The sequence below is a fragment of the Cetorhinus maximus genome, chromosome 24 (assembly GCF_964194155.1).
Source record: "Cetorhinus maximus chromosome 24, sCetMax3.hap1.1, whole genome shotgun sequence".
Taxonomy (NCBI): Eukaryota; Metazoa; Chordata; class Chondrichthyes; order Lamniformes; family Cetorhinidae; genus Cetorhinus; species Cetorhinus maximus.
The window spans coordinates 33,133,011-33,397,179 of record NC_135902.1 but is presented as its reverse complement, the minus strand read 5'-3'; the positions used below and the strand labels follow the sequence as shown (position 1 = coordinate 33,397,179).

The 264,169-nt window shown below is 42.0% G+C and overlaps 2 protein-coding genes across 6 annotated transcripts; one reads left to right on the top strand and one right to left on the bottom strand.

The window, feature by feature from the left end:
- Positions 1–24,795: 24,795 nt before the first annotated feature.
- ccdc57 (coiled-coil domain containing 57) lies at positions 24,796–209,389 on the bottom strand. Of its 4 annotated transcripts, none has more exons than XM_078570969.1 (20): positions 209,173–209,389; positions 189,421–189,834; positions 187,947–188,055; positions 159,660–159,761; positions 152,421–152,578; positions 148,776–148,850; positions 128,632–128,832; positions 115,744–115,902; positions 106,578–106,740; positions 95,578–95,712; positions 89,334–89,571; positions 87,590–87,772; positions 85,154–85,254; positions 76,272–76,472; positions 74,545–74,601; positions 62,855–63,083; positions 62,496–62,620; positions 61,982–62,113; positions 57,756–58,008; positions 24,796–27,094 (listed from the first exon to the last, which is right to left on the bottom strand). In XM_078570969.1, exons 2-20 carry the CDS (start codon positions 189,816–189,818, stop codon positions 26,871–26,873), a joined length of 3,243 nt encoding a protein of 1,080 aa, XP_078427095.1. In that variant the 5' UTR covers positions 189,819–189,834; positions 209,173–209,389; the 3' UTR covers positions 24,796–26,870. The 4 variants fall into 4 exon arrangements, with proteins under 4 accessions (XP_078427095.1, XP_078427096.1, XP_078427098.1 ...); XM_078570972.1 differs by having other exon boundaries at positions 27,003–27,111; XM_078570971.1 differs by lacking the exon at positions 24,796–27,094 and adding an exon at positions 34,846–34,898.
- Positions 209,390–223,983: 14,594 nt separating this feature from the next.
- Positions 223,984–263,545, top strand: LOC144699756 (monocarboxylate transporter 4-like). Of its 2 annotated transcripts, XM_078570968.1 has the most exons (6): positions 224,003–224,088; positions 224,674–224,841; positions 244,294–244,534; positions 259,188–259,331; positions 260,963–261,739; positions 262,477–263,545. In XM_078570968.1, the coding sequence occupies exons 3-6, from the start codon at positions 244,309–244,311 to the stop codon at positions 262,746–262,748; spliced, it is 1,419 nt and encodes a 472-aa protein (XP_078427094.1). In that variant the 5' UTR covers positions 224,003–224,088; positions 224,674–224,841; positions 244,294–244,308; the 3' UTR covers positions 262,749–263,545. The 2 variants fall into 2 exon arrangements, with proteins under 2 accessions (XP_078427093.1, XP_078427094.1); XM_078570967.1 differs by lacking the exon at positions 224,674–224,841 and having other exon boundaries at positions 223,984–224,088.
- The last annotated feature ends 624 nt before the right edge of the window (positions 263,546–264,169 follow it).

The window sequence follows — 264,169 nt, the reverse complement described above, 5'->3', positions numbered from 1 at the left end:
AACACAGTTAACGTTTCGAGTCCGTATGACTCTTCAACAGAACTAAGGAAAAATAGAAAAGAGGTGAAATATAAGCTGGTTTAAGGGGGGTGGGACAGGTAGAGCTGGGTAGAGGGCCAGTGATAGGTGGAGATAACCAAAAGATGTCATAGACAAAAGGACAAAGAGGTGTTGAAGCTGGTGATATTATCTAAGGAATGTAATAATAAAGGTACAGATAGCCCTAGTGGGGATGGGGTGGGGGGAAGGGATCGAAATAGGCTAAAAGGTAGAGATAAAACAATGGATGGAAATACATTTAAAAATAATGGAAATAGGTGGGAAAAGAAGAATCTATATAAATTATTGGGAAAAAGGGGGATCGGAAAGGGGGTGGGGATGTAGGTTTAAAATTCTCATCCTTGTTTTCAAATCCCTCCATGACCTCATTGCTCCCTATCTCTGTAATATCCTCCAGGCCCACGACTGTCCAAGATATCTACATCCCTCTAGTTCTGGATTCTTGAGCATTTCCGATTTTAATCATTCCATCATTAGTGGCCGTGCCTTCAGATGCCTAGGCATTCCCTCCCTAAACATCTTGTCTCTACCTTGCTCTACCCCATTGTCCAGCTGGCTGGGACAGAACTCATCTGGTTCCATTCTTATCTATCTAATCCTAGCCAAAGAATCACCTGTAATGGCTTCTTTTCCCACTCCTGCACTGTTACGTTTTCCCCAAGGATCAACTCTTGGACGTCATCTATTTCTCATCTACGTGTTGGCCCCAGCAACATCATTCATAAACAGGTCAGTTTCCACATAAATGCTGAGACCCCCCACTCCACTCCCGCAACTCCACCTCTCTCAAGACCTCCATTATCTCTAATTTATCAGAAATTGCCCTGGATGAGAAGAAATTTCCTGCAATTAAATATTGGGAAGACCAATGTCATTGTCTTTGGTCCCTGCCATAAACTCCACTCCCTAACCACCAACTCCATCCTTTTCCCTGGCAACTGTCTGAGTCTGAACCAGACTATTCACAACTAGGAGCAGAGAGACCATTAGGAATCAGGGCTGTTTCTTGAGTTGGAGTCACTAAACAGGAGAATTGTGATTGGGGCCCATGCTTGGAATAAAAAGTCCAAATTCATGAGGAATTAAAATTGTCAGATCTGCCTGGCAAAGCAAGTGGAAGAGCTTTGTGGAATTCTCATGCAGACAGAGAGCTCTGGAAGTCTAAGTGCCAGACTGGGACACTGAGGAGAGTCAAAGCGAATTCTTGAGAGCTGTGGCTCACCTTGGTTTGGTCCCAGAAGTGAAAGAACCCTCAAGATCCTGGAAAGTATAGGGGAACTCTTGGGTGGAATTAAAAACAGAATGGGAAGGAGTCTGTAGGATATTCAGGTGAAGAGTAAGGGTTTGTGAAATATAGTGTTAAATTAGTAGTACTTGCTTTATGTCATATTTGACCCTGAGATGAGCTTGTGACCATTTATCTCCTCCGAATTGAGACCACCTCTCACCCTGCCTCAGCTCATCTACTGCTGAATCCCCTTTCATGCATTTATTACCTCTAGATCTGACTATTCCAATGAACTCTTGGCTGGCCTCCCGTGTTCCGCCCTCCATAAACTTGATATTATCCAAAACTCTAATGTCCTTGTCTTAATTCACACCAGGTCCTGCCCATCTATCAGACCCGTGCTCACTGACCTATGTTGATTCTGGTTAGGCCTCAATTTTAAAATTCTCATCCTTGTTTTCAAATCCGTCCGTGACTTCATTGTTCCCTATCTCTTTAATATCCTCCAGCCCCACAACTGTCCAAAATATCTACATCCCTCTAGTTCTGGATTCTTGAGCATTTCCGATTTTAATCATTCCATCATTAGTGGCCGTGCCTTCAGATGTCTAGGCATTAAGCTCTGCAATTCCTTCCCTAAACATCTCCTTGTCTCTACCTTGCTTTCCTCCTTTAAGCCATTCCTTATAACCTAGATCTTTGACCAAGCTTTTGGTCACCTGCTGAAGTATTACCTTATGTGGCATGGTGTTATGCTTTGTTTTATAATGCCCCTGTGAAGTACCTTGGGAAGTTTTATTACACAAAAGGCATTAAATATGAGTTGTTGTTTTTGAAATAAAAGCTTAGATTCCCCCCATGCCCTAGTTGAACATTCTGATACACATACAGCAATGAAAAATGAGCTGAAAAGAACAGTTCAACTCCTGAAACCAAAAATAACAAATTAAATAATTATTTCCATGCTATAAATACTGATTTATTTTCTTGCATTCGAATACTTTTAACTGCCTAAAATGTTGTAACATGCAGAATGATTGCAAGAATCAGGGCATGGGTTCAGGGAACGATATAAGTTTGTGGTGCAACTTTCATGATCCTCTACTGTGAAAATGTTTAATTACATGAATCACATGTTGTAGGAATATAACTTTTAATTTTAGGGAAATTAAATTTGTTAAATGTAAGATAAATGGTGGGGGTGGGGTGGAAACCTGGGTTTGAGAAACTGGTAAACACCCCTAAGGTAATTAACATTCAAAGGATGGCCTGTGTTTATTTAACAAGGTCAGAGTTAGAATTGGGAAAACACTGAACTATAGATTGAGTCTTGGAGAAGCGATGTCTACAGTTGCCTTTATAAGGGGTTTGGATTATTCATGTGGGTCCCAGATCAAAGGTAGATTTGAAAGCAAAGGTTAACAAGACGAGATCTTAAAGTATCTGTATACTTTTCAGGTCAAAGGCTAAGTTTAGGAATTGGAGCTACTTAGTTAAAATCTCTATCTGGGACAGCCTGGGTGTGCCACTTTGCCATGGGGATAGATTGCAGGCAGACAGGTTTTTTTTTTGTTTTGGGTTTGTCTGTGTGTTTTCCCTCCGAAACAGTGAGGCAGCTTGGAAGACTGTAAGAAGGCAGTTGTATCTGCCAGCAGCTGGAACAAAGGGCACTAGGAACCAGGGCTGTTCCTGAGCTGGAGTCACTAAGCAGGAATTGAGAGTGTGGTGTATGCTGGGAATGAAAAGTCCAAATTCATGAGGAATTGGAATTGTCAGATCTACCTGGCAAAGTTAGTGGAAGAGATTGCCAGTGGAATTCTCAGAGAGAGAAAGAGTTCTGGAAGTCTAAGTATCATACTAAAAAACTGAGGAGGGTCAAAGCGAATTCTTGAGAGCTGTGGTATACCTTGATTTGGTCCCAGGAGAAGTGAAAGGACCCTGATGATTCTGGAAAGTATAGGGGTGGGATTAATGACAGAACGTGAAATGGTCTGTTAAGGTGAAGAATAAGTGTTTGTGAAATATAGGCCTGAATATTGCGCCAGAGGCGGCCGTGCACCCGCTGATATGTCAACAGCCTATTAAAGCTATTAAAAAAATAATCAAGCTCATTAACAACGCTGCCTGTCCAACCTTAAAGTTGGTGGGCAGGCAAAAAGGCCCAGCAGCCTTTACGTTTTTCAAGAAACCTCATCCACAGGCAGGATGAGGTTTCCTGAAGGGTTTATTAAATAAATTTTTAAAAATTCCCGAAATATAAAAACATGTCTCATCTCACGTGACATAGTCACATGAGGGGGCATGTTTAAATAACGTTTTTAATGCTTTATTTAATTATTTTAATATCAATTTAACAACGCTGAGGCAGCTCCGTGCCTCAGGGAGATTGCTGCGTTCTTACGCGCACATGCACGAAAGAACGCAGGCCCCGACTCGCCCTCCTCTCCCGCTCGCATAGGTAGCACTGAGCACTACCGGTCGTGCGTCACACTGGGCGGGCCTTAATTGGCCCGCTCACATAAAATGGCAGTGCGCAGCCAATCACGGCGGCGATCAGTTCCGTGCCCACCCCCGCCCAGACCAGACCAGCCCAGCCCACCCGACATAGGTAAGTTTCTGGCCATAGTGTTAAATCAGTAATTCTTGCTTTGATTCTTGTACAATATTTTTTTTGTTTAAAACATGAAACCCCGCGGCATAACTCTTTCAGTTAATATCTGTAAGTTCAAATTTCATTTTTAAAAAGTAATGGTTTCCCTCAAGATCACAAGACTTCTAATTGAATTGGTGCAATGTTTAAAGGAAATAAATTGTTCCTATGTTGTTTTTATTTACTTGTTTGGGCTGACAACCAATAGGAAGTGATGCTAATGTATCCATAGCTTAACATCAACAACACCTTTATTTATGGACAATGAAGTGTAAATACAAGTTAAGTATTTCACTTTCTGACCAATTATCTTGAATAAATTGCACTTATGATTAAACTTCAAAGTGAGAAGTATTAATAGGATCCAAGCTGCTTGGTGAAGTCGAAACCAAGACACACAGCTTTCCTTTATAGAGAGAATTTATTGACTTTATTCAGTCTCACAGCTCTCCCCACATACACAGTGTCCCAGCCGTCCCCGATTTATATGTGCTCCATGTACTTAATTAAACAATGCCCTTCACCTGAGTTTCCTAACAATTTAATTAACATACCATTAACAAGAAGACGGTACATTAACCTGCTAACGAGGTGTCAGCTGTGGCTCAGTTCATAGCACCCTCGCCTTTGAATCAGAAGGTTGTGGGTTCATGTCCCACTCCCGGAAACCAAGAACTGTGAATGTACTCGAAAGAGTTACAATCTGTGACTGTTGATAACTCGAAAGAATTACATTAAGCTGCTATCCCAATTTGTGCACAGATGTAATCCTTTGGCCTTTGGAACAGGCTGGAGAATATCTTTAGTCAGTTAGAGTTATTTTCTGCTCCGACATACATGAAAGTCTTTCAGTATGTTTAACAATCTCTGAATAAAGCTACTGAGAGAGAAATTCAGATAGGTACATTTTCTGTTTGCCGAGTACAGACTGCACAATCTTTTCTCTTAGTGACACTTGTGTAAATCCAGAGAGCGTAGATGTAAGTTTAGAATTAGTGATCCACGAGTGTCAGGGTCTGTTGGAATTGACCAGCCAAAATTATATTGCCATCCTGTAAAGAGCACTAAAAGCCCTCCTGCTGTATGTTCTATCTATTAAAATATTGGCTTGTACAGTCAACTGGAGCAGTGAGAAGAATCCCAGCCATCACTTACAGATCCGTTCTCTCCAGTTTCCATAAGTGAACCAAGCTGGCTGGTCAATCATCAATAGTGCCCTGCAGTACTGTGTATCTGCCTCTCTGACACTATCATGTAAAGCACTGTCGCCATGAGAACTGCAAGAGGTGGTTTACTTCTCGAGGAAACCAGGGAAGGATAGTAACTGTGGCCTTAATTGTCATAATTGCTCAGATTCGTTCAGAGAGCAAATAAAATTAAAGTTCTTTTGGATCATGGGTTGGGCCTAGTGATTAACCTCCTATTACAGACTGCCTGACAGTACATCTTGATGCCTAGTAATATACAGGGTTACTGTAACATGCTCCCTTAATTCAAATGCAGCAAAATGAAAAGGTCAGTTGCAGGAAATGATGTATGTATTCTGTGATTTATTCTATCTCAGCCAAGCAAGGCTTCTCCTTTTTTCTCTCAAATATTGTACCATTACAGAATGATTACGGTACCGTGGGAGACCATTCAGCCCATCATGTCCATTGCTGGCATTCTGCAGGACCAATTCCCCCTCCCCTGCTCTTTCTGTGTAGCCCTACTTTTTTTTTTCTTTTCAGTGCTCATCCAATTCCCTTTTGAACATTATGATTGAATCCGCCTCCACCACACACTCAGACAGTGCATTCCAGACTGTTACCACTTGCTGCATAAATAAGTTTTTCTCCCATGTCACCGTTAGCTCTATTGCCAATCAGTGCCCTCTGGTTCTTAACCCTTCTACCAATGGAAAAAGTTTTGTTCTATCTGTTCTGTCTAGACCCCTCATGATTTTAAACCCCCTCATGATTTGTTTCTATCAAATCTCTTCTCAACTTCCTCTTCTCTAAGGAGCACAACTCCAGCTTCTCCAATCTATCCAAATAACTGAAAACCCTCATCCTTGAAACCATTCTCTTAAATCTTTCCTGCACGCTCTCTAAAGCATTTCTCAAGTATGGTGCCCAGAATTGGACACAATGCTCCAGTTGAGGTCAAACCAGTGTTTTATCAAGGTTCATCATAACTTCCTTGCTTTTGTATTCTATGCCTCCATTTATAAAGACTTGGATCCCATATGCCTGTTTATCCACTTTCTCAACTGTCCTGCCTCCTTTAACAATTTATGCACTTTTACCCCCAGGTCTCTCTCTTCCTGCACCCTCTATAGAATTGTACCTTTTAGCTTATATTGCTCTCCTCATTTTTGCTACCAAACGTATCACATCACACTTCTTTGCATTAAATTTCTTCTGCCACTTATCTGCCCAATCCACCACCCTGTCTAAGTCCTCATCATAGTTCACAATTCTTCCAAGTCTTGTGTCATCTGCAAATTTTGAAATTGTGCTCTGCAAACCCAAGTCTAGGTCATTAATATATATCAAGAAAAACAGTATTGCAAGTGAAAGATAAATATTTTATCCGGGCCTTGTATAAAAATTCCTCATTCAATAGGTGTTACTCACTGGGTCTAATGGGTGAGCCACAAACTCTTATAATATGATTATAATGTATATTTATGTTTTATATACTTCACTTCACTCTATCTTCTGCTCACAACTCCTGAAAATTGAAGGTGTACCATTTATTGCATCCTTTATTAAACAAAAATAATCCACCAATAGTAAATTGTTTCCATATCTAGAACTGGATTAAGTTTCATGTTTCTGATTTATGGTTTACTGCTGTTTAAATGAACAATTCACTTGAATATTGCTGGAAAAAAGGGAAATGTCAAAGTTTTCCATCTTGCACTCATCAGGACACTTCACAAGAATACCAATTATAAGGGGAAAACAACAATTTATACTGTATGAGAAGAGAGCACTGACAATTGGCAAGTTGACAAGTGGACACTGATTGGTAGAGGTGTTGCCATGAAGAATGCACCAATTGATGGTGACTGACAGTTAACTGCCAAGCATTATTTGACATTTAAACCAGGTAGCTTGACCCCGATTGGTGAAGGCATTGTTCTGAGGAATGAGTCAGCGAATGGTTGACATTTATTTTGTTTAGCTGAAACAGGTGCAATGTATGTATATGTTCTCTGTCTGCAAAGAACAGGGCCCTGTGTATTAATATATGTAGCTTCCAATACACACAAATGCACCATACTGAGAGCCCGACTGACAATCTTAAATTGTTTGTCTGAGTAATTCTTAGCACACTGAGGATTAATTAGCAAATGTTGTCCAATCATGGAATCACATCTAATGTTGGCCATTGTGTTTTGAGTTTTGCAAACACGGGCTGGTTGGGTGCGGTCTATACCCTGCCCATTGCGAAAAGCGACTGGGACATGCTGTTTGATACGATCTGCCAGTCTTTGGACGTACGGCCTACATACCTAGCATCACACTGGCACTGAAATTCAAATACCACACTACTCATTTGTGTGATAGGCAGAACATCTTCTTGGCTTGACAGCAGCATCCTGTTAGTGACGAATTCAATTCATGTTGCTACTGCATAGTAGCAGCGTGAAACAGCTAGCTTCACCTGTTGCTCAAACTTTTCAGATACCTTGCCCTTCCAGGTAAGGTATTCACTGCTACCTTCCAAGCTATTAACTGCCAAATCCTTTAATGTTTTATTAATCATGTGTTTTGTTACATTTACACTCATTTTTTTTTACAGGAAAATGCTCTGTTTGGTTTAAGTTCTTCTACTGATGCATTCCTCCATTAAGAACCTCCTTCTAACACCCCAACTCAGTGTGGGAATGTACCATGTTAAAATTGTAGGTGCACGCCTATCGTGTGCCACATTACAGTTCATATGGGTTACCATACTATGGTATAATCACAACATCATCCTGAGATCAACTTTTCTCATTGATTTATAATTCAGTATCCAGAAATGCAAGCTAACATTAGATCATCTTTAACAGAAAAAAAAACTTAACATGGGATAGCTTAAGCCGTAGAATGAAGTCCTGTACATTTATTACAGCATAAAAAGTTTCTACAGAGTTTTCTAGATTGGCTTTCAATAGTTTTTGGTGGTGGCATAGATAGAGAAGCTAACAGGAGAACACTTATGCTGTATAATTTTACACATATAAGTCATCTTGACCTGAAACACTAATTCTGTTTCTCTCCACATCTGCCACCTGACCTTCTGAGTATTCCCAGTATTTTCTAAGATTTCCAGCATCTACAGTATTTTGCTTTTGTAAACAATACTTTACTTGGTTGCCATATTAGAACGAGTGAGACTTAGCTATAAGGTCCCAGTATAGTACTGAACCATGTGAATATTTAACTGGGCCCAAAAATAAATAGCCATTAATTTTAAATGTTGATCATATATATAGACTGACCCATGTAAATTTGATCCCCAACTGAGTTAGATGATTACAGCAAAACTGTCAGGAGGGTGTGTTACAACAGACATTAGTGTCCTTGGGATTAGGGAATGGCAGAAAATATTAACCAATATTTCCACAGACTGTCCTTCAGTGACCCCCACAGGATGATATGCACATGGGGTGAGGACAGGATCAGATTCTGCTGTGACCCTCACTGCAGTGCCAGCACATTATCAAAGCTCACAAGAGGACCATCCACTTGAGAGCAGCAGTGGAATGCTGTCAGTACCACTGGAATTGCACTCAGTGTAAGTCAGCACTTTCTGTGGAAGAGGCAAGGAAATTAGAAGAAAGAACACTGGTTATATCTCATTTTTAAAAACATCAATAATTTGGCAGAATGCTGACCTTTTTAAATTTATATCCCCCATTTTTTATTTGTTATTCTCTCTCCTGTGCCATTCAGCTAACTTACATTGAGGGCACTACTTGTGCAAATATAACCTAAGCATAAAAGATGTGCTATGTTCAAATATTGAAAAGCCAGTTTGTAACTTATCAGAGGTTTGTTGCACAACCCCTTCCTCTCTCTCTCTCTCTCTCAAGCAATAAAGTGGGTGAGAAAAAAAATTGTACAAGGCGCATTATAATTGCCCTAAGTTGGAGATCTAGCAGCAGTAATGGGTGGAAGTTTGAATCCTCATGCTGCTTAGCTTCAGGTTTTATCAGGAAACCTGGCAAATGTCTTTTTGTCAGTTTTGTAAAAACTGGGTCAGTGTGGGTGTGGGGGAGGTGGGTCAGTTTTCACCAACCCCTCAAGGTGTCCTGGGAATACAGAATTACAGGGTCCAAATACCCAAGTGAAAGGGGGCTAAGACTGATGCCAATGCGCACCTGTTCATGTGCATACATTTCCCAGCAGGGTTCACTATAGAGCAATCATAAGCAGGAACCTGGGAAGATATACCCCAACCGCCCCCATCCAGGAGCACTAAGGATATCTATATTGCCCATGCAGATGCCAGTGTTGAAATCAGTTAAGTTAGCACAAGCCCCAGCCACCCACTGGATAAACTTAAATGAGGCAACAGCAGCAGGTTCACTCTGGAGAAGAGAAAATCAGAAGCAAAGTTTCCCTCTAACTGCTCCTGCCCTCCTTTCAAAAGTCAGCAATAGCAGCATTAGCAGAGAAAAGTGCTAAATTTTATCCCTTTTTAATTTTTTTTTAAGACTGGGGTAACAGATTTGATGGGGCCTTAAAAATACGCACCCATAGATTTTAAACGTTGATTATGTATAGACAGTGCAGCAAGAAACTGTCAATCAAGGAGAAAGCTGAGTCAATCAGGTAACAGATAGCCAATCAGGGAAGGAGGGTGTGGAGGTGTGGCGATTGTGTCCAATCATCTTCAGCAGATGGCTGATGTGCAATGATGGGCTGATGTGGTGTTATTGTTGAAAGGGGCAGGGCTTAAATCAAAGGGCCTGGCCAGTGTGTTGCAGAAACCAGTACTGCAAAGTTGTGAACTGAAGTTTATTCCCGGTCATTGACCTCAAAACACTGATTCAGGATCAGGATACTGAAGGGTTACTAAAAGTCATTCATATCACTGCCTAACATTCGGGATACTGCGAAAATAGTGTTATCATCATAAAACCTACTTTTACAAATCTGACAAATATTCTGTTAAAGTAAAATTACGGAATCAATGTTAAATACTTGAAGGTTTGAATATAACCAACTGAAGAAAGAAATACTTCATAATATGTGATTCCCAGAGTCACTCTGAGAGGACATTTGGAGAGGGAAGAGTCTATTTAATCCTTACTGCTGTATTCCTACATTACTATAGCGCTTCTGATTGGTGACGCCAACCATGTTATTTTAGGAACTCAAAAGCTTTGCACATTTTAACATCAAGGGGACTTGATGAAAGTTTAGGTTGGCCGTTTCCAAAATATCAAATGAGAAGCACAATTCCCTGGGAAGATATCCCCAACCCCCCCACCCCCTTCCCATTTTCTCTCCCCCTCTCCTAGGGCCCTAAATCTTGCTGGAATATATATGGTTGCCAGATAGGGACTGACAACCCTTGGAGACCTTACCCACAGGTGAAGAATTACACATCCTTCCCGTGTGTCACAGAGACATCATGACACAAAGGAAGGTCATTTGGCCCATCGAGTCCATACCAGCTCTTTGTAAACCAATCCAGTTAGTCCTATTCCCCCTGCTCTGTCCCCTTAGCCCTGCAAGTTTATTTCCCTCAAGAGCCTATCCAATTTCCTTTTGAAATCATTAATTGTCTTCACTTTCACCACCAGTGTGGGCAGAGTGTTCCAGGTCATTACCACTCGCAGGGTAAAAAAAAGTTCTTCACTGTGTACCACCTGCATCACTTGCCCCAAACCTTAAATCTGTGTCCCCTTGTCCTTGTACCAATAGCTAATGGGAACAGCTTTTTTTTGTTTACCTTATCTAAATCTGTCAAGTACATCAGCTGAGCCTGATCCACTTCTCACTTGGCGTTCACTCACATTGGGTGGGAGCCTGTCAGGCTAACAGTCAGAGAACCTCGGGGGGTGGGGACCTTGTCAGTTCCGCAGTGGGAGCCTAACGTAATCGAGTGCCTTTAAGTGGCCACCGTCAGCTCACTGAGGTCTCCGCCCACCGAGAGCTGCCAGCCAACCAGAGGTCGCCAGTGCCAGCGGGAGTGATGGCAGCTGCTGGCAATGCACCCACCAGAGGTCCAGGTTCATTGTGGACCCCCAGACCAAAGGAGGGTGAAGGCAGGAGTGCACATTCAGCCTCCAGGGGAGCCACCTTTGGGAGTACAGGCACAGGCATAAGGGGTGCCAGGCCAAGAGGTAGTCCAAGGTGGAAGGGGCCACAGAAGACGCCACTATCCTGCTGCCAGGGTATACAGGCGGTGACAAAAACAGAATTACCTGGAAAAACTCAGCAGGTCTGGCAGCATCGGCGGAGAAGAAAAGAGTTGACGTTTGAGTCCTCTCTTTTCAACTCTTTTCTTCTCCGCCGATGCTGCCAGACCTGCTGAGTTTTTCCAGGTAATTCTGTTTTTGTTTTGGATTTCCAGCATCCGCAGTAGTTTTTTGTTTTTATACAGGCGGTGAAGCAGCTACCTCAATATGTCTGAGGTGCAGTGCTGAAGGAGGCTCTGTCTCTCAAGGGAGACAGTCAACTATATCTGTCAGATGATTGGGCCTGAGATCTCCGTGAACTGTGTGGGTGGACACCCCATGCCAGTGGCTCTAAAGGTCACAGCTGCCCTCAACTTCTATGCCTCTGGCTCCTTCCAGGGGCTGGTGGGTGATCTTTGCAGTGTCTCCCAATCAGCTGTACACACTTGTGTCAAGCAGGTTACAGATGCTCTGTTCAGTGGGCACTGACCTTCATCTACTTCCGTTAGGACCAGGCAAGTCAGACACAGTGAGCCAGAGGCTTCGTGGCCATTGCTGGCTACCCCTGCATCCAGGGTGCAATAGACTGTACACATGTGGCCATCAAGGCGCCAGCAGGTGAGCCCGGTGCCTTCGTCAACTGGAAGGGCTTCCACTCCATGAACGTGCAGATAGCGTGTGATCACAGGATGCTGATTCTACAAGTCTGTGCAAGATACCCAGGCAGCTCCCACGATGCCTACATTCACAGACACTACCAGGTACCGGGGCTCTTCAGTGCTCCAGCTCGACTGGATGGATGGCTGCTGAGTGGCTCATGATGCCTCTCCGCCATCCAAGAACAGAAGCTAAGCAGCCACGCCTCCACAAGGGCTGTGGTGGAGAGAGCCATTGGTGTTCTCAAGATGTGTTTCCGATGCCTGGACTGCTCAGGGGGCGCACTCCAGTACCCCCCAGATCGTGTGTCGCTGATAGTGGTTGCATGCTGCGCTCTCCATAATCTTACATTGGAAAGGAGGGACGCTGTGGACGATGAAGACTCAGATGAAGTGGCTGCGGCTGCACACGATGAGTCCAGCAGTGAGTCTGAGGATGAGCACGCACAGGGAAATGCTGAGGAGGTAGACGCTGACCCAGGCATACTCCAGGGAGGCAGGGACACCCGGGAGGCTTTAATCCAACAAACCTTCAGCTAGCACACCACATATGGACCTCTAGGACAAGCCTGGGCTGCAGGCTCCATACTCGATACCTAAGTGTAAAATCTGCCTGGTGAGGAACATTAACTAAGGGCATTGTTAATAAAGCTGAATGTCCCACAAAACACTCGTTACATTATTGGAAACCATACGCCTGCAGAGTAAAAGAGGCACCCTCAGCCATGGTGACATGTCTGAATTTAATATTACAACCAAAGGAACTTAAGAAAACAAAATTACAAAGAATCACACCAACTCATAAAGACCTCATTGCGGGCCAACACAAAAGCACCAGTGATAAACCTGTGGTGTGCCTAAGGTGTCTTATGCTTACATTTTCGGGTGCTACGTCTTGGTGCTGATCCCTCACTGGGAGTGGCATCTGAGACAGCCTGCCCACTGTGCTGTGCTGTTGGCCTTGATGACCTTGGCGGTTGTCCTCTGGCCCGTGGAGCCTGTGCCGGCCCCGCCTGGGAGGGAGCTGCCAGTTCCACAGCTGGCATCTCCCCAGTCGTCGCAGCCTCATCGGATGCAACGGTCACTGGCAGAGGAGCGGAGGAGCTGCCGCCCTCATCCGGAGCGCCCTGAGAGGAGCCCGCAGAGACGACAGGCAGCTGCTGCGCTAATGTGAGGTCGCTTCGGACCTCCCTGCTCACTGTGGATGGATGGGCACCGAGCTGGGAAACTTGGTGCCCAGACTATCTTCCACATTGGCAATGACTAGCTGAGGTCAATGCCAATGTGAGGGCTTGCTGGTCCGAGCGTATCCCCAGGAAGCCCTGTTTGGTCTCCTGGAGAAGCTTCTCCACGAGAGTCGCCACTCTCTCCATGGAGGATGCATGGCGCTCGGACATGAGGCTCATTGCTTTGGCGATAGTCCACGTAGACTCCTCTATCACGGACACCAAGCCAAGCATAGTCTCATATATCTCCACCAGATGCTCCCACATACTTAGCTGCATTTCCTGCGCTTGCTGTGTCGCGGGAGACTCCAGAGGAACTTCATCAGGCACCGACTGAGCATGTGCCTGGTCCCCTGCAGTCCTCCAACTGCTGGCGCCATGGGCACTCTCTGTCTCTGCCAGCTCCTCCAGCGACTGTGAAGTGCCCTCACCGCTGTGCCCCGGGACACTAGCCGATGTTCTAATTCCCACCGAGGTGCTAGTATCTGTGCTGATGCCTGCCTGGCAGAAATGGTGTGACGCTGGTGAGACTTCCGGGCCCTCAGGTGTGAGTGGAGGCCCTTGCTGCTCCTTCTCCCAGCCCTGCTCCGCTGATGCTGAAAGGAAGAACAAGGACACTGGATCAGTTAACGTGGAGACAGTGTCAATGTGCATCCCTGTCCCCCGGATCATTATGTGCTCATCCTTCCATAAGCAATGGTCAAGCCATGTGGCAAACTTAAATCACTGAATATTCAGCACTGCCATGGCTGTTGGGAGAACAATGGGTGACCTCACTGGTGGGCAAACATACCTGCCCATGGCACCCCAGCCTCACCGACACCGGTGGACCTGGACGCTTGGCGCCTCTCAAAATCTAGGACCTCCTGCTCGAAGCGGCTGAGAATCGCCAACTGTGCCGGGGCCGCCGCCAGTCCTCACCTGCTTGGTGGCATTATGTGCATTCTTCTCCTGAAAAGGAGAGAAGAGCATTAATTAGTGCTACTTGTGCCTGGATTCTCTTCGCGCACAGCCCACCCCAACCAGAGTGGGAGATTGCAGGGCTCCAGTGCCTCCTCACCCTGCTGCTGCCGAACACTCACACAAAGATGCCAGGCCTGTCACCCCCATCCCCATGGCCACATGCTGCCTACATCACATTAGGCACCACACGGTCTAATCTTCCATAGCAAGGAGACGCAGCACGTGGAGCACAGAGGGCAGCAGATCGATCGATGCCACGCCACATTGAAGCTCCCCTCCCAGAATGTCATCACCTTGACTTTGACAGCACTGTGCCTTGGTGCAGCTCCTCCAGGTTGCCTCCAAAACAGTAATGTGGGTCTCAGTGTACCACAAGCTGTGGGGGCAAAACCCATCTTTTCACCACCCTCTCAGGGTGACCTCAGCACAGGCAATATCTGCTGGCCCACCCAGCGAAGGACACATACCGTCAATGATACACAGCAGTAACTGCACTCAGAGGTGGGGGTGGGAGGGGCGCCAGGGGAAAGCCTACCTGCTGGGTTAAGTGACCAATGCCAACATGGTACTCACCCTTCCAGAGCGCAGCAGGTCATTGAAGCGCTTGTGACACTGGATCCAGGTGCGCCCCAGCACGTCACCACCTCCGCCCCCTCCTCCCAGGCACGTTTGGTCATATGGGGGGGGGGGGGGGGGGGGGGGGGCCTCCTCCTCCCATCCTGGCATATGAGGACCTCCCACCGTGCTGCCACCTCCTCGAGAAGGGCAGCAAGGCAATCGACTGAGAAAAGAGGGGCACAGTGCCCCCCTGCCTGCTCACCAGCAGCGCTCTGGGGAGCCCTTCCACTGGCCATGATTCGCAGCCTTTGAAAAGCTGGAGCAACTTTTTAAAACAGGCCGCCCGGGTCGCCATTGGACCTGGCGGTCACTGCAGTCCCACTGCTGCCCGCCCACTCCCGCTGTCCTCGGGAGCCGCGATTCACGCTGGGCAGGCCTTAATTGGCCCGCCCGCGTAAAATGGCAGCGTGGACTTCTGTCCCCGGCTCTGCCTGCCCGACAGGCAGAAAATTCTGCCCTTTGAGTTTTCAGTCTACTAAGTCTCTGAGGCCTCTTTCAATTTAAAAATCTTACTCCTTCAACATCATTCATGGACTATGTATGTCATCCATTTTTTTCCTTCCTACCATAGAATGACAAAACCCAGAAGGAGGCCATTCAGCCCAATGTGCTTGTGCTGGTTCTTCGGTGCACTATCAGAATCCGACTCTCCTACTCTTGTCCTATAGCCCTTCACCTTATTTTCCCTTCATGTATTTATCCAATTCTCTTTTGAATTTTACTATTGAATCTGTTTCCACCACCTTTTCAGGCAGCGCATCCCAGATCACAAAAACTCACCATGTAGAAAAATGTTTTCATATGATGCCCCTGATTCTTTTGCCAAGCATCTTAAATTTGTGCCCTCTGACTGCCAACTTTTCTGTCAGTGGAAAGAATTTCTCTTTTTCTTTACTTTATCAAAACCATTCATGATTTTGAACCATCTCTGCTTGAAGGAAAATAATTTGCTTATTTACACTTGTCTGCATTAAATTGTACCTGCCATTGTTTGGCCCATTCACGTATTTTAATGAGTTGATTCTGTGATTTTTGGGGCCATCTCCTTTGATTCCACTATCCCTCCAAATTTGGAATCATCTGAAAATTTGACCAATTTGTATTGCATCTCTTAATCCAAGTCTTTAGTACAAATTAGAAACAAACACAGTCCCAATACTGAACCTTGGTGCTACCTCAGCACTTCCTCCCTCCCTGACTTTACCCTTCTAATTGGTACACCTTATTATCTACCCTCCAGCCAATCTCTTATCCGCACCTCAGTTTTGCCTTGAATTTCCATAGCTTTAAGCTCCATTAATATCATTTTGTGCAGAACTTTGTCAAAGGCCTTTCGGAAATCTAAGTGTGCAACATTTTGGGTTTCTACAGCTGATTTGGGTTGTCACTTTCTCAAAGAAATGAAGGAGATAGTGCAGATCCAACCTGAACAATCTGACTGTTGCTTATTAGACCCGAAACATTAGTCCTGCGGGGCTGCATCTTCCGGTTGGCGAGCGGGTGGCAGGGCCCTGCTCGCCGACATGGAAAATGACGCGGGGATATGTCGGGCGGGCATCCCGACGTCACCTCACGTCATTTAGATTTTCAGTTCGGCGGGCATGTAGCCAACTCGGCTGGGTGCCCGCCGAACCATCAACGGCCACTTAAGGCCTTTGAAAAAGTAATTAAGCTAATTAAAGTACCTGCCCGTCCAACCTTAAGGTTGGCGGGCAGGCGAGGAGGCCAGGCGGCCTTTAGAAAAAACATGAAACCTCATCCACGGGCGGGATGAGATTTCATGAGGGCTTTAAAATGTTCATGAAATGTTGAAATTAAAGAAATTGACATGTCCCAGTTCATGTGACACTGTCACAACAGAGGACATGTCAGGAATTTTTTTCCTCAGTTCCACAAATTTTTAAAACTTCCAGCGATTTCCCTGAGGCGCCACTTTGCCTCAGGGAGATCTGTGCGCACTCCCAGCTCAGGGAATTCCCCCCCCCCCCCACCATCCACACAGGGAGTGCTTCCGAGCGGACATCAAGCCGGGTGAACCTTAATTGGCCCGCCCACGTAAAATGGCGGCGCGCCCCCGATCGGGAACCCACCTGCCTGCGCCCGCCCAACATCCCCCCAACGAGGGGGAAAATGTTGCCCATGGTGTTTTTCCCTTTGTCTAAGATGCAGACTGATCTCCTGGGTGTTTCCAGCATTTTCTGCTCCTACTGCACCATCTAACCCAGAGAATGGACAAGCAACTACTTAATAGCTCACAATCAAAATACTGCAGATTTTGAAAATCTGAAATAGGAATATAAAATCCTGGTAACACTCATCAGCTCAGGCAGCATTTGTGGAGACAGAAACCAAGATAATGTTTCAGGTCAGTGATCTTTCATCCAAACTGCAAAAATGTTAGAGTTTAAGCAAATACAGAGAGCAAAGTTAAAAAAGAGAGGTCCTGAAGAAGGGTCATACAGACTCGAAACGTTAACTCTGTTTCTCTTTCCACAGATGCTGCCAGACCTGCTGAGTTTTTCCAGCATTTTCTGTTTTTGTGAAAAGGAGAGGCGTCGGGGCAGGAAAAGAACACACAACGGTGGTAAAACAGAGGACAGGAATGATTAAATGACAGAAGGGACAGGGCTAAAGGGGCTGATATCTAGAAAAGTAACGAAACAAAAGATGGATCCAAAGGAGTGTAAATGGTTACAGCAGAATAACAAAGGGGTAGGATAGCACGAAAGGTACGGCAGAGAAGAAGATACCTGTGGCTCGGGAATAAGCCAAAAGGATGATGGGTAGGCTCCAGGGTGCGGTCAATGCCACCAACCATGTGTCTAATAGATCTCTGTATTTGACACACAGAAGGTAGAGAAAAATGTTATGCTCAATGATATTCTTTCATTACTAGTAAAACTGAGCTTTAGTGCTTAGTTGTTTTATGATTTTGAGCCATTTAAATTTCATTAAATTACATGTAAATTTTAGGTTTTCATACACAGCAGTGGAATTTTCTCAGTGTAAGCAAGTGTTTCACTGTTTTCACAAGGTCAGCCTATGTTACAGAGTGTCCTTCACAAACATTTAATATTGCTGGGAAAAGATGTACATATTTTAGATGCTGCAAAGAATGATGAGTTATGAAAGGCCTTTTTAAAATCAAGGCCAATGATAGAAAATTCATGATTAGTTTGAATGAATACAATGTAGTGTTTTGCCCTCCTCTTCATGTACATTTTAGAGGTCACTGGTTCAGGTCATGTAATTTAAGTCTTACAGAAAGCCATTTAAAGATTAATGAAAATCAAAAAAATTGATATGAGATTTAATTGAAACTGCCATTATTGGTAGTCAGCTATGAAACCAACATATGCATTTGCATGTAAGCTTCAAAACTTAATATGTAATTCATAGAGTTAGTTAAGTTTATTAAGTGAAAATAACCATGCTGCTATATCGCAAAGTCATTTCATAAGGGTCTTTCATCTTTCACAAGATATAATGCTATTTCATATGCATTAGCTGTATGTTGCATAAATTTTCCTCCTAAAATTACAGTATAGGTTCAATGATCACTATATTCTATATTAAAAATGATTTAAATGAACAGGTTATTTATGTAGTAGTATGTAAAGCACTTGATAAAGGGCCCCACAACAGACTTGAATAAAGTTAGAGCTCATGGAATAAAAGGGACAGTAGCAATATGGATACAAAATTGGCTGAGTTACAGGAAACAGGGAGTTAATGGTTATTTTTCAGACTGGAGGAAGGTTGATAGGGTGTACATGGCACAATTTCAAAATTTGTGGATGATACAAATCTTGGAAGTATTGTGAACTGAGAGGGGGATAGTGTAGAACTTCAAAATGACATGGACAGGTCAGTGCAATGGGCAGACAAGGGGCAGATGAAATTTAATGCAGAGAAGTGTAAAGTGATTCACTTTGGTAGAAGAATGTGGAGAGACAGTATAATATAAAGTGTACAATTTCTAAAGCGCTAATTCTAATCTTATCATAAAAGGGCTGCAGGAGTGGATGGACCTGGGTGTATATGTGCATAAATCATTGAAGGTGGCAGGACAAGTTGGGAGAGTGGTTAATAAAGCATACAGCATCCTGGTTTGGCCTCAACTGAAGTATCCCGTTCAGTTCTGTACACCACACTTTAGGGAGGTTGTGAAGGAGTTAGAGATGGTGCAGAAAAGATTCATGAGAATGGTTTCAGGATGAGGAACTTCAGTTATGTAGATAGATTGGAGAAGTTGGGACACTTTTCCTTCGAGAACAGAAGGTTGGGAAGAGATTTGTTGGAGGTATTCAAAATCATGAGGGATCTGGACAGGGATCTAGATAGGGATAAACTTCCCATTGGTAGAAGGATCAAGAGCCAGAGGGCACAGATTGGAGGTACTTGGCAAAAGAAGCAATGGCAACATGAGGAAAAACCTTTTCACGTAGCGAGTGGTTAGATCTGGATGCACTGCTTGAGAGTTTGGTGGAGGCAGGTTTGATCAAGGCATTCAAGAGGGAATTGGTTTATTATCTGAAAAGGAAGAATGTGCAGGATTATAGGGAAAGGTGGGGGAGCGAATTTCTCCCTCAGAGAGCCAGTACAGACACATTGGGCTGAATGGCCTCCTTCTGTGCTGTAACCATTCTTTGATTCCATTCAACAGACTGGCAGGCTTCTCACTGGTTCAAGAAGTAAGTGATAGAATGCTTATGACATTCAAAGCCCCATAATGACAACCATCTTAATTTTATCTATGGAAAAATCATTAATTCTATTGATGTCCAGCTTGTGCACAATGTCACTCACCTTATTCGGCTCGTCAATGCCAGGTACCCAGGAAGCTGCCATGGTCTTTATATCATGTGCAGTCCATAATTTCAGCCCTCATTTCAGAGCCATGTATTCAGATGGCTAAGGACTATTCCCCGTTGTCATGGCTAATGACTCCAGCAAAGCTTTCACAGAAAGAACAAGATGACAGATACTCTGAGGCTCACTTCACTATAAATATCATGCAGCAGAGAGTTCTATATGAACTCTCAAATGTGATGCAGCCCTGCATTTTTGCCTAGAAAGAGACTCATGAAGCATTGTACCTTGCTTTGTTCTTTGTAACATGGCAATGAGGAATGGCTTGTGTTTCTGCAAGCTGAAGACGATGATGAAGGAGTGGATCTGCTTCTCTCCCCACAGAATGTTAAGGGCACACAGGGAGGAGAAGATGTGGGACAGGACAGCCAATATTCAATAGCCAGTGAAAGAAGATGCAACTGATAGCTCACTGCTTTTAATAAATGAAAGCGCACTCACCAAATAAAGTCACTTCAGACCTTACAAAGTCCCTTGCTGTTGAAGACTTCTGCCAAGTTCCCTCATTAGATAAAATATTCACATGCCAATATGCCAACCTGCTCAAAAGCTAAAAGCATCCACAGAAATAAACTCAGAACCCTGTGCGCACAAGCTATGCTTACTTCACACACACATTCTCCGAGAAATTCCAATTACCTTATCAACAGCCACTTCTTAAACTGTGTCTAGCCTTTCAGCTAGGTAACTTATTTCCTTGCACTCCTAATCTACTGCTCTGGTGGAGGTGCTTCCTGGTTGAGATGAAGCTGAGAGGTGGATAGTTGTAGGATGGTTCCCCCCAGGGTCATTAGAAGCCTGAGATGACACACATCGCAGGGAAGCAGCTACCAAAGTTCCAGCGTTTGGTTGTGTTTCCCTTGCAGAGTTTCAGGTCCATGTTTGTAGTTCCCTCATGAGTATTGATCAATGAAAGTACAAGTCAAATAATTGTAACCAGCTCTTCGAGTCCCTGTGAAAACTGTCCTATACAGATTACTATTAGCTGGCACTGCTTAGTAGTTGCTCCTAGGATCTTGATCTCGCAGAAATCTTCTGGACTATCATAGTCTCCAGGTTGTTTTGTAAATTGTGGAAAACCTTCCACAGTGCATTGAAGACTTGTGTGGAGCAAGGACATTGGCATAGACCTGTTGGGGTGAGTGTCCTGTTTCTATGCTTAGCTGCTTTATGATACTTTGTAATATGCAGGTGGTGGACTTCTTCCATTTATCCATCATTTCCACCGTATGCATAGAAATGTTCTTCAGTGTCTCCATGAGGTGATACTCCTTAGCTTTTTAAATACTGGACACCTAAGACATTGACATTGTTGACAAATTTTGTTTGAAATTCAAAACACAGAAACTGGACAGCTCCATGAGAGATCTGGGTTCCTATGCTTCTCAGTCAAGGGTGGTGGTTTCTCCTCCCTCATGTAGGAATGGCACTCTCCTCTTCCACTCCCAGTTCCTCAGCCTCGGTGCTCAGTTTATCAGCCAGTGACAATCTTAATGACTCACAATTCACTTCCTCCTGAGTAGTTATCTCTGTGCTGGTGCTTGTGCAGATATGATGTTATGACGTAGTTGGTGACAGCAGTAGCAGCTGATAATTCCCCATAGAATGTGCCTGGGTGCTCATCATGTTGACTAGCTTCTTCTTGTAAGGTATTCCCCGTGACGTGTGACTGAAAAGCTTGTTTATCTGGGCAGACAGGGTCATTCCTTCCTGAAGGCCCACTTTAGTACAAGACATAGACTGACAGTACCTAGGGAGCAATTCAGCATCAGAGGCCTGGTCCACTATCTCATGTGAATGTAAACATGATACTTTCCAAAGATGAATAGGGAGTTCTCCTAGAATCCTAACTAACATTTATCCCTCAACAACAGATTACTGATCATGTTTTTGAGCCTGGGTGTTTGCAAGTGAGTTGCCCTGACACCAAGATAAACATGTGAACTTAATAAAAAGTTGTGAAGGGTACCTTGAGTGGTAAAGGATGAATAAAACCAATGTGGTTAGACTTACTGTAGTTACATATATGAGGTCGATAAACCTCTCTAAGGAGTACAACAGTTTTTGGGATGGTGGAGGTAGCACTCCCTCCAGATGGCCAGTATCGCCCTCTTGTGGGTCCTTCTGCTCTCCGAGCCCAATGATCTTGCTTTTCTGGCCCTGCTAAAAGGACCTACAGGACCACCTCTAAGAATTTGAGAGCAGTTCCAGCTGCATGGGACTCAGATGCTGGTGCTTCAGACATTCTTGCAGAAATACATAGCTGCCCTATTAAAGGCTGTTATCATACTATATTCCCCTCCCTCCTAGTGGCAGCAAATCTATTGTATGTGGTATTATTGTTACTGCTTCAAACTTGACTGAAAAATTAATGAGAACCCTAAAAATGCAGCAGGTTAGGGATGGATTTACATTGGTGTTTATTATTGCCACTTCACTTCTAACGCAGAACTGGAGGGAATTTCAGGTCAGCATATCTGGGCCCAGTTGCCAGATATCTGGTTGCCTCAAAACTCCCTGAAATCTACCAAAGAACCTCCAGGGGCTGAAGGTCCCAGGCATAATTATACTATCATTGTACAGCTCCTCCTTGTGATAGGTTGTAAGACAACCAACTAAGGGGAAATGGAGTGGGGAGTGGTTGCTTGGGAAGTGTCTTAGAGGGCGGGGTCAGTGGTGTCAATGGTGATGGGGGAAAATGTTGGTGGGTGACAGGGGCAGGGTATAAGGTGGTGAAGCAAGTTTGAAAGATGACGCACACCATTTTTCCGAACTGACCTTGACCATGTAGTCAGTCAATCGGTAAGATCCCCCGAGGTGGGAGGAGGGTCTTTTCAGGTGGGTGGAATTCAAGGCCAGCACAAGTCAAGTGGCCGACTAAAGGGACACACTAATAAATGAGGCAACTGGATGACAAAGATGCTCAGTTGTGATCTCTCTATGGTGAAGCCCACATTGCAGCAGGTTTGTTCCCGGCTCATGGATCTCATAACATCGAGAGGAGCTGCCGTTCATTCTGTGCCATTTGCCATCGGCTGCAGTCAGAGCCAGGGAAAAAGGGAGGGAGGGAGGTGGAATGCCTCCAAGAGGCACAGCTGGTGGACGGCAGTCAACTCGCAACTACAAACCCCCATCTTCCCGGGTGAATGGTCATGGCCGACAAGGGACAAGGTTCTTCTATGCTGCCAAGACAATGGTCTTTCTATAACGTCGTGAGGGCTGTGGAGACAAGCAGAAAAGTGTCTGCATGAGGCTTCTTGCAAATGGCTCTCATCACTCTGGTCAATGAGCAATGTCTCCATACACATTAATTTATGAATGGGAGGAACACCCATCTCTGGTCCTCCAGGATGTCCTTTACCAGGAAAGGGTGGGGTTGAGATGCCATATCTAGATAGAGACCAGATGAAGGGTTTAGTACTAGCCTTCTGATTTTGAAACAGAGGGAAACCTGTAAAGGACATGCTCACTTAATGTATCACTTCAATTTGTTCACACATCCACTGAGGCGTTGATGATGCAGGCAGCAGGCAACCCTGCCTTGCTAATGGTTCTCATCCAGATGAGAAGGACAGCCCATCACCGTTTGGCAGAGGGTCATGAGAAGCAAAGGCCTGAGCAGCAAGAGGCAGTGGGGAACTCTATATGTTCAAGAGGCTGCGAGCATGGACCACTACAATAGCGAGCATTGGCCTGACCATGAGTGTATCACTGCGGGCGCTCTTATCTAGAGATGAGTGAAAGGAAATGCCGGAGGCACCCTCGTTATGTCCTGGGATGTGCTTGCTCACATCTGCCAGCTTCTCAAGTACAAGCTGCCACTGCAAGGACTCTGCAGGCCAGGAGCTGCGGACTATTCCTCCAATGAGTGAATGTGTCTGAGTGCCCTCTAAATGTGGCGCCAGGACCTTTGACCCCATGAGGTAATGGCGGGGCTTCCTGCCCGCGCTACCATGAGATTCGCCGAGCTCCTTGTTGATGCATAATTAATGAGGTGAAAAGGGGAAGATTACGCTCGTTCACCCACCCCAGCGTCCAGCAGGAATCACACTGACTTTCCTGGCCGCCGCTGGACTTAGTCTCCAGAATGGAAAATCCCAGCAGAATATGTTGACTGACAAATTCACATGATTTTTCTTTTGCTGGTACTGACGATGGAGTAATGCTGGCCAGGACACTGGGAGAACCCCCTGCAATTCTTCGAGTACTTTCATTGGATCTTTAATTCCCATCTGCACCACTGGAACAGGGTTTTGGTTTAAACTCTCAACTAATGAATGGCGGCTCCTTCAAAGCAGTATTTCCTCAGTATCGTCAAAATTACATAAAAGTGGTGTTTGAACCCACAAACCTCTGATTCAGAAGTGACATTGTTTCCAATTGAGCCACACTAATAATTCCAGATTACGTCCCCACTGTTCATGAGTTGGAGTGCTTGTATCTGTCTACAGGCATGGGAAGAAGTTTTCCCAAGTTTTACTGTGCATATAGAATTCCAGTAGTATAGGAGTAGATGTGTAAAGAGGACTGAATTGTGCTCCCATAATGTCACTCATGCTTAAAATTCTGTTCATAGTTTGACAGTAAAGTAACAATAATACTTGATCAAAACCAACTGTTATATGGGAGAATTGTGCTGATATTTCTTTTCAAACTTTTTATAAATTCTTTGAATTTATAAAAAAAAATTACTTCCAAGCTATATTCAAAATCTCTCATTTTGTTTCTCATATTTTTAATATGCAACACCTTTACTGATAAGGAACTGAACCAATGATTTCTTATTGATAGTGCATGCAATGAATGTATGCATTAAGCCTTAACTTTTACTTTTAAATATGATTCTGCAGTAATTGATATTGGGATATTATGAAGTAATATTATATGAAGCATTACAAAAATAAGTTCATAAATAACTTTGAGGTCAGAAAAATTAATGCATCAAATTGTACGATCTGAAGAGCAGATAATGAGATCTAAGTAGTGCAGAACCACTGTTGAAGTGAGGGAATTTAAGTCAAAGCGGATAGAAAACCAGTTCAGAGTTTTCTGACATATTAAATCCATTGGCAGAAGATGGGATTTCCTTGTTTGGTCTATTCCACAATGATAACCTTTGTGAAAAAGACCTTGTTGTATGTAACAATTTGTATTTATTATACAACAGAAGTTACCTTCAGAAACAAAATTCATATATTCACAAATAATTTGAGATGCAATTAGAAAAATACAGCAATTTTCTATGAAATATAAAACATCTGTTCTATGGTGCAACAATTATAGCTGTTCATTCCGTTAAACAATTTTAAAATATAATTTAAAAAGTAGCCTGCTAAAGAAGAGTTCAAATGTAAATTCTGAAAATGTTGTAGATATTCAGCAGGTTAGGAAGCATCTCTCAAGGAAGGTAAGATTAATGTTAGAGGTTGATCTTTTGTTAGAACCAAAAAGGATATCGACCTGAAACATTAATCTATCCTCCTCTCAACAAATACTGCCTGACCAGCTGAGTATTTTATTAATTTTTTGATTTTATTTCAGATTTCCAGAATCTGCTATATTTTCACTTTAGTTCTGCAAGTAAAGGGTTTGAGCCCAACCATGTGAAGAGTTTGAGGTTTTAGGTTGAAACTTCCATTCAAGTGATCTTATTTGGAGAAGTTTGATCAGTTGATTGGACTTCTGGGAATTCTATGTCAAAACGAGACTTTCCAGTTTAAGAATGCAAACTGATGGACCTTGTCTTGCTTTAGAAAACACAGCTCCTCATAATAAGTTCTGTAAATGACACCAAGGCCAAATTATTGTTTGTGGCCTAGGTCTATGGTTTTTAAAATTTTATGACTGAAGAAACACCTGCAAATATTGACACAATTGGGAACCAACTATTCTGAGAAACAGTTTCAGCTGCACAAATAGGAAATTATTAGTACGCAGCAATAGAATAATGAGCAAATGTACAAAATACTTGAGATACTATTGTCACTGCACATGGTAGGTTTGTGCCCTGCTGGATAAAGAACTGATCTTCTTTTGCCATTTCCCATGCAGCAGCCAGCCAGATTGAGAGGCTGGTGAGCAGGAAGGCTTACACTTGAAGGCTGCAGCCAGAGATTGGAGAGGAGAGGGGTAGTGGAGAGGTTGGAGGGAGGTGGTTGCCAGGGAGAGCAGACATCATTAGATGGGGGACACAGTGGGGGATTAGGAGAAAGGCTAATTGTGGTAGATTAGTTGGTGGACCAGGGAGAAGCAATCCTGCTCATTCTAATTCACAAGCAATGCTATAAAAGGCACTTATCTCCTGATTCCGGAAATTGGCGCATCCCTTGAGCTGCTGGGTTTCCTGAACACTGGAACACCAACCTGCAGCCATTAAAATCTAATAAGACTGCTAAAATATAACATGTAGCCTCATTAACATAGTAAAATTATTGACCTGCCTCCAGAGAGCAGACGACTTACCCTCCCTCATTCCTGATTAAACTGGAAAGAGGTATATTGGGGGTCAGGTTTAAGATATTTAAGAATTTAACCTCCATTCCTTATGCTGAGAAGCTAAAATTTCACTCTCCACCCCACCTCCATGCCTTAGTTACAAGATTGAAATCTTATTTAGCTCAAAACAAATTAATTCCAAGAGATAGATTATATTTATCCCAGAATATTGAAAGAGATGAAGGAAGAGATTCATGAAACACTGACAATCATCATGAAGGCGGCTTTGGGCACTAGGAAGGCACCAAAAGATTGAAAACCTATCAATGTGATGCTCATATCCAAAAAGGTGACAAAGCAGATGCAGTCAATTAAAGACTTAATCATCTTAGATTATTCTACATGGAATGAAAGTAATTGATTATCAGAAATAAACCTCAGGATTTTCTGTAGAGCAATGATCTAGTAAACAATTGTCAACACGATCCAGAATGGGAAGGTTCTGCCTGACCAGCCTCCTTGACACCTTTGAGGAAGAGATAATACTTACCAAGATCCAGTTGGGTTATGACATGATAGTCTTGACTTAAGAAGGCAAAATTCGACAAAGTTCCTGTAACATTGTTGAAAGTAAACTTGTAAGACTCCTGAAGCGTATGCTTGTTTTCAGGAATCGGAGAGTGACCAGTTTAGGAAGCTCAATGAGAAAAAAAAATCCTCTCTGGTAACTGTAACACTTGCACCTTTTGTTTCAGACTTTAGCTCATAAGAGACCTTAGTCACGGATATTGTAATTTCTAATCTTTGCAGTTTTTGATGAATGTTTCTGTTTTGTTCCAGTGGCAGTTAGGTGGTGAGGTTTTGCCTTCTTGTGGACGTTAGCTTTAGCTCCTTGTAAGGTGTAAGTTGGTTCCATTCCGGCTTTCTTTATGGCGATTGTGTCTTGTGTCAACAGCACCGATTCTGCCTTATTCCCAAGTTTTCTTAGATCAACATCATCTAGAAAAATAAACTTTCTTTTAAAGAAAATAAGTATGCTTGAAACAGTGTGTTTTTCCATCAGCTACAATTTAACAAATTAGTCTAGAAGGTTTGATATACTGTCCATTGTTATACAATGGGGAATGACAAGTCCAGGTTTTTTGCTCCTGGGTTGGGAGTGCAGAATTGGAAAATTTCTTGGCTCCACAAATCCGACTCAGGAAAAAGTGCCCCAGAAGTTGGGATTTTTGTTCCAGTGTGGTGGGGTTCTCTAGGAGTCGGGCCAGGCGACTCCAGAACAAGTGCAGAGGCTACCAGGTGCACAGGCAGGCTGGGCGGAAGGCCTCTTTCTGTGCTCTGGCACTGTGCTGACGTATAAAAAAAATACATAAAACAGCCCTCCATCCCTCACACCCACCCCCCCCACATTCTCCATGCTCTATCCATGCCAACCCAAGCCCCTGTCCCCACCCCATGGCCCCTTATACCCTCCATGAAAACCTATGGCCCTCTGCTCAACCTCCATGGTCCCTCTTACCCTCCATGCCAACTCGTGGCCCCAACCAACTCCCAATAGCCCTTTATAGCCCCTATGCTAACTTAGTGCCATCCCATGTCCCCACCCACCACCCTTTTCCCTTACACCTACCATGCCAACTCATCCAGTATCCATCATCGGCAGACCTCAGAACTTTATATTATTTCATCTCAGCATGGCTCCTAAGTGTCTATTGCAGATTTTATTTTTTTTTAAAAACACTCATTCATAAAAAGCCATTTACTACATTTACATTCCTTCAACTATATAATCCCTGATAAGAACAAACATTTAATTCAAGTGTATGATCCCTAATAAAAACAAACATTGGAATTCACAGCTCCCTACTTCAAAGGGTCTATAACCATTTGTAGCTGTCACTCAAACTGTGAAATGGCAGGCACCCTGTGATAATGGAAGGTTGTGAAATCAGTTATGCAGCACTAATCCAATAATGGTAACCCTCAGGCGTATGTCATAAACACTTTAATCATAGAAAATGTTTCATCTTCAAGGACTAAGAACATTCTGGAAGAATTTGTGTTTTTTTAAAAGACATTGTCCCTTAAAAAGTTAATGCAAGGACTCTGGTTGCTGTTGTTTTTGGAAAAGACAGCATTTTACAAGAAAAAGTAATTAAGCAGTTTTAAAGAAGCTGGAAACCTCTTCAATTCTGGTGGATCAAAAGGGTCATGTAGTGGTTTATGGCTTTGAAAAAAACCCCATGCCTGGAAACCTGTTTTTAAAAGTTGGTTTGCTTTGGGGGAGAAAACAAGAAGGATCAACTGCTTGGGTAAAGAAGACAACAGCTCCTGAAGCTCCAGACCCAGTCCCAAAGCAGAGAGTGATTGGAAGTTGCTCCTAAATCGCTCTACGTTCTGAAAACGACTGACTGCAAATTTTCCTCGAAATCCGCCTGAAAAGTAGAGCAAGAGTCATCGACTGTTTTCCCAGCCAGTGCTGAGAAACCAACCGTATAACCCAACGCCTTTTGAAGGACTCCACCATCTATCATTTTCCCTTGAACCATTGACTCTTAACCTGTTGGCAGAACTCCTGTTTTTTTTTTGAGATATCTGTGTGAGAGAGAGAGAGAGAGAGAGAGGGAACGAGAGAGAGCGAGTTAGGATATTTAGAAAGAATAATTATTGTACTCTCATATTTCAAACTGTATGTTAATAAGCTTTGTCTTTCTACTTGACAAGACTGGTTTTATAATAAACTAGTAATTTTGTTGTTTATTGAAGAAACCTGGGCATTGAGTGGTCATTCTGGAATTCACATTTGGGCATTCAGCTAGCTGAAGAAATCATTTAACAATATGCTGTGACCAGTGGAGTAGTGAAACTAGAGACAGTGCACTCCTCCCATCTCAGTTGAACAGTCAACAGAGTGAAACAGCAATCAATATTTTTTTTCAAACACTCCAGACAATTTTTTCTCCAAAGATTTAATGGGGAGGAGTTTTAAATGCCTTGGCAATTGCCTTTTGACAGTTCATTTCGACATTTGACAGTTCCAATGAACTTTTTATGCACGTATTTGCCTACTTTTAACAATCCTAAGGGACACCTTACCTCTCCCAAAGGTGTGCCGAGACCAGATCCAAAGGCTATCCTACCTCTCCAAAAGGGTACCCCACTTCTCCAAAGGATTCCACAAAGTTCAGACCTGCTCCTACTAGGTTTAACCTGCACATACAGTGTTTCCACACACCTGAGTCACCAAAATTAGACATGAGTGGAGGCAGCTGCTGTTTTACATGAACAGCTGCCTCCACGAAATGTGCATGAGCAAATTCTGACCCGGGCCGATTCCCGCCCCTGCGACAATGGTAAGTGCTGTGTTCAGGGAGCAGGACTTCCAACTTTCAGCCTCTTCCACCATTTTTGCAACTATGGAAAGGTGAAAACCCAGGCCCGGGTGTTCAAAAGGGCAAAACTCAAAATCCAATGAATTAAGATAGGATGGAGCTTGGTCCAGAAATAGCATCTGTCTTCTGCTAGCTTTCACTCCTTCCCCACATCAATCAGTATTAACTATAACCTGGGAAAACATTTGCAAGTTCTTCCCCTTTCTCCTCCTATAAAAATCACCAATTCCTGATCCTTATTCCAGTAAAACCCACTTGAGATATTTTGAATGAACCTTTTTCAAAAATATGCTGATTATCAGAATGCAGAAGGTATATAGAGTTAGCCATAAAGTGTAGCACCTCTAAGAAATGCCATAGATGTAGAATGTCATTTTTTTTGCACATAAAGCCTTTCGATTGTAACTAAATTATGAGTCATAATTCTTGATGATCACAGGGAAGCACTCAGTGTTTTGTATAGTGATACTGCTTAAAGTCAAGCAAACCTAACCATTTGTCATACTTTGGGAATTTTGAGCGTCAGTGACAAGCCTGATCTTTATTGTTCAGCCCTCATTGTCCTGAGGTGGTGGTACTGGATTGCCTAGTCCAGTAACATAATCATTACACTAAGTTCCTAAAATTAATAAGATTCAAACCATCCATTTTGCCCTTGCTGCGTCCCTCCCTTCCCCTAACACATCAGGTCAAACTTCCCTAAGGTTTCCCCTACCCTAGTCCTGAACTCATGACTTCTATCCTCCCTCATGCCATTTCTGCGGACACCTTCTCCATGAGACACATCCCTTGATCCTATTCTCACTAGACTGCTGACAACTCGACTTCCCTTCCTAACCCTCATAATAGCTGATATTGTAAATAGCCCCTATGCCTCAGGTACTGTTCCCCTCCTTTTCAAATCTGCCATCATCATCTCTTCCTCAAAAAAGACCCTTGACCCTTCTTGTCCTTGCAAACCATCCAAACACCTCCAAGCTCCTTTTCCTCTTTAGTTCTTAAACATATTGTCACCTTTCAAGTCCATTATTCTTTCCCAAAACCCACTGTTTACACCACTCTGGTCAGGTTTTTGCCTCTGCCACATTACTGAAATAGCCCTAATCAAAGGACAAAATGACATTCTGAGAGATGTTGGCCATGGTGCACTATCCCCCCTCCTCCTTTTCGACTTGTCTGTCATTTTTGACACAATTGACCACATTATCCTCTTCTAACACCTCTCTCCTGTTTGTCAAGCTAAGTGAGAGTGCCCTCACCTGCTCTTACTTATCCAGTTATAGCCAATCTCCTGAAATGGATTCATCCTTGGCCCACTCGTATCTCTCATCTATTAGTTGCTTTTGTGACATCGTCTGAAAATAAATGCCAGATTCTACATGTACGCTACTGACACCCAGTTCTACCTCAACACCATCTCTCGTAACCTCTGCAAGGTCTCTTTGTTAACCAACATCCAGTCCTGAGTGAGCTGAAATTTCCTCCAATCGAACCACTGTCTTTGCCTCCCACCAAAAACTCAATTCCCTAGCCACCCGGTTCCATCTCCTTCCCTGGCCACTGCCTCAGACAGAAGCTGATGCTTCAAGACTCCGTGTTGCAGTTGAATCTGACCTCAGCTTGCGTCCTTATACTCAATCCATCACTAAGAATGCCTACTTCCATCTTTGTAACGTCTCCCCCTCTGCTCTTGCCTCAGCACATCTGCCACTGAATCCCTCATCTATACTTTTGTTGTTACCTCCAGACTCGATAATTCCAATGCTCCCCTGGACAGCCTCCCATCTTCCACCCAAAACACTTCTAACTCACGGTAAATTCTGTATATCCAAGACCCTTCCTCTTGCTGACCACGTTGGCTTCCAGTCACCAAATGCCACAATTTTAAAATTCTCAACTGAGAGTTCAAATCCCTCCATGGCTTCACCCCACCCCTTCTCTGAACCTCCTCCAGCCATACAACCAGAACTCTTGTTCTGCCTCTTGTCCATCCTCACTTCCTTCACTCTACCATTGGTCAGCCACGTCATCAGCCGCTTTGGTCTTAACACCTTGTCCATCCCCTAAACTCTCTGCCTCACTCCTCATTTAAGATTCTCTTCAAAACATATGTCTGAATAAGCTTTTGGTCAACTGTCTTAATGTATCCTTGGGCTCAATGTCAAATTTTGTCTGATAATCACTCCTGTGAAGGGTTTTGAATATTTTACTATGTTACAGGCACTGTATAAATGTTCAAAAGCAAAATACCGCCAATCTGAAATAAAAACAAAAAATGCTGGAAATACTCAGCAGGTCAGACAGCATCTGTGTATAAAAACAGAGTTATCATTTGGGTCAAGATGACTTTTCATATAAATGCTAGTTGTTGTTGTTGGATCAAGCAGAGGCCAGTATTGCAAGGAGAATGTTTAGACAGCGCAGGGCAAGTCTCTGTTCCAGGGAAAAACCACACCGGTGTTTTAGTACCTGCAAATCATTCATTGTTTCCTTCTTGTCAGAAGCAATAAAGAAGGCATACTTATTTTCTTCTCCAAGTAGAAAAATAATTTTAACACCAGCTATTCTATACATGTCTTTAATCTGTTTTATCGCTGGAGTCTTTGATAAAAAATGCCTTTATTGCTAATTAAATCCAGATTATACCACTGTAGCAAATCAAGAATGGAATTTTAAAGAGAAGATTTAAGATCTACTAGTAGTTTATCCAGTGAGTGCTTAAATTACACCCAATTCCCAGTCTGTGCGGAATTAGTTCACTGGGATGTTGGGCACATGTTCAATATATGGGAGACAGTGGCAATGTCATTGGACTGTTAATCTGGTGCCCCAGGTTAATGATCTGGGGGCATGGGTTCAATTGGCAGCTGGTGGAATTTTAACACAATGAATTAATAAATCTGAAACTGAAAGCTACTTTCATGGTCACCATTACTGAGACTAGCTTTCAATTGTTGTAAAGACCATTTGGTTCACTAATGTCATTTAGGAAAATCTGCCATCCTTACCTGGTCTGGTCTACATGTGATTCCAGACCCACAACAATGTGGTTGACTCTTAAATGCCCTCTGAAATGGCCTAGCAAGCCACTCAGTTCAAGGGCAATTAGGGATGGGCAACAAATGCTGGCCTTGCCAGTGATGCCCACATCTCATCAAAGAATAAACAAATACTAAGGGAAAGATCTAGATTAGTCATGTTCATGTTTCATCAACCCAACTGGAAGTGCATATGTATGAATAATAGATTAGAATCAGGGATGTTTGTGATCTCAGTTTTGCTTTAATAGCCTGCTTGAAACACACTCTCAACACTCAACTCTTGAGTGACATATCAAAATGTAACAGCACAGGTGGAAAAAAGAAGTAACTTCTGACAGGGCAGTAGGTGAGAAAATGACTAATAAATAAGGACAAATTCCATCAGAAATCTTTCAAAAATAAAATGAACAGTGTCTAAGAATTAAGACCATCATTGACATACAAGCCAGAACTTTTGTGGCCTTCAATGATGAAAAACATTTGTTGTCTGAACGGGAAAGAGAAAGATGAAATAGGACCAGGTCTCCTATTTTTCCAATGATGAGCACTTACTTTTATAATGCCTGTGACCAATGGGATTCTGTGCTTTATACAGTAACTTATAGAAGGAAAGATTTGCATTTATATAAAGCCTTTCACAACCTCAGGGTTCTCAAGTTGCTTTGCAGTCAATGAAGTACTTTTGAAGTGCTGTAGAAAAAGTTACACTATCATTTAATGCTACATTTACACTTACATAAATGCAGCACAGAAATCTCATTTAGAGTTACTGCATCCAAAGCTGTATTGATTCCACTGATTCCAAGTCAACATATCTGCTTTGATTTAATACCAGGAACTGAAACATTGTCCAAAAAATGACATGAACCAGAGCCACTGGATGGCATGATGCTGAGCATTTGATTTGTTTACAATATGTATCTGCGTATAACAACAACCCACACTGGTTGATTTGACTTCTTCCAAAATGGAAGATCACATATGAGCAGGAATATAGACATTGGAACATAAGAAACAGGAGCAAGAATAGGACATAAGGCCCCAGGAGTTGTGCTTACATTAATAACGTCATGGCTGACTTTTACCTCAATGCCAATTGCCCACCCAATCCCTGACTCTGCTGTCTTGTTGGCCTTGATGACCTTGACGGTCATCCTCTGGCCAGTGGAACCTGTGCTGGCCCCGTCTTCGAGGGAGCAGCCAGTGCCACGGCTGGCATCTCCCCAGTCATTGCAGCCTCATCAGATGCCACGGTCACTGGAAAAGAGGCGGAGGAGCTGCTGCTAGCATCCAGAGCACCCTGAGAGGAGCCCGCAGAGATGACAAACAGGTCATGTGCCAACATAAGGTCGCTCAAGACCTCCCTGCTCGCCATTGATGGATGGGCACCTAGCTGGGATACTGGGTGCCTCATCCATCTCCCACACCGACACTGACCATCTGAGGTTATTGCCTGTGTGAGGGCTTGCAGGTCTGAGCGCAACCCCAGGAACCCCTGATTCTCTCCCTGGAGCTGCCTCTCTATGAGAATTGCCTCTTTCTCAATGGAGGAGGCAGTGCGCTTGGCCATGAGGGTCAATGCAGTGCTCATGCTCCGCATGGACTCCTCCACAACAGAGACGGTGGAACGCAGGCCCTCATGGATCTCCGCCTGATCCTACCGCACATCCCACTGGACACCCAGCATCTACCACCTAATGGACAACTCCAGAGGCTCATCGTCTGCCTTCGACTCGGCATCGTCCTGGTCTCCAGCAGTCTTCGGACTGCCGGCGCCCTGGGCACTCTCTGCCTCCGCCTTCTCTTCAAGCGAGTGTGAAGTGTCCTCACTGCTGTGCACCAACATTTTAGCCACTGATCTGACGCCCACCAAGGTGCTGGTATCTGCGCTGGTGCCTGGTTCAGAGAGCGGGTGAGACACGGGTGCATCTGAAGCCAGGCGCTCCTCTGGCATCAAGGGTGGCTCTTAGGCGTCTTGCAAACGAGTGTGTACTGGCGAATCTAAGGGCAAACAATGACATGTCATTAGTTGAAGTCATCACACTGTCATTGTGCATGCCAGGCACCCTGGTGAGACAATGGAGATCTGCATCATGGTGCCATCATCTTTCAATGATCAATGGGGACTCCAGTTTTGAGGCTGCCATCAATGAAGAGTCTACACAAGAATCTTTGCACAATCTGAAACTCTCACCTCTGTCAACTGCACTCTTACCTTCATCAGAGACTCCTGCCACTCCACATCTGGCTGACCGAGGTAGGTGGCAGCTCTCCAGCTCCAAAGTGTCCACTCATACCTCATCAATATTAGGTTTGGGGGGGACCTCCGCCTGTCCTTGATCTCTCTATGTTGTTATGGGTCCTCTTCTCCTGAAAGGACAGAGGAGCATTGATTAGTCCACTCTCTAGCTGCAGTGCCATTGCAGCCTGGCCAACCCCACCTGAGAAATACCTTGCAGGGCACATCCGAGTCATGGCCCTCAAGCTGCAAGGCACTCAGGCCAAGCAGCCAGGGCTCACCCCCTTAGCCAACTCCAGCATCATTGACAGTTGGCACTCAAACTCTAACATCCCTGAGCTCCACAGGAGGAATGGCCAATCCTTAACACTGATCCATGCCAACATGGTACTCACCCTTGCCGAGCGCAGCAGGTTGTTGAACCTTTTTGCGGCATTGCACTCATGTGCGCCTCACGACGTCGTGGCTGCTGACCTCGGCTGCCACCTCCTCCCAAGCTGTTTTAGTCTGATGCAGTAGCTTCCTCCTGCCATCCCACCTGACACCCACCTCCTCCACAAGGACTGTGAGGCACTCATCCAAAAAATGGCAGGGGGGGGGGGGGGGGGGGGGGGAAAGGAGTGCCCACCTGACCTGCCCTTCCTCCTGACGTCTCCAGCCGCTGTTGAGGCAATTGCTCCAATCTCCAAACTACAGATTATGATTCTCCACTGGCATCCTACAGGGAGCTGCCCCTGCCGTTTGTACATTGCCTGCCGGGTCACCATTGGACCCCACCCCCGACAAGGCCTTTCCCCCGCCTGGCCCTTCCAGACCATTGGGAAGACGTGTTTCATGCTGGGTGGGCGTTAATTGGCCACCAAGCGTGAAATTCCGGTTGTGGGCCGATCGCAGTCGGGGGCTTGTTTCCTGACCGTTCCCGGGTCCATTGATCGTGCGCGCCCGCCAAGGGAAAAATTCAGGCCCAAGAATTTATTGATCTTAGCCTTCCATATAATCAATGATTGACCATCCACATAGCTCAGATATAGAGATTTCAAAAGATCCACAACTTCTGAGTGAAGAAATCTCTCCTCATCCAAGTCCTAAATGGCTGACCCCTTGTTCTGAAGCTATGCCACCTATTTTGAGATTCTTCAGTCAGGTAAACAGCCTCTCAGCATCTAAAACAGGCCCTGATCAGCTGAAATTTCCTTCAATTAACCAGTGGGAAAACTAAAACCAAAGCCATTGCCTTTGGCCTCTGCCAAAAACTCTACTGCCTCACCCTGAAAAATGCTATGGAAGATTCACAAACAATATATTAAATATCTGGCATTTAGCACGCTTTGTCACACACCTCCCTTAACATTTTTCTGCTTCTCTGTAACAATAGTCAACCACAGTCAATTTATTCACAGTCAAACTTAGCTTAGACAATCGTATTTTAATGCACAATGGAGATCATCATTCCCATGTGATTGACCCCTAAGCATTAGTCTCATCAATCCTGACTTCCAATTTTTCAAGAGCTGCAGCAGATAAAATAAACAAAGTAAAACATTTGAAAAGCTACAAACTTGGTCTTAATGGAGGAAAGTTTAAGCTTTTTAAACAACAATTCTTAGGATAGTCTACTCTTTTTACCTCTGCTCTTCAAATGACATAATTTGGACTCGATCTGCTAATTTAACCCGAGACCTGAGCAGCCAGGCAACCTGCCAGAAACAGCAGCCAAGGCCAAAAGACAAGAGAGATTGTAAAATGTTATTGAGTTGCACGCCCGCCGAACTGTCAAAGGCCTATTAAGGCCATTTAATTATCAATTAAGACAATAAACTGAGCTGCCCGTCCAACCTTAAGGTTGGTGGGCAGGCCAAGAGCCCAGGCGGCCTTTGCATTTATCATGAAACCTCATCCATGGGTGGGATGAGGTTTCACAAAGGTGCTTAAAGTTTTATAAAAAATTTTAATAACATTCATAGACATGTCCCAGCTCATGTGACACTTTCACATAAGGGGACATTAAATTTTTTTTTCTTTATTAAAATTTTCGGAACTTAAAACTAATCTCCCTGAGGCAGCTCTGTGCCTCAGGGAGATTTCTGCGCTCTTTCATGCGCATGCACAAAAGAGCACACTCCCCGACTCAGCCTACTGCCCCCGGCTGCACAGGGAGCGCTCAGCGCTTCTGGTTGCGACACGCGTAAAATGGCGGCACCCAGCTGATCACGGGCGGCTATCTGCTGCGCGCCCACCCATGCATGCTCCCGCCCAACCTCCCCAACGGGGAGAAAATTCTCCCCCAGGAAAACTTTTCTGAGCACCACATGAAAGCCTTAGTCCTTCCCTTCCCCAGCTCCCCGCTGCCCCCTCCCCTACCCTCACCAATGGACCATGATTCCATTGCCAGGCTCCAACAATCCACTTATCTTGAGCCAGGGACCATTTCTTTGGGTCCCCCGTGGCAGCCTCCTGTCACCCAATTTTAACGGCAGGGGACCTACTTCCTGTCAACTTACTGGCCTTTTTGGTTGGAAAGTTGGCAAGCGGAATACTATTCAGGCCCAGTCAGTAAGGAACAGCCAAGCTGATCTGGTACCATTCTGGAACACCCTCGCCACTCACTTCACCGCATTCCTGCTTCAGAGTTAAAAAACAAGAACATATATTCTGGATGTTTTGATTATGCACAATTGGCCAACTACCTCTGGGTATTTTCTGCATATCTACAGACCGTAATTCACCATCTGTTACCAGTTTGCACTTTCCACTTATTTATTTACTCAGGGGAACTTATTATTTTCCTGATTCATTATTCATGGATCATCATGCAGATGATCTTCGTGTTTATAAAAGTTCTCCTTTATAGTATTGTCAAACTGTTCACATAAAATTCACAACTGACACAACAATTTCCAAAACAATATTTCCAACTGTATTATCTGTTCTTTTTTCACATCAGTTTGAAACAAGGAAATCACCATCTATCTGATTTCTTTTGAGTTTCATTATCTTTATGAAGATAAGAAAAAAAACCTTCTTTACATGTTATTTTTCGCTTCAGAATGGATAAGTGTTACTTACTGGATCATACCCTGCATTTTTCTCTCACTTAATTCCTCTGCCCCACAAGATCTTGTTCGACAAAGCCAATGTCCTGTTGTTTTAATATTGACCCCCTCCAATCTAGTGTCCACTGGAAGTGTCTAACTCAATCCCAGCAAAATCCTTTTCAAAATTGATTCCTGATTACCAGAATGCATAGTATTCCCATGTTTGTATCAAATCAAGTAACTACCTATTCAATCTTATTTAGCAAAAGTTGTTTGACAAAATACTTCATTGCTGTGCTTGTGTTTACAAAAAATGAAAATACAATCTACATAAATAATGGGATTCAGCTATTTGTAGAATTTTATGGTGGCTGATTTTAAGCTGTTAAATGGAAGTGGTTCCAAATTTTAACAAAAGGCAAAACAATAATCAGTTTCTGAACATTTTTTTGTATGTAGAACGCTGCAGAAATTATACGGTTTACGTAAAACAGAACACATGAAATGTCTTAAACATTTTATTAATACTGAATTTTATACTTGTGTAAGGGCTAATTTGAAATAAATTAAAGAATAGCTTGTTGGAAAGTAGCAGGTGAGCTAGTTGCAAATTCAGATCAAGCAATTTTGCAATGTCATATTTCAAAAGTGAAAGAACTCTCTTCTGTCTGAAACGTGTTGCATAATCCAATCAGCTCAAATTGGGATAGCCTAGATTGTGGTCACCCCATGTGCTCAGCTACCGATATCTGCTAGTCTTGCATTGTCGGTTAATCATTTATTCAGTCAGGTTATAGCAGTTCCCTGATGTAGACACAATCTAAAGTATCATAATTATTTCAAATAGTTCCCAAAACAGATAACCTTTCCACCCAGTCAAGAGACAGTGGTGTGCAATCAAACTGTTCCCAAGATAAAAGTCTCTGTAGACCTAAAACAAACAAGTGCCTGACCTAAAATATGCAACAAAGTTAAATTCAATTCAATCTCAGGAATAAGGTTGCAATTTTGTTGCAAAGCTTTTCCTTGAAATTCAGCAGAATGGTTGCATAAATGGCTGAGAGTAAATACACTGTCCAATGTAACAAGGAACTATTACAGACCAGGAAGGGCTCGGGCCCCATTCGATACTGAGGCTAATCTCAGCCACAAAGGCTGTTGGATTCCTCCAGCAGTCTGAGCTACGGTTCCTTCTCCTGGTCACTACATAATGACTGTATTTGCTTGTGTCTGTGCATGCTGAGAACAGGAAAAAGGCTCAGCTATTATGTCCTCTAAAGTCAATTCGTCTGGGTCACTGTCTTGGTTCAAACATGAATGTCCGATTGGGCAAGAAATACACACAGACGCAAAATGCAGAAAGATACATACTTTTGTGAAAATCATCAATATTATACGTATATCTCAATCATCCTATCTCTTGCATCATGTGGGATTGCCAGATCTGCTCGGCACATTCAGTGATAACTTACATCCCACATAGTATTTTAGCAACATGCTACCTTGAAAGATGGTACAGATGTAGTGCCTTCCTCAGCTGTGAGTCTGCTGATAACCTCTATTGAGCATCATGTGTAAGGCATGGCAACTCTGTTTAGGTTCAGGTAGGTGACAGGGTCCATGAAGCTATAATGCAGCACAAGTCCGTGCCTTTAAAAAAGATGAGGATTTTAAAAAGTGTCCATTTTACATTTGAGTCCTGCTATATTTTAGTTGAGAGTAATTAGTTATGACCAGGGAATTTTTTGCATTGCATTCAATGTTAAATAAGTTGGAAATTCAGTGTCCATTTATTTAAATTTAAATGTTGCTTTTGCCTTCAGTAACTTTCAATTTTATTGGGCAATAACATATAGAGGACAGTCAAACCCTGGATATAAAGGGTGAGAAAACAGTAGGGTTGCCAACCCTCCAGGACTGGCCTGGAGCTTCCAGGAATTGAAGATCAATCCCCAGGACACTGTTGCGTGCAGCCCTGGAGAAATATCATAAGGACATTAAAAAAAAATGTTTCTTTCTTAATTTTCTTCGAACATTTCTCTTTACCAGATGTAAAAATATTGAAAATTGGAGAAAAGGCTGTTTAACTGATAGTCAAGCACCATCCGATTGGGCAATGAGTATTTTTGTTTTCCAATTGGGATAGGAAGGCGATACGTCACAAGGGTGGATGCATTGGCTGACTAATGGCAGGAGTGTGGGGAAAGACATGAGGCAAAACTTCCGGAATATATTTAATTGCAGTTGACAACCCTAGAAAACACAGAGCTGTGGGGAGTGGCTGTTTCTTGGACTCGAGGGAGGTATACAGTGTTCCCCCAGGTTCAGTACTTGGACCACATACATTAATGACTTGGACTTGTGGGTACAGGGCACGATTGTGAAATTTGCAGGGAAGTGGAACATGAACAGGACGGTGATAGTCCTCAGGAAGGCACAGACGAGCTAATGGAACAGGCGAATGCTTGGCGAATGGAGTTTGGCACAGAGGGGTGCACGTGATGCATTTTGGTGGGAAGAGTGAGGAAAGACAATACAAATTAAATAGTACAATTTTAAAAAGGGTGCAGTAACTGAGATACTTGGGGTGTTTGTACATTAATCTCTGAAGGTGGCAGGACAGTTTAACAAAACAGCTAATTTTGTTATATAGACAGAGGCATGGAGTACAGGGACCAGGAAATTGTGGTGAACCTGTTTGGAGTACCAGGTCAGCCCTGGCTGGAATGTTGTGTCCAGTTCTGGGCATCACACTTTGGGAAGGATGTGGTCTGTGGTGGAGATTTACTGGAGTGGTTCATCAAGTGAGGAATTATAGTTGCTTGCCTGGACAGGTGAGGCTGGGGTTGTTCTCCTTGGAGCAGAGGAGGCTGGGTGGAGATTTGATAGATTTATTTAAAATCATGTAGGATTTAGATAAAGAATAAGGAGCTATTTCCAATGGCTGAAGAGGCGATAACCAAAGGGCATAGATTTAAGCCGATTAGCAGGCGACATGAGAAAAAGCTTTTCTATGTTACAAGTGATTTGGATTTGCAATAGGAACATAGGAAATAGAAGCAGGAGAAGGCCATTCAAACCATCGAGCATGCTCGACAATCGTGGCTGACCACCTACCTCTCATGCTATTTTTTCCCCACTCTCCCCATATCCCTTAATGTCATTAGTATCCAGAAATCTATCGATTTTTGTTTTGAACATGCTCAATGATTGAAACTTCCACAGCCTTCTAGGGTAGAGAATTCCAAAGATTCATCACCCTCTGAGTGAAGAAATTCCTCCTCATCTCAGTCTTAAATGGCCTGTCCCCCCATTTCAGGGCCATGTCTTCTTTGCAGCAGTCGTGGACTGGAAGCACTGAGAGGTGTGCATGCGGCTGGACCTTAAATATGGTGCCCAGCATGCTGAAGTGACGAGGTGATGGCTTGGCAGACGAATGAGTACCCGCTTGCCATGGAAACGGCATGTTTCCCAGGAGTGCATAATTATTACGGCGGGCTTGGGACGATATGGCGTGAAAAGCCGCCATTTTACCTGCCCACTACTGGACTTGGTGCAAATCTGGGACAATTCCGTCCTATCGGTTCTCCTAAAGAATTGAGGATTGGTGCAAGGTTCCAGAGGCACTGACAGCTCTTCAAGTGGGTGTCCTTTATTTGTGAGATTTGAAAGTGAATATCATTAGGCATTTTGGCTTCGATATTAACCCCTGCCCTGGCAAGTGGGAGAGATTGGGGGCACCCTTAAAGACTTTAGTGTGGAGAACGTGTTCCCAACATACCAATTGTGCACCCACTGCCTTTTTTAAGGTGGCTGGTATTGTGGTGTCACAGCAGGACACTTCATTAATATAACAAAACTGGGCATCCACAGTGTAGTTGGAAGCCCAATTTAAAATTCACTGCTGCTGTGAAACAGAGGTGGGAGCTGCTGATTCCCCAATGTAATTGCCTTTGTCATCACTCTGTGTGGACTGTATAGGGGTACTGCCCCTCGCCCCTCAATTAAGTCTTTGGACTTCCACGCTGCAAATTGCAGCTTCTCTCTGCACTCTCCTCTGAATCGGTGGAGCTCCCCCTTCCAGCCACGATGTCTGACCTTTACCACCCCCACTACAATTCTGATACTTCGTCACCCCCCACTTCCCCGCCCACCACACCAACTGTGATGGCTGATTTTCCACCCCCATCCCCATGGCCATTCTTCCGCCACCTACTTTGCCAGTGACTGTCCCCAAGGGATGCCAGCTATGGCCTCCTGGCTACCAGGCGGGCTGTCAATTTGGCTGGCTGCTGGGTGAAAAACAGATCAAAAGAATGATCCTTAGTTGGATTCTTTGGCTGATTTTCTTGCCTTCCTGCACCTTCTTTGCCTCCCCATAAATATCAGTAGCTTTGAGTCTGGAGGGCATCACATCTAGATTGTAAATTCTCCAACTGCAGTTCTCCAACCTAGGCAACCTTCAGGCTTGTGACATGTAACCACACAAGTGCCAGGCAATGACCATCTCCCAGAAATAATCTGATCACTTTCCTTTGACATTCAATGGTGTCATTGTCAAATCCCCCACTATCTATATCCTGGAGGGGTCACCATTGACTAGAAGTTTAACTGGAACACAAGAACACAAGAAATAGGAGCTGAGTAGACCATATGGTCCATTGGATCCTTTCCGCCATTCAGTATGATCATGGCTTATTTTAGGCCTCAACTCCACTTTCCCTATATCGCTTAATTCCTGAGAGACAAAATTCTGTCTATCCCAGCCTTAAATGATCGAGTAACCAAAGCCCTCTGGGGCAGAGAATTCCAAAGATTCACAACCCTTTGAGTGAAGTAATTTCTTCTTATCTCAGTCCTAAATGATCTGCCCTTTATCCTGAGAACGTGCCCCCATGTTTTAGATTCACCAACCAGCAGAAACAATCAAGCCCTTTCAGAATCTTGTACATTTCAATGAGATTGCCTCTAATTCTTCTAAACTCCAGAGAATATAGGCTCAATTTACTCAGTCTCTCATCATAGGACAACCCCATCATCTCAGGGAACAATTTAGCGAACCTTCATGGTGCCTCCAATATAAGTATATCCTTTCTTAAATATGGAGACCAAAACTGCACACTGTATTCCACATGTGGTCTCACCAAAGCCCTGTACAATTGTAGCAAGTCTTTATTCCTGTACTTCAATCACCTTGCAATAAAGGCCAACATGCCATTTGCCTTCCTAATTGCTTGCTACACCTGCATGCTAACTTTCTGTGTTCCTTGTATGAGCACAGCCAAGTCTCTTTGAACATCAACATTTACAAGTTCACACCTTTAAAAAATATTCTGCTTCTCTAATCTTACCACCAAAGTGAATAACTTCACACTTCTCTACATTATTCTCCATTTGCCATCATGTTACCCACTCATTTAATCTGTCTATATCTCTTTGTAGCCTCTCTGTATATTCCCAACAGCTTGCCTTTCCATCTAGCTTTGTATCTTCAGCAAAATTAGATATAATACTCTCTGTCACTTCATCTAAGTCATTAATATATATGTAAATAGCTGAGGCCCCAGCACAGATGGTTGTGGCACTCACTAGTCACAGCCTGCCAACTTAAAAATGCCCCGCTTATGTCCACTTTCTGTTTCCTGTCTGTTATCCAATCCTCCATCCATGCTAATATGTTACCCCTAACTCCATGAGCCCTTATCATGCCTATTAAACTTTTGAATGGCATCTTACTAAATGCCTTTTGGAAATCCAAGTATACTACATCTACTGGTTCCCCTTTATCTACCCTACCATTTACATCCTCAAACAACTCTAATAAATTTGTCAAACAGGATTTCCCTTTTGTAAAACCATATTGACTTGTTCTAGCCGTACTACACCTAAGATATCCTTAATAACAGATTCCAGCACATAAATACTGTGGCTACGAGACCATGTCAGAGGCTCCTGATTCCCCAAAGCCTGTCCACCATAGACAAGATAGAAGTCAGGAATGTGATGGAATACCTCTACTTGCCTGGATGAGTGTAACTCTAACAACACTCAAGAAGCTCTACACCATCTAGGACAAAGCAGCCCACTTGACTAGTACCCTATCCACTACTGGTGCGCCACACCTACAACCATCTACAAGGTGCCCTGCAGCAACTTACCAACATTTCTTTGACAGTACCTCATTGAAGCTTGGATGAGCTTCCGAAGACCCTATGAAAAACGCTTGATAGGCAAATAGAAGACATGCTGTCATCTTTATATTGCTTCATTGTATTGTTCCTAAAGGGGGTAATTTCATGAAAAAAACTGAAAAGTTTCCAAAGCAGTTCTAAGTATTAACAAGATACTGAGTGGTTCTCCAGCTTATCCCAGCAAAACTACTCAGACAGCAAAAGCTGAACATTGATATAGGGGTGGTGGCAGAGTAAAGAACAGAAATGATAGGACCAAGACATCTTCATGACCCTGATCAAATAAATTCTAGTAAATGTCCAGTTGGTACGACATCTTCATTGATTACTTAACAGCAATGTCAACAGATTGATCGCTGTTAGATTTGCAAAAGCAAATGTTAGATAAGCAATGGGTGGAATTTCAGTTGATGGCTGAAATTTGCTAAAACGAAGGACAAATAGATATTGAAATATTCCGTCGACCCTGTTGCGTGTCCATCTGCTCTGAAGGTATTGATTTTTGCTTGGCTACAACTCTATTGGACCAGCTATTCTCCATTTTCCATCTGTGCAAGGGAAGAAAATTGGATAAGACCTGAAAATGGACACGGGAATCACAATGCGTGATTAACCCTCATCATTTGTTGTGATGCAGGCAGTAAGTGAACTTTGAGCTGGCTGCTAATTTAAATGATAGTGATGTGCAACCCAGTGCTAATGATGCTGCTGTGTGGTTGCATATCTCTGCAGGAGACCCAAGCTCGGGCAAGGCTAGCACCACTTAAAAGTGAAGTTCATTCTCACTGCAGAAGGTGATACAACTGTATTTTTGGAAAAGTCTCTTAGCAGGAAGTGCAGAAATGGCACAACAGGGCAGAGTGTGCGCTCCAAGGTTCACTGAACCCCTGGTGCAGGCAGTTGACAGAAGGAGAGAGGTCCTTTAGCCATACAGAGCCAGAGGCTTTCCAAACAGACACTGAGAAGGTAGTGAGAGCAGATAACCATCGCCGTCAATGGCAACAGTCTAGCCCAAGGACTTCGATAGAAGGAAGAAGGTTAATGATCTCACATGTGTGGTCAAGGTCTCCGAATGCATCACCAAATTCCTTACAAATGAACCACTATCCTCATGGACTGCTCTATTCATCACCCACCCTTCAATTGCCTAGAGTCTCTGACAAACATGACTCAGGTCTCACATTCATAGCCTCATCTTGCCCTCACACACTTTGCAGTGCCGCAAGCCTCAAAACCACATTTCACTACTTGCAGACACTGTGTTCAATTATGACAAGAACATCACGCAAATGCATTGCAACACACTCACTAACTTGGTTTACTCTCTCTTGCAGGAAAGGTGGCATATAAATGGAGCCATCAACACCTAACTGGTGGGGACAGGCACAGCAGTATGTTCTGAGCCCTCCATGGGGGAGACAGTGCACACCATCAATGGAGCAGCCACGAGGCCAAGGCCAGTGGTGAGCCTGAAGCCATAGAGGATCACCATATGTTTCTATCTAATCCACCTTCTCATATCCCATTTTCCCCTCATCGCATGATGTCGTCTGATATACAATCTGCAAATGGTGAAAGTAAGAGAGAGGCTCTTGTTTTCTCTCCCTTCCCTTGCGGCAACACTACACTTGTGCTTCTCTCTTTACAAATACCCAAAAACTGCCATCTGGTTAAGGACTATTGTCCAATTTGAAGTCCAGAGCAGCAGGATACTGATGATGAAGAAACACTGTCACTTGATTTCACACTTGTAGCCACCAGCTTAGACATTGGCACTGAGTGTACTTTAGAGAATAGAATAGAGGTATAATCTGCACATAGTGAGTCACCAGACACAAATAGCCTGTAGCCAGGGTAGAGGGAAAGGGTAGCACAGGTGCCAACTCCTCTGAGTGTGAGGATGCACCTGAGTTCTGATACTGAGGACTCAGATAAGTATTTTGATCGAATGGTAAAAGGAAACAGGTTGATGGACATGCACAATGAAACACTTGTTGCATTGGCAGGCCTGCCAGAAAGCCTGCTGAAACTTTCAAGGAGCTTGGAGGCATCTGGCTCAAGGTTTGGCGTGGGGTTTGAAGCCCTTCCTTTTCAGCATGGAAATGGTGTCCAACTCCATGAGAAAACCGGCAAACTGAAAATGATGCAGAGTCTGATGAGTGATGTTTCTGCATCTGCTGCAGCATGAACAGAAGCCACCCAATTTCTGGGTGCTGCAGTGGAAACTCAGAGGGGCCATGAAATCTCAGCTTGTCACCATGCAGGCTCAATCTGCTCATGACTACAGATACCACTGCTCAAAAGGGCTTGCAAGCTTGGAAATTACAGCCCAATGTTTCAGTAAGATCACCTCTCATTCTTTTAAACTCCAATGGATACAGGCCCAACCTGTCCAACCTTTCCTCATAAGATAGCTCCGTCATTCCAGGAATCAGTCAAATGAACCTTCTCTATACTGCTTCTAATACAATTATGTCCTTTCTTAAATAAAGAGATCAAAACTGTATGCGGAACTCCAGATGTATTCTCACCAATGCCCTGTACAACTGTAGCAAAACATCCCTACTTTTATATTCCATTCCTCTTGCAGTAATCGACAACATTCCATGTGCCTTCCTAACCACTTGCTGTACCTGCATACTAACTTTTTGTGATTCATGTACTGGTACAACCAGATCCCTCAGGACCACAGAGTTCTGCAATCTCTCTCCATTTAAATAGTATACTGCTTTCGTATTCTTCCTGCCAAAGTGGACAAGTTCACACTTCTCCACAAAATACTTCATCTCTCAAATTTTTCTCACTCACTTAATCTATCTGTATCTCCTTATGTCCTCTTCACAACTTACTTGCCTATCTATCTCTGTGTCATCAGCAAACTTAGCAACTATATATTCAGTCGCTTCATCCAGGCCATTGATACAGATTGTAAATAGTTGAGGCCCCAGCATTTATCTGTGTGGCTCTTCATCATTAAATCTTGCCAATCTGAAAATGACTCATTGTTGCCTACTCTCTTCTTTGTGTTAACTAACCAATCCTCTATCCATGCTACTATGTTACCCCCTACACCATGAGCTCGTATTTTGTGTAGTAGCGTTTGATGTGGCACCTTGTCAAATGTCTTCTAGAGATCTAAGTACGCCATTTTCACAGGTTCCCTTTTATCCACATTGCTTGTTACTTCCTTAAAAAGCTCTAATAAATTAGTTAAGCACAATTTCCCTTTCCCAAAATCATGTTGACTGCCTGATTGCATTGAGATTTTCTATGTGACCTCCTTAATAATAGATTCCAGCATTTTCCCTATGGCAAGGTGTTAGGCTAACTGACTTCACAGAATCACACAGTGCAGAAAAGGCCCTTCGGCCCATCGAGTCTGCACCGACACATGAGAAACATCTGACCTACCTACCTAATCCCATTTACCAGCACTTGGCCCATAGCCTTGAATGTTATGACGTGCCAAGTGCTCATCCAGGTACTTTTTAAAGGACGTGAGGCAACCCGCCTCCACCACCCTCCCAGACAGCGCATTCCAGACCGTCACCACCCTTTGGGTAAAAACGTTTTTCCTCACATCCCCCCTAAACCTCTTGCCCCTCACCTTGAACTTGTGTCCCCTCGTGACTGACCCTTCAACTAAGGGGAACAGCTGCTCCCTATCCACGCCCCTCATAACCTTGTACACCTCAATCAGGTCGCCCCTCAGTCTTCCCTGCTCCAACGAAAACAACCCAAGTTGATCCAACCTCTCTTCATAACTTAAATGTTTCATCCCAGGCAACATCCTGGTGAATCTCCTCTGCACCCTCTCCAGTGCAATCACATCCTTCCTATAATGTGGTGACTAGAACTGCACACAGTACTCCAGCCATGGCCTCACGAAGGTTCTATACAACTCCAACATGACCTCCCTACTTTTGTAATCTATGCCTCGATTGATAAAGGCAAGTGTCCCATGTGCCTTTTTTACCACCCCACTAACATGCCCCTCCACCTTCAGAGATCTATGGACACACACACCAAGGTCCCTTTGTTCCTCAGAACTTCCTAGTGTCATGCCGTTCATTGAATACTTCCTTGTCAAATTACTCCTTCCAAAGTGTATCACCTCACACTTTTCAGGGGTAAATTCCATCTGCCACTTATCTACCCATTTGACCATCCCGTCTATATCTTTCTGTAGCCCAAGACACTCAACCTCACTGTTAACCACCCGGCCAATCTTTGTGTCATCCGCAAACTTTCTAATCTAACCCCCCCACATAGTCATCTATGTTGTTTATATAAATGACAAATAATAGGGGACCCAGCACAGATCCCTGTGGTACGCCACTGGACACTGGCTTCCAGTCACTAAAGCATCCATCTGTCATCACCCTCTGCCTCCTACAACTAAGCCAATTTTGAATCCACCTTATCAAATTACCCTGTATCCCATGTGCATTTGCCTTCTTTATAAGTCTCCCATGTGGGACCTTGTCAAAGGCTTTGCTGAAATCCATATAAACGACATCAACTGCACTACCCTCATCTACATACCTGGTCACCTCAAAAAATTCAATCAAATTTGTTAGGCATGACCTCCCTCTGACAAAGCCATGCTGACTATCCCTGATCAAACCTTGCCTCTCCAAGTGGAGATAGATTCTCTCCTTCAGAATTTTCTCCAATAGTTTCCCTACCACTGATGTGAGACTCACTGGCCTGTAGTTCCCTGGCTTATCTCTACAACCCTTCTTAAATAGCGGAACCACATTAGCTGTTCTCCAGTCCTCTGGCACCTCCCCCGTTGCCTGAGAAGAATTAAAAATTTGGGTCAGAGCCTCTGCAATCTCCTCCCTTGCCTCCCTCAGCAAGTCTGGGACACAAATCATCCAGACCTGGAGATTTGTCCACTTTTAAGTCTGCCAACACCTCCAATACCTTGTCACTCCCTATATCAATTTGCTCAAGAACCTCGCAGTCTCTCTCCCCGAGTTCCATACCTTCATCCTCATTCTATTGTGTGAAGACGGATGTGAAGTATTCGTTCAACACTTAGCGATGTCCTCTGGCTCCACCCATAGATTGCCTCCTTGCTCCCTAATGGGCCCTACTCTTTCCCTGGTTATCCTCGTCCCATTGATATACTTATAGAATATCTTGGGATTTTCCCTACTTCTACCAGCCAGAGCTTTCTCATATCCCCTCTTTGCTCTCCTAATTGCTTTCTTAAGCTCCACCCTGCACTTTCTGTACTCCACTAATGCCTCCGCTGATTTGCTTCCCTTGTACCTGCTAAAACCTCTCTTTTCCTTCTCATTGTATCCTGAATATCTCTGGTCATCCATGATTCTCTGGGCTTGATACTCCTTCCCATCACCCTAGAGGGAACATGTTGAGCCTGAACCCTCCCCATTTCCTTTTTGAACGCCTTCCCACTGCTCTTCTGTAGATTTCCCCACAAGTAGCTGTTCCCAGTCTACCTTGGCCAGATCCTGCCTTATTGTACTAAAATCCGCTCTCCCCTCTGGCTTGTAGAAGAAGACCTCAGGCTTGTAGAACAAATAATATTGCCTTGTTGAACAGAAAAGCTCAATCTGCTATTTAACATCTGACCAGCAGGCCACACAGAAGGAGCTCTCGCCCAGGTTGGATACCTGGCCCCATCTACCTTGCTTCTGCTGGAAGTTCTCTACCAACACCTCAAGATTGATTCATCTCTGCATGCATATCTCATCTTGTGAAGTTCACACCACTGGAAAAGTGGATTCTACGACATCGTTTTTTAGATGCAACCTCCGTGGAGGAATACCTCATTGGATTTTGATTCTGGACTCTGGAACTCACATGAACCAATATTTATTTTCTCTGTGGTCTCTGTACTGGAAAACCTTCTTTTCTCCATCTCTCTCTTTACTGTCTGAGTCTGGAGGCGACGTTATGACCTTCCCTTTGCATTTTGAATGTGTGCAATAAAGTAACCCTTTTTAGTTCATCCTATCTCGAGTTTACTGTGGGGTTATTAATAGAAAATTGGATCACACAAAAACCGAGGGTTTGGGAAATACACTGCTGCTTCTAAAGAGGGAAACAAATCAAAACACATTTCTGTTTATGGATGGGTGGCGAGAGGAGAAATTAGTGCTGTTTAAATTAACTCCCCTCCTGTCTGTAAAAGAAATTGGGAGCTCAAATCCAGAATAACCCATTTGAATTTGACCAGAGTCCAAGCTTAAGACATGAGCCAAATCTGATATAAAAGTGTCAATTGGAAGCCGAAAGGAAAAACCCGGTGGCAGGAACAAATTTTAAAACATAAGTAACTTACCATAGCAAATTTCTTTTCCCTAACACTAACAAAGTGGCAACTTTGATGTCCGGATGTGGGTCAAGCAAGGAGTGACATGGTGAAACAACATTGAAACAGCACTGAAAGCTGTAGCTAGGGAGGTACAGTTAAAGTTACCCTGTAAAGTGAAGTGAACTGATCCAGTTGTTGGTAGAACATTTGGATTTCACATACCTAACAGAAACAGGTAGATGAAGATCCCAGCCATGACTTTGAATCTCCTCCCCTAGCCAAATTCAAGCTGGAAAAGCTCAGAATGCAGATAGAATTTCAGGAAAGGGAAAGAGAGAGAGAAAGGGAAAGAGAAAGAGGGAACAGGATAGGGAACAAGAATTCCAGCTCTGAAAATTGGAAATGGAGCTAGCAGCACAAAGGGAGAGACAGACCAGACAGCTGGAAGCTGCAAGGGAAAATCTTTCTCTATCTAATAGCAACCCCTTTCTTCCTAATCCAGAACTGAGGCCCTCAAATATGCTAGACTAATTCCCAATTTTGAAGAGAGTGATGTGGAGTCACTTTTTGCCACTTTTGAGAAAGTAGCAAGTCAGTTAAAATGGCCATTGGATATCTGGGCCTTTTTAATTCAAGGGTAGCTGTCAGGGAGAGTCCAAGAGATCTACTCCATGCTGCTTCCTGGTGTGCCCATGAATTATGAGTAAACCAAGCTGCCATCCGAAGTACCAACAAGTTAATCCCAGAGGCATATCGCCAGCAATTTTGGAATGCTCATAAGAAGCCCACACAAACCTACATTGAGTTCAAACAGCTGAAGCAAATCGCGTTTGACCGATGGGCAAGGTCCTTAAGAGTCCCACGCACCTATGAAGGATTGCGCGAGTTGATATTGTTGGAGGAATTAAAAAATTGCTTACCCTCCAACTTATGGATGCACTTAGAGGAGCAGAGAATTCTCGCAACCAGGGTTGCAGCAGTCATGGCAGACAGGTGCGATCTGACCCACAGGCATGGAAACTCAGGCAGACCCTTTCCAAACCATTCTCATGCACATTGGAAAGATAAACAGGGTGACCTAGATTGGAGTGGCCTCCCCCACTATCCAGAAAAGAAAACACAAAGGACGGTGCAAGAAGCCCTCCTGTAGCCCAAAAGAACCCCCAGGGACCGGTGTGTCCCCATTGTAATAAAATGGGCCATTCCAGACACGAGGGCTGAAAATTGCGAGGAAAGCCTATAAGTCTAACAGGGCTCCACATGAGTAGTCCTCTGAAGGACGTCCCAATGGGTCGTGTGGTAGAGTAGGTAGACAAACTCCCAGAGAGCTTCCAGAGTTTTGTCCTTTCAGGAACAGTGTCCCCTTACCCATCCCAAAACGTGAGCAAGTCTGTTGCATTCCTTCGGGAAGCAGGAGCCACTCATAATGGTGGGGGAAACATAAATCGACCTCACCCCCTCTTCCCTCCCTCAACCCCAATTCCTCCCTAAGGCCAAAGCTCAATGGAGTGGGAGGAGGATCTGTGTTTGCACCCCTCCATAGGGTCCACCAAGAGTGTGATCCTGTTTCAAGCCTTGTCATGGTAGGAATTGTCCCTGAACTACCAGTAGCAGGAATCGATTTCTCCCTTGGAAACGATTTGGAAAGCAGCAAAGTGTTAGCCAGCAGAAATCTGCAGGAGTGCAGAAGGCTGGGGAATGTTCAGAGGCCCAAAAGGGTGAAATAAAACCCATAACCATTGAGCAAGAGCTGCTTGAATGTAACAAGGCCAAAGCCAGGCCAGTAAAGTTAAAATATAATGACAGAATATCCCAGGATTAAACAGGGACCAGGGAAGTTCCAAAGCAGGGAAAGAGATAGTGAGGGAGATGCCCAACATAGTCGAAGAGCCTGAAGGAAGGCAAGTTATTAAACCAGGACCAGAAAAGGTTAAGCAATTGCCAGAAGTGTGGCTGACAGAAATCTTCTTTTCAAATTTAAATAGGGACCCAGGGAGTCCCCAACCAGGTGAGCAGGTAGAGACAGATGCCTCCCCCAGCTGAAAAGCAACAAGGGAGGATAGCTGGCGCTGCACCACCACTTGAGAACAGTGGTATTCCAGGTGACATGGAACGAGTTAGGAGAGCGCCCATTCCCAATCTAAAGGAACTGACTAAGAAGCCATTGATTGGTCTAGCCGAAAGCTTTATGGCAAATTTAAATGGGAACTACGGAAGTTCCCAAATCCACCCATAAAGAGTGAGGGTTATGCCTCACTTAGTTGAAAGGCCACTGGGAAATACAGCAAGAGCTGACCATCCACTAGAAGGCAGTAGTATTCCAAAAGACATGGAGCCTACTACTTAACTGATCAGCAGAGAGACTCCAACGAGGCCACACTGAAGGAGCTCTGGCCCAGGTTGGACACCTGGCTCCATCTACCTTGCTTCTGCTGGAAGATCTGTAACATCACCTTCAACATCACCCTGCCGGAAATGTGAATTCTACAACATTGGTTTTCACTCCGCCAACCTCCGTGAAGGAATACCTCACTGCATTTTGATTCTGGATTCTGGAACTCAAGTGCACCAATATTTATTTTTTCTCTGTGGTCTCTGTACTGTAAAACCTTTTCTCTATCCCTCTCTTTACTGTTTCAGTGTAATGGGGATGTTACGACCTTCCTTTCGCATTTTGAATGTGTGCAAAAAATAACCCTTTTTAGTTCATCCTATCTTGAATTTGCTGTGGCTATCAATAGAAAATTGGATCACACAAAAGCCAAGGGGTTGGGAAATATGTCACTGCTTATAAAGAGAGAAACGAATTAAAACATCTTCCTGTTTATGAACGGATGGTGAGAGGAGAAATGAGTGCTGTTTAAATTAACTCCCCTCCTGTCCATAACAGGCGCCTTTACTATGAGGTCATTAATCAATCCTGCCTCATTGCACATTACCAGATCTAGAGTAGCCTGCTCTCTGGTTGGCTTTAAAATGAGCTGCTGTAAGAAACTGTCCCAACAACACTCTTTGAACTCATCTTCCAAGGTACCTTTGCCAATCTGATTCAGCCAATCTATATGTGGATTAAAATCACCCATGATTATTTCTGTACATTTCTCACAAGCACTCATTATTTCTTCCTGTATGTTCATCCTACTGCGTGCTTATTGTTAGGAGGCCTATAACCTACTCCCACAAGTAACTTCTTACCTTCACTATTTCTTAACTCTACCCAAACTGATTCTACATCTTGATCTTTAGAGCTGAGGTCTTCTCTCTCTGTTGTGCTGTCATCCTTAATTAACAGGGCTACCCTATGACCTTTTCCTAGCATGCTGTCCTTCTGAAATGACATGTACCCTTCAATATACAGGTCCCAGCCTCTGTCACCTTGCAGCCAGGTCTCTGTAATGGCTATCAGATCAAGCGTATTTATTTCTATTTGAGCTGCCAATTCATTCGTTTTGTTATGTGCTATGTGCATTCAGATGCAGAGCCTTTAGTTCTGTCCTATCACTATTTTCACAATCTCCGGCTTTATCTGCTGGCGCACTCTTATGTCTTCCCTCTTTAATTTATCACATATTCCCCCATGTGATCCCTTGCCCCCACTATATAGTTTAAAGCCCTCTCTACTGCTCAAGTTATACGACTCGCCACAACACTAGTTCCAGCATGGTTCGGGTGAAGACCATGCCAATAATACAGCTCTCACTTTCCCCAGTACTGATGCCAGTGCCCCATGAATTGAAACCCATTTCTCCCATGCCAATCTTTGAACGGTCGTTGACAGGGCCCTCGACCGTGTCCGGCCCATATCCCACGCATCCTCCCTCACGCCTTCTCCTCCTTCCCAGAAACATGATAGGGTCCCCCTTGTCCTCACTTATCACCCCACCAGCCTCCGCATTCAAAGGATCATCCTCCGCCATTTCCGCCAACTCCAGCATGATGCCACCACCAAACACATCTTCCCTTCACCCCCCTGATGGCATTCCGTAGGGATCGTTCCCTCCGGGACACCCTGGTCCACTCCTCCATCACCCCCTACTCCTCAACCCCCACCTATGGCACCTCCCCATGCCCACGCAGAAGATGCAACACCTGCCCCTTCACTTCCTCTCTCCTCACCGTCCAAGGGCCCAAACACTCCTTTCAAGTGAAGCAGCATTTCACTTGCATTTCCCCTAACTTAGTCTACTGCATTCGTTGCTCCCAATGCGGTCTCCTCTACATTGGAGAGACCAAACGCAAACTGGGCGACCGCTTTGCAGAACACCTGCGGTCTGTCCGCAAGAAAGACCCAAACCTCCCTGTCGCTTGCCATTTTAACACTCCACCCTGTTCTCTTGCCCACATGTCTGTCCTTGGCTTGTTGCATTGTTCCAGTGAAGCCCAACGCAAACTGGAGGAACAGCACCTCATCTTCCGACTAGGCACTTTACAGCCTTCTGGGCTGAATATTGAATTCAACAACTTTAGATCTTAAACTCCCCCTCCCCCCATCCCCACCCCGTTTCTTCCCCCTCCCTTTTTTTTCAATAATTCATATAGATTCTTCTTTTCCCACCTATTTCCATTATTTTTAAATCTAAAACTTTGTTAGTCTTTCCACCCCATCCCCACTAGAGCTGCACCTTGAGTGTCCTGTCTTCCATTCTTAATCAGCACTTTTCTTAGACAATATCACCACCTTCAACATCTCTTTGATCCTTTTGTCTGTGACATCTTTTGATTATCTGCTCCTATCACTGCTTGTTTATCTCCACAATCACCACACCCTCAACTTCTCTCTCCCCCCGCCCCCCCACCTTAAACCAGCTTATATTTCACCTTTCTCCTAACTATGCTTCAGTTCTGCCGAAGGGTCATGAAGACTCGAAACGTTAACTGATTTCTTCTCCACCGATGCTGCCAGACCTGCTGAGTTTTTCCAGGTAATTCTGTTTTTGTTTTGAACCACACGTTTAACTCTCTAATCTTATTTACCCTACACCAATTTGCTCATGGCTCAGATAATAATCCAGAGATTATTATTTTTGAGGTTCGGCTTTTTAATTTAGTGCCTAACTGCTCATACTCCCTAAGCAGAACTTCTTTCCTAGTACTACCCCTGTTGTTTTACCTTCGTGGACCATGACAACTGGATCATCCCCCTCCCGCTGCAAGTTCCTCTCCAGACCAGAGCAGATGTCCCCAACTCTGGCACCCCAGCAGGCAACACAGCCTTCTGGACTCTCACTCTTGGATGCAGGTCAATAAGGTAGTAAAGCATAGGAACACCAGGACAAGCAATGAAACCTGCAAGACTGGCATCAAGGATATGCACAAGGGTGATTAGATGACTTTTGCTTAGAATGTTAGTTGGTTTGTTGGATAAAGTTGGTTTGAAACGGTTGTCTTTTGGTGGCTTTTATTTCAGCAGTGTAGCCAAAGGACATGGAATTGGGCAGTACAAGGGGGATTTGGGTTGTGTTCGGTGCAATCATAGTCAGATGAGGCGATCATGGATAGCATGGTTAGAAAGGGGTGCGTTGGTTGCTTCTTCCCTTCCTCCTGCTCCTGTTCCTGAGCTGCTCACCATATCCCTGGTGGCAAATGTTGTGCCCTCATGATGGCTAGGTTGTAGAGCATACAGCAGATCACGATGACTTGGGACACATACTCCAGTGAGTACTGCAAGATTCCTCCAAATCAATCCAGGCAGTAGAACCATTGCTTAGGCACCCAATAGTCTGCTCTATGATGATTCGTGTGATAACATGGCTCACATGATATGCTGACCATGTGTGTTTGGGTTGCACACCAGAATCAATAGCAAGGTGATAAGGGAATAGCCCTCATCATCATCCAGCAGGCACCCTCTGATTTGACTTGGTGGCTCATATACTGAGGGAATGGAGGACTTGCTCAGAATAAATGTAAAACTGCTGCTAAGACAGTGAGTACCCACCAGCATGATGTGTCAAACGTAGTTGCATAGTAGCTGTACATTCAGCAAGTGGAACCCTGTGCAGGTGCAGTACATCTCAGCAGTTAGATACAGCACCCACAAAACCACGTGCATAAAGTCGATAACATCCTGCATAGGGGGAAGCCCATTATCCTGGCAAAGCCCCTGCATGTTCCACCTGCTTCTCTCTGATCAAACAAACACAATGAACAATGTTCTCTTGATGTAAAGAGCATCAGTCTGTGCTCCATCTCCCTCTCATGCTGCAGGCTAGGGGGCTGGGAGGCCGGCTACGCTCCCTTGTTGCTTTTCAGCTGGGGGAGGCATCTCACTCCGTATATGCTCATCTGGTTGGGTCTCCCTGGGTCCCTATTTAAATTTAAAAAGAAGGTTTCTGCCAGACTGGGAGCAAGTTGTCTGACCAGACACTTGGGGCTGAATTTTGCCCTTGATGGGTGGGTGGGCCCGACCGACTCGGTGGTGGGCAGGCAGCCGATCGCCGCCGCCAAAACGGGCCCCGCCGCCATTTTACATGGGCGGGCCAATTAAGCGCTATGCACTTCCTGGGCGGGCGGTGGGGGGTGGAATTCCCCAACTGTGAGAGTGCGCTTTTTTGTGCATGCGGTGAAAGAGCGCACATCTCCCTGAGGCTAAGTGCTGCCTCAGGGAGACCGCTGAAAGGCTGTGAAACATTAAAAATAGAAAAATTTAAAAAATCATTAACATGTCCCCCTCATGTGAAAATGTCACACGAGATGGGACATGTTAATGAAGTACACAAAAACTTTATTGAACCTTTTTAATTCCGATATCAAACCTCATCCCGCCACTGGATGAGGTTTGATAAAAAATCATTTACCCGCCTGCCCGTTGGGCCCGTGCGCCGAGCCAAAGTTCGCACGGCCCCTCAAAATCCTCGTCGATTGGTGACTTAATGGCCTTAACAAGGCCTTTAATTAATGGCAGTTGCGCGTCGCGCTGCATAGCACGCCCGCCGACCTAAACATCGCGATGCCGCGTGCTGACGTCGGGACGCACGCGCGACATTTAAGCGCTGACGTGCGGGCTCCGCCACCCGCACGCCAGCCAGAAGATTCAGCTCTTGAAGTCAGGACCAAGGCCTTCTCCATGTCCAGCATCACACCCTGTAAGCCTCACCAACTTTAGCAACTCTGGCAATTACCAAGCACTTTTACAAAACGCAAACATAAACAGTAGAAATTAATCAGCAACTAACTGGAGAGAAGTGCAAATTCACAGTGAGAATATAAGATCAGACATGGAGAAAGATGTAGAGGAAGAGACAGGTTCAGACAGAGCGGAAGAGAAAGTTAAGAAACACAGGAAGCTATGTCACTTAGGAGGGCACAAATGACCATATAGCACTTTATATTATAAGTACTCCATCTTATGCTGACATTAAGTTTTTAATATAAAAATATCTACTAAAATAACCTTTGCCCTGCACCATTTTCACTATTGAACAAATGAATTAAACTAATGCTTTGCACTTATCCTCATTCCCCCCACATTACCTGGCTCACTGTTGTTCTGTGGAGTAAATATGGAAGGACTGGATCCTCCCTCTAACATCTGCCAGATATCTTGAATAGAACTGTCAGCTCCATAGGATGACATCAGTAGTTCGGATTGAGTGGATGGACCATGCATCATTGGTTGTGACTGGCTGGGTTCTGGTACAAGCAGATGTGATTGGCTAGTTTTGGAGACCACACTTTCCTTTGTTTTGCCATTCACAGTATTTCCTGTTGGTGGGACAGTTGGGCTCTGAAAGTCAAAACAGAAAAAACACAGACCTTGCAAATTCAGTTGAAAAATTGACTACGCCTTTCATTTTCAGTCATTTATATATTTTGTCAACTCTCCCACCCGCGGAAGAAGTTGACATACTGCTGGAATATAATTCTACCAGCACCAAGAACCTTGCCCAAATGGCTATTATTTGCATCATCCTTCACAATGAGTTTCGACAGGGTAATTGACCACTGGAATAATAACAGCCAAGCCAAACCTTATCCCCATCATATGCCCACAGCTGTGTATTTCCAGCAGGAATCCATGAATAGTAATCAGGAATGGGAATGATTGACTCTTATCCTTCCAAAGTCCCTAACTCAGGAACGAGGAGGCTAACTGTATAACTCTTACACTAACTAAAGATAAGCTAACTTAGCACAGACTAGGGACTGGACATGATACTTTCCTGGTCTGTATAGCTCAGCTACTTTTTGGATAAACTCAGTGAACCAAACAACCCTTTTAAACATGCCTTTCCTATACTGATGAAGAGTCATTCGGACTCGAAACGTTAACTGTGTTCCTCTCCGCAGATGCTGTCAGACCTGCTGAGTTTTTCCAGCTATTTTCTGTTTTTGTTTCAGATTTCCAGCATCCGCAGTATTTTGCTTTTACCTTTCCTATACAGTTTGGCTTTCAGACGATGCAGTAGGAATATCCTTTCTCCCATGCAGCCACTTGCCAAGGTGCAGGATGCTGGCTCCAACTACAAAACCCAATATCGTTTGTATATTAAGAACTGCTTCTAATACCCATTAAATTGCAATTTTTTCTTTTGCTCTACCAATTTCCCCCCTTTCTTCGTCTTCTTCTCTTGAAGGCCAACTCCTTATTGGGTTGCAGCTCCACGAGTGCTGGCTGCCATTCCCATTTCATTAAACTGACCATCCTTTATGCATGAGCCCAGATATTGGAAGACTATTCAACCATGGGGGTAATCGCAGTTGAGCTCAATCTTCTCCTCACCCAATGTCCACGGTTGATTTCCACGCCTGAACCAAGCTGACACTGATACCAAATGCAGTCTTCCTAGATCAGCTGAAAATGAGAATCTATCTGGGGCTTTCCTGATTTGTTTTGGGGGGGGGGGGGGGTGCGGTGGGGGAGCATGTAAAAAAAAAATACAGCACAGAAGGCGGTCATTCCATATTGTGCAGTGATTTACACTTCAGATTTTGTGTGTTGTCATTTTACAGATCAGCAAAATGAAAGCAAACAGAAGAATAATCATAATTTTTTCCACCAACGCAAGTTGCTGTTTAGCAGAGTTAGGATGGCAAGATTCCTGAAGAAGATCAGCCATGGATTTCCTCACCTGGCAAAACTCTGGGCTCGAATATCCAGAAAGTACAAAGTAAAATTCTAACATGACCCTGAAGGATAACTTTTCACCTTCACATTCGCAGTGGGGAAGCCTGCTCACTAACTGTGCACATTGAGAATTCTGGTGCATGCTAAGCACAATCTTCTAACAACTGATTCAAATGGTCAATCACATATGTTACCACTCAAACTTCCAAAAAAACAAAGCCTACCAGTGGGTGAGGCACCCCACAGAAAACAAACTGTCAGAAAAAGATGCCTTTGCTCTTTGCAGAATACAGGGACCGCTGTATGCAGGGTAGGCACACGGTATCTGCTGCCCTTGGCGAGCTTTCAGCCTGGTGCCGCCCCCACCCCACAATGAACTTTCCAAAATGGATACAGTAAAATGGTCCCACTCTCACACAACCGCTAAAAATTGTCAAGTTCATGGGTAGTTATCAGTGGCCTGCTCTCAGCCCTCGCTCCGGTCTCAGCCTCCCCAAGTCCCCTTTGCTTCTACAGCACCACGTTCCCTCAGCACCGCTTAGATTTGGGCGCTCTGCTCCTTACGAGACTTCAACCCACATCGCGAGATCGTCACCTGGAGGGGGCAAGGAAGAGAAAGCAACTGGAAGCAATCGGATGGCCAGCGAGCACGTGCACGCAGAGGGAAATGGTTGGGAGGCTGCGAGCATGTTTCGTGGATGGCGGGGGGGCTGGTGGGCGGGGCTTGGAAAGAGTTGTCCCTGATGTTGCCTGCTAGAAAATTCCAGAGGGATAGAGGGGGAGTGAAAAGGGACTGTATTGAAACTGCATAGTGCCCTGCCCCCAGGCACTTGGTTAAATTGCTCACACTAATAATCAAGTCGTATTGATAGCATTTTAAAAATTTCAAGAGTCGGAATTCAGTTTTTTTTTACCGCAGTGCTGGCGTGCTGTAGGTGGTGCCCACACCACCCCCCCCAAATCTTGCTGCCCTGTGTGACCGCCTAATTCTCCTTGCGTTTGCGCCAGCCCTGACTGGAATTTCAAAAACTGAGCTCTGCTGGAACGAGCTTGATATTCGATGCCACCTATTGGCTAAGATGGTATCAACATCCCAGAAATGTGAAACAATAAGTAATATCACAAAATACATACCGATGAGGAAGGTGAACTTAACGCATCCATCCAAACAAAACTACAGTTTATTAAATTATTTGATGATTTTCATCTGCACTAACTCATAAGAAAATCCATTCCATTCGTTGACTGTTCTGTGTGTGCAGAATTACGATACAAGTCAGTCCTAAATCTTACCTATTATTATAGTTTGAACCCGTGCGCCATGATTTTTATGTTGAAGTGACAACAGAAGAAGAGAAGTGAGTAGCTGGCTATTCTTTATTTGTTTATGTAGTAAGTTTCACCATCTAATAGATAGAAGAACGGCAGGGCAGCTCCGACTTCTGGTGCGCACATCCTGTTCCGTGTGGTAATTCCAGGACATTTCCTGTGTCCTGGATAATCATATATGCAGGGAATGTCATCAACTGCAGCAGCTCAAGGTCTGGGTTTCGGAACTTGAGCAGCAGCTAGCATCACTTTGAGAGCTTTGTGGATAGCTTGTTTATAGATATGGCCACCCTACCACTTAAGAGTATGCAGGGAGAGAGGGAATGGGTGATCACTTAGGAAGTCAAGAAGAAACAGACAGGTAGTGCAGGAGTCCCCCGAGTGCAACCAGTATTCAGCTCTGAATACTGATGAAATTGGTGGTCCATCTGGGAGCGCAGACAGAGCCAAGTCCATGGCACAACAGCTGGTTCAGCTGTACAGGGAGTACAAAGAAGATTGGAAGAGCAATAGTGATAGGAGATTTGATAGTTGGGGGAACAGACAGGAGTTTCTGCAGCTGCAGATGGTATGTGGTCTCCCTGGTACCAGGTTCAAGGATATCACTGAATGGCTGCAGAGCACGCTGAAGGGAAAGAGTGAACAGCTGGCAGTTGTAAATTACATCAGTACCAATGACATAGCTTGAAAGAGGAATGTGGTCTTGCACTCAGAATATAGGGAGCTGGTAGGAGATTAGCAAGCAGGACCTCAAAAATTGTAATCTCCAGTTTACCACCAGCACCTCGCGCAAGTGAGAATAGGAATTGGAGGACAGAGCAGGTGAATGTGTGCGGCTAGAGAGATGGTGCAGGAGGGACAGCTTTAGATTCTTGAGACATTGGGATCACTTCTGGGGGAGATAAGATCTGTACGGCCGGACAGGTTACACCTAAACAGATCTGGGATCAATTTCCCTGCAGGTCAATTTTCTAGTGCTAGTGCGGAGGATTTAAACCAACTCAAATCAAAACAGTTACAGAACAGCTTTCCCTAATGCCTGCAAATACTTATTTTTTAACAAGATACTTCCTCTGGGTCACAGGAATCCATATTTCAGGTTTTCCGAAGTACAGTGATAAATAATGGCAGTTTTGTACTGGAACTACTGCACTGACTGGCTAAAAAGATCACTTCTGTATCAGTTACAATTTGAGGACATTGGTTAACCTACATTCTGCACCATATCTTCTGTTAAATCAAATTCTTGAAATGATTACTCAATTGGTAAAAATACTTTCATTTTAGTTCTCCAGCACCTTACCGAATTCCTGATTTGTGCTCTTGTTCCAATGTTCTTACTTAGGACATTCTGGCCATTTTCACTCTCCGATGAATTCTGCTGCACTGTGATGGGAACTTGTTTGAAGTGTTTCAGCTGTGCATATTGCAGCTCCTAAAATCACACAACACTTCTCTGAAGTTAAGAGTCAATAAATAAACACAGCTGTGAACTGATGATGGGGATAACTAAATACTAAACTAAATACAAACGGCAACCAGAATCTAGATATTACTCTAGAAGGGAGGAGCAAAGTTTCTCAGCAAATTGCACCTGTGAATAGCACTGCACAATTGTCAAAGTAATCATGGGAGCTGTGGGTGACCAAGGGATCTAAAGGATAGGAAAAAACTACCATAAAAAAGGGCAAAGGAAAAAAGAAAAGGAAATTTTTAAAAAGAGCATTTTTATGAAAAAGCATGAGGTGGACTAATAGAGAGGAACTTTATTTCAGTCAGGAGTTGAGAAATATTACAAACACTGAGAACATCATCACCTGTGTGGTGAGTTGGTACTGTAAGCGCTCCAAAGCAGACAGACGATTCTGTGCTTCTTGTGCTAGCTCTTTGGGAGACTGAGCAGGTAGATCTGAATGGCCTACAGTAACAGAGGGCTGGAAAACTATAAGAGAAAAAAAGGCATAGTTAATGATTACAGACAACAGCATCTGCAAGATAATGTAAACATGATCATAAGATTTAAATGGCAGTGAAGTGCAGAAAATGATATATCACTGTAACTGGAACTGAGCATGGACTTGATATTCTTCTGTAATGACAGAATTTATTACTTACAATTCTACACATTACAATTTTCTAAACCTAAAAACAAGAAGTGATGTAACTGGTGATGTACCATCTAATTTAGATCCAACCAGTTCTGCACGGAGTCGGTTTCCCATCTCAATCAATTGCTGTTTGTCACGGGATAGCTGACTGATGTAGCGAGCTGCCTGCTTTAGTTTGGCTTGCAAAACTGACACAGTTGAGCTTTGCTGTTTCGAGGGGCTGTTAACTAATTGTGAGCGAACCAATTGCTGTCGTAGTTGGAGAATTTCTCCCTGAAGCTCTTTGACAAGTTCACTCTGAAGTAGAAGAGGGACAAATGAATAATCACCAATTTATTCCAAAATACTATAATAAGCATTTGATGAGATGAAAACAACAAAAACATGTGCGTAGGTTTGACATTTTTTTTCTGGCAATCTTCATGACCCCATTGCTTCCAAATTATTTCAAAGCATAAGGATATAACTTTCTTATTCCCTCTTCTTTGCTTTCGGAGGCAGCTACTCAAGATCCTGCCATTCGCACCTCCTCTAGACACATCTTTTGTTCCTTTACGTGTCCCATTACCACTCCCTTTAGTCTGGCACCACAAAACCTTTTGTCATTTAACCTTTCCTGCCTCCTAACCTCTCCCCTTTTCACTTGCTCAAAACCTATTAAATTTCTAATTTTTCCCAGTTTTGATGAAAGGTCACAGGCCTGAAACTATAACTCTGTTTTTCTCTCCACAGATGCTACCAGGCCTGCTGAGTATTTCCAGCATTTTGTGTTTTTATTTCAAATTTGCAGCATCTGTAGTGTTTTACTTTTATATTAGGATATAACTGGACTTGTATTCCATGGGATATTTGTGGGGGTCATTTATCAGAGCCTGTTGAAAACCTTCATTTCCCAGTATCCTTGCAGAACCCTTAAAACAAAAAAAAACTAGGGAAGCTTCCTATAAAGTTCAAAAGTCTAGTGGTACAGCTCAAAAGTGTCAAGCATCTTCATTTTCAATTGAAAACCAAGGTGAATGGTCAAACTCAACCAGTGCAGATACAAAGTTAGAAAAAAAGGGAGAAAACAAATGTTGTGAAACAATACTTTATACAAATGACTTATTTACTGATTTAAAAGAAATTAAATTGATTGCTTCAAAGTCACATTCCAAAGACTTGAAATCAAAGTTGAAGATGCTGAACATTTGCATCACCATATCTTCTACATTCCAAAGCCATTAAAATGGAGACAACCTGTCTGAAAAGCCTTGCCAGGAACAATTGCCTCGAAGGAGTATGAATGGGTGCCATCTCCTACCCCATTAGCAAAACATCCAGACAATCACCTGGGCACTCAACTGGGTGGAGACAAACCATTAGACATAATCATTTGGACAAAGTGACTCTGACTATGAAAGGAACATGCCCAGACGTACAGGGGGTCCTTATTTAAAGTTGTGGCTGCGTTCCTGAAAGCCACAACGTTAAGTGAAACAACTTTAAGTGAGTCATGAGTTCCTATAGGAATCAATGTAAACGTCAGAGTTAGGTTCCTTTGGACATTTGTCGCCAGGAAAAAAGCATTGTATAAGTTGAAATACTATACCGTATGCGTGCAGCACTGTGCATTCTTAGCTGAAATAACTTACAAAATAAAATAAATCATTACATATAAAAGAAGTACAATACATGGTATAATTTTTTTTAAATTACTTGCCTCAGTAATTTTAGATTGACCAGGCTCCATCTAGTGGCAGCATTTGGTTTGTACAGGAAGCTGATGGAATCCTAGGGCTCTTTGCACTGACTAATGCCTGTCACTAGATGGAGCGCAGGAGCTTCAGAATCATTGCCAGGAGTGGAGCAGCTGAAAACGGACGCTCGTAAGAACAGAGCGGGAGGCGAGGGACGGAGGCAATGCCAGGGTCGATGTACGCCGGACAGCAATGTCAGGAGGGGGGAGGGGAGAGGGGGAAGAGAGGGGGGGAGACAGACTGGCTGGAGAGCAACGGGGGAGGGGGAGGGGTATGGAAGCATACTGGAGAGTGACAGGATTGTGGGGAGGGGTGTGTGGAGGGTGGAGGCACACCGGCCAGAGAGAAACATCGGGTAAGAAGGCGGACGGGCTGGAGAGTAATGTCGGGAGGCAAGGGCGGCGGCGCTGCAGGAAATGTTTTGTGCGCAGGCAGGTCACAGAAGAGGAAGTCTGAGGCAAATGATTTTAAAGTGAAACTGGCGATGTTAAATGGATATACTGGCACTACTTTATTAACAACGTTAAAGTGAAACAATGTTAAGTGAGTCGACGTTAAGCGAAGACTTGCTGTATTTGTGTGTGTGAGAGAGAGAGAGAGAGAGAGAAAAAGCTGGAGTGTTCTTACTATTTTTCTTAGACCAGGTTAAGTACAATTAAAACTCAAGGAAACCTGTCTGAATGTGTCTTTTATAGTCATAGCAGGTAAACAGTTAAAACACTCATTGAATTGGCAAGCACATATATTTTAAGAAAATCCTGTTGTGGTCAAACGAAGAGTGGGAATAGAGGGAGGGCAACCTACCCCTCCTCACCTGGTCATAAAAATGAACCACAAAGTAGAGGGCTTAGTCGCAAAATGCAGCTTTGAAGCATCACTGGTTTTGGCATTATGTGAGCCCGGAGTCCACCCCTATAGCTTCCAGTGAAGCACATGCCAATCAGCCTGTTAGGCAGGGTAGTTGCATTGGGCATCCCATGACTGCTTTGGAAGCATGCAAAATGACAGATTGTGATGCCAATTAGCATCTAGCGCTGATTTGGCACCCAACCTACCATTTTGGACCTCGCGGGTCCTGTTGATGTCTCTCTTAAACATGCATAAGTGGAAATGTTTTCAGCTGCAAAAGGTACCATCCCATTAGTACTATTTAAATAAAGGGATCACAATGGAACTTACAGTGAGGTGATTTTGACTTTCTTTTGCTATCGCAGTTAGTAGAATTACTGGCTCAAATCTTACCTTCAGGGTTGGAACCCCTGTTTCCGACCCTGAACAGACAAAAAAAAAAATACACACTTACCTTCCTCCAATATTTCAGGGCAGTCTCCTGATGGACGATCCCACAGAACTGCAATAAACCTCAGAGGGAGCAGCAGAGAGAATCTGTGCAGAAACCACGCCCCCTGTTTATGACACTTACCCACCCTTCCCCCTCACACACCATACCCCCTTACACACCCACTTACCTTACCCACTATACCCCTTACCCACGTACCGTTCTCTCTGTAGGTTTTCAAAGAAGCTTTGGGACATTTAAACTCTTTACGTACAGAATACTCCCCACTAACCTGACCTGACTAGCCAGCCCCCACCCCAAAACGACACCTCCGACTCTCCCCGGCCAGCCAACTGCCACCCCCCCCACCCCTGCCAAACCGACTCCTCCCGACCCGACCTGACTAGCCCCCAACTCCTGCCTTGACCCGACTCCCTCCAACCCAACCACCTTACCCACCCCTGGAGGATCTGGGCCATGATGTATTGTGTTGTTGGGAGGAGCTCACGCAAGTTGTTTGAATTGGGAGTGGTGCTGGACCTTTGCAAGGAGCGGAGTGGGTTTTAAAGGGCTCTGAGCAGCAAACTTTAAGAGGTGCAAGTTGGTTTTAAGGCGCGCTGGTTGGCTTTAACATGTGGTAGCCATCCACATACCTGGGCTGCTACTAAAGTGCGCAGCCAATCATCAGCATATTTGTGCTGGTTTACATGTCCTAATCTTGGATATGAGCAGACAGCATGAAGTTTGCATGCTGCCTGCATCACCTCCATCAGGTGATGGATAGTTGCACGTCCCAACACAATGCCCACAAACGGGCCACATCCAATTTTTAGCCTCTTGAATTTTAAAATATTTCTGATTTTATGACCATATGAATTATGAGCAGGAGTCGGCCATTTAATCCCGTGAGCCTGCTCCACCATTCAATAAGATCATGGCTGATCTGATTGTGGCCTCAACTCCACATTCCTGCCCACACTCGATATCCTTTGACTCCCTTGTTAGCCAAGAATCTACCTAGCTGTGCCTTAAAAATATTCAATGGCCCTGTTGCCATTGGTCTCCAGGGAAGAGAGTTCCAAAGACTAAAGGCCCTTGGAGAGAAAACATTTCTCTTCATCTCAGTCTTGAATGGGAGACTGCTTGTTTTTAAACAGTGTTCCCTAGTTCTAATCTCTCCCATAAGGACAAACATCCTTTTAGCATCCACCCTGCTGTTAAGTCCCCTCAGCATCTTATATGTCTCAATAAGATCACTTCTCATTCTTTTAAACTCTAATGGATACAGGCCCAGCCTGTTCAACCTTTCCTCATAAGATAACACCCCCATTCCAGGTATCAGTCGAGGGAACCTGCTGAACTGCTTCTAATGCATTTATATCCTTTCTTAATTAAGGAGAGCAAAACTGTACACAGTACTCCAGGTGTGGTTTCACCAAAGCCCTATACAACTGTAGCTAAACATCCTTACTTTTATATTCCATTCTGCTTGCAATAAACGACAACATTCTATTTGCCTTCCTAATCACTTGTTGTAACTACATACTAACTTTTTGTGATTCATGTACCAGGACACCCAGATTCCTCTGCACCTCAGAGTTCTGCAATCTCACTTCATTTAAATAGTTTACTGATTTTCTATTTTTCTGGCCAAAGTGAACAAGTTCACATTTTACCAAATTATTTCCATCTGCCAAATTTTTGCCCACTCACTTAGCCTATCTATATCCCTATGAACATATGTCCTCTTCACAACTTACATTCGTACCAAACTTTGTGTTATCAGCAAATTTAGCAACCCATACATTCGGTCCCTTCACCCAAGTCAGGGAAGAGAAAAATGTTGCACCAAGTATGGGAGGCGGTAGTGTAATGTTAATGTCACCAGACTAGTAATCCAGAAGCCCAGGCTAATGCTCTGGGAACATGTGTTCGAATCCCACCACGGCAGCTGGTGGAACTTAAATTCAGTTAATAAATCTGGAAATAAAACCTTGGGCAGGATTTTCAGCTTGGCGTGCGGGTGCGCCGACACGCCTGAGCGCGATGATGTCGGGCGAGCATTTCGATATCATCGCGCATTCGTGCGATAATTCAGTTGGCAGGCGCGCGCAAGTGTCGACAGCACACCCGCTGACAATTAATAGGCCTATTAAGGCCCTTAAGCTGGTAATTAAGTTGAGTTTTTCGCTGCCCGTTCAACCTTACAGTTGGTGGGCGGGCGAATAGGCCAAGTGGCTTTGCCTTTTGTGTGAAACCTCATCCACGGACGGGATGACGTTTTCAACAGTGAATAAAACAATGAAAATTTTTAAATCTCATTTTTAACATGTCCCTGCTCATGTGACAGAATCACATGTGGGGACATGTTTCCCTTATTTTTCAAATCTTTATTTTTAATTTTTAAATCCTTCAGCTCCCTGAGGCAGCTCTGTGCCTTCAGGGAGCTTTCAATGAGCGCGCATATGCAAACTTCAGTGTTCGCACTCCTCCCACCCCCACCCAGGCAGCACTGAGGCTCTGAGCATGCATTTCACACTGGCTAGCTGTTAACTGGCCAGCCAATGTGAACTTGCGGTCTGGGCCCGATCACGGGTGGTGGACCATTTCTCGGCCGTTCCCAGGCCCACCCGACGAGGGGGAAATCCTCCCCTTAATCTCAATAATAGCGACCATTGTTGTAGAAACCCGTCTGTTTCACTAATGTCCTTTTAGGGAAGGAAATCTGCTGTCCTTACCCATCTGGCCTACATGTGACTTCAAACACACAGCAATGTGGTTGACTCTTAATTGTCTTCTGCCTAACAAGCCATTCACTTATATAAAACTGCTAAGAAGTCTACAAAAAGGAATGACAATGAAGGATCAATCAGCATCAACCTTGGCACCAGAAACAACAATGGTACCGTGGGTGCTATGCCAGGCCACGAGGTTACATGTTGTGGTTGCATACAATTCTGTTGCTGCTGATGGCCCACAGCGCCTCACGGATGCCCAGTTTTGAGTTGACCCTGCAATGCCCTCGTTACTAACATCTGAGGGCTTGTGCTGAAATTGGGAGAACTGTCCCACAGACTAGTCAAGCAACAGCCTGACACTGTAAGGCATGATTCCGTGAGTATGACTATGTCAGGCAGGGTCATCTCAAAACTGGGCATCCACGAGGCGTTGTGGGTCATCAGCAACAACAGAATTGCAAACAACCACAATGTGTAACCTCATAGTCTGGCATAGCCTCCACTCTACTATTACCATCAAACCAGGGAATCAACCCTGGTTCAATAAAAAGTGCAGACGGGCATACCAGGAGCAGCACTAGGTATACCTAAAATTGAGGTGTCAACCTGGTGAAGCTACAACACAGGACTACTTGCCAAACAGCAGAAGCAGCATGAGATAGACTGAGCTAAGCGATCCCACAACCAATGGATCTAAGCTTTGCAGTCCTGTCACATCCAGTCGTGAATGGTGGTGGAAAATTAAACAATTAACTGGTGGAGGAGGAAGCACCAGAAATATCCCCATCCTCAACGATGGGGGCGCCCAGCACATCAGTACAAAAGTCAAGGCTGAAACATTTGCAACAATCTTCAGCCAGAAGTAGAGTGAATGAACCATCTCGTCCTTCTCCTGTGGTCCACGGCATCACAGATGCCAGTCTTCAGCTAATTCGATTCACTCCATGTGATATCAAGAAATGGCTGAAAACACTGGACACTGCAAAGGCCAAGGGCCCTGAAAACATTCGGGCAATAGTAGTGAAGACTTGTGCTCCAGAACTAGCTGTGCCCTTAGCCAAGCTGTTCCAGTACAACTCCAACACTGGCATCTACCCAGCAACATGAAAAACTGCCCAGGTATATCCTGTCCACAAAAAGCAGAACAAATGCAACCCAGCCAATTACCGCCCCAACAGTTTTCTTTGAATTATCAGCAAAGTAATGGAAGGGGTCATCAACAGTGCTGTCAAGCGGCACTTACTCAGCAATAATCTGCTCACTGATGCTCAGTTTGTGTTCTGCCAGGCTCACTCAGCTCCTGACCTCATTACAACCTTAGTCCAAAAATGGACAAAAGAACTAAATTCAAGAGGTGAGGTGAGAGTGACTGCCCTTGGCATTAACACAGCATTTGACCAAGTGTGGCATTGGGGAGCCCTAGCAAAACTGAAGTCAATGGGGATCATGGGGTAAAATCTCCACTGAGAGCACAAAGGAAGATGGTTGTAGTTGTTGGAGGTCGATCATCTCAGTCTCAGGACATCACTGCAGGATTTCTTCAGGGTAATATCCTAGGCCCAGCCATCTTTAGCTGCTTCAATGACCTTCCCTCCATCATAAGGTCAGAATTGGGGATGTTCACTGATGTTCAGCACCATTCGCATCTCCTCAGATACTGAAGCAAGCATGTCCAAATGCAGCAAGGCCTGGACAACATTCAGGCTTGGGCTGATAAGTGGCAAGCAACGTTCATGCCACAAAAGTACTAGACCATGACCATCTCCAACAAGAGAGAATCCAACCATCTCCCCTTGATATTCAATGGCATTACCATTGCTGAATCCCCCACTATCAACATCCTGGGGGTTACCATTGACCAGGAACTGAACTGGACCAATCATATAAACACTGTAGCTACAAGAGCAGGTCAGAGACCAGGAATTCTACAGAGAGTAACCCACCTCTGACTTTCAAAACTCTATAGATTTTGGAAAGGTTTCTGCTGACTGAAAAGTAGCAAATGTAACCCCACTATTTAAGAAGGGAGGAAGAGGAAGAATGGAGAACTACATACCTGTTAGTTTGACGTCAATAGTAGGGAAAATGTTAGAATCAATTATAAAGGATGTGATAACCAGACATTTAGAAAAGAAAGGTAAAATTGGGCAGAGTCAACATGGATTTATGAAATGAAAATCATGTTTGACAAACTTGGAGTTTTTTGAGGATATTATTTGTAGCATTGATAAAAGAGAACCAGTGGATGTGGTGTATTTGGATTTTCAGAAGGCTTTTGATAAGGTCCCACACAGGAGGTTAGTAAATAAAATTAAAGTACATTGGATTGGGGGAAATATACCAGTATGGATTGAGAATTGGTTAACAGACAGAAAGCAGAGAGTCGGAATAAAAGGATCATTCTCAGGATGGCAGGCTGTTATTAATGGGGTACCACAAGGATAGTGTTAGGTCCACAGTTGTTCACAATCTATATAAATGATTTGGATGTGGGGACCAATTGTATTATTTCCAAATTTGCTGATGACACCAAACTGGGTGGGAACATTAGTTGTGAGGAGGATGCAAGGAGGCTTCAAGAGGACTTGGACAGACTAAGTGAATGGGCTAGAACATGGCAGATGGAATATGATGTGAATAAGTGTGAAATTATTCTCTTTGGTAGAAAAAATAGAAAGGCAGAATATTTTTTAAATGGTGAGGTTGGGAAGTGTGGGTGTCCAAAGGGACCTGGGTACCCTTGTTCATGAGTCACTAAAAGTTATCAAACAGGTGCAACAAGCAATTAGGAAGGCAAATGGTACATTGGCCTTCATTGCAAGGGGATTTGAGGACAGGAATTAAGATGTCTTCCTGCAGTTATATAGAGCCTTGGTGAGACCACACCTGGAGTTTTGTGCACTGTTTTGGTTCCCTTGCCTACGGAGTGTTATACTTGTCATAGAGGGAGTGCAATGTCACCAGATTGATCCCTGAGGTGGCGGGATAGTCTTATCAGGAGCGATTGGGGAGACTGGGTCTGTATTCCCTAGAGTTTTGAAGAATGAAAGGTGATCTCATTAAAAATTACAAAATTCTTTCAGGGCATGACAGGGTGGATGTAGATAAGATGTTTCCCCTGACTGGGGAGTCTAAAACCAGAAGATATAATCTCAGAATAAGGGGTCGGCCATTTAAAATTGAGATCAGGAGGAATTTCATCACTCAGAGGGTGGTGAATCTTTGGAATTCTCTACTCCAGAGGCTGTGGAAGCTCAATCATCGAGCATGTTCAAAACAGAAATCGATGGATTTCTGGAGATTAATGACATCAAGGGATAATGGATTTAGCGCCGGAAAGTGGTGTTGAGGTAGATGATCAGCCGTGATCTAATTGAATGGCAGAGCAGGCTCGATGGGCTGAATGGCCTATTCCCATTCCTACATTCTTATGTTCCCCAAAGCCTGTCCACCATCTACAAGGCACAAGTCAGGAGTGTGATGGAATACTTCCACTTGCCTGGATGAGTGCGGCTCCAACAACACTCAAGAAGCTCGACACCATCCAGGACAAAGCAACCTACTTGATTGGCACCCCATCCACCACCTTCAACATCCACTCCCTCCACCGCTGACGCACAGTAGCAACAGTGTATACCATCTACAAGATGGACTGCAGCAACTCACCAAGGCTTCTTCAACAGCACCTTCCAAACCCGCGACCTCTACCACCTACAAGGACAAGGGCAGCAGATGCATGGGAACACCACCACCTGCAAGTTTCCCTCCAAGCCACAAGAATTAGAATTATATTGCTGTTGCTTCACTGTCGCTTGGTCAAAATCCTGGAACTCCCTCCCTAATAGCACTGTGTGTGTACCTACACCACATGGACTTCAGAGGTTCAAGAAGACAGCTCAGCACCACCTTCTCAAGAGCAATTAGGGATAGGTAATAAAAACAAAAAACTACTGCGGATGCTGGAAATCCAAAAATGCTGGTCTAGCCAGCGATGCCGTCAGTGAAGGAATTAAAAAAAAAGTAAAGAGGTCCAGGCATGCGATGGTAGCAGCTTCACGCACCTGGAATTCTCTGATTTTGCTGGAATGCAACAAATACGAATCTTTTGTCTCTCATGTCAGCAATAAAACAGAGAACATCCAGTCCCACCCCCATTTCCCATATGCATCTGGTTTGACAGCAAAGAAAGCCTTTCCACAGTAACACAGGCCTCCAAGTTGGTTAAGGGCAGTGAAAAGAACAGGTCAGTGCAGTGAATACCAGCCCGGGTACCCCAGAGCCATTCAATACCAGAAAAGGTTAAAAGTTACATCAAGCCAAGCTAGTTAAAATCAGTCAGTCAGTCATACATTCCAAGAAACTGCAACGCTAACAGGAAAGACAAGGAGTGGGACTAGTTGGATTGCTCTTGCAGAGAGCCTGCATGGGCTTGATGGGGCCAATGGCTTCTTTCTGTGTTGTACATGATTCAACGAATACAATGTACAAACATGTTAGCCACTTACAATGACATCCCCTCACACTTGTTAAAGAGCTTCAATCATTTAGCATGATGAGGTAGTGTCTGTTCATCCCCATTGCCTTTACGTGTATGCATTTCTGTACTTCAATATTTTTAGTGCGTAAAACCTTTTTATGGTGTGTAACTATCTGCAGCTTGCATCACACAATATGGACTGCACGTTGAGCAATGTGAATTACCGCATGGTCATAAAATAACATACGGGATCCTTGGCTTTATAAATAGAGAAATAGGGAACTAAAGCAAGAAAGTTAAGTTAAACTTTTATAAGTCACTGGTTAGGCCTCAGATGGAGTATTGTCACCAGTTCTGTACACCTTAGGAAGGAAGACCTTGGAGAGATTGCCAGGGTGATGTACTAAAATGGTTCTAGAATTAATCAGTTTTGTGGAGAGAACACAGAAGCTGAGGATCCCTTTAGAGCAGAGGAAGTTAAGGGCACATTTAATAGAGGTGTTAAAATTTATGAGCAGTTATGCTCATAACAGGGGAGTGGGACTAATTGATAACTGATTCAAAGGGTTGGCATAGGCACCATTCACTGAATGGCCTCTTTCTGTGCAGTATGATTGTATCATTCTAGGAACTAAACTTGATTTGGTGCCTTGAGAGACAACACATGTCAATCCTATAATTGCTGCACGAAGGTGTACATAACAAACAGCCCCTGAATCTGTAGAATCTGGTTTAAAGGGAAGCAATGCAACAAGCTGAAAATTTGCAAAATATGTGCTTTTAATGCTGTTGATTTGTTGCATTTTCTATTGCTAGAAGTCTAAAAGCAAACAATGAAATATGAAATAAATGCAACTAAGTGCTTGATGGGAAAAATATACTTCTTTAGAACTTATATTTTTCCCATCAAGCATTTATTTTCTTTAGAACTTAAGTAGGCATATAAGATGTTCATAAGATCCAGGTGTAGAAGTCCACATTCCTGCAGTCTGAAATAAATTCAAAGAATTGACTTAATTATGAAGATATTGGTTATGTGTCTGTTACCATTGAAAAAGAATGCACTAACTGTAGGTTGGATATTTACTTTAATAAAGCATTGGTACTGTCAAGTTTATTGCAATCATTGTTGACATAATTCATACTTAGAAATAATTTGACTTACAAAGCGCTTCGGAGACATTTGAAGAAAAAAACACATCTGACAGTTTTAAACATTCAAATACTTAGAAAGCTTTGTTGTGCATTAGCAAAGATTCAAATCTGCTAGCCACAGATAGGTTATTGGATTTTGCAATTCTGTGCCATGTTATGCAGAGTAACACTGCAAGCACTTGGTTTGACTGCATTTACAATGTCACTACACATTAACAATCAGAACAATTTAGCCCTATGGACGATGGTATGTTAAACTATTCTATTGAAGGAAGCTATGTGGAGATGAGATCCTCCTAAAGGCAATATGGGAGGAAAAGGGTTACTCATTGCAGGATACCTTGTAAATAAGAGTTGTGAAATAACCATGTACCTGTTCAACCACCACTGGAGCACGGCCACTCATCAAATCCAGCTTCAAAGCTGAAACCTGCAAAGAAGATTCACTTTTTGAGATGACGTTTTTCTTCTTTGTCCTTCCAAAACTGTTCATAGGTTACTCAGCATAAAAGCAGCAGGCAACCTGTTATCTGGTTCTTCTCAATGGAACTCATAAACCAAACATGAGATATGCTGTACTTTATGGTGGTTCCTTAAAGAGATACATCTGACTTGCATCAAATGCCTCTCCTAACTAAAATTAGCAACCTGCCAAGAGAGGACCATTTCTCTGAAACGGTATCAGCATGACAGTAGGTATAAAGTGAACTTAAAGTACTTTTTTCAGAACAGGGAATGCTCATTCTCTTCCTTGTTGACATTTCAGGAATGTTTTGGCAGATCCAAAGAATAAATTAATAATTACCTTCTGGAATATTTTATTTTTTCATCCTAGCCAACAGCTTGTATTTATATATCACATTTAACATAGTAAAACATTCCAAGGCACTTCAGAGGAGTGTTATCAAACAAAATTTGATGCCAAACCACACAAGAATATATTAGGACAAGTGAACAAAAGCTTGATTAAAGAGGTAGGTTTTAAGGAATGTCTTAGAGAAGATGTAGGTAGAGAGGCAGAGAGGTTTAAGGCAGGGAATTCTGGAGATTAGAACCTCTGTAGCTGAAGGTATGGTCACCAACAATGGGGCGATTAAATTTGGTAACATGCAAAAGGCCAAAAATGGAGGAGTGCAGAAATTTTGGAGGGTTGTAGAGCTGGAGGAAGTTAGAGATAGGGAGGGGAAAGGCCATGCATGGGTTTTGAAAGCAAGGTTAGAATTTTAAAACTGAGGTACTGCTGCACCAGGGGACAATGTAGATCAGTGAGCACAGGGGTGGTGGGTGAATGGAACTTGGTACAAGTTAAGATATGGGCAGCAGAGTTTTGGACGAGTTCAAGTTAATGGAGGATGGAAGGAGGCAGACCGACTGGGAAAACATTAGAATAGTCAAGTCTAGAAGTATCAAATGCATGGATAAGAGTTTCAGCAGATGAGACGAAGTGGGGTTTTACATGCGATGTTATGGAAGTGGAAGTAGACAAGTCTAAATCGTGGAGCAGACCTGACTGATATGTGGTCAGAAGCTCAGGTTCAAATAGGATGCCAAGGCTGCAAATGGTCTGGTTCAGCTTTAGACAGTGACCAAGGAGTGGGGTAGAATTGCTGGCTAAGAAACAGAGTTTGTGGCAGGGACTGTAAACACTGACTTTGATCTTCTCAATAATGAACTGGACAAAGTTTCTGCCCATCCAAGACTGGATGATGAACAGGAGCATGAAAATTCACAGACAGTGAGAGGGTTGAGAGAGATGGTGGTGAAGAAAAGCTGGATGTCATCAACGTATACATGGAACCTGATGTTGGCTTTTCAGATGATGTTGCCAAGAGGCTGCATGTGGATGTGAAATAGGAAGGAGCCAAAAATTGACTCTTGGAGGGCTCCAGAGGTAATGGTGTGGGAGTGGGAAGAGAAGCCACTGCAGGTGATTCTCTGAATATGACTGGATAGATAAGAATAGAAACAGGTGAGTGCAGTCTCACTCAGCTGCAGGACAGAGAAGAGATGTTGGAAACATATAATAACAGGAAGAAAAATGGCCTCAAAGATGAAACATTTATTTTGGGGTTTGCTCAGTAGTAGAATTTAGCTCATTACCTGATTTCCTAAAGCCACTGCTTCTGAGTTTTGTTGAAGATTACCCTTAAAGTATTCGTCTGCCTCTCTGCGTGCTTCTACCAGCTGTAACTCCAGTTCAGCAATTCGCTCATTTAGTCTCAAAATTTCTGCACTTGTTCGCTGTTCCTGACTGGTTAATTCATATCGCAACTGGTCAATTTCAACCTGTTTCTGGCGTGTCTGTGAAGGAGGACCAAGAGTTCAGAGTTGCACACTTAGTAGTCCAGGTAAAATAGGTAAATTTCAGACCTCCATTTAAACTGATATATGTGAATCAAAACACAGGGTTCCCCTGCAATCTTACTTGCAATTGGCAGTGAGGAGCATCCTGCATAGCACAGTGGATTTTATCATAACAGCTAACAACTGTCAGTAAACATGGTAAACTATGAAATTTATATTACCAAACTCTGCTCATGATACTAATAAAAAATTTAAAGGATTATACCAGAACATAATGGGCTGAATTTTACAGGCCACCTGCAGGCAGGAAAGTAGGCGATTGGACCCATATATTAGGCCCACCCATCCCCGCCACGATTTTATGAATAGTGGGGGATGGTGTTGGGTGGGTCGCCCACCCATGGTCCAATTGGGTCCCTTAAGTGGGCAATTAGTGCCCAATTAATGGCCTCATCCCATTTTCACCCTCATTTAACGGGCAGCAGGAGAAACCAGCACTCAACGTGCAGCCTGGCAGGTTTAACCCTGGCTGCTGGCCACTTAAAAGGGGGGAGGAGGTCGGGTTGCCTCTTGCTGAGCCCCAGTGCCAATTAGAGGCTCCTGATCACAGTTTTACTGTTCCATGTTCACCCTCCCCCCCCCCCCTCCCCCCCCCGCCCTGTCCAGCATGCCCCCCACACCCAATATCCAGGGCCTGTCAGCCTGGCCCCAGGGAGATCCCAGGACATACCCAAATGTCTGGGTCCATCAATGAATGCCACCTCCTTAGCCTACCTGTAGCACCAGCAGTGGCCACTGGTCCTGATTGGCGCTGTCGGCATGCAGTGCTGCCAGCTGTATGAGGCAGGACATCCTTCTAGAGATGGTCAGTAAGTCTTGCCTCATGCTAATTAAAGGGCTGTCCCCAAAAAATTAAAACAGAGCAAGGAGGCTAAGCGGAGGTAGGCTTGCTCCTGACATTTATGCTGGGATGCGGGGAGCCCGCAATAGGCAAATAACCCAGCCCAATGTCATCCCATCACTGGAGCAGACAGGTGCCCCATATATAAGATGGTAAACACTCTGCACAAGTTTGCAATTGCCCAATTTATGCTAATCTTTTTGGATGGGATGTAAGTACATGAGTCCCATACATTTGTATTGGAATATGACATGAAAAGAACATGATTACAGAACCCAAGAACAAAAAAAATCAAACAGAAGAAAATTCTGATCTCTGCGTCTCTAACCAATTTGACTACTGGATGACTATTTCAGTGGTAAAGTACCCCTGTGATTTAAGGCTTCGGCCTCATTCACATTCACCAGGTGTACCAAGGTTGTCAAATAGGCATCATGGCAAAGCTTATCTGATGCAGCAAAGCTCGTCAGACGTGGCAAAGCTCGGCAGATACGGCAAAGGAAAAAGGATTGGAGCTGCTGCCAGGAAGGTAAGTCATAGAGGGTGTGGCAGTCCCAGAGTGACAGCTGTCCAGATTATGTCAGTGAGCCCCGATTTGCCTTTGATGGATACCTTTTCTCTTCCATAACCCATGTAACTAATTGAAGCCTGCACTGCCTGAATTAGCAACTGTGGTGTTATTTACATCATAAGACCTTGATTTCCACATTAAATGGAAGCTCACATCTGAAATAGGTGAGCACTTTGAACACCCAGGTGAAGACCCTTTTTAAAATGGTATCGGCCACATCGCCAGTGTTCACAGGGCAGGAAGGCCATCAATCCCATTTTGAGCTGTTATCACCCAATTAATGTCTGGCAAAGGGAGTTAAAATCAACTCAACTGTGTTAAAGTTTTGGAAAAAGGAAGAGAGAATTAATCATGTTATTTTTTAATTCATTACAGTTGTTTGACAGCAGTAAAATCAAAAATGGCAATTCATTACCTAAAGGAATCGTGAGATGAGGGATAGAGCGGGAAAGTGGAGTTGAGATAGAAGATCAGCCATTACCTTATTGAACGGTAAAGCAGGCTCGAGGGGTAGTATGACCTACTCCTGTTCCTATTTTTAAGTTCTAATGCCTACGCTCCTGCTCACATTCTGTGATCTTTCATTTTGGAGGAAGTCAGATCAACCAATCAACCAAGCAGTCAGTTCATGCAGGCACATTTTATACCTACAAATCAAATGGTCAGCTTCACATTGTTCAGTAGCTTTAGGATGGCTCTGGTCTATTAATTGTTTGGCAATATGTCGGCTCCCCATGTTAAACTAAAGTAGATATGTTGACTTGGCTCTCAGTAGAATTATCACGACTTTGGATTTAATGGCTCTAAATGAAATCTCTGAGCTATGTTTATATCATTACAATTGTGAATGTGGCATGAAATCCGAGTGTGACTACACTTCAAAAAGTACTTTGTTGCTGCAAGGCACATTGGGTCATCCTGAGGTTGTGTAAGGTTCTACCTGAATGCAAGTCTTCCTCTCTGTAAGTTACCATTCAAAGCACAGAATTCCATTCTTCACAGGTATTATAAAAACAAATGCTCATCAATGGGACAATAGATTCGGAAGCTTAAATGCAAGATACCTACATTGTTGGTGTCTGCATGCATTTAAAACCTTAAAAAAATGCAATTATATTTCTTCAAGCAATCGGAATAAAAGATATCTCATAGTTTAGACTTATGGAGTAGAAACTGGACAGCATCCAAAATTGGGCTCAATTCTGGCATAGCACAGTGACAGCAGTAGGTTAGCCTGAATAAAGTACTGTGACTTTGTGATAATGTTCATTGTCTAAGTTCATAGGATACATAGCGGACATTCCAGGTATTCTCCAGTAATCAATTTAATTGTTAAACCTGGGTTACACTAACTCAATATGTTGAGAGTGCAACAACCCAGGTTTCAGTTCATAGGGGTCTCCATGCTCACGGAAACAGTTGCCGAGATGTTTACAACGTAAAGAGCTTAAAACCTGTGAAAGCAAGCGAGTGGTTTATAATGTTGCCTAAACTTTAGGTTGTGATAGCACCATAGAACACACCCAGATCTCCCATAATGGCTCAGCAAGTTTATCCAGTGACTAGCTGCATCATACAGGCTAGGATAGCTCTATATTCAATCTCTGGTCTGATTATCTCAGTCAGATTGCACTTGACCCGATGTCCTCTAGCTTACAGAGGGAAAAATGAATCAGCCTGAACATTATAGTGATCCTGTTGGAAATGCATGTGAGTGAGAGTCAAATAAAGAAAGGATCAAACTCAGATGTAATGCCCCTGCTATTGAATAGTCTGACAATATTCATCAAGACTCGCATATGAATATTAGCGATGCAGATGACACAAAACTTGAAAACATTAGCTGTGTCCATATGCAGCAAAACCTGGATAATATTCAAGCTTGGGCTGATAAGTGGCAAGTAACGTTCATGCCACACAAGTGCCAGGCAATGACCAACTCCAACAAGAGAGAATTATCAATATCCTGGGGGTTACCATTGACCAGAAACTGAACTGGCCTAGCCATATAAATACTGTGGCTACAAGAGCAGGTCAGAGGCTGGGATTTATGCAGAAGGTGACTCTTGACTTCCCAAAGCCTGTCCACCATCAACAAGGCTCGAGTCAAGAGTGTGATAGAATACTCTCCACTTGTCTGGATGAGTGCAGCTCCAACAACACTCATGAAGCTCGACACCATACAGGACAAAGCAGCTCGCTTGATCGGCACCAAATCCACCACCTTCAACATTCACTCCCTCCACCACCACCAATGCTCAGTGGCAGCAATGTGAACCATCTACAAGATGCACTGCAGCAACTCACCAAGAATCCTTTGACAGCTCCTTTCAAACCCGTGACCTCTACCACCTAGAAGGATAAGGACAGCAGATGCATGGGAACATCACCACCTACATGTTCTCGTCCAAGTCACACGCCATCCTGATTTGGAGCTATAGCGCCGTTCCTTCACTGTCACTGGGTCAAAATCCTGGAACTCTCTTCCTAGCAGCACTATGGGTGTCCCTAATGTTTTGATGAGGTTTCACTTACTCTGTGAGTGACTTGGAGGTAGTCAGCATCTAGTTTTTTTGAAACTATTTATTTAGAACTATTTATGTCCAAGACCTCATGGTAAGCACATTGTTCTCAGGACACAAACTGTTTTGTGTCTTGCTCCCTCGGAGCCTCTTGGTTATCTGATCCTGATGTCCTGCTTACATCATCATTAACATCATTGTCTAATTAACATAACCATTACCCCTTTATTCTACATCACCTCCCAAGTATAATCTCAAAACTGTTACATTATTTTGTTAAACTATTTATATTACATTCCCGCCATCTGTTGACCTCATGCACTGTTTATAGTTTTCAGCCAACTCCAACCTCCGCCACCCCCCAATCCAAGTCACTTTCGCCAAAGGCATCAATTCCCCAGTGCTCTCAGCTCTCTTGGAGGACGTGTAGGATGTATGTGTTCCCCTATCTTGTCCTTGGAAGGCAAACACATTGGTGGAGTGGAATAGCAACTTCTCACGACAGCTGACTCCTGGGCTGTGATAACCTGAATGTAAAGGCAGTGAAAACCAATCAAGGAAAAACTGATTCAAGAGAGAAACCTTCAGGACTCGAACAATCACAACCCCTTGATAAGGAAGATAATTAACTGACATTTTGTCTGTAATCTTCTTCTGCCTTGCACACTGGGGGATGGTAAAAGCACTGGCTTGAGAAAATGAAGCACTTTCAGCTCCTATGAAGAACTTTGCAGCTGCATCATTCACTGCTGCTGTGACAAGAGAAATATTCAATACCTGAGACATGAATGAATCTGGTAGATGAAAAGAACAAAGAACATCTTGAAGACACTGCCAGATACAAGGAAAGGAAGACTTCCCTACTACTCTTAGGGTAGAAATTTCACTTTCTGGAGACAGTGGTATCATTCAATGCTTGCTTCAGCATGAGGCTGCTCCGCTACAGACAATGGGATCACTGGGTTCACATGAGGAAATAGGATTGCTTCATCATCAACAATGGAATAAACCTCCAGACCAGGATCTTTAGGAAGTTCCTGGATGGTACTCTCCAGCTGTAGAAGATCTGTAGTTTGGGCCTCTGCTTCTTTACTGAAAGAAGGTTTGAGTGCATTCCTGACTTGCTGGTGAAATCCAAATGTGAGCTGCAGCTTACATTTGCACAAATTAATAAGCTCTGAATTTCCACTATTGGTTTGATACAACTTGGAGTTTTACATCTCATTCTCCTTGGATAGCTTTCTGCTGGCTGTACGCAGTTGTTGATGCATATCATCAGTGGGTTCAGTGGAATAAGTAGACAAATTCACCTCTTTATTATCTTCTTCAATAAAAGGATAATTCTCCTCAAAAGACACAACAAAGACTTCACAAGCATTGACAGTGCAATCAAAGAGTGTAGTAAGATCTAGGACCTCTTCTTCCAACAGATCATCTGCTTCTGCGGTGGCTTCATGCATTTGAACTCTGTCCTGAAAGAGCCAACCAAGGTCTGGAAGCTCCGATAGCGGATGGTCACTGTCTTTGTTAGTACATCCTGTTTCAGCCTCTTCTAGCCTGTCTGCAAAGAGAAATGAGAGATCTGCAATTTCCTCCTGTGGTCCTGTGGATGGTGTTTCTGCAATAAAGACCAGCTCACTGTGTTGACTTCAATTTCTGCTGCAGTTTTGAGCTTTCCAAGTCCTTCAAGCAACTTTGGAAAATTCATCTCCGAGTATTGCTCTGCTGTCTTCTATTGTTACCTCATCAACCTTTTGTAGAAGATCAAGCTCTAAACACACTGACATGCTAAGCAGAGAAATTTGCTGGCTCAATAAGATATGAAGAGTTTTGTTAATTTCTTTATCTTCATGCCTAAAGGCTGTAGTGAACTGACCATTCACTTTTAAGGTCTGCACTCCCAGGCCCCTGTAGCTTTATTTTAGATGGCTGGATTTCTACTTCCTTAAGCCAGTCCAATTTGTCCAATAAGACTGTGTACCCAGCCCTAGTGTCTAGTTTAAACTCTGTTCTGTATCCTTGGACTTCCAGCTGTACAGACCAGAACTGCTTATCAGGATCTTTAATTTCTCCTAGGAAATCGTCAGGTTGAAATGCTGTATTTCTAATTTCCTGGACTTCAAAATGGTTGGAAGCTTGTTCCAGCTTTCTTCCTCTAAATTGAAATCAGATCTGCAAAATTGCATAAAATGTCAGGGCTTGCCACACAAAAAGCTTTTGGTTCCCCCTGCTGGGCAGTCTTCACAGTGACACTGCCTTTTGGCGCCAGATCTGGAACATTTTAAAATAGATGGAAGTGTTCCGCCTGCCCCTTCGGCGGTTTTGGAGGGCTTTCTTGTGGGTTTTTTGTTGGGATGGGCTCCCAACTTTGGGCCTAAATACTGGATGGACCCCTCCCAAGCCTCGGCATCTCCCCAAAGTATGCCCTGATTCTGATGTCGCAGCTCCATATGCCTTGCAAACTGTTCAGCCTTCTCTAATGTTAAATCCTCCTTGGTTTGCTAAACGTTCAACAGGCTGTTCTGTGTCTTGCTTCCTTGGAGCCTCTCGATCATCTGACTCTGATGTCCTGCTTACATCTTCATTAACATCTCATCATTGTCTAATTAATATAATGATTAACCCTTTGCTCTACACTATAACATATGGATAGCAGTGGTTTAAGGAGATTGCATGCTACACTTTCTCAAGGGCAATTAGGGATGGGCAATAAATGTTGGCCCAGCCAGCTACGCTATGACGAATAAAAAGAAAACTGTGAGCAGCATAGTAATAAAGCTCAACGGGATATGGACAGGCTCGTGGAATGGGTGGACAAGTGGTACATGAAATTTAATGCAGGTAAGTGTGAAGTGATTCATTTTAGTAGGAAGAACAAGGAGAGGTACTATAAAATAACGAGCACAAGGAGCAGGGGGAACTGGGGATATATGTGTACCAATTATTCAAGGTGGCAGGACAGGTTGAGAAAATGAAAAATAAAGCATATGGCATCCTGGGTTTTATCAATTGGGACATAAAGTACAAAAGAAAGGAAGTTTTGATAAACCTGTATAAAACACTGGTTCAACCTCAACTAGAGTATTGCATCCAGTTCTAGGCATCACACTTGAGGAAGGATGTGGGGACATTAGAGAGGATGCAGAAAAGATCCAGGGATGAGGAACTTCAGCTAAGTGGATAGATTGGAGGAGTTGAGGCTTTACTCCTTGGAGAAGAAAAGATTTGATAGAAATGTTCAAAATCATGAGTGAACTGGACAAAGTAAATAGGGAGAAAATGTTCCCATTGGCGGAAGGTTCAAGAACCAGAAGGCACTGATTTAAGGTAATTGGCAAAAGGAGCAACAGTAATATGAGGAAAAACCTTTTTATGCAGTAAATGGTTAGGACCTGGAATTTACTGCCTGAGAGTACGGTGGAGGCAGATTCAATTGAAGCCTTGAAAAGAGAATTGGGCAATTATCTGAAAAGAAAAAAATAAAAGCAGGGATACGGTGAAAAGGCAGGGGAATGGGACTAGGTTGGATGCTCTTGCAGAAAGCAGGCATGGACATGATGGGCTGAATGGCCTCCTCCTATGCTGTAACCATTCTACAATTCTATATTTGTCCTTGGAACTATACCCCAGGAAGTAGTTGACACCTTCAGGAGAGGAGGGGAGCAAAATCAATCTCATCCCTTAGTATACGAATCTAAATAATGCTTTGATTTCCAGTCACAATATATAGCAAGCTCCTGTCATCAATACATAAGATTTTGTAGGAAGCGATATTGGGAATAGTCAACTATTAAAGATGGGAAAATAGCAATAACATCCAGATATTCCAAATCAATGATTCGAATATATATGAAGTAAGCTTAATGACTAATGTCAGCCGAGGCTAAGAGACAGCTCTCACCACGATGTCAGAAGGCTGTGAGTTCAAGTCCCACTTGACACTTAAGCACAAAGTCTAAGATGACACTCAACGCAGCAGTAAGGAAGCAGATGAGATCTTTAACCAAGGACCCATCTGCCCTTTTTAGGTGGATGTAAAAGATTCCATGGCTGTATTTAAAGAATTCTCCTGTTGTCATGGTGAACCTTTATTCCTCAGCCAACAATCACTAAAAATAGATTATTCTGGTCATTTATCTCATTGCTAGTTCTGGAACCTTGCTGTGTGCAAATTGAATGTTGCATTTCCCTATATTACAACAGTGATTATACAAAAATTTACCTCATGCAAAGCACTTTAGGATATCCTTAGGTCATGAAAGATACTATATAAATGCAAGCTTGTTCTTTCTTTTCTTTAATGTTAAATGGCTCTGTCATAGGGTTTCACAGGATGTGCTTAAAAGTAGAACCTTATGAAGGGGTATCATCAATATTAACTATTCTACCTCTGTCCATTAGTCAGCAATTTCAAAAATCTCCTATTTGATGGCAGGATTTAAAAAAAAATTCCCCTTCTTGCAATCTTATGGAGATGCAAGTCATCTGGAATTGAATAAATTAATTGGGCTTTGACAACAAGCAGTTTTACTGAATCAGCAAGAATTGGTAATCTTTTCCTTTCTATTTAGTGTTTCAGAGTTGCTAGTAATTTTAGCCACGGTCTGGCAGGCAAGAAGATCAATGCATCTGTTTGGAGACATTTTCACTGTAGGTTTCCAAATGCTTTTCTGCAGAACATTACCTGCTGTGTAAGCTGTATTACCAGAGAGTCTAAATGTACAATCCGAGCTTCATGCTTCTTTGTAGTAGCAGCTGCAGAGACTTTTTCAGCACGAAGGCCAGCTAATATAAAGGGAAAGAAGGGATTGATGTATAAAACAATCTGCAATACAGAAAGAGTCATTACAATGTTTTTAAGGTACATTTAACAGTCAGTTGTGTTCTGATCACTTAGCAAAAAGTTATGGGCTCAAGCTCCACGTTGAAGAATTTGAACTCATACCACTGTGAATACCCCAATAACAGCTGTATGAATGTGGAATGCTATTCCATAGAAGGCCATGGATCCAAAATTGATAGAGATGTTTATATTCATATAGCACGTTTAACATAAGAAAACATCCCATGGCACATCACTGAAGCATTAACAAATATGCAGGCAGATATCCAACAGCTTGGTAAAAGAGATAGGTTTTAAGAATCATCTTAAGGAAGAAAGGGAGGAAGAGAGACAAAGAGGTTTAGGGAAGGAACTGCAGAGCTTAGGGCCTTGGCAGCTGAAACCATGGCTGTCAATACTGGAGTGATTAAAATAGGAAATATTCAAGAAGCCAGAATTGGAGGAGGACAAATATGTTGCAGCGTTTTGGGGTTGGAGGAGGTTACGGAGAATGGGAGGGGTAACGGCATAGAGGGATTTGAAAACAAGGATGAGGATTTTAAAATTGAGTGTTGCTTAACTGAAAGCCAATCAGCATGCACAGGAGTGATGTGAGGAGTAGAGTTTTGGATGACCTCAAGTTTAGATGGTAGAACCCAGTAGGCCAAGGAGTATGTTGGAATAGTCAAGTCTAGAGGCGACAAAGGCATGGATGAGGGCTTCAGCAAATGGGCTGTGGGGTGGGGGGGGGGCAGTCAGACAATGTTACAGAGGTGAAAATAGGCATCTTAGTGATGGGACAGATACGTAGTTGGAAGCTCTTCTTGGGTCAAACATGATTCCAAGGCTGTGAACAGTCTGGTTCAGCCTCAAACAGTTACCAAGGAGAAGGATGGAACAGGTTACTAGGGAATGGAATTTTTGACAGCAACCCACGGCAATGGCTTTGGTTTTCCATGTTAATTGTATAAATTAAAGTGTCTACAGGTGGGGTTTGTAGAGTTAGGAGCCATACATTTGTAATGTTTCACTTTGTGAATAAAACTAAACTGAGTGAAGATGTATGGCTCCTAGCTCTACAAACCCCACCTGTAGAAACCTAACCTTAAGTTATACAATTGGCATTCCCAATATTTAGCTGGGAAAATTTCTATACATCCAGTATTGGGTGTTGAACAAGCAGTCTGACAATTTAGAGACAGTGAAGGAGTTAAAGGAGGTGGGGCTGATGTAGAGCTGGAGGGGTCACCAGCATACATGTGGAAACTGACACTGCTTTTGATATCGCTAACATGCAGCATGTAGATAAGAAATAGGAAGAGTGAAAGAGCAGGGAGATAAGCTGTTGCAGGTATTTCTCTGGCTACAACTGGATAGACAAGAATGGAACTAGGGGAGCGTGGTCCTAATCAACTAGACGATGGTGAAGAGATGTTGCAGCAGGATAGCATAGTCAACCTTGTCAAAGGCTGCAGACAGGTCAAGAAGGACAAGGACAGACAGTTTACCCTTGTCAATCACAAGGGTGACAGAAGCAAAACAGAACCAATCCACATAAAGAGAGGCAAAGAAGGTGCCCATTTGATGATTGGATAATTACCTTTAGAGAAAACATATTGTAGGGCTAAGGTGAAAAGGCAGAGGAGTAGGGTTAGCTGAGTTGCTCAACCTGCATGAAACCGATGGGCCAAATGGTTTCCTTCTGTGCTGTAACCATTCTGTGAATCTATCACCACTACCATTCAATATAACAATGGACCCTCTTATGTGCTTATTAAAACAAGCAAATAAGGGCATGGCAATGCAACTAGATAACAGGTCTGTCAGCTCCACATTGCTTGGTTTTGTGGACAATATTTTAATCTTCTGTTATAATGGTTCGCTGGAATGACTGACAACCTCAAAATTGTACACCCATTTTGTAAAAACCTGGGGCTCAAGATTAAAGTTAAGAGAATGGCAAACTTCTACTTCAAAAGCAAGAGGAGGTCTTTCCCGTAGAACCACAAAGAGAATTGATGGATTAAACAGCTAACACAGGAGGTAAGGATTTTAAGAAGAAAGGGAAATGAATTGGGAGAACAGTGATGGTGAAAATAATGTGAAATCAATTTGTGGTAATGAATTAAGAATATCATACAACATTATTTGATACCTTGAAAACAATTAGTACCAATACATTAAATAAGGCTGCTGGAAAACAGAGTGGATTAGAGGATCTTTGTGACGGATGAAATTTTTAAAATTGCATCATTTATAATTCTGTTTGTTCCAAAAAAATTGTTTCTGCATTCTCACCTATTGTCTCATTTAAAGTACAGGTGTGGTTCTGGAGATAGGCATTATCTGCAGTAACAGGGAAGCTTGGGAGTGGAACCTTTGTTTTACTGGAAGCTTTTGAAATGTCCTCCAGTTGTCCTTCCAACTTTCTGTACTTCTGTTTCAGTTCATAAACCTCATCTTCCAAAGATTTAACATACTCTAGAAGTGAAACAATATTACATAGTAACTTTGCACCTGTTTGTTCACATTATTGTAAGCGTTGGGGCAAAAGTAGAAAATTTGCCCCAATAAGTGCTGCTGGTTGGCAGAACGTACAGCCAGCTAATAAATGTGAGGTCAGTGGGTTTGATTCCAGATACAATCTGAAATTTTAGGTATCTTCTTTTTCCAGCCTATTATGTGTAACAGAATTCTTCTTTAACTGTTAGCAAATCCATTTTGATTTTATTAAGTGGAGCAGTAAAATCAGACTGAGATAGGAAGTAATTATAAAGTTGAACTACAATGAAGGACTTAATGTGAAAAGCAGATAAAATCACATCATCCAGACTAGCTGAATCTGTGGACCAAAGCAACACTAGGGCCAGGATTTTTCAGTCGGCAAGCAGGGGCCGGCCCAACACGCTGGCGCATAAAATGACAGCAATGACATCGGGCGTGCGTGATGACGCTGTCTCGCAATGTTTTGTTTGGCGGGCGCACGCCAGAGTCGGCTGCGTGCCCGCCGATAACTGATAGGCCTATTAAGGTCATTAATGAATTAATTAATGTAATTGTTTACGTTGCCCATCCAACCTTACGGTTGGCGGGCAGATGAAAAGGCCAAGTGGCCGTCACGTTTTTTAGGAAACCTCGTCCATGAGCGGGATGAGGTTTCCTAAAGCTTTTATGAATCAAATGAAAAAGTTTTCTGAAACATAAAAACATGTCCCATCTCATGTGACACAGTCACATCAGGGGACATGTTTAATTACATTTTTTTCCCATTTATTTATTTATTTCAATAACGCTTCAATCTCCCTGAAGCACAGAGCTGCCTCAGGGAGATTGAAACGCTGTTTTGCGTGCATGCTCAAAAGAGTGCTGGTCCTGACTCTCCCTCCTCCTCCCCCCGCCCGCACAGGTAGCACTGAGCGTTACCGCTCGCGTCTTATGCTGGGTGGGCCTTAATTGGCCTGCCCACATAAAATGGCGGCGCGGAGCTGATCACAGGCGGCGGTTGGCTCCACGGCCACCCCCGCCTTCTCCCGCTGAGCCTGCCCGACGCAGGAAAAATTCAGGCCAAGGTCTTCACATTACACCGCATAGCAGCCCTCCCCACACCCTTTCTAAATCCCCAACTCTACTGCACTGAGTATCAGTCTGCACCAAGATCCCATTCAATGTACTGGGTATTGTACTAGGCCCATGTTCAATTCCTGATTTATGTAGAGTTAACTAGTGTGGATGGTGCACGAATGATGTGTGAACTTCTCAAGCTGGAAAACTGCCAGATAGGCCACTTACTCCCCAGTGTTTGGGGCAGCAAGAAGTCAGGCCTCTTCCAGATCACTTGTCCTGAGAGCTTTAGGTAAGTTGTAGTGTCCTTGCTACCAATCTGGTAGAGACCATTTAACTGAGCACAAGCCAAGAATCAAATTGGGTCCTTCTGATCTATACTGCTAAGTTATACACTGCCTAATAAACTGAACATTTGGAGGAACTGTAAAGAGTTTCTTTGCATGATTGCATGTTTAAGGTTTAACAAAATGCTCGTTACCTGAAGTGTATGGGGTTATAGCATCTTTAGAAGCCTCTTTGGTGGTCTTGAGTGATCCTAATTCGTCAAATGATTTGTCCCGGCTTTGGTTGGCATGAATTTGCTCACTCAGCGTCTCCATCTCTTTCCTCATTTGGGCAATAACTGTACGCAGGTTTAAATTCTGCTCCTGGAGCTTCCGAATAACATCTGAAGGGAACTCTACCTTATTCACATTTCCTTTCATGGGCAGTACAGTCTGTCAAGGTGAAGACAAAATGTGATGATTGTCTGTTCAAACAGATACAAACACTCAGGCCATTGACAGTCATTCTGGCTCAGCAGGAGAGAAAAATAATTAATAAATACTGAAGAGACAAAAGACTAAGAAAAAAAAGAGGAGACTGGAATTCGTGGCAGAGACTCAAGAAAACAGGACCCAGTAGTAGAGAAACAAAGTGATACTTCTGTGTAATTGAATAACACTATTCTGTTATTTATTTATTTCTTCGGTGCTGTGCACCTCTTCTTTTGAGATGACAGGTTAATGTTTCATTAATTTTGCCTATTCATCTGAATCCTTGAGGCAACATGAATAGCAAGCCTTGGGACCAGGATTTCCTTTTCCTCATATAAAAAAAAGGTTCTCAAAGAATCATAATTTAGACAAGGGAAGGGGATTCCCGCACACCTTTTAATGTACTGAGCAAGTCTGTCACTTACAATGATCTCTCTCTCTCTCATGTGCTGTTAAAATACTTGACTCGCGTATCATTAAATCCCAGGTAGAAGCATGGCATGCTTAACATCCCTAGCCTCTAACTAGAAGTGCTCCATGAATGACAATGCCACAAAAACTTTGGTGTAACTGCTTGTCATCACACTTAGCAGCAGCATGCAGACATCTGTGTGTTACTGCACATCATGGCTACTGACAGAAATTTGGGTTATTCTGTTCAGTTGATAGTACTCTAGTTTCCAAGCCACAGGACAAAACCCCACTACTGAAATTGCATACATCATCTGGGTTAACATTTCCGAGCAGTACTGTGGAAATACATGCAGGTGTACATTAACAACATACAAAAAGAGGGAAACACACCATTGCCACTTCTCCTGCAATTCTTGTTTGAATCTCTGTTGTCACCTTTCTGCCACTCCCACAGCCTCAAATTAGTCCTAAGCAACGTTATGGATGATATTCTCTGTGACTGTGGCACACTTATCTCTCCTCATTCTATTTGACTTCTCTGCAATCTTCATCCACTGGAATATTAATTAGCAAAGCAGAACAATGAAAGACACCTAACAGGGCTCTACTAGAGTGCTACCCCAGGTCAAAGTGGGAACCTTCAGAGCCCTTATAGTCTACTCAGTGACAAGCAGGGTGGCATCAATGAGTACTCAAGGGGTCTTCAGGGTCTAAACAAGTGTCATCGGGCACTGAGGGAAAGGCCTTAGTCAATAATCAATTATCCAGAAACTTGCCTTTGACTCACGAATAGCACTGACGTTAGGGACTGTTTTAAAGTGAAATGGCAGATACGGCAGCTGCCTGAATAGCTTTCATTTACATTCATGAGGTGCTTTGCATTACACGTCAGCTGTGTATTGAGACAGTGATACTGTTTCCTGTAAGAAACCAGCTTTCTGAAAATGGGGAAGTATGGTTAAATGGGTTTGTGTAACACTTCTGTATGTAAAATGAATAAAGGAAATGAAATGGAGAGTTCACACAAACAAAGCATCAGTTACTTTCTGATACAGTAGTGGCAGCATATTGACTGAAGTTGGAAGTTACCTCTGTGCTGCCTGAAAAATGCTCACATAGAAAGGAGTGCCCCAGCAACTTTTACTGCCATGTTAATGTTGAGCTTCTGGTGTAACTCTTTCGAGCACAAATAAATAAACTAAATTGACAAAATCAGGGACAAAGTAAAAGCCAGCCCCTTAAAGGGAAACTGCAAAAGACAAAATTTAAAGGAAACTTACAAACATTAAATCAAAATGTGATCAAAGGGGTCTATAAAGCACCCCAGTCCCCGCAGTGCCCACCGAGCACGGGAGGCCTCGACGTACACCAGATCTTGGACAAGCAGGTGGCAGATGTCTCCAATGGTGCTTGATGAGGTTTTCCTCCCCGAGTTTCTCTTCATCGTCTTACAGCTCATCGTTTCAAAGCGCAGGTACAACAGAATTCTTAATAGGCAAACCATTGTACCCTCGACTTAATGGTTGAAATAATCTCTCCACGAACTGCTGCAATGCGGACACTATTGGTAAGCTGAAGATACCGAAATCTCCATGGCCAAGGTTTCCAAGCCCCACTGTGGCGGGTTCCCACACGGCAGATGTGGCGAGCCATTCAAACATCCGTTGGCTTTGGCAGGGCCAGAAGATCCCACCGGTGGGAGGGGCCAGAAAATTCCAGCCATATAAATATATATATATTTTTAGCCACAAATACTGAACAAGTGCATTACTCTAATAAGAAAGCCTGTAGCAACATTTTTGCCTCTCTAATGATAGCCAGCAATGCTCCTTTATAAAATTAAATGCTGGAGTTATTTGCCCCTTCTTTCATGTACATGAAAATGCTCTCTGGTGGAGATATTTACCTAAAACTGATTGGGGTTGAAAGTAGATCAGATTTTCCTGCTATCTGATGCCCATTTTGTGGCAGATTTGGGATGGACTGTGGAAGAAAATTGGTCAAGAATGGGCAATAACCCCTGGCAATTTAAAGAAAAACACCTTTGACCCAAACTGACAAATTGGACATCCCTCCCTCTAGCCAAAGCTAAGAAAATCTTCCAGCTTTGTTTAAGCCCTCACAAGCTTGGCTTCTTCATTTCGAGCACAAGTTCCCACCCACATCCTGCATGGTGAACAGAGATTTGCTGCCTCTTTCTCTCTGCTCTCTCTCTCTCTCAGGTTCTAGCAGACTAACCGTGTCTGAGAGGTTCAGAAATCTTTTTAGAAGAAATCTGGAACCCAATCCTAAAATGGCTTCCTATGGACTTCTTCCTTCCCAAACTCACCTCCATGTTGCCATAGAAAGGAGTGCCCCAGCAACTTTTACTGCCATGTTAATGTTGAGCTTCTGGTGTAACTCTTTCGAGCACAAATAAATAAACTAAATTGACAAAATCAGGGACAAAGTAAAAGCCAGCCCCTTAAAGGGAAACTGCAAAAGACATGTACCTTGTATCCATGTAGAAATGCTAACTAGCTATCCTCTAGACCCCCAACTTCATTTTATCTTGGAATTAACTAGACAGTTTAAGGTATAACCATTTACAAAACTGACATTCCTAACACCTCCTGGAGACTAACAATTTATACACTGTGAGCACAGCTACCCTGGTCAATGTTTACAGGCGTGAATACGTTGCACCTTCTTCTCAGTAAGATAACCTGCCCGCCACCCCCCTTTAACAACCAAGCCCCCAAGATTGTTGTCGGGCAGGATTCAAAAAGGTCACATGACCCACTTCAATCCTCCATTTTACCCTAAATACTGTCCCAAAACATAACAATCTTGTAAACTTCATAGTTGAAACAACTGCCTTGACATCACATTCTCCTATTACCTGTTTCAACGAAATCACTCCATATATTTCAAAATTTCTCTTCCCAAGTTCATGAGCTCAGTTACGATTTATTCAAAGGCTTAACTTTTACCTCCTTTGATTCTTTATCTATATGCTGCTCCTTTTCCACAACCACGTGGTCAGCTTCGACATGGATACCAATGACTTTGAACTTTAGCCTGTTCCTGTAACCTGCATGCTGGACCTGCAACTTAATAGCAAAAACAGTTCCAGACCAGCAACTCTACATGCATGTGTCAACTCCACGTACCTCTCAAACAGCTCTCTCAGATTCAGTTGACAGCTGCAGAATATTGATATCCTGCTCAACCCAGGAATAAGATTCAAACCCACAAATGGCCCACTTTCACCTCAACAAGGGCCTATCTATGCTGCATTCCTACACAAAACTCCAATATCTTCAAAACTGCATGTCATGCATCCTATCAACACAAAGTCCCACAAAGTTATTTTCCTTTTCCTTGAGCACCTCCACTAGTTCTCAGTCAATCAAAATATTAATTGCAAAATCTTCTTCCTTATCTTCAAGGGCCATGTTCCATGTTCTATCTCACCTGTACAAGCTTCACCAGTTCTACATCCAACAATCTGGAATCATAGAATTGCGCATCACTGACGGAGGCCATTTAGAATCAGGACACATGCAGTGGGCTATAAGTAACTCAATTATTGCCCTACACTCTCCCTGTATCCTTTTAAAAATCTCTTTTGCAAATGTTTATCGTGATTGATTGACATCCTTCCATCTGCGACAGAGGGTGGGAATGCAGCTCCAGAACTTTGGCGAGGTCATATGAGATCACCTGCTGCATTTTTGGTGGTTAAACAAGCCGATTTTGGAAAGGGAAAATTTGCTACAAGTGCCACACATGAAGTTGTCCCTTGCTGGTGATGCAGGATGATATCTGCTGATGCCTCATTTGCAGAGCTGGCGTCTGCTTTGGAGCTTCTGAAACCACACGTCTTCATGGTGGCAAATTCCTACCCACAACTGATGTCACCATTTGTATTTTGCAATGCAAATTTTTTTCACTTCCTTTTTAAAAACTATTACAGATTCTGTTTCCAATACTATTTCTGCAAGGCCAATCCATGTCTTAACACCCTCCAAAAAGAAAAATATCTTAACCTCTCTTTTTGTTTCCAATCTTAAATTCATACCCTTTAGTTATCAACTCACCCATCCAGTGAAATAGATTTTCCTGATTTATCTGCAAAAAATCCGCAATAATTTTGCATCAGATCTCCTCTCGACATGCTTTGTTTTAATGTTCTAAACTTTACTAATGTCCCATCCCTGATATCATCTTTGTGAATCTCTTCTACACCCTCTTCATCACCTTGACATCCTTCCCAGGGTAAGGCACCAAAGCTGGGCAAAATATTCTAGCTGTAGCCCAGCTAAAAAATAGTACAGCTTTAGCATCATTCTTGGCTTTAGTGTGCTATACTCCTACTTATGAAACCAAACAACCTCTGTTCTTCCAACTCTAACCCATTCATGAAGCTCCCCCCTCTGCACCAGAATCAGTGGCATAGACTTCAGCCTCACATCTGTCTTCTAAATTTAATTCTTCTAAACTTAATTCTTTTACTCTACCTTTGGCCACATGCACTACCTTTATTCCTTATTTCCTACTTGGTGCCCACCATTCTTCTTATAAAGTACCTTGGGATGTTTTGATACATAGAAGGCACTATATAGATGTAAATTGTTGATGCTGTAGTTTCATTTCTATAAGCAATTTAGTTCAGTTAAAGAAGAAAATGAGTGTTTAAGGGCAGTACAGTGACCAGGCAGAGCCACAAGTATATGTCCTACTACAGGCTAATCTAAATTTGTTTAGAAACACATGATCAATACTAAAACTGAGCCAAATATGTGACAATTGCTGGGAATTAATCTTTTTTCTAACTAGATTTTACCCTCTTTCTTCAGTTTCCCCGTTACCTGGTCATGATGGGAGCGGATTTACTCTTTCACTTGTCGTACCGTGAAACTGGAGGTGCATGGGAACCCACCTATTTTCCATCCTTTCAGGTCATGAAACAACCAATCTTTGCTGAACCCCTACACTTGGAAGCACGGCTAAGACCGGAAAATCCAAGTATAAGACACTTAATTCTAATAACTCTGGATAAATTTTCCAATTTTGATTTTTCTGCCTTCATAAAAGTATGAAAAGCGAGAATTTTAAATCTGAAATTCAAACAGTTAAGCTCACAATGAATGATATTTGTCTAGTTCCTGTGAAATATTCTGTGTCAATTGTGTGATCAATAAACTGCAGGGATTTGGTACTGGAAAATGAACTACTTTAAACAATCTGTACAATTTTAAACAGGGCATGTGTATGGTATGAATAACTTACTCCAATATTAAATTGGAGTTAGCTTTGAAGGGAATAATCTAGTATCGGGCTGGTTTGCGGAGCCTTGTATGAAAATCTCCTTTCCAGTGAGCTTTGTCAGAATTTTTATGATAATGGAGAGTCTTGCCAATTTTGACAACTGACATTTGGGGAAAACAATATCAGAGGCAAAGCTTGGTAAAGTCTTTCCCTTTTAAAAACAGGAAGTGGGGAAGGAAGCAGAAGACAATGGGAGAACATTACTGGCATTATATCACATTAATGATAAATAATTTTCACCTGTGAATCTCGCTCTGGAAAAACACCATGCTCCTGCAGTGCAGCTATTGTTCGGTCTCTTTCTAGGGTCAATGTTCGAACTAATGTCTCCACCTCCTGCAGTTTACGGTCTTTTTCTCGTAGTTCAGCCGTAACCTAAAGAGAATTGTATGGACAGGCAATCACTTTCAAGAACTTGCTGCAGAAGCTGGGTCAAGATCTAAAGAATGGTAAAATCACTCAGGAGTTCTCCTCTGCAGTAATTCTCAGCAGCTGGTCCGATTTACCTTAAAAAAAACAAATATTCTTGACAATTTTTAAAGGCAAATTTGTTCCCTTCCCATTTTCTTCTGATAGTCTTACCTCCTTATTGGGTTACAGTTCCAAAAGTGCTGGTTTCACTATGGTACCTCACCCACATGGCCAATATTCATACCATTAAAGTCAGGAGGGTATCACAGACAAGTCCAATTTTAACTAATTCGCCCTCCATGCCCCAGGAGCAAAAGGGAATAAAAACCAATGCATTATTTCTCCTGACACCCAGCTTGTTATATTCTTTCATGGAATATGGGCAGCACTGGCAAGACCAGCATTTGTTGCCCATCCCTAACTACCCTTGAGAAGCTGGTGGTGGTAAGCCGCCTTCTTGAACCGCTGCAGTTCATCTGGTGGAGGTACACCCACAGTGCTATTAGGGAGTCAGTTCCAGGATTTTGATCCATGGCAGTGAAGGAACAGCGACATAGTTCCAAGAAAGGATGGTGTGTGGCTCGGAGGGGAGCTTGCAGGTGGTGGTGTTCCAATGCGTCTGTTGCTCCGAGTTCGCGGGTTTGGAAAGTGCTATCAAAAGAGCCTTGGTGCGTTGCTGAAGTACATCTTGTATATGGTACACACTCCTGCCACTGTGCATTGGTGGTGGAGGGAATGAATACTCAGCTTGGTAGATGGGGTGCCAGTCAACCAGGCTGCTTTGTCCTGGATAGTGTCAAGCTTCTTGAGTGTTGTTGGAGCTGCACTCATCCAGGCAAGTGAAGAGTATTCCATCACACTCCTGACTTATGCTTTGTAAATTGTGGACAGGCTCTGGGGATTAAGGTGGAGAGTTACTCACCTCAAAATTTAAAGGCTCTGACCGGCTCTTGTAGCCACAGTATTTAAATGGCTGGTCCAGTTCAGTTTCTGGTCAATGGTAACCCCCTAGAATATTGATAGTCAGGGATTCAGCAATGGCAATGCCATTGAATGATAAGAGGAGATGGTTACATTCTTTCTTGTTGGAGATGGTCATTGCCTGGTACTTATGTGGCACAAATGTTACTTGCCACTTATCAACCCAAGCCTGAATGTTGTCCAAGTCTTGCTGCATACTGAAGCGGCACAGATTGCATCAGTATCTATGGAGCTGTGAATGGTACTAAACATCGTACAATCCTCAGCAAACATCACCACTTCTGACCTTATGATGGAGGGAAGGTCATTGATGAAGCAGTTGAAGATGGTCTAGGACACTACCCTGAGAAACTCCTGCAGCAGTGTCCCAGTACTCAGATGTTGGCCTCCAACAACCACAACCACCTTCCTTTGTGCTAGGTTTCCAACCAGCAGAGAGTTTTCTCCCTGATTCCCATTGACTTCAATTTTACCAGGGCTCCTTGATGCCACATCTGGTCAAATGCTGCTTTGATGTCAAGGGCAGTCACTCTCACCTCACCTCTGGAATTCAGCTCTTTGTCCATGTTTGGACTAATGCTTTAATGAGGTCAGGAGCTGACTGGCCCTAGCGGAACCCCAACTGAGCGTCAGTGAGCAGCTTTTTGCTGTCCAAGTGCTGCTTGATGACACTGTCAACTTTGCTGAAATCAGTTAACTCAGCATAGAACAAGGACTGAGCTGTCGGACCTTCCTGGTCTGTACCATTTGTGGCTATTTAGCCAGAAGTAAATAATCTGACTCAGACTAGGAATTCAGCCCTTCTAACCATATGGTTTGGCCATAGCTTTCAAATATGTATTAGAATCAACAGGGGAAGGAAAAAATATCAGCAGATGGCCCAATCTATGGATAGCTTCAAAATTTGCATCAAAATGTTTCTTATAATCAATGTACAATGAAATTGGAGTAATCAGACAATTTCAGATCCCTTTTCATGACCACTCTACTTCACAATTCCTACATTTTCTTTAAAAACTCCAAATCTTTCTGGCACTTTTTAAAACAGATACATCTGATAATCTACATAAAACAATTAGGAAATGAGCAGCAAGGCTACTTATAGCACCAGAGAACATTTGGCTCACGTTCGAAGATTACCAAATAGTTATGTCTGTAGCTGTTGCACATTTAGCTACGGATAGAAGTGTTGATTTTCTTGTCAGTGAATTCATATAATGAATAGCTGGGCCATACAGATCATGGAAATCCCCTCCCTACAAAAACAATCACAAAAAAAGTTCTCTAATGTAAGTAACTGACATGAAAACAGGTTAAATTTATTGCAATTGAAGCTGGTAGACACATGTTGTTTTGATATTACAGAAGCACCTCTTGAAACTTCCCTTGCTAATTAGTATACATGTCCCCCAAATACAAAGGGATCAGGCGTGCAGGATCATCCACTGTAGCAGAAATAACAACAGTGGTGAGAAGCCTTTATTTTGCTCAAACTACTCAATAACTTTCCAGTCTGCTGAATAAATGGATTCAGAAACTGGTATGAAAATATGACTAAATTAGACTGACTCTTCTGCAAGGATAAAATTACAACTTTCCAGCAGCTCGCAGACAAATTGCACCTAACTCAACACAAACCTTTTCATTACTTCTCATTTAAGCACCATGTTTATGGTCAAGAACTAATATCAATAAATTTCAATGCCAATTAACCTCTCACTATCCCTAAAACAGTGCTATAACCTAAAGGATACTCATATATGCCTCCTATTCCTTCGCAAATTGTTGCCCTGTCAACAGACAATGCGGAAAGCTGATAGGAGTCATGGGAATTAGATTCAGAACACTGGATAACAGAGGAGGAACAGAGAGAGGTACAGAAATCTTGCAGTAGAATGCCAAATAGTCAACACATCATACTTCAAAAATTCTGAATTCCAACCAAATTCCATCAATTCTATCCTTTGACAACTAATGCACAGTGGAGGGATTGTGGCAAGGAGGGTGCACTTGCTGGAGCAGTTTGGATACATTCTGTACTCAGTAAGGGGAATTCCATTCTGGAATCAAGTCACTTCTGAGACTCGACCCTGCACCACATTGGTAACATGTGCACATTGTGGTTTTGCTATGTAAGACAGTTATTTGGCCTAGTCATGTTTGCTGCCCAATTAATGCCAGTGGACATGAGAAGACAGGACATAGGCAGCAGTGGGCCCAATTTAAAGGCAGGGTAGCAGCCATTGCTGAGGCTTGCCATTTGTCTAAGGGATGGGAGGAGGGTGCAGAATGCATTGAGCAAGATGACCCCCAATTTCCCTGCAAGGGCAGCCTCCCTTTTTTCTGATGCTTTACTGGAGGTGCTGCTGAAAGCGATGATTTGAGCACCAAAATATTCTGTTCCCTGCCAGTGACAACAGAAAGCCTGCAAGGCTTACTGAGGGAGGCTGGCTGGAGGTGGCTCATGAGGTCTGCAATAGAGGTGTGGCGACAAGGAACTGGTCTCAGTATCGGAAGCATTTCAATGGCATTCTCAGATATGTAAAGACGAGTCCACAGGTAAACCCAGATGGCATGCATCCTGGCCAGCAAAAGTGCAAAAGAGACAGGTATCCTCAGGGTGAATAGTGTTCTCCTGGTGATGGGAGAGATGTGTGTTCAGCAGCCTTGATGACCCATAAACAAAAGTCAGAGCCCTAGTACTGTTGGTCAGGAGGCTGGAGTGCAGGCTGCAGCCATGTTTGAGAATGAAAAGCTATGAGTGGTGAGGAAGAAGGGCATTGTCCTAACTGCATCTTTATTCACCTTGCAGGCCAAATGGGAGTTAAATGCCAGGGAGAAATAGAGAACACCTTGGCACCAGGGTGCCACAATGTCACTTACTTTGACCAAATTAAGGGCCAGCTCCTCAAAGTGCCAAGCCACAAGAGACACTGGGGATGGAGAAACAGGGGTCTGCCGTGAACATGGTGACGTTAGGATATTTTTACCATGTTCAGGGGATGCATGGCAATGCTCTCCATGCTCCCTAAACTGTCAAAGCTTGAGCTGTCATTTCAATATTTTTAGCAGCTTGAGCATTTGTTGACTGTCCTGATCTCTCATAACCATCCTCTCTTATGTCTCCCTCAGAGTTGGCCACAGAGGGGCAGGAGCCCACACCAAATAACATTCCCAAGGAGTCAGGTGGAAGATACCTCGGGAAGGCACCATCAGATCTTTCCTAGGCTGCCTCCACCAGTGCAGGTATTCACACCTCAGTGGATCCTCATGCGTTATTAGAGAGTGGCACAGGATGAAGCACACATCACATCAGAGCAGGAGGATGCAGATTTAGCGGTGGCTAGTCCCCCTTGGAGGATGGAAGACAGATGCAGGGCAAAGATGCAGAGTCTCGGGAATCACACAAAAGGTGACTCTAACTGGAGAATGTCAGAGTCATCGGACATTAACTCTCCGCTGGTTGGAGTCAGACCTAGTGCAAAGGGAGATGGTTGCGGTTGTTAAAGGTGAATCATCTCAGTTCCAGGACATCACTGCAGGAGTTCTTTAGGGTAGTGTCCTAGGTCCAACCATCTTCAGCTGCTTCATCAGAAGGTCAGAAGTGGGGATGTTCACTGACGATTGCACAATGTTCAACACTATTTGCAAATCCTCAGATAGTGAAGCAGTCCATGACCAAATGCAGCAAGACCTGGACAATATCCAGGCTTGGGCTGACAAGTGGCAAGTGCAATTTGCGCCACAAAAGTGCCAGACAATGACCATCTCCAACAAGAGAGAATTGAACCATCGCCCCTTAACATTCAATGACATTATCATTGCTAAATTCCCCCACTAACAACATCCTGGGGGCTACCATTGACCAGAAACGGAACTTGACTAGCAATATAAATACTGTGGCTACAAAAGCAGGTCAGAGGCTAGGAATCCTGCAGCAAGTAACTCGCTTCCTGATCCCAAAAGCCTGTCCACCATCAACAAGGCACAAGTCAGGAGTGTGTTGGAAGACTCTCCACTCACCTGGATGAGTGCAGCTCCAACAACACTCAAGAAGCTTGACACCATTCAGGACAAAGCAGCCCGCTTGATTGGCACCCCACCCATAGATATTCACTCCCTCCACCACCGACACACAGTGGCAACTGTGTGTACCATCTACAAGTTGCACTGCAGGTGCTCACCAAGCCTCCTTAGAAAGCACCTTCTAAGCCCACGACCACTATCATCTAATGTTATCATTTATTGCAAGGGGAATTGAATACAAAAGTAGGGAGGTTATGCTTCAATTGTACAGGGCACTAGTGAGGCCACATTTGGAGTACTGTGTACATTAATGGTCACCTTATTTAAGGAAGGATATAAATGCATTGGAAGCAGTTCAGAGAAGGTTTACCAGACTAATACCTGGAATGGGTGGGTTGTCTTATGAGGAAAGGTTGGAAGACTAGACTTGTATCAGCTGGAGGTTAGAAGAATGAGAGGTGACTTGATTGAAACATATAAGATCCTGAGGGGTCTTGACAGGGAGGATGTGGAGAATATGTTTCCTCTTGTGGAATAATCTAGATCTAGGAGTCACTGTTTAAAAATAAGGGGTAGCCCATTTTAAAACAGAGATGAGGTGAAATGTTTTCACTGAGAGGGTCGTGAGTCTTCTGAACCCTCTCCCTGAAAAGATGGTGGAAGCAGAGTCTTTGAATATTTTTAAGGCAGAGGTGGATAGATTTTTGGTAAGCAAGGGGATGATAGGTTATGGGCAGTAGGTGGGATGCAGATTTCAGGTTACTTTCAGGTCAGCCATGATCTTATTAAATGGCGGAGCAGGGTCGAGGGGCTGAATGGCCTAATCCTGCTCCTTGTTCATATGTTCGTTTAAGGACAAAGGCAACAGATAGATGGGAACACCACCACCTGGAAGCTCCCCTCCAAGTCACTCAGCATCCTGACTTGCAAATATATCACCTTTCCTTCACCGTCGCTGGGTCAAAATCCTGGAACTCCCCCCTAACAGCACTGTGGGTGTACCTACACCACATGGACTGCAATGGTTTAAGAAGGCAGCTCACCACAATTTTCTCAAGCACAATTAGGGATGGGCAATAAATGCTGGCCCAGCCAGCAACGCCCACATCCCATGAATGAATTTAAAAAAATCTGAGGCACTACGGAGTCATGGGATGAGAATGGAGGAGTCCATCCATCTCATGTGCTCCACAATATATCAATGTTTTGAGTACATGAGCTCCTCCTTTGAGGGAGTGGCGAACCTCATGGAAAGCCATATTCGTCATCACTCAGAGTGGATGCAGGAATAGCGCAGTGACATGCCTGGAATCCATGCCACATTCTGCGGCATAGACTGGCCTGTGTTGCACATAACATAATGAAGCATGGAGTGGATGCGAGCAATGCCTCAGCTGGTAGCTTTCTCCAGCGATCAAGGGTGCCATGAAAGGGCTGAGGAGGCAACAAGTGATGGTGAGGAGCCACCGCTCACGGGGCTCTGTCATCATCATTCGCCTCCACAGCCCATCAGATAGGTGGAAAATCTGTGGAGCCACACCCTGTCAGAGGCTGCCCCTGCAGTGAATTTGGTGCAGCAGCCTTTGATGGTGCACCTCCTGGTACCTCCATACTGAGGCCAACTGCCGCAGGCATCTCAAGCCCAGACAGACACTAGCGAGCAGTCTGCCTTGATCTTATCCTCAGCCACAGTAGCAACACCATGTAGGAATGGCTGTGAGCCAGGCCACTTTGTGGGTCACTTGGGTTTCTCTGATGGAAATAATTTCACCCTGTACTTTAATAAAGCACTGGGTATGTTTTTGCATGAAGGTAGAATTGTGAGTCTTCATTTCACCATGGTGACAGTTGCTGCAAACTCTTAGATGACTGTGAACGATGGCACACGTCAGCGACAGTCTGTCTGGACAGGCATAGCTGCTGTGACAATAATATTCCAACATTTTCAGGTAGCTTTTCCGTTGATGTTGCATTGCCTTCTTACCCATTGTTCCTGACCCCTGCTCTCCTGCTGCCCATGGATGTGCCTCTGCTCCTGTATATGCCACTCTTCATTGCTAGTCGACCCTATCTCACTTTTGTTTTATTCTATGTCCTTTTATGTGCTTCCTTCCTTCTGGCACCCTTCCTGAGCACCCCCTCTCATGAACCTGGGAAATCTCTAAGCAGAGGGCCCTGTCAACACCCCACCCAATCCTTTCCCCCGACCCAAGACACCCCCCCGCTCCGTCCCCCTCAAAATGCTGTGCAAGGGAAAGGTTTAAGCACCCACCCACCCCAAAATCACCGTTTCAAACTATTAAAAATTCCACCCAATGATTCTGGGGAACAATGCAGAAAGCCGTGAAGTAACAATTCCCACAAAATTAGTTCCATTTCAGATGAGTCTGCTTACTTAAAGCAAGTCTCCACAGCAAACAGCCTAGCATAATATTCCCACCTCATAGCAAAGAAGCATATTCCCCTGCTGAGTTGACAGATGTACATGCGGGTAAACACCTATCATGCGCCAGTTAGACGTGGTCTCATCACCTTGGACCTTTTCTGGCAGTCTGTGCAGCAGCACCTTTTGAAGATTTCATTGAAACCAAATGCTTTTTTCTTTGTGGAAAGGGGAAAATAGTGCCATGCAAAACAGGAGAAATGGCAATAATTAACTAAATGCATGGGAGAAAACAATCTAAATGGAGCAGAAATTAACACAACCACCAGACAATTATAGGCGGAACCCTGGACATAACAAATAGGGAGATCTCAGATTCAATCCCCAGTATATACAGAGTGACTAACATCAACAAGGACAGAGGCAAGGCCAGTATTTGAGTCTCTGGACTGCAAAGAGGAAAATTAGCAATGGGGTCTGAAAGCTGGATATCAAGCAACTCCTGCTGGGAGGGTGCACACAAAGCCAAGGTCAATAAAGACAGAGGGGAAAAAGTGAGATGGGAATAGGGCCATTATGGGACTGTCAGGTCAAAGATCACAAACAGCAACAGTGAAATATCAGAAATAATAAATAATCATTTTACTTCAGTATTTGGCAAGAAGATGGACCAAGTGAACATGACATTGGAACTTGAGAATAGAAATTATATAACTGTATTTAAAATAAAAAGAGGAGAAATATTAACTGAACTAATTTATCTCAAACAGGATAAATCCCCTGGTCCAGACAGATCCATGCATTACAAAAGAATCCAGGCAAGAATTGCAGAGGCACTGTTAAACACATTTAATAATTCACTAGAAAAGGGGTAGTACCAGAGATAGCTAACATTACAGCTATATTTTAAGAAGTGATATGGAAGGTGTCCAGGAAACTATAGACCGGTTAGATTAACATTAGTAGTAGGAAAAATAATGAAATTACTACTAAAGGAGAAAACAGAAAAATATCTGGAAACCAAAAATATAATAATGAATAGTCAACATTTAAAAGGGAATGTCTTGCTTGACCAACCTCACTGAACTCTTAGAAGAGGTACCAGAGATTAAATAGACAAGGGTAGCACAGTAGATGTAACCCATAAAAGGCCTTTTGAAAATTTAGCTAAGGTACCACATAATGCATAATGGACAAATGAATAAGATCAAAGCATATAGAGTCAGGGGGACAAGTAATGGAATGGATAACTGGCTAGCTGAAAGACAAAAAGAAGAGAGTAGGGGTAAAAGGTAGCTATTCAGAGTAGCAGAAGGTTGGGGAGTGAGATCCCACAAGGTTCAGATCTGGCACCACTGTTATTCATAATTTATATTTACAATTTAGACTTTGGAAGTAAAAACACAATTTCAAAATTTGTGCACAGCAAAATGTGAGGGATGGTCTACATTGCAGAGGACTACAACAAACTACAAGGTATTAATAAGCTTGCAGAATGGGCATATAATTGGCAAATGAATTTAAGTGAGAGTATTACATTTTGGCAAGAAAGTAAGGAGATTGTACATTACTTAGAAAATAAGAATCCAAATGGGGTAGAGAAGCAAAGGGATCAGGGAGTACAAATACAGAAATCACTAAAAGTTGCAAAGCAGGTCAATAAGACAAACCCAAAAGCAAACCATGCACCACTGTTTACTTCCAAAAGGACAGAATTGAAAAGTAGAAGTTGTGCTAAACTTGTATCAAACCTTGGTTGGGAGCACAATATACAGTTAGGGGTACTATATTATTAAAAGGGTAGAGGCACTAGAGAGAGTGCAAAAAAAAGATTTACAAGGATGATATCAGAACTGTGAGGTTGTACCCAAAAGGAAAGAGTCATATGCACTCGAAATGTTATCTCTGTCTCTCTCTCCACAGATGCTGTCAACCTGCTGAGTTTTCCCAGCATTTTTTGTTTTTGTTTCAGATTTCCAGCATCTGCAGTATTTTGCCTTTATATTAGGAAAGGACTGAGTTTCTTTTCTCTTGAAAAGAAAAGGATGACCTAGTGCAGGGTCTTTAAAATTATGAAATGTTTTGATACAGTAAACACTGTGTTTCCACTTGTGCGGAAGAACAAAACTAGAAACCATCAATATAGGATAGCCAGGAAGAAATAAAAGGAACTTCTTTACCCAGAGAATGGTTAGAATGCAGAACTAGCAACTAGGGGAGTAGTTTAGATATATAGGATAGATGCATTTAAGAGGAAGCTATATAAGCACACAAGGGCTAAGGGAATAGAGAGTTATGCTGATACAGTTAGATTAGGAAAGACAGGAAAAGGCCTGAGAAACCATAAATGCTGGTATGGACTAGTCGGGCCAAATGCCCTGTTTGAGCTATACATTCCATGCAACTGTAAACATGGAACTCATCTTTGACTCCATTCAATTAAATACTCTGCCAACACTCAATATCAGGGCATATATGTAAATAACTTACGAAGAGCTAGAGAATATCCCATGCGTCTAGGACCATCGGAAAGAGAGAGGAGGAGAGAAAAATCAAGCAGAAAATTAACCACACACACAAAGCATTCAAAATATGTAAACCAGTGACAACATATTATCAGTATATATTTCTGCAAAAAATGCTAACAAAATATATAATAAATCAATCAAATGGGAACGTTTTTGAAAAAAATACATTCAGTCGAGTTGATGCAAGTACCTCTACCATTGAAGTTGGGTGGAGGTAATGTTTTTGCCCTGTTAGGTTGGAAACAACCTAATGGACTATCTCAAAAAATAATGGACAGATTGTAATGAAAGTTGGTGCACATATAGAGTATAGCCCAAGGAATAACTGCCAGTTTTTGGCAAAGATGCAGATCTGGATCCTGGAATTTCTTTAAAGAATTCATTAAGATTAGGAGACAGGACAATTTGACTCTTGTTGAAGAATGTTGTAGGCTGTTTTATTTGGAATATCGTTGCCGATTTTAGAATGTTGCGGATTGTCTTAGCTGCTGCTATGGAATTTGTCACAGCTATCAAAATGTGAGTAGAGTTTTCAAAGCTGGTTGTTGTTTGTGGATTGGCCTGAAGCCTCCTCACTGCGATGGAAGCTCTTAATAAAAAGTATTTTTTTTCAGCTTTGTAATTAGAGCACCAATCAGGCAGGGAAAAACCTCAAAGAAGAGCTGTGTAATTGTATTAACATTGAGTTAACACAGCGTGATGGAGGTATGCAATCTTCTGATTGCCCTCTTCACTTGTTTGGAATGTTTAAGGATTGACACCCAATCATATAAATTGGAACTGACACCTAAACCAGAATCCCAAAAATAATAATCTTGGGGAATGGACTCAGGTGCTTCGAAATGGGATGTTGAAATGGAGGTCTGATCTGGAATAAAACAAATTTACTGAATTTCTTTTCTGTGACTTACCTGATCTCGGGCTTGGTTCAGACTATGAATAAGCTCTTCTGATTTTGCATACTGACTTCTTTCTATCTCCTCACAGTGTTGCTGCCAATCCAATTCTGCCTGTACTTTCATTTGTTCCAGATCCCGCTCCCTCTCTACTGCTCGGACAAGTTGTTGTTTATATCTAAATCCAGAATAGTTTCAGTATGAGAAAAGTAAAAACTTTTGAAAAGGAATTATCCAATCAGCTTTTAAAGACTGTGATTATGGCTGGCCCCGAATATGGAACAGTAATTTGATCTCAGGGAATTTGCTGGCAATTGCAAATATCTGACATCTTCAGAACTGCTGAAGTGAATTATCTTGAAATCTGTTCCAAACTGCATCAAGCACAGTTTGTCCATCCACCTGGTCCTTGCTAAACTACAACAGTGATCATAACATTCACATTCAGTTTGAGGGTGAGAAAAATGGTTCTAAGGCTAGTATCTTAAATTTAAATAAAGATTATTACAAGGGTATGAGGACAAAGTTGGCTAAAGTGAACTGGGAAAATAGGTTAAAAGGTAGGACAGTAGGGAAGCAGTAGCAGGCATTGAAGGAGATATTTCATAACTCTCAGCAAAGATATATTCCATTGAGAAGGAGAGACTCTGTGAAGATGCACTATCCATGGCTAACTAAGGAAGTTAAGGATAGTATCCAATTGAAAGAAAAAGCATGCAATACTGTGGGGATTAGTGGTAGGTCAGAGGATTGGGCAGATTTTAGAAACCAGCAAAGAATGACAAAAAAAAAATGGAGGGAGAAATTAGAGTATGAGAGACAGCTAGCTAGAAATACAGCTAGTAAGAGTTTCTAAGAGTATTTAGAAAGAAAAAGAGTAACTCAAGTGAGTGTTGGACCCTTACAGGGTGAGACTGGGGAATTAATAATATGAAACATGGAAATGGCAGAAGCGTTGTAATTCATCTTTACTGTAGAAGGCACAAAAAACATCCCAAGAATACTTGAAAATCAAGAGGTAACAGGGAGGGAGGAATTTAAAACAATCACAACCTCTAGAGAAAAAGTACTAGGAAAACTACTAGCACCAAAGGCTGACAGGTCCCTTGGACTGATGGCCTGCATCCGAGAGTCTTTAAAAAAATGGCTGCAGAGATAGTAGATGCATTGGTTGTGATCTTCCAAAATTCCTTAGATTCTGGAAAGGTCCCAGTGGATTGGGAAATCACAAATGTGACACCTCTATTCAAGAAAGGAGGAAACTATAGCCAGTTAGCCTAACATCTGTCATAGAGAAAATGCTAGAATCCATTATTAGGAGGGTAATGGCAGGACATTTAGAAAATCATAATACAATCCATCAGAGTCAACATGGTTTTGTGAAAGAGAAATAGTGCTTGACTAATTTATTAGAGTTCTTTGAGAGAGCAACAAGCAAGGTGAACAAAGGGGAACATGTGGATATGGTGTGTGGATTCCCAAAAGGCATTTGATAAGGTGCCACATCAAAGGTTACTCTACAAAATAAGGGCTCATGGTATGGGGGTAACATATTATCATGAATAGAGGATTGGTTAGTTAACACAAAGAAGAGAGTAGAGATAAATGGATCATTTTTGGGTTTGCAAGCTGTAACTAGTGGAGTGCTACAGGGATCAAGTGCTGGACCCTCAATTATTTACAATCTATATCAATAACTTGGATGAAGGGACCAAACGTATGGTAGCTAAATTTGCTGATGACACAAAGATAGGTAGGAAAGTAAGTTGTCAAGAGGACATAAAGAATCTACAGAAGGATTTAGATAGGTTAAGTGAGTGGGCAAAAAATTGGCAGTTAGAGTATAATGTGGGAAAATGTGAACGTAAATGGAGAGAGTCTGCAGAACTCCACAATACCAGAGGGATCTGGATGTCCTAGCACATGAATCACAAGAAGTTAGTATGCTGGGGCAGCAAGGGATTAAGAAAGCAAATGGAATGTTGGCATTTATTGCAAGGGGAATCAAGCATAAAAGTAGGGAAGTGTTGCTACAGCCGTACAGGGCCTTAGTGAGACCACATCTCAAGTGCTGTGTACAGTTTCAGTCTCCTTGTTTAAGAAAGGATATAATTGCATTAGAGAAGATTAACTCGACAGATTCCTGGGGTAAAGGGGTTATCATATGAGGATAGGTTGAACCCATAGCCACAGGAATTTAGAAGAATGAGAGGTGAACTTGTTTAAACATATGTGCTCCAGAGGGGACTTGACAGGTTGCTGAGAGGGTGTTTCTCGTTGTGGGGGCGTCTAGAACTAGAGGATACAGTTTAAAAATTGGGGATCTCCCATTTAAGACCAAGATGAGGAGAAAGCATTTGATCACCTTTTCTAATCTTTCCTTTTTAGTCATGGTGTCAATTTCCTTTAAACCTCTTGTGAATTTACTTGAGATGTTTTTATGTATTAAAACTGCCATTGGATTGCTGCTTATAAGTTACTCTATCATACTTAGGTCAAACAAGGTGATAAAACAGGAACTAGGTGCGGGAAGAGGAGGAAGGATGTGAATGTGAATAGAATCATTGAATGGCTGCAGCACAGAAGGTGGCCATTCTGCCCATTGTATCTATGCTGGTTCTCTGCAAGTGCAACACATCTAGTCCCACTCCTCTGCCTTTTCCTTGTAGCCCTACATTTTATTTTCTTCAGATAAATATCCAATTCCCTTTTGAAAGCCATGATTGAATATGCTTCCACCATACTCTCAGGCAGTGCATTCCAGCTCCTAACCACTTGTTGGCCCTTCTCTGGCCAATCACCTTAAACTGGTGTTCTCTGGTTTTGACCCTTTGCCAATTGGAACAATTTCTCCAGATCTACTTTGTTCAGACCTCTCATGATTTTGAGCACCTTTATCAAATATCCTCTTAATCTTCTCCAAGCTTCTCCAATCTACCCAGGCAAGTGGAGCTCCTCATTCCTGGAACCATTCTCAGGAATCTTTTTTTTGCACCATCTCTAATGCCTTCACATCTTTCCTAAAGCATAGCACCCAGAACGAGAAACAATAGTCCAGTTGAGGCCAAACCAGTGTTTTTTGCAGGTTTATCACAACTTCCTTGATTTTGTACTCTATGCTCCTATTTAGATAGGGGTACTGATAGAAGCAAGGGCAGAGCAAGAATGGGAGGGAGGGTGCAGAGAGAGATGGGTGCAGAAGAGGGATTGGAGAGAGATGAGGGGGACAGAGGTATGTGGGGTAAATTGATGGAGAGCAGGATGGTGAAGAGTAGGGTGGGAAGGGTGAGGAGGGATAGGAGAAGAGGAGTCCGTGATAGACAAGCCCATGTTCAGGTCTCCCTAGACATGTCCTGAAGCCACAGTATGCATAACATCCTAACATCACCCTCTCTTCTGACTTAAACTGCACTGGATAATTCTCTAAGTATTAGCCACAGGTCAGACAGGCTTAGAGCAGTTGATTGGAAATAGTCAATAACTGAATTGATTACTTCACATCCACGGAGGGCTTCTGAAGCCCCCATCCCCGTGGTTAGCAGCATGACCAATATTGAGACATGTATTAATATTCAGGCCATTCCCCCTTTTCCCATTAAGCTTTATCACTCCTCTTCCACCTGCATAGTCATTATTTCCTGCCTCCACAGTCTCCACAGAGAAGCATGGTCAGTACCTGCCTCATTCCCCCACTTACCATTAATGTTAGCACATTACCACTGCTCTTAATCCAGCAAGCAGCATGGCAGTTTTAGAGCAAGCCATGAAGACCCCTCTTCTTTTCCTTCTCCTCCTCCCTTTCCTTACCCCTCCCGGACCTTTCATCTCCCCTTCCTCCTCCCTTTTGTATGTCTGCGCACACTTCTCTTCAACTCTGTCCATTCTACAGTGCTCTCAGAAGGGTGCAATTACAGAGTAACTAATTTACATAAGTGCTTTTCATTAAAAATTCAGACACAAAAATTTAGAATAGAAATATAAAAAAGACAGACTGGATGACTGAAGTGAAGACTGAAATATGTTTGCAAGCATTGGTAAAGTCTCAGTAGATTTACTTGTATGTACATAAAGTGTTTAAAATCTAATACCTGTGCACATTTTATTTGTCAACTTTTTCAATGATAAATTCGGATATCCAATTGTCACGAACATATATTTATGGTCCTACAGATTTTAAGGGCAACTGTTTTAAAGTTACATTTCTATTTTCAAACCTTTACATTGAGTTTCAAAGGCCAGAATTTTTCCGTTGGCGAATTGGGGGCGGGGCCCGCTCGCTGACACAAAAATGACGCGGGATGAACCCCCAACATCATCCCGCCCCATTTAAGTATTCAGGAAGGTGAGCGGACAGCGAAATCAGCTGTCTGCCCGCCAACCTGTCATGGCCAATTGAGGCCATTGACAGGATAATTAACCCAATTAAAGGCCCTGCCCGTCCAACCTTAAGGCTGGCGGGTAGGCCAGGAGTCCCAGCGGGCAGTAGAAAAAATATGAAACCTCATCCACTGGCGGGATGAGGTTTCATGTCCGTTTTAAAAATCTTTAATAAACTTTATGTCATATTTATTAACATGTCCCATCTCGTGTGACATTGTCACATGAGGGGATCATGTTAATAATTTTTAAATTTTTCTATTTTTGAGGTTTTGTAAACTGTCACCAATCTCCCTGAGACAGCACTTAGTCTCAGGGAGCAGTGCGCTCTTTCGCGTGCATGTGCGAAAGAGCGCACTTTGACAGTTGGGGAATCCTCCCCCCCCCCGCACAGGAAGTGCATAGCACTTCCCATCAGGCAGCCCACTGGGTGAGCCTTAATTGGCCTGCCCACTCAAAATGGCGGCAGAGCCTGTTTCGGTGGTGGAGTTCGGCTGCCTGCCTGCTGCCGAGCCAGTGGAGCCCGCCCGCCCATCGAGGGCTAAATTCTGCCAAAGCTTTTTTCAAAATGGAAGTATGGACAGGCAACTGTGTTTGTTCAGACCTCGTCAGCCTCATATCTCTACAGCTGGCTATGAAGAGTCAGTAAAATGCAAAATAATCCTCCAGGAATGTCCATTAAATCTTCTATAAGGTGTGAAAAACCCTTTTACTTCTGAGGGGGCAGGAGACTGGAAGAGACTTCAAAAGGGCCAAAATGTAATTAACTTCTTTACCTAGTGAAACAATGACTCCTTGAAAATTAACATAGTAGCCATTTTGTGTTTCTTGAACTGAATAAAGGAGGCTGTCAGAAGCCATTTCATGAGGCAGGGTCTAGAATCCCTAGGAAGAGCTCTGAGAAATGTCATTAGAAAGGGTTCTTGGCCATCAGTTGGGGGGGGGGGGGGTTCTTGGCCAAGGGAGGATAAAGAGGAAGGTATTAAGAAATCAACTGCAGTTCTACCAAAAGAGTCTAGGCAATCTGTGAGTGCGATAAACGCAAAATCATTGAGGAATAGGAAATCTCTCTCTCTCTCTCTCCCTCCCAAAAACCTGCTGACCGACTGAGTCCACCTGAAAAAGGCAAACGCCAGCTAGTCTAGTCCAGGAGCCATCGTAGCTGCTAAACCGAACTTCAGGATTCAACCTCTTCACTTTGGAAAGAAGGAATTCAAGCAACGGGCCTGCAACGATATCTCACAGAGACCGGTCTGAAATCTAAGTTTTACGTATCTTGTTTTCTTTATCCGCATTTTAATTTTTGTAGCTGTATTTTAGTTAATAACTTTATCATTTTTATGAAGTAACTTTCAGCAGTAGTTTTGTAATAAACTAACCAATTGTGTCCAATACTAGAGCTTCTCTGCTGGGTTATTTTTAAATTGAACCACTCATAAATTAAAAGGGGCCTATATACACACACGCATAAATTCTTAGCTCACTGCCCACTTTCAGGAAAGGCCTTTTACATGGTTATGACACAATTTTAGAATAGAATGTAAACTTGCCATAAACTTGCTGTAATTACACTCTTCCACCAATGCTGGTACTCTGCCATTTCAATTTTGCACTGGCCAGCTCAAACTGCTTCAACTAACTCCACTTTTTTGTTTCCCCAAATTGCTGCATTATCATTTAACTATAAATACTATCACGGTAATAGATTAAAATAAGACTGTACATCACACAAGATTATGTAGGATATACTGCACAGAAATAGGCCAATTGAACCAACTAGTTCATGCTGGCATTTATGCTCCCTTTGAGCTTCTTCTCATCTTTTCTCATCTAAATCCATCAGCATAACCTTATTTTCCCTTCTCCCTCACATGTTGTCAAGCCTCTCCTTAAATGCATCTATATTATTTGCTTGATGTACATTCTTTACCCTCAATTGTTCCCTTATGTCTTTATTCATCCACGGAGTCTCTTTGGTGTTTCTTTTCTTCTTTCCTTTTGACAGAATATATTTTTGATGCACACCATTTTAAATGTTGTTCCCATTGTTGTTTTACATTGTTGTTAGCCAATTTTGTTGCCAATTTTATCTTCCCAAGTTCTATACTCAGCCCCTAAAAATCAGCTTTTCTCCAATCTATTAACCTGATGTTCATTAGACTTACGTCCTGCTTTATTATCATCATAAAGCATATTACATAGTCACTAGATAGTCACTTGCAACCTTGAGAGTCTAAGATTAAATCAGTCTTTTTGCAACCTTGCTGTCACATTTGATCCTGAGATGAGCTTCCGACCTCATATTCGTGCCATCACCAAGACCGTCTATTTCCACCTCCATAACATCATCTGATTTTTGCACCTGTCTCAGCTCATCTGCGCCTGAAACCCACATTCATGCTTTTGTTACCTCTAGACCTGACTATTCCAACAAATTTCTGGCTGGTCTCCCTGTGTAAACTTGAAGTCATTCAAAATTCTGCTGCCCATGTCTTCACTCGCACCAAGTTCCATCCCCAACACCTCTGTGCACGCATTGGCTCCTGATCTTAATTTTAAAATTTTCATCCTTGTTTTCAAATTCCTTCATGGCCTGATCCTTTCCTATCTCCGTAATCTCCTTCAGCACCACAACCCTCCCAGATATCTGCGCTTATCTAATTTTGGCCTTTTGTGCATCCTTAATTTTAATCGCTCCACCATTGGTGTCCGTGCCTTCAGTTGCCTAAGCCTCAAGCTCTGGAATGTCATCCCTGCGCCTCTCTACCTCATTTTCCTTCTTTATGACACTCGTTAAAACCTACCTCTTTGATTAAGTTTTTGGTCCTCTGACCTAATATCCCCTTTTGTAGTTCAGTGTTGTGGCTGCCTGTTGTATTGATGGTGGTGCTGTTGGTTGCCATGCTGCCGGTGAATTTTCATCTGAACTTCTTATTTGTTGCTATGTTTTTGTATTTTACTTAAAATGGCAAAACTTGCCTTAATTCAGCATTTGGCTGTGATGGCAGTTGACTTTAACAATTAATAATGTCATACCTTGTTTTATAATGCTCCTGTGAAGTGCCCTGGGATGCTTTATTATTTTAAAGGTGCTATATTAATTTAAGTTTTTGTTAAATGTTCCCCTACTTTTACTTCTCTTATCTTCTTTGGTTCATTCTTCATTTAGATCCAATATTGACTCTTCCCGTGTTGAGTTTTAAGCACATGGGGGTAGAAAGGGTCTGGGATGCATGCCTGGAAGTGTGATGGAGGCAGGTTCAATCGAGGCATTCAAGAGGATATTAGATGATTATTTGAATAGAGACAATGTGCAAGAGTACAGGGAAAAGGCAGGGCAATGGCACTAGATCATAATGCTCATTTGGAGAGCCAGTGCAGACATGATGGGCCGAATGGCCTCCTTCTGTGCCGTTAAGATTCTGTGAAAGGATTCCTGCAGACATTGTGGGAACTCCATACCCTTATCACTCTTCTGTCTAATTAATATTAACATAGTAAAATCCTCATGATTATTAATCTATATTTTCCACTAAATTTATTAGTTTGTCTGTATATTTCTTCCTTCACTCCCTTTGACTATTAGGTGGTCTGTAGACTACAGTATGATTGATCATGTATTATCTTTTATCTCTGTCCATATGGATTCTATTTTTGTCTTGCTGATAACTGTGTATCGAGGCACCTCAGGTAGAACACGTTGTATGCAGACAAGTTGAGTTCTGTTGCACTTTCTGTAACTTTCAAGTTGAAATGTTTTGCAATATACTTTTATAAATTTTATGAATAGAGTATATTTTTGGGGAAAAAGATAACTGCGTCCTTTTTTTCTCCTGCCAGTATGACATTCCTAATAAGTATACTACTCCGCCTCCCCTTTTTTCCCTCTATCATTTGCAAATATGTTAAGCCTTGCAATGTTTAATTCCCAGCCCTGATTTTTCTGTAGCCATGGTCTCAGTAATCCTTACGATGTCCGCTTCCTCCCAATGCATGAGCGCTCTCAGCTCTCTTGTTTTATTACGGACAAGGTGTGGATTGTTGTACAGACAGCTTAACTAATTTTTAATAAGATTTCCTCTCATTTTATGTTTAACCATATTTTTAGGGACTAACCACCTGTCATGACCTAGTTATTTCCTATAATCTTACCCCATATCACTTGAACACCATGCTTGATCTTAACTCCCCATATACAACCTCACAGGAGATTGATCAGTAATTATAATACAGGTATTAAATATTGCAGATTAAGTAAAGTGTAAAATATATGTGTTTTACATGTACCTAAGCTTTCAATACAACAAAGAAGAGTTGAAGAGCTAGTTGTTTCCTCCCCTACAAATTCAAGTGCTGCTACTCTAGAAAATAGATCCAGGATGTTCTCAATTGTAAATTTTTCAGTTTATCAGCATCACTCCATAACTGCTAGCAACAGTGTAACTGAAGGAGAAATGTTTTCCCAGACCTTGTGAGGCAACACTTTATCACCCTGAGGCAGTCAATCTTGCAACTTAATCAAGAGCTCTTAAAAATATCCCCAACTAGGGGCAGGTGAATTGAAATGGCAATTTTGAGACTCTTAAATATTCCTACTCTTTGAGCTTCTCGACCACCAATCATCTATTTCAGAAAATCAGAGTTTAAGTTTACATCCTAAAAAATTATTAATGGAACAGCAATTCCAATCCCACAGTGTTTTAGGAAACTCCAGGTCTTATTCCAAAAATAACTTATAATGGATCTGTATCTTTTCAAGTGAGAATGAGGTGCCACTTCTCAACTGATTGACAATGCAGCTTACTTTTCCACATCCTCCTTGTGTCTTGCTAACTCAGTTCTCAGCTTTGAGTCCTGGTCTTGCAACATTTTAATCTGCATGTCCTTAGTAACGGTCTCCTTGGAGATCTGCGTGATGTGACTATCCCAGCCAGTCTTCACTGTTGAAAGCTCCCCACGTAACCTAGATAAATAGGACAAAAAAATAAATAAAATTCTGCAGCTCATTACAAAATAAAATAAATGCCCCCTCTTCAAGCCTCTATGAGATGAAACAGCTGCATTGTGCTACATTATTAAATATGTCACAGTGTCCATTCAGTGGCAACTCCAAACAATTACAGTACTATAGAATAATTTTCTGAAAACTGTTCTGTCATCATTTTATCTGCTTTTAAAAAGTGCACCTCATTAAAATTAATTAGTGCTTTTTCTATTCTGCAATAACACAGCCATGGTTTATTAATAACTGAACAGTTCTGTTGTTCAACAGCTTGCTTAGTGATCTAAACAATTATTCCATCTGTTACAGTGCGTTCTCTGTTGATTGTGACTTTGAATGTAGAACTAACAAAGAAGTTTCAGAAAACTCCTTTGCAAAGTTAATTTTCAAGTAACAATCAATGGTCCCAACTGAAATTGACATTTTAGTGGGTAGAAGAGTTTGCGTAATTATCTAATCATAGGAGGACACACAAATTAAAAAGTCTTCTCTGTCAAGTCTCTCTGTAATAGAAATTTGGTTTAAAATTATATCATGTACTTTTTAAAAGAATTTCATGAAATTCACAAAAACAATTTCCTTCTTTAGGAGTACTTGGCTCCAAACGTCGTATTTAAACCAAGTCAAAAGCAAAGGATTTGGCAGTAAGCCATTCATGAAGTATCAAAGGCTATTGATTCAAACAATGATAAATGGATCAAAATCAATTTCTTTTAAGCTCCATTTTCTCTGCGTGAGACTCAGACTTGGACTGGTCGGATTCTGCAGGCATCAAGAATCAATGATCATTCATCATGTGTTAGCCTGGTCTTCAGGATGTACACCCAGTCCTCATCTGACATTCACATAACCAAAATTTCCAAAAGCGGTTACCAGATAGTGATCAGGAGTGGGAATACTAGCTAATGTTTCTCCTCCCAAGCCCAGGGACACAGAGAATAACCGTGGTGCTTCCAATACCATGGCAACTGAGGTCAGCTACTTCTGCACAGAAATGGAATTGGAATCGTTGGTCATAAAGGCTCAGGAATACACTCTATGTTGCATTGACCTTTTGAGCCATTGTAGATGGATATCTTTGACATGTCTCAAAAAAGGCAGGTGTTCCTGTAACAAAATAGCAGAGAAACGGAAATACTCTAGCTGTCTGCAAAAGTATGGATTTTTAGGAACAGGACTAATACCTACATAAAGTCCTTGATATGTTTGCTGCACTTCAAGCATACTTACCTTCTTCCAGGAATTTCAATATTTATAGTCACAAACAATGGTGTTTAATGTTATGAATTACACTGGAGTACTATTTCAAAAGGTGGGACGTCAGCTGGTACCTCATCTAAGTGGCAATTCTTCACATATAAGATTGGACAGTGAGTGTAGGCATGTTATTTGACTGAAGAAACCATCAAAGCAAGAGCTTGCTGGTTTTTTTGTATTCATTCATGGGATGTGGGTGTCGCTGGCTAAGCCAGCATTCATTGCCCATCCCTAATTGCCCTTGAGAAGGTGGTGGTGAGCTGCCTTCTTGAACTGCTGCAGCCTATGTAGTGTAGGTACACCCACAGTGCTGTTGGGGAGGGAATTCCAGATTTTGACCCAGCGACAGAGAAGGAGCAGCAATATATTTCAAAGTCAGGATGGTGAGTGGCTTGGAGGGGAACTTTCAGGTGGTGGTGTTCCCATGTGTCTGTTGCCCTTGTCCTTCTAGATGGTAGAGATTGTGGGTTTGGAAAGTGCTGTCTAAGGGGCCTTGTTGAGTTCCTGCAGTGCATCTTGTCAATGGCACACACTGCTGCCACTGTGTGTCGGTGGTGAAGGGAGTGAATATTTGTGGATGGGGTGCCAATCAAGTGGGCTGCTTTCTCTTGGACGGTGTCAAGCTTCTTTACTGTTGTTGGAGCTGCACTCATCCAGGTAAGTGCAGAGTATTCCATCACATTCCTGACTTGTGCCTTGTAGATGGTGGACAGGCTTTGGGGAGTTAGGAGGTGAGTTACTCGCTGCAGGACTCCTAGCCTCTTACCTGCTCTTGTAGCCACAGTATTTATACGGATAGTCCAGTTCAGTTTCTGGTCAATGGTAATCCCCCAGGATGTTGATAGTGGGGGATTCAGCGCTGGTAATGCCTTTGAATGTCATGGGGCAATGGTTAGATTCTCTCTTGTTGGAGATGGTCATTGTTTGGCACCTTTGTGGCATGAATGTTACTTGCCACTTGTCCGCCCATATTGTCCAGGTCTTGCTGCATTTGGAATAGGACTGCTTCAGTATCTGAAGCAATGGTGCTGAACATTGTGCAATCATCAGGTGCTCAATAATCAAGCTATCAAACAAATGCCTGCAGAATCTGAAGAATATGACTTGACAATCAAGGGTGGTGGTCTGTACTAAGTGAGCACATAAAACAATAATTTACAAGGGAAAATATATTGGTTGCTGATGTCAAGCCCACTCAACCACTCGGTAGAAAATTACAACAAGAGTTTGAAAGACAATTCCCCGCCCCACAATCTGTCATACATTTCACATCAAAGAAGGCAGTAGAAGCTTTAACTTGATCATTGTTCCTGGGGCCATTGTATCTCCTGAGTTGCAGCTCAATCTATTTTCACATTAACAAAGGTATTAAGAATTGAAGGCAACTAGGAGAAGAAATTAAGCAGCATAGCTCTCAAAAAATATTGTACCTGATATCTCCAAAATGCTTCCATCAGACTAAAAGCTCATAAGCAAACCAAGAGCCTGAACGAAACAGAAAACAGGCTGTTTTGCACCCTGAGCAGCCTTCTGGCAAACTGCTCTTTCCAGCCTCTGTACAACATTGCAGTTGTGAATGGCTTGCAAAAACAAACGTTTTTTGTGAAAACTTTAAGTACAGATGTGAGGCCAAAAGGAAGTTTTATTGGTAGAGCTTTCCCTGAAATTAGAACCTCAGGAGCTTTTGATCCTGTTGTTCAAAGGCCGCCTGAAAGTAAGCAACACCAAATGTGTTTGAAGGCAGCTGGCTGTTCTCCTGAAAGGACTGCCTAGATTATTTGAGACAAAGGACAATTTGAATTTCTTGTCAATTCAAATGGCATAGTTCCAGGTGTTTGACACTTTGGGCTAACAAAGTAAAACTCCTCAATGCTTCCTGCTCAAATATGTTTCCCAGCACTAGGTCCTCAAAATGATTCCACATTTTTTACTTCCTCACTTAAACGTTAAAGAGTAAGCTTAACAGATTCCATGGACTAAATGGATGTGATGATGCCCGGCATGTAAGCTACATATGGCACTTTTTGGGTCTTAAATGAGTACTGTCATCTTGGATAAATATGGTGGAGCCACCTGGAAGGGTAGATATTCTGTTTCTTTTCCTTGTTTAAGGGGCAGTATAATGTTAGCACAGAGTTTTGATGCTGCTAGTATATGCTCAAGAAAGTCTTTAGTGTTTTTTCCCCAAATATTTCATCAAATGAACCATTGCATAAAGGCCTTGCAGCATTTGAGAAAAATTTGCTTTTGGAAAAAATTCTGTCATATAAACCTAAATAGATCACCAAAAACATAGCAAAAAACCACTAAAACAAACCAGCTAGCCCCCTCATTTAGCACTCCTAATGTGTTCCTAAAAAATGGCACGTTAAATTGAAATCACTTTCCCACAAAAACATAATAAGGATGGGTTACGATCCTGCCCTGTAATTTTTACGTTAAAAGCCTACAGGTTGCCTGGAACTTAACTGAACCAAATATCCTCTTTCTACTTACTACTACTCTTACTACTTACCTCCTGCTCACCACTACCTGCATCCCGTTTGGTGGTGGCATGACACTGGAGGTTTTGGAAATGGTGGAGGATGATCCGTTGAATATGGAGGCTGGTAGGGAGGAAAATGAGGACAAGGAAAACTTTATCATGGTTCTGGGAGGGAGGGGTAGCGGTGAGAGAAGTAGTAGTGCAGGAAATGTAACTGACACAGTAGAGGGCCCTGTGAACCACAGTGGGGAGCGGTGACCCTTGGTGGAGGAAAAGGAAGCACTAATACAGAGGGTGGCATCGTCAGAACAGATATGAGGGAGACTGAAAAACTGTGAGAATGGAATAGAATCTTTACAGAAGGAGGGGTGAGAGAAAGTGTAATCAAGGTAGCTGCGGAAATTAGTGGGCATATAGCGGATATAGGCCAATAACCATTGCCCAGATTTGGAGACAGAGAAGTTGGGGAAAGGAAGAGTCAGAGATGGACTATATGAATGCGAGAAAAGTGTGGAAATCGAAAGCAAAGTTGATGAAATTTTCCAGTTCAGGGGGAATGCAGGAAATGGCACCGATACAATCTTCACCGTACCAAATAAAGAAGAAAAGGAAGAGGCCCCAAATAGGACTGGAATAAGGTATGTTTCATATATCCCAGGAAAAAACAGGCATAACTAGGACTCATTCAGGCCTCTTTTATTTGGAGGAAGTGAATAGAATCAAGGAAGTTGTTTAATGTTAGAACATGTTCAGCCAGGCAGAGTGGCGTGCTGATGGATGAAGACTGCTTGAGCCTCTATTTAAGGAAGAAGCAAAGAGCTCTTAGGCCATCCTAGTGGGGACAGAGGCGTAAAGGTATCGGACATTCATGGTGAAAAGATGATGGTCTGGAACAGGAAACTGTTAAAATGGCAGAGCATAGTGTAATCTCATGGATGTAGGTTGGAAGAGACTGGGCAAAGGCAGAAAAAAAAGAGTCAAGATAGGAAGCTTTCTGTAAAGATTCTATTTCATTCTCCCAGTTTTTCCATCTCTCTTACATCTGTTCTGACAAAGCCACTTCTGTGGGACAGGAACAAGTTTAATCGATGGGTCTGCCAGGATGATCCTGTTTGTGGATCTTTGGAAGGTGGCTGAAGTAGGCTATGTGGACTTGATGGATTATGAGATTAGAGGCTGTGGGATCATATTCCTGTGGGAGGTAGGAGGAGAGTAAAAGAGTTGGCATTCTGCTCCAGTATATGCAGGTAGGTTCACCAAAATAACAACAGCACCACCTTTATCAGCACATTAAAGTTGGACCTGAGAGAATGAAGTGCTGTAAGTTTAGAGGGAGAAAAGTTTGAGTGCATGAGGGAAGTCATTATATTGAGACTGCTGGCAGTTCCCAATGAAAAGATCTATAAAGAGTTAGACACCTGAGGGAGGAGCCCAGGTAGAACAAGAATTCTGAAGACAGGAGAAAAGATCCGTTGCGTGTGTGTGATAGGGAGACTCCTGGCTGAACAGCAGAGGCAAGGGTAACAGAAATGACATTTTGTGCAATTAAAGCGTTGTGCACCTTAGATACTATGTATATGATGTGTACAAAAATGGCACAATTCAATATACCAGTATTATCTAAGTGTTAAAAAACATAGTTGAAGGAAAGGGAGATGAAACACCATTCTGCAGCTGTCAAAATGCAGTGCTACGCAGACGCAGTAAAGATGTGAGAAATATTGGCTGAAAGAACCTTAAACTATACATTACATAATAGAGCCCAATTAAAACTCACCTGGAAAGAATAAAATGTCCTTTTTATTCAAATCATTTCTATCAAGCAATTTCTGTTGAGTGGATGCGAAACAAAACTATGCCAGGGCAACTGCTCTACTTAAACTGATGTTTCTAATTATAGAATACCCTTTAACTGGCTTTTACTGTATTAGGAAATGTAATCCACATTGTAATTGACATTACAATCCTCGGAAGGACACACCAAAGGACATACATAGCTGTGGTTAAAGGAGCAGTAACTAGTTCTGTATTTCAAATATTTCATCTGATAAACATTAGCTGCAAATTATCCTCCTTGTTCCTCATAGATCCTAACTTAAGCATACCCCATCTAAAGCTTCATACAGGTATTTGTTGATCTCTAGAATCTGGTGCTCGAGGATCTGCCTTATTCATACTGCTGTCTGCATTTCGTAGCACCAAATTTGGAACTTTAATTATTTGGCAGGCCTTCTATGATGTAATGTACACTGCTTCAGCTCCCACCGAGGAACCACAGTACATGCTAAATCCAATATACAGTATTGCTCGCATTGTGTATTTTTCAGCCTCTGTCTTTGTGTATCTTTTCTATTGCGTTTTATCATCACTTCCTTTAAGCTTTTTAATCACACCTTTCATGTTGTGTTACTCTTTCATTCATTCTGAATAAAGCATTCAGATAAATCACAATTAAAGGGAAACAAAGGAATGTGCAGTTTGGTACTGGTGCTTATTGTGTTACAATTTCTCCTACTAATCTCCCCATTTTTTTCTTGACTTATTTTGGTTAATTACTTGTCTGTTCAAATTTTTATCCAAAGTTCTTGTGGTTAAGTGCTAGTATATTGTTCAGTTCTGCAGTTGGGTGCATGATGCGATGGAGCGAATTTCCCCAGGGTTCTTCCATTGTAACTTCAGCAGAAACTCTAGAAAAATATACATGGCAGATTTTAGCCATTTACACTGTTCACCCAGAGGTTCTGCCAATCGTTTGCTGGAGAATCGCAGCAGTAATTCTAGCAATGCACATACCTATTGTCATGATGATTGTGTATTCTTATATTGTCTTTTTGTGGGCAGTTGTGGTAAACAGCATATTAACTACATTGTGTATTGTGTGCTTTTTTCTGTGCTTTGGAAATCTAGGATGGGCTCATTGGAATTAATAGTCTTTCCCTATTCCTAATACTCTTATGTTCTTAAGGTAAAATAGACTTACCCAAATTACAAACAGGTGAGTGACTGTCAGGTTGGCTTGGTTGATAGAACCCTCGCCTCTGTATCATACGATTGTGGGTCAAGCACACTTCAGGATCTGAACACATAGGGCAGAATTTTGCTGTCGGCGAGCAGGGGACAGGGCCCGCTCGCCGATGCGTGATGAAGTTGGGCGGAACCCCCAACGTCACCCCGCCCCATTTAAATTTTCAGGAAGGCGGGGGCGCAGCAAAATCAGCTGCGGGCCCGTCATTGACAGGATCAATTAAGCAATTAAAGGACCTGCCCGTCCAACCTTAAGGTTGGCGGGTCGGCCAGAAGCCCTGGCGGCAACTAGAAAAAACATGAAACCTCATCCAGCGGCGGGATGAGGTTTAATGTAGGGTTTTAAAAATTGTAATAAAGTTGCTATGGAAATTATGAACATGTCCCAACTCATGTGACATTGTCACATGAGGGGACATGTAAGGGATTTTTCTTTTCTCTATTTTTAATATTTTTAAAAGTCGAGGCGATCTCCCTGAGGCTGCACTTAGCTTTGGGGAGATGAGTGTACTCTTTTGTGCGCATGCGCGAAAGAGCGCACTCTCAATTTTAGGGATTCCCTCCCGCCCGCACAGGGAGCGCAGAGCGCATAGCGCTTCCTGGCAGACGTCGCTCTGGGTGGACCTTAATTGGCTCACCCACGTAAAATGGCGGTGCGGCCCCGATCGCTGGTGGCAATCAGCTCTGCGCCCGCCGGTGATTGAGTCAGGCCCGCCCGACACACACAAAATTCTGCCCATAATGTTGCCTGACATTCCACTGCCATCCCAAGGGAGTGCTGCATTGTTAGTAGTACCATCCTGCTTGTTCCAGTAGTTTAGCTGGATGTCACCATTCAAAGCAAGGAGTCCTATTGTTGTAGTTTTGTAACGGACAGCACAAAAAATCAGTAATTTGTCTAATTGCTGTTTGTGGGATCCAGCGTACAATGCTAAAATTTTAAAAGAAACAAAGGAATGCTCTGACAAGAAACAATGATGCAAATGAAATCCATAATAGTTTTTAAAAGGGATGTGGAAAAATACTTGAAAAGAAAAAATTACAGGTAATTTAGAAAAGAAAGGCAAGCAAATAGGTAGCTTTGTCAGAGAGCCAGCACAGATGAGATGGGTCAAATTAAGTGCTGCGCTGTAAAATTATATAACTGCAGAGAACATATTACATCAGGGGTGTGGTGCTGCTGCAGCATCACTCTGGCACTTCCTATGAAAAGGCTTTAATGGCTAGTCCTGTAATCCACCACACTGCATGGTTCATAGGGACCATAACGAATAGTTACCAATGCTGTTTTTTTAAAATTCATTTATGGGATGTGGGTGTCATTGGCTAGGCCAGCATTTATTGCCCATCCCTAATTGCCCTCGAGAAGGTGGTGGTGAGCTGCCTTCTTGAACTGCTGCAGTCCATGTGGTGTAGGTACACCCACAATGCTGTTAGGGAGGGAGTTCCAGGATTCTGACCCAGCGACAGTGAAGGAACGGCGATATATTTCCAAGTCAGGATGGTGAATGCCTTGGAGGGGAACTCTAGGTGGTGGTGTTCCCACAGATCTGCTTTCCTTGTCCTTCTAGATTATTGTGGTCATGGGGTTTGGAAGGTGCTGCCTTAGGAGCCTTGGTGTGTTTCTGCAGTGCATCTTGTAGACGGTAAACACAGTTCATCGGTGGTGGAGGGAGTGAATGTTTGTGGATTGAGTGCCAATCAAGCGGCTGCTTTTTCCTGGATAGCGCCAAGCTTCTTTACAGTTGTTGGAGCTGCACTCATCCAAGAAAATGGAGAGTATCCCATCACACTCCTGACTTGTGCCTTGTAGATGGTGGATAGGGTTTGGGGAGTCAGGAGGTGAGTTACTCGCACCAGGATTCCTAGCCTCTGACCTGCTCTTGTAGCCACAGTATTTATATGGCTAGTCCAGTTCAGTTTCTGGTCAGTGGTAATTCCCAGGATGTTGATAGTGGGGGATTCAGCGACAGTAATGCCATTGAATGTCATGGGGCGATGGTTAGGTTCTCTCTTGATGGAGATGGGCATTGTCTGGCACCAATGTAACTTGCTACTTGTCATCCCAAGCCTGGATATTATCCAGGTCTTGCTGCATTTGGACATGGGCTGTTTCAGTATCTGAGGAGTCGTGAATGGTGCTGAACATCCTCACTTCCGACCTTATGATGGAAGGAAGGTCATTGATGAAGCAGCTGAAGATGGTTGGGCCTGGGACACTACCCTGAGGAACACCTATGGCATTTAGGTGTCCTCCCTTAACTTAAAGAGCTCTTGGGTCAACTCAACTTATCCAAATCCAGTCTCTCTTTCCTGACAACAATATAAAACGTTGCGAAGGAAGTGGAATCACTCACGAAAGATGTATTAATATAAACTTCCAGAGATCAGTTGTGAATTTTAAAACTGACATGAGAACAGTCCCAAAGATTAGTAGCTAGGAAATGTCATTGTTTTTTGCGTAATTTCAGCTCCAGCCTTACCCCACTTCCAATACTTCCTATTTTACCTCCGACATCTCCAATTTAAAGGCTGGATGGTAAACTCGACTTTGCTGATTGGCCATCCATTATACACCGCACTTGATTTTTCTTTCCACTTATCTCAGTGGAATCCACTCAATTAATTGTCTGACTGGATTTTCTAAACTGCAAGATTGGTGTAGATTTTAATCCTCACTGCCTCCAATATTGAAGTTACTTGTTTCCAGGAGTAACACATGCAGGGAAGTTTGGCCCATTGATGGCAATCAGAACTGGACGGAAATCCTCTCACAACCCTGTGGGGCTCCGTTGCTTGTGATGCAGAGGCAGCCGACGCAGGGACCATGTCAAGTGATTTCTACCTGCATTATTATGTGGAGCAGAAGGGCAATTTTGGCCATGAGTTCCTGGAGTTTGAGTACAGGCCAGACAATAAGAGTTGACCAGAACGTCCGGAGCTCGAGGTGTGGCTGTGAGTCAGAGCCTGGGGAGGTTAAGAAGTGGTGGATGGAAAGCCGCCCCCAGGGTCCCAAGCTTCCCACTGCTGCTGCTGAATGTCCCAGAGTCAATGTGCAACAGCAGCAACAGCAGTAACCTCCTGTACAGCTCCCTGATTGTAAAAAAAAGTACAGACTTTACAACTGCCTGCACATAGCTCTCTCATAAACAGGCATTTCGGGGTCTTTGAAGCTCATGGTTCCTGGGATCTAAAGCATCAATATCCCCAAACACCCTGCTGTGCTTGCCTACTGAACATTAATTCCTTGCTGTGATGGCCAGAGGATGTGAAATGCAGTATCATGTTTGTATTCCCTGCTGGCAGCTTTACGTGGAACTTATAGCATAGAAACAGGACATTTGGCCCATCTCATCTATGTTGATGGTTATGCCTCACACAAGCCTCCTCACACTATCAAGGTAAACTTCAGCTTCTTTTTCCTCATGTGTCTATCAAGTTCATTGAATATATCTATACTAGAATCATAGAATAGTTGTAGCACAGGAGGAGGTCATTCAGCACATTGTCTCTGTGTCAGTTCTCTGCAACAGCAACTCAGCCACTCCCACTCCTCCACCTTTTCCCTGTAGCCCTGTAAAATCTTTTCTCTTCAGATAATTATTCAGTTCCCTTTTGAAAACTGCAGCTGAATCTGTCTCCAGCACATGCTCAGGCAGTGCATTCCAAATCCAAACCCCTTGTTGCATAAAGAAGTTTTTCCTCATGTCACCTCTGGTTCTTTTGTTAATCACCTCAGGGTTCTCAACCATCTGCTGATGGGAATAGTTTCTCCTCATTTACTCTATCCAGGCCCTTCATCGTGTTCTCCAAGGAAAATAGCTCCAGCTTCGGCAATTTATCCACATAACTGAAGTCTCCCATCCTCAGAACATTCTTGTAAATCCTTTCTGCACTCTTTCTAAAACCTCATATCCTTCCCATTGAGGCTGAACCAGTGTTTTATGAATGTTCATAACTTACCTACTTTTGTATTCTGTGTCCCAATTTATAAAACCCAGTATTCAGTATAATTTATTAACTGCTTTCTCAACCTGCCCTGCTACTTTCAATTATTTATTCACATGTACATGTTGGTCCCTCTGCTCCTGCATTTCTTTTAGAATTGTAATCTTTATTTTATGTCACCTCTCCTCGCTCTTCTGACCAAAATGTATCACTTCACACTTCTCTATATTAAGTTTCATCTGCCTTCTGTCTGCCCATTCCACTAGCCTGTCTATATCCTCTCGAGGTCTATCACTATCCTCCTCACAGTTTACAATACTTCCAAGTTTTGCATCATCTTCAAATTTTGAAATTGTGCCCTGTACCAAGATGTAGGTTATTAATATAAATTAAGAAAAGCAGTGACCCCTCTACATACCATCACCCAGTCAGAAGTAAAGTTTTCTGTAATTCATGTTTTTAACAGGCTTGAATTAAATAATTGAACTGTTGCATAATGAAATTCTAGCTATGTTAAAGACAAATGATTCAAAATACCACATAGTTCAAAATAAAATGTCTACCGGCACTAATATTTTTCATTGAAAAGCATAGTTTTACTGAGGTTTGGGGACTCAAATGGTTAATACAGAGGAAAACAATGTAATAGTAGATTTAGAAATGACATGACCAACACATTTTCTTAAAATTCTGGCATGTCAAAATTTGGCATTACACCTCTATTATATGTAAAAAATATTGCCTAATCTCAGGATACTAAAAGGTGTTGAAGCTGCGGCTAATGCTGTGAACAAAACATTACCAGCCCCACCCCTTGATAAATAGGAGATCAGCGTCCTCCCCCAAATAAAATTTTGGTCATCCTTGATCAAACAGATTTTGACCAAACCCTCCCCACTGCTAGACTCTTCTAACATCCCACAAGCCACCCAATTCCTGCTTTACTTCCCCTCTTACAATAACAATTACATACCTCCTCAAATACATTTCTTATCTGCACTAACCCCACTCTCCACCATCTGCACTTCTCCTCCTCCACTGTTCCATGTCTCAATCCCCCAACCCTGTTGCTCTAAATTCCCTTTCCTTAGCACTCTCTTTCTTGTCCCCTCTTCTCTCTTCCTTTCCCACTCCCTCTCTTTGTGAGCCACTCTTTCTTTCCTTTCCCCTTCTCTACTTCCCATATTTTTCCTTCTTCACTGCCCTTCCTTTTCCTCAACTCCCTTTCCCTGCCTTACAACTTTCTGATGCCTCCTCCAGCTTTTCCTCTCTACTCCCCCACACTCATTTCATTATTCCCCCCACCCTCTAATGACTTGTTAGCTGAAAAATTCAAATTGATCTTGACTACCCTCGTGCAATGGAAAATTTTAGCGATATACTAAATTCAGTACATAGGCTGTGCCTTTCATGAAAATATTCATGGTAATTATTCCCCTATGGACAAACCCATTGTACTGCCTGTTGTAACCGTTAGACCTGTAGATGGTGCTGTAATAAATGTATTCTAAATATCGAGGAGGTTGCACCTTTGCCAAGCCTGGCACCTTACACAGCAGGAGAGATTGTAATGGTAGGGGTTTAAATCTCTTCTTTTCTCTGATAGACGAAGGCAAAGCTTAACCTACATCAAACCCTCCCATTCCCCATCTGAAATTTCCATTCGTGCTCAGACAGAAGTTCTTGGTTGCCCTTCTCTGAAGAGATAGAGAGATAGTTTCTCTGCCTCTGTTCTCTCCATGCCCCATCTTTCCCATACCCCTGCCCATCCTTCTTCCTCATACCCCTTCTTCCAGTCCCTACCGCTATCTTCATCCTCCTCCTCTCACCTCCTTTCGTTCTAACTTCTCCCTCCCCTCTCTTATGCCTGGATCCAAATACTCCCCCACCTTCCTATCCTATGTAAACAGAATTCTGTACTTAGTGAATCTCTTATGGTATTGCACCAATTCAAGAAAAAGAACAACGTCACTTACTTCTCAATTACATCCTCCTTCTCCTTTGTGGCATCTGCATGGTTCCATTCCATTCGCCTTTTCTCCATTTCAGCTGTCTCCAAGCTCGTTTGCAGTTCACGTACATTGTTCTCCAGCTCCCTAATCTGTTCTGTATGTAGTTCCTTTGCAGCAGCAAGCTTTGCATCTCTCTCACGAGCAAAACGATCTAACTCGCAATGTCTAAAGAAATATTAGATTTTTTAATTTAACAGAATAAGGCAGTTAAGAAATTAGAAGCTTTTCTTCATTTTTAACTAAATGCCCATTAGTGTTAAAAACATCTCCAAGTTTGTGATTATAGCAAGCTCCTGTAGGGAAAACACAATTCAAAACTCTCCGATGTAGTCTATAAAATGCATCTCAACATTAACCACAAAAAAGACCCTCCTAAACATTTTTCCTTAAATGGCTGCTGAATTAGCACCAATTAACATGAAGTTAATTTGTGTTTGAGGGAAACAAAAGGGAAACAGTATTTGAACTCCTCAAACTTGTTTCAACAGACAGTATCAACTCAAAGAAAACACAGTCATGCCCTTTGTCTTGATTTAACCAATGACCTCTTCTCATTTTCAGTTCGCTACAATGCTACATAACTACCAAAATATGTCAAATGGTTTGCAGTTTAATCCCATCAGCAATGTCATGAAGCACATGCCTTACAAATGATGCTCTATATAAAATGCTTTGTAAAAGGTTCAACGGCAGAATGATTCAGAGATGTAAAAATCCAAATTGAGAGCAGAAAATCAAACATATGTTAGTTGAGGCCATAAAACTTGGGTATGATTTCTGAGCTGACTTGGCAGATCTCAGCAGAGTGGTGTCATGGGTACAACAAATGGTTTCAGCGATTCTGGACTGGGTGGGGAGAAATTGTCCCACGTCCCTGCTCCTGATCACGAACAAGTAATTCCTGCTGAATGTAGGTGAAGACAGCATTCCATTTAGCTGTGTCATATCCACCACTTCAGTAGTCCAACAATGTGACTGACTTAACTCACAAATTAAAAATGGCCCGTTGGCTGTGATGCTGAAACAGGTGCCCATGGAACTGTGCATTAGAAGATGACAGCTCCTTCAGAAAAAAAACAGGAGAGAAGAAAAATATGATAGGAAAGGAAATTTGAGAAAAGAAGATTGGGAGAGGGTGTTAACTCTTAAGATAGGACTCATGGATTCGGACACCACATAATCAAGTTCAAAACACACGTTGCCTTCAATGGGTATTAACCAGACTGCCAAATATAGAAAGAGTATTACAATTTCAGTCCAGGAACAGGAGTATAGTTATATTGATTATTGAAATCAATATAAACATAAACGATCAAATATTATGTGGAACACTGTGGCTTCCATGCAGCAGGGACCTTGGAAATGTCACTAATGACTTGACTATTCCAATGCTTTCCTGGCTAGCTCCCAAACTTCAGCTCATCCAAAACTCTGTTATTCATATCAACTCTGCTGCCATAATCCTAACTCACAACAAGTGACATTCACCCATCATGTCTATGCTCATTGACCTATTTTGGCTTGTGATCCGGCAAACCCTTTATTTTAAAAATCTCATCCTTGTTTTCAAATCTTTCCATCAACTCAGTCTCCCCATCTCTGAAACCTCCTCCAGTCCTACAACCCACTGAGATCTTTGCCTTCCTCCAATTCTGGCCTCTTGCACATCCCCAATTTTCATTAATGGTGGCTGTGCCTTCAGCTACCTGGCCCTAAGCTCTAGAAATCTTCCTAAACCTCTCCACTTCTCTACCTCTCCTCCTTTACAATGCTCCTCAAAACTTACCTCTTTGACCAAACCTTTGGTTACCTGTCCTAATATCTCATGTGGCTTGGTGTCAATGCTCCTGTGAAGTGCCTTGATACCTTTTACTATGTTAAAGGCACTATATATAAATGCAAGTTGCTGTTGATGATGGAATGGAACTGTTTAGGCTGTACCATGTTGATTGTAATGTTAATTCAGAAAACATTGTTTTCTTCATTCCTTGAATGATAAGTATTCTCTATAAGAGTACAGCCACCTTGAGAGGTAAGCCATGTTTGGGCTGCTAACTACCATCCTCTCCCATCAGAAGTTAAATAGCTTGACAATAATTACCAAATGCAAGTTGTTGCTGTTTACTATGTTATGGGAAGTGATATTGCAGAAGTTTAAAAACCATTTAGAAACACTATCCATTTCAGTTACACGTTATGCAAAATAATAAATTTTATATTGACCTAGATTGCCTGAGAACTTTATCAATTCTTCCTATTAAAGACTGGAAAATATAAATGAGGACATTGGCAAAACACTGCAAAACATATGTGCAGCAGGAGATTGGAAGAACCCTCAGAGAAACCACCGGTATGTAAATTGTTTAAAAAAAACTTTCATAATTTCTCCAAGATTTTCACCTCTTTCCGACTGAAGTTACAATGGGAGATCCTCTGAGAAATTCTCCCCCCAAATCATTCAACTTGTACAAGAGGGATGCATCATTACACACCTAAAATCATGGGCCTCGAGGGGCTTGATTAGGTCTTCAGAAGAAAGCACTCGGGGACCAGTTTGCGGGTCTCAAAGGGGATTCATTCCAGGTCTCAGAATCGGTGGTTGGTTCTGTGGATTGCTGGGTTAAGTGGGAGTTGTAATCGGGATGGGGGTTGTGGGTTGGTCGCCGAGACCTACTGAAGCCCTTCTGTATGGATTACTTACCTACAATGATGGGGGTGCATCAGGGAAAACCAATCTTGGAGCAGGAACATTAACCATGTGTTAGGTCTCTTATTTGCATATGTCATGGGCCTGATGTCTGCTTCAGGCATGGGCAGAACATGCTTCATTTATCTTTATCCACCATAGCGGGCAGTGTACCTTTGGCCAGAAGTTTGCTTGCACACCATGCCGGCATTTTGGAGCCTTAAGTGTCCAAGCAGTGCCTGAAGAATAGGTGCTGTATGATGCAATTTCTAGGCCCAAGTATTCATTTACACGAGTGACCAGTGCCACTAAACCCAAAGGAAGGCAGTCCAGTAATTTATAACATAGATGTCCTTATGTACCTCATACCATTCCAGTACACCTCATCCTCTAAAGGACTTGAATGGATGGCTCCATACAGGAGCCTTGAAGCTATGACTGCTGTAGTGACGAATGATCAAACATTTGAATTAACTTGTCACTTTCCAGTGGTAAGTATTACAGTTCTTAATAAATGACCCTATGCTATGGATTTAGCCTGAATAAACACCTGTCTTAGAAATTTTAAATACTAACATTTTATCAAGGACAGTAGAATGTCCCTATGGCTTAGTCTTGCTACTAATATGGCACATATATTATATTTCTCACTGACAGGCACATGGAACTATTCAGACTATCCATAAATAAGTGATATCATTAAGTTCAAAAATAGGAGGAGTGACTGGTTCAAAGCAGAAGGATATGCCTACAAATGATGTCTGCAGGTGAAGAAAAGAATATATATATCTAGTGGACTATTAGTAAGTCAGGTGGCAGAGGTGTTTAGTGGAATAGGAATGTTGCCATTTAGTTTAACATTTTCTCAAGTTTGCAGGACTCCATTGAAATAGTTGCTTATTCAATAATTGTAGACAAGGCTGCTAGATTGATTCACTCCTTAAAAACTATTACATTTGTTCAGAACGTAAGATTTTTGCACCTTTAAAACATGCAAGTAATTGCAAAGCAGTTTATTTAATAGCTAACCTGGTTTGCAAAGAAAATGCCTATTTTACAACCGTCTGCTTAATACAGGAAGAAAATGTGATGAATTCAGAAATACTATACAAAATTGATGCTTTGATCATTTATTTGATTGCTTTCAATGTGTGCAATCTGACTGTCCTATTTCCTACATTACAACAGTGACTGTGCATTAAAAGCGGACACATGGGTGGGCAAGTGCCGAGGCGAGCTGGTTAGAAGGTCTCCCTTGGTTCTCTGGGTTTCAGTCCTTGATGTTTTACTAGATTTGAAGCTCTCTAGCCCTCACCCCTCACACTGCCTCATTCCCCACCTCCCAATGGCCCCTCAACCTCCATGCCAACTCATGCCCCTCACCCACCCTCCCATGACTTCTTATACCCGCTCCACATCAACTCCATGGCCACTCACCCAGTTCCACTGTGGAAGACCTCAGGAGCCATGTGGAGATGAAATAAAATAAATTTCTAAAAAATTTAAGACAATTTTTCCTACATAGACTTGGTGAAAAAAACTCTCATTCATTTTAAATCTCAAGTGGTTAATCACAAAAAAATGAACTTTTGTTCATGCTATGAATCATTTGGTAGTTTCTTCAAGCTATCAATCAAACAGTGATCTCAGAACCCTTGCTGAGAAAATTTAAGCTTTTTGAAATTCAGCCAAGCATTCATAATGAATAGCCCTCAGGGACATGTCAACAAAGAACTCAATTGAAACTGCTTAAACAGATGCTACACCAGCTGGCCTGTCAAACAATCATGATCAGCTGCAGCCTTCTTTTTTACAATTTAAAGAATGGGGATCAAAAAAAACTTCAGCTCATGATAGTTAAATGGACCTTATCTGCCCTTCAAGAGTGTTTATGTCTACTCCATAAATTAATGACTCCCACCCTGCAAGTTAAGGCCCTTGGAACAATCAAAATTGGGTCTGTTTGAACTCAGCAATAAATGGAATCTGTTGGAAATGGGGCAGGACTTCTGTATTTGGGTCCATCCACCATTCTTACAAGGTCCACGGAGTCTTCCCAACTCCACGAAAATCCAGCCTTAAAGTTCAAATCCAGCCCGAGAAGTTCTAATCAGAGTTTCTACCTATGGGTAACTGCATTGCATTACATTAGTCTTCAGAGATGCATTTGTAAACATGTGTATTATTGTGAAATAAACTTTTTGTAATTTTGCTTTTTCTCCTTACAGTTCTGCATCAACTTTCTCGAAGTAAAAATAGCTTTGCTTAAAATAAATCTTATAATGGGTTGTTGATATGCAGTGTTACAATCTCCATAGAGACTGATAACTTTAAAACAAAATTTGAGCTTGTAGCTGGAAGAATGATACTACAATATTTTATCTTTTATGACTTTTTTGCAACAAACGGGTCAGAAACATTATTAACTAAACACCATTTTAACTTATTCTTTAAACTACAGAACAGAACTCCCCCCTTTTACTTTTAGCACAACCAAAAAACCCACTTCACAGGTGTACTTTACACTGTCCTTTTAAGTAGTAATTTGATTTTCCCGCAGACCCAGTCCAAAATGATTCTCAACTCCTCCGGGTTTACTACCATTTCTTTCCTTTCCCAGTTTGGTAGCTTTTAAACCCATAACAATCTTCCACAATGATTGTTTTTTCCTGGAGATTCTCCCTCTAATGCAAGCTAGGCGAAGCTCCAGCCTTGTTTCAAATCCTCACAAATTTGTTTTTTTTCCCTTTTGAGCGCGAGCTCCCACTCACATTCCATAGAGACTTTTGGCCTCTAGCTGCTCTGTCTCCCAGATTCTGGCGGACCAACTGTGTCTGTGCTACTTAGTGATATTTTAGGAGAGCCTATGACCCGAACTTTACAAAGGCTTCCTCTGCATCCTTCACTCCCAAAGCCCATGTCCATGGCAATGTGAATCACATGGATCTTGTATCCAGGTAGAAATGCTGGTTAGCTATTCTTTAGACCCCAATTCTATCTTAAGTGAAATTAAATGGACAGTTTAAGGTATAACCATTTACAACTTGACATTCTCAACATCTTCCTGGGACTTTGGAGACTAACAGTCTAACCACTGTAAACACAAATGCTGCTACCATTGTCTCAAAGTATGAACCTTACACGTTCTTCCCAGGAAAACAATCTGGGCCTTCCTTTAATCTTTAACAGCTCCCTCACCCTGTTTTCAGACGGACTTCAGAACAGGTGACGTGACCCCCTTCATTTTACTCTAAATGAGAGGCACAGTACCAAAACATAATAATTTTATAAATCTCATAATTGTAACAGCAGTGCTGTACTAGTGACCTGCAAGAAGAGTCCCTCACATTAAGCTGCAGGATTTAAAGCTGTGTAAGCTTTTGTTGTGTTGTTTCTCGAGGGGAGAACACGTGTATAATGTAGTCCTTTTCTCAAAGCTTTGTTCACTTAATCTGGTCATAATCACTAATTATAAACCATGAATAGAGACCTTGTGGTCTGGAATATATGTTCATGTACGTGCCACATGTATTTTTCTTAGTTAAACTCAACAGGCTTCCACATATACTTTCAGCATTAGTTAAACTGAATCAGTGTGCCAGTTGTCAACGTTAGAAAAAAATTATACTTTTGAATGCATTAGAGGACAAGCAAGAAATATTGAAGCAGAGTTGATCAAGGAAAGCTGAAAAAACTTACTGGAATTGTCATGATAATAAGAATTTTTTTCCTATGGGATGTATCGTATAAATCATTTTAAATTTGTGACACTGTCAAAGTAGTGTTCAAGAGTCTCCTTGCAAAATTGATGGTGCAGAACATATTGATATGCACTGCTGGTGTGTGGATACCCAGGAGCACTGAAGCAGAAAATTTTGGCAGTATTTCTGTGGGAAAGAAGAAAATACCTGTCTTCAAAAACCAATCAACTTAAAGTTATCTTGATGGTCGGACAGTTTATTTGAAATGTTAATGCATGCGGCTGAATAATGGAGTTCTGATCAGGTCTGAAGATTAAAGTAAAGAGAAATTGTGTGTTTAGGCCATTACAGTACGACCTCTCCTGCCCATTACTGCAAAACAACTGTAACATGAACAAAAAACAAAATCCCAAAAATGCTGGTTGCTGCTGCTGCTGCTTAAAGCTTCTCCTGCCAGGAGATCTGGTGTCATGGAATGCCACACTCATCTGTCTTGCACCATCCTCACATATCCACTGTAGCTCGTCGGCAACCATTCTGACATCCACCTACTCCTCGGTCAACCCCTTTTTCTGCTGCCCTCCACTTTTGCCCTCCAGCAAAAATCTCTGTAGCTTTTCAGCTCTGATCAAATGGCCAAAATACTGACATTTTCTTTTCTGGATGTCATTTTTTAGAATTCTTTTTCACTCTTGCTATTTCAAGTGCCTCTGCATTTAACTTTTGGTCTTTTAACATACATCTTAGCATCCACATTTCTTCCAAAGGTCTTTGCCTATTGTCCAGGTTTCTGAGGTACACAGGAAAGTGGATAAAATATAGCATCTTATGAGTTTTCCCTTGTTACAAACTGGAGTCTTCTTGTTATTAACATACCTTTCATCTTCACAAAATTACTTCTGGCTATCCCTAACCTTCTAATTTCTGCACCACATCTGCATCTTCTGTTATCATTTGTCTTAAATATACAAACTTATCTACTTGTTCCAGTGTGACATCATCTACTTCAATCTTTATTCTAGTTTCTTCTAATGTATTCCCTCTAGCCACCACTGTTTTTGTCTTTTTGGTGTTCATACTCAATCCATATTAAAATTTATAGATCCCACTTGATCTATGATATTTTGCAGGGTCTCCGCTGATTTTGCAAGTAATGCTGTTGCATCAGCTTACCACAAGTTTATTATGTTCTTGCTTCCATTTTTTACCCCTTGGAGTACATCTAATTCTCTGAATATCCTGTTCTTTGTACAGGTTAAATAATTTTGGTGACAGGGCATAGCCTTGTCGTACTACTCTCTTCACTTGAAACATGTCTGATTATTGCCCTTCTCACCTGATGCTCGCTATTTGGTCCCAAAATAGGCTCTGGATAAATTTCACATCTTTACTGTCAATGTCACATTCAGCAGCACATCTATTAACTTTTGGTGATAAATATGATCGAAAGCTTTTTCACAGCCTATGAAACATATGTAAATGTTCTTGTTTCCTTCTAGATATTTATTGAAGATTGCCCTTAGGTTAAATATTCCCCCTCTTGATCAAACTCCAGGTCTAAATCCAGACTGCATTTCACCAATTTCTATTTCAAATGTGTTATTCTTTCTTTCTACTATGATTTTCAAGATCATTTTAATAAGATGACTCATTGAGCTTATAGTTCTAAAATATTTGCACTTCCATTGCTTTAGGTTCCTTAGGTAACTTAATAAATAATGAATCAAGTCACTTGGACAGCATCAGCAAGAGGCACACGATCAACAAGGGGAGACTTCGGCCTGAGTGAGACAGAGACTGAGTGAGTATATTTGGGAATTTGGTTCAAAGTGGGAATTCAGTGCATAAGGGGAAAGAGGTGCTTTAGGTAAGGTGTACTGCAAGTGCGACTTAGAATGGAGAAGAATAGAGAATAGAATAGAATGGAGTTGAGTAGTTAAGGGAGTTACGGAAGGAAGGGAAAGAGGTGCTCTTTTGCTTTCTGCTTTCTAACTTTCTCAGCCTTCAGCATGTGGTTGTACAGTAGGAGAAGAAGCTAGTTATTTGGTGAGTATCTGGTAAGTGACTAAGGTTTATTCTATTCCTAAGGTTCAAAATAGTCTAGCAACTGGTGGTAAGGTTAATACAATATATAAAAACAAAAGTAAAATATATAATTGAATAAAATAATTAAATAGCTAATTAGAACACATTAAGGATGTCAGGGCAGGTGATGTGTCACAGCTGCAGCATGTGGGAGCTCGTGGATGTCAGTGTGATCCAGGATAAACACATCTGCAGTAAATGTTTGAAGTTTGAGCAGCCTCAGCTCAGAGTTTGAGCTGTAGGCTGAACTATAGACACTGTGATGCATCAGGGAGGGGGAAAGTTACCTGGATTCTTTGTGCCAGGAGGCAGTCACACCTCTTAGGACAGAGTCTTCTGATTTGGTCAGGGACAAGAGAGTGTGACTGCGAGTGAGGCAGGTAAGGGGACTCAGGGTAGGAGCGCAGGAGCCTCAGCCTTTAAATTGTTCAACAGGTTTGAAGTTTTTTCAGCTTGTTTGGATGAGAGTAAGGGCTGCAGGGTGGATGAACTAACCGGCCATGGCACCATGGTACAGGAAGCTATTCAAGTGGTGGGAGCAAAAAGGAATATAGTGACAATACGGGATAGTATAGGCAGAGGGATTGACACCGCTCTCTGTAGCAAGGAGCGTGAGTCCAGATATTTGCGTTGCCACCCTGGTGCCAGGGTGCAGGGCCTCTGCTCAGGGCTAGAGACGAACTTGCAGTGGGAGGAGGAGGACCCAATTATCGTGGTCCATGTAGGTACCAATGACATAGGCATGACAAAGGAGGAGGTACTGCATAGTCATTATGAGGAACTAGGCAACAAATTACGAAGCAGAACCTCAAAGCTCATAATCTCTGGATTATTACCTGAGCCACGTTCAAATCGGCACAGGACAAATCAGATTAGGGAGATGAATGTGTGGCTCAAATACTAGTGTAGGAGAAGTAGGTTCCGGTTCATGGGGCACTGGCACCAGTACTGGGGAAAGTGGGATCTGTACCACTGGGGCAGTCTACACCCGAACCATGCTCGGACCAGTGTTCTCGTGAGCTGCATAGCTAGGGAAGTAGAGAGGGTTTTAAACTAAATAGTGGGGGCAAGGGATCAAATTTGGGAAGATGTGGTAAACCAAAGAGCAGAGACAAGACAAAAGAAAAAGGTATTATTATGGGACCTGAAAAACAGACTGTGACAGGAAGGGAAAGAGAGTACAAATCTAACAGTAAATCAACAGATGAAACTAGAGGTTATAAAAAGGATGATAGGATAAAACTAAAAGCCCTGTATCTGAATGCATGTAATGTTCAAAACAAAACAGATGAACTGAGAGCGCACATAGAAATAATAACTACGATTTGATAGCCATTACGGAGACATGGCTGTAGGAGGACATGGATTAGGATCTGAATATTGAAGCGTACAGGATATTTAGGAAGGACAGGAAGCAAGGAAAATGTGGAGGGGTGGCTCTGTTAGTTAATGATGGTATTAGCACAATAGAGAGGGAAGACCCTAAGTTCAGGAAACCAGGATGCGGAAATGATTTGTGTAGAGATGAGAAATGGTAAAGGCAAGAAGTCACTTGTGGGAGTTGTGTACAGGCCCCCTAACAGTCACCACATGGTAGTGTGGAGCATAAAGGAAGAAATAATTGGAGCTTGTCAGAAAGGCCTGGCGATAATCATGGGAGATTTTAATTTACATATAGACTGGAAAAGTCAGATGGGCAATGATAGCCTAGGTGAGGAGTACATTGAATGTTTTCGGGATAGTTTCTTAGAACAGCATGTTCTGGAGCCTACCAGAGAGCAGGCTATACTAGACCTGGTGTTGTACAATGAGATCGGAGTAATTAATGATCTCACAGTGCCCTAGGTAGCAACAACCATAATATGTTTGAATTTTACATTCAGTTTGAGGGAGAAAAGAGTGGATCTGAGACTAAGTTTTTAAACTTAAATAAGGACAATTATGAGGGTATGAAAGCTGAGCTGGTTAAAGTGAATTGGCAAATTAGGTTAAGGGATAGGTCAATAAATTTGCAGTGGCTAACATTTGAAGTGATATTTCAGAATGCACAGAATAGATGTATTCCAACAAGTAAGAAAAAGTCCAAGGGACGGACACACCATTTGTGGTTAACTAGAAAGGTTAAAGATAGTATCAAACTGAAAGAAAAGGCATATAATTGTGCAAAGAAAGGTGGCAGATCGGAAGATTGGATAGAATATAAGGAACAGCAAAGAATGACTAAAAGGCTAATAAGGAGGGAAAAATTAGAGTATGAGAGAAAGCTAACCAGGAATATGAAAACAGACGGTAAAAGCTTTTATAAATATTTTAAAAAGAGGAGTTAACAAAGTGAGCGTTGGTCCTATAGAAACTGAGTCTGGAGAATTGATAATGGAAAACAAGGAGATGGCAGATGAATTGAAAAGGTATATTGCATTAGTTTTAAATATAGAGAAACAAGTAACATCTCAGAAGTAGCTATAAACCAGGAAATGGAAGTGAGGAAGTCAGTCAGGAAAATTACAGTCACTAGGGAAGTGGTACTGAGTAAATTGTTGGAGCTGCGGGCTGACAAAAGGCTGGGTCCTGATGAACTTCATCCTAGGGTCTTAAAAGAATTGTCTAGTGGAGTAGTTGATGCATTGGCTTTAATTTTACAAAACTCCCTAGATTTGGGAAGGTCCTAATAGATTGGAAGATAGCGAATATAACTCCATTATTCATAAAGGGAGGGAGACAGAAAGCAGGAAACTTCAGGCCAGTTAGTTTAACATCTGTCAAAATGTTAGAAGCTATTATTAAAGAAGTTACAGCAGGGCACTTGGATTACCTCATTTATATAAATGACTTGGATGAAGGGGTTGAAGGGATGGTTGTCAAATTTGCTGATGACACAAAGACAGGTAGGAAAGTAAGTTGTGAAGAGGACATAAGGAGGCTACAAAAAGATATAGATAGGTTAGGTGAGCAGGCAAAGATCTGGCAAATGGAGTACAATGTGGGAAAATGTGAAATTGTCCATTTTTGGCAGGAAGAATAAAAGGGAAGCATATTATCTAAATGGTGAGAGCTTACAGAGCTTTGAGGTGCAGAGAGATCTGGGTGTCCTAGTGCATGAATCACAAAAGGCTAGTATGCAAGTACAGCAAGTAATTAAGAAAGCTAATAGAGTGTTATAATTTATTGTGAGGGGAACTGAATACAATAGTAGCAAGGTTATGGTTCAGTTGTACAGGGCACTAGTGAGACCACATTTGGAGTACTGTGTACAGTGTGAGTCACCTTACTTAAGGATGTAAATGCGTTGGAAGCAGTTCAGCAAAGCTTTACCAGACTAATACCTGGAATGAGCGGTTGTCTTATGAGGAAAGGTTGGACAGACTAGACTTGTATCCGCTGGAGTTTAGAAGAGTAAGAGGCGACTTCATTGAAACATATAAGATCCTGAGGGGTCTTGCCAAGGTGGATGCGGAGAGGATGTTTCTTCTTGTGGAAAAACCTAGAATTAAAGGTCACTGTTTAAAAATCAGTGGTCACCCATTTAAAACAGAGATGAGGTGAATTTTTTTCACTCAGAGGGTCATGAGTCTTGGGTACACTCTTCCTGAAAAGGTGGTGGAAGCAGAGTCTTTGAATATTTTTATGGCAGGGGCAGATAGATTCTTGGTAAGCAAGGGTGTGATAGGTTATCGGGTTAGGTGGGATGTAGGTTTCAGATAACTATCAGATCAGCCATGATCTTATTAAATGGACAGTCTTCTTTTTGGTTGTTTAAAGATGTTTTCCACCATCAGATCATTTTCTTGACAAAATAGTATCAGTTTCTCTCTTTCATTTCTCAATCCAAGACCATGTTAGTCAACATGCGTTCCTAAGGTTCCTTCACCAATTTTAGCATTTAAGTCCCCTATTACAATTACCACATCAATTGATTTAACTTGAGCATAACACTTCAGGATGTCACCATAAAATGCCTCTATTTCCTGCTCACTGAGATCTTGTGTCAGGACAGAAACTTGTTTGACAGCCAGGTCAAAATGCTTTCCTTTGATCGTAATCATGATCACTCTTTCTGAGATTGGCCAATGACTTTAACCTGATCTCCTGTATCTTATTTTTACTAGGATTCCTACTCCATTCTTATATTTCTCAGGAGGTGAAAAACAAAGCACGGGATTCTTCTTTTCCATCAGACAAGATTCTAACCATCTTACTTCTGCAAGTTCTAATAAGTCAAATATCAAGCTTTCCCACCTGATACAAAGTCTTTATATTCCACATTCCTATTCTCAGGAAGCTACCTCTTCCATTTGGTGTAACAGGCTCAGAAGCTGACCTCTCTTGTGAGTTTAGGTCAACTTTGTCATAAATTTGTCAGTTACTTCATTGGGCAGGGGCTTCTTCCCTGTCACTAGTGTACATAAAAAGCAGAATAATGTTGGAAGTTTGAAACTAACACATTTGATAGTATTTTCAACAAGCTTCTCCAGATTAAAATCCGATCAAAATGAACCTCACAAAGAACTGTTTAACAAATGGTGTAGAATTTATTTCAGAAATCAACACCTAGAAACTAAGATTAGATCGGAGGGAAAGACTTCCAATTATAAGTCTAACAGTAAATAAACATCTTTCAGAAATGTCCTAAGGAACTCTGCATGCAAATGAATTACATTTACTGCTGTTAGGTAAATAAACCTTGACCTGCTTTAAGTACAACATCACACAAACAGCAACTAAACTAATCTGGTTATGCAACGTTGGTTGAGAGCTGAAAATTGATCAGGCCTACATGAGGACATGGGATTTTAAGGTTGTCCCGAGGGAGCCACAATCTAACATTCCATCTAAAAACTGGCACCTTCCACAATGTACGTGGGGTTAAATATCAGCTAAGGATATGCACTCAAACGGTGCTTGAACTTACGAATTTTTGGCACAGGTGACAATTAGCGTGATAGAATAGGTAAGTAACTGAATGACAACAATGATGCATGTGACAACTTTAAGATCAACACAATAATTTTACACATTTTTAAAAAATTGTTGCTTCCTTCCCCCACATTAAACATAATAATCATTCCCTGGCCAAAGGAGAAAGGAGACAACTTGCTTCCACAACCTGTTATAGCACTAACAAATAAGCTTCAAAAACATGCAGTATTAAGTGATGATCATTTACTTATTCATTCTCATCGGCCCCCAGCTCTCTTGAAAGGTAGAGAGTTCAGATATTCTCGTCCCTTTGACAATATGGTCACTCATTAAGTGGATTAGGTTACTAATTTTGCAATCAACCTTTTTGTGATATAGCACAATTAAGTTCCGGTCCTCAGGACATCCTGGTAATATATTAGCATTAAAGCAGTATATTATTTAAATGGAGAGAGAAAGCAGTATATTTTTTAGATGGAGAGAGAAGCAGTGTATCATTTAAATGGAGAGAGATTGCAGAACTCTGCATACAGAGGGATCTGGGTGTCCTGGTACATGAATCAGAAAAAGTTAGTATGCAGGTGCAGCAAGTGATGAGGAAGGCAAACGGAATGTTGTTGTTATTGCTAGGGGAATATAATATAAAAGTAAGGAATTTTGCTACAGTAGTATAGGGCATTGGTGAGACCACATCTGGAGTCCTGTGTACAGTTTTGGTCGCTTTACTTAAGAAAATATTTAATTGCATTAGAAGCAATTAGGAAGAAGTTCACTCTACCGATTCCTGAGATGAAGAGCTTATCACATGAGGAAAGTTGGACAGGTTGGGCCTGTATCCATTGGAGTTTGGAACAATGAGAGGTGATTTTATTGAAATATATAAGATTGCAAGGGAACTTGACAGGGTTGATGCTGAGATGATGTTTCCCCTTATGAGAGAGGCTAGAACTAGACGACAGAGTTTAAAAATAAGTGGCCCCCGATTTAAGAGGGGATGAGGAGAAATTGTATCTCTCAGAGGGTTGTTGGTCGATGGAACTCTCTTCCCCAGGGAAACAGGGTCATTGAATATTTTTAAGGCTGAATTAGATAGATTCTTGTTTGATAAGGGAGTCAAAGGCTATACAGGAAGGTAAAAAAGGTAAGAAAATGCAAAAGGTAGACAGGAAAGTAAAGTTAAGGCCACAATCAGATTAGCCATTATCAAACGGCTAAGCAAGCTCGAGGAGCCAAGAGGTCTACTCCTAATTTGTATATATGTTTGCACGTATGCTCGGATCCCAAAGTAATTTATAGCCAGTAAAGTACTTTCAAGTGTAGGCTCTATTGTAACGTAGGGAAATGAGGCAGCTAAATTCTGCACAAATAAATGGCCAGATAAACATTGAAGGATAAATGTAGGCCAGGGCACAGGCTAAGCACTATAATATCTTTATTATCTACCCTGGGGGGGCCTCGTTTTAACATTTCATCTTAAAATGGAACTTCCAACAGTACAGTGCTAGCTCTATACTGCACTGAAGTATCAGTCCAGTCTCAGTGAGGCTTGAATGCATGATCTTCACACTCAGAGGCAGGAGATGGTGGATCCTGTCGGATGGTTCCCCCAGCAGACTGTCAAAGTCATTTGGGAGAATGCCTCATTGCCAGAACTTTCCAACAAGCACCAAGATGTGGTTTGGCTGGTGGTGAGAAAGGCCCTCCCCGTCAGATCCTTCCAAAACGCCAGGAGTCTCACCCCCTCTGCCCGTTGCCCTCGAGGTGGCTGTGGTGGGGACGAGACCGTTGTTCACCTCCTTGTGGATCGGGCATTTGCAAAGAAGGTCTGGAGAGAGATACAGTGGTTTCTTCAAGGTTCATCCCAAGCAGCGCGGTGACACAGGACTCTGTGCTCTACGGGCTGTTCCCAGGGACACCGAGACAAACATCAACTGCAGCTGGAGGATCATCAACTCGGTGAAAAATGCTCTTTGGTCTGCCCGAAACTTGTTGGTCTTCCAGTGCAAAGAGTTGTCCCCGACCGAGTGTTGCAGACTGGCACATTCCAAGGTCCAGGGCTACGTGCTGAGGGACGCACTAAAGCTTGGGGCAGCCGCCGCAAAGGCACGATGGGGAAAGTTCACTGTCTAAGACCTTTCTGCCATAGTGCACCGAGGGGCTGGGAAAGGTATAGACCCCTCGGGCTGTACGGCTCACAATGAATGTATGCATTGAATACTAATTGTATTATAATTGTATTGAAGCACCTCAGAGTGCAACATGATGTATGTTGATAACTCCAATATCATTGCACTGTCTGACTATCTGTAATGACCATATTGAAATGACTGTAATATTCATTGATTATATTGAAGCACCTCGTGATCCATGTGTAAAAGTTGAATCTGATTGCACTTTTTGTGATGGTGATTTAGAAATGTTTTGTAATGTTCTTCCAGATATTTTATGAATAAAGTATATTTTTCAAAAAAAATCTTCACACTCAGAGACATGGATTTGGCTTTTTCTGCTTGCCAATTTTGTTATGTTGGTAGTATGAATGACATATGATACCGCTTAGTGATTTTTAATGTAGTTAGTTTTCTCCCCTTATCTCTACTGCTGAAGATACTAAAATCCCTGCTGCCATGCTGTTCCACGGGTGCTGGATATCTCAAGTACCTCACTCAACTTCCATACATTAGCACTTCTAGCACAGGTTCCTAGATAGCAATTAATAATGGAAACACTGGTTGATTTTCCCCTCATTAGTTTGAGGGGACTGAAACTCACTGTGCTTCATTGCCATTGTTACTCCAGCTGAGATGAATTAAAGAGTACAAAACTGAGTGAACTAGAACCTGTGTGGTTGAGCTACTCACTGAATCTCAGGGAGCCCACCAAGTCTTTGAACTGTACACAAAATATTAGAATATATCCGGGAGGATAGCAAACAATTATGGTATTTACCTATCATATTTGATGTATTGCTCTGTGATTTCAGTTTTGTTAAAAAATATTTTTATAGTCATAAAATTATTAAACACATTTCTAATAAAACTATTTCATGTCTTAAACATGTTTCATAAAAATATTGTCCTACTTCGGTAGAATGATTACTGCATAGTGTTAAAATGACAAAGGCAGCACTGAAGTCCACGTCAATCTGTGAGCTATTAAACTAATTACTGCTTGCATAATACCATATTAAAGTGGGTTAGTGAGAACAATACTTATTTTAAGACTCAACAGCAATTTTCCCATTGCAGTCACAACAGTCTGAATCCAGTACAAAAGTAAAGGACTTATTTTTTTTTATTTCCCTGTACCAATATTTTTCGTTCCATTCAAATTCCTGGAAAGCAGGGTTAGCTGATAACTTGAGTTATAATCCTATTGATGACTTTAATGTCAACATCCTTCGGTGAACAGCTACTAAGTGGCATCTGCCCCACAACACCCACCACGCTGAGACACTCAGCAACTGATTAAACACCAGAAATCTTGCCAAGAGCTGAGAACTGGTGCATTACACACATGACCAATGTACTTTGAATAACACTTGATCTTTGAGACGGAAAGCTAGATTTCCAGTGCAAGATGACTCAGTGGCACTCTCTCACCTCCTGAGTCAGAAAGCCATTACTCCAGAATTTGAGCACATAATCTAGGTTGATACTTCAGTGCCAATTTAGAGGTGGAGGGGTCGAGAGAGGTGGTGGTGAGGTAGAGTTGTTTGTTGTCATTGTACATATGAAACCTGATGTCGCGTTTTCAATTTTTCAAGGGGCAGCATGAAGATGAGAAACAGGAGGGGATCAAGGATAGGATCCTGTCCTATTTCTCATTTTCATGCTGCCCCTTGGTGACATCATTGAAAATACAACATCAGGTTTCATGTGTACAATGACAACAAAGAACTCCACCTCACCACCACCTCCCTCAATCTCTCCACCTTCTCTAAATTGAGGGTCAGCAAAGGCAATGGTGCAGGAGTGGGATGAGAAGCTATTGTAGGTGATTCTTTAGCTATGACTAAATAGATAAGACTGGAGTCAGGCAAGTGGAGTCCTACCCAGCTGGCGAGGGAGGAGAGACATTGGAGGTGTGGTTGACCACGTTATAGGCTGCAGATAAGCTGAGCACAGCTATGGCAAGGGCAGAAATCTTATTGGAGTGTTTCAAACATGGAGTTCTGGAAAAGATGAGCACAGGTTTGGGAGGCGACAGCACATTCAAAGATGTTGGAGAGGAAAGGGAAATTGGAGATGGATGGAAGTTTAAAAAGACAGAGGGGGGTCAAGGGTTGGTTTCTTGAAGAAATGTTAGACTAAAGTCCTATTTGTCTTTTAGGTGAATGCAAAAGACCCCATCGCACCAATGGTAAAGGAAAAATGGAGTTCTGTCCTGGCCAACTCTGATCACTCAAACACCACTACCAAAGCAGATTAACTGATTATTTCTCTCTTTTTGCTGGAACTTGTGCACAAATTGATTACCATGCCTGCTTACACAGCTACACTGTCTCTGAAATGCTTAAGGTGTTTCTACAAGTATTTAAATGGAAAAGAGTGACTAAAGTTAGTGTTAATTCTCTAGAAAGAGAGTCTAGAGAACTGATAATGGAAAACAAGGAAATAGTGGAGACGTTGAACGTGTCTGTCTTCAATGTAGAAGATTTAGAAAACTTCCCAAAGACACTTGAAAAATCAAGATGTGAAAGGGAGGGAGGAACTTAAAACAATCACCTTCGCCAAGGAAAAGGTGCTGCCAAAACTAATACAACTAAAAGCTGACAAGTCTCAAGGACCAATTGGCCTGCATCCTAGGGTCTTAAAAAAAGTGGCTGCAAATATAATAAAGACATTGATTATAATCTTCCAAACTTCCCTAGATTCTGAAGGGTCCAGTCAGATTGGAAAATAGCTAATGTAACACTTTTATTCAAGAAAGGAGGGAGACAGGAAGCAGAAAATATGGGCCAGTTAGCCTAATATCTGTCATAGGGAAAGTGCTAAAATTCACTATTAAGGAGGTCATAGCAGGATATTTAGAATGTGATCAGGCAGAGTGAACATGGCTTTGCGAAAGGGAAATCATGTTTAACTAATTTATGATAGTTTTTTTTGAGGAAATAACAAGCAATGTGAATAAATGGGAACCTGGAGATGTGGTGTACTTGGATTTCTAAAAGCCATTTGATCAGGTGCCACACCAAAGGTTACTACATAAATTAAGAGCTCATGGTGTAGGGGTAACATATTAGCATGAATAAAGGATTGTTTAGCTAACAGGAAGCAGACAGTAGGGATAAATGGATAATTCCTGGGTTGGCAAGCTGTAACTAGAGGAGTGCCACAGAGATCGCTGCTGGGGCCTCAAATATTTACAATCTACATCAGTGACTTGGATATCGGGACTGAATGTATGGTACCAAGATAGGTGGGAAAGTAAGTTGTCAAGAGGATGTAGAGAGTTTGCAAAGGGATTTTGAGAGGTTAAGTGAGTGGGCAAAAATTTGGCAGATGGAGCAGAATGTGGGAAAATGTGAACTTTTCCACTTTGGCAGGAAGAATAGAAAAAGAGTATGCTATTTAAATGGAGAGAGATTGCAGAATTTCACAGTACAGAGGGACCTGTGTGTCCTGGTACCTGAATCACAAAAAATTAGTATACAGGTACAGCTGCTGATTAGGAAGGTAAATGGAAAGTCAGTGTTAATTGCTAGGAAAATGGAATATAAGAGTGGGGAAGCTTTACTGCAGCTGTACAGGCCCTGGTGAGACCACAGCTGAATTACTGTGTACAGCTTTGGTCTCTTTATTTGAAAAAGAGCATAATTGTGTTAGAAGCAGTTTTAAGAAGGTTCACTTGACTCATTCCTGGGATGAAGGGCTTATCATATGATGAAAGATTGAACAGGTTGGGCCTATGATGTTTAGAAGAATGAGAGGTGATCTTAATGAAACATATAAGATCCTGAGGGGACTTGATAGGGTAGATACTGGAAGGAGGTTTCCTCTTGTGGATGAGACTAGAACTAGGGGTCACAGTTTAAGAATAAGAAGTTGCCCTTTTAAAACGGAGATGAGGAGAATATTTTTCTCTGAGGGTCATTAGTATGTGGAATTCTCTTCCCCAGAAAACAGTGGAGATTGGGACATTGAATTTACTCAAGGCAGAGTTAGATAGGTTTTTGATAGACAATGGAGTCAAGGGTTATGGGAGAGGAAGACAGGAAAGTGGAGTTGAGACCACAAGCAGATCAGCCATGATCTTATTGAATGTCAGAACAGGCTCGAAAGGTCGAATGACCTACTCCTGCTCCTATGTCCTATGACATTTTGGTGATGTGAAAGACACTAATTAAGTGCAGGTCTGTTCCTCCACCCCCATTTCTTTTAGGATAATATGTGAGAAATTCAATGCTACATCATTAATTATGATTTTTAAAATATTCTATAAATTTGAATTACTATAGGGTGACATTTATACTGCAGCCTAGCACTTTAAGTTGCCTGCCACATGCTGACATTTTAAAATCATAGGCATGTATTTTTAACCACAATGTTTGAAATATTTATGGGAATAGAGGCTGTTTTCTAAATAAACTCGACCATTTTAACAATGCAATCTTTTATCAGGCCATCTCTTCTGGTCTGTTACATAAGGATTCTGTATTTCACATGATGCATACTAACTGATGATTCAGGAATATAAATTTTAATACATTTACTTACTTGCGTTGGAATATTTCTTCTTCTTTTTTCAATTTAATTTCCATTCTATTGACTTTGCCCTCCAGTTCTTTTATCCTGATAAATAAAAACTCAGAATAAATAAAGCTTCCTGATTTCTAAAGAATCACTCTAAGGTCTATCAAACTCAAAACTTTGTAAGAAAATGGAGCTTCCATTTTGCTTTGCAAGGGTAGTAACATTTTAAAATCACAGCTTTATGACCTTAATGCTGGAGCACTCACAACTCATTGGGCAGAATTTTGCCGTCAGCGAGCAGGGGGCGGGGCCCGCTCACCGACGTGTAAAATGACGTGAAATGATGTTGGGGGTTCCCCCCAACATCATCCCACCCCTTTTAAATTTTCAGGAAGGCGGGGGCACAGCAAAATCAGCTGCGGGCTCGCCGACCTGTCAATGGCCAATTGAGGCCATTGACAGGATCATTTAAACAATTAAAGGACATGCCCGTCCAACCTTAAGGTTGGCGGGCAGGCCAGGAGCCCTAGCGGGGAATAGCAAAAACATGAAACCTCATCCACAGGCGGGATGAGATTTCAGACAGGTTTTAAACAGTTTAATAAAGTTTTACTGTAATTTATGAACATGTCCCATCTCCCTGAGGCAGCACTTAGCCTCAGAGAGATGTGCGCTCTTTCATGTGCATGCGCGAAAGAGTGCACTCTCGCTTTTGGGGAATCCCCCCCGCCCTCACAGGAAGCGCATAGCGCTTCCCGCCAGATGTCACGCTGGGCGGGCCTTAATTGGCCTGTCCACATAAAATGGCGGCGGGGCCCGCTTCTCCAGCGGGGATCAGCTCCCCGCCCACCGGAGATTGTGTCGGGCCCACCCGCCTAACAAGCAGAAAATTCTGCCCATTGTAATCCCTTCAGTCCCTGGCAAAGGAATTTTGCAACATGATTGAATGAAATGTTGCTGCAATAGCAAACAGTTTATAGTTTACTCAAGAGTATAAATGTGATTAGTTGAAAAGATATGAAATGATTAATAATTGTTATGCTAATCCACTAACTGAAATCAGTAGACAGTCCTCAGTGACTGAAGTCTGCCAGCAACAGGTCAAGTGCCCAATAGTCATTAATATTACAAAACACAGATGTTGATGAACATAAATCACTGTTTTCAGATCAATTTCGTTTTTGAGCTTGCCTCCCCAAATATCTTCTCTCTCCTCATGAAGACAGTGTCCCATGCTGTTCCATGCATGCCAGTGGTTCTAACAAGTGGCTATCAAATGTTGTGTGACCTTTGACAGTAAGCAATAGTGAGCAATTTGAACTTAGGGAGGAAGGATGGATAGAAATTACAATTAAACCCAATCCTGTCCTCACCCAATGTCCATATGCAAACTTCCAGAGTAGGAATCCCTCATCTTCCCAATGTACTGGCCAACTATGGTACACCTGCTGAAATCAGCTAAATCAGAATAGACCACAAGCTGAATCCTATTTCTGATTATGGAGGAGATCACCTTGTACGAAGATATGTACAGTATCACATTGATCAGGTCTCCCGGACTCGATGGAGAAGAAGAATTTTCCAGGTCATTTTTCCCCAAATTGGTCAGAGCTTTTATCTGGTTTATCACTTCTCCCTACTCTACTCTAGGCTACTCTAAAACGCTTTGTTCAAAAGTTTCCCAGTGTAATGCTCAATGTCAACCAATATGTAACAAAAGGTATATTTTTTTTCTTTAACTGTACAATGCTTACACAAGAACACAAGGGATAACAGCAGTTGACCATATGAGACATTGAACCTGCTCCGCCAATCAGTATGATCATGGCTGAGCTTGGGCATCAACTACATTTTCCCATCTGCTCTCCAAGATGAAACCTGGACTACAGATAAGAAACTGGTATAAGAGAATTAAGCAATAGTTACTTCTTGGGGGTGTGGTGGGGGAGGTGGCAAAGCTAGGCAAAGGGAAAGCAGTACTTTTGTGAATGTACCAGCAGTCAGTGCTAGGGTTTCTACTATTTCTAATTTTATATCAATGGTGTGGATTCATAAACTCAATGTAAACAGTTTTAATTCAAAGATGACACTAAATTGAAAGGAGGGTGATTCTACAAAAAACGTCTGGATTAAAACTGTAGCAGAATTTTCCAGATTATTTTTCCCAAATTGGTCAGAGTTTTTATCTGGTCTTTCACCTCTCCCAGGCTACTCCAAAACACTCTGTTCAAAAGTTTCCTAGTGTAATGTTCAATGTCAGTCAATATGAAACAAATAGGTATATTTTGGGGGGCAGAACTGTAGCAAATGAAATTCAAAACTGAGTTGTACAAGGTACTACACAAGGGAAATAAAAATGAATAACACTTGTACTCCATGAATGATCGAAAAGTTAAAAAACTGCAAATATTGGGAATATAAAATAAAAACAGAGGAGGCTTGGGTTGCTCAGCAGTTCGGGAAACATCTGTGGGGTGAACGGGTAAATTAACAATGTGGGTACAGAGTCTGCCAAAAGTTTTGGCAAAGAGTTTTAAGAAAGGCTCCACACCCAAAATATAACCTTGTCTATTTTCTCAACAAACACTACCTTGCCTAACAAGTACTTCCGATTCCATGAATCATACCGAACTGGCTGAAGTTAAAAGAGATCTAGTTGAGGTAGTAAACTTTGCACTTAGCATAGTTAATCAGTATGAAGCAGCAAGTAACAAAGTAAATAGAATGTTGCATCACTCGGCATCAGTCCAATATAACTTGGGAAGATATCATGCTGAAGTTGTGAAGTGCTCTGGGCATTCCACATCGAGTACCGCATCTAATTTTTCCCACCATGAGATGTGAAGCTTTCAAGCCCTATTAGTGATATAGAAAAAAGCTAAAAGGCCGATGATCTGTGTCAAAGGGTGTAATCATGAGGCAAGACTGGAGAAACTTAGGCCTTCAGCACTGAAGGAAGTGATTGAGCAGGAACTTAATAGGAGTATGAAGTGGTACAGTAGTTTGTTTTTACATCCACAATAAATTCTCTCTCATAAACCTTTGCCCATCCCTTCAATTTGTCACGATAACCTTGAGTGCACTCAATTGGGCACCTGGTTAATAGGTTTTGCTGATAGAGCCAAGTCATCAATAAAAGCATTAGATTCCATACCCATAACAAATAGAGTAATCCATGAATCCAGAGCATGCAAGTGAATGGAACTCTTTCCAGTTCAGCCTTTACTTCTGCCTCTGTTAGCATCAAGTTCCTTCTGTTCTGCCCCAACAATGTGCCACAGCTCCAACCTCCAAAAAATATCAATTTCGCACATCAATCATCTGAACCTATAAATCAGGTTTCCAATTAATAGGGCCAGTTATAAGTCCATGCCCTCAGAAACAGGAACGAGAACATCCAAACCCATTTCCAAAAGGATTGTTACACTTTCATTCCATCAGTCTGGATTTTATCCTTGAACCTAGAGGTGAAAGACCACTATCCTCCACACTTCTAAAATACCTTCATAGCTCTTTTAAAAAATTCATGTACAGAAATAAATTACAAAAATATCCACTAGATAGTCCTCATACATTCGCAAAAAATCCAGAAGATTATAGAGATTGTCTGTAAATCATATCTTAAAAGAACTAAAAAATAAAATATAAATTTTTTCATACAACACAAACCTGACTTCTTTTAAGGCAACTACATCTTTCAATTCACACTCTTTTCTTTGAAGCTCTTTCTCCATTTGACTGTTTGTTTTCTCTGCCCTTTGACGTGATTCTGCAGCCTTTACTCCTGCCTCCTTCAGAAGTTCCAATTCTCTTAACAGAAGTTTCATCTGTAGTGGGCAATTATAGGACAACATAGACTTAAAACAATAAAGAAACGTATTTAGGCTGTGGCAATATATGTGAAGAATACCATTTTTCAGCTACACCTTGCTAAGAATTGATATAGACATTACATAAAGTGGAACCGCAAATAACTGCACTATTGATTGTTCACAAGAATTTTCATGGAAGTTTGAGCTTAGATAACCATACATCAGCTAAATACAACTGAATATTTTTAAATATACAAGTTGATGTCATCTCCTCCCTCCTCCTTGCTCGTCCCATTTCTTCTTTTCCATTCCCTCCTCAAATTATCCATTTTAAATGTAGTTGACCTAAAAACTAAATTTGATATTGAGTTGAAACATGCAATGGCCATCAGGCATCATCTAGTATGATTCATATGAGGTGACGGAGGACAGTTGGTTGGAGGAGAAGGATGGAAGAGTGGAGAAGATAGGGAAGAAGAAAGAGTTGCACACATATTCATGTTGCACAGCTTCAGTTGGTAAAAATTAGAATGTGCAATCAGGCCATTGAAAATAATTGCAAAGGAATCCAAATACTCTGATTTTATGCTATGTTACAAACGTGGATCTGCCATATATACTCTTGGGTCAGAGGTCTCGCAAGTGGTGGGAACATCTTACTTTTATGGAATTGACTCATGCTGCCCTAAATCTACTTAGACAAATCACCTATTCATGTTACAATAGGAACGTGATTTGGGTCAGATACTCGTCGCTTTCATTGGTATATTTTTTCAGTCTTATTGTAGTGAGATAAGATATAGATCATCCAGCTGCTTTATTTCCCATCTAAATGAACATGCAGAACAACAATTCTAACTGAATTTACTTATCTCCATCAATGCAACTTGTCATCTCTATGTAATGACATCAAATTACTGCATACAAAACTCTACCCTACAGTAGTGGGTTCTCTCTTTTCTAACTATTTCCTCTCTTAGTCGATGATTCTTATGGCCCTTTGATGCCTTGCTGTCTGTTTCCCCAAAAGTCAGGCTGTGCATGTTGATGCCTGTTTTTCTTTATTTTACATCCAGATAAAGATCAAAAACATGCCAACAAAATGGATGCGAGACTTTACCACTTACTGAAACAAGCCAATGAATAGCTCAATATCTGCAGTCAAGGAGAAGCCAATGTCAAAGCTAGTTTGGTAGTATCTCAATTATTCATCATCCCAGGTCTTTTTTCTGTTATTTGCGGGAGCACACTAGTCCTTACAAGGCAATATTTAAAATATTGATTTTATTGATAAATAAAATATCAATCCTTTTGTAGAAAAATTGTAAAAAAAGAAACACAGAAATGTGACACGATAGCAATTTATTGTTAGGTTCACACGATTATAACCAAATTAGAATACAACACCCAAAACATGTCTATTACTGAAAAAAAGAGAATTTTTTGCTGAAGCTTTTCAAATTGCACTCATCAAGACAATTTGCAAGAATACCAAATGTAAAGGGAACAATAAATTATACTGTATGAGAAGAGAGTGGACTCTGTGTGATATCTTGGCATTGTGTAAGACAAAAAGCTTCAACAAAAAAGTCTCTTTTTTTCAGCAATACCCAAGTTCTGTACTATCAAATGACAATTTAAAACATGTTTATTAATATAGTCTAAAAAACAAAAATCTAACATTACTCTTTCCTGGCTTCAAATCCAATGGTGGGTGGGTGGGATGGGGGAGGGGCAGCAGGGGTGATCCCAGAACATGATATTCTGGGCATCCACAATACCAGGGCTTCCTCAATCATTCATTGAAAATAGTTCCAAAGGAATCCAAATACTCTGATTTTATGCTATGTTACAATGTCATATAAATTGACATAGCCGTGTCAATTTAATAAAGCCAACACCAAATTTATAGAACAGCATGACAGATATCTGCTTATGCCAAGCATTTTACTTCATCACATAACAGATAAGATGCAACACACATGCTGTATAGAAATAAAGGAATAGGAGCAGGAGAAGACCATACAAGTTGAGCTTGCTCTGCCATTTAACATGATCTTGGGCTTCAACTCCACTTCCCCACCTTCTCCCAATATCCCCCGCCTTCTCCCAATATCCTCAGATTTCCCAGAGACCAATCTAGAGAACCCTTTGCTGTACTGCCCTCACTACAATTATATCCTTCCTTAAATATGGAGACCGAAATTACACACAGTATTCCAGGTTTAGTCTCACCAAAGCACTGTACAATTGTAGCAAGTCCTCTCTATTCTTGTACTCCAATCCCCTTGCAATAATGGCCAACATGCCATTTGCCTTCCTAATTGCTTGCTATACCTGTATGCTAAACTTTTTGTGTTCCCTGTACGAGTACATCCAAATCTCTCTGAACATCAACATTTACAAGTTTCACACCTTTTAAAACATATTCTGCTTTTCTATTCTTACAACTAAAATGAATAACCTCACACTTCCTGCATTATACTCCATTGGCCACCTGTTGCCCACTCAATTAACCCTGTCCATATCTCTTTGCAGCCTCTTTAGTGTCCTCCTCATAGCTTGCATTCCCACCCAGCTTCGTATCATCAGCAAACCTAGATATATTACTCTCTATCTCTTTCTCTAAGTCATTAATATAGATTATAAATAGCCGAGGCCTTGGAACTGATCCATGTGTCACAGCCTGCCAATGTGAAAATGCCCCATTTATCCCTACTCTCTGCTTCCAGTCTGTTAACCAGTCCTCAATTCATGCCGCAACTCCATGAGGTCTAATTTTGTGTATTAACGTTTTGCGTGGCACCTTACTGAATGACTTTTGGAAATCCAAGTATAATACATCCACTGGCTCCCATTTATGTTCCCTACAACTTTCATCTTCAAAAAATTCTAACAAATTTGTCAAAAAGCATTTCCCTTTTGTAAAACCACATTGACTTGAGGCTAGGAAATCTGTGGCGAGTAACTCACCTCTTAACTCCCCAAAGCCTGTTCATCATCTACAAGACACAAGTCAGGAGTGTGATGGAATACTCTCCACGTGCCTGGATGAGTGCAGCTCCAACAACAATCAAGAAGCTTGACACCATCTAGGACAAAGCAGCCCGCTTGATTGGCAGTCCATTCTCAAATATTCACTCCCTCCACCACCGGCGCATAGTGTATACCATCTACAAGATGCACTGCAAGAACTCGCCAAGCCTCCTTAGACAGCACCCATGACCTCTACCATCTAGAAGGACAAGGGCAGCAGACACATGGGAACACCACTACCTGGAAGTTCCCCTCCAAGCCACTCACCATCCTGATTTGGAACTATATCGCCTTTCCTTCACTGTCACTGGGTCAAAATCCTGGAACTCCCTCCCTAACAGCACTGTGAGTGTACCTACACTAGAGGGACTGCAGAAGTTCAAGAAGGCAGCTCACCATCACCTTCTCAAGGGCAATTAGAGATGGGCAATAAATGCTGGCCTAGCCAGTGACACCCACATCCCATAAATGAATAAATAAATTTTAAAATCCTATTATGCTTTTCTAAGCGCATTGTTAAGACTTCCTTAATATTAGATTCCAGCACTTTCCCAATAACTGATGTCAGGCTAACTGGCCTGTAGTTCTCTGTTTCCTCTCTCCCTCCTTTGTGGAATAGCGATTTTATATTTGCTAACTTTCAATCAGCAGGGACTGTTCCTGAATCTACGGAACTTTGAAAAAGCATAGCCAGTGCAGCCATTCTCTCTGCAGCTATCTCTTTTAGAACCTGAGGAGGTAAGCCATCAAATCACATTTGTCAGATTTTAGTCCCCCTGAGTTTTTCCTTTCTCTTCTCTGCTCTATTTCTGGTATGTAACTTCTGTCTTCTACTGTGAAGACAGACACAAAATATTTGCCATTTCCTCATTCCCCATGATAATTTCTCCTGTCTCTGCTTCTAAGAGATTTTATTCTCAAGGGCATGTATTTTTGTTAAACATGTTAAATTGTTTTTTTTAAATGTTTCCTACCGTTTATTCCCCCCATACCTTTCAGCCTACAGTAATTCTTCGCTTAATTTTGTAATTGCATTCCTGAAAAGTCCAACTTTAAATGAAACATTGAGTGAATCAGATTTTACCATTACAACCAATGTAAAAGCTGTAGTTAGGTACTGTAGTACCATTCTCGTCAGAAAAATTACACCCTGTAATTTGAAATACTGTACATTCCTAAATTCCTATATTAATAGATGAAATATATTTTAAAATAAAGTATTTAAAAATATAAAAGAAATATGCTGCCCCTTTCTAATTAACCTCCTGCTCGCCAACTCACTTGCTCTCCATTCCTCCCATTCTCCACTTCCCTCTCCCGCTCCCTCTTGCTTGCCACTTTCCCCTCTCAGACACTCGTTGTGTGCAAGGGCATTATCGTTAAACTCTCCATCCCTTCCTGTACCGCCTGGCTTGTCTTTACCCACAATGATATGCTTTTCTATTGCCACAACTTTTATCTTTAGATTTAAACTAAATTGGCAGGGGGGGTGGGATCATGAAAAGTAGTTCAGAGGGGAAAGAAACTGAGATGGAATTAGAAGTTAAAATGCGAGTAAGTGAGTCTGGAAGGCAGAGGAAACATAGGCTAGATAAGAAAGGAATGAGTTCAGCAAGGCTAAATGGAATATATTTTAATGCAAGGAGCCTGAGGAATAAGACAGACAAGCTGATGGCAGATAAGCACGTGGGAGGGTGATATCATAGCTATGACCAAGACTTGGCTAAAAGGGCAGGATTGGCAGCTCAACATTTCTGGTTATAGGGTAATCAGGGATGATATCTTGGAAGGATCATCAAATGAGGCCATATGAGTGGAAGTAAAAAGCACAAAAGGGGGCAAACACGCTGTTGGGGGAGTACTATAGGCTCCCAAACAGTCAGGGAGAGATAGAGGATCAAATATGTAATCAAATTTCAGAGAAGTGTAATTGTAAGGCCGTAATAGTGGGGGATTTTAACTACCCAAATATTAACTGGGATAGTTTTAGTGTGCAAGGTAGGGGGAGAGCAAAATTCTTAAGTTGCATCCAGGAGAACTTTTCTAGCCAGTACGTAGAATGACCAGCAAGGGAGGAGGCAGTTCCAGACCTAATATTCGGAAATGAGCCCAGGCAGGTGGAAGGCGTATCAGTAGGGGAGCATTTTGGAGATAGCGACCATTACTCAGTTAGATTTAGGACAGTTATGGAAAAGAATAAAGTTGGGCTGGGAATAAAAGTTCTAAACTGGGGAAAGGCTAATTTTACTAAGATGAGATGCGATTTGGCCCAAGTGGACTGGGAGCAGTCCCTCATGGCAGACTGGTCAAGAAAGTAAGAGCCCATGGGATCCAAGGCAAAGTGGCACGTTGGATCCAAAATTGGCTGAGAGGCAGGAAGCCGAGGGTGATGGTAGAGGGATGTTTCTGTGACTGGAAGTCTGTTTCCAGTGGGGTCCCGCAGGGCTCGGTGCTGGGGCCCTTGCTGTTTGTGGTGTACATAAATGATATGGACTTAAATGTAGGGAATATGATCAAGAAGTTCGTGGATGACACGAAAATTGGTAGGGTGATAAATAGTGAGGAAGATAGCCAGAAACTGCAGGAACTTATCAATAGACTGGTCGGGATGGCAGAGCAGTGGCAAATGGAATTCAACCCGGAAAAGTGTCAGGTAATGCACTTGGGGAGGGCTAACAAGGCAAGTGATTACGCTATAAATGGTAGGGCCCTGGAAAGTGCTGAAGATCAGGGGTACCTTGGTGTGCATATCCACTGATCCTTGAAAGTAGCAGGGCAGGTAGGTGAGGTGGTTAAGAAGGCAGATGCCTTTATTAGCCAAGGCATAGAATACAAGAGCAGGGAGGTTATGCTGGAACAGTATAAAGCGCTGGTTAGGCCACAACTGGAGTACTGCGTGCAGTTCTTGTCACCACATTATAGGGAGGATATGATTGCACTGGAGAGGGTGCAGAGGAGATTTACCAGGATTCTGCCTGGGATGGAGGGTCTGAGCTATGAGGGAAGATTGGATATGCTGGGGTTGTTTTCCTTGGAGCAGCGAAGGTTGAGAGGGCACCTGATAGAGGTGTATAAGATTATGAGGGGCATAGAAAGGCACTTTTTCCGTTAATAGAGGAGTCAATAACCAGGGAGCATTGATTTAGGGTAAGAGGTAGAAGGCTAAGAGGAGAGTTGAAGAGAAATTTTTTCACCCAGAGGGTGGTGGGAGCCTGGAACTCACTGCCTGAAATGGTGGTTGAGTCAGAAACTCTTATAACATTTAAGAAGTATTTAGATATTCACTTGTGTTGCCATAGCCTCCAGGGCTATGGGCCAAGCGCTGGAAAATGGGATTAGTGTAGGCAGATCTTTGTTGATCGGCGTGGACACGATGGGCCGAATGGCCTCTTCTGTGCTGTAAAAGTCTATGAGTCTATAAGTTTATAAATCTCCCTTCACCTGAACCCTTCTCCCCCTTTGTTAGGTTAAAGCCATTTTTCCCTACTCTGGCCATATTTGCTGGTGGATCGACGTGTCAATTTTTCAATTTGTAGAATTACAAAGTGAATGAATGCTGCAATCATGAATCATGTTAATCATCAATGGAAAAGTATTTTTTGAAAGACTAATCTGCATTGCAAATACTGCAGCTGCAGTAACCTCGCTAAAGTTGACTACATATCATTTTTGTTTGAAACAGCTGTTCGTCCTGGCATTGCTAACAAAAGTATGTTTTTTCTATTCGAGGCAAGTTCATCCAAAGTGAACTGGAGAATGAGTAGAACATTTTGATTGAAGTCTTTCAGAAGAAGTGTACAATGATTAGAAGTTTTTTTATATATACTTAGGCCTCTATGGGCATTGTCTGATGTATGTCTGTGCAATAGAGTTTAATATGGCTGCTCAGACATGTAAGGTAATGGGTAGATTATTTATAAACTTTTCCTGTCTCGATTTACAGTAGTTTAGCTTTTGCTATAAGTGCATAATCTCTCTCTCAAACAGCTGCAAGTAAGTATTGGGTTAGTAACAAGCCTGACAACATAACAGGAAACAGCAATGAAAACTCCCCACAAACCTTCAGTTCACTGGTAAGTACCACATTACTCATTTCATCTGCTCTGAGGGTAAACTCATGTTCTCGACGCCTCAACTCAGCATCAAACTCTGCCAACATTTCCTGAAAGAAAACAAATATATAAATTGATGCTGAAATGCCATATTAGCTTTAATTAAAAGCATTTTTAAAAAGTGCAAAACACTTCTCGTCTTTACTTTTTATTGAATGTTCTCTAAGGATTTCAAAACGTGTTCCTATCCCATGTTCAATAACAATAAGGAAGAGTTGCATTTATGTAGCGCTTTTCACAGTCACCAGACATCTCAAAGCACCTTACAGCCAATTTGGTACTTTTGAAGTGTGGTCACTGTTGTAATGTAGGAAACGCTGCAGCCAAGTTACACACAGCAATCTCCCATAAACAGCAAGGTGATTATGACCAAATTCTCTATTTTTTTTTGATGTTGTTTAGCAGATTGAGCTTCATAGAGCTTCAGCACAAAAATCAAGGCTAACACCCTGGCGTAGTACCTAGGGAGTATTGCACTGTGGGAAGCTGCTGTTATAATACCTTTACAATATTCCATATTACAATATTCCATATGTAACAATTCCTATTGTATTAATCTTAAATTGAATTGTAATCAACAATACCCTGCTAACACTGGAAAGTCTGGAGTGCATTTGATCTGACGTCTGCAATGTAAAATTAGCAGGATATACTGTACACAATATTTGAGCGACTTTGAGCACACTGAGTGGCTAGTTTCCTTTTTCTCTTTTTGGCCGGCACAGACATGATGGGCTGAATAGTCTCTTTCTGCACCATCATTTTTCTATGCTTCTATGGCTCAATGCAACTTATAGTCATTTGCTAGTACAGAATTTGAGTATTGCTGAAAAAGAGACATGTCAAAGCTTTTCGTCTTGCACTCATCGGGACACTTCGCAGGAATACTAATATAAAGAGGAAACAACAATTTATACTGTATGTGAAAAGAGTGCTGATTGGTTGGCAAGTGGACTCTGATTGGTAGAGGCATTGCCATGGAGAATACAGCAGTGATGGTGACTGACAGTTAACTGCCAAGCATTGTTTGAAATTTAAACCAGGCAGCTTGACCTTGATTGGTCAAGGCATTGCCCTGAGGAATGAGTCAGCGAATGGTTGTCACTTACTTTGTTTAGCTGAAACAGAAAACAAATGTATAAATTGTTGCTGAAATGCCATATTAGCTTTAATTAAAAGCATTTTTTAAAATGTACATTTTTTATAAGTGCAAAACACTTCATATTCTTGTCTTTACGTTTTATTGAATGTCCTCTGGGGATTTCAAAACATGTGCAATAATAAGGAAGAGTTGCATTTATGTAGTGCTTTTCACGGTCACCAGACATCTCAAAGCACCTTACAGCCAATTTGGTACTTTTGAAGTGTGGTCACTGTTGTACATGTTCTTTCTGTCTGCAAAGAGCAGGGCCCTGTGTATTAATATATGTAGCTTCCAGTACACGCAAATGCATCACACTGCGAGCCTGACTGACAATCTTAAATTGATTGTCAGCGTAATTCTTAGCACACTGAGGATTATTTAGCAAATGTTGTCCAATCATGAAATCACATCTAATGTTGGACTCTGTGTTTTGAGTAGGCCATACGCCCCAAAGACTGACGGATCATATCAAACAGCATGTCCCAGCCGCTGTTCGCAACGGACAAGGTACAGATCGTACCCAACCAGCCCGCGCTCGCAAAACTCTCACTCTTTGTATTTATACTGCAAACACTTTGAACCCCAAGCAATGGTCCCACAAGCTAATCTTACAAAACCATATTCGGCATCTATTATTTTCAGCTGTGTAAAAAAATCATTACTTCGGTCTTGGGAATCAAATCTGATAATTTATACATTGATGATATGGGTGTAGTAGAAGGTGGCTGATTGGTCATCCAACTAGTCCAACACTGAAATAGATATTTGATTTTTATTACATGCTTTTCCAACAAGGGGCATCATGAGGCTGCGTAGTATGATTTCCTTGTACTTCACTTCACCAGATTATCTAGGCTCTGAATGGCTACAATTATGTGAAGTCAGCAGATACTGCATTGATCCCCAGATCAAATCCACTAATCAAGGGAACAGTGTAATGGGAAGTAGTGACAAATCTCCAACAAGGTGCATTTTAGACTTCAAGGAAATTATTTGAGTGTTAATTGATAACTTTATGAAGAAATAATTTGGCTCATCTGAGGCTGCATTTACACTACAACTGCAGCCTTTGTGCAAAGCAAAACTGTTTCCCATTGATGTGGCAGTTATAGCGCAAATAGATGGAAATCCAGAGTCTGGAGCAAAGCAATGAGAGACTACCTGGAGGAGGGAGCATGACTCTGCTTCATTTCGTGACACCCAATATACACTCAACACATTTAACATTGGTGCAAAGATGAAACTACTATGTACTAGTGCTAAATTTCCAATGTTACTACATCCTGACAAACAGACATTTCAGACAGCAATGTGACGCAACAAGCCATGCAGGTCCTGCTACATTCCCCCAAGTTCATTTCCTAGTCTGAGCTGCATTTATTAATCCATAATGGATAGAGTGGGGAAATGAGACTTACTGGGTTACTCTATAGAGAGCTGGCATGGACTTAATGGCCTCCTTCTGTGTCATAACGACTCTATGATTTTTAAGTTCTCAAAGAACTGCAATTGATTTTATCATAAAACATGTATTTATTCATTAAATATTTTATTTGTATAATGACATTATGCAGTACAATTTGAATAGCTCAGTAAAAAGGTGACTATTGTCAAGGAAGAAATGGTCTATTTGGATCAAAATTTCAGTAGACTAATCTACAGCTTTCTCTGATGGTTCAGCATTTTGGCCAGTTCATAACAATGCAGACGAGAAAAGTCCCAGTTTGCTGATGGTAAGTTACCCAATATCAGCTGGGCTTTGGTAAATATGTTACCACTGGCTTCTGTGCCTTTGGGTTAAAGAACTGGAAAATTTGCCAGGGTTTGGTCTCCTGACTGTTATTCACAAACCCCTCATGGAAAGGCATGTGTCTGGACATTGGATTAGGACAAATCAGGCTTGGCTATGATACCCCTGTGGGAGAACAACCTTCTGAAGGCTCACATATAATGCTTATTTAAATGAGGCACCAAACAATCCATACCCTTGGAAGAAGTTCATGCCCTCAGAAGAGGGATGAAAATAGAAAAAGATCATAGCATTTGTACTTTAATCCTTTTAATTACTTATGCAAATGAGCCTAACTTTTGAAAAGAAAAGCACAGAAAAGAAAGCAAGGGAATACTCAATAAACGGAGAGTTATTGAGAGGGGTTGAGGAAGTGAGACACCTTGGAGTGTATGTCCACAGGTCCTTGAAGGTGGCAGGATGTTGGACAAGGTGGTCAAGAAAGCATATGGAATGCTTTTCTTTATTGGGCAAGGTATTGAATACAAAAGCAGGGATGTAATGATGGAACTGTATAAAACACTGGTTAGGCCACAGCTGAAATTTTGTGTACAGTTCTCATCATCATATTGGAGGAAGGACATAAATGCTCTGGAGATAGTGCAGAGAAGATTTACAAGAATGTTGCCAGGGCTTGAAAATTGCAGCTATAAGGAGAGATTGGACAGGCTAGGGTTGTTTTCCTTAGAACAGGAGAGGCTAAGGGGTGACCTAATTGAGGTGTACAAAATTATAAGGGGCCTAGATAGGGTAGACAGAAAACTTGTTTCCCCTAGCTGAGGGGTCAATTACCAGGGGGCATAGATTTAAGGTGATTAATAAAAGGATTAGAGGGAATATGAGGAAAACCTTTTTCACCCAGAGGGTGGTGGGCACCTGGAATTCACTGCCTAAATTTGTGGTTGAGGCTGAAACACTCAACTCATTAAAAAGGCACCTGGATTTGCATCTGAAGCGCTGTTACCTGCAAGGCTACGGACCAGGTGCTGGAAAGTGGGATTAATATGAGCAACTAGTTTACTTTTTCTTTTTTTGGCCAGTGCAGACACGATGGGCTGAATGGCTTCTTTATGCACCGTAACTTTTCTATGGTTCTATGATTCTAGAATAAGAATGTGCAAAGATGCTACTATGCAGAGCATGACTGCAATATGATGAGCAAGAAAGTTTACAAACTAAAATATTTAGCTTTTGTTCATGAATTTGAAATGGAAATCTACTAGAATCATATTTGGATCAAATGTACAAATGATGAAAAAAATCAAGTTATTTAAAAAAAATTATATTCTGTCCTTTTAGGCACTTATCTCAGTTACAAATGTTCTGATGAAATTTATTAAAAGTTCACGTATTGTAAATCAGTTGACCCAACATTTCCTAAAAGTGCAGAGTTGCCCGTATATTTTTTGTTACGTGTGAAAGGAGTACTATTGCCTGTTTCTACACCAACTTTTGGGTTTTATTTAGCTCTGGACACTGCTGCAGTTAGTCTTGTGGTGTCTCTTTGGCTGCTCTTGTTTTTTTCTTACTTCTGAGATGTTTGCTCAAAATTTATAGGAGGTCCATTAACCTGGTGTCAGTTGTCTCATACTCATTTCAGCAGGTTGATTATATTTTCACCATTGCTTTTCTTTAAACATGGTCAAACTTGCTGAGAATTACAATAAAGCTTCAGCAATAGTGTTTTAAGACTTCCTAGATAACTTAATGTACGTTTCAAGTTTTCACCATGAAGCAGAGGGTGTGGGAACAAGAGTCCACACCACTTGAGTACTTTAATGTCCTGGGTGGCCTTCAGTGATTAAAGGTAAAAATGGTATAAAGGTATGAGTGAATCATATAGGAAATCATGAGGATGTTGTCCCAATAAAGACCTGAACCTGCATTGTTACAACAAACGTGTGTGTGTTTACTCTGTTGTTTAAGATAACAAGATGAATTTGAATGAGAAAGCAGTCCTACAGGGGGTGTCTTTTTTAAAAAAGATTAAAAGGCCAGTCTGATCATAGCACCTGTTGCAATTATGAGTTGCCTGTCTTAACTTTAGTTCACATTTCATTCTTGTTAGCTTTTGTTTGTGCTATTTACTTGTTCAGAAGGCACAGAAATGCCAACTCTTTCATAAATCAAGAGATAAAGTCAAAAATAAAGAGATTTAGTATATAAATCATGAATTGCCTTTTTTTCCCCCAAACATAAACCAATATAGAGAAAATAAATCCAGAAAAGATAGATACAAAATTTTCAAAAAGGAAAATATATCTCCTGTCAAATATTCAAATATTTACTAATGAGATCAGGTGCCCTCTAGTACCATACCACAGTCATTTGTAAATCTAGGTAATGCTTAACAAATTAAAATGCTCTAAAAGGAAATATTATCAAATCCCTGGCTTCGGTGATCTGGAGGTTACACCGAACTGGAAAAACAGAAGTCAAAGGAGCTGGAAAACCTATGAATGCAAAATGCAGTTACTTGCACAAATAGTTTCTCCTGTAGAGGCTGGTTCTAAGTAATAAACTATTAGATATTTACACATTACTAAAGAATCTTGGAAAATGCATACCATGGATCTTACAAGTTTTTCACTAACCTTCCACTGTAAAACATGAACAATTCAGAGAAAATGAATAAAATTTGTCTAAACTTTATAATGTTTAAAAACACATGAGTACCTGATCACGAGCAGACCTGATCACTAGCACAGTGGTTCTCAATTTTTATTGGCTGCAGGACCCTCTTTCATTGGCTAGCTAACAGGAAACAGAGAGTAGGCATAAATGGCTCATTTTCTGGTTGGCAGGATGTGACGAGTGGTTGCCACAGGGATCAGTGCCAAGGCCTCAAATCTTTACAATTCATATAAATGATTTGGATGAAGGGACCAATGGTATGGTTGCTATAAATTTGCTGATGCCACAAAGGTAGATAGGAAAGTAAGTTGTGAAGAAAACATAAGGAGGCTACTAAAGGATATAGATAGGTTAGATGAGTGGGCAAATATCTGGCAAATGGAGTATAATGTAGGAAAATGTGAGATTTTCCATTTTGGCAGGACGAATGAAAAAAGAGGCATATTATCTAAATGATGAGAGATTGCAGAGCTCTGAGGTGCAGAGGGATCTGAGTGTCCTAGTGCATGAATCGCAAAAGGTTAGTATGCATGTGCAAGTAATTGGCAAAGCTAATAGAATGTTATTCTTTATTGCGAGGGGAATTGAATACAAGAGTAGGGAGGTTATGCTTCAGTTATACATGGCATTGGTGAGACCACATCTGGAGTACTGTGTACAGTATTGGTCTCCTTATTTAAGGAAAGATGTTAATGCATTTGAAGCAGTTCAGAGGTTTACTAGATTAATACCTGGAATGGGTGGGTTATCTTATGAGGAAAGGCTAGATAGGCCAGGCTTGTATCTGCTGGAGTTTAGAAGAGCAAGAGGCAACTTGATTGAAACATATAAGATCCTGAGGGGTCTTGACAGGGTGAATGTGGGAAGGATATTTCCTCTTGTGGGAGAATCTAGAACTCAGGGTCACTGTTTCAAAATAAGGGGTAGCCCATTTAAATGAGGAAAAGAAATTTCTCTCAGAGGGTTATGAGGCTTTGGAATTCTCTTCCTCAAAAGGTGGTTGCTGCAGAATCCTTGAAAATCTATAAGGCAGAGGTAGATAGACTCTTGATAAGCAAGAGGGTGAAAGGTTATTGAGGGTAGGCAGGAATATGAGGTTAAAATCAGATCAGTCATGATCTTATTGAATGGCAGAGCAGGCTTGAGGAGCCAAGTGGCCTACTCCTGCTCATATGCTCATATGTTCATTTAAATTATATTACATAATTATCCCAATAAAAAAAGTGTTGCATATAAACAGTACTTCAGCAATACTTGAGAAGAAAACTGGTATTTATTTAGAGTAGCAATTTGAGGACTATTTCATTGACGTAGACAGCGATGAGACAGACCCGACAAACCACAACTTATATTTATATAGCTCCTTTCACATTTGAGAAACCAGAGGTACACAACAAGTGTAGCTCCACTATTATTCTATTCTATGGGGAACTGTCTCACGGCAAACAACATCAAGGTGGTCAGTACAAACAATACAAGGACACGCTAAAATCAAGCCCTACAAAATTTCTGCACTGCAGACCAACTCTCTTGAGAAAACACTACAGCTGATTGGCCCATGTGGAGGCATGCACTGAAATTTGGTTCAGGATGCTTTGAAGACCATCTGTGCCAAACTTGTAATGTGCCCAGAGGAAGGTGGGAACTGCAGCAGTTCTCCCAAGCCTAACAACATGAATTGACAGTTGAAGAACTAATGCTGGGAGAACAAGGCTGCAGAGCTTCAGGAAGCTGCCGACAAGCATGACCTGAAGGCTCTCCTTGAAGGTCTCCAATCTGTCTATGGTCCCAAAACTAACAGTACCACACCTGCAGACACCAATCAGCTCCTATCAAACAACCATGGGATTCTCTCTCATTGGCCAAGAATCCACAGTGTGCGACGACACCTTTGAATCACTTCTACAGCATCACTTTCTGGACAAGCTTGTCCTCGATCCATCTCAAGCCAAAGTCACTAAGGCCATAATGTAATTGTTTGTGGATAAAGTCTCTGGGGGGAGCCGATGGCATTCCACCTGACATACTCAAAGTACAGAGGTTCCCATGTTAAGGAAACTCAGCACCTTCTCGAGGGCAATTAGGATTGGGCAATAAAAATACTGGCCTCATCAGCAATGTCCACATCCCGTGAAAGAATTAAAAAAAGCAAGACTGTCGTAATGGTTCCCGTTCTGCTTGCCAGCTACTTTTTGGCCATGTTTTTGTATGCACCCGACATAGGAGTACATATTCAGTTCAGGACAGTCTGCAACCTTTTCAATCTGCAAAGGCTCAAGGCTCACACAAAGATCACAGCACAGCTACTAAGTGAACTCTTGTTTGCTGACTACTGTGCTCTCAAAGCACACACTCCGGAGGACATCCAGTTGCTTGTCAACCGCTTTGCTCAAGCCTCAGAATGCTTCAATCTTACAATAAGTCTAAAAAAGACAAGAGATTTTATACCAACCTGCCTCTGGACATGAACTCCAAAACTACACAGTCACTATCAACAATACGCCCCTCAACTCAGTTCAGAAGTTCTATTATCTTGTGAGTACCCTCTCCAACAATGCCATGTTGGATGATGAAATTGACTATCACCTGGCAAAATCAAGCTCAGCATTCAGCAGGCTTACTTACAGGCTTTAGAGAGAAAATGGAGTTTGTCTCAAAATAAAGATGAAAGTCTACCAAGCAATGGTTCTCACATCACCTCACTTTGGCATGAGGTATGGACAATCTACTGGCATCACAAAACAACTAGACGCATTTTTCCTTTGTTACCCAAAACCTATCTGCAACATCAAGTGGCAGGACAGAATCCTGGACACAAAAGTTCTTACAAGGTGCCACATACCTGGCACTGAAAGCAAGCTCATTAGAGTTCAGCTTCATTGGGTTGCATGGAGGATTCCCGCATACCAAAGGTGGTATTCTACAGCAGCTGAGCGCAGGAACCTGCATAGGATGCCCCTAACTCAGAAAGCCAATCTCAGAGGCTCCAAGTTGGACTCCACTACATGGGAAAAAACAACTCTAGACAGATCCAAATGGAGAAGTCTCTGTCATCAAGCAATCTCAACATTTGAGGAGAACAGTCAGATCTCAAAAGGACAAGCAAGTACACTGCAAAGTCAATGCTTTCACCTGCCTCTCCCAACAGAGACTTCATACATAATCACAGAATCACAGTGCAGAAGAGGCCCTTTGGCCCATCAAGTCTGCACCGACACGTGAGAAACACCTGACCTACCTACCTAATCCCATTTGCCAGCACTTGGCCCATAGCCTTGAATGTTATGACGTGCCAAGTGCTCATCCAGGTACTTTTTAAAGGATGCGAGGCAACCCGCCTCCACCACCCTCCTGGGCAGCGCATTCCAGACCGTCGCCACCCTCTGGGTAAAAAAGTTTTTCCTCACATCCTCCCAAAACCTCCTGCCCCACACCTTGAACTTATGCCCCCTGGTGACTGACCCTTCAACTAAGGGGAACAGCTGCTTCTTATCCACCCTGTCCATGCACCTCATAATCTTGTTCACCTTGATCAGGTTGCCCCTCAGTCTTCTCTGCTCCAACAAAAACAACCCATGTCTATCCAACCTCTTTTCATAACTTAAATGTTTCATCCCAGGCAACATCCTGGTGAATCTCCTCTGCACCCCCTCCAGTGCAATCACATCCTTCCTATAACGTGGCGACCAGAACTGCACACAGTACACCAGCTGTGGCCTCACCAAGGTTCTATACAACTCCAACATGACCTCCCTACTTTTGTAATCTATGCCTCGATTGATAAAGGCAAGTGTCCCATATGCCTTTTTCACCACCCCACTAACATGCCCCTCCGCCTTCAGAGATTTATGGACACACACGCCAAGGTCCCTTTGTTCCTCAGAACTTCCTAGTGCCATGCCATTCATTGAATACTTCCTTGTCAAATTACTCCTTCCAAAGTGTATCACCTCACACTTTTCAGGGGTAAATTCCATCTGCCACTTATCTGCCCATTTGACCATCCCATCTATATCTTCCTGTCGCCCAAGACATTCAACCTCACTGTTAACCACCCAGCCAATCTTTGTGTCATCCGCAAACTTACTAATCCTACCCCCCACATAGTCATCTATGTCGTTTATATAAATGACAAATAATAGGGGACCCAGCACAGATCCCTGTGGTACGCCACTGGACACTGGCTTCCAGTCACTAAAGCATCCTTCTGTCATTACCCTCTGCCTCCTACAACTAAGCCAATTTTGAATCCACCTTGTATTACCCTGTATCCCATGTGCATTTGCCTTCTTTACAAGTCTCCCATGTGGGACCTTGTCAAAGGCTTTGCTGAAATCCATATAAACTACATCAACTGCACTACCCTCATCTATACACCTGGGCCCCTCCTCAAAAAATTCAATCAAATTTGTTAGGAATGACCTCTCTCTGACAAAGCCATGCTGACTATCCCTGATCAAACCTTGCCTCTCCAAGTGGAGATAGATACTCTCCTTCAGAATTTTCTCCAATAGTTTCCCTACCACTGACGTGAGACTCACTGTTCTGTAGTTCCCTGGCTTATCTCTACAACCCTTCTTAAATAGCGGAACCACATTAGCTGTTCTCCAGTCCTCTGGCACCTCCCCCGTGGCCAGAGAGGAATTAAAAATTTGGGTGAGAGCCCCTGCGATCTCCTCCCTTGCCTCCCTCAGCAGTCTGGGACACAAATCATCTAGACCTGGAGATTTGTCCACTTTTAAGCCTGCCAACACCTCCAATACCTTGTCACCCCCTATATCAATTTGCTTAAGAACCTCGCAGTCTCTCTCCCCGAGTTCCATACCTTCATCCTCATTCTCTTGGGTGAAGACGGACGTGAAGTATTCATTCAACACTCTAGCGATGTCATCTGGCTCCACCCATAGATTGCCCCCTTGGTCCCTTACGGGCCCTACTCTTTCCCTGATTATCCTCTTCCCATTGATATACTTATAGAATATCTTGGGATTTTCCCTACTTTTACCAGCCAGAGCTTTCTCATATCCCCTCTTTTCTCTCGTAATTGCTTTTTTAAGTTCCACCCTGCACTTTCTGTACTCTACTAATGCCTCTGTTGATTTGCTTCCCTTGTACCTGCTAAAAGCCTCTCTTTTCCTTCTCATCGTAACCTGAATATCTCTGGTCATCCATGGTTCTCTGAGCTTGTTACTCCTTCCTATCACCCTAGAGGGAACATGTTGAGCCTGTACCCTCCCCATTTCCTTTTTGAACACCCCCCACTGCTCCTCTGTAGATTTACCCACAAGTAACTGTTCCCAGTCTACCTTGGCCAGATCCTACCTTATTTTACTAAAATCCACTCTCCCCAATCCAAAACATTTTTTTGCAACTTGTCGATTTCTTTGTCCATAACAAACTTAAAATGTACCATGTTGTGGTCGCTATCACTAAAATGCTCACCCCCTACCACCTCAGCCACCTGTCTGGCTTCATTCCCCAGAATTAGGTCCAGCACTGTGCCATCCCTTGTTGGGCCCTCTACATATTGACCTAAAAAGTTCTCCCGTACACATTTCAAGAAATCCACTCCATCCAAGCCCTTAACACTATGTCTATCCCAATTAATGTTTGGAAAGTTGAAATCACCTAATATAATTACCCTATTGTTTTTGTTTTTACACACCTCCACAAATTGTGCACATATTTGTTCCTCAATTTCCCGCTGACTATCTGGGGGTCTATAATAAACACCTAACAATGTGGCTGCCCCTTTTTTATTCCTAAACTCTACACACAAAGCTTCATTTGATGCCCCCTCCAAGATATCATCTCTCCTTACAGCAGTAACTGACTCCTTAACTAATAATGCAATGCCTCCTCCTCTTTTACCCCCTCCCCTGTCTCGCCTGAAGATTCTATATCCCGGAATGTTGAGCTGTCAATCCTACCCCTCCCTCAACCACGTCTCAGTGATGGCTACTATATCACAATTCCATGTGTCAATCCTCACCCTTAACTCATCCGTTTTATCTGTAGTACTCCTGGCATTAAAGTAGAGGCCTTCCAGCCTTGCCTTACTCCCTTGAAGCTTAATGCAGCTGTACTCCCTCTGACTTGATTGTTTTACTGTATTATGATGTGTCCATATTCCGCTAACATTCTGTGTCCCCTCCCCCTGCCGAATTAGTTTAAACTCCTCCCAATAGCACTAGCAAACCCGCCCACAAGGATGTTAGTCCCGCTCTGGTTCAGCTGTAGACCATCCCGCTTGTACAGGTCCCACCTTCCCCAGAAACAGTCCCAGTGATCCAGGAATCTAAAACCCTCCCTCCTGCACCAACTCTTAAGCCACGTATTCATCTGCACTATTCTCCTATTTCTAAACTCGCTAGCACGTGGCACTGGGAGTAATCCAGAGATTACAACCTGAGAGGTCTTGCTTTTTAGTCTACTGCCTAACTCCCTGAATTCTTGATGCAAGACCTCATCCCTCTTTCTGCCTATGTCATGGGTACCAACATGTACCATGACCTCTGACTTATCACCCTGCCCCTTCAGGATGCTCTGCAGCCGTTCAGTGATATCCCGGACCCTGGCACCAATATTTGCAATTGGATCTGCAAACCAAACTTTGGTTTAACATCAGATATGGGATGACACCAATCTAGAAAGTGAATAATTACTCATCTTTCAAAGTGACAGGAGAATCTTTCAGAATCCATTACCCAGCTCTCCCGGGCTCATCATTTATTTTCCTTCCAGTGAATAAATCAGTCCTCTAGACCAGGAACACTTCAAAAGTCCTATGAGTCCTTGATGCGTTGAAGCTAGTTGTAAATCTTAACTCTGCAGAGATTAACATTTGAACCAGGACCCTTCTAGTCTTAAAAACAAAAAGCTAAAAGCTACTGCGGATGCTGGAAATCCAAAACAAAAACAGAATTACCTGGAAAAACTCAGCAGGTCTGGCAGCATCGGTGGAGAAGAAATCAGTTAACGTTTCGAGTCTTCATGACCCTTCGGCAGAACTGAGTATAGTTAGGAGAAAGGTGAAATATAAGCTGGTCTAAGGTGGGGGGGCAGGGGGAGAGAGAAGTTGAGGGTGTGGTGATCGTGGAGATAAGCAAGCAGTGATAGGAGCAGATAATCAAAAGATGTCACAGACAAAAGGATCAAAGAGGTGTTGAAGGTGGTGATATTTGACTAAGAAAAGTGCTAATTAAGAATGGAAGACAGGACACACAAAGTACAGCTCTAGTGGGGGTGGGGTGGAAAAGACTAACAAGGTTTTAGTTTTAGATTTAAAAATAATGGAAATAGGTGGGGAAAGAAAAATCTATATAAATTATTGAAAAAAAAGTGGGGGGGGGGGGAGAGAGACGGGGTGGGGATGGGGGGAGGGGGGGTTTAAGATCTAAAGTTGTTGAATTCAATATTCAGCCCGGAAGGCTGTAAAGTGCCTAGTCGGAAGATGAGGTGCTAGTCTTTCTAGTCTTCCTAGTTTCTAGTCTTCCTTCTAGTGTTTCTAGTTTTAAAACTGGCCATGGGAGGAACTCTGCGTACATAACATCTCTTTTTGTACAGTCAAAAAGCACAGCCCAAACAACAAAGACAAAGTGCACATGTGATGCAATAAGAAACACTGTTCTGTAATGAGTGATTCACTTAACTCATAGCTACTAGAAGCTGACAAGACTTAGATTATCCCTATGCAGAGCAAACCTTCAGCAGAATTTTCTTGGGAGCTCCATATTCATCATGGACGTAAAAGTTTTGACTCTATGGTCAAGTGTTTGGTTTTATGTTTGATTCTACATTCTGTCATTGTTTCTTTAAGTAAAGAGTAATCACAGTGATAAATATTTGAAATAATCTAATAAAATGACAGTGGCACAAACACTGGCATTATGCAACAATTAGAATATCACAATGGCAGAGTTAACATACTAGAGGGGTGAACTTTGATGGCTTTCTTTTCGTTCATGTTTGCTTAAAATCGATTTCAAATTGGCCAAACACCTCTGAATAAAAAGGACAGGATTAGATTTAGTTCTGTTAACCATGCATAGTATAATGATCATCACATTTAAGGATATATTAATCATCACTTAGGTGAGGGAGTGAAGAGCACCTATTACCCATGGAATTTCATCTCACCATAGTCTAAATATCTGAAGGGCAAGAAGCAAAGGGGAAAAACTACAGATAATAATAAAAACTGGGGAAAGGCAGTAGGAGGTAACTGGTGTTTATGGAGTCATTCCCAAGCAAGGAGTCAACATGTTCAGGAAAAGGGAATGGGAAGGAGAGAAAACTGACAAGATTTTTTTTCAAAAATTTAACTTAAAGATGGAATTTTACTTTTTCACTTTAGCACATGTCCACAAGCCCAGATCTTCCACTCAGCCATACCACTAACAGAAGTACAATATTCCTGTGTCTCAGAACAGAGTTGAATTTCCAGAGTCAGGAGCAGTTAAGTGATTTTAATGGGCTCTCAAGACTCCCCTCAGGTGTTCGCCTGGAGATTGTCATGACCCCAAATTACTTATGGACATATTGAACTTTTAAGTAAGGCTCATTTTTTTCAAAAAAAGGGACATATGAGCAAAAGTTGGTTGAAACTGTAAGGTAACCATTTGCTGGAAAATTCCTATGTGGATTACTTGACCAACTAATTCAGAAAGAACTGAATGTCGCACTTAAAAGGTGTGACACAGCCAACTTCAGACAGAGGCACTTCAAAGGAAAAGAGACAATGCAAACTGAACTGTAATGTCCTGTGGTTGTGGAGATAGTGGAACAATGATTACCATCTCAGTCGAAACCACCTCCTGTGAGTTCAACGATGCAAGTTGAAAGGAGAGCAGTTTCTGGGGGAAGGCATGTTTGTTTCTTCGCTCCAGGAATACACAAGAAAAGGGGTTAAAAGCCAGCTGCAACCCTAGCTGTGTGTGTTAGTCTGGTGTTCTGTTTTGGTGTGTGTGTGTGTGCTGTGAAGGTCACAGCTGAAAAACCCAACTGGGCATCCCTGCGCTTGCAGGTAAAAAATTCTCTCTTTGATTGATTGAAACAAGTCACAAGTCAGCAAAGCCACAGTCAAAAAGGAAACAGAACAACTCCTTTTCAGCTAACCTCCAAAACCAAGGATCTCCAAAGCAACTGCTCAACTGCCAAAGTCAGTGCTATCGAAATCACCCAACTTAACGGCCACAACATTTCACCATCTACTCCTCATGGACAAGCCAAGGGACTGATTCATAAATCTTTTTAACTTTTATTTTTGGACTCAATTTCTCATTTCTAATCTGTGCGTTGCGTTGTTATTACTTTTCTTCAGACTTTATAACAAATAAACTCTCTTTCTTTCACTCAAAAAGCTTGGTTAAATTGGCTCCTTTTAAAAAATAAATACATTTGGACTGGGAAAATGTATCCACGAGGGAAGGGATCCTTTTGAAATTAAAAACAAAAAACTGCGGATGCTGGAAATCCAAAACAAAAACAGAAACACCTGGAAAAACTCAGCAGGTCTGGCAGCATCGGCGGAGAAGAACAAAGTTGATGTTTTGAGTCCTCATGACTTGAAACGTCAACTTTGTTCTTCTCCGCTGATGCTGCCAGACCTGCTGAGTTTTTCCAGGTATTTCTGTTTTTCCTTTTGAAATTAACCTTGTTGCAACCAGCCAAGGAGGTTGAATAAAGAAAAGGTGCCAGCTCATCCCTCTTTACCTCGGGACCGTAGCAATTTGGGGTACCTTGTCCAGGTTCATAACAAATTGGGGATCTCGTCCAAGAATTTAACAAATTGGGGGATCTCGCCTGGGGACCGGTTGTAACAGGAAGTAGGGAATGACTGTGACAGGCATCAAAGACTTGCCGCACAGTGGCTTAGCTCACAACCTCTATGTTGCCTTTAAAAGTTGATCATAAAGGCTAAACATTTTAACAAAAAGATGCTTGAACCTCAGGTCCTTTAAAAGTTAAATATTCCTTCCACAGCAAACAGCAATGTTAGATGCCAGAAGCAATCAGGTACTTCAGTAACTAATGTTGTTCGATGTGTAAATGGTAGAATTTACATTAGATTACACATTCATCTCATTTGCATACAAAGAGCCATATCAATGGGTGCATGATACATCACCCATCAGTTCCAGCAGATATCACACATGGCCATCATTTTCCAATCCTCACAGGTGAAGTGCTGGAGGACAGGGGAACTGATAATGTGCCATTGTTTAAAAAATAAAAATTAAAGCGATAGGCTGAGTAATTACAAGCCAGTCAACCCAGCCTCAGTGGTGGGCAAATTATTGGGAAAAATTCTGAGGGACAATTTAAATCGTCATTTAGAAAGGCATAGGTTAATCAAGGATAATCAGCATGGATTTATTATGGGATGTCATATCAGACTAACTTGATTGAATTTTTTCAGGAGTAACAGGGTTGATGATGGTAGCGTGTTTGATACAGTCTACATGGATTTTGGCAAGGTTTTAGACAAAGTCCAAAATGGCAAGCTGATCAGAAAAGAATAAACCAAGGGAAGGTGGCAAGTTTGATCCAGAATTGGCTCAGTGTTAGGAAGCAAAGAATAATGGTCGACGAATATTTGTGTGACAGGAAGACCATTTCCAGTGAAGTTCCACAGGGCTCAGAACTAGGTCTTGCATGACTCAGAACTTGGTTTCTTGCTTTTTGGGGTGTATATATCAATGATTTAGACTTAAATGTAGGAGGTATGGAACAAGTTGGCAAATGATATAAAAATTCAAGATGTGATTGATGGCAAGGAAAAAAGCTATTGGCTTTCCATCCCCAGGACCAACCTAATGAACCTTCTCTGGACTGCCTCCAATGTCATTTTATCTTTCCTTAGATAAGGGGATCAAAACTGTTCACAGTATTCTAGATGTGGTCTAACTAGTGCCTTGTATAGTTTTAGCATTTTTAGCTATTTTTATATCCATTCCCTTTGAAATAAAGGCCAACATTCCATTTGCCTTCCCTATTACCTGCTGAACATGTATGCTAGCTTTTTGTGATTCATGCACAAAGACCCCCAAATCCATGTGCTGTAGTTTTCTGCAGTCTTTCTCCATTTAAATAATATTCAGCTCTTCTATTCTTCCTGCATAATCTCACAGTTTCCCACATTATATTCTATCCACCAAGTTTTTGCCCACTCACTTAACCTGTCTACATCCCTCTTTACACTCTGTGTCATCCTTACCACTTGCCTTCCCACCTATTTTTTTGTGTCATCCACAAACTGGGCGATAATACATTCACTTCCCTCATCCAGGTCATTAATATATATTGTAAATAATAATTGTGGCCCCAGCACTGATCCCTGTGACACTCCACTAGTTAGAGGTTGCCATCCTGAAAATGCCTCCCTTATCCCAAATCTCTGCCTTCTATTAGTTAGCCAATCCTCTATCCATGTTAAAATTCTACCCCCAACACTAGGGGCTCTTATCTTATTAAGTAGCCTTATGTGCAGTATCTTATTGAATGCCTTTTGGAAATTCAAATATATTACATCTACTGGTTCCCCTTTATCTATCCTCAAAGAATTTTAATACATTTGTCAGGTATGATTTCCCCCTTCGTGAAGCTATGCTGACTCTTCTTGTTATACTATGCATTTCTAAATGTTCTGCTATTACATCCTTTATAATAGACTCTAACATTTTCCCAATGGTGGATGGAAAGCTACGTTAAGCCTATAGTTAGCTGTTTTTGTCTCCCTCCCTTTTTGAATAAGGGTGCTACATTGGCAGTTTTCCAATCCTTTGGGACTTTTTCGGAATCTAAGGATTCTCGGAAGATTGCTACCAGTGCATCCACCATCTCTGTAGCTACTTCCTTTAATATCCTAGGATGCAACCCATCAGGTCAGGGGACTTATGGGCCTTTAGCCCCATTAGTTTCCTTCGTATTTTTTCTCTAGTGATAGTGTTTATTTCCTCCCCTGCTTTTGCCCTTTGATTATTTAGTATTTTTGGAATGCTATTAATGTCTTCTACCGTGAAAACTGATGCAAAGTACTTATTCAACTCCTCTGCCCGTTTCCTGGTTCCCCATTATTATTTCCCCAGCCTCATTCACTAAGGGGCCTTTGTTCAATTTGGCCTCTCTCTTCCTTTTTACATATTTAAAGAAGCTCTTACTGTACATTTTTATATTACTTGCTAGTTTACCCTCAAAGTTTATTTTCTCCCACTTTATTATTTTTTTGGTTATCTTTTGCAATTTATATAACTTTCCCAATCCTCTGGCTTAGCACTAATCTTTGCCACATTGTAATTTTTTTCAATTTGATACAATCCTTAACTTCCTTGGCTAACCATGGTTGGTTTATCCCCTTCCTAGAATCCTTCTTTCTCACTGGGATATATCTTTGTTGTGAGTCATGAACTATCTTCTTAAACATCCGCTATTGTTCATCAGCCGACTTTTCTGCTAAACTCCTTTCCCAGCCCACTCCAGCCAACTCTGCCCTCATTCCTTTGTAATTACCCTTATTTAAGTTTAGCGCAGTTGTTTCCGATCCAAGTGTCTCACTCTCAAACTGAATGCTAAATTCTACCATGTTATGGTCACCGTTTCCTAGGGGATCTTTCATTCTGAGATCATTTTTTAAACCTGCCTCATTACACATTACCAGATCCAATAGCCTGACCCCTGGTTGGATTCACAACATACTGTTCTAGGAAACTGTCCCAAATACACTCTATGAATTCTTGCTTGTGGCTACCTCTGCCAATTTGATTTCCCAATCTACATGACGATTAAAGTCATCCATGATTAATGTACTGCCTTTTTTACATGCCCTCATTATCTCCTGATTTATTCTTTGTCCTACAGTATAGCTACTGTTAGGGGGCCTATAGACCACTCCCACCAACATCTTCTTCCCCTTGTTATTTCCTACCTCCACCCATATGGATTCTACATTCTCCGATCCAAGATCCTTTCTTGCTATTGTACTTATTCAATCTCGTACTAACGAAGCTACCCCACCATCCTTTCCTTCCTGCCTGTCCTTTCAAAAAGTCACATATACCTGAATATTTAGTTGCCAGCTTTGATCTCCTTGTAACCTGTTATGTCTCTGTAACGTCTCTGTAATGGCTATAAGATCATACCCATTAATCTCTATTTGTGCTGTTAATTCATTTATTTTGTTCCGGATACTATGTGCATTTAAGTAAAAAGCCATTAATTTAGCCTTTTTACCATTTCTTCCCCCTTTGACTCTATATGTTGCTGTTTTTTTACATCTGTACACTCTGTCCCTTCCTGTCACACTCTGAGTGTCATTACCTAAATAGCTGTCCTGCAATGCTGCCCCTATCCTTTTGCTTTATAAGCCTACAAGTCCCCTATCCAGAACCCTCCACCCCTCTATTTAATTTAAAGCCCTCTCTACAGCCCCAGCTATTCAATTCGTCAGGACACTGGTCCCAGCATGGCTCAAGTAAAGCCCATCCCACCAGAACAGCTCCCTTCTACCCCAATACTGAGGCCAGTGCCCCATGAACTGAAACCCATTCCTCCCACACCAATCTGTGAGCCACGCGTTTAACTCCTTGACATTCTTTGCCCTATGCCAGTTTGCCCGTGACTCAGATAGTAATCCAAAGGTTATTACATTGGAGGTTCTGCTTTTTAATTTAGCTCCTAACTGTGCAAATTCTTTCTGCAGACCCTCCTTTCTAGTCCTATCAGTGTTGCTGGTACCAACATGGACACCGACAACTAGATCCCACCCCTCCCATTCCAAGTTCCTCTCCAGCCCTGAGGAGATGTCCTTAACCCTGGCATCGGGCAGGCAGCACAGCCTTCGGGACTCACGCTCACAGCTGCAGAGAACAGTATCTATCCCCCTAATTATACTGTTGTTCCCTACCACTCCTAGATTCCTATTTCCTCCCCCACTCCCAGTACCATGGTGCGGTGGTCAGTTCACTCATCTTCCCTGCAGTCCCCACTCTCGTCCACACAGCTTGCAAGAGCCTCGTAACTGTTGGGCAATTGCAGGGGCTGAGGCTCCTCGAGCGCTATCCCCTGGATCCCCATACCTGCCTCGTCTGCAGTTACTCCCTCCCGTCCCTGATCACAGACCAAATTTGAATTACCTAATCTGAGGGTTGTGACCCCCACTCCTGGAGCAAAGTGTCCAGGTAACTTTCCCCCTCCCTGATGCGGTGCAATGTCTGCAGCTCGGACTCCAGCTCCTCAACTCAGATCTGAAGTTCTTCGAGCTGCAAACACTTACTACAGATGTGTTTGCTCTGGATCACCTTGGTGTCCAGCAGCTCCCACATGCTGCAGCAGCAACACATCACCCGTCCTGCCATCATTATCATATTTAATTTAATTAATTAATTACTTTAGTATCCCCGCTGTTTACACTTTATTGTAATTATTTTTTTTACACCAGTATCAATCTTATGCTGTTTCAAACTGTGAAGCTCCCGGCTCTCCTCCCACTGTTTCAAACTTTGAAACTCCCGCTCTCCTCTCGTTGTTTCAAACTGTGAAACTCCCACTCTTCTCTTGCTATTTCAAACTGAAACTCTGGAAAGCAATATTAGGCTGGATAACTCCTTTTTTTGGCTGGCACAGGCATGATGGGCTGAAAGGCCTTCTGAGGATAAATTTTCTATGCTTCAATGCGTAAAAAATGGGCGTGGATGTAGCAGAATTATTCCTCAGCCCATTTCCTGTTTCCACCTTCCCCAATTCTAGTGAAAAGAAAACAGCAGGAGGACATCACATTTAGGCCATAGAGTTTAGTAAGGGCAAGTGCACAATACCCACATAATCCATTCATGAGGAAAACTGTTATAGCTCACGTATCAAGTAATTGTTTTCCACCATTACCCATTGTGTAACCTCCATTTCTATTGAATATGCAATTGGCAGGGGTGTGAACCATCTGTGAATTCCCAGGGTCATCCCTCAATTCCTGCACTAAATGTCCTGGATTACAAACGGTTTCAATATTGTCTCCACTGAAGTGACCTTACTATAAAATGGATCACTCATGCACAAAAACAAAAAAATCTGAGACCAGCCTGAACTGGGACAATGAAACAATGCTCTGCACTATGCTTTGGATAATGTATTTTCTATAGCAACAGTAAAAGGACTATTATTCTGGCAGGGTGTCCCTGAAATAAGCTTTTGAAAGTTGAAATGTCATAGATGCAAATTAATGGGCAAACTATGGTAATGTGGCTCAACATAAAGCAAGTGCTCACAGAAATGAGTGATTTTTAACTAATGAAAATTTTAGCTGGAAAGGACAAATAAATATGCAAATTTTATTAGATCAGGAAATTCAAGTTTGATCAAAAAATCGGGAATCAATAGTTTTGGTCATTAAAGGAAAAAGATTATTGAATCAATCAGGAATGCCCTCAAAATGTAATCACCAAGAATTGGAAGACAGTTCTGAGTCAATTTAATTCAGTTTTTCAAGGAGGTACACTTCCATGGAGAAGGGGATGATGTTGTTAGGCCCCAAATAGTACAGAATGCATTCAATAGATTTCAGTCAGTATTTTGCAGTTGTATTTCTGTGCAAATTTACCTTAACAAAAAAAATTGGATTTCAGATTAGACAAAGTAAAAGATATTCCATAAGGAGATTTTTGCAGTATGAACTTCATTTTTAATGGGGTTATTAAAAATCTACTAAATCAAACAGCGTGTGCAAACCATTGCAGCATCTTACTTACAAAAATGAGGTTTATAATATGCAGAAAAGTACGTAAAAACATCTTTACTCTTTCCTTTGTTGTCTTCCCAATAGATAGCCCCTGCTTTCGGCAGTATAAGGGATGTCAAAGCTGAAAATAGAACAAACCCTATTTCAAGCACCAAGGGCTAAATGTTGAGATCTGCCAGGGGCATGAATAGAGGTGGATGAGATCAAAAACATCAGTGCTGGGGTCAGTTTCACTAGGTTCACTGGGGGCAGAGGGGGGCGGCCGTGCAGGGCGGCCACAAGATCCCGCCTCATCCATTATCAAGGCCAATTAAGATAGTTAACAATTTCACTGTGAGCTCATTAAGGGGCTTGTTATGATTTTCACGGGAACACGTGGGCTGCATGTGCTGTCTGAGGCAGACAGCGGAAGAAAGGCAGACATGCAGTAATGAATCAGTCATGGCTGGCTCAGGGAATTAGATGGACCCAATGAAAGGGTGAACAGCACAATGAGAAACTTGGTCACTGGGAGTGGGAGACAGGTGCTAGTGGCTTATTCACAGAGGACGGGAATGGGGGGAGTGGGTAGTAAGCATTCAGGTAGTGCAGGGGACTGTTAGCCTCCTGGCATTGTGGAGGCATAACAGCAGGAGGCAAGGCTGCCAAACCCAACTGGGGGCCACCTGAGCACAGGAAAGCAGCAGCTGGCAAGGGAGGCATGACTGGGATAAAGGAATCGAGTGTATCTTAGCCAAATTTGCTGATGATACAAAGATGGGTAGGAAAGCAAGTTGTGAGGAGGACACAAAGAGTCTTTGAAGGGATTTAGAGTTAAGTGAGTGAGCAAAAATTTGGCAAATGAACTATAATGTTGGAAAATGTGATGTTATCCATTTTGGTGGGAAGTATAAGAAAGCAAAATAAATGAAGAGAGACTGCAGAAGCTGCAGTGCAAACCTACCTCCCTCTGAACTTGCAGCACTCTGTTCACTCAGGTCCAACTCCATATTGTCATTCAATCTAGTGTGTGTGGTTAAAAACTGTTACGTTACTAATTTTTCCAGTTCTGATGAAAGATCAACAACCTGAAACGTTACCCAAATGTTAAATGTTTACAGATGCCACATGACCTGCTGAGTACTTTTGGTATTTTCTGTTTTTATTTCATAGAATCAGAGGCCATTCGGCTCATTATGTCTCTGCCATCTCTCTGCGAGAGCAATTCATCTAGTGCCACTCCTCTGTCCTTTTTATACAAATTTATGAACTTACAATTTAGAAGCAGGAGTAGGCCACTCAGCCCCTCGAGCCTGCTCTGCCATTCAATAAGATCATGGCTGATCTGATTTTAACCTCAACTTCACGTTCCTGCCTATCCCTGATAACCTTTCACCCCCTTGCTTATCAAAACAGATGAACTGATAGCACAAATAGAAATAAATAAGTATGATCTGATAGCCATTACAGAGAAATGGCTACAGGGTGACATAGATTGGGACCTGAATATTGAAGGGTATGTGACATTTAGAAAGGACAGAAAGTTCAAAAAGGTGGAGGGGTGGCTCTGTTAATTAATGATGGTATTAGCACATTAGAGAGGGATGATCCAAGTTCAGGGAACCAGGATGTAGAAGCAGTTTGGGTTGAGATGAGGAATGGTAAGGGCAAAATGTCACTTGTGGGAGTGATATACTGGCCCCCTAATATAAAGACATAATGGATGATTGCTGGAAGGGTACTGCAACAATCATGGGGGATTTTAATCTACATATAGACTGGGAAAATCAGATGGGCAAAGGCAGCATAGACGAGGAGTTCCTAGAATGTTTCCGGGATGATTTCATAGGACAGCACGTTCTGGAGCTAGAGAGCAGTATACAGTAGACCTGGTATTCAGCAATGAGATAGGATTAATTGATAACCTCCTAGTGAAGGAAACTTGATTCATTCATTTTGAGGGAGAAACGAGTGTGTCCAAGACTAGTATTTTAAACTCAAATAAGGGCAATTATAAAAGTAGATCTAGAACTGGCAAATGAGATTATGGGGTATGTTAATAGAAGTTCAGTGGCAGACACTTAAAGGGGTATTTCAGAATACACAGAATAGATACATTCCAATGAAAAAGAGAAATTCCAAGGGGAGGGCCCATTGTCCGTAGTTAACTAAAAAAGTTAAAGACAGTATCAAACTTAAAGAAAAAGCATATAATTACACAAAGACGGGTGGTAGGTCAGAAGATTGGAAAGAATATAAAGAAGAGCAAAGAATGACAAAATGATCAATAAGGAGGGAAAAATTAGAGTATGAGACAAAGCTAGCTAGTAACATAAAGACGGATACTAAGAGTTTCTATAGATATTTAAATAAGAAAGAGTTAACAAAGTGAGCGTTGGTCCTATAGAGAGTGCATCTGGGGAATTGATAATGGAAAGTGGGGAGATGCCGGGTGAATTAAACAGGTATTTTGCTTCAGTCTTCACTATAGAGGGCGCAAGTAACATCCCAGAAAAAGCTGTAAATCAGGAAATGGAAGGGAGAAAGGAACTCGGGAAAATTACGATCACAAGGGAAGTGGTATTAAGCAAATTGTTAGGGCTGTAGGCTGACAATCCCCAGGTCAGATGGACTTCACCCTAAGGCTTTGTAAAAAGTGCACCGGTCTTAAGTTTTAAAAATTCCCTAGATTCGGGGAAGGTTTCATTAGATTGGAAAATAGCAAATATAACTCCTTTATTCACAAAGGGAGGGAAGACAGAAAGCAGGAAACTAGAGGCCAGTTAGCCTAACATCTGTCATAGGAAAAATGTTAGAAGCCATTATGAAAGATGTTATAGCAGGGTGCTTAGAAAAATCCAAGGCAACCAGGGCGGAGTCAATATGGTTTTGTAAAAGGGAAATCAAGTTTCTTTGAAGGAGTCGCATGTGCTGTGGATAAAGGGGAACTGGTGGATATACTGTATTTAGATTTCCAGAAGGCATTTGATAAAGCGCCACATCAAAGATTATTGCAGAAAATAAAAGCTCATGGTGTAGGGCGCAACACATTGACATGGATAGAAGATTGGTGAGCTAACAGGAAGCAGAGAGTTGACATAAATGGGTCTTTTTCTGGTTGGCAGGATGTGATGAGTGGTGTACCACAGGGATCAGTGCTGGGGCCTCAGCATTTTACAATTTATATAAATGACTTGGATGAAGGGACTAAAGGAATGGTGGCTAAATTTGCTGATGACACAAAGATAGGTAGGAATGTAAATTGAGAAGAGGACATAAGGAGACTACAAGGTGACATAGCTTAAGTGAGTGGGGAAAGATCTGGCAAATGGAGTATAATGTGGGCAAACGTGAAATTATTCATTTTGGCAGGAAGAATAAAAAGGAAGCTTATTACCTAAATGGTGAAAGATTGCAGAGCTCTGGGATTCATAGGGATCTGGGTGTACTAGTACATGAATCACAAAAGGTTCGTATGCAGGTACAGCAGGTAATTAGGAAAGCTAATAGAATGTTCTCATTTATTGTGAGGGGAATTGATTACAAAAGTAGGGAGGTTATGCAATAGTTGTACAGGGCATTGGTGAGACCACATCTGAAGTACTGTGTGCAGTACTGGTCTCCTTACTTAAAGAAAGATGCAAGTGCGTTAGAAGCAGTTCAGAGAAGGTTTACTGGGGTAATGCCAGGAATGGGTGGGTTGTCTTATGAGGGAAAGGTTGGACAGGTTAGGCTTGTATCCACTGGAATTTAGAAGAGTAAGAGCTGACTTAACTGAAACCTTTAGGATCCTGTGGAGTCTTGACAGGGCGGATGTGGAGAGGATGTCTCCTCTAGTGGGAGAATCTAGAACTAGGGGTCACTGTTTAAAAACAAGAGGTCGCTCATTTAAGACAGAGGTGAGGAGAATTTTTTCCTCTCAGGTGACTGAGAGTCTTTGGAACTCTCTTCCTCAAAAGGCGGTGAAAGCAGAGTCTTTGAATATTTTTAAGGCACAGCTAGCTAGATTCTTGATTAACGGGGGGTGAAAGGTTATCGGGGGTGGGGGTGGGCAGGAATGTGGGGTTGAGGTTACATTCAGATCAGCCACGATCTTATGGAATGGCGGAGCAGGCTCGAGAGACCTACTCCTGCTGCTAATTCATATGTTCATACGGAAGAATCTATCTCCCTCTGCCTTAAAGATATTCAAGGACTCAACCTCAACCATCTTTAGAGAAAGAGAATTCCAAAGTCTTAGAACCGTCTGAGAGAAAATGTTTTTCCTCATCTCTGTAAGCAGCATCCTTGCTTTAAGACACAGAAGTCTCGTTGGCCAATATGGCAATTGAACCCACAACCTTGACATTATTAGCACCATGCGCTAAGCAAACCAGCCACCGCTTTTCTTGTTGCCCCGCAAATGTTTCCTTTCAGATAATGATCCAATTCTCTTTTGAAATCTACAATTGAACCTGCCTCCACCACACTCTCAAGCAGTGCATTCCAGGTCCTGACAACTCGATGCATAAAGAAGTTTACCCTCATGTCACCATTACTTCTTTTGCTAATGCCTTAAATTGGTGTCCTCAGGTTCTCAATCCTTCCAACAATGGGAACATTTCCTCTCTGTCTACTCTATCTATTTTGAATACCTCTATCAAATCTCCTCTCAACCTTCTCTTCTCCAAGGAGAACCTGGAGCCCCAACTTTTCCAATCTTTCTATGTAACTGAAGTCCCTCATTCCTGGAACCATTCTCGTGAATCTTTTCTGCACCCCTTTTAATGCCTTCTCATCCTCCCTAAAGTGTGGTGGCCAGAACTGGACATAATACTCCAGCTGAGGCCGAACTAGCATTTTACACAAGATTATCATAACTTCCTTGCTTTTGTAATCTATGCCCCTATTAATAAAACTCAGGGTCCTATACGCTTTATTAACCTTCCCTGCCACCTTCAATGATTTGTGCACATTTGCCCTCAGATTTCTTTGCTCCTTTATCCCCATTTAGAATTGTATCCTTTGTTTTATATTGTTTCTCCCCATTTTTCCTGTCAAAAATGAATCATTTCAGATTTCCAGCATCCACATATTTTACTTCTGCATCCATTACATTAACTGGTTATTTTCTCATTGCTGTTTGTGGAACCTTGATGGTCGCACATTAGCACATTTAGCTACGTACTAACAGTGACTACAATTCAAAAGCAATTCATTGCTGGTGAAATGCTTGGGATGTCCTGACGGCGTGAAAGGCACTGTATGAATGACAGTTCTTTCTTTGGTGAAATTGCATGATTTTATTCCCTTCTTGAACACGATTGTTCATTTACTGATGTGTAAATTGCTTGCCATTTTCAATGTACTGATTGGCACTGCAATATCTGAAGTGTTGTGAAGCATTTAAAAAATGCAAGCTGCAAAATTGAATCAGCCAACAGGTAGGAATTCTGTTCCAAATTTAGACAGTTTGAAAGGCTGATGTCTTGCCATGCGGCACATTTTCTTGGTGCCTAAAATTTTCAGTCACTGTTTAGCCAGCTTCAGTTTCTCTACCATCCCAAACTGAAACTTCAAACAGTCAAAATTCATGCCTCATTACAATAGCATGAATGACATGCATAATGAATAGTTCACATCACCGAAGAACAGCTAGAGATTAGCAATATATCACAGTGGCATAGTGGTAATGCCAGGCTAATGCTCCAGGGACACAGGTTCAAATCCCACCAGGGCAGCTGGTGGAATTTAAATCCAATTAATAAATCTGAAATTGTCATCATTGTTGAGACTAACTTTCAATGACAACTATCATGGATTGTTGTAAAAACCCATCTGGCTCACTTAGGGAAGGAAACCTGCCATCCTTACCCAGTCTGGCCTACATGTGACTCCAGACCCACACCAATGTGGTTGTCTCTTAATTACCTCCCTGAAATGGCCGAACGAGACACTCAGTCCAAGGGGCAATTAAAGATGGGCAACAAATTCTGGCCTTGCCAACTACATCCACTTTCCATGAAAGAATTAAAAAAATGTCACTTGTGAGGAAGCCCTAATGTATACTATCCACCACAGGTATTCAATTCATTTTTTTTTTAAGTGATGTAACTGCTGAAGAATAACCTGCATGGTGGGGCAGTGTAAATGTGTTATCTTTGAAGTCAAAGTGTCCTAAGAAGACAGGTCTGGGAATGATGTTTAGAAGCAAGCCAACCCTCTGTGCTGACTCATTAATCCACTAATCAATACAGACAATTCTGCCATATTCCAGGCTCCTGTTGAGGACTAATAAACCAACCTATCTTACCAACAGAATCTGAAGAAGTTGATCCATTAAGGAGGGACATAGATCCTACTTGCTCGACTCCAAATAACTCCACAAGTCAATACCCCAAGGCTAGGGTGCTCCTGACATGTAGCAGGAAGCAGACCATGGTCTGGTGTTGGTAGGCTGCACAGTTCTAGCAGCTTAAAATTAGTCTGTACTGCTGCACATACCTGAGGGGTCGAAATGTTAGACACTACCAACCTGCACCAAGAAACTTTCTGAACTTAGGCAAGAGTTCCTAGGATAGGCTTTTCCTCCATATTGGGCAAACAAACTACTTTTGATTTCTAGTTTGGTCAGAGACTTGAACACGTTGAAGGCTTTTAATGTCAGGTGACTAAAAATAAACACAATGACTTATGCTAATAATACTCAGGCATTATAGCTTGCAGTAGTTTAATATAGTTCGTTTTCATTCAAAATAGTTTGATCTTCAGTAAAATCTTTAAAATGGTAAAATGTTGATTCCTCCCTACTGTTGAAATGAAATGAAATGGAATTAAATTGATTACAGTAGTTGACCCTGCCTCAATATTGAAGACATTTTTTCTTGGTAGTGTTTATTAAATTGCTCAGATATTACATTTTGCTTGGAGCAGGGTATACTTCAAAGTCGAACTCAAGCTAAATAGGCTTGTCACCATACCTGTTTTTGTAAAGCAAGTTGTCCCTCTACTTCTTGGACTTTGCGTTCAAGATCTTGTTTTAGGCTCTTATACTCTTCACGCTGCCCATCAATCTTAGAGTCTTTTGAACTATATTTAAAATAGAAAAAACAACAGTTATGAATCACAAATTATTTTGGTTTTTTTTTTAATATTGAAACATGATAAGGAAGGAAGGAAGACAACAGTCCTAAAACTGGACATAAAACACATTTAAATGTACATAGTTATAGAGTTGGTGACTTGTATAATTTATATTATGTAAAATTACTTTGAATACTGACAACAGAAGGTTAAAAAGACAGCTGATGCAATCTGTTGACTCCAATCAGGCTTTAAAATTAAAACTGCTGATACAGTATTTAATTTTTCATTGTCATACATAGACAAACAATTAAAAGGCATCCAATGTCTCAAAGAGTCTATCCAGCCAGTCGGTGAGCCACAATGAAGGATCCAGGTACAATGCACAAAATTATGCTGAGTTAGCTAGTTTTAGCTGAGGTAGCAGTCGACTCAATGTCCCCAAAATTATGGCAGGGGGGTGGTTGGGGGAGAAAAACAGGGAACCCATTTACACTTGGTAACTCTTAATATGAATGCGCTTGTAGTCCTCTGTTGAGGATAAGCGTAGGCTCTTCTGTGAAGGTGAGCCCATAAAGCTCATTCCTGGTGTGTATTGGAGAACAACAAATGTCCTAGCAACCCAAACCCAGGAAGCTGTCAATACCTTTGGAAAGAAGGGAAGAAAGTGAACATTGAAAATGCATAGCATTGGAAGTCTAATAGTTACCTTCACGAAATTCTGCCACTTACCCTAGCATGAGTTGAAACATCAACCTCAGTCAAGTAGGAAAATGTGTCTCAAAATTGCGAGAAGAAACTGGCCATTGCTGCTTTCTGTAATCCCAAAGCACCATTCTCCATTCACATCTCCATTTAAAATTGCAGTAGTGACTTTAAATTTCTGTTCTAGTGTCACTTTTACATTAGGGAAAGGTATATACGGACTGGGAATATATAAAACCATGCTGTTGATCGATACAGAGCTCAATCTACATGGAATCAGTAAAAATTATGATTAATGGCATCTATTCTCACTATTCTTCATTGGTCCTTGACAGCCTGACATGTGAGCCAGTAGCATTATAACATAGCACAGAAAGTCTGTGCAGCATAGCAGCTTCAAATAGAAGGGAACAAAGATCATTTAAGGGGCAGAGCAGCTTTTCCATTCCGACTGGAAGCATATGGTGAGCCTTAACATGTTATTTTCAAAAGGCAAGCAGATAAATGCTTGGGATTAGAATTGCTTACGGAGAATTCTAGATAACACAAAATGGGTTTCAAACAATATTCAATTACTGATGAACCATAATATTTCTAACACCATAACAGCACTATCCACAAACCCACAGACATTCTTATGCAAAATTACTCTCGGCTTGACCATACCTGCGTATTTTCTCTATTTCCAGCTGATGTGCTTTTAGTGCCTGTTGGTACTGGAACTGCAGATCCACCCGTGTCTTTGTCTCTTTAGCAACAAGTTCTTGCATTTTGTCAATCTGAATTTGCAGATCACTGATCTCAGCCTGTTTACAGCTTTCTGTAACCTTTAGTCGCGCAAACATGGCATCATACCGTTCCAAATCTCGGTCTCGTTCCTCCAGTACTTTTAGGTTGAACATAAAGTCCTCTTTCAATATGTTAAATTTTTCTTGCTGTTCTTTCAGTTTTGTTTGTGAATTTTGAAATGCAGTCTCTAGTGACTGAATGCGCCGTACCTGCAGGTCCTTCCATTCCTGTTCCTTTTGAGCAAGGAGCTTATCAAAATTATCTTCTTGAAGCATCCTGGGAAGTTGCACCCTATAAATATAACAAAACAGGTTACTCTAAGATATAGTAACACTGATCAATGAACGTTCCTTGCAGTTCCCAAAATAGAAAAGTTTCAGCATCACTGACCAAAATGTTAAACCATCTTATGTTCAGTACAAATACTGATTGACTTATTATGTACAACCCAGTTTTTCAGGAGCTGAGATGTAACCGGTTAGGAATGGGTTGGATAATTATTGAATGAGATAATCAATTTAATAAATACTCCACCAGCCACAATGGTTTGAAGCTCAAAGTGGAGCTACTTTCTTTTTTCTTGTTTCCAAAAATATACTTAATTCATTAAATTTGTAATGACGCATTATGGTACAATTTAACTGTGGAACTTCACATATGGACCAATTATGTTAAATACAGAACATGAAACACCAGGGTGCCTCAATCCACTTACAATGAAGATTGCATCTACAGTAACATTACATTAAACATTTTCTGATACATACAGGCAGAAGAGGATTCACAGAATAGATGGCCTACCAGCAGCAGTTGATGCTTGTCTCAAATGTGCATCCCTGTGAACAGTCCATAGAGCACACAGTTCTATATGGAGCTGATCGGGATGAATCTTGACAAAAACCACTACATCTCTTCCCAAACGCTCTTGCAAATGTACATTTCAGAAATAGATGGAAAACAATCCAGTAGGATCCACCATCTTCTTTTTCCCACTGGGGATAAAGGCTTTTATGTACAGATCACTGCCAGATTGACCAACGGCCAAATGAGCAAAAGGTGCTTACATCTTGGAAACCAATTTTGGACAGCATATCCATCTTATACATCTGCAGCATTCTATCAAAGGCCTTGTTCGGATCCAAGTTGCTAAAACAGGTGCCCACACTCCTGACCCAAATGTAGGCGAACTGATCCATGGGTCGTGTGAGGCTATCAGAGATGATTGGTGTTGTGGGGGAGGAAATCAGTAGTTCAATTTTGACCCCATTTGCAATGACTTTGGATAGAATTTGTAGTTTAAGCAGTGAAATGGGCTGCCAATTTGTGGTCTCTTCCCCCTTTCCCTCTTGTTTGTAGATGAGTTTGATGAGTCTTTTTCTCATGGATTTTGATATGCTGCTAGCCAGAAGCATCCCCTCCAAATATTTACAGCAGATCTACCCATTAGACAGCTTTTGAATTTTATCTTTAGTTATGGTTTAACCTCTGGAGAGAACCAGATTCTAGATTAACAGCCTGTCTTTGACCTCCATCTCTCTTGAAGTCTGACTTCCAGAAATAACCCTGTATTTCACCTACTGAGTGAACTAAATTCTAGAATACAAGAATACTTTGTTGCATCTTCAACAGACTCAACCTGCAACTGAGTTCCTAGGATCAAGACCAGGGATTTTGCCAAACAAAGCCACCTAAAAAAACCTTCATTGGACAATGACTTACTGGACTCTGGATTCAATGAAACCATAATTCTTATTTTTATCGTGGTCTCTGCCCTGAACCCCTTTCTTTCCCTTATCCCTCTTTTATTGTATGAGTACAAAAAGGGGCAGATGTCACGAAACTCATTTCCCGCATTTTGTTTGTATATGTAAAATAAACCAACCCTCTTATTTTACCTTATCTCAAGTTTGCTGTAGGGTTATTAATAGAGGATTGGATCACTCCAAACCGAAGGGTTGGGGAACATCCATCACCACTTATAAAAGGAGGAAATAAAAAATCAAAAACACCTTTCTGCTTACGGATGGGTAGAGAGTGGAGAAATCGGGGCTGTTTTAAATTAAGATAAAAGCAAAATGTTGCGGATGCTAGAAATCTGAAACAAAACAGAAAATGCTGGAAAAACTCAGCAGGTCTAGCAGTATCTGTGGAGAGAGAAACAGAGTTAATGATTCGAGTCCGTGTGACCCTGCTTCAGAGCTGCCAAGGAGGGTCAGATGACTTTTAAAAAGATATTTGAATTCCAGTGACTGACCGAAAAGATCACACGAGATCGCAAGTTTTAAGGCTTTTACAGTAATAAACAAACTAAAAGCAACATTGACTAACACTATTTTTGTTTGCAACTTATGAAAAGATTCCTCCGTGTATCTTTTAACAGACCAACAATCCGAGGCCACAGACATACTTTACTCTGTCCCTTAGTTGGGCACATTACTGCCCCTGAACCAGTCCAAAGCTATTCTGCACTCCCAATGGCCTGCTTCCTTTTTCCTTTCTCAGTCAAGTAAATTCTAATCCCTGAACCGACTTTCACAATGAGGGTTACCCTGGAGATTCCTTCCTCTAACCAAAACTTGGTGCAAGCAGCCATCCATCTTCTGAGTGGTGAATAATAAGGATGGCATCTCTCTGCTTCAGGTGCAGGACTGGTTGCCTCTATCTCTCTGCTCTTTCTCCCTCAGATTCTTGCAGACTCACTGTATCTGTGAAGTTCAGGAATATCTTGGGAAAACTTGCAACTCAATCCTACAATGGCTTCCTGTGGGCTCTTCTCCTCTCAAAGCTCATCAGCATGACAATATGAATCACATCGGCCTTGCATCCAGGTAGAAATGCTAATTAATTATCCTTTAAACTCCCAACTTCTTGCTATCTTAAAATTAAATAGACAGTTTAAAGTATAGCCAATCATAAAACCTGACATTACTAACACTTCCCTGTGAGACATGGAGACTGACAGCCTACCCATAGTCAGCACAGATGCTCTTGCTATTGTCTGCAGGTGTGAATATCTTGCACCTTGTTCCCAGTAAAACAACCTGGGCCCTCTAACATCTAACAATCAAACTACCCAAGCTTGTTGTCGGGCAGAATGGGAACAGGTCACATGACCCCCTTAATTCCTCCATTTTACCCTAAAGGGGCAGCCCCAAAAAATCTTACAAACTTTGTATTTGTAACACATTGTAGTATCATATAATTGACTTTCGTGTTTGCATCAACTCTAAAACTTCTTCAGTGTAGATGGCATTGGTGTTACCCATGACATTGGTTTAAATGGCCTTGAAAAGGAACGTTAAAAGTGCTATGGTCAGGCTTTCCAGTCTATTCAGAAGAGCCTTTAAAGTATATTTCTTTCAGCACTTTGTGTTAGAAGAGTACAGCTGATGGCAAGATAATTGCACGTAGGCTGTCAGCAGCGTTTCTAAATATACACAATCCGCCTTTACTGCAAAGACCAAAATTTTCTAGGAGGGTTTTGTGAAAGGGTCTCCTTTTGAACGTTCGAAGCCAAATTCCTCTACTTGTGTCAATGGGAATCCTAGTATTTGCAGTGGTGGCAGCAGTTTAAGTATGCTATAAGGGGATGGTACAATCCCAAAATAATTAATGTACTGATCCAAATACATTAACATATATAACTTCCTCATTTTTTTCAACCAGAACATTGGTCAATTGCTCAGCCAAAGCAAAAGAATCTACAACACATTTAAGTGTATATTTTGTTATTATTTAGTTCTATGGCATGCCACTGTTAGCTGGCCAGCTACACAGTTAAGTACTTAGCAAATTAATTAGCCAGCACAGCATTAGTAGGAGATTTGATGGCATTGGGACATAGACCATATGCTGCAGACAATGATAACGCTCCAGTCTCAAATATCTTTTCTAGCTTCTGGTAATAAGACTACATAAAAGTCTCATCGTTTGAAATAAGAGTAACTCTGATGGAGTGTGGAATGCAACAGCAGCTTCAGTATTACTCAGCAGTTTCATGCACCTTCTTTGAATCATACTAAAATGTGCTTGCTTTGCATTCTCAAATATTTCCATAGAGTAAATTACAGAATTAACTGTGAAGGGATTACATTTTCTTTTACAACCACGAGAAAGATCCACAACATGAAGGCTTTTCAGTGAAACATCAGCACCAATGATGTCACCAATATGAAATATCAGTGTCCTTCATATCCTGCTAAACATAACTATACTAAAATTGATAAAGAACTACTGAGCACTAAACAAAAGTTTTAATACAAGGCCCAAGTCTGACACACAATGGCTGGGATCATTTGAATTTTCACTGTCCAATCAAATTTATTCAAAGAAAAATTGTCAAAACTAGAAGCATAGGACTAAAAAGAAAAACCATACATTTTGTTCTATAATTAAGCACTTTTTCCCCTTTTTCTGAACGCTAAAATGTCTTATGTGAAAAATTTGAAACATGTTGTTTGATTTGGAATCTGCAATGCAACCCTAAAATATACATTGTGCACTTAGTCGTTGTTTGTGCTCGGTTTAAGGTATTTCCAAAATATTCTATCTAGTACAAGGACGTGATTAATTTTGTGTTTTTATTGTTAATGGTTTGAGTTTAAATGACTTTTCCCATAACTTATTTATGTTGCTGTAAAATGAACAATTACGAGTCAGTGAACACTGGAGAAGGAACAGCAGGCTGAAAATAGGCTATTGTAGTTAGTGTATGTCTGCAAATGAGTGACAAAACAGACAAAGGCAGCTAGAAGAGCTGAATTCTAGAGGTGAGGTGAGTGACTGCTGTTGACACCAAGTTGGAATTTGACAGAGTGTGGCATTAAGGAGCCCTAGCAAAACTGAAGTCAATGGAAATCAGGGGAGAAATTCTCCACTGGAATCAAATCTAACACAAAAGAAGATGGCTGTAGTTGTTGGAAACCAATAATCTCAGCTCCGAGTCGTCACTGCAGGAATTAGTCAAGTGAATGTCCTAGGCTTTACCATCGCCACTGTCATTATCAATAACCTTCCCGTCATTGAGAGATTAGAAGTGGGGATGTTTGATGATGAATGCAGAGTTCAGTTCTATTCACAACTCCTCAGATACTGAAGCAGTCCGTGATCGCATGCAGAGACCTGGACAACATTCAGTCTGGGGATAAGCGGCAAGTAACATTCACATCACACAAGAGCCAGGCAATGACCATTTCCAATAATGTTGAGAGTCTAACCACATCCCCTTGACATTTAACAACATTACCATTGCAGAATTACATCCCCAGCATAACATGCAGGGGGTCACCATTGACAAGAAACGTCATAGGATCAACCACGTAAATAGTGGCTACAAGAGCAAGTCAGAAGTTGGGTATTCTGCTGCGGGTAACTCATAGTTTAACTGCCCAATGCCTCTTCATCATCTATAAGATACAATTCAGAAGATGGGAGTACACCCCACTTGTCTAGTCGAGTTCTGCTCCAACAATACTCAAGGAGCTGGACATCAACCAGAAAAACAGCAGCCCACTTGATTGGCACACTATTCACCACCTTAAACATTCACTCTTGCCATCATCAGTGCACAGTGGCTGTAGTATGAACCATTTATAAGATGCATTACAACAACTCGCCAAGGTTTCTTCAACAGCAACTTTCAAACCAGAGACCTCTATGGCCTAGAAGGTCAAGGCCATCCCCACACCTGGAAGTTCCCCTCCAAGTCACACACCATCCTGACTTAGAAATATATCACCATTCCTTCACTGTCACTGGGTCAAAATTCTAGAACTCCCTAACAGCATTGTGGGAGTACCTACACCAAACATACTGTATCAGTTCAAAGTGGCAGCTTTCAAGGATAATTAGGGTGGGTTATAAATGCTATCCTTGCCAGCAATGCTAGCATCCCTTAAACGAATATCAGAAACAATACCTAATAAGAAGATTTATTGTGCACAATAAATTTGTAAAACTCTTCAAGGTTCTGGAACAGTGTCAGGTTATTGATACCACAGTCTAAACATATTTACATGTTTTTTTTTCCTTTTTCTACAAGCATTATTAATTAGTTTAATATAAACAGATGAATTCCTCAGTTTAAATACTGTAGCTGACAATTTCTGTCAATAAATCAATATACTATTCACAATGTGTAATGTCAAGGTCTAAACAGTTTTAAAACATTTTAGCAGTGTGAATGGGCCAGACACTGTTGGTAAAATAGCAGTGAGATTAATATGCACTTCATTACCACTATGTAAATTTTCCTGCAATGCACTCAACCTCTAGTGCCTCAACAGGGAACATATGAAACTCTGAAGTCTCAATCCTGCGGGTAGTAACTCGTTCTTAGTGATTTATTTCCTTTAATTCTTATTTTTCCTTTCTCTTTATTCAGTTTTTCTTTCCCTCTTATTTTTTATATATCTAATTTAACTCTAATTCACTCTTTCCTCTTTCTCAGTCAATTCCATGCTTCATTCGCACATCATAAATCTCATTGGTTAAGGAGATAGAGCATTGGCCCCTTTGTTCACCACAGACCCAGGTGCTCCAGTGTCCTCCTTGACATCAGCTTGCAATTCATGGACTGCAGCAGTTCAAGGAGCCAGCTCACCACCACCTTCTCAAGGGCAATTAGGGATGGGCAATAAATACTGGCCTAGCCAGCGATGCCCATATCCTGTGAACGAATAAAAAATAATTGCAGTGTGAAAATTTTTAGAGCAAAAAAGGTGAGGGGAAAGGGCTAAGTAACATGGAACAATCCAGCAATTCTGGGCTGATAAGTTTGTCGTCCAGTCACACCATTGTTCTGGACACCGTAGAACCATGTCAGTTATCACTGTTCTGGCTTAAAGAAATAGCTTTGAATCACTGTTAGTTCATCAAGCCCATGTTTTAGAAAATAATTCCAAAGGGGACGGAAGAAGGAAAGGGGGTTATAGCAAAAAGTTTAAAACTTATTTTTTTAAGGAAAGGGTCTAATCTTTTCCTCAAGATGGTTTAAAGTTAAAACAAAAAAAAATTCAAATTATGTTTTAGGAGTTTATACTGTAAAGGAATAGGGGTCAAATAACATGGAATTTTTACCAGAGTATTAGGTTAAAAGTTACTTTGGATAAATTCACAGTAAAACATTTAACAGGAGTCAAAACTAACTTGACAGCAAAGTTAACTCCCTTCACAATAATGTGAATTCACCAATAAGAAATACATACACCTAAAAAACAGTTCTTTATGCTTCTTGCCATTAGCACATACAATGCTACTCCTCATAGTTAAAACCGCAATCAGGTAAAATAATGCTAGGCTTCAGGTCTTATTAGCTTACTGGACACTGTACTTTGATTAAGCAACATTGCCCAACATGACTGTTACGTAAAGTCCAGTTTTCAGGAATAAATTCAAAATAACATTTCCTACAAATTGAACGGACACCCTCATTATAATAGGGGGTCCATCTACCAAATATAGCATACCAATTAAGGGTGGTCGATTATTGATCAAATTAACATCTTCTAGGTAACTGTTAATTATACAAGACCAAAATTCATTATAAATATCTCAACCTAAACTCGAATTTTCAGATTCGTTAGATTCTCATAGGTTGACTTTAGACCTGTTGAGCCCAGCGAATCTCACATACTCAGAGGTCAAAGTAATATTACCTTAATATTTTATGGATATCCTTGTTTTCTTTTGAAACGCTATATCTGTAACAAGTAAGGTCTAAACCTAGGATTCTCCTACAGAAATAAGAACTAGTTATCTTTTCTTTTTGGGATTTATCTAGCTTGCAATTTATATCTTTTGTATAACCACCACAATTGCAATCTTATTATAGTAAATTTGTGTGTGCTTAAAACTTTAACTGTCTCATTTAGACTTCTGTATCAAAGTCTCACAAACCCCCACTCCAGTTCTCTTGTGGTAAGAGAACATTTACTGAGAAGTTTCACCCAGGCCCTTATAATATCCAGGAAATTAAAATCAAATTTAGAAATAGTTGTAAAAAGTCTATCAAGGAGAAGATAATAGGAGAAGATAATAATTCTGGTCGGTTTCAATCCTTCATTCAGAGATTTAACAGGGCCCATAACCCAGTTATGTGTCCTTGGGTCTAGCTCCCTCTGACTGAAATTATGGGGAATTAAAAAGGTACATCGAAACTTGAATAAACTTCAAATATTAATAAAGATTGTAATACATCACAATACATATAGCCAAGGGTTAATATTACAATAATGAATATACTTTTGACATATGAATAGCTTTAGTCTTAAAGTGTTTCAGTATCCAGCATGTGATCTGAACATTACAAACCACCTATAGTTATGGTCCCATTAACTTCACTTGAAAGTATTAATGAAAACTTACTCTACAAAAGGAGAAAAAGGTTGCTAAAGCTTTCCATCTAATTGTTTGCTGACTGATGGGCAAGTTTCATAAACTTCAGTTAACCATTAGGATTGTTAATGCCTTCTCCATCCCCCACTACCATGCAATAAAAAATAAATGTAGTCAAGGTTTTGATTCTATTGATCCTCATTAGAAGGAATTATTCTTAAGACTTTAAGCTTCAAATACCTCTCCTGCTGAGTGGTTTCCTTTGTCTATGATAACACCATAGGCATATTCACAGTACAAAATAAAGGATACTATTCTAAAGGGTGTGCAGGAGCTGAGATACCTGGGTGTATATGTACATAAGTCATTAAAGGAGACAGGACAGTTAGAGAGAGCTGTTTCTAAAGCATGCAGTATTCTAGGCTGCATTAATAGGGGCTTAGAGTACAAGAGCAGGGAGGTTATGATGAACCTATATAAGACACTGGTTAGACCTCAGCTGGAGTATTGTGTACAGTTCTGGGCCCCACACTATGAGAAGGATATGAACGCACTGGAGAGCGTACAGAAGAAGTTTATGAGAATGGTTCCAGGGATGAGACGCTTCAGTTATGAGGAAAGATTGGAGAAATTGGGACTGTTTTCTTTGGAGAGGAGAAGGCTGAGAGGGGACTTGATAGAAGTTTTCAAAATAATGAGCGGCCTGGACAGAGTAGATAGGGAGAAGCTGTTTCTGCTCGTAAGCAGATCAAGAACCAGAGGGCACAGTTTTAAAGTGTTTTGCAAAAGAAGCAAATGCGAGGTGAGAAAAATCTTTTTCCACACAGTGAGTAGTTAGGGTTTGGAATGCACAGACTGGAAGTGTGGTGGAAGCAGGTTCAATTGAGGCATTCAAAAGGGCATTGGATGATTATCTAAATAGATACAATGTGCAGGGTTACGGGGAAAAGGCAGGAGATTGGTACTATGTTAAAATGCTCAGAGAGCCAGTGCAGACATGATCGGCTGAATGGCATCCATCTACACCATAACAATTCTGTGAACCAAAAATATTCAACCACAGTATTAACCCTCATATCATATTCAGAAGTCACTGCCAGAGATATCCTGCTCCACCTGCTCTGCTACAGTCCTCACCTCAGCAGAATGACTACAATGGTGTAAACTTGGGGTATTTGCCCACAAGTTCAGCACTAAAAATGGCTGAAAGATTTAGTGCTGTTGCATTCAGGAATGCATTTTTGATGGCATAATAAGTGATAATTACTGAACAACTTCTCTGTCCCTGATAATTAACTTTATAAGTGTGGAATCTCATTCTCACAGAAGAAAATAAAGGTGGCAGATTTTTTAAAAATTCAAATAATTTTTTTAATGATTTTTATGCCTGTCTCTTTTATTGCTTTCCCTTAATCCGATCTGTATTTCCCTATCACTTAGATCTAATTTATACTTCCTAGTTTGGACTGTCTCAGGAAGGACTCTACAGTCTAATGGTTGAAGACCCTCACTGTTTCGTGCTCTGCTCACAGATGCCAGAGGTCCCTGTAGGAGGGGCCACACAGAACCAGAATTAGTGGAAATCTCTCCTAACAAGCCTACAGACTTTTGTGGACAACTGGCAGCAAGGCAAACAGCATCATTCCTTTGCACTGAGTACAAAATTCAGGCCAATATCTCATTCAGAGTAGCAATGATGAAGATATTCCCATCATCCACTTACTCATTCAGCCGATTTGATCATGATTTACGATAAATCACTATTTCATTTCACCAGAGTTAACTGACTGGATGTCTGAACTCAGATTTTAAAAAGTTAATATTGCATCTGCTCCAACTACCTCTCGGGCAGTAAATTCCAAATGAGTTGAAAAAGACAAGATCCAAGGAAAGATTCTCTAAAATGAAAGCTTCTTTTTATTCTTTAATGGGATATGGATCTCACTGACAAGGCCAGCATTTATTGCACATCTCCAGTTGTCCTTGAGAAAGTGGTGGTGAGCCGCCTTCTTGAACTACTGCAGTCCATCTGATAAGGAAGGGAGGAATTCCAGGATTTTGATCCAGCAACGGTGAAGGAATAGCAATATAATTCCAAATCAGGATAGTGTATGGCTTGGAGAGGAACTTGCAGGTGGTGGTGTTCCCATGTGTCTGCTACGATTGTCCTTCTAGGTTGTGGATTCTGTGGGTTTGGGAGATGCTGTCGAAGGAGGCTTGGTGAGCTGCTGCAGTGCGTCTTATAAATTGTACACACTGCTGCCACAGTCTGTCAGTGGTGGAGGGAGTGAATGTTTAAGATGGTAGATGGGGTGCCAATCAAGCAGGGTTCTTTGTCCTGGATGCTGTCGAGCTTCTTGAGTGTTGTTGGAGCTGCATTCATCCAGGCAAGTGGAGAGTTTTCCATTACACTGTGGCTTGTGTCTCGTAGATGGTAAAAAGACTTTGGGGAAACAGGATGCAGAATTCCCAGCCTCTGACCTGCTCTTAGAATCTCAGAAAATTTACTGCACAGAAAAGAGGCCACTTGGCCCATTACGTCTGCACCAGCCGAAAAATGAGCCACTTAGCCTAATCCCACTTTCTAGCATTTGGTCCATAGTGCTGCAGGTTACAGCACTTGAGGTACATATCCAGGCACCTTTTAAATGAGTTGAGGGTTTCTGCCTCTGCTACCTTTTCAGGCAGTGAGTTCGAGTCTGCCACAACCCTCTGGGTGAAAAGGTTTTTCTACATCTCCCCTCTAATCTTTCTACCAATTACTTCAAATCTATGCTCCCTGGTCATTGACCTCTCTGCTAAAGTAAATAGGCCCTTCCCTTCCACTCTATCCAGGCCCCTCGCAATTTTGTGCATCTCAATCAAATCTCTCCTCAGCCTCCTCTGTTCCAAGGAGAACAACCCCAGTCTATCCAATCTTTCTTCAGAACTGCAATTTTCCTGGCAACATCCTTGTAAATCTCCTTTGTACCCTCTCTAATGCAATTATATCATATGATGAGGTGACTAGAACACAGTACTCAAGTTGTGGCCTAACTAATGTTTTATATAGTTCCAGCATAACTTCCCTACTCTTATATTCTATGCCTCAGCTAATAAACGAAAGGATTCCATATGCTTTGTGGCCACTGTATTTATATGGTTCAATTTCTGCTCAATAGTAACACCCAGGATGTGGATCGTGGGGGATTCAGTGATGGCAATGTCATTGAATATCAAGGAGAGATGGTTGGCTCTTGTTGGAGATGTGGCACTTGTATGGTGCAAATGTTACTTGCCCATTTGTCAGCCCAAGCTGTCCAGGTATTGTTACATATGGACGTGGACTACTTCAGTATCTATGGACTTGTGAATGGTTTGGAACATCATGCAACCATCTGCTATGGTGCTATAAAATTGATTTAATTGTAGAAGCATTTGACCTTGCAATTATGCTGTGTGACATGATTGGGCTTTCAGAAGATGTGTCGCTTCTATCTTCAGGACCAAACATTATACGCAAACAACACATCTTACCAAAGGTGAAACTGTACTGCAGGCCTTTGAACTATCTTGAGAGCTGCTCTAAAACTGCCCATCCCTAGGAAACAGTTTTAATGGTTTGGAATGCAGGTTCTCAGCCTGTAGCACAGTTTCCTGAAAATACACAAGCCAAGGGGAGTACTCCAACAATGATGTTTAGAATGAAGTCATGGCTGATGCACAGAAGCCTGTTGGGCATATAGTGCCAAGACAACCTATCAGACTGGGAAACCTTATATGGACATCTCCATGTTGGTGAAAAAACATTACACTTTCAAAATCAAAATGTGAATCAAAGGTCCGCCTGATGCTAATATTTTCTTCAATTATCAAGAGGAGTAAGAACATAAGAACATAGGCCAAATGAATCCTCAAGCACCCCCTGCTATTCAATAAGATCATGGCCATCTTGAACTCATTCCACTTTCGTACCTGTTCCCCATAACTCTTGACCTTATGGTTTAAATATCCGCCTATCTCAGCCTTGGATATATTCAGTGACTTAGCCTTCACAGCTCTTTAGGGTAGAGAATTCCAAAGATTCAAAATCCTCGGAGAAGAAATTCCTTCTCATCTCAGTCTTAAATGGGAGGCCCCTTAATCTGAAATGATGACCCCTAGTTCTAGATTCCCCCACAAGGGGAAACAACCTCTCACCACTTAGCCTGTCAAGCCCCCTCAGAATCTCGTATATTACGATAAGATCACCTCTCATTCTTCTAAACTCCAATGAGTATAGCCCAACTTGCTCAACTTTTCCTCAGAAGAAAATCCATTCATCCCAAAAATCAACCTAACTAACCTTCCCTGAAATGCCTCCAATGCAAGTACTGTATGTCCCTTCTTAAATAAGGAGACCAAAACTATATGCAGTACTCTAGGTGTGGTCTCACCAATGCTCAGTTCAGTTGTAGCAGGACTTCTCTATCGTTATACTCCATCCCCCTTACATTAAAGGCCAACATTCCATTTGCCTTCCGAATTACTTGGTACACCTGCATGTTAACTTTTGGTGATTCATGTACGAGGGCACTCAGAAATCTCCATATTGCAGCATTCGCAGTCTCTCTACATTTAAATAATATTTTGCTTTATTATTCTTCCCACCAAAATGGACAATATTCCATTCGCCAAATTTTAGTCCACTCACAACTTATCTATATCCCTTAGCAGATTCTTCGTATCCTCCTCACAACTTGCTTTCCCCACCTATCTTTGTATCATCAGCAAATTTGGATACAATACACTGGAACACTTCATCCAAGTCATTAATATAGATTGTAAATAGTTTTGGTCCCAGCACTGATCACTGTGGCACTCCACTAGTTACAGTTTGCCAACCTGAAAATGACCCATTTACCCCAAATCTCTGCTTCCTGTTAGTTAGCCAATCCTCTCTCTACACTAATATACGACCCCAAACACCATGGGCTCTTATCTTGTGTAGTAACCTTTTTTATGACACCTTTTTGAATGCCTTTTGCAAGCCCAAATACACTACATCTACTGGTTCCCTTGTATCCACCCAGCTCCTGGAATCCTCAAAGAATAATAGATTTATCAAACAAAATTTTCTTTTCATAAAACTGTGTTGACTTTGCTTGATTGTACTTTGATTTTCTAAATGTCTTGCTACTGTTTCCTTAATAATGGATTCCAACATTTTCCCAATCTCAGTTAGGCTTACTAGCTTATAGTTTCCTGCTTTTTGTCTCCCTCCTTGCTTATGTAGAGACATTACATTTGTGGTTTTTCAGCTCGCTGGGACCCCCCCCCCACCATCCAGAATCTTGAAAATTTTGGAAAATTACAACTTTGAACAAAATTTGCTCCACCTAAAATTTCCTTCCTTTTTAAATGAATGGCAATGCTGCCTGCAATACACTGCAACCAATTCTGAAAAGTAAACAATAGTGTAGTACAACCTCATAGAAGGGCATTAAACATAATGGTGACATCTCAACTGCAGGATTACAAAGAAGTATATTTTGGAAGTTGACGCCTAGTCATATATTTCCATCAGATTCACTAAGTGTGGAATTTGGAATGATTTTGCCCTCGCTGAAGCTGATGGTGTCACCCCTATTGCAATGTTACTGAGCTCAGCTAGCTTCGTAACTATCAGAAGGTGGGACCTTCTCAATTGTACGGCCAGGTTCAAACTGCTATTGTGAAATTCTGTATGTAATCTTTGTCAACGTGACCCTTTGCTGAAATGGTGTAACTTTAATTGACTTATAAGCTCCAACAGTCATGGAACCAGAATGCTGCTATGCCTCCTTCCATCTATTGTCATTCCTGCTACTCTGATTGTTCTGTTGAGGGCTGTGTCCATTCAAATAGACTAGAAGTGAAACCCTGACCTTGACACTGGTAAGAAACATAACTTAAAACGAATTCAAACTTACAAAATCTAGCATTTTTATTAACTCAACATCTTTAATTTTCTAACTTATTAGAACATGTTATTTGTTTAGTACCTGAGTGATTTAAAGTACTGTCGGCTTTACTTGTTTTTATTCACATAGAAAGTTCCTTCTGCCTAACTGCCAAGTCCTCAGTTTTTTTCTTCTATCACTAATTTCTTTCTCTGTATAAATCCCCACTGCCCCCCAATAATGCTCTTGATTCAGTGCTAGAATACAGTTATTCAGGCAGCCCGTACAGTATGTTATCTTTCCCAAATGGCCATTATTCTTGAGAGCCTTAAATTCGAGTAGTGCCAGCCAATTTTGCCACATGGTAGGCATCAGAACTGAACTTAATGCTGTCCTCACTCATCACAGGTCATTGAACTGCTGCCGTCAGCAGGATTAACCCTGGCTAATGCTCTCGATGAGCAGGAATTTCCTCAACTAAATAGTAGGAAGACCGAAGCCATTGTTTTTTGGTTTCTGACACAAACTCTGCTCCCTAGCTACCGACTCCATCCCTCTCCCTAAAAATTGTCTATGGCTGAACCAGACTGTTTTCAGCCTTGGTTTCATATCAGACCCCAAGATGAGCTTCTGACAACATAGCCACATCATCACTAAGACCACCTGTTTTCACTTCCATAACCCATAAACATAGCCCAACTCTGCTCCCATCTCAACTCATCCTCATCCTGAAACTCTCATCCATTCCTTTGTTACTTCTAGACTTGACTATTCCAAAACACTCTTGGCCATCTTCCCACATCCTACCCTCTGTAAACTTGAGGCCATCCAAAACTCTGATGCTCATGTCCTTACTCACATCAAGTCCCATTCAGCCAACACCCCTGTGCCTGCTGACCTACGATGGCTCCCAGTTAAGTAACACCTCAATTTTAAAATTTTCATCCTGGTTTCAAATTTGTCCATGGTCTCGCCCCTCTCTATCTCTGTGATGTCCCCCAGTCCCAGAGATCTGCGCGCTCCTCTAATTCTGGTCTCTCTAGCAAACCCAATATTAATTGGCCACTATGCGTGGCTGTACCTTCAGCTGCCGAGGTCCTAAGCTCTGGAATTCCCTCTTTAAATCTTACAGTCTCTTTACCTCTCTTACCTCTTCTAAGACACTCCTAAAACTATTTCTTTGAACAAACTTTTGGTCATCTGCCTTGATATAGCCTTATGTAGCTAGATGTCAAATTTTGCTTTATAATATTCCTGAGATAACTTAGAAGATCTTGGTTCAAACCTGGGGACTTACTGATCTACATGGCTCAACTCTCAATCATCAAAAGTGATAGTTTAACCAATACATTTAGTTCTATTATCCTAATTATGCTCTTCATCGGTTTCTCCTCTCGGCTGATTGTTTTATTAAATGGCTGCCCTCAGCATTTACCGGTCTACTTTCTTTCATTTTTTTTGCCTTGTGCACCCATGAGACACAGATACTGCACACATCTTTTGTTTTCAAAACAAAAAAGTGAAATGAATTCAATCATTTGGAAAAATCTAGGTTTTGTAACCCCCGGTTAGCAGACACTCTCATGGAACAATTTTGATTTTAACAAGCTGTAGAAACACTCAATTAAAGCTATAGCTACCTACAGATCAAATTAAAAAATTACTAATGAATACAGATTTTGACAGTGGTAACTGTTTTTTTTTATTCATTCATGGGAGTGGGCATCACTGGCTAGGCCAAAATTTATTGCCCATCCCTAATTGCCCTTGAGAAGGTGGTGGTGAGCTGCCTTCTTGAACCGCTGCAGTCCATGTGGTGTAGGTACACCCACTGTGCTGTTAGGGTCGGAGTTCCAGGATTTTGACCCAGCGACAGTGAACAAACAGTGATATGTTTCAAACACAAACACAGAAAATGCCTGGAAAAACTCAGCAGGTCTGACATCATCTGTGGAGAGAGAAACAGAGTTAACATTTTGAGTCCATATGACCCTTTTTCAGTTTGATGAAGGGTCATACGGACTCGCAACTTTAACTCTGTTTTTTTCTCCACCGATGCTGTCAGACCTGCTGAGTTTTCCAGCATTTTCTGTTTTTATTTCCAATTTCCAGCATCCGCAGTATTTTGCTGTGATATGTTTCAAGTCAGGATGGTGAGTGGCTTGGAGGGGAACTTCCAGGTTGTGGTATTCCCATGTGTCTGCTGCCCTTGTCCTTCTAGATGGTAGCTGTTGTGGGTTTGGAAGGTGCTGTATAAGGAGCCTTGGTGAATTCCTGCAGTGCACCTTGTAGATTGTACACACTGCTGCCACTGTACGTCGGTGGTGGAGGGAGTGAATATTTGTGGATGGGGCGCCAATCAAGCAGGCTGCTTTGTCCTGGATGATGTCAAGCTTCTCGAGTGTTGTGGGACCTGCATTCATTCAGGCAAGCGGAGAGTATTCCATCACATTCCTGACCTGTGCTTTGCAGATGGTGTACAAGCTTTGGGGAGTTAGGAAGTGAGTTACTCGTTGCAGGATTCCTAGCCTCTGACCTGCTTTTGTAGCCACAGCATTTATATGGCTAACAAAAACAAAAATTGCTGGAAAAACTCAGCAGGTCTGACAGCACGTGGAGAGAAAGACAGAGTTAACGTTTCGAGTCCATAGAACTCTTCTTCAGAACTAAAGAGGTAAAAATGTGGTGAAATATACACTGTTTAAGGGGGGTGGGACAGGTGAAGCTGGGTAGAAGGCCAGCGATAGGTGGAGGCAAAGGAGAGGTTGCGAAATATGTCATGAACCAAAGGTCAAAGGAGTGTTGATGATGGTGATACTGGCTAAAGGAGGTGCTAATGGTGACATTAAGAGTAGAAAACAGGATGAGCAAGCGACAGGTGGCCCTAGTGGGGGTGAGATGGGGGGAGGGGATGGTGTGGGAGAAAAGATCGAAATAGGCTAAAAGGTGGGGATAAAACGATGAATGGAAATAAATTTTAAAAATAATAATAATAGAAATAGGTGGGGAAAATATATAAAAATTAAAAAGTAAATATTTGGAAAAAAGGGGATCAATAAGGGGTGAGAATAGAGGAGAGAGTTCATGATCTGAAGTTGTTGAACTCAGTGTTAAGTCCGGAAGTCTGTAAAGTGCCTAATCAGAAGATGAGGTCCTGTTTCTACAGTTTGTGTTGAGCTTCACTGGAACATTGCAGCAGGCCAAGGACGGACACATGGGCATGAGAGCAGGGTGGTGTGTTGAAATGGCAAGCGACAGGAAGGTCTGGGTTATGTTTGCAGACAGACCGAAGGTGTTCCACACAGCGGTCACCCAGTCTGCGTTTGGTCTCGCCAATGTAGAAGAGACCACATTGAAAGCATCGAGTACAGTAGACCAAATTGAGGGAAATGCAAGTGGAGCACTGCCTCACTTGAAAGGAGTGTTTGGGCCCTTGGACAGTGAGGAGGAGGGAAGTAAAGGGGCAGGTGTTGCACCTTCTGCGATTGCATGGGAAGGTGCCGTGGGAGGGAGTTGAGGTGTTGGGGGTGATGTAGGAGTGGACCAGGGTGTCACGGAGGGAACGGTCCTTACGGAATGCTGAGAGGGGGTTGAAGGGAAGATATGTTTGGCGGTGGCATCATGCTGAAGTTGGCGGAAATGGCGGAGTATGATCCTTTGAATGCGAAAGCTGGTGGGCTGAAAAGTGAAGACAAAGGGGACCCTATCGTGGTTCTGAGAGGGAGAGGAAGGTGTGAGGGAAGAGGCGCGGGAGATGGGTCAGACACGATTGAGGGCCCTTTCAACCACCATGGGTGGGAAATCTCAGTTAAGGAAGAAGGAAGACATGTCAGGAGAACGGTTTTGGAAAGTGGCATCATCAGAACAGATGCGACGGAGGTGAAGGAACTGAAAGAATGGGATGGAGTCCTTACAGGAAGCAGGGTATGAGGAGTTGTAGTCGAGGTAGCTGTGGGAGTTGGTGGGCTTGTAATGAATATTGGTGGACAGTCTATCACCAGAAATTGAGACAGAGAGGTCAAGGAAGGGAAGGGAAGTGTCAGTGATGGACCATGTGAAAGTGATGGGAGGGGTGGAAATTGGAAGCAAAATTAATAAATTTCTCCAGGTCCAGACGAGAGCAAGAAACAGCGCGAAAGAGCCATCGATGTACCAGAGAAAGAGTTGTTGGAGAGAGCCCAAGTACAACTGGAACAAGGAATGTTCCACATACCCCATAAAGAGACAGGCATAACCGGGGCCCATGCGGGTACCCACAGCCACACCTTTTATTTAGAGGAAGTGAGATGAGTTTAAGGAGAAATTGTTCAGTGAGAGAACAAGTTAGCCAGACGGAGGGGAGTGGTGGTGGATGGGGATTGTTCAAGGAAGAAGCGGAGAGCCCTCAGACCATCCTGATGGAGGATGGAGGTGATTGGATGTCCATGGTGAAGAGGAGGCAGTTGGGGCCAGTGAGCTGGAAATTGTTGATATGTTGTAGGGCATCAGAGGAATTGCAGATGTAGGTGGGAAGAGACTGGACAAGGGGAGAGAGAACAGAGTCTAGATAGGAAGAAATGAGTTCCGTGGAACAGGAACGGGAACAGGTTGACATGATCGGTCTACCAGGACAGTCCTGTTTGTGGATTTTGGGGAGGAGGTAGAAGCGGGCTGTCCGAGGTTGGGAGACAATGAGGTTGGAAGCTGTGGAATGAAGATCTCCAGAGGAGATGAGGTCAGTGACAGTCCTGGAAACAATGGCTTGATGTTCGTTGGTGGGGTCATGGTCCAGCAAGAGGTAGGAGGAAGTGTCTGCAAGTTGGCGCTCAGCCTCTGCGAGGTAGAGGTCAGTACGCCAGACAACAACAGTACCACCCTTGTCGGCAGGTTTGATAACAAAGTCAGGGTTGGGCCTGGGAGAATGGAGTGCTGCAAGTTCAGATGGAGACAGGTTAGAGTGGTTTATATGACTAGTTCAGTTTCTGGTCAATGGTAATGCCCCGGATGTTGATTGTTGAGATGCAGTCACTTTATCCTGGCTTATTCATGCTGCTAGGAGATTACTGAACACATATATATGATGACAACTGTCATGCAGCCAGTGCAGTCAACATGTCTTCAAGGGAGCAAACCGAGACTGGAAGGACAAATGATCGTCCTCCTTACAGCAGGAGCACCTTGAGATTATTGTTGAATAAAATCTTTAAACAGACTCTAATAAAAACTGAGCAGTTTGCACCTTAAGTTTCAGTGATATTGAGGGTCAGAACTAGAACTCGTTAGTGATTCTTTTCAACGTGGACCTTTCAGGAAGCTGAGGCTGCACTGCCAGTTTATTAATTATTCAGGAGCTGCAGCGACTGCAGCTGCACCACCTCCAAACCAGCTTCCCCCAGAGCTCACTTTCCAAACTTACCTCTCTCGCCTACCTGCCGGGCTGTAGTTAGGCCGCTTTGCTTTTATCCGTCTGCTGGTGAGGAGAGGTGGTGGGGGGGGGGAGGGGGGGCGTCTGCTGGTGAGGGGAGGTGGGGGGGGTGGGGGAGGAGGATGGTCACAAACTGATTTGAAGCCCGCTGAAATAGGCCGCTGGTTTCCCGTTGTCACGGGTGACGGTGCCGCAGTCAATTCCCTCCGGGTCCGGCGTAACCGCGATTCCCCCTCCCCCCTCTCTCCCCCTCTCTCCCCTCCCGGGGCGGGAGGAGGATTTGTGGCACCGGCAACGGTTCAGCATTTCTTTGCAAGCTTAATTTTTGTTTTTTTTTAAAAAAAATATGGAATAAACACAGAACACACTGGAAATAAATAGCAAGAGTGCTGAGAGATTCCGCCCTCCCCCTCCTTTTTTTTTAAAAAAAAATCTTCTCATTGATCGCAATGATTCTCTCGGTGGAAATACATTTTTATTTTATGATCAGCCTCGGGCAGGAGCTTCATAAAAGATCGCGGAGAGAGTGGCGGGCGCTGGATATTCAGAATATCACATCCCCTGCGTGATGGAGCCTGCGAGGGGAGGGGAGGAGGAGTGAAGCTAAAGCAAACTCCCTCCCTCCCTCTCTCTCTCCTTCCTTCCTAAAGCTCAGACTGTTTGTATTGAACCATTGAGAGGGAGCTGCCGATCTGCACGTATTCGGAATGTGGCCCCAGCCACTGCAACAACAAAGACATGCTGGAGGATCCCAGAATAATAATTTTTTTTAAAAAAACAAAGACTGCTGATTGATGAAAAGGCACTTCGTGCGTTGACACGTTTTTGTTTCGGGTCCAGGTTTCCTAACAATGGGCCCTTTGGGTAGTGAGAGTCCGATTCCAGAAATACTTAACATCTTCATAGCGAAGAATGCGTGAGAAACAAGCATTAGCTCGTTTGCATTCGCCCAGTATGTGGTCTGCAAGTGGGATCTCATATAAAACCGGGATATTATTTCTGACTTCGTGAATCTGTGTGTGAAAAAGAATACACATTACCGGGATATTATTTATTTATAAACATATATGTGAAAAACAATCTCATAACCGGGATATTATTTCTTGTAAACATATATGTGAAAAACAATCTCATAACCGAAATATTATTTCTTTGTGAATATATGTGTGAAAAAGAATGCACATAACCGAAATATTATTTCTTTGTGAATATATGTGTGAAAAAGAATGCACATAACCGGGATATTATTTCTTACTTTGTGAATATATGGTTTGAAACAGAATGCACATTATCCAATCACATGCGCGACCTCTGGGCTGCTCATGTCTGCGGTAACCATCCATCATTTAACCTCAAACATAAACGGACAACGTAGCATTCGTGCTGAGAGAAACAGTTAACGCTTTCGTTCGGTAAACTTTCATCAGAACCTCGCTGAAATGAACATCTATTTTCTGCCCCCCCAGCTCCCCGGCCCCCGGATAAATGCAGGTTTCTGTCCATTTTACGAGCACGAGAAACAGGCACCGAATGGAAGCAACAGTGTATCTTGGTTCTAATTAGTCTTTCTTTCGAAATTTCTTGATTGGGTTATGGCGAGGGAAAAGGGAGAGTGGATTCCTGTATGCTTTCCACTGAGTCATAGTGTAATGAAATTTCTTTTACTATAATAGGATAATGCAATTCATTTACAACCATTGGGTATTTCCCTCTAATCAGTTTCCGAGAATGTACGTCATACAATGTAGCGTCATTCCTATTTCACAATAAGAGGGGGACCGAGGTATTACATACCAGGAACAAAAAAAAGTAAACTTAAAACCAGACAATGTAATAAACGAAATAGACCAAATGGAAACACCAGACTTGCGAAGCGTTGCAGTGAAAAGTAGGAAGATTTTAGAAAGAAAGAACTTGCATTCAGTGAGTGAGAAATACAAAGACAAAAATTAGCAGAAGTTCCACATGTAGAAAGGATGTGATTAATATTAGCAAAGGGACACATGCCATGGAAGTCACGAAAGGGCGTCATCTTTAACAACTTTTTGCTACGACCTTCTACTCATATTGCTAAACATTATCAAAAATTGTCTCCTGTAGCATAATATGCCATAATGCACAGATAGAAATAAATAATTTCCATATATTTGTGAGTCCTGACGAAAGATCATCGACCTGAAAGGATAACTCTGTTTCCCTCTCCACAGATGCTGCCTGGCCTGCTCAGTACTCAGTATTTCCAGCATTTTGTTTTTATTTCTGTTTTCCAGCACCTGTAGTATTTTGCTTTTGCATACATTTGTATTTGCAACAACAGACATTTTCCAGAGGAGGAAAAATGCAAGTTGTGGCATAAAAGTAATAAAAAGGAATGGGTAATTAGGAATCAACCTTGACTCAGTAGCAGCTCTCATTTTCAAGTTAGAAGGTTACTGGTGGTGTCTTTTAGATGAGACTTTAACCCATCTCAGGTCCAATCTGCCCTCAGTGGATGTAGAAGACAATATTTGAAAGAGATACGGGGAGCGTACCTGACCAATATTGTTATAAAACAACAGATTATCTAGTCATCATCTCATTACTATTTGTGAGACCTGCTGTGTGCAAATTGACTGCCACATTTCACACAACAAAACTGTGACCACACTTTAGAGGTTTAATTAACATCAAACCATTTGGAGCACCTTAACATTGTGAAAAGCACTGTATAAATGCAAGTTCTTTCCTTATTTAAATAGGTCATTGAATTATTACAAGGGCATTTCTTCTTTGTCAGTAACATTTTATTTTCTGACTTTCTTTTATATATAACAAAAAATAAACAGATTTTCCCCAGTTCACTTGGTAAAGGAAGTGTCTACCTAAGCCATGCAAATAGAAGATCCATGGCTTTATTCCCAATTAGTTTTAAGTTAGTTTATCTCAGGTGGGTTGACAGTAAAAATGCTGCTATTGCTTCAGTGCCTCGGAATTAGAGAAGGGAAAACAAGACAGTGTTCCCAGTTCTTGTTCACTAGCCAGTGTCCCTTGCTGGAATGAATGCATGTTTGGATATTGAGTGAAGATAAGAATGAGTTTAGCTGAAAGATCTCTAATCAAATAGATGCTAAAATTCACTACCTTGACTCACACTTGAAGAAATACTCGAAAGCACCTGTGAAATTGTACCTCAGCATAATTCAATGACTAAGAGAGGAGAACAGAATTATAGGAAGTGGGAAATCAAGCCAAGGATTTCTCTTTTAGAGTTAGAACAGAACAGTGAATTAACTTTTTTAAATTACTTAAATTGATTTTTCATTTGGTATAAATATTAATTAAATGTTAATCACTGGCAGTTGACTTTAAAAAAACATTAAGTCAAGTCTAAACCCTGTTTGCTTATAGTTTATAATGGTTTAAATATACTGTAATGTAGCATAATATCATCTTCCTTTGTGATATAATGATACAGTAGCTCATAGATGGAATGTGGATCAGCACCCAAGATTTCCCCATGTTGTGAGTTCTTAATGATATTATATTGTGAAGGAAGAGCCAAATTAAAACCAGGTATTTTCTGACAATGAGAGAAGGAGAAGCCAGAAGTAACTCAGTTGGGTGTACATCTTAGCACTTAGTTCCAGTGTGGCTAGAGGGAATGGCGTCCAAATTTGTGGACAGTATTAAAATAGCAGCATGGTAAATCATCCTGGGGATCAAAGGAAACTGCAAGGGGATATCGATAAGATTGTGGAATGGGTCACAAATGGCAAATAGAATTTCACAGTCTGAGTGTGAGGTGGTACATTTTGGTTAAAAAAAAACTTTTAATGGGAGGAAGCTGGATGATGTGAAAGAACAAAGGATTTGGGTCTTCAGGTTCAGAAGACATTTAAAACACTGCCTCAAGTGGATAAGACATAAAGCTAATGAAATACTGGGTCTTATAGCAAGAGTTATAGATATATATGCCTTAGTCATATATATATGTATAAATATATATATATAGGTTCCTATAAGGTACATATCCATCTTAATAGAATCACAGTTAGAATGCCTGTGTGAATTTGGGCTTCACACTATATGAAGAATGCTGAGGCAATACTGGGTAGAATGCAGATTCATTAGGGTGATGCCTGGTATAAGGGAATAGAAGTTTGAAGAAATGTTTGAAAAATTGGGGCTTTTTTTCAACAGAGAAAATTATGGGATAATTTTCTAGAGCATGTTAGAATTATGAATGGATAGTCCCAAAGATGGAGGTCTTGTGGTGCCATGGGTAGCATCCCTGCCTCTGAACCAGAAGTTCCAAGTTCAAATCCCACTCTAGGATCTGATGGCCAAGCAAGGTACATTCATAACGTGGCCAAACAGGTTGAGGATCAACTTGTAAATCCTTCCGATATATACCAATGGCAGGCGGTAAGAGCAGGGGAGATTCTAGGTCATCTATGTGATGGAAAGAAAAGCAGAGCCTCTACCATCACTATCCATTGTGCCAGGTTACAGCATACATGTAATAGTGTATGTTGGGGGGCCAGTTGGTTCAGTTGGCAAGATGACCAGTGTGGATCAGATTGGTGCCAACAGCTCAATCTGGCTGGGATGGATTCAGGGCCTGTCTCCTTGCTATATGAAGAAGGAAGCAATAATGTATATATTAAAAACATGCATTTGTGACAGAACAGCGATACAGCAGGCTGGTGCCAATTCCCCACATAGCAGATCATTACAGCTTTTGAAGCTCTGGTAAATACAGAAAAAAAACAGCCTAGGGAGAGGGAGGAAAAATTAGATGGTGAATTGCCATCATGCCTCACCTTCCTGTTCATTCCCCTCCAATTTTTCCATTTTGATGCAATCTCAGTAGAGAAGGACTTTAGGGTTGAAATCAAGCACCTCTCCAATTGGAGGAACACACAACAGTGCAAATATAAGTGTTTTTTTAAAGTAAGAAAATGGCATAGGATTAGTATTGGAGGTCTTCTGGCTGCAGCAAAAATACTTCCACTTTTTACTGCTGCTGCAGGCCTCTGAGGCTTATAGCAGCAGTGGACTTTTCTCCCTTGCTTCTGGGTGCTAAATTCTGCCAGGACACATGCCTGCAAGTGACAAAAACCAAATGTGGGTGCATTCAGTTCTGGTCAGGTGTTAGTCACTGTGGGTGCAGTCCACCTGACTAATTCACAGGTTGATGGAAAAAGGTAAATCAATCAAATGCATCAGTAGGTTAACAAATACAAGCAAACATAATTCTGATAACTGGCGTTGAGAAATCTGCTGAACTCACAGAGTACCTGAGATTTCCTGGCCTACCGTGTAGGAGTTATAGCCTCTAAGTTGAAAACAGCAAAATCACGAGTAAACCAGCAGCAGTAACAGCATAAAAAACTTTCTGAAACCCACAGTTAACCCTCAGATAGGGAACCCAGCTTTAAATCAAGAGGGCTAAGCCTTTTAAACAGCCTAGCTCCAATCATGTTTTTCCTCCATGGTGGCTGCATGGGAATGCAATGTTTGTTTATTAGGCCAGAATTTATTGCCCATTCCTAATTGCCCTTGAGAGGGTGGTGATGACCTGCCTTCTTGAACCGTTGCAGTCATTGTGGCGCAGGTACACCCACAGTGCTGTTAGGGAGGGAGTTCCAAGATTTTGACCCAGCGACAGTGAAGGAACGGTGATATATTTCCAAGTCAGAATGGTGAGTGGCTTGGAGGGGAACTTCCAGGTGGTGGTGTCCCCATGTGCCTGCTGCCCTTGTCCTTCTAGATGGTAGTGGTCCTGGGTTTGGAAGGTGCTGCCTGAGGAGACTTGGTGAGTTTCTGCAGTGCATCTTGTCGATGGTACATACTGCAGCTACTGTTCATTGGTGGTGGAGGGAGTGAATGTTTGTGGATGGGGTAGTGATCAAGTGGACTGCTTTGTCCGAGATGGTATCAAGCTTCTTGAGTGTTGTTGGAGCTGCACTCATCCAGGCAAGTGGAGAGTATTCCATCACACTCCTGGCTTGTGCCTTGTAGATGATGGACAAGTTTTGAGGAGTCAGGAGATGAGTTACTCACACAGGATTCCTAGCCTCTGACCTGCTCTTGTAGCCACAGTATTTCTGTGGGTAGTCCAGTTCAGTTTCTGGCCAATGGTAACCCCCAGGATGTTGATGGTGGGGGATTCAGCAATGGTAATGCCATTGAATGTCAAGGGGTGATGGTTAGATTCTCCGTTGTTGGAGATGGTCATTGCCTGGCACTTGTGTGGCACGATTTATAAGAATGTTGCCAGGGCTTGAAAATTGTAGCTATGAGGAGAGATTGGATAGAACAGAGGGGGTGGCCTGATAGAGGTGCACAAAATTATGAGGGGACTAGATAAAGTAGACAGGAAAAACTTGTTTCCCTTAGCTGAGGGGTCAATTACCAGGGGGCATAGATTTAAGGTGATTGGTAGAAGGATTAGAGGGGACATGAGGAAGAACTTTTTCACCCAGAGAATGGTGGGTGTCTGGTGGTTGCGGCTAAAATGCTCAACTCATTTAAAAGGTACCTGAATCTGCATCTAAGTGCTGTAACCTGCAAGGCTGTAGAACAGGTGCTAGAAAGTAGGATTAAAATGAGCAGTTGGTTTCTTTTTTCTCTTCCTGGCCAACACAGACATGATGGGCTGAATGACCTCTTTCTGCAGTGCAACTTTTTTATGGTTTCAATGGTTCACTTGCCACTTGCCACCCCAAGCCTGGATATTGCCCAGGTCTTGCTGCATTTGGACATGGATTGCTTCAGTATCTGAGGAGTCGCGAATGGTGCTGAACATTGTGCAATCATCAGCAAACATCCCTATTTCTGACTTTATAATGGAAGGAAGGTCATTGATGAAGCAGCTGGATATGGTTGGGCCTAGAACACTATCCTGAGGAACCTCTCCTCCTGCAGTGATGTCCTGGAACTGAGATGATTGACCTCCAACAACCACAACCATCTTCTTTTGTGCCAGTAATGGCCCCTACCAGCGGAGAGTTTTCCCCCGATTCCCACTGACTTCAGTTTTGCTAGGGCTCCTTGATGCTACACTTGGTCAAATGCGGCTGTGATGTCAATGGCAGTCACTCTCACCTCTGGAGTTCAGCTCTTTTGTCTATGTTTGAACCAAGGCTGAGGTCAGGAGCTGAGTGACCCTGGCGGAACCCAAACTGAGCATCAGCAAGCAAGTTATTGCTAAGCAAATGCTGCTTGATTTCACTGTTGTTGACCCCTTCCATCACCTTGATGATCGAGAGTAGACTGATGGGTGGTAATTGGCCAGGTTGGATTTGTCCTGCTTTTTGTGTATAGGACATACCTGGGAAATTTTCCACATTGCTGGGTAGATGCTGGTGTTGTAGCTGTACTGGAACAGCTTGGCTAGTGGTGCTGCAAGTTCTGGAGTACAAGTCTTCAGTATTATTGCCGGAATATTGTCAGGGCCCATAGCCTTTGAAGTATCCAGAGCCTTCTGCTGTTTCTTGATATCACATGGAGCGAATCGAATTGGCTGAAGACTAGCATCAGTGATGCTGAGGAACTTCGGAAGAGGCCAAGATGGATCATCCACTCTGCACTTCTGGCTGAAGATTGTTGCAAATGCTTCAGCCTTATCTTTTGCACTGATGTACTGGGCTCCTTCATCATTGAGGATGGGGATATTTGTGGAGCCTCCACTTCCAGTGAGCTGTTTAATTGTCCACCACCATTCATGACTGAATGTGGCAGGACTGCAGAGCTTAGATCTGATCCATTGGTTGTGGAATCACTTTAGCCCTGTCTATCACTTGCTGTTTATGCTGTTTGGCATGCAAGTAGTCCTGTGTTATAGCTTCACCAGGTTGACATCTCATTTTTACGTATTCCTGTGCTGCTCCTGGCATGCCCTCCTGCACTCTTCATTGAACCAGGGTTGATCCCCTGGCTTGGTATTAATGGTAAAGTGGAGGATATGTTGGGCCATGAGGTTACAGATTGTGGTTGAGTACCATTCTGCTGCTGCTGATGGCCCACAGTGCCTCATGGATTCCCAGTCTTGAGTTGCTAGATCTGTTTGAACTCTATCCCATTTAGCACAGTGGTAGTGCCACAAAACACGATGGAGGATATCCTCAATGTGAAGATGGGACTTCGTCTCCACAAGGACTGTGCGATGGTCACTCCTATCGATACTGTCATGGACAAATGCACCTGTGACCGGCTGGATGGTGAGGATGAGGTCAAGTACGTTTTTCCCTCACCACCTGCCACAGACCCAGTCCTAGCTATGTCCTTTAGGAGCTCAGTCTGTGGCAGTGCTACTGAGCCACTCTTGGTAATGGACATTGAAGTACATTCTGTGCCCTTGACACCTCAGTGCTTCCTCCAAGTGGTGTTCAACATGGAGGAATACTGGCCCATCAGCTGAGGGGGTGGTACATGGTAATCAGCAGGAGGTTTTCCTTGCTCATGTTGGACCTGATACCAGGAGACTTCATGGGGGCTGGAGTCGATGTTGAGGACTCCCAGGGCAACTCCCTCCCGACTGTACACCACTGTGCCATCGCCTCAGGGATGGTGATGGTGGCATCTGGGACATGATCTGTAAGGTATGAGTATGACTATGTCAGGCTATTGCTTGGCTAGTCTGTGAGACAGCTCTCCCCATTTTGACACAGCCCACAGATGTTAGTGAGGAGGACTTTGCAGGGTCGACAGTTTGCTGTTGTCGTTTCCAGTGCCTAGGTCAATGCCAGGTGATTTGTCCAGTTTCATTCCTTTTTATTGGCTTTTTTTGTAGCAGTTTGATTCAACTGAGTGTCTTGCTAGAGGGCATTTAAGAGTGGATCTGGAGTTAGAGTAGGCCAAACCAGGTGATGATATTAGATTTCCTTCTCTAAAGGACATTAATGATAATGGTGATAATCAATAATGGTTTTGTGGTCATCATTGGACTGCCATGGTGGGATTTGAACCCAGGTCCCCGTGGCATTACTCTGGGTCTCTGGATTACCAGTCCAGTGACAATACCACTACACCACCAGCACCAGCACCACCTCCCCCCTGTGCAACAGACAGTAAATCCTTGAGAAAGTTCTCTTATTGTGCTGTTCAGGAATCAACTGTGCATGATGAAATATTTGTTGGGAGAAAATGCTGCAGTTTGTTTGATGACAATTGTGCCAGTTTCCCACACACTGGGTTAATCAACGAAAATGGAGAAACAATAAGCCCCTTAAACAATGGTATCAACTTAATGAACTGGAAGGCAGGTAAGCATTCAATATATTAAGCAGGCAAATCCAAGTGTTTACTAAGTAAAGGTGCTGTAGAATTTAGAGAGTGATATGTTCTAAGGCAGGGATTGTAAACCCTATGGTATGGAATCAAGGAGAGAACCTATGGTATTGACGTTTAGCTCCCATCAACCAAAAGTACCTGATATATCAAGCACAGGAGGAGGTACCTGGAATCAGGCAACATCAGTCAATCATCACACTGCCAGACATGATTGGCTCACAGAAGAGTCCTTGTAATGGACAGCCAGGAGTTCCAAGGCCACCAGAATCCCAACAGGCTTTCAGTGAAACATTACAACCAACTGGTACACATACTCTTCCTATTAGGGAATAGGTGAGTAAAAGGTGTACAATGGCACACGGAATCTGTTAGGCCAAGCACCATGACAAAACATGGACATCACTCACACATCAACTAATTGATTCAATTTTCATGCACTTGATTTGTAATTGTGCTTGGAATGTCTCTGATTTTGCAGAATAATGTAAACAATAAAAATGTATACAGTAAAATATGAGTATTGAGCATAGTAGAGAAGGTACAGAAGATGATGTTGAAGAGATGTTTTGACTGTTTTACATGGCACATGTGGACAAGAGGGTTGTTAAGCTGGCATCCCAGTCACTTAGTTAAATGTGTATGTATGCATGATGCATCAGTCTTCCAGGGTGTGGTGTTGGGGAGCTATTCTCTCATTTTCATTGTCTCTCTTCTACAGTACTTTTATACTCTATAGTACTTTTTTTGGATTCTGAGCTTCTTCCTTTATAGTTAGACCTTTATATAGGGCAAATTATGGAACATAAAATACAGGGTAATGATCCTAGAAATGGGTCCTATAATAGAGTTTGCCATCCATCTAGATATCAAAAATGCTATAAATGACATGACCAGTAATGATTTTGTTGGTTCACTGGACCTCTTATTGCCATTCAGGCTCTGTCCATTTGACTGCTAGGGCCTTTGTGGATCCACTTTACCTTGTCCTTCAAATAGAATTGTCACTGATGATTGGTAAAATAAAATAGGTGCATCATGGAAACTGCTGAGAAGCCAGGCATTGACCAGCATTATTCTGTTTCGGTAATGACAGTCCAGTTGGACATTGAGAGAGTAAAACTCCTTCCTATCCATTTAGGTCAGCATTATATCCGCATACTCATGCAAAACCAGCAGTACGTTAGAATTGTAAAACATTCTTACAATACTGCTTTTCAGTGGCAAGTGTGATGAAGGTGTCAGTCACCAACTTGCTTCACTGGGGGGATATTTTACCCAGCTGCAGTCTAGCAGAAGCTAAAAAGCATAAATATTGAGTGTCATGATGACCCTGATAGCTTTCGGCTGTGTTGGCTGAGTAGCAGATGTTGTCTGGAGGCTTTATGTGGAACATAGCACACTTTCCCTTTAAACCTTGGCATCCTAAGGCACTGGCTTAATCAGACCCAGGTAGCTTTACCTGGGATGGTACCTCAAATACGTGGCATAGCAGAAGACACAGACTGCATGCTTTGGAGTTACCACATATATTTCTGCCAGCAGATTCCTATTTCACTGGGAAGACAAAACGCGCATTAACACTTCCATTCAGTAACAAGTATGCCCTTGAGCTTCTGGTTCCCTGCTCTTTTAATTCACAACCTTGCTCCCACTCTGACCTCTCTGTCCTCGGCCTCCTGCAGTATTCCAATAAAACTCAGCAGAACTTTGAGGACTAGCACCTCAACTTTCATTTAGATACTTTACAGCCTTCCAGACTCAATTTCAGAATGTAACCTCTGCTCCGTTTTGTTTCTCTTTTCTTTGTTGGTTTTGGTTTTACTCTCTTGTTTTTCTTTCGGACAGCAGCTCTTCACCATTCTGCCTTTCACACCTCCTCTAGACACATTTTTTGGTTCTTTACTTGTCCCATTACTGCTTCCTTTGGCTTTGTACCATCGACTCTTTTAATTTTTTCTGACATCCACACTATCACAGGCCTTGCCTTTTGTTTTTTGCCTACCACCCCTTATCACGTTTAAAACCTATGACATCTCTAACTCTTCCCAAACCTAATGAAGGACATCAATCTGAAAAATGTAACTGTTTTTCTCTCTCCACGGATGCTGCCTGACCTGCTGAGTATTTCCAGCACTGGCAGTATTTTACTGTTGTTCTATTTTGATTGATCTTCCTGATGTGGGGGAGGAGGGTGATGGTGGGAACAAGCTCTTGGGGGGGTTATCTGACCTGCTTGGACATATTACTATATTAATGTGCTACATAAATGCAAGTCGCTGTGATGGTGAAAATTTGGCCTACATTTTTTGGCACCTTCTGAAGTACTTTTCTCACCCATTCAAATGAATGGCTGGCATTTGTTGTTAATAAATGCAATTGCAATTAATACAAGGACCTCTGATATGATATATAGCATTGGGAGTAAAGAAAGCCTTTTCTTAGGCAGTCCTTTGAGATCCAGGATGATTTGCTTCCACTCCAATTCAATGGGTTCTGAAATAGCTGATAAACCCAATGCGTGATCTGCAGACTCTATTGCATGTGGGGCAGGTGGCACTTAAAGGGTTGGGTAAATGGGTTGTTTGGAGGTTTATGTGCTCCCTCCGAAGCCTTGACTTCGTGCCTGCACATTCCCAACAAAATCTCTTGGTGTTTGGTGCCTTCCTGAATGACCCTTCTTCATTTTGGTGGGGCACAAGCCAGGGTCTCCTATGAGTCGCTGAGTATGTTTGACCTCTTCAGGGATGCTTTGAGGATATCCCTAAAGCGTTTCTGCTGTCTTCCTGGGAGTCTCCTGCCATGACCGAGTAAAGCAGTTGCTTTGGGAGTCTGTTGTCAGGCATAAGAACGACATGTCCCACCGAGCTGAACTGGTTTTGAATGATTAGTGCCTCGATGCTGGGCTTGGGAGAGGATGTTGCTGTCGGACCACCTTCCTTGCCACTGGATTTGGAGGATCTTGCGAAGGAATCACTGATGGTACTTCCCCAGTGTTTTGAGGTCCCTGCTGTAGGTCATCCAAGAAACATATAGGAGCACAGGGATCACTGCTGCGTGGCAAACCATGATTTTAGTCTTGGGTTTGATATCCTAGTCCTCTGTCCCTCAATTGGCCGAGTGCTGGGCTGGCACATTGGAGGCAATGAGGAATTTTGTCACCCATATCTGCCTTTGTCAAGAGGAGGCTCCCAAGATATGGAAAATGGTCCACGTTTTCCAGGATCTCGCCATTCCAAATCTGCAACCTCTACCACCTAGAAGGACTAGGGCAGCAGACGCATGGGAGCACCACCACCTGCAAGTTCCCCTCCAAGCTACATGCCATCCTGACTTGGAACTATATCACTGTTCCTTCTCTGTCGCTGGATCAAAATCCTGGAACTCTCTCCTTAACAGCACTGTGTGTGTACCTACATCACATGAGCAGCAGCAATTCAAGAAGGCAGCTCACCACCACTTTCTCCAGGGCAATTAGGGACAGGCAATAAATGCTGGCCTAGCCAGTGATGCCCACACCCTGCAAACAAAGAAAAAAATGTAATCCGCTTCTCCACTTCCTCCTCGAACAGAGGCCCGAAAAATTCCCATCCACCACTACTCTCCTCCGTCTGGCTGAACTTGTTCTCTCACTGAACAATTTCACCTTAAACTCCTCTCACTTCATCCAAATAAAAGGTGTGGCTATGGGTACCCGCATGGGCCCCAGTTATGCCTGTCTCTTTATGGGGTATATGGAACATTCCTCGTTCCAGTCCTACTCAGGCCCCCTCCCACAACTCTTTCTCCGGTACATCGATGACTGCTTCGGTGCTGTTTCATGCTCTCATCTGGACCTGGAAAAATTTATTAATTTTGCTTCCAATTTCCACCCCTTCATCATTTTCACATGGTCCATCTCTGACACTTCCCTTCCGTTCCTTGACCTCCCTGTCTCAATTTCTGGTGATAGACTGTCCACCAATATTCATTACAAGCCTACTGACTCCCACAGCTACCTCGACTACAGCTCCTCACACCCTGCTTCCTTAACCGAGGTTTTCCACCCACGGTGGTTGACAGGGCCCTCAACCGTGTCCAGCCCATCTCCCGTGCATCCGCCCTCACACCTTCCTCTCCCTCCCAGGACCATGATACAGGACCATGATAGGGTCCCCCTTATCCTCACTTATCACCCCACCAGTCTCCGCATTCAAAGGATCATCCTCCGCCATTTCCGCCAACTCCAGCATGATGTCACCACCAAACACATCTTCCCTTCACCCACCCGGTGGCATTCCACAGGGATCGTTCCCTCTGGGACACCCTAGTCCACTCCTCCATCACCTCCTACACCTCAACCCCCTCCCACGGCACCTACTCATGCAACCGCAGGAAGTGCAATACCTGCCCCTTTACTTCCCCTCTCCTCACTGTCCAAGGGTCCAAACACTCCTTTCATGTGAAGCAGCATTTCACTTGCACTTCCCTCAATTTAGACTACTGCATTCGCTGCTCCCAATGCGGTTTCCTCTACACTTGAGAGACCAAACGCAGACTGGGTGACCGCTTTGCAGAACACCTTCGGTCTGTCCACAAGCATGACCCAGACCTCCCTGTCGCTTGCCATTTCAATACTCCACCCTGCTCTCTTGCCCACATATCCGTCCTTGGCCTACTGCACTCTTCCAGTGAAGCTCAACGCAAACTGGAGGAACAGCACCTCATCTTCCGAACAGGTACTTTACAGCCTTCTAGACTGAATATTGAGTTCAATAACTTTAGATCATGAACTCTCTCCTCCATCCCCAACCCCTTTCCGATCCACCTTTTTTCCAATAATGAATATAGATTTTTCTTTTCCCACCTATTTCCATTGTTTTTAAATGTATTTCCATCCAATGTTTTATCTCTACCTATTTCGATCCCTTACCCCCACCGCACCCCCACTAGGGCTATCTGAACCTTGCTCGTCCTACTTTCTACCCTTAATGTCACCTATTAGCACATTTCTTAGCTAATATCACCACTGTCAACACCCCTTTGTCCTTTTGTCTATGACATCTTTTGGCAATCTCCACCTATCACTGGCCCTCTATCCAGCTCTACCTGTCCCACCCCCTTAAACCAGCTTATATTTCACCTCTTCTATATTTCTTCAGTTCTGATGAAGAGTCATACCGACTCGAAACGTTAACTGTGTACCTCTCCGCAGATGCTGTCAGACCTGCTGAGTTTTTCCTGGTATTTTTATTTTTGTTTTGGATTTCCAGCATCTGCAGTTTTTTGCTTTTAAAAAATGTAATTGTCAGGGGGGGGTGTTTTGCTGTGGGACCTGTTTGGAAGAGGACTTTAGTTTTCCAGGTGCTTGGTGAAAAGCCCATTTTCTGATTTCCTCTGGAGAAGAAGTTGACAACGAGCTGCAGCTCTTCTACCGAGTGAGCGCACACACAAGCGTCATCTACATAACTGAAGCTGCATGAGGTAGGAGTGGTTTTGAAATTAAGCCAATGGCCGCTAAGACCCAGCGGAATCTTTACTGAGTACAGTTCCTGACGTATAAAGACAGTCTGAATAAGAGCAGAGCGTGGGAGAGCATCACAGGATAATCCTGAATAAAATCTCATCGTGTCGGCATCAAGTGTTCCCAATTAGGTAAGGACCCACTAATTTATATGGCAAGAATAAAATGTGATAATCTGGACAGAAATTTTAAAATTTGTTATAATATGGGATATATTGAAGATGATCATGTATCAGCCTTTAATTTTTGCAATTTTGAAATTAATGTTTTACATGAAAACACCTTAATAGAAGCAAATTAGTACATTTTTGTTGAGGCGTGGGAGGTTTATTGATTCACACTTTAACAATATTCCGTCTGAATTAATTTGCTCGGAGCTGCATTGTGTTCAGCTATTGGCAGATGAAATACCATTGCCCAGATACTTGATCCAGAAATCCCATTTAGCAACGTGTAAAAGGCTAGATGTGGGGTTCGGGAAATCAAACTGTGACTACATTTTATTGATGACATGCAAACGTGGACCTTGGAATTCGAGAGCGGACGCCCCTTTAAAGGGGACGGTGGGCACGGTGAAAAAGAAACTTACACAACGTGCACGAACAGCAAATGGCGATGGACTGCTTCCTGGAGGCAGAGATTAATGGAAAGCCTCGCTACTACTTACAACTGCCCGTCCTATATTAAAGTTGGCACACTCTGTTGATTTATGCCAGGGGAATATGATGGTGAAAGATCTGTTTGGACTTGGGCAACGTGGAGGGAACTGCCCGAAGCGTTCATTGATTTTGATCATGCCCGCCCAGTCGTGTTCCCCATGCACTGTAATGAGTTGTAAAGTGTTTCTCGGCAAACTTTGAGGTATACAGTCTTTCTGCGCGAAGGTAAACCTTTTCAACGACATGGAATGCACTGAAAAGCAGCAACAAGTAAAACCCTTGAGTAAAGCTACAGCTTATAATGTCTGGAGTGAAGGGTTTCATGGAATTAAGGTTTTATGAAGATTAGATGTGTAAACTGCTTGAGTTTCACTTAGATAACCCGACCCATTTTTATTAAACTTGTGGCTCCTCCGAGCCGCCCATTGTCCCGCCTGCCACTCAGGTCGAATAGAAATTCAATGCATTTTATGTCGAGTTCTTTGTCGCTCCGGAGAAACTGTTAATTTCGTATCGAATCTCGTATTTTTTCTCGGTAGAAATGAAACCCCTTACAGGTTAAATCCTCGCCTCGTCTGATCAGCGGATGAAAAAGGCTCAATAATCAACTGTTTTCCAACAAACGCTGTTGCTTGGGGCGAGAAGGCTGCCCAGGGTGAGATGCAACGCGAGTGTGTGTCAGGCCACCCATTAGGAGGTTTTAAATTGTTTCATTTGATTATAAAGATCTCAGATCCGATTTGCCCGCTGCTTCATGAACACTGCAGCTCGGCGGTGGGAGTACCACGAACACAGCGCTTTTGTGAAGCAAGACAACAAAACCTGGGGGCCATTTCCTAGCCAGTGTCATTGTGCGCCACTCGCCTCGGTTTTCCCCCCTTATACTTTTGGCTTCTTGCTCAAATTGCCCCTGTCCGGTACATGACTCATGGTTGTGAGCCATTCTGGTGTGAAAGTGAGCACTTTTGCGCGCCCCTCACTGGCTCATTCTCTTAGGTCACGTCTCTCACGTCCTCCTGCAGTAGCGATGATGCTTTTGTTCCACCTACTTCCTCCTTTGCCTCTTCCCTGACACCTGAGCACCCGGGACAGTGAACAGCATTTCACAAAACTCCAGCATCGGGTGTTTGTAGGGATGGCGAAATAAAACACGAGATTTTATTAATACAGGGCATTAACTATACTGTAACATTGTGACGGTCACTCTGCCGTTCGCAAACGTACCTGGGCCGACGGCTTTAGAGGCTTTTGGGGGTGGGTTTGCTGTGGGAGTGAAATGCTTATTCGAAAGCTTCTTCATTTAAAAGGTGGAAATGATCATCCCAACGGCGACTCAGTGCCAAAACACATCCCGACCCAGCGGTTATTTAACCATTCATGCTGAAGTACTGTTTTAACATGCGAACAATGGGATTTAAAATTAGGCCAGTACAACAAGATGATCAATTCTAAATGGAGAGGATTTATAACAGTCAGGCCACATTTGTATCATGAAGCCCAATTGGCTGAAGGTTGTTCTCAACGTAAAACCGAGACAATCTTTGTGGGTCGGCTGTGTAAACAGTCTCTTCTATTCAGCTGTGGATTCGGTTTGATCAACCAGCAATAATGGGAGTACGTGTGCACTGTCTTGCCAGCAGTTGCAGGATGGTTCGGGTGACTTACATACTCGACCTTGGTCTTGACCTTCTATCTTCAAACCTGCCTACTAAGCCCATGAAGGGAAGCACACAGGACAGAATTTTATTAAGTCGAAAATATAGGCGTAGGGTTCCCATTTTGGGCGCTACGCGGGGATATTGGGCTCAAATTGCATTTGAAATTACACTGGTTTAGGTTGCAGTTAGCCAAGAGTTTCTGCTGCCATTTATTTGAATAATCATAAGCCTAAAACTTGCCACGATCTGCAGTTGGACAGCATAATAAAACGTATTTTTGTTTCTTTTGGATTAAAAACATTCCTGAAGTTTTTAAGGTGATAACTTGGTGCAGTTTATGGATACTGCAGAAATGGGTTTAATCACAAAAAAAATTGTGTCTGTTCTCCCGGCTGTGATTAGCTGGATTCAAATCACTGAAAATAACAAATACAACTATTTAAATTGATGTACATTTTTCAGTTTTTTGGTAAATTAAATATTTTTAATATGTAAAAACATTTTTTTAAAAGTGCCTAATAATCTCTGTGCACCTACGAAAACAAGCTCAATTTGAAGAACACTTTGTACAGGCAAAATTGTGAAAACTTTGCCATTCTCAATATTTCAGTGTGGGGTGGTGTGAACAGGGATGCCTTTGGGCGTAATGATTCTTAAACCAGTGTTAAAGACTGCAGAAACTGGATTTACCCAGGACATAAATTACACTTTGAGTTTCCCTGATCTCTTGCACTGGACCGGCCATTTTAACCTGAATTGTGCTGATAAAACTAAAGGAAATTCTACCCCAAGAAGACATATAGCCTGCAAGATATTACAAGACAGAAACAGGATTAAGAAACAAGTAGTTTACTAATGCCAGCTTGAGATATTTTACTGTCTTGGAGTATGCCCTGCCTTGTATTGTGATCTTGCCATTTTCCATTACCACTGAAAGAAAATGTTGGTATGTATATAGTGCCTCGCATGACCTCAGGATGTTTCAAAACGCTTTCTAGCCAATGAAGTATTTTGTAAGCGTAGGCACACTTATAATGTAGGAAACACAGAATCCAATTTGAACACAGTAAAGTTCCACTAATAGTAATTAAGTAAATTACCAGATCATCTGTTCTTAGGGATTGGCTGAAAGATACCCGGAAATCCCTTACTCTTATTGAAACAGTATTGTAGGATTTTCACCTATTTGAGAAGGCAGAGTGGGTCTCAGTTTAACGTCTCATCCGAAAGATGGCACCTTTGAGTGTATAGCACTCCGTCAATATTGCAATGAAGTATGAGGCTAGATTATGTGCTCAAGATTTAAGCATTGGGGCTATAACACAACTTTCTGACCCAGAGTCGAGAGTGCTGGCACCGAGCCAAAGCTGGCACAAAACATGGATATTTGGTTGCTTCAGATCAAAAGCAGATTCCCACTTGTGTACTGCATAATGTGACAAACTGTGAAATTGGGATTTACTTTCAGGGCAAGCTGCTCATAAATCTGAGAACCATCCAATACAAACTCCAGCCCATCCAAAACAACACTGCACATATCCTATACTTGTCTTGTTCACCTATCACTCCTTTCCACAGGGTTCTCATCCCCAAAAATATTGATTTCAATATTATTAATAAATAATTTATTAATTTCTACAAAGCCTTGCCCAGCCTGCCTCTACAAATGCCGTCACGGCTCACACCTCTGCTTTTCCAACTCTGATTTCCCCTTGTACTTCACCAAAGTGACAGAATCTTCAGCAATCATGTCCCTGCAATCTGGGATTTTCTCCCTAGACCCTGATCCCTTGCTACATCTCTCCATTTTCAAAAGTTCCTTTGCCTTGTGTCACTCTTCTAATTCCTGCTCAGTTCCTGTTGCCCTGCAACTGTGGAACATTTTCCACATTAATACAAGTGCAAATTGTTGGTTCATTGAATGACCAGTGGGTTATCCTTGTACAATTTTAGCATCATATTGTTGCCTCCACTGCTGTTGTACAGCAATGAAATATTACATTTAATTCTTCCTCAGCTTCATTAAGTCAGGTAGTAATTTTTTTTGACATACAGCCATGAAAAGTGCAAGAACTTTTAATGCACTGTGACACTATCTTAGAGGTTGCGTATTTATTAACTTGTTTAGATTAATGAGAAATTATTGCATATAAACTCCATTACCCATATTCATGGCCACCCCATTGACTTTACCACCCTCCATGGCCTGGCTTTGTCCTCATGTCAATCACAGATAGGATTAGCTCTAAGTACTTCTGTGTGTCGGTCTTCACTCACGCTCTCCCTCCCTGTCCTACCTCCTCTGTCCTACCTCCTCTGTCTGTACCCGAAAAAAACTCAATCCCAGTTCTCTTATAACTACACTTTAAAAATCCAAACTGTCTGGCCTTTGGCCCTCCATTCACCACATCGTTTCTGCATCTACTGCAAACCACCTTTTTAAACCCCTTTCCTTTGTTTTATCCACCCCCGCTGGAACAAGAACTTACATACTTTGTGTCGCTAAGTTCAAGAACATCCATTTAGCCACTTCCCTCCCTTCCCCTAGTCCACTGGGCCAAACATTCTCTAAGGACGTCTAAAATACTACTTCACCCTTGTTTTCAAATCCTTCCATGGCCTTGCCCCTCCCTATCTCTGTAGCCTCCTTCAGCCCCACAACCCTCCAAGATATCCACTCTCCTCCAATTCTGGCCCTAAACTCTGGAATTCCTTTTCTAAACCTCTCTTTCCTCCTTTAAGGCGCTCTTTAAACCTACCTTTTTGAATAAACATTTGGTCATCTGTCTTAATATCTTCTTATATAGCTTGTTGTCATTTTGTTTGACATTGCTTCTGTGTTGTAGGGGTGTTTAACTATGTTAAAGGTGATATATAAGTACAAGTTGTTTTAAGGTCCCCTAACCTATGTCTGACTCTGGCTACTTTCCTTTCTCCTGAACAATACATTTTCTTGATTCTTGCCATTAAGGTGAAATTAAGTATTCATTAAGTATTGATGGCATGTCTGACATGACTGATCCTTACAGTACTCCAGCAGTTTAAAAATGTTTGTGAAATGTGCAAAAGGGTCAATATTCATTGGCTTTTCCATCATGTACTATTACATATTTTAAGATGGTGGAGCCTATGCTCCCTTTAAATTACAACAATGCGTATTAGTGTTGTTAGAAACAGAAGAATCATCCCTGGTCCATTCCTGATTGCCACTTTGGTGGGGTATATTTAGCTGGTGAGGACAAAATTGGGTTCAGCTTACTTTTCTGCCACCATTGGACTTTTGCCATGAACCAGCACGATTGGGTAACATTTTAGAACAAAACTTTTCTTAAAAAGGTAAAAATATTCCTATGAGTGGTAACTTTAGCGGTTGGATTAATACAGTTGAAAATAGGTTTATCACAAAAAAAAGCACTTTAAACAGCACGCCTAGTCCACCACTTTTGAGTAATCCGATTCTGAACAATGCAAAATGACTTTTTTTTTAAAAAATTCAGAAACCATTTACTAGTCGTATTGGTGTGCAGCAATCAGTTTCATGATAAAGTAAAATTAAAACTTTATTCAAATCTTTTAAAACATACCTATTACTGTCCTTTTGTCTATAAAAATGCTTAATTTTTAGAGCTTCCTTGCAGGCTCATAAACAAACATAATTAATGAAAACATGCAATGGTGATTAATTCAACCTGGGAATGGAACCAGTTTTGTGGCTGGGCGAGCTCCTCGTGCAATTTCATTTAAGAAAATGGGTTCAGTAAATTGCAGAACCTCAATTTGCGCAAAAATCCCGCAATCTTTTGAGCTGGTTTTGCCAGAGCAGGTTGCGTCAAACAAATCAGTGCAACTGAGTGGAAACTCCAAGCCTTAATGTTTAAATCATGTATTGCGCTGCATATGGTTTCCTTCCAGCTCTGGCTCCATTTTACTCATGGTGGCACTTCTCATTATGCACACAGGTCGTTAGTTCACTTCATGTTAACATATGATGAATTCTATGTTGAAGTGCTGATTTTCTGATCAGGTGTCTCCAGGAAGGAGCAGCACTCACAGAGGACACTGGTTGAGAAGTTGCTAGCTTACACCCCTTGGTTTCCTGACCACATAAATTATTGGATGGAAAATCAAGGGTTGTGGCCCCATGTTTAACCAATCAGAGCTATGAGTGAGCCTTGCCCCTCACATAAGAGTGCCTGATTGGAGAAGGAACTGAATTACACAATCTCCATGTTTTGTAATTGGAAATAGTGTAGGACTAGTATAAGTATACACAAAACATAACCCAACAATGGTAGTATGCTATTCTGCTTTCCATGGCACTGATACGTTGAGTGACTTGAGATAATGTCATAAACCATAAGAGCGAAAACTGAAGTACTTTAGCAACATTATCTGAAGCTTGAAATGTGTTTCTGCCATAACACAGCACAGGCTGAAATATTTCTTTATAATAGCTACAGGATTCTCTCATTTACAGTATATTGGTTGAAAGCTGTTCATTCTTAGATTTGAAAATTGAATAGCTGACTTCCATGCATTTTGACTAAAAGTGATTTCCACCCGATTTGACCAGCTTTTTTGATTTATTTCGCTGCATGTGACAAGGAAATGAAAAATCTCATATATTTTATAAGTCACAAGCTCGGATGAAGATGACATGAAAAATAACAATCCACTATATCTGTTATGTTCTACTGGCATGGCAAATTGTGTAAGTGAGATACTTTAGCTGTAACAGTGAGCTTTTGGCATGTTGCCATGAGTGTGAAGGGCCTTCAATTACTTAAAGCAAATAGAAAATGTTTCCTTTCATTCACTTAGATTAAATTCTGAATTTAGAGGAGAGTAGATCTTTAACCCTCCAGGGAAGAACATTGCCCTCTGGCTGTTGGAATGTGATAATTTTAATATAATCTAGTCTACAGGCTCTGAACAAGCCCTTTATCCATTACCAATTAAATAAAAATAAACCTAAATTCAATATCCCCAACCAAATTCAGCATATGGTCTAAGCATTTGATAAAGTTTTTAATTTTATTCTATTAATCTAACCACTGCAATAGTCAGCTACTTTTGTCAAACATACCCCAACACGTGACCTCTCTTCCTCTATCTGCACAGGACACGTGGTGAACTTGCTGCCTACCACATTATGATGTTGTGTAAAATGTTGCATTCACACTGTATGAAAGCATGGATGCAGTGAAACTGAGAAATGTCAGCACTTTAGATATTTTTAAGTATGATTATATTTCTTATTTTACTTAATTCAATTTTTTTGATAGGACATGCTTTTGTAATGGTGTAGCAATACCAGCCTTGGCGAGTGAGGTGTGCACTATTGACTTGTATTAGGTGAGATGTGGGGTTAAACCAACCCATAGATGAATTAAACTATCATATAAAATGTATTCATTAAAATGATGGTTTAGCACAATATTGCCAGCTGCTCAAAGACTTGTGCACATGCACATTCTTTATTAGAGATTGTATTATTAGACTTTGAGTAGCAGTTGCAATAGTACTGCAGAGTTGCATTATCTAAACTGACATTATCCATACTTGTGACACTAACCTTCATGCTGCTCACCAGAATTTAAAATTTTGATTAACTTCTATCTAATCCAACACTTAGTGCATGAACAAGATGAAGATCGTAAAAGGACTGCATTAAGTAAAGTTGATGCTCTGAGAAATTTTTAGCATTATTTTAAATGTTCATGTTGAATTTCAGGACAATACTAAGTGGCATTAACCGATGCCAAAGAAAATGCTTATCCGCATGCATTATCTGAATTTCTGAGCATTTCCTGGACAGTTCTGAGATGCAGCCAGCTCTCTATTGACTTAAAACCTGAAAAACGCATGATAACCTTTTGGAAAAGTATTTGCAAAGTTCAACAGCACAGCTTCCTAAATAATTTATTGCGCAGTTATGAATTCAAAACTGAACAATGAATAAAGATACATTAAAATTTTTCTTTGGCACGACGTGCTGAACTGAACATTAGAATAGCTGATATAAGTGATTCAGTGGACTGGTGTCGAAGGGTACTGCAAATGGAATGGTAGGACAAGATTTGTGCCTGAGATGCCCACTTGCAAAGATTCTGATCTTCACAAAATCATCAGTGGTTGGTCCCAAATAAAGGATGAGCACAGAAAGTTGGAAGTTTGATTGGTGCATCACTTTAGTTGGCTCTAACACGTCTATGTTACTTACTGAGCAAAATTGACCGACGCCTTGGAACAAGTTGTATCTTTGTCTCAGTCAAGAAATAGGGAGACTGTGTCCAGGATCCAGAGCAACATTTGCTTGCTCTTTTTCCCAAAGGGACAGGTTTGCACAGCTCTCCCTTCAAGAAGGTGGTGGTGTAGTGGTAATGTCACTTAGCTAGTAATCCAGGGGCCAGTCTAATGCTCTGGGGACATGGGTTCAAATCCCACCACAGTGGCTGGTAGAATTCAAGTTCAGTCAATAAATCTGGAATATTAGTAGTCTCAGTAATGGTGACCATGACAGCTATCATTGATTGTTGTAAAAACCCATCTGGTTCATTAATGCTCTTTAGGGAAGGAAATCTTTACCTGGTTTGGCCTACTTGTGACTCCAGACCCATAACAATATGGTTGACTCTTAACTGTCCTCTGAAGTGGCCTAGCAAGCCCACTCATTTCAAGGGTAGTTAGGGATGGCCTTGCCAGCAACGCTCAAATGCCTTGAAAGAATAAAAACAATTTCTTGACCTCGATATGATCACCAGTATCCACACTTGAGTGATTCCTGCCCCAACCATATTACATGCTCATCTAGCATCGAATTGTTCCATTGTATCCTTTTAATATGGAGCTCATTTACTTAGGGTTCTTCTTGTAGCGGCAAATGAACGCTGACAACTATTTGTTAGATCCACATAATAGGATTGGCATTTTTAAAAGGGTCTACTGCTTGGCGGAAGTGCCCACCTGTTTCAGCTAATAAGTCCTCTTATTGTACAAGTCACAGTCCTATAGGATTCCCATTTTAGGAGAGGACTGAGTGCAGTGAAACACAGAAGTTGCCATCAGAGATGCCCTGCTCCTCTGAAAGCTCCTCAAAAATTACACATTGTTGTTTGCCTCGCCATTGAATGGCATGAAGTTGCACAGTAGGTATGAACAAAACTTGCACAGAAAGTTAAATCTTGTCCATTCCAGTATAAATACTCTTATAATGGCATGGTAAGTCTTAATTCTTACCAAACAACGTCTCTGGCACTAAAAAATCATTTATCCAGGCATAGTGTCTCATTCCTTCAACTTATAATTATTGTTAGAGATTTTTAAAAAGCACATTTTTTTTTACTTTTTCTTTTATCTCACTCTTCTTTCTCTTAACCAAATCTTTCTTTCACTCTCTTTTGTTGCACTTCCTGTACCTCATTTCACAGTTAATTCAATGGTGCAGTGTTCACTTCCTGATTCAGACTCTGTACTGGTCGGTAATGATTCCTTAATCTGATTGCTGAAGGAGCTGTATGTTTGTTTTCACTTTTCACACAAGTCCCAGATTCTCTTTACAGAGCATTGTGCTTTTTGGATGATTGGCTGAAAGGAACTTGCCATGTGAAAGTCCACAGAATGCTTGTGCACAAGTGTAAATCTTACAAATAGCTGACAGTGTTCATTTGCCGCGATGAGCAAAAATCCAGCACAATATGTTTCCAAAGTAACTGAGTGATATATTAAAAGGGTACAATGGAACAATTCTATGATGGATGAGCATGTTATATAGTTGGTGCAGAAGTCATTTGAGTGTGAACACTGGTGATCATATCATGATCCAGAAATGAGTGTAGTTAATTCTTTAGAAGATTATTTAACCTAAATTAATCATATTCAATTTGTGTTAAAGAACAATTTCTTTGAAAAAGGATAATACCTATGGTTTTTGCATGAATAACTAGAACCATTTTGAGTTAATATTGAGGATGTGAAGTTTTATCCCCTATTAACTAGAATTAGCCACTGTTCCAGACACTTTAAATATGCAACAGATTTGATTGCAATAAGATATTTGAAACTGATCTTAAAATGACTAACAGTTAACCTTCAAATTGTTTCTGGAGCTATCACTCTTTCTGCTGTTATTCTCTAACAATGCAAATACACTTTAAGTATCTAGAGGGGTCTTGCCAAGTCTCAATAGTCTGAATGTCATGGAAAGGTTAAACATTCAGAACATGTTAGTTACAGTTTTGTACAGTGCTTGTAACCTATTACTGTAGCCTGTAACTTAATCACCTTTTAGAATCTCTGGAGAAATGCTCATTTTCTATTTTTCAACCTTTAAAGACAGTGACCTTTTAACAGGTGTAAGGATCGCCACAGTGCCTGTCTGTTCACCAGATATACTTGTCCTGTTAATTGCTTAGTAAATAAAAACTATTTCTATTAACAGGATAGCTTTGAAGTCAAAAGATTCAAACATAAAATTTACAGAGTAAGGATTAAAAAGATAAAATTGCTAGTCATTTCTGATTTAAAAACTGCAGATTCAGAGCAGGTCACTCAGTATCTGAAAGGGGTTAACTCTTGCTGTAATTTTTTATCGGAACTAGTTTACTTAGAAGGATAACATGTGACATACTAACCTGGTGTTCTGTTTCAAATGCTGACCAACCTGTTTTGTATTTATATTGCAATATTTCTACTTAAGGTACTTGACGATGAAGGCTGACCCTTTCAAACTACTGAGAAAGCCCTTATTATATCCATACTATCCTGTCACATTAGAGATTAGTTTCTCATCCAGTTACAAATTAACTTGGACAGCTTCTCAAATCGTATTAGACATCTATATTAAGGAGCAATGTTTTCAGCTAGGGAAAAATAGAGTATTGGAGAGGAAAATAGAGTATGAGAGTAAACTTGCAAGGACATAAAAGCAGACTGTAAAAGCTTGTATAAGTATGTAAAAAGGAAAGGATTAGTGAAAACAAGTGTAGGTCCCTTACAGTCTGAAACAGGAGAATTTATAATGGAAAACAAAAAAATGGCAGAGCAATTAAACAACTACTTTAAATCTGTCTTCACAGAGGAAGACACAAATAACTTCCCAGAATTACTAGGGAACCAAGAGTCTAGCGAGAAGGGGGAATTTTAGGAAATTAGTATTACTAAAACAATAATGCTGGAGAAATTAATGGATCTAAAAGCTGATAAGTCCCCAGGGCATGAAAATCTACATTCCAGGGTACTAGAAGAGGTGGCCATGGAAATAGTGGATGTATTGTTTGTCATCTTCCAAAATTCTGTAGATTCTGGAACAGTCCCAGCAGATTGGAGGGTGGCAAATGTATCCCCACTATTTAAAAAAGGATGGAAGGAGAAAACAGCAAATTACAAACCGGTTAGCCTAACATCAGTATAGGGAAAATGCTAGAGCCTATTATAAAGGAAGTGATAACAGGACAATTAGAAAATATCAATGGGATTAGACAAAGTAACCATGGATTTATGAAAGTGAAATCATGTTTGACAAACCTACTGGAATTCTTTGAGGATGTAACTAGCAGAATAGATAAGGGAGAACCAGTAGATGTGGTGTATTTGGATTTTCAGAAAGCTTTTGATAAAGTCCCACATAAGAGGTTAGTGTGTAAAATTAAAGCACATGGGATTGGGGGTAATATATTGGCATGGATTGAGAATTGGTTAGCAGACAGGAAACAGAATAGGAATAAATAGGCCTTTTCAGAGTGGCAGGCGGTGACTAGTCGGGTGCTGCAGGGATCAGTGCTTGGGCCGCAACTATTCACAATATTTATCAATGATTTGGATGAGGGAACCAAATGTAATATTTCCAAGTTTGCTGATGACACAAAACTTGGTGGGAATGTGAGTGATGAGGAGGGTGTTAAGAGACTCCAAGGCAATTTAGACCAGTTGAGTGAGTGGGCAAATACATGGCAGATGCATTATAATGTGGATAAGTGTGAAGTTATCCACTTTGGTAGGAAAAACAGAATGGCAGAGTACTATTTAAATGGCGACAGCTTGGGAAATGTTGATCTACAAAGGGATCTGGGTGTCCTTGTACACCAATCACTGAAAGCAAGCATGCAGGTGCAGCAAGCAGCTAAGAAAGCGAAAGCAAATGGTATGTTGGCCTTCGTTGCAAGCGGACTTGAGTGCAGGAGCAAGGATGTCTTACTGCAGCTGTACAGGCCTTGGTGAGACAACACCTGGAGTGCTGTATGCAGTTTTGGTCTCCTTACTTAAGAAAGGATATACTTGCCATAGAGGGAGTGCAGTGAAGGTTGACCAGACTGACTCCTGAGATGGCAGGATTGTCGTATGAGGAGAGATTGAGCCGACAAGGTCTGTATTCACTGGAGTTTAGAAGAATGAGAGGAGATCTCATTGAAACATATAAAATTCTGACAGGGCTGGGCAGGCTGGATGCAGGGATGATATTTCCTCTGGCTGGGAGTCTAGAAAAAAGAGTCACAGTCTCAGGATACGGGGTAGACCATTTAGGACGGAGATGAGGAGAAACTACTTCACTCAGAGGGTGGTGAACCTATAGAATTCTATACCATAGAAGGCTGTGGAGGCCAAGTCGCTGAATATATTTAAGAATGAAATAGATGGATTTCTGGACTCTAAAGGCATCAATGGATACGGGGAGAGTGCAGGACTATGACTTTGAGATAGAGGATCAGCCATGATCATATTGAATGGCGGAGCAGGCTTGAAGGGCCGAATGACCTACTCCTGATTCTATTTTCTATGTTCAGGGACTGGTAGTCAGGGAGGAATAGAAATACCATGCAAACAACAGGAGCTGCACCTCCACTGAGCTAAGTTAGTATCTTCAAACACACCCCTGACCACATTGTTTTTTTTGTTGGGCAGTAAGATTTCAAGATCCATCACTGAGATTAAACCATTTTTTGGCCGCAAGCAGTTTTGGTTCAGTTATACTGACGATCACTCCCTAACATGAACTTTGTTGCAGAGATGACTATTATTTTAAAGATATTATTGAGTACCTGTTGTTGACAAAGTCAATGTACCATGCAGTTAGTATATTCTAACTCTGCAACTGAAACTCCTGAGTTAGTGAATTCATGCAGCACTGCACCTGTTGGTTTGAGCTGTCAGTAAGTTTTCATGTTTCTGGTATGGTCTGATTGAGCGAGGACAGATAGATCAGATTATCTGCTGATCCTGAAACCACAGTAGCAGAGGAAGGCCATTAACACCCAGTATTAGAATAATTGGCATGATAATTTACTTGATGTCAATCTCCTCTCAAACAATTAATGTATGGTTAGTTTTAACTAATCAGTGTTCCTGGGACTTAAACGTGACTTTCTCTCTCATAAGCACAAATATATTGCTGTGTTAGCTGGTACTATAAATTATTAGTGTGATGATCCATAATAAACTTAGTAATTAAAGCTTTATACTAGAAATATTGGCGCTGAAGAGCTAATTTCTCAGAGCCAGAAAATGATCAGTTTGTCTTCTGACCTTATCAAATACACCAGGGGCAATGTATGCAAAAATAGGTCGATATGGCTTTCTCCCTATAAGTCAGTTCTACATGAGTTCCTGGTCTTGACTGTGTTGCCATGATGTATCCACAGGGAAATTTTCCAGATAAGTGATCCCACTTTTATCACATTCTGACTGTAAAGTGAGAGAGATGGAACCCCTGACTGCAGTAACCCCATCCATGTTCTTGGCCAAGGAAGGACTCCTGTTGTGAGGGAGTTAGCTATGGATCTTTTATTAAAAAATGAAAATAAACAAATACATAGTGTTTATGCATTAAGTTTTAGCATTGACATAGCTATTTTAGCAGAAGCATTAACCTGTTTACAAAAGCAAAATACTGTGGATGCTGGAAATCTGAAATTAAAACAGAAGGTGCTGGAAAAACTTAACAGGTCAGGCAGCATCTGTGGAGAGTTAATGTTTCAGGTTTATGACCTTACGTTAGAACAGTAACCTGTTTAAGTGGGCTAGCATCTCTGTTAAAAGAGAGCCAGCAGTCATGGATACAGAGTTTAACTATGGACTCCGAAAAGCCATGACCCCCATATTTCTTCTCTTTTCAGAAACGTAGGTGCTGTGGGCTGCAGTTTAATGAAGGCATCATAGCTGCTTCTTGAATAATATTCATTGACTATTGATTCTGTGGTTAGATGCAACCTGAACATCAATTGAGTACAAGCACCTGCTGTTCATGTAACCCGTGGAATTGGTTGAACCCGTGATGGTGAGAGGCCTTGTTACAGTTCTTTAAGGGTCTTTTACAAGATACTGTCATCTCCCTCTTAAGAAGGCTAATGAGCAGGCCAGCTCTCAGGACTTCTGCATCCATTTAAATGATTGAGATGTATGCTTTGGGTGGAACCTGAAGTTTGTTGTAGGTGCAGGTTCATTTAATTTTTTCTTCATTGAGGCCACACCATTTTATCGTGGGACCTGCTTTTTGTTTCAGGTTGGCTGTGACAGAACATGGTGGACTGCTAATTAGGCATGTGATTCATAGCCTGACCGTTGAGCTCGCGATGCCCCCCGCCCCCCAACTGTTGTCAGTGACATCACATATTGTTGTGCAACATCAGCCTGGGTGGAGGTTGCTCCACATGAATTTCTATCCATTATGGACAGAAAGCCATGGTGACTGTGCCTGCGATTTCCAGGTATATGGGTGTTGCTTGGTAAGGCTGCACGCTAGGAGCATACATTTGGAAAATCACCTTGTGGTATAACCGGTTATAAAAATTGTGTTTTATTTTTCAGTTCAAGTTAAGTAAAAATCAGAGCTACCTCCTGGAACTATGTAAATAAGTGCTTTTTATTTTAGTGACATCCTGTGCCATTTTGCATTCAAGAGTACTAGCCTGACATAAGCACCACAGAAACTCCAAGCCAATTACTAAAAATGTAACCAAAGGAAGTTAACAACAGTATTGAATTTGGTCATAACATAGCCTCATACAGTTTACTTTCTGCATCACACACACACCTGCGCACATACGCACACATGTCTTGTGGTTGTTGAAGAGGTGGCTTATACTAAGATTTATTTGATAGAGATTGATGGTGGAAAGGTTCATGAACAAATTTACCTATAAATATACAATGACCTACAATTGTATCTTCAAAAAATGCTTCTAGAAAGGTTAAGAAATTTTCAGTGTCCAGCAGCTTGGCAACGAGAATCATCCATCATTCACATGTCACACTACACCTCCATGGATTCTCTAAGAATTTCACACTTGGAATACCCAATGCGGTAGGAAATGTCATGCTTTTTAAAGTATCATGTATCTTGGGGATGGAATCCAGGCCAACACTGCAGCACACGCAAGACCAGAGTTAAAAACTGGATAGAGTGAAGTTGGAGTTCAAGGTGGTGACTGGGATGGCATTACTATAATGCATTACTTTGCAGTTTAAATTAATGGACTGGTATGAAACCCTGCAGAAGCTGTATCCTTGTTCGGAAGTTTTTATTCTCAACCAGATTCAATATCATTCTCCTCCAGGTTCCCCCTTTCCACTCTTCAAGGTAATCCTTGTGATCTTGGAAATGGGTTGACAGTAGGTGAAATAATCAGGCTGTGAACTGAGGAAGGCCTTGGTACAGTTGTATATAGGACAAAACATTGGAAAATTGTAAGCAGCTTAAAATTCATTGGGAACTCATGGCTGATGAACAGAGCTCTGGACATGCATTTATATATGTTTGAATAGAACGTCGTTTCCTCTCTTTAGAGAGTGGTCAATATAACTTGGTCTGTTTTCAGAAATAGCCCTGGTAGATCACTATTTGGTGGAGTATAGCCCAGTCACATGAGTGCAGATTTTGAAAAAGTGGATTCAGTATTGGTTCCAACTGTGCAGCAAAAAGATTTTTGTAGCATCTTTCACTCAGGGCGCTCCAATACAAGTCATGCCAATTAATTACTTTCTGAAGTGTAATTGCTGTTGTAATGTAAGCAAACTTCATTTACACTGTCTGGTTCAGCTTGGAATTTGTCCAGGAGGATGCTCACAGGTATGTGCTGGGCTTCCCTCCTAACAGTTAAAATTTAGGATCTGGGCGCATCCTCAAAACTGCACCTAAAATTGGTTTATTAATTTAAACTGAAAATAACTAAATAATACATTTTAATAAAGCACTCCTGTCACTATCCTGAATTCCAGCATCGCTCTACCCTGTTTTTAACTCTGGTCTTGCACATACTGCAGTGAATTATGTACCTATTCTGCCAACATCAAGATCACCCTAGTATCCTTCTGAAATCATAAGAATACGCCCAAATTTAAAATGGGCGTAAATCATCATAAATGTTTGGGCCCAAGAAATAGCCAAAACCACACCAGTTCAAGTACCTGCAATCGGGGATGCTTTTCAATTGTTAATGCAATTATCCTTTACCAGAGGAAAATAAATCCATTAAAGGTAACATAAAATACAGAGCAGGTATCCATGGGGATCAGTTTTTAAAAAAAAACTCAAACTGTAATTAAAATTGCGATGTTGAAAGACTCCACAGAAAAAGCTCAAATGGAAAGATACTCACACTTGAGAGTTTGGTGTGTGGCCAGCTTTGTGGGCAGGGATTCATTTGGACAGAAGGTTTGAAGGACTGATGTAAAAGATTGAGGAGATTATAATGTGTGTGAATTACTTCCAGCGAAAATATTGCAATCTTTCGAACCATGAAATTGATTTGTGCCCAGATTATGTGTGTCTCTACACATAAATATGGAAACAAACTCCAGAGCAATATATTGCAAGAGCCTCAGTGCTGCAACAGTCAGCAAATAATTGAGCAACTCTGGGTACATTTAAAAAGTCATGATAAGATGTGACTTAGCACTTCTCAAATCTGATTTTACTCCACTGGAGTTTATACGGTAATTTTAATGCTTTGCACTTATGCTAAAGTTGCAACATAAATGTATATAAATCATTGCAACATAGCACCTGCTCTTTTGTTTAAGGATATACATACAAGTGATATACCTTGACTAAGTTCTATTTTATATATGGGATGAAATTGAAGGCTTAAACATATTCAAAAATGCATTGATGCTGAGTAAAGGTTGAGTTCCCTACTGATGGTTAAACCTAAGTTGCATGATAAGACTTATATCTGGTTTTATGTGTTCCTTTGAGTGGTATTGGATTATACTGTATTTGTGAAGAAGTCAATGTTGGCAAATCAATTTGACAGAGCAATTTTGCCATGGCTGTGATCATCTGTTTAACTTTTATTTTAGTTAGTGATGATTCAAATTTACTGAACATAAGTGACAATTTCTGCATTACTAAACACCCAGAAGGTCAGTGTGAAATTTCTTACAGTTGACACACCTAACTCCATACTGAGCACAACTTCGACCATTCTAGTGTGCAGGTACAACAACTCCATCTTTCCCAACTTCAGGACCACTTCATTCAGCGTAGCCCGCCATTCATTAGTTATTCAGGCCACAGCATTGTTAGATTTATAGTGCAACCTGATGTTGGTGCTTCATGTACAAAGGTGTATCCAGATGCAGAGACCCAGTCTGTTGCAGCTATTCCTTGAAGTCTAGACAGTTAGTGGATACATTTAATACTGTTCACAAAGCCGGGTGGAGTGACTGTCAGAAATCCCCCTTGACAGACAAGAGATGGTGGTTTGTAGCAAGTTATCAGTAACTAAGAATAGGAGTCTGTTGCATCCCAATATAGGTCTGACCTCTTGCTGTTGTAGATAAGAATGCATCTCTAACAACTTCAAAGTGCAGTATGGAACATTTGAGTTAAATCGCTCCTCAGAACATATTACACTATGAGGATAATTAGTATATCGTATAAATAGGTGGAGCAATTTTCCATGGGGTAAGGGGTTATTTTGTAAGCTGGTTTCATGTACTGGATCAGCCAAATTCCTTCCTACCCGGAGAGTTATATTCCAAGCAGTGTTTATATTCAGAACAACCATATGTTGTTCGCCGCTACTGCATCACAATGCTCCCCTCAAGCCAGGGGTGAGGTGCAGTGAACTGCACAACCATCATACACTCCATGACATGCTCCCCTGAGAGGGGAATGAATCATCTGAGTTTGATTTGAGATTGGTGTGCAGTGCTGAGCCATTCCATTCCTTAAATAAAGAAAGAAATCTGACAGGACTTAACCTAATTACATGCCTGATTATCAGTGTCTTACTGTCATTTTTACTAGGAGATAAGTTGCATCTGTGAGAAACAATCATGACATGAGTGCACATCCCACTTGCCAATTTCCTTCTTCTCATTCTCAGTTAAAGAGACTACATAGTAAAATAGAAATTGCACTAAGGGAGATTATGGAAATGAAGGTTTATTGGCATTGGAAGCTGTTATCTGTTATCAAAACTCTTCAAAGCTTATCTTTTTGTACCTATAGCCAGTATTTTTGACATGCTACCCAAATACATAAAGCATAGATTCATCACCCACTTTATTGCACAATTTTCTCACAATTTACATCAGACCTTTTGCAATAAAAGCACTGTTATGATCTTGTTTCTAAATTGGCAGCCACAACTGGCATAGTCTGGCCTCAATGGTTGACCATGAGTGACACTCATGACAATTACAAACACAAAAATGATCATATGTGAACTGAGATGGGCACATTATTCATGCTCGTGCATACGCTTTCCTTCCTTTTATCTGAAAGCAAACCACATATGGCCCCTCTTGCTGAAACCACACCTTTTGCAATTCAGAATATCCTTGATTTTTTAGAATAACCAGGAAAACAATCTTTTTCATATTCATATTTAGAAGGGAAAGTTGATTTCCTGTGCCAAAATCAGAATAATGCCCAAAGTTGTATAAAACCTGAAGTTGATTTATGCATGAAAACTGTTCTATGAAGCAAGACTTTCCAAAGTCCTACAGCTGACCCACATATGTAATGAGTTAAAGAGTAATGCAAAAGAGATTTGCTTGCTTTATACTCTTAACAGCCTGGATCTGCAAGATGTAAACGTCTCCATCTGGGATGCATCTCCCCGCATAGCTTTAAGCTTTTCCGGCTAACTTTGGCACACAGCAAGTGCAAATTTCTGAAAGGGTTTGAGAGAATTAAAGAACGATAAAGATTTTTTACAATAGCTGGTGAATTGGCAGTAAGGGGACATGACTAGTTATTGAAGCACAAGAATTAGAAAACATGGTTTCACACAGTGGTTGCAGTAGAATATGAAATACTGCAGACAAGTGGTAATCAAAGTTAACTTGATCACAACATTGAGGGACTGAGGGAGGGGTATTTGGACTGGGATGTGCATGCTTAACTTGATGGTAAATTTACAGTATAAATTCTGTTCTTTTATATTTTCATTTTAAATTCATTTTTATAATATAAACTGCCTCAGTAAAGGCTGTAATTACACTTGCGCTAGCTAGAGAGCAGTTAAACATGATATTTACATGGACAATTTCCATTATAAATGTAAACATAGTAATTTATAATGGAAACAGTTGATAGGAATTGCGCGCAGACGAATGATATATTTTTGATATAAATATAGAGGAAGAGTTAGAGATACAAGGAACGAGGGGTTTCCTGCCATAACTGGGGAGGGGATTGGCAGATCCTCGGAGAAATAGTGTAAATGGCTGTTTTCAACTGGTCAGACAATTTCTCCAAGAGGTCCTACAAGCTTCTGCCAAAGTCAGTTCTGGAGAACTGCGGCATGTGAGGCCATTACACATTGAACTCAAGGAACTTAATTTAAATGTCACTGATGTGTCAGTGCCAGCGTTCTTTCCAGAATACCTCCACGGCAGGAATAATTCCCAATTAAATATACAATTTGAATACAATCCTTTCATGAATGTGCTCATGTACTTTGGCATTGTGGAATTTTTATGTGAACTTTTAAAAAATCTCATTTTATGTGATGTTAATTTGAAATATGCTGATAGGTAATCGGTTTTCAGCAACTTCCATTTTGTTTTACAGGTTGTAACCTGAACCATGGGTGTAGTTGTGGAAGATGATGAAAAGCCGGTAGGTGTGAAAGCCCCTGATGGAGAATGGGGTTGGGCCATTCTCGTTGGATGTTTCGTCATCACTGGATTCTCATATGCTTTTCCAAAAGCTGTTAGTGTTTTCTTCAAGGAGTTGATTAAAGAGTTCCACATTGGGTACAGTGATACTGCTTGGATCTCTTCCATTCTGCTTGCTATGTTATATGGAACAGGTAAGCATTTAGTGGTTAGATACATGGTTGGTCTTTTGTCAACAAACTTAGTTTTTGTGTTACACATTAATTTATATTTCAGATTGATTACTTCTATAAATGTGCACAGATTGGCAGCCTGTCAGTTACTTGATTCCATGATGTGCTTTGAATGCTTGAAGAGCAGCATACACAATGCTATTGTGCTTCCAAATATAAGGCCAACATACAGCCAATTGGAATTTGTGTAGTCAGGTTTCCTTGCAGAATTACAGCATTCCATTTACAGTTCTAAAGTTTGATTTTACAGAATTTACTGATTTATGTAAGACATTTGTAACCAATGTCAAACCCAAATAATTTATATGACATACAGTTGAACAGAATTTTGTAATTTACTTGTCTCCTTCCTGAAGACACTGATTCCATTATTGGGGATTGGTTCTACAGCCCTTGCTGGAGTAGCTGTCAATTGGGTTGAGCCTTATAGTGTGTGTTGATAAGAAGGGTAAATAGTGGTCAGGAGCAAAAGCCATGGCCACCTTAACTCAGGGCAGCCAAGTGTAATTTTACAAAATTCTTTCATGGCACGTGGATGTCGCTGACAAGATAAGCATTCGTTGCCGATCCCTAATTACCCCTGAGAAGGTGGCGGTGAGATACCTTCTTGAACTCCTGCAGTCTGCCTGGTGCGGGTGCACCCACAGTGCGTTAGGAAGGGAGTTCCAGGATTTTGACACAGCAACAGTGAAGTACAGCAACTATTTACAAGTCAGGATGGTGTGCAGTTCAGAGGGAAACTTGCAGTTGGTGGTGTTTCCATGTGTATGCTGCTCTTGTCCTCCTAGGTCTTAGAGACGGATTGTTTGGAAGGTACTGTCGAAGAAGCCTTGGTGAGTTGCTGCAGTGCATCTCCTAGATGGTACACTCTGCTGCCACTGTGCGTCAGTGGTCGAGGGAGTGAATGTTTAAGGTGGTGGTTGGGGTGCTGATAAAGTACGCTGCTTGGTCCTAGATTGTGTTGAGTTTCTTGAGTGTTGTTGGAACTGCAATCATCCAGGCAAGTGGAGAGTATTCCATCACACTCCTGACTTGTAGATGGTGGACAGGCTTTGGGGAGTCAGGAGGTGAGTTACTCACTGCAGAATTCTCAGCTTCTGACCTTCTCTTGTAGACACAGTATTTACATGGCTGTTCAGTTTCTGGTCAATAGAAACCCCCCAGGATGTTGATGACAGCAATGGTAATGCCATTGAATGTCAAGAGGAAATGGCTAGATTCTCTTGTTGGATAATAACCACACTACTATTGTGTCAGATATCAACTGCCTCAGTGCAGTTCAGGGCTTGAACCTGGAGCTTTTCTGGTCTGTGTGTTGCCTTAGGGAGCTCAAACAGTCTCTTTTCTTTTTCTATTAGTTCCCTGCATGCCTCTAAGGGAGCCAGTCACATTTTGCAAACTAATTACATTTTCAGGAGGAAAACCAGTTGGATTCCTTAATGGGTGTGTAACCATTTCATAAAAAATTTCTCTTTTGTGTGCCGGGTGATCCAGTGACAGGAAAATCTGTCCTCGACTTTCAAATATCTGCATTCCCTGCAATTCTTTATTCAATACACGGAGACACTGGTGGAAATTCCTGCCCAAAGTCAATTTTCTGTCCCACCTGCACCGATTCCCACTACGGGCAGGACCAGAAAATCCCGACCATGATTTTTGGCTTTGAAATAACAGAAGAACTTGCCTTTGCAAAGTGCCTTTCACAGTCTCTGGAAACCTCAAAAAGATTCACAGTTAATACGTTATTTTGAAATGCATTCAGTGTAGTTTCTTAGACAAGCTGTAGCAGCTCACTGCATGTAAATGTGATGTGATGTCCAAAGCCAACTGTGTGTGATTGCTTGGTTACTCTCCCTCTAATGAAAAGGCAGGGAAGTAATAGGAAAAGAGGAGATTGTTTGAGCTCCCCAAATACTTTGAAGGAAAAGGCACTATCTGCAAATCGTAGACCAGAAAAGCTCCAGGTTCAAACCCTGAACTGCACTGAGGCAGCTGATCTCTGACATAGTAGTAGTGTGGTTGTTACCCAACAAGAGAGAATCCATGCAACTGCAGAGGTGCAACAGCTACCCCTTTACTTCTCCCCTCCCCTCACTGTCCAAGGGCCCAAACATTCCTTTCAAGTGAAGCAGCATTTCACTTGCACTTCCCTCAATTTAGTCTACTGCATTCGCTGCTCCCAATGCGGTTTCCTCTACACTTGAGAGACCAAACGCAGACTGGGTGACCGCTTTGCAGAACACCTTCGGTCTGTCCACAAGCATGACCCAGACCTCCCTGTCGCTTGCCATTTCAACACTCCACCCTGCTCTCATGCCCACACGTCCGTCCTTGGCCTGCTGCAATGTTCCAGTGAAGCTCAACCCAAACTGGAGGAACAGCACCTCATCTTCCGATTAGGCACTTTACAGCCTTCCGGACTTAACATTGAGTTCAACAACTTCAGATCATGAACTCACTCCGCCATTCCCACCCCCTTTCCGATCCTTCCTTTTCCAATAATTTATATTTTTTAATACATTTTTCTTTTCCCACCTATTTCCATTATTTTTAAATGTATTTCCATCCATTGTTTCATCTCCACCTTTTAGCCTATTTCGATCCCGCCCACCCCACCCCCACTAGGGCTATCTGTATCTTGCTCATCCTGCTTTCTACCCTTAATGTCACCATTAGCACATTCCTTAGCTAATATCACCACCGTCAACACCCCTTTATCCTTCTGTCCATGACATCTTTGGCAATCTCTTCTTTGCCTCCACCTATCACTGGCCCTCTATCCAGCTCTACCTGTCCCACCCCCTCAACCAGCTTATATTTCACCTCATTTCTATATTTCTTCATTTCTGATGAAGAGTCATACGGACTCGAAATGTTAGCTGTGTTCCTCTCCACAGATGCTGTCAGACCTGTTTTTCCAGCTATTTTTATTTTTGTTTCAGATTTCCAGCATCCGCAGTATTTTGCTTTTATATAAGAGGGAATCTAACCATTCCCCCATGACATTCAACAGCATTACCATTGCTGAATCCCTCACCATCAACATTCTAGGAGTTACCATTGACCTTGAACTTAACTGGCTCAAATGTTCTGACTCAACTTACATCCCTGAAATGCCTCAGGACCCTGAGGAAGTCCCAGTGTAACTACATCCGTGGTACTTAAACAGGAAGTTTAAACTTGTGATTGCCGATTTCACCCCGCCCAGATTGTTCCATGATTCCAATGACCTGGGATCAGATGGCCAGAGCCAGGGAGACATGGGCTGTTTGTACTATACTTAAATCTAGCTCTTACACAGATTTACTTAAAAGTTTTTCATAGCAGGTATAAATTTAGTTTATTATTCTTTAATAGGATGCAGGTGTCGCTGGCTAGGCCAGCATTTATTGCTCATGCTTTAGTGCCCTTGATAAGGTGGTGGTGAGCTGCCTTCCTGAACTATTGCAGTCCATGTGGTGCAGGTACACCCACAGTGATGTTAGGAAGGGAGTTTCAGGATTTTGACCCAGTGACGGTGAAGGGATGACGATATAGTTCCAAATCAGGATGCTGTGTAACTTGGACGGGAACTTGCAGGTGGTGGTGTCCCCGTGTATCTGCTGCCCGTGATCTTCTCAGTAATAAAAGTGAACCAGATGGGTATTTACGACAATTGACAATGGTTTCATAGTCACCATTAAACTAGCTTTTAATTCCAGATTTATTATTTGCCGTGGTGGGATTTGAACCCATGTCCTCAGAGCAATAGCCTTGGCCTCTGGATTACTAGCCCAGTGACATTACCACTACGTCACTGCCTCCCTCCCACTCCTCCCCCATCCCACATGACCAGCGTAACTATAAGTAAATCAGCTGGAGTGTCAAAGCACTCCAGAAGTATTTCCCCCACACCCAACAATGCTCCCCTGCACCCAACAATGTTCAACTTCCCCACCCTGCCAGACAATGTTCACCCCGGAGAGTGCTAACCCCCTACCCCACCCCTGGATAGTGCTCACCCACTCCCACATCCTCTCTCCTGACCTCACCTTTCCAGCCAATATTGGAAGAGTCAGCATTGCTTGGGGGTCGGGGCGTGCAGGGTGCTGTGGGCTTGAGCACTTTGATGGGGCGAGAGAGGTGGGGGTGAACACTGGCAGGAATATTCAGAAACACAGAAGGAAATTTAAAACTGGGTAGCTTGAAGTAACACTAGAGCTCAATTTGACTTGGGCTGGATTGATCACATTGGGCAAGTGGTCCTCATTTAGAGAAAAGGGAGAGGGGAATGTGCAACGAGACCTGGGTGTCCTCGTACACCCATCGCTGAAGGTAAGCATGCAGGTGCAGCAGGCGGTAAAGAAGGCAAATGGTATGTTGGCCTTCATAGCCAGAGGATTCGAGTACAGGGACAGGGATGTCTTGCTGCAATTGTACGGGGCCTTTGTGAGACCACACCTGAAATATTGTGTGCAGCTTTGGTCTCCTTATCTGAGGAAGGATGTTCTTGCTATAGAGGGAGTGCAGCGAAGGTTTACCAAACTGATTCCTGGGATGGCGGGACTGACAGATGAGGAGAGATTGAGTCGGTTAGGATTATATTTTCAGGAGTTCAGAAGAATGATGGGGGGGGGATCTCATAGAAACCTATAAAATTCTAACAGGACTAGACAGGGTAGATGCAGGAAGGATGTTCCCAATGGTGGGGGACTCCAGAATCAGAGGTCACAGTCTGAGGATACGGGGTAGACCATTTAGGACTGAGATGAGGAGAAATTTCTTCACCCAGGGAGTGGTGAGCCTGTGGAAGTCGCTACCACAGAAAGTAGTTGAGGCCAAAACATTATGTGTTTTCAAAAAGGAGTTGGATATAGATCTTGGGGCGAAAGGGATCAAAGGATATGGGGAGAAAGCGGGAGCAGGCTATTGAGTTGGATAATCAGCCATGATCATAATGAATGGCAGAGCAGGCTCGAAGGGCCGAATGGCCTACTCCTCCTATTTTCTATGTATATTTCTATGTAAAAATTGGATGAGGTCTTATCGGAGCCTGGTGTTACACCCAGAACTGCATAATAGTCAAGGGAAAAGTTAATAATAAATGACAGCTTCTGCAGGAAGGGTTGGATGCAATTATTCACGGTTCATTCAATATTCCGACAAATGTCGTGGGATTTGGGACCAGGATTCAAAAGCTGAATCAAATAAATAATCAATCATATCAAACAAATAATGATGACCACACCAGCGTTGAGATACTATGATGTCAACAATGAAGTCACTCTGCAGCGTGATGTCAGTGAAACAGGACTTGGAGCAACACTCAGGCAGCAAGGACAACCAGTTGCATGTGTACTCAGACCATTAATGCAACCTGAACGACACTACGCACAAATCAAAAAAGAGTGCTTGGCTGTTGTCTTTGCTTATGAGCATTGCAACCACTACTCGTTTGGGAGAGAGAAAGTGGTGGTAAAGTCTGATGACAAGCCATTTCAAAGCATCATTCTCAAACTGCTTTTACCTGCTGCAATGCATTTGCAAAGGATATTACTTTGTTTGAAGGGATATCACTAGGAAATGAAGAAAAAGCAAGGGAAGCAGATGTTCATCGCCGACATGCTGTCAAGAGCTGCACTCCCTTTGAAGGAAGTTGACGATGCTAATGCAGAGTGTGAAGTCTTCCAGATTCAACGAGAAGCAACATGTGCCACAGCAACACAATTGCCTAGAGAAACCACGTCATCTTAGGAACCAGCAGACTGCAGATAAACTGACAACAACTTGCATGCGTGCCACCAAAAGACCTGAATGCATTAAAAATTATGTGTGCAGTGCATGTGTAGGGACAGACAAACTTGGATCAGTCTAGAAATAACAAGCAGCCTTTTTGTTCACATGATAATTTTATTTATGGACTATAGATATCGAGTAACTTGCAAAAGGTAGTGCATGCAATTTTTGTTTTGCTTTTATTATGAAAAGGGGATGTTCATATAAATATCGTTGTACACTGTGGCTTGCCCTATTCATGTGACCCCTGATACCATGTTATTCCAAAAAGGCTTTAGAGCAGTAGTTATATTACATACCACATGGGACAGGTTTTGTAAATTATTCTAGTGCGATCAGCATTTATGCTCCTGCTGGCTCCACAAAAATCTTCTCTGCCCTGTTGATCTTTCTGTGATTGCTCAAGCCACTGAGGCTTGCGTAAAGTAACTTGTGCACCACACCTGTAAACAGCTGTGTTTCTTCCTGCTAACTTACGGTCTGAATTACCGTCCATCACTGACGTGACTTGCTGCTGATATCATTGAGAAACAAATGTACCAACTTCCCCTTTCTCCTCCATAGTACCTCTGCAATATCAGTGGTTTTTTTAGATAACATTTCTATGACGTGTTTAGGAAACAGTTTTACAATAACACACAATTTGTCACACCTTTCTATTTTTATTTAAAAAATAAGTACTACTGTTGGCCCAGCAAGTTCATCCAGTGAGTAGGTAATAGCTTTTTACCCTGGTCTCTGCTAAGTCTGACCTCAGAAAAGGCACTATAATTAGTTTCAGCTTCCCTGGGATAGGGATGGGAAAGCTATCCAAGATTCTTGTTTCTGATGGCTATTCAGCAATTTCCGAGGTTGTGGGGTTGGGGGGGGTGGTTTGGAGGGGGTGGGAGTTGGGGGAAAACATAGATTATGGACAAGATCAAGCTCAGCTATGATGCTCTGATGGTCAAATGTGCTGCAACATTTATCATCAAGACTTAGAAATGAATAATGGCTATTATGTGTAAGGTACTTAATGGTGACTGGCTTCCCTGAGCCAATCCTCAACAAGGACAGATCACGTTCAATTGTAAGCAATAGACTTGCTAATGTACACTGCTGGTGCAACTATGATGTTGTATAAAATTAAAACTCTCTACAATGCCTGACCTTGAGGCATTTGCTCTAATTACATTGTGCCAAACAAAACCCAAATGCCAATACCACTTGTAGTCTTGGATACTTGTAATCGAAATTTCTTCAGTGGAAGACTGCCCTTATAGTGGATTTGTTTTTCAGTATGATGCATTAGTGAGTTTTGAACATTGATTTTCAGTCAGCTTTATTAGATTTGCCCCTTTGTGCACCATTGCAGATGTATCCTGAATTTTGCCCTGTGTGATTGTACATTTAAATCAGGAAATAGAAAAGATCTTCACTTTGTTTCTCAGTTATTCTGGGATGATTGTACCGCATTTTAATATCCATTATGTGTAGGTTTGTTATATTAATCTTGTCAAATCCATTAGAAATTTCCATCAGTGTTTGCTTTCTTACAGATCTTACAGGTAAGTAAGATAATAAGTTACACTTAAGCCCAAAGGCAAGCGGCATGTCATAGAGTGATAGAGTTTTACAGTGCGGAAAGAGGCCCTTCAGCCCATCGTGTCCACTCCGGTCATCAAGCCCCTGTCCACTCTAATCCCATTTTCCAGCAATTGGCCCATAGCCCTCTATGCTATGGCGTTTCAAGTGTTCATTCTAAATATTTCTTAAATGTTGTGAGGGTTCCCACCTCTACCACCCTTTCAGGCAGTGAGTTCCAGATACCCCCCACCCTCTGGGTGAAAAAACTTTTCCTCAAATCCCCTCTAAACCTTCTGTCCCTTACCTCAAATCTATGCCCCCTGGTTATTGACCCCTCTACTAAGGGGAAAGGTTTCTTCCTATCTACCCTATCTATGCCTCTCAAAATTTTGTACACCTCAATCAGGTCCCCCCTCAGCCTTCTCTGCTCTAAGGAAAAGAACTCCAGCCTATTTAGTCTCTCTTCATAGCTGAAATGCTCCTGCCCAGGCAACATACTGGTGAGTCTCCTCTGCGCCCTCTCCAGTGCAATCGACTAGAACTGCACACAGCACTCCAGCTGTGGCCTAACTAACGCTTCATACAGCTCCATCATAACCTCCCTGCCTGTATTCAATGCCTCTACTAATAAAGGCAAGTATCCCATATTCCTTCTTATCCACCTTATCTACCTGTCCTGTTGCCTTCAAGGATCTATGGACATGTATACCAAGATCCCTCTGATCCTCTGTACTTCCTAGGGTCCTACCATTCATCATGTACTCCCTTGTCTTGTTAGTCCTCCCAAAATGCACCACCTCACACTCTTTTCAGGATTAAATTCCATTTGCCACTGTTCTGCCCATCTGACCAGCCCGTCTAAATCATCCTGTAGTCTAAGGCTTTCCTCCTCGCTATTTACCACACCACCAATTTTCGTGTCATCTGCACACTTACTGACCATACCTCCTACATTCATGACTAGACTATTAATGTACACTACAAACAGCAAGGGACCCAGCACCGAACCCAGTGTTACGCCATGGGACACAGGCCCCCAGTCACAAAAACAAACTTCGACTATCATCCTCTGCCTCCTGCCACTAAGCCAAATTTGGATCCAATTTGCCAAATTTCCCTGGACCCCATGGCCTCTTACCTTTTTGACCAGTCTGCCATGATTAATCCTCGCCTCTCCAAGTGGAGATTAATTCTTCCCTGATTTATCCCTACTACTCTTCTTGAATAATGGTACCACATTAGCTGTCCTCCAGTCCTCTGGTACCTCTCCTGTGGCCAGAGAGGATTTGAAAATTAATGTCAGAGCCTCTGCAATCTCCTCCCTTGCCTCCCACAACAGCCTGGGATACATCTTATCTGGGCCTAGGAATTTATCCACTTTTAAGCCCGCTAAAACCGCTAACACCTTCTCCCTCTCAATGCTAATTTGTTCAAGTATATCACAGATCCCCTCCCTGATTTCTATACCTACATTGTTCCTCTCTATAGTGAATACAGATGCAAAGTAATCATTGTAATCCTCACCTACGTCTTCTAGCTCCTCACACAGATTGCCACTTTGGTCCCTAATGCACCCTACTCTTTCCCTAGTTATCCTCTTGCCCCTAATATACTTATAAAACGCCTTTGGATTTTCCTTTATTTTACCTGATAGTGTTTTTTCATACCCCTCTTCGCTCTCCTAAATTTTTAAGTAACCCCTTGCACTTTCTAGACTCCTAGGGCTTCTGCTGTTTTGAGCCCTCGGTACCTACTCCATAAGCTTCCCTTTTTTTCCTTATCCAATCCTGTACATTCCTCGACATCCCACCCTTCACCTTTACAGGAACATGTTGGCCCTGCGCTCTCACTATTTCCTTTTTGAATGACTCCCATTGCTCTGATATGGATTTTCCTACAAGTAGCTGCTTCCAGTCCACTTTGGCCAGATCCTGTCTTATCATTAAAATCAGCCTTCGCCCAATTCAGAATCTTTATTTCCGGTCCATTTTTGTCCTTTTCCATAACTACCTTAAATTTTACTGAATTATGGTCACTAGCACTGAAATGCTCCCACACTGACACTTCTACCACTTGCCAGGCTTTGTTCCCTAAAACTAGGTCCAGCACTGCCCCTCTCTCTTGTAGGACTTTCTATGTGCTGGCTTAAAATGCTCTCCTGGATACATTTTAAGAATTCCAGTCCCTCTAAGCCTTTCACACTTTGTCTATCCCAGTTAATATTGAGGAAGTTGAAATCCCCTACTATTATACCCTATTATTTTTACACTTCTCTGAGATTTGCCTACATATCTGCCCTTCTATCTCCCCCTGACTGTTTGGGGGTCTATAGTACACTCTCAGCAATGTGATTGCCCCCTTTTTGTTTTTAAGTTCTACCTATATGGCCTTATTTGAGGAACCATCTAAGATATCATCCCTCTTTATTGCAGTAATTGACTCCCTGATCAATATCATGACACCATGATGACACCACCTCCTCTTTAACACCCCCCCCCCTCCCCCCTCCCACCCCCAACCCTCGCCTGAAGTTTGTATGTCCTGGGAATATTGAGCTGCCGGTCCTGCCCCTCCCTCAACCATGTCTCCATGATAGCAATGATATCGTATCCCTATGTGTTAATCAACACCCTCAACTTATCTGCCTTACTCGCAAAACTCATTGTATTAAAATAAATGCCACCCAGCTTTGCCATGCTCCCTTGTGCCTTAACTTGACTATATACCCTCTGCCTGCCAGACTGACTTGGGTTTTTCTTCTTCTATACTTGCCTGTACATCATCCCCTACTACTATACCTCCACTCCATATCCCATCCCCTGCCAAGTTAGTTCAAATCCCCGCCAACAGCACCGGCAAACCACCCACCCCACAAGGATGTTGGGTCCCATTCTGGCTCAGGTGCAACTCACCAAACTTGTAAAGGTCCCACCCTCTCCAGAAGTGGACCCAGTGACCCAGAAATCTAAAGCCCTCCCTCCTGCACCAACTCTTCAGCCAGGCATTCATCTGCTCTATCCGCTTATTCCTATACTCACTAGCATGTAGCGCCAGGAGTAATCCAGCGGTTACAACCTTTGAGGTCCTGCTTTTCAATCTGCTACCTAGCTCCCTAAATTCTTGTTGCAGGACCTCATCCTCCTTTCTACCTATGTCATTCGTACCAATATGAACACCGATCTCTGACTGTTCGCCCTCCCCCTTCAGAATACCCTGCAGCTGTTCAGTGACATCCTTCACCTCGGCCCCAAGGAGGCAACACACCACCCTGGAGTCACATCTGCAGCCGCAGAAACACCAATCTGTACCCCCACACTATTGAGTGTCCTACCACTGTTGCTCTTCCTCTCTTTCTCCTCCCCCCTTTGCGCTGATGTCACTTTCGTCAACCTTTCTGAATTCTGGCGGAGTTCCTGTTTTATCCCCCGAACTCTCGCTGTTTTATCTCCCGAACCCTCACATAATGTATTCTGTATTGTTATCACCTTGGCAATGTACAACTTTCTGGACCAGGAAAGGCCCACCATATTCCTCCCATGGTTGCCAGCAATTGTATTTGTCATATGGTTACTTCAAGTAACTCATGTATGTTCACCAGATATTATTATTTGGATCTATCTGTCTAATTGCGGAGGTTTAAGTTTCCTGCAAGGACCTACCTCCCCCTAATCTTGAAATAGTTTCAGTCTGCAGCAATGTATACAGGATGCAATGTGAACGCAAGGACATAAAAAAAAGAGTAGACCATTCGGCCTTTTGAGCCTGCTCTACTGTTCAGTAAGATCATGGCTGATCTCTAACTTAACTCCACGTTCCTGCACTATCCCTATATTTCTCCATTCCCTTAGTATCCAAAAATTTGTTGATCAAGTATGCAGAATGTACTCAATGGCTGAGCATCCACAGCTGTAAGAGAATTCCAAAGATTCACAAACTTTTGAAGAAATTTTTCTTTATTTCAGTCCCCTTGTCATGAGATTGTGACCCCTAGGTCTAGACTCTTCAGTCAGAGCAAACATACTCCCAGTATATACCTGCTATGCTTCAATTGGACCAATTCTCATTATGTTAAACTCTTGGGAATATAGGCCTGGTCTATTCGGTCTCCTCCTCTTAGGCAAATATGTCCTTCCTGATAAGGATTCCAAAACTAAACACACTATTTCAGGTGTGGTCTTTCACAAGGCCCTATATAATGTTAGTAAGACTTCTTTACTCTTACATTCCAATCCCTTTGTAATAAAGGCAAACAAGACATTTACTTTCCTAGTTGCTCGCTTAACTTGCATGCTAACTTTCTGTGCTTTATGTATAAAGACACCCAAGTCTTTCTGAATACCAAAATTTCCTAGTTAGTCACCATTTAAAAAATATTATTTTCTATTTTTCCCTGCTAAAGTGGATAACTTCATACTTCTCCATATTATATTCCATTTGCCATGTTCTTTTTTTAATTTGTTCATGGGATGTGGGCCTCGCTGGCTAGGCCAGCATTTATTGCCCATCCCTAATTGCCCTAGAGAAAGCTGTGGTGTGCTACCTTCTTACTTACTCAATTAACCTGTGTGACCTCACAGTTTACATTCTCACCTAACTTGGTATTGTCAGTATATCCAAGTTATTGATAGATGGTAAATAGCTGAGGCCTAAATACCGATCTTTGCGGTACCACACTAATAGGCTGCCAACCTGAAAATGTTCCATTTGATCCGAATGTCTTTTTTCTGTTCTTTAACCAATCTTCAATCCAGGCTAATATATTATCTGCAATCCTAGGAGCCCTGATTTTGTGTAATAACCTCTTGTGTGACACCTTTTGAATACTTTTTGAAGTAGAAAAGAGAGATTAATAACCTTTGAAGTCTTTATGGGAGAAATTGATCTGTGTGTCACGCCCCAACCCTGGCTCTAAGCAAATGTTTGTGGGAGGAATTTCTGGCACTCCCTCTCCCATATCCCAAAGGCAAGCCTTTTGCCAAATTGGAAGCTGGTGACATCCCACATGTCAAGGGCATTTGTCTGAAACAGACACTGGACTCTTAAAAATGATAACCAGAAGCCCAATGTGAGCTTTAGGTCATATTCCAAAATTTTGTAGAAATCTACTCAATTTTTCTAGGACCACCACAAGTCCTTAAAGGGACCACTGGAGGCCACCATTGGAAATGTAAATCGTTAGAAAAAATGATCTTAATGTGGAAATAAAGGAACTCAAATGTCCCTCCTTGCTCCATAACTGTAATGTAAGCTTGGCTTACCCACTCCCTCCAATTCACCTTACCCCAACTTACCTCTGGGCTGCCTTGGCATCCATGTTGGCCAATTTTGGGAAGACCCTGGCAGCTTGCCATATTAGTACACTGATTGACCACAATTCTCTGGTTTTAAGACAAGGAGACCCAATATGACTCTCATGATGACATCTTCAGGCACATTTCCTGGCGCGCCACCCACTCTGTGCCGGAAACTGCCACAAACCAATTTCTAGGCCTTGGTCTTTCTTTTAAGAAACATGCTCCCCACCTTACCACGCAACCTTCCCTACAGACCTGGCAGCATGTATCTGACAAAGACAATTGAAGCTAGCCACCTCAGCCAATCATTTCAACACTATTCCTCAGGGTAGTCTCCTGGGCTCAATCATCTTCAGTGCTTCATCAACGACCTTCTCTCCATCACACGATCAGGAATGGATTGTTTGGTGATTATTTCACTGATTTCCCTGTTCGGGTCCATTCACAATTCCTCAGATAATGGAGCAGACCAGCACAGAACTCACCACGGAAAGTTATGTCTTGTCCATTCCAGTCTAAGTATCTGCTTAACAAAGTGATAAGTGTCAGTTCAACCACTCTGGCACTGAAAATTCCCTACTTAAAGTGTGGATCCTCATTCCTTCAGATTTTAATTGCTGTTGGAAATTTAAAAAATTGATTTTTAAAAACTTTTTTTTCCTCTTAATTCAATCTTTCTTTCCCTCTCTTTAGCTGGGATTTTAACATGACTGACTTGCACACAGCAGGGTGGCCAGTAGTGGGTCAGGAATCTGTTTGTAATTGAAGTGGACTTTGCCATAACTCAAACATAGTATTAGCATCCCGCTTCTGCATTTCTCAGCCAATGACAGAAGGTGGGAGTGGTGACACACCGCACCTGTCAAAAGAAGAGTTTCTAGTTAAAGGGACCCCAGCAGGTGTCAGAATGGCTGAAGTATATGTTGATTCCTGAGGCTTCAGCAACCACAGGAATAGAGAGGAGATATGGGAAGGCTGCCTCTGTTCCAACCCCACTCCCACCCCCACCCCAACAAACCCTGGGGGTCTTACTCTTACCTGGAGGTCCTGCTGCGGGACTGAGGGACTGAAATGAGGTGGCAGAAATATTTTCTTCTGTCCTTTATTTTTCTTTCTGTACCAGATTTGACATTGAATTCACCTAGTCTAGTTTATACATCCTTCTCTGTCTTTGTGCTTGTAATTTTCCAATCCTCCAATCTGATTTACTAAGGAGATAACCTGGTTAAGGAGATAACCTGTCGGATGGCCTACTTCCCTCACTGCGCCATTATCATTTCAGACTTCAGAAAATTGTCACATATCATTTAAAAATCTAAACGTTGAATAACTAGTTTAACTAATGTAGATTCAAATCTGAATCACAAGATTGCAGAAAGTTTTGACAAAATCTCAGTGCATTGTAAAATCATACCATATTTTTATATGGTAAAAATAATACCATATTCTTTTCATATTTTCATATGATTTTCATATTCTTGCCAATCTTGTATAGCTGAGATCAACCCTTTTCTTTCTTGTACTGTCAATCACTTTTCTTTCCCTTCTTACTCTACTTTATCGACACTTTTCTTGTAACTTGCTCTTAAGGTCTTCAAAATTCCAGAACCCCTTCCTACTATTCATAAGCTTCTTGAAGCCATAACTTATCAAGCTGTAGTGATTATGCAGTGCAAAGTTCCATTCATTCCTGGTGGTACCCTACACAATTGCCCTTTGCCCTTTGCCCTTCATCTAGGTCAATAAAGGTCCTTGTAACACAATTGTAAACAACTGACCCAAGTGACTGTATAGCCAAATACGTTGCTTGCAATCAAGAACTTAAGTTTGTAACTCAGTACTGTCGATTCCAGATCTTTGATTTGACTTGAGTTCTGCTGTGGAAGCAAGTCTTCTCTACTGATTAAACTGGGCCTTTAAAAGTTCTTTGTTCTGCAATAGTCACCTAACCAATTTTTTTCTTCCTCTGCTTCGCTCAGGGCCTTTGTGCAGTGTTCTGGTGAATCGCTTTGGCTGTCGTCCTGTTATGATGGTGGGAGGTCTATTTGCATCAGCGGGCATGATACTCGGATCACTGTGCACCAGCATAATCCAGATCTACTTGACTACTGGTGTTATCACTGGTAAGAAATCCCTGCAACAATCTAGAAAAAGCAAAGTGCTGCGGATGTAAGAAATCTGAAATAAAAACCAAAAATGCTGGAAATACCCATTAGGGTCAGGCAGCATCTGTGGAGAGAGAAGCAAAGTTAGCCTTTCAGGTCATTGACCATCTGTCAGTTCTGATGAAAGGTCAACAACCTCAAATGTTAACTCGGTTTCACTCTCCATAGATGCTGCCTGACCTCCTGAATATTTCCAGCCTTTTGAGTTTTTATTCCTGCAGTAAATAGCTTGCTTCATTAAGAAGTAAAGTGTTAATGGCTTTGGAGATTTTTATTTCTTTGGACTCCAGCTGTGGTTGCTGTTGTGCCTCAAGTTACTACAATTACAAATGTATTATTAAATTATGTATTTGAAACTGTAATTTTCTGGCTGGTATGAAACTGTGGCGCTGAAACTGAAAAAAAAACTTAATTTATTTTCATTAACTGAGATTTTAAATTTAATGTGGCTCTACTCGCAGTTAAAGTGACTCTTTTCAGAAAGAGTCATAAATTCATATAGCGGAGGAGCAGACCATTTGGCTCTGTGCGTGTGTAATAGCTCAATATTCCCAATCTCCTACTCTTTTCTCCTAGCCCTGCAATATTTTTTGTCTTCAAGCTGTTGCAAATATCTAGTTCATGGTTCAGGTGACTTAGACTATAACTTTTAGTTTTGGGAATTAAAGTTTAACTGTAGAGAACGGGGAATGGGTGGAGCTTAGGGAGATTCTCTGGTTTCAATTTATCTGGGTGTTTGCTGAAGATTTTTAATTGCAGCTGGGATTTTGTCTGTGGAGCAGCTCACTGAGTGAAGATAGCCGAAGTAAATAACAGTTAGTTAGGCCTGTACTATCAGCGGAGAATGCTAACTTCTTTGGATTTCATGAGGGAAAAGAAGCTGGAAGTTTGCTTGGTTTGAAGCTAGTGAAAAATTCTACTAAGGTCCTCATAGAGTCTTGTGGCAAAAGAAGGCAACCAGCAGAATGGCTTAGAAGTATTGAGAAGCAACCCGAACAAGGGACTGAGGCATCCACAATCAATGGCATTAAACAAAGAGTCTTCCCTTGGAGAATACCTGGAACTGAGGAGAATTAAGATCAATTCCAGAGAACTGGCTTACTTATGGGTGGTCCCTACAGAAGTAAATAACTTTAAGATTGATGTTTCTTATGAGGAAAAAACATTGTGGGGGAATAAGGAGTAAAACTGAGCATAACATATGCAGTTATAAATCCAGCCCTACAACTCTTTGAGATCTCTGCCCTCCTCTAATTCTGGCCTCTTGAGCATCCCTAATCCTAATCCCTCCACCACTGGTGACTGTACCTTCTGCTACCTAAACCCTGGAATTCCCTCTTAATTCTCTCTACCTCCCTCTCTTCTAAGCCGCACCTTAAAACCTACCTCTTTTTCTGATCTTTTTGTCATCTGTCCTAATACCTCATTATGTGGGTTGGTGTCCAATTTTGTTTGAAAACACTTCTGTGGAGCATCTTGGGATCTGTGTTTGGTTTAAAGATGTTATTTCAATTAATTGTAAACAGTCCATGCCGCTCCAAAAAAAAAAGACCTTAACTAAATTAATCACCTTTTTGTTTTCACTGCAGGTTTGGGTCTAGCCTTGAACTTTCAACCATCCCTCATCATGTTAAATCGCTACTTTGACAAGCGTCGCCCATTAGCAAATGGCTTATCTGCAGCCGGGAGTCCCGTGTTCTTGTGTTGCCTCTCTCCATTAGGTCAGATCTTGTCAAAGGTGTATGGATGGCGAGGAGGTTTCCTCATTCTCGGGGGTCTGCTGCTGAACTGCTGTGCGTGTGCAGCACTAATGAGACCCCTGAAACCTACCCGCAAAGAACAAGAGAAAATAGAAGAAGCAAAGAAAATACAAGTGCAGAAGAAAATTAGGCTGCTGGATTTCACTGTATTTAAGGATCGAGGCTTTCTGATATACACAATAGCAGCTTCCATCATGGTCTTTGGTCTCTTTGTTCCTCCTGTGTTCATAGTGAACTATGCAAAAGATACAGGAGTGCCAGACACAGATGCTGCTTTCTTGTTGACTATCTTGGGGTTTGTCGATATTTTTGCCCGGCCTCTTTGTGGTGTCCTTGCTGGGTTGGAGCGGGTCCGGCCTCGCTGTGTGTACCTTTTCAGCTTTGCTATGATTTTCAATGGAATTACAGATCTAGGGGGCTCATTTGCTACAGATTATAGTGGCCTGACAGTGTTTTGCATTTTCTTTGGAATGTCCTATGGAATGGTCGGAGCACTGCAGTTTGAAGTCTTGATGGCGATTGTTGGAACCCAAAAGTTCTCCAGTGCCATTGGACTTGTATTGCTTGTTGAAGCCATGGCTGTGTTGGTTGGTCCTCCAGGAGCTGGTAAGTGCGTGCGCACACAAGCATATTTGTGCATGCGCATTTGTGTATCTTTATGGAAAGAGACTAGCTTGAGCCTTCTCTGCAGTATCAAAATAAGAATAATAGAGAAACATTACAAAAGCCTTGAATGCCAACATGTCAGTTAGCATTTCAGAGGTTTAAGTTTTCAGCGGGACTATTCATTTGAACTGATATGGTCAGGAGTGGTGTCCGTTTATTGCATTAGCCAACGCAATGAGCTGAAAGAACAATGGATGGCATTCAGTGTTACAAATGTACTAACTACTTTTCTAAAGAAATAACTAGGTACTCTAAGTATTGTGGCAAAATATTGGCTCTGTCCCTGCAGTCTCTTTTCTCTCCTATTCCCTAACCCACCGCCACTCCTCACCTTCCCATAATGCAGTCCAGTTGGGTTCAATCATCTCATTCCTGACTTCCTTCTCTAGAAGGGTTTGAACACAGTGATCCATGATTTTTCTGTAACTAGCCAACCACAAAAGGCCTTGAAGCAGAGAGAGAAGTACGCCATGGGGCCCTTGTTTAGAACATTTTGTGGAATATTATACCATGCCTCCATCTTGGAGTTACAGGCAAAATGGGCTTTGATCCAGGATTCTTGGATAAACTGTGAACAGAGTAATAAGATTTTGCCTGAAGTGATGCGATCCACCCACATCAGCTGGGACGTGAAAGATAAATATATTTATTTTCTTTTTCTCTTGTACCTGTTACAGGGAAGCTGTTTGACGCTACAGATAATTTCAAGTACGTTTTCTATCTGGCTGGGAGTGAAGTGGTTCTGTCTGCCCTGGTACTGGCTATTGGAAACTTCTTTTGTCTACGCAAAAGTACTAAGCCACCTGTGAAAGAGCAAAAGGAAAGTGTGGAAGAAGGAGAGCAGCAGAAGGAACCAGAAGCAGTGGATTCCATAGAGGTGGAGCAATTCTTAAAAGATGAGACAGGAAAAAATGGTGAAATTTTACCAACGCCAGAAACAAGTGTATGAAGCTTTCAATGGAAGAAGAAACAGAATGTTTACAAAAGGTCAAGAGAAACAAGTTTGTGTATTTATTTAGAAATGTGAGGAATCTCCATGTATAATGGTAAGAGTAGTTTATCGTGCAGAATATTTTTGTGATTTTTTTGTTTAAATTGCTGCCTTGCATTTGTCATTCATGTGTGTCTTTCACAAAGGTTTTTTTTTAAATAAGGGTATCTGTTGAAAGTGTAAGAGATGCTTTTAAGAACATTCTGAAAGATCAAATCTACAGAATTGGGATTCCATAAAAGGGGAAAGAGGTTAGATGCACAAAGCACTTGCAGCGAACAACAGCATTAGTGACATCAGAACACCTGCAGCTTAGGTCATTGGCCACAAATGATGGTTTCCAGAATTAAAGGAGTGCCAGATACTCACTAGTAGTGAACCAGCATGGGTTAAATATCTTTTAAAGGAAGCATATCTACACCTGCATCACTACAGCTCTATCTTAACAATACTCGCACTAAGGTTCTAACCCCCATTGTCCAAATTTAACAACAATTAAGAAGGTAGCCAGGCTGCTGGTACGTTGTGAACTTAAAAAGTAATGAGTATAAAATGAGACCAATTTTATCAAACCTGCTAATTGTTGGTATTAGCCTGTTACCATTGAAGAATGATCCCACTTTGGTTCGCATAATTTAGTACACAAAACTGACACCCTGTATTGGAAAATGAGACTGTGATCCACACATGATTTTTAAAATTTCAATGATATTTCTCCTTCTGTATTAAAACAGTCTTTCTTTTTTTAAACCAAATTAGGAGTGTCTGACTAAATAATTGCTTGAAATGGGTTCTCTGTGAGGCATGTGAAGAAGCGGCCTTTCAAAAGATTCATCCCAATAGTGACTTACTAGATTGGATACTCACTAGAGTGGGGAGTTCAAACCAGTGTCTCACTAAGGTCTGCATACTGATACCTGAAAAAGCTGCATCAGACTGTCAGCAAAGGCAATTCTAACTTAATTGCAAAAATTAACAGGTAACCAGGATGATCCATGCTTTCCACTAATGGTCACACACAGACATCAATCTTATGGTATCACTATCGTCTCAGCAAGAAACAAGACAGTTTATTTTGTATAGATACTTGAGTATTTTGGAATTCTACACAACTCCCAATTAAACCTTCCAACTTTTTTACCAAGATCACTGGTTTATGCGTGCAACAGTTCAACATGGCCAGTTTATCAGTATCCAACCCTGAGATTGGATCATCTTTGAGTATGGAATCAAATAGACCGAACCCCAAAAATCCCTTCTGGTTCATGATGAATCTAATAAGGAGACAACCCACTACCAGGTTAATTGATCACAAAGTAAGGGAAATCTTTAAGTTTTGCACAAGCTTGTTTTTATATTGCAAACTTATTGGCCACATT

Excerpts from the sequence above, each read along its gene's own strand:
- ccdc57 (XM_078570969.1), bottom strand. The coding sequence starts at position 189,818 with ATGCTTCAAGAAGATAATTTTGATAAGCTCCTTGCTCAAAAGGAACAG. Across the intron at positions 115,903-128,631 it reads AAGGAGGATGTAATTGAGAA|GTTACGTGGGGAGCTTTCAA; the intron begins GTAAGTGACGTT and ends CTATTTATCTAG. Across the intron at positions 58,009-61,981 it reads GAGCACAAATCAGGAATTCG|AGCCCAACTGTCCCACCAAC; the intron begins GTAAGGTGCTGG and ends TTTGACTTTCAG.
- LOC144699756 (XM_078570967.1), top strand. The coding sequence starts at position 244,309 with ATGGGTGTAGTTGTGGAAGATGATGAAAAGCCGGTAGGTGTGAAAGCC. Across the intron at positions 244,535-259,187 it reads TGCTATGTTATATGGAACAG|GGCCTTTGTGCAGTGTTCTG; the intron begins GTAAGCATTTAG and ends TGCTTCGCTCAG. Across the intron at positions 259,332-260,962 it reads GACTACTGGTGTTATCACTG|GTTTGGGTCTAGCCTTGAAC; the intron begins GTAAGAAATCCC and ends TTTTCACTGCAG.